The 288,358-nt window shown below is 39.1% G+C and overlaps 14 protein-coding genes and 1 pseudogene across 28 annotated transcripts in view; 9 read left to right on the forward strand and 6 right to left on the reverse strand.

The window, feature by feature from the left end:
* Positions 1-4,993: 4,993 nt before the first annotated feature.
* Positions 4,994-14,073, reverse strand: taf6l (TAF6-like RNA polymerase II, p300/CBP-associated factor (PCAF)-associated factor). Of its 3 annotated transcripts, none has more exons than XM_072376441.1 (12): positions 13,999-14,073; positions 13,083-13,252; positions 12,495-12,581; positions 12,261-12,411; positions 12,084-12,134; positions 11,725-11,819; positions 11,574-11,648; positions 11,113-11,333; positions 10,619-10,751; positions 9,998-10,126; positions 6,760-7,256; positions 4,994-6,672 (listed from the first exon to the last, which is right to left on the reverse strand). In XM_072376441.1, the coding sequence occupies exons 2-12, from the start codon at positions 13,227-13,229 to the stop codon at positions 6,339-6,341; spliced, it is 1,920 nt and encodes a 639-aa protein (XP_072232542.1). In that variant the 5' UTR covers positions 13,230-13,252; positions 13,999-14,073; the 3' UTR covers positions 4,994-6,338. The 3 variants fall into 3 exon arrangements, with proteins under 3 accessions (XP_072232542.1, XP_072232541.1, XP_072232543.1); XM_072376440.1 differs by lacking the exon at positions 13,999-14,073 and adding an exon at positions 13,810-13,957; XM_072376442.1 differs by lacking the exon at positions 13,999-14,073 and adding an exon at positions 13,531-13,687.
* Positions 14,074-15,291: 1,218 nt separating this feature from the next.
* On the reverse strand, positions 15,292-16,734 carry cth1 (cysteine three histidine 1). The gene is made up of 2 exons (XM_072376219.1): positions 16,726-16,734; positions 15,292-16,215 (listed from the first exon to the last, which is right to left on the reverse strand). Exons 1-2 carry the CDS (start codon positions 16,732-16,734, stop codon positions 15,292-15,294), a joined length of 933 nt encoding a protein of 310 aa, XP_072232320.1.
* Positions 16,735-18,295: 1,561 nt separating this feature from the next.
* mta2 (metastasis associated 1 family, member 2) lies at positions 18,296-52,077 on the reverse strand. The gene is made up of 18 exons (XM_072375801.1): positions 51,654-52,077; positions 41,774-41,841; positions 40,042-40,135; positions 32,668-32,785; positions 31,237-31,300; positions 31,011-31,128; positions 30,732-30,834; positions 30,159-30,258; positions 29,208-29,396; positions 25,303-25,377; positions 25,153-25,211; positions 24,959-25,059; positions 24,375-24,514; positions 23,993-24,221; positions 23,681-23,770; positions 23,170-23,288; positions 21,354-21,496; positions 18,296-20,803 (listed from the first exon to the last, which is right to left on the reverse strand). Exons 1-18 carry the CDS (start codon positions 51,679-51,681, stop codon positions 20,650-20,652), a joined length of 1,992 nt encoding a protein of 663 aa, XP_072231902.1. The 5' UTR covers positions 51,682-52,077; the 3' UTR covers positions 18,296-20,649.
* A 1,106-nt stretch (positions 52,078-53,183) lies between these two features.
* On the reverse strand, positions 53,184-128,070 carry eml3 (EMAP like 3). Of its 3 annotated transcripts, XM_072375799.1 has the most exons (25): positions 127,671-128,070; positions 114,182-114,329; positions 94,480-94,656; positions 94,183-94,303; positions 91,390-91,893; positions 88,946-89,056; positions 88,689-88,717; positions 83,761-83,796; positions 83,038-83,158; positions 75,168-75,317; positions 72,369-72,438; positions 71,969-72,079; positions 67,476-67,571; positions 65,323-65,457; positions 64,869-65,007; positions 64,492-64,643; positions 64,246-64,371; positions 62,568-62,699; positions 61,190-61,257; positions 58,077-58,165; positions 57,698-57,795; positions 57,432-57,519; positions 55,972-56,070; positions 54,522-54,652; positions 53,184-54,046 (listed from the first exon to the last, which is right to left on the reverse strand). In XM_072375799.1, exons 3-25 carry the CDS (start codon positions 94,607-94,609, stop codon positions 53,846-53,848), a joined length of 2,937 nt encoding a protein of 978 aa, XP_072231900.1. In that variant the 5' UTR covers positions 94,610-94,656; positions 114,182-114,329; positions 127,671-128,070; the 3' UTR covers positions 53,184-53,845. The 3 variants fall into 3 exon arrangements, with proteins under 3 accessions (XP_072231900.1, XP_072231899.1, XP_072231901.1); XM_072375798.1 differs by lacking the exon at positions 114,182-114,329; XM_072375800.1 differs by lacking the exons at positions 91,390-91,893; positions 114,182-114,329 and having other exon boundaries at positions 127,671-128,068.
* Positions 128,071-128,787: 717 nt separating this feature from the next.
* Positions 128,788-135,803, forward strand: ecsit (ECSIT signaling integrator). The gene is made up of 8 exons (XM_072375867.1): positions 128,788-129,049; positions 129,271-129,419; positions 130,399-130,804; positions 130,964-131,187; positions 132,525-132,582; positions 132,824-132,972; positions 134,323-134,428; positions 134,519-135,803. The coding sequence occupies exons 2-8, from the start codon at positions 129,306-129,308 to the stop codon at positions 134,803-134,805; spliced, it is 1,344 nt and encodes a 447-aa protein (XP_072231968.1). The 5' UTR covers positions 128,788-129,049; positions 129,271-129,305; the 3' UTR covers positions 134,806-135,803.
* LOC140281436 (uncharacterized) lies at positions 135,608-154,850 on the reverse strand. 2 transcript variants are annotated; one of them, XM_072375866.1, is made up of 7 exons: positions 154,735-154,850; positions 150,070-153,486; positions 148,302-148,988; positions 138,988-139,037; positions 138,845-138,906; positions 138,436-138,753; positions 135,608-136,885 (listed from the first exon to the last, which is right to left on the reverse strand). In XM_072375866.1, exons 2-7 carry the CDS (start codon positions 153,304-153,306, stop codon positions 136,869-136,871), a joined length of 4,371 nt encoding a protein of 1,456 aa, XP_072231967.1. In that variant the 5' UTR covers positions 153,307-153,486; positions 154,735-154,850; the 3' UTR covers positions 135,608-136,868. The 2 variants fall into 2 exon arrangements, with proteins under 2 accessions (XP_072231967.1, XP_072231966.1); XM_072375865.1 differs by having other exon boundaries at positions 138,833-138,906.
* A 1,259-nt stretch (positions 154,851-156,109) lies between these two features.
* Positions 156,110-162,683, forward strand: zfta (zinc finger translocation associated). Its single transcript, XM_072376327.1, has 5 exons — positions 156,110-156,600; positions 157,371-157,886; positions 158,924-159,280; positions 159,860-160,315; positions 161,591-162,683. The coding sequence occupies exons 1-5, from the start codon at positions 156,477-156,479 to the stop codon at positions 162,079-162,081; spliced, it is 1,944 nt and encodes a 647-aa protein (XP_072232428.1). The 5' UTR covers positions 156,110-156,476; the 3' UTR covers positions 162,082-162,683.
* Positions 162,684-169,802: 7,119 nt separating this feature from the next.
* Positions 169,803-197,786, reverse strand: rtn3 (reticulon 3). Of its 3 annotated transcripts, XM_072376805.1 has the most exons (9): positions 197,505-197,786; positions 190,915-190,962; positions 183,830-186,427; positions 178,442-178,649; positions 176,063-176,201; positions 174,659-174,728; positions 174,173-174,219; positions 173,432-173,490; positions 169,803-173,072 (listed from the first exon to the last, which is right to left on the reverse strand). In XM_072376805.1, the coding sequence occupies exons 1-9, from the start codon at positions 197,593-197,595 to the stop codon at positions 173,024-173,026; spliced, it is 3,309 nt and encodes a 1,102-aa protein (XP_072232906.1). In that variant the 5' UTR covers positions 197,596-197,786; the 3' UTR covers positions 169,803-173,023. The 3 variants fall into 3 exon arrangements, with proteins under 3 accessions (XP_072232906.1, XP_072232907.1, XP_072232908.1); XM_072376806.1 differs by lacking the exon at positions 183,830-186,427 and having other exon boundaries at positions 197,505-197,770; XM_072376807.1 differs by lacking the exons at positions 183,830-186,427; positions 190,915-190,962 and having other exon boundaries at positions 172,234-173,072; positions 197,505-197,766.
* Positions 197,787-198,520: 734 nt separating this feature from the next.
* On the forward strand, positions 198,521-210,073 carry men1 (multiple endocrine neoplasia I). Its single transcript, XM_072376495.1, has 10 exons — positions 198,521-198,668; positions 200,687-201,168; positions 202,287-202,495; positions 202,743-202,871; positions 203,439-203,479; positions 203,588-203,675; positions 204,574-204,710; positions 207,146-207,287; positions 208,532-208,705; positions 208,832-210,073. The coding sequence occupies exons 2-10, from the start codon at positions 200,733-200,735 to the stop codon at positions 209,351-209,353; spliced, it is 1,878 nt and encodes a 625-aa protein (XP_072232596.1). The 5' UTR covers positions 198,521-198,668; positions 200,687-200,732; the 3' UTR covers positions 209,354-210,073.
* Positions 210,074-213,862: 3,789 nt separating this feature from the next.
* On the forward strand, positions 213,863-254,972 carry map4k2 (mitogen-activated protein kinase kinase kinase kinase 2). 7 transcript variants are annotated; one of them, XM_072375835.1, is made up of 32 exons: positions 213,863-214,193; positions 223,602-223,659; positions 228,280-228,370; positions 228,703-228,767; positions 229,554-229,609; positions 230,502-230,549; positions 230,659-230,701; positions 230,859-230,931; positions 233,300-233,431; positions 233,639-233,701; positions 233,844-233,925; positions 234,270-234,386; positions 235,664-235,742; positions 242,571-242,629; positions 242,715-242,767; positions 243,716-243,754; positions 244,184-244,217; positions 247,178-247,334; positions 248,405-248,580; positions 248,822-248,863; positions 249,264-249,348; positions 249,545-249,624; positions 249,962-250,022; positions 250,111-250,234; positions 250,435-250,493; positions 251,084-251,187; positions 251,817-251,994; positions 252,078-252,146; positions 252,246-252,332; positions 252,411-252,481; positions 252,592-252,647; positions 252,945-254,972. In XM_072375835.1, the coding sequence occupies exons 1-32, from the start codon at positions 214,101-214,103 to the stop codon at positions 253,030-253,032; spliced, it is 2,622 nt and encodes an 873-aa protein (XP_072231936.1). In that variant the 5' UTR covers positions 213,863-214,100; the 3' UTR covers positions 253,033-254,972. The 7 variants fall into 7 exon arrangements, with proteins under 7 accessions (XP_072231936.1, XP_072231940.1, XP_072231937.1 ...); XM_072375839.1 differs by having other exon boundaries at positions 247,178-247,193; XM_072375836.1 differs by having other exon boundaries at positions 242,718-242,767.
* Positions 254,973-255,743: 771 nt separating this feature from the next.
* On the forward strand, positions 255,744-257,352 carry LOC140282054 (RNA-binding protein 4.1 pseudogene; annotated as a pseudogene).
* A 75-nt stretch (positions 257,353-257,427) lies between these two features.
* LOC140282053 (RNA-binding protein 4.1-like) lies at positions 257,428-259,326 on the forward strand. The gene is made up of 2 exons (XM_072376602.1): positions 257,428-258,301; positions 258,490-259,326. The coding sequence occupies exon 1, from the start codon at positions 257,525-257,527 to the stop codon at positions 258,284-258,286; it is 762 nt and encodes a 253-aa protein (XP_072232703.1). The 5' UTR covers positions 257,428-257,524; the 3' UTR covers positions 258,287-258,301; positions 258,490-259,326.
* An 811-nt stretch (positions 259,327-260,137) lies between these two features.
* Positions 260,138-264,168, forward strand: LOC140281922 (RNA-binding protein 4.1-like). Of its 2 annotated transcripts, none has more exons than XM_072376434.1 (3): positions 260,138-260,317; positions 261,238-261,661; positions 261,748-262,433. In XM_072376434.1, the coding sequence occupies exons 2-3, from the start codon at positions 261,256-261,258 to the stop codon at positions 261,771-261,773; spliced, it is 432 nt and encodes a 143-aa protein (XP_072232535.1). In that variant the 5' UTR covers positions 260,138-260,317; positions 261,238-261,255; the 3' UTR covers positions 261,774-262,433. The 2 variants fall into 2 exon arrangements, with proteins under 2 accessions (XP_072232535.1, XP_072232534.1); XM_072376433.1 differs by having other exon boundaries at positions 260,143-260,317; positions 262,340-264,168.
* Positions 264,169-264,614: 446 nt separating this feature from the next.
* sf1 (splicing factor 1) lies at positions 264,615-277,980 on the forward strand. Its single transcript, XM_072376432.1, has 12 exons — positions 264,615-265,047; positions 265,499-265,630; positions 267,764-267,839; positions 271,725-271,877; positions 271,966-272,055; positions 272,260-272,443; positions 272,619-272,734; positions 272,948-273,055; positions 273,143-273,335; positions 273,415-273,637; positions 274,634-274,798; positions 276,784-277,980. Exons 1-12 carry the CDS (start codon positions 264,783-264,785, stop codon positions 277,113-277,115), a joined length of 2,037 nt encoding a protein of 678 aa, XP_072232533.1. The 5' UTR covers positions 264,615-264,782; the 3' UTR covers positions 277,116-277,980.
* Positions 277,981-279,894: 1,914 nt separating this feature from the next.
* The window catches only part of pygmb (phosphorylase, glycogen, muscle b), a 20,387-nt gene continuing 11,923 nt past the window's right edge, over positions 279,895-288,358 (forward strand). The window contains exons 1-5 of the mRNA XM_072375999.1: positions 279,895-280,254; positions 281,934-282,035; positions 283,187-283,265; positions 283,372-283,475; positions 287,562-287,693. Coding sequence (XP_072232100.1) covers positions 280,012-280,254; positions 281,934-282,035; positions 283,187-283,265; positions 283,372-283,475; positions 287,562-287,693 — 660 coding nt within the window. The 5' untranslated portion in view covers positions 279,895-280,011. The remainder of the gene's footprint in view (positions 280,255-281,933; positions 282,036-283,186; positions 283,266-283,371; positions 283,476-287,561; positions 287,694-288,358) is intronic.

Below are 288,358 nucleotides of genomic sequence, written 5' to 3' on the forward strand. Positions count from 1 at the left end.
AGTGTTGAGGTCATGCTCAGCGGGGGTGTTACCATAGACGATGAGATTGTCTAGATAATTTTGGACACCTGGGAGGCCGTTGAGGATGTCAGCCATCATTTTCTGGAAGGCTGAGTGAGCTGACGCGAGGCCATAAGGAACCCTGCAGTATCTGAACAAACCATCATGTGTAATAAATGCTGTGAGGTCCCGGCTATCTTCATAAAGAGGCAACTGGTAGTATGCGTTAGCCAGGTCGATTTTAGAAAACATCTTTGCGCCTTGTAAGTTTGCAAACAGTTCATCCACATAAGGTAGGGGGTAGCAGTCTGTGATCACGGCTTTGTTTGATTCATGGAGATCTGTCCACATCCGTATTCCACCAGTTTTCCGTCCTGTGACCACAATAGGCGAAACCCAGGGTGATGCATATATTTTTTTAATCACACCGGCTTTCAGTAGTCGGTTCAGTTCAGCTGACACAGAAGCTCTTTCCACAAAAGGCAGTCAACGTAGCTTCTGGCGTACTGGTTTAACAGTGGAATCAATTTTCACTTTATGCACAAAGTTTTGTGCACAGCCGATGTCTGGAGCAGCAGGGATGCAGGAAGCAGGTGCAGTTGGTGGTCGGCACAGGAGAAGGCAAAGCAGATACACAGCTGACAGCAGGAGCAGCAGAGGTGGAGGGAGTAGATGCAGAGTTTGTGGTAAGCACGGGAGGGAGGACAGTATTACCTTTGATGCAGATGGTTAAGGCATTCGTAAGATCTCTTCCTAAGAGGGAGGTCCCTTTCTTCACCACATAGAATGTGACTGGAGCACTGAGAACTCCTCTACTCACTTTGACTTGTAGGCAGCCAAGCACAGGAATTTTCTTCCTTGTGTATGTCACTAGCTGACTATCTGGTGCATGGCCGTGGTTGTTTAAGTATAGCACAGTCAGTTTAGGTAGCTGAATCTCACCTACATCCCTTGTCTTGGATGAGAAACACAAACACAAGCAAAATGACCAACTTTATGGCAAGACTTACAAGTTACTTTGGCTGTAAGGCACTGAGAAGAATTAACCAGATGTTTGTCAGAACCACACCTGAAACAGCTGCAGGAAGATGTAGTAGTTGCATTGGATAGCTTGTTTGGGCGAGTGTGCTCTTTGTGTTTCTTTTTCTTGAACTGTGAACAGGGCTGCACAGCTTGCACTGGAACTGTCATTTGCTGCAATTGCTTTGGCTTGTTGAACAAGGCGATTCCACTTGTGATGCAATTGTTAAGACTTTGTCCAGTGTCAGATCTGGTTCGAGCAAGAGCCTCTCTCTTATGTTCGAGTTAGTCACATTCAATCAACTGATTATGAATCATTTCGTCTGTTTTGTTATCAAATCCGCACTTTGAAGCAAGATCACGCAGCACAGCCACATACTGTGCAATAGTCTCATGAGGGGCTTGTCTTCGCTGTCTGAAGGCATGTCATTGCACAGCAACATTTGCTTGGGTGTGTAGTATTTCTCTAGAGCAGCAACAGCAGAGTCAAAGGAGTCACCTGTCTGTTGTCCCTCGGCTCCGAGACAGTGGAGTAAGGTAGCCCTCCTGCGAACTTCAGGCCAAGCATTTCCCGTTGCATTAATTACCAGCAGATAATTCTTGAAAATCTGCATCCACATGTCGAAGGGTATCTGCTGCTCCCCCGGGCACAGCAAAAACATCGGAGGTGCAAGCACGTCTCCAGCCATGTTGAGTCAGCCAAAAAGGCAAAAAAAACCATTTACGTCAGGTTCTTTCCTCGTCGCCAAAATGTAGTGTTTGCATGCAATAACAAGGCCAGGGTGTAGCGCTGAAATGCTGTTTACTTCACAGACTAGTAGTAAAACAGTTTAACAGATTAATGTAGCCTACACTTCAGTAGTAGCCATCTTCTAAACTCTTCTCTGTTCTTCTTTCCCGCGATCTCAACCATATGTGTTTACAACACTGCCACCTAGTGTCATGAAGCAGCAACAATACAATCAGGGAACACAACAGACTCCTCTTCCTGACAGTCACCCAGTCACTCTGGGGTCCCGGCTGCTCAGGATCTGTTAGGGGACTGTCATGTTGAGGGTCATACACTGCTTGTTTTATCTTGTTTTCTGTTGTGTGCCGTGCATGGTGTACTTGGTTTAAGTTGCATGTTTATTTATATTTTGTGTTTTAGATTTTTTGTTACAGTTGTGTGGTTATTATAATGTAGTTTCTTGCATGTATTATGTGGAAACAGCAATTAGTAATTTGACCGCTGTGCTATCAATCGGCTGATGAAACAGGCCCACAGATTGGCTCTTAAGGGGGAACTCCGGTATTTTTACGTATTTCTGGCATGAAATACGTTTATCTAGTCACCAAGAACAGTTTGGCGAAAGTCGGAGTCCTTTGGAAGCTATTTAGATAACTCGCGATCAGCGTATATCCATATAACAGAGTGAACTGGGCAGGGACGATGCAGCCTCTAAATAAGGCATTATCTGTCTTTATTTCACCAATACTTTAAGACGAATGAATGAATGCGTACTATTGCTCTGTTAAGAGATTTATTAAGCTTTAAGTGTTTAATTGTAAACAGGACTTCGTTCGGAGTTAAAGGGCTATCACAAATATTTCTTTGGTCTTCACTGATTAGTTTTGATTCAGTGAAGTGTGCAAAAAAGTTGTCGGCCTCAGTTTCCTTATATTGTGATTCACACAGGGTTCTATAAAATGTGGATCAATAATTAACAATTCTTTTTTGGATCATCAGTAATAACCATCCATCCATCATCTACCACTTATCCGGGGGTCGGGTCGCGGGGGCAGCAGCTTGAGCAAAGAAACCCAGACGTCTCTGTCCCCGGCCACTTCCTCCAGCTCTTCCGGGGGGACCCCGAGGCGTTCCCAGGCCAGCCGAGAGACATAGTCTCTCCAGCGTGTCCTGGGTCTCCCCCGGGGTCTCCTCCCAGTGGGACGTGCCCGGAACACCTCCCCAGGGAGGCGTCCAGGGGGCATCCTAACCACATGCCCGAGCCACCTCATCTGGCTCCTCTCAATGTGGAGGAGCAGCGGTTCTACTCCGAGCCCCTCCAGGATGACTGAGTTTCTCACCCTATCTCTAAGGGAGGCCCAGACACCCTGCGGAGGAAACCCATTTCGGCCACTTGTATTCGCGATCTTGTTCTTTCGGTCACTACCCACAAGTCGTGACCATAGGTGAGGATGGGAACGTAGATTGACCAGTAAATCGAGAGCTTCGCCTTCTGGCTCAGCTCCTTCTTCACAACGACGGGTCGGTGCAGAGCAACACTGCAGACGCCGCACCGATCCGCCCGTCAATCTCACGCTCCATTCGTCCCTCACTGTGAACAAGACCCCGAGATACTTGAACTCCACTTGGGGAAGGATCTCATTCCCGACCCGGAGAAAAAAATATATAAAAGACAAATAAATATTTGTATGAATAGGCTTAAAAATGATATCTATAGGACTATTACAAGGCACTCGTGTCTTGGGGGCTGGACTCAGAGGATGAGCTCCCCCCAGGAATTCACTCAGCCATTGGCCTTCCAATAATCTGGTTTATGCGTAGTTCATGCTTCTCCGTTATTTCAATGGCAGCTATGGCGTCGATGTGGATCCGACGAACTACACATTTCGTTGACCGGGACCGTAAGGGCTGTGATTGGTCCGCTCAGAACGTAATTTCCGGCAGTTACTTTTTCTGGTCTTAATGGCTGTACAGAAGCTCATCAAATCGGCCCGTTGACTTTCGACAAAGTATCAAAAGTGCATTTGTTCATCCAGGTCCCTCAGTGGATGAACCAGTGTTGTAAATTCACCCTTTCCCAGCCTCGACCGGTTTAGTGGTTGTATGGACCACCTCCGCAAACGTCTTCTGTGCTTCAACATTTGCAATATAAGCATTTGTTCTTCAATATTGATGAGCTCCAACTGCAAATACAGCTGCTCCACCTCGGTTGCCATTGTTTACTGTTGTTAACTGTGACCGGAAGAAAAAGCAAGGATTCGACTATAACCCCAGAAACCACACAAACACATAGCCACACCCCCCTAGCGGCATGGTGGTGAATTGCAGAGCAACGTGTTCCCTCGACGCAGAACTTCGAATGCTCAAAGGTGGCGTCACATCCTATGCCGTTGATGTAACGCAGAAGCATAAACCATGCTTAAGAATGGAAAAGAACCACAAAGAAAATGAATAGAAAGATTAAATTTTTTTTTGTTTTTCTGTCGTTAACCCGTCTCCATGTGTCTGTGTGTCCAAGTTACCACATAGTAGTTTTTCCTGCAAAAAAAGCCAGAGTAAGCTTGTCAACTTTTTATTCATATTTTTGTGAATTGAAGTTCGCCTCACCAGAGTTGGTTATTTGAGCAAACATACAACCAACTCAAACACTTATTTGTGATGGTGAAGTCTCGATATCGAACCTCAATCTACTTGGCAACAAGAAGCTACCAGAAATCACTGATGATTTTAGCAGAATGACGCCAGTTAACGTGGACGCAGGTTAAACTGTAACGTCGGCTACAAGGACCTGCTTGCTATCAAGTGATTTTCATGATGCGGAACAGACATTCCAATAACCTTGCCTCCGAAACTAGAAAAAAGACTAAATTTGTTACATGTACCATTAATGCTAAAGGAGGCAGAGAAGTAACTAAACATCTGACACATATCATGAGAAGGCAGAAGATTGAGGGAGAGAGTTGGTGGCAATGCTAAGCTAGAGAACCAGATACACAGTCAGAAGAGTTCAAACGTGACAAAACACCAAACATCTATTCAAATGAGCACTTGAATAAGATAGTGATAGGGTTCATGATGCAAAAGCGTGTCCTTATAAGAAGAAATTTGCGAAAAGTCAGCACATAGCTGTAAATTCCATTCGCAAGAGGGTTCGAAACAAGGCAAAAGTTCGAACTACCACACCACCGTGCCGCGTTTGTTACACAATATAACCAGTTTAATAAAAACTAAAATGCAAACAAATGTCAGAAAAACTTTTAATTCTCATCAGACAGAAATGATGAAATAAAGAAGAGGTCAGCCACAAGTCAGTTGTTACTCTTCCTATTTATTTGATGCAGGTTTAAAGTGACAGTTTAGTAATTGCATCTCTTTTTGTTTAATGTCCTTTACCTCACCTATTCTCTTTTCGTAGGGACTAAGGCTACAGGAAAGAGTCAAAAAGAAGAACGAGGCTGTATAAACTATCAAATTGGATACGTTGAAGGTTCATTGAGTGCTTCACTTCCTGTTGCATATATTCATTGAGAAAAATATAACTATTGACGAATAGCACTGCTTCTTATCAGTAAGTTTGAAGGACTCTAGTCCTAAAGGGACAAACACAATGTTTTTTTTTTAAACTGAAATTCTAAAATTACTGGCATTCTCAGTGTTGAGTGTTATTTTTTCTTTTTTTTCTTAACATATCTGTTTTTAAACAATATTTATTGACTGATTAGTTAAACAGCAGGTGGAGCTATTTCTCCAGTAATCCAGTCATTCTTCAGTCATCTCTGTACAGGACTGGATGTTTGAAGACACTGGAGTACATACTGCACCCATGTCATCTACATTTGTCTAAAATAACGTCTTAAATAATTCTCAAATTTTACCAATTTTCCTTTCTGTGGTACCTTGTTGATTCCCCCCCCTCTAAATTGATATGCTGACTTGTCTCACTACAGTTAATAGACATTCTTATTTATTCATCTATTAATTTGACTTTCCAGTGTTTTTACATATGTCGATGAAAATGTAGTCATTGTACAAATCTATATAGCAATTGTTTGGACTGAACTAGTCTACTGAGTAAAATATGTTAATCATAAAAATAACCCAACAAAAGAAAATAAATGCTTGTTTAAACCATACATTTTTGTAGTAGTATTTCAATATCAAAATAACTTTACAGCTGAAATTATAGACACAACATGTGCAATGAACTGAAGAATGAACATGAGAAAACAGCTATGAGGTTGGAGCCATAATTTGCAGGGGCTATCACAGGAAGGGTCATAAGGTCAATCCAGGGCGAGATTATTGTAAAACAAAATTAGTGACCTAAAAAGTGATACCTTCAAATTTAAATGTATCAGATGCTGGGTTCCCTGACTAAGCATATCATAATCTTTCTGCGGTGTCAAAGCCAGAAATGTTTGAGCAGTTGACAAAACTCCATAAAGACACAAGTGATGTCTCTGTGAAATTGATACAAAAAATAATATTTCCCGTTTTCTGGGCAGTATTTATACTGACCATAGAAAGTGTGTAGCAGTCATTCCTCACGACATGCTAATGCAGTGGGTTATTTAAGATACCTTGCTCTCTACAGAGGCAGATAAAGGGAGTAATGGGAACATGCCCAGCGTCGCACAGGTTTGCTCACTCTGCCAATAACAGGCAGTTTGTGGGCGTAGGCACGTGTTGGGACAGCAGAAATGGGTGGAGTTGGGGCAAAACTGGTCTGAAAGGGGCGACGGCCTTGGCACCGACGACCCATTTGTCGTCCACCGATCAAAAAAGAGAATGCTGGGGGTCCAGTATGAGGTGAGGTAAAGCGAGCCTTGGGGAAAACATCACGAGAAATACTTGTTGAACGCTGGCTTGATCGTGACGAGGAAGATCTGGAGCGCTGCACAGACGAGGAGCGAGCCAGGGACCTATTATGGAAGAGTACCAGTAAAATTCAATGCTAAAAAAAAAAAATGGTATTAACAATGATAGTTTGGCTTTACCGTCTGCTTTACCTTCCTGATCCTGTGGCTGAAAGGCTTGGAGGGGGTGGATCAGTGCGAGGACTCCCATCCTGTCTCGGGCTGATGTTGAGGTTGGCTGTCAGCTGTGGCATCTTACGGGTAGTGTCTGGGTTGGACACAGGGCCAAGGGGTTCCTTCCTAGCCTCTCTGAGTTGGGATGGAGTATAAGGAGGGTAATTCTCAAACCCTGGTCCTGTACTAAACCTGACAGCCAAGCTGTCTCCAAAAAAGGAATAAAGCTCGCAGTACATCGCAGGAAGAGGGACCGGGGACCACTCTTCCCAAGGACAGCAAGCCCCACCTGCCTGTAGGTGGCTAGCAATTCCAAGGGTAGCCTCTGATAGAGGTTCTGGAGGGGGGCTGAGGCCTGGGGAGCTCACCCTGTAACTCATAACTCCTGCTACAGAAGCTGGTTGAGCAACTGATCCCCCCTCTGCTGGCTGAGACAGTGATAGAGCCTTCATCTTCAGAAGGCGCTCCACTGCCACCTACAGGACAAACAGTAGAATGTATTTACACTCTGCTCGAGCAACATGTTTGGACACAAAGCAAGTCTGTCATTTGGTTCGACCAGTACTCCAAGACTACATTTCTCATTAAAGTTCATTCTGAATATGTTGATCCATAGTTTGACATCCGACTTCCCCAGACCACATGTCAGTGTTGTTGGGTTGCAGTCCATTTAGCATTTCACCATTAGACCCTTTCTTGAGATTCTTGACAAACATTTTTCTGATTTAATACCATTTGTGCTCCCACACAATTCAGCACATTTATTTGTTTTTATATTGACAATATGCAGTATCTGTTAAGTTGGATACAAGAGTATTTGTAAATAAGAGTATCTATAAATTAGTCCAACAGCACATCAAGTTTTTGTTTTGTATGTACATCTCCATGTCCTGTGTATTCTTGCAAATGGGTAGATCAAGTCTGACGCATATTACTACATATATATTTATATATATATATATATATAGAAAACATAGGAGGCACAAAAAAACAACAAATGTATTCAGGAGTTTCTTTCATAAAGTTAACAGCTTCAAAAGGTTTTTTTAGTACATCTACAAATGTAAGATTTCCAAATAATCCAATTTGAAACAGATTTTGAGATATGAGAGCCTTGAATTTGCAAATGCTATCTTTTCTTGTAACTATTTAAAATCGTCAGCAACTTCTAAACACATAAACTGGTACATCTTCATGTGCAGACAGGTCCTAATGAGTTCAAATGTATTCTATTCATTTTGGTGATACAGTTGTTGGAGGCAGGAACCTTTCCATGTGGAGTTGACAGGCTCTCTTTGTGCCTACATAGGTTTTCTCCTCGCACAGGAACAATACAAAATAAGTTAGGTGGTGATTGGCTATTGGTGTGAGCGTGACAGTACATGGTTGGTTATCTTTTTGTTAGCATTGTAATGGCCCATGTTTGCCCCATGTCAGCTACGTGTGCCAGTCCCTTGGACGGATTACATAGACAAATATAGCATATAGGAAAATATAACAATGACAGTCTGGGGCGAAAAAAAGACAAACAGTCAATTAATGGGCCAATTAGAAACAACACGTTTTGTTTTCTGTATGGGGAAGACGCAAAGACAGATATTGTTATGGTCAAGTACCAACATTTCAAGTACCATCAACAAAGATATAAATGACTTAAAAAGAGAATTCTTCATTTATCACAGCACCAACAGACAGAGGCTCCACTTGTCATACATGACGTGATGTACTTTTGCAGACGATAGTCATTTCTTTCATACTTAAGTTTTAATCAACCAGTATTTTGCCACTCTAAATACAAACAATTAGTAAATAGAAGACTGGCTAAATGTGGTGTGATTTCAAGGATTACAATGGTGGTAACATACATACTGTTTCCCTTTAAAAGAGTGCTAGAAATTAAACAATGAAAACAGAAATACCTTCAAAGTGTGCCTTCTGTATGTACAGTAGGTATTTTACATTTTCTAAAACACATGCGCACAATGCCTATATGCCTCATTTTCTGGTGATTGTTCTAGTATTTAATGCCAAGCCATGTATCTTTCCAAAACCCCTAATGAGGTATTTAATGTCCTAACTAGGGCTGTCATTATTGATGAAAAATATTTAATCACGATTAATCACACAATTGTTCACAATTAACTCATAATCAGTCTTAAAAGAATCACACTTTTAATATATGTTCTTAATGCACCTTTTTAATACTCTTATCAATATAGGTGCAGACAAATACGCAAATGCATATTAGATTTATTCTTGCAACAATCCAAAACAAAGTGTCTCAACAAATACTGTCGAGAACATTCTTCAGCATTCTCAAAAAACAGATATGCTGAAAGATTATCATGACAAACTCAAGCCCAAGAAGCAACAACAAATGGGCATATTGACCTGTGTATCATTCACACAAGAAAATAATCGTACATATTGTAACTGTGTCTAACCTTCCTGCAGATAGCATTGTTGAGGTGTGTCCGTTGCAAACTATTCAGCACGGTTTGCCTTTGGCAATAGGGATTGTGGATCTGGCAGGATTTTGAAGATGAACTATGCATTCAAAAGACATTTTTCGTGGTCCATTTCAGACTACATCCCTTCTGGATTTCCTGCACTACAAGGTGGACCAAGGGTCATATGCGCAGCGCTTGACTATATTAATCTTGCGTCCAAAAATTAGCGGCGTTAAGAGGAGTTTCTGTTAACTTGCTGTCAATGCATTTATTTTGGCAGCCCTAGTCCTAGCCAGAAAAAGGTTCTCTCCTTTCCTAATCTTTACCAGGTGGCTTTGGAGTGTATGTGAACGATTCTAAGATTAGATTAGATTTTGATTGTTATGCATACAGTCATACACACAAAATTGTCCTCTGCTTTTAACCCATCCAGGTTGGCACCTGTTGACACACACATGAACAGGGTCACAGACTCATAGAGACAGATGGTGGGCAGCCATTCACAGTGCCCGGGGAGCATGATGGTATGGTGTCTTGCTCAAGGGTACCTCGCCGTGACAGGAGGTGGACTGACACCCCTCCAGCTGTCAACCACATACACTTTCTATACCCTTTACACCCCTGCAGTACAACATTGTGTGCATTTTTCATCTCACTCTCTGCACAGCCCCATTTCTCACTATCCTCCTGTATTGTTACGTCTTTTATTTCAGCTATAAAATTATATAAATATTTAAATATATATTTGAGATAAAGACATTACTGACCAGGATGGCTCCATAAACTTTGTGTCCATCTGCTTTGACCTGGGCATTGGACACAGAGTAATCATCCAGCACAGCCTGGAGGTTGGCCCAGTAGGCTGGAAGGTGTGGAAAGAGCACTCTCTCAACAGCCTGTCACCACAAACACACAAAAGTTCAAACAGTTTACTGAGAGAAAACTATGAGCACACGGTGGACCACTCAAAATTTGGGTGGTCAAAAAAGAATTACATTCACTTATTAGATGGAGTCCATCTAGTTACACCTCCAAATGTGATAAATACTTCATGTTGAACCTTGCATTTGTATGACAGTGATTCTAAAACATGCAAGACATGAAATGAAGCATGAAATGATAACAGAAAATCTGATTGTAAAGTCAAAGAAGGGCAACATTCCAAAAGCAAATCTATAGAATACAATACTATAGTCTCATACTATGGAATGGTAGCTGAATTCTCTTTGAAACACTCTCACGATTGATATGCAAGATGTGAGTCAAATATGACACGATATTTACCGATAATGAGAGAAACAAGAAGTATGCTGATGCTTATCTTTAGGTTTTACTGTTGAAACCTAAAACTTTTAGGAAAAATGTAAAGATGGGACTACTGAACTCACCTTCCATCCTAGAGCATGAAGGCCCACCACAGCTCCATAGTGGGAGCAGAGGGGTCTCACTGGGTCAGACAGAACCTTCTGCAGAGAAAGCAAAATCTGGTGGTAGAGACCACTCACCAGATCCCCATGTGTCCTAGAGAGAAAACCCAATTAGCAGACAGTAACCATTGAGTTTACATTAATTGGGTTGATTTCAAGTCCTTATGTCTCAGGTGAAATCAGCGACTCTTCCCTGACATTTAAACCATGATCAATTTTAATTATAAGAAACATTGTTAAAGTTATACTTCATATTTACCATAAGAATGGTGTATACAGCCCCAGTTGTGAAAGGACAACTAAGTTTATAGTACCTCATAACATTGAATAGTGATGTACAAGTCTGATCATTTTAGAGTCTTGTAACAGGTAAACATATTATGACAATGTGAAAGTATAGTCTCAGCAATGCATATATTACAAAGTGTAAAAGTAACCAAGAGTGATTTTCACACCAGAATATGTGGCTGAGGAGCAGGGCAGCATAGTCCCTGAGGGTCCAGTGGTCATTTAGTGGGTTAATAGAGGCAGCAAGTGGCTCCAAGATGCAGTACATGACACTGGAGACCAAGCTACGCACATATGAGCCCAGGTACAGATAAGGGTTCTGAACCAGGCTCTTCACCATATGCAAGAGCCTGTTGAGCTGCTCCAGGTCATGGCTTACTGACTTCACCTAGAAGAAAATATCCACAATAAAACGTATGGATGACTGAAATACATACTGAGACTAGGATCAGCTTGGGTCCAATGGTCGCAATCTGTGAACACTTAGATTTATCACATTTTTTAAGCATTACTCACATATCTGAAAAGAAAAAACAGTACCAGATCTAGTATTTTGTATGAACAAATACAATGATTGATGTATCAAAATTGGTCATGAGAATAAAAAGATTGAATAGGTACTACTTACTCCACTAATTACATAAACAAAGTATGGCAGTAAGGCTGCGATCTTGGAGTTAGACTGAAGGTCTAGCAGAGCCGCCTAAAACACACAAAGAAAGATCTAATAAGTGACAAATCGTTTAGCCACACAGAACATGTGGTCAGCAGCAGCTTACCTTCATCAGATGGGGGTCCTCTCCCAAAATGGCCCTTGTGGTCTGCTGGTAGTATTTCAGCAGGTCATCTGACAAAGACTGTACTGCAGTTGGAACTATGACAATATAACACTCAGGTCAAACAACTAGAAAAGGTAGAAATGAGGTTATCCCTTCTTTGAAGCAATTCTTCATTTATTTTTTCTTTGTAATTATGAAAAAAAAAAGCATCAATGCTGAAGAAGCAGTTCACACAAATTTGAACCAAAAATCTTTTTTTTGGTCAACGAGATAATCTCAATGATAGCAAAGGGAGCTGTCAAACTGCTATTTAACTGCAAAGTTCTTACTGAAAGTGTCACAGTTTGGTTGAGTCTTACCTGTCCCCTGAGATTCTAAGTTGCCTTTACCATCTAGGTACGCCACATTTACTGACAAGAAATGAGACAAAATAAGGACACATTATCTTGTGAAGACTTGAACAAGTGATTTTTAGCGGGATGAACCTAAACTGACTATAAAGTACAAACGTGGCCAAGCACTATGATGCCACATACCTCGCACCATGGTCTCTGCACAACCTTTAGGAATGTTGGTGGCCAGAGCCAGCTCGATCAGGTTAATGTCCCGATCCTCAACAAAGAAAAGCTCTCCTTCTTTCACTGAACGGAAGGGCAAAGCATCCTGGGCCCCGTAGCCACAAATGATCTAATAATTATGCAGAGAAAAAGAAGCTGAAGGAGGAACCTCAGTAGCATGTCAAATTAGACTGACCTTACACATAAGCTCACCTCAACATTGCTCCAACGCAGTGCTTTGTTGAAGTCCTCCACTGTCAGCTTCCTCCTTTTAGCATGTCTCATAAACTGAGAGCTGCTCTGTTTGGATAAAAAACAGAAAACATACCCACTGGCATCATTAGGCCCAAGTGTTAAGGTGTGAAGAGTTGGATCCCTTCTAAAAACAAAAGGAAAGAGGGGAAAAATAACAACAACAATAATAACAATATTACACATCTATTTACCATGGTTGTCTTTCCAATCATGCATTAGAGTACTGGACTACAAAAACCAACAACTATGCAAAACATGATTTGGTTTCTGTGTCATTCAGGTGGCATATCTAGCCTATTTCACACTATTTGGCAGGTATGCATCGATGCCACCAGAGATGGAGGTACACAGTAAACTCACTTCTGTCACAAGACACACCATTTAGGAATATAGGTATTTCCAAGGCTCCACAGATAAATAATATGATGCAAAGATCTAAATACAGAGATAAAGATAAGAAAGCCACTGGAGAGGGAGCAAGAGAGAAAGAGGGAAGTTTGCATTTCAACAACAGCAAACACTGTCAATGCTACCAGCGACTCTGACCTGCGCTGCTTCCCTGAGTCGATAACAGACGTCTTCAGCAAGCAGGGCGGCCACATCGTCACCGAGCTCCACGCCTGAACTCTCGGCCACCAGTTTAACAGACTCTCGGGGAACCTCAGCGAAGCGGCGTTCCTCTCGGTCCGCCATGATTACGTTTTTCACCTTGTAAACTGTAAAGTAGAACCACATTTCGTGAGTTCTTGTCGTCTCTGATGCTTAACATTCTTTTACATAAGACAGTACAGAGGTGATGAGGTTTCATGATAATCATGGGCTCATTGGAACAACGCCAACAAAGCCTGAGTTCTATCATTACGATATGATTAGTATAATAATATAATAATATAACGTCTAGCTACACATTATCCGTTCATTCTCTACTTGTTGTGTTTCAGTATAAGGGGCGATAAAGACTCTATGTTAGAGTTATATTACATTTGGTACTCACCTTTCTCAGAATGAAGAGGAATGCATGGTAAATTACATTTTGTTTCAGTCTATCCACAGTATCAAATAACTTAAATGTAACTACAATATCGCAAAAAATGCAAGTATCATTTGGTGTATCTAAGCATGCCAGTTTATGGTTCAGATATATATAAAACGTTCGGTGATAGCTTCGGTGTCTGCTTTAGCTAGCTACAATCACGTTAGACGAGTCGCTCACCGAACGGCAAAGACAATGTAGCGCAAAAGCTAGAAGATTTTTCGCACCACTACACCTTACCCTTTCAGATAAAACCGTTGAGGACGGAGTATCGTTAGAAACGTAGTCGTCGTGTTTACACTCTTTACGGGTCTACAATAAAGTCCGATTAGCAAACGCGGAAACGGTATACGTTTGACTTTTCAAAATAAGGACTGGTAAGTGAACAACTTTCATATTTGAGTAATACGACAGATGGAAATAACATACCATGAAGAATTGGGTACCATCTAATCGAGGCTACCGTAAAGTTCCAAAACTGAACTAAAAAACAAACTATCCGTAAGACTCTGTTGGTGGTGGTAATCTCTCTTGATTGCACTGTTCCTCTTCGACTTTAGGCATACAGGTGGGTTGGTCCCAGTCAGCAAGGATGCATTCAAAGCCAACAGCCAACTCTGAATTCTTAATAGGAATGAAGTGTCTGACACTTACAAACTGTGCAACGGAGTTTTGGGAAAAGATAAGATAACTACCAGCTGTCTAGGAGAGTTTCGGGCTAAATTAGAATATTTTATGCATTTAGCAGACGTTTTTATCCAAAGCGACTTACAGTTAGGCAGATAGGGTAAGGGGGTCTTGCCTAAGGACCCCTACAGGAGGTAGTACCTTTCATGCAGGCTCAGTGGTTAGTACGCAGAATATCCGCATGGCTTTGTGCCTGTTGATGGGAACATGCAACATCTTTAAGGTCACCGAAAACGGGCAGATTCTACTTAATGAAGAGCCCACCCACAGTAAGGCGGATAGTCAGGCTTGAATGCCATGCCTTCACTATCAGCTGAAAGGCAGCTATCCAAGCACAGTTTCTAAACTGTGCAACACTTATCTCAGTTTGTGGAATCATTCCATGCATTTTAATGAGAATCCATAAAGGATAAAGGCTGGCTCTGTGCTTGAGACTGATCTGGTTGGGTTTAAAAAAAAACCCAAAAAAATAAATAAGGGGTATTTTTGATTTTATTTAGCTACATCTACCTCTCTTTAAAGACTCCAAGAATCAAGTCCATATAGACTTATAGCTTACCTAGATAGGAACTTACAAGCCATTTGATGGGCTTAAGTTCATCTCCATGTTTTGAGGTTTGGTCCAGATTCTGCAGCTGGACCACCCTTCAAGGCTACACATTTCACTTTTAATGCAAGTCTTCTCAATACAGTCATCCAAGACTAAGCACAAATTGCAGTCAATCACAACATGAAGCTTAGTTTAAAATGTTTATTCACAACACTGATGTGAAACAGTTAGTTGCACAGCTAGACGTTAATGTAGACTTTAAAAAAAAAAATAAAATTATATAATTAGCTTGACACCAACTCACTATCCAGAGCAAGTCCAGGTCAATTCATCACTACACAGTTCAAGCACTGGCAAACAAGTGGAGTTGGGGGGGTTAAAAAAAAAAAAAAAAAACCCCACACACACACAACTGCTCTCTGGTAAAGGGGATTAAAAGTCAACAATGAATTTAGAATCAGTTCAATTTCATCCAATGTATTAGGTTAGAGTGCTCTGCTGTCCCAGATCTCTTGTCCTTTGGTGCTCCCGAGTTGCTGCAGATGGAGGGCAAGTGGCAGCAGCAGGTCATTTAGGTGCTGGCTGGGGAAAGTGAAAGCATTGTGGACTGTGGCCTCTGAGGATGGAGTGTCAAGAGGTGAAGCGGAGGGAGATGAGGAAGTTGAAGTATTTGAAAACGGTGAGTAGGGTAAATCTGGGCTGCTTGACAACTTAGATGGGTACCCTCCTTGGTTCTGGTCAGAGGTTTTGATCTTGCTGGGGAGGCCATGCTGAAAGCGACAGCATGTGCCATAAAGGCAAAAACCAAAAGAGCTGAAAGTGTGACACAACGCTCCTCGAGGCTTCCACCCTTTACACTGGGGTTGAATCTGGGTGCTGGGAGCAGACGGAGTCTTCGCACAGTCAATCAGATTATGAGCGCTCCCCATCTCTTTGTCCTGGATATGAAGGAAGTTGCAACGTGTTCCAAAAGGGCAAACCCCAAAGGTGCGGAAGGTACGACAAGGGATGTTCCTGCGATGGAGGATGTGGCGCTGCTCGGTGGGGTTGTGGACAAAAAGGCAACGGCTGCCATAGTAGCAGTAGCCAGTAGTGTGGTAGCTGCGACACAATTCAGTCTTGTACTTTGGATGACGGAAAGGAACACGAAGTTCGTGGAGGCCATGAGCAAACTGGCAACGTTCTGCATACTTGCAGAACCCCGTAGTTGAGTAGCTGGTGCACAGCTCTGTTTTATAGCGGGTGGAACAGACCCAGGGAATAAAAGGGGAGGAGGACTCTGCCAGGGGTAGCAGGGCCTTGGCAAGGGTGAGGCCATCTTCACTGTTGTCACCATCTGAATCTTTGCATGGCAAGTTGTTCATTAGCTCTTCATTTCCATAGGAAGGCAGGAACAAATCACTACTTGTCTGAGAGAAGGGAGGGGGAAAAGGTAGGTTAGCAGGGCACTGTATCAAAAGGCCTGGATCTCATGTACGTACCCAGGAAAGTCACTAATATCTGTAACCTAATGGAGTCAACTAAAACACCAAACCCAACACAATTGGAAAACTCTAGTGAGAATAAGAAAACTAATGCTTAATGTCTTTCCTCCTGGAACTCTGAAAACCATCCCATTCAAACATTCCAAAAACACTACACTGAAGAGGTGACGGAAAAAAAAAAAAAAAAACACTTTTAGAAAGGGCAAAGAAACTGCAGAAGTATTTTATTCTAAGGGCACTAAATATAGTTAATTCTATTAGTTAATTCTATTAGTTGTTAATAGATGGCAGGGCCAAACTGCACCTTGAGTATCAGTATGAAAACACATTCACTCTTGTTGAAATAACTGAAATGTGACATCTACCTTTAACATTTTCTTTACAGAGTAGAACAGAATAGTCATATGAAATCATTTTCAGTTTGTCAAATCTTACCTCAAACATAACCGCAAACGGAGAGTTGCTTACGATGACTTGACAGATAAATCACAGAAGAAAACAGCATCCAAACACTTACAAAATAAAAAGCATTCTAAATTACTATTAAAATATACCTTGGTCCAGTACAATTAAAACCAAACACTTGTAGTTTGTTTGTCACCAAGGCTGAGTAAACAGTAGGGGTTTGTCTTTTAAACCAATGACCACCTTCCTCTGAGAATGAGAATCAGGTGTAAGCAAGTTTAACGTCACATGACCAATTGTGTCCATGTGCGCCCTTGATAACAATCAGGTGTCATGCCAAGGTCGTTAACCCTGCCAGAAATGATGAACCCTATGAGGGACGTTCATTCCTTGCTTTGAATACAAATCGGAATTTTGTTGATGTGTAAAATTCCAACTGTTTGGACACGATAAAACCAATTATAAAAGTCGATTATTTCTGCACAGCAAGAACAAACTAATGGAAGTGATAATCACAAAAAACATTAATAGAGTTTTAAAACTGCCTTTGATTAACCATGTGAACACATGAAAGTGTGCATAATTGAATTAGCTGAAAAATGTTTATAGGATTAAACAGACTACAAAGAAACACGGACAGTGATTAGTGGTTGCTGGAGAAAACATAAACCCCAAGGGTGTAAGAAAGAAAAAAAATCACCAAATATTTAAATGCTTTCAAAGAAATTTTGTTAATAGAGAGAACCTGGCTGACATTCTACTAAAAAGAATCTTGCTTGATAATCAACTGCAGAGTCGTGAGCCACGAGCCACCCTTCACTGGCATGTCGCTCCTTTAATCATTTACATCATCATTTTTGTTCCTTACACCATAAAATAAGAGGTGCTTGAACTTACTTTTAACATCTTTAGAGCACTCCATCACCATCCTTAGAGATCAAAAGAACACCTTTGCTACCCATTTTAACAAGCTACCCGACACTATCAAACTACAGTTAACAGATTGCTGTTGTATCATCAGAAACCTTTAAAAGAGGTTTCAGGTTTGTACAGTTAAGTTTGACATCCTTCCAAACTTCCTAAGACGACTCGGGTCCTTCAACGTCTGCAATGACATCATGTGCATGTTTTATCACAGTCATTGAAAGCACACTTTTCTATGGTGGGTGAGTTGCACTACAGACAAAAACTGTAGGTGCCTGGACAAACTGGTGAAAAAGGCCAGTTGTGTAGTAGACAGAAGGCTAGACCTTGGAGACCTTGGTGGAGCAACGATGAGGAGGAAATTCTATTCTGTTTTGCAGAACAATAAACTTCCTCTCCACAGCATCCTGGCAGGACAGAGAGGTTCAGGAGGGCCTTTGTCCCCACAGCCAGAAGCCTTTTTAACAGTGACTGCTGACATATTTTTCTCAAATTTATTTGTTGTTATAGTTCTAATATACAATCATTGTAAATATTTTTTTTGAGCTACTTGACTAATTTGAATTTGCCCACTGGGGGATGAATAAAGTATTTTTCTATTCTATTCTAAACAGTGGGGTGAAAAAGTGAACACCTTGGAGAGAATAGTAGAGAAAGAACCTGTTTGACAACAAAGAAAAAGAACATCTTTATTTTTCTTATCAAGATACATTTAAGGATACAGCCAGAATTAAAAAACAAAACAAACAAACAAAAAAAAAAACAGTCAACCAAACAAACAAAAACACTTGAGAAAAAAAGTTTCAATTGTAGCATGGTACTCTCTCAATCTTAGAAAATTCAGCACCCTGACTCCTTTTGAATGTCAGTCCTTGTTTGAAATAACCAGCCCACCCAGCAAATAAAAGAGAGATCTTTGTGCCTATTAGAGCCATCTCCATTATTATGGAGCAGAATTACACAGTTTACGTGTACAAAAATTCTAATATGCCAAATTTTCACTATCTTTACACACCTTAGTATTAACTACAAACTCATCACTCTTCTTTTCACAATTTCTCTGAGAAGCCTATGCTCACATTCGGACCAAATGTACTTATAAAACAGTGTAATCCCCATTGTTGTGGGCATCCACAAGGATTTTAATGAGCCAATTAACCACTTACTTTTAGCATCCATCTTTACAAAGTGATGGACTAAAATAAACAAAGCAAATGACAGAACAAGTTCAGATTATTTTCACATCATCCCAAATTCTCCATCAAAAATATTGCTTCTGTTCTGATTCATCACACTTATACAGAAGGTGATTAAAGCAGAATGAAAGAAATTAATGGTTACTGTTCTGAAGAATGAAAACCAAAAAAAACAAGCTTAGTCCCAATTCTCTACATTACCATACTAATGGTTCATCTCTTATCAACAGACCGGTAGCAACAACTGTCAGATTCATTCAACCTAATATTACATTGTCAGATATGCTGTGGCTTTAGAACAGCATTGACATAGAACGTAATGTTTCACAATAATTTCCAGCCTTTTTTCTGTCTCGTTTGCCGTTGTTTCGATTTCTTGCAAAACTGGAACGTAGTAATGAAAAAACTAATTTATTCTCGCAACATGGCAGCCCACACAGCCATGATCATGTCCAAGAAACAAGCCCATGTTCTTTGCCTGCATTCTGCCTGTTCAACATCAGAGGGTGAGGTAACAAGAAGAGATGCCAGGCGCCTTATCTTTTCAAATGGGTTGCACCTGTAATCAAGATACAGCAGAGGAAATACTTTATGTGGCTTCACTGCAATATCTACTCTTGTTCAGCTTCTTATAATGTGTATTGTGATTTACAGAAGTTTATTTGCCTAAAAAAAAAGAAAAAGAAAAACAAACAACATATATATCAAAATACCAATCCGGTAGTTAAATCAAGACTGGTACATATAAATAAGGACTAAATTCAGAGTAAAAATGTTTTGGTAAAATGTGAATGCTTGAAAACATTTATCAAGTATGTAAGGTTTACAGGTTGTGCAGTTTTTAGCACATCACTTAATTCAGTTGAAGCTATTTGCAGAAGGATGCAACCTGATTGTAAGATGCATTTGCCAAAACAAAGCAAAAAGTGTGCAAACAAAAAACACACTTTCTTTCAAAAATATGCAATGCCTTGTAGACTACACACATTAAATCCTTTAAATGGGCCCTCACTTAGTTGAATTTTTTGTCTGAACTTGCACAATTTCAAACCTAAACTTTATTATAGCTCAAGCTTGCTTGTGCACACATTAACTGTTTCTTACATATTAATTCCATGCAACAACATGAAGTGGCACAAACAGGATGAACCTCTATCACAGGGATTTGTGGCTCCTGATACATGATGCAGTACCAAACTAAAATGGCAGTAGATGAACTCGACCCTGCACGTGCATCAACTTGATGTTAACATATCTACTGAACTTGTCCAATCACCATTTCCACAGTAAACTGGCCACAGTTAGCAGCCGGCAGAAATTTCCCTGCTGGAATGGAGAAGAGGAGTGTTGAGTGAAATCTTCGAATCAGGCCAGCTAAAGCAGTCTCAAAAGTGTCGATCCCTCCAATTATGCATATATTTACAGAAAGAAAAATACATGGAGGAAAAACAAAGTGTGCTTTGTCACCATTGTTTCAGGATGAAAATATCAGTGTTTAAATTACACATTTAAAAACAGGTGGCAATAAAAAGGGCAGTAAAAGATCTGCAATAAAACACTACAAACCCTAAGATCTTGTGTCGGTGATGAATTAATGTATATCTGATTCTTTAAATTAGATAAAAATGTATTGTCATTAGGGTGTATGTCTGTATTTTTGTAAGTGTGTTGGACAAACTTTTGGGAAGAAAAACAAAGGATAAAGAAAGATGATGTTGAAAACAGGTAAAAATAAGAGTACTGTATGGCATACTGTGCTGCCTCTAAGCCCCCTCCCCCAAATAACTCCCTCCCCATCTCCATGTCCTGTTAAAATATTTCCCATCTTTCCTCCTTAGTCTTCCAGAACAATGGGCTCGTTGGTGCTGGGAGGGAGGAGGGGCACAGCCAGGGAGCGAGGTGGTGGCGGCAACTTGATCCGGACCAGGAGATGAGGTTTCCTTGCTGCCCTGCGCATCTCTGACTGGGTGAGATGTTTTCTTAGAGCCCTGATGGAGTAAAATTGCCAAAAAACAATCCATTAGTCTAAGGCTTTTTAACTTCTACTATCAGGTTTATCCAAATCCAACTGCATTTCAATGGTCAATTTCACTTGACAAAATATGGTCTTTATGTTCACCAACTACTGTAGCATACTTCCTTTAAACAACCAGCTCCAGGGGCCCCAGAGCGGGCCCAGCACAGAGCCAGCCTTTTTGATTACTATGTTCAGTTTCCTTGAGTCACTGGCTCTGATGCCTCAACAAAATGAAAGCCTCTCTAATGGTCTTCCTCGTCTGTCATCAGTAATACATTTATTTCCAGGCTGCACAATCCATGCCATTTAGAGCGGGTGGCGTACTAGCTTTGGACCTAGTGAGGATCTAGCAGGCACCTGAACAGTCCATGCATGGCTCAGATGGCCATTTTAATAATCATAATATTAAAATGAGTATAAATATACTTAATTAATATAATATATCATTATTAATATAAAAATAGTGTGTTGGAAGTCATGAAGGTGGAAGAAGCTGCTGCTGGCGCTGCATTGACATGTACCTGGTGTCCTTTGTGGCAACAAACACCACAGGGTTTGGGGCTTCTCCCTGGCTGACCTTCTGCCGCTTGATGACTGACTGAGAGGTGGTCCTCATGCCTGAAGTATACGGCCTCCCATTGGCTGGGTAGGGTACCCCTGTAGCCTGTGAACCAATAAAAGAACAAAACAATAAGTCACCTCTACTGAGGCAAACAGCAGGTGATCGTATACATGCAGGCACAAAAGCTGGTTTCACATCATAATGAATGTGCATCAGCTTTTGACTAAAGGTTTGACATGAAGCACACTTATTGGAGCACAAAGTCTAGCATTTTAAGTAAACTTCATTAATCATTTCTTTATTTGGAGAAACGCATTTTGGCACCTAATCAGTCTGTTGGAAGCAATAACCATGTTGCTGGAGTAAATGAACAAAAGGGACAATGAGGCAAACACAAATCCAGTAAATGAGGAAGGATTCTAGTGACTTGATGATGGTTTGATTCCAGCAGCAGATCTTTTCTAATTTTGTCATTCAAGAAAGCTAAGGTTAAAAAGAACAAAAAACAAAAGATAAAATGAGTAAAAAAGCCATAAATAAACATAAAAATGTTCATAGATCCATTTTTAAATGCAGATCTTCTTTTGATACCTGAATTCTGATACCAAAACTTACCCTTGAACATTATCATAATCTATATAGTCATTTGTAGCATTATGTGAGGTTATACAAGGCTGCTATAAACCATACAGCACCTTATTAAGAGAGCCAAAAATTCAATTTATAATTCACAGTTAAACATGGATGCAAAGATTGTAAAATTGTGGTCTGATGCCAATACCAATATTAAAACAAACTTTGGTTGATAGCCAATACAAACTCAACTCCATTTCTTCTTCTTTCAAATCAGTAAAATTTTAAAATGACCCCTGTCACCTTTTGAGTCGGACTAGTGGTTTCCTTCTATGCAGCTTATTGTTAGCTTTGATGTTAGTTGTAATGTTATATCTTCATTTGTAAGTCGCTTTGGATAAAAGCGTCTGCTGAATGCAGAAACAGAAATATAAAACATGAATAAAATATAAAATAAATTAAATAATATTTCAGCCCTTCCTATCTTTTTATAACCTTATAATGAACCTTTTCATTTTTCATGAGAAAAATCCTTAGTTTAAAAAATAACCTGTAAAATTTTTTACCTATTCAAGACTTTTTAGTAGGACAAACTGACAATCTTTTCTTGGAACTATGCAGCAATCTATTGACATGTATAGCTTGAGTACAGAAGTTTCTGATATGCACTTTCTGAATGGTCTATGGTAGCTTCTTCGTCTTTAACCTAGCTATCACCATCTGCTCAAGTTCACCACACCTCTGTAATACATCAGTGAGTGTCTGCCGTATAGTTTTTCCTTTAGTTTCTAAGACCAATACAATACTTCATTTATCCCCCAAAATTAAAGCGTTATAGTATTCTTTAAGAAAATTAACTTATTTTCTTAAGCAAATCATTATTACATTACACCTATGCAAAGAAGGAGTCCCCTCTCCAAGCACAGAGTCATTATTGTCTTGGGTGGAGGGACATCTGTAGTGGTGTTTGGCTGTCGGCTTGGACCTGAACATATTTACAGTTAATTAAAAATTAGACAATGGAATCTGAAACCATTTGTAGATAAATGAATGATGCCCGTACTACTTGGATCAGTTGCAACACACTGAAATGTGAATGGGAACTCTGACAGTTTAGTGTGCTAAAGTTTATGTTAGAATCATTTCCTCAGTGATCATTTTGACATGCAGTGAAAACTGTGTGGTGTGTGAAGAACACTGACGCTGTCAAAGCCTCTCTTTCCCAGCAGGCTTTGGCCCACTCGGGGCTGGCTGGCCTGGTTCCTGTTTATGGGTGTTGGGGGTCCTCTGGATGCCTTCAGTTTCAGAGGAGCTGAGATGGCTGTAGGAACACAACAGATAAGGTGAAAAGTTGCAAGACATTTTCAACTTTAGCAATGTGCCTTAACCCTTTTTAATAATTAAAAAATAAATAAATAAATACATACACTGACCATATAGATGTGTAAGAAAGGTGTTGATATTTTGAATGCTATTTCATTTTAGTTTTAAATCTGATGGCAGAAACAGGGTAGTTAGCAGTAGCAGCAGGGTATTTATTCATCTTTATCTTTTCATGAATTCTCTAATTGTTGACTTTGTGATATTTTATCGACTACAGTCAGCTTGTTATATAAATCTATTGTGGAGCTAGGGGAAGCAGACATTAACATTAACAACATTAATTTAGAGCAATTTCATATTCAATTTGCAGGTAACATTATGTGGTCTCACCTAAATCCTTCACTATGGTGGCCAATGACTGTCGTGGCACCAGCTTACTCTTGATAGGAGTTTTTGTGGCTTTGGGCAGCCTGATCATACCTAAAAAAAAACAAAAAAAAAAAAAACAGGCAAGTTAAACCAAACATAAAAAACATGGATTACACTCATACCATTGCCTGCTTTGAATGAAAACGTTTACAACATTCTACAACTTTACTTAAAAGTAAATCTGGCAAATAATTCTCCCATGAACTGCTTCATGTCATTGCTCAATAGAAAAATGTATTCATTAATCAAAGTTTTGTGTATGTATGTACTTACACTCAGCTTTGACAGCATTGGCATTAATTGAGGCGTATGGTCTGCGCGCAGCACGCCGTGGCTGCAAAATGTCCTCACACACCCGCCGGGCAATGCGAGTAAGCTTGGTGGTCTGCAGGATGAAAGTCTGGCGGTTCTTGGCCAGCAGCTTGGCTCGCCCCTCATTGCGGGTGAATGGTGACATGCCCTGGACTTCCTGGCGTGTCATGTGAGTGCGTGGGCCTGACTCCTGGACAGAAATGGAAGGAGATGCAATGGAGAGAAGCATCCAGAATACCTCAAAACATTTTCTGAGGGCATTTTATCAGTGTATGGTTAAAGTCTGTACCGTTTTTGCCTATTAAATATATTCTAAATGAGTAGACTGCAAAGACAGACTTACAGAACCAGTTCGAGTAGCTCCCTCAAGCTGTGTTGGGGTCTTCAGGCCTCCATATTTTTTCCAGTAGATCCAGCAGGAGGCACACAGTCTGCACTGCATGTTTGGGGGTCCCCAGGCATACCATTGAGGAGACTGGGCCGCTAGATACAAAGGAGCAAACATTTGATCAAGAGGTAAGACTAAAATGTGTGACATACAGTGTCTTGCAAAAGTATAGACCGCTTTTAACATTGTTCTTATTTAGTTATCCTACAACCTGGGGTTCAAATGAATGTTTCTGGTGTGTTGAATCATCTGACCATCACAACATGCATATCATTTTTAAGGTACAAAGTGTTTTTAATGCTGAAACAATCAGGAAACAAAAAAGAAAACCTGGCTGTGAAACTTTTTTACGTATTTGCCATGACAAAGTCAATACTTGAAAAGCCCCCTTTTGTAATAGTGAAAGGTTCAAGTCTCTTGGGGTATGTTAACTATCTGACATATCTAACCACCAGGATTTTTCCTTTAAGACAGAACTGCACCAGCTCCTCCAAGGGGTGGGTCTTCATTCAGATCCAGTCATAAGTGCCTGCACTTACTGTGACAGCTTTCACAGCTGAGTCCTTTTTGAAAGCCTGCTGATCCATTCATACCAGGCTTGCTGCCTGGCACCATGATCTGATTGGGGTTGGGTTTAGTACTGGTAAAGGCAGAAGAGTGAGGAGATAAATAGCTGTTCTGAAATCAGTTTTCAGTGGAGTTTAAAACTACAGCAGTTGACACATATACTCACTAGGTGGGGATATACACTTGCTTGAGTTTGCTGTCTGCCTCTGCTGCCTTAAGTCGTTTCTGAGAGAAAACATTTACTTGATATAGACATGTACAATTAAAATGTAATAGTGCTTTTTTGTATTGTGTGGCTTGCTGATAAAAAAAAAACCTGTTGAATGTAGCGGTCTGTAGTCTTCCACATGTAGTAGAACTGGACCACACTGGCAAGAGACTTCCAGGGGAGCTATGGGAAAAAAGTGTTTACTAAAAGAGCACAAATTCAAGACACAAATCAATTACTGTTCTGGCTAATTACTATTTTCAATTACAATATGCTATTGCTCTCATATTTATATACCTACCAAAACTTTCAGTTAACTTTACAAGAGATTTTGCTCAAAACAATGCTATATAGAATAAATAAACACGAGCATTCAAAGTTCACTTTGCGTTGGAGTTTTGTTATTCTAAATTTTAACAACCAGATTCCCATTTTACTCTAAATGTACAGTAACTTTCGAAAGTATGCAATCCAAACTTTCCAAGCTTTGCAGCACATCTTTGGTTTAAAGCTACAGTTGGTAAGATAGAGAAGAGAGAAGATTTAGCTTGAAAATTTGAACCAAAACAAGCTTCACGTCCGTCCGGATCACAACTCTGCAAATTGACCATCTTGGCAGCGAATTTTACCAAGACAGCTTACTGAAATCAGCAGTTGTGCATCTGTTGAGAGCAGGGTTCCAACCCTTTGGTCCAAAACAGCTTCTATGGAGCTGAGGTTGTAGGATTGAGAATACCACGATGTGACTGATATAGCATCATCCTTCGCTTCTCCAAGTAGTTTTTGCACACAATGGAGTTGTGCTTGGAGTCATTATTTTCTAACATGACAAGTGCTTTCCTTGAAAAACTCATTAGCAACGTACAGTAAGATGGAACGAGAACCATGTTGGTTAAGTATGACTTAGTAAACTTTACTTTCAGTAAAGATCACCAGAGATGCCTGTATTAAAATACCCTAAAGCAGGGGTTTTCAAAGTCTGAGACTATGGGCCTCCCCCTAGAGTGTATAAAAAAACCCGCCCCCCCTTTATTTTTTATCACTCAAGCATAAAACAGATTTAAACAATGAATGACAAAACATCTCTCGTATTAAAACCAATAACAGAAATCTCTTTTTAATCTGTCTGTTAACACTCATGTTAACATTTTTGGAACGTTTTAACATTTCCATCTATGCTTACCATCTTATCATTTTAGACATTTTATCATTTTTAATCTTTTGAAACATTCAACTGTTCAATTCTTTTAAAAAAATAATTCAAATGTGTCTCATCGATACCTAAAAACGTGTGTTCTTACCATCACATTTACTAACTAAAATTACTAACATATTTTCAAACATTTTAAACATGTCCATCTGCTCCTAACATTTTTGGAGCACACTTTTGAACAGTATTATTTTCTGTATGTCGAACCTTTGCTCATCCTTCAGTGGAAACAATGGGTCTGTTTGTGATGCACAAAGACGGCTGATGCGGGGACGCACTTCAGAGAGGAATAAACGTAAATCATCCTCCACTTGCAGCCTTCAGCGGTACTTGCTTTTAATCATGGTCAGTGTGGAAAATCCGCACTCACACAGGTAGGTGGAGGTGAAAGGGATGAGAATTTTGACGGCCTTTTTGGAGAGGTGCGGGAACTCGGATTCCACAGACAGCCAGAAGTGCGCAAGTGAGATCTTTGTTTTCAAGTCCATGTTGGAGGTCAGATCGATGAGAGCCTCCTCTTCTTGCACGCTCAGTCCATCCCGGGGTGTCACTGGGAAAGAGAATGGATTTCTCACCCACTGATTTGTCAAGCTCTCCTCTCCAAAATAATCTCCAAACTGCTCACTGCTCAGCGTGTTTATGCGGTCGAACATGTCAGAAAGATAGGCCAACTTTGCAACCCAGTTCATGTCCTCCATGTGTTTCACCAGTGGGGAATGAATTTCAGTGAGGAAGAGGAGCACTTCCTCGCGCACATCCCACAGACGGGTGAGGATCTTGCCGCGGGAAAGCCACCTGACCTCGGAGTGCAGCAGCAGCAGCTGCTGCTGGAAGTGAGCACCCATCTCAGCACAGAGGATGGAGAAGAGACAGGCATTCATGGTGCGCGATTTAATTTGGTTCACAATTTTTACTGCCTCATCCAGGACGTTGCGCAGCTCCAGCGGCATCTTTTTGGCTGCCAAGGCCTGACGATGAATGAAACAGTGCTTCCAAACAGCGGCGGGGGTTTCACCAGACCGCTGTGACGGCCTGTCATTGCCCTCGCACCGTCAGTACATATTCCACAACAGCGGTCCCAATCAATGTGACTGTCCTGAACAAAATCATTCAAAGCCTTGAATATTTCTCCTGCTGTAGTGCGAGCTGGCAGAGGATGACAAAATAGAAACTCTTCCTGGACACTGAGCTCTTTAATGTAGCGCACATAAACCATTACCTGAGCGCAACTCGCCACGTCGGTGGACTCGTCCAACTGAATGGAGGAAAAAGGGCTCTTACGCACATTATCCAGCACCTGCTCTTTCACATCAGAGGCCATGTCTGAGATGTGGTGCTGGGTGGTATTGTCAGACATGGGAATGGCGTTTAGCTTGGCAGCCGCAGATTCTCCTATCATTGCAACACACATATCTTTAGCTGCAGGGAGGAGTAAGGTCCCTCCAATGTTGTGGGGTTTACCTGCCTTCGCTATACGTAACGCCACCCGATATGATGCTTCTGTTGCCCTGGTATTCACAGTGCTTAATGTAGCAATTGCTTTCTTTTGTGACTGCATTTCACTTAGCTTCCTGTCAAAAAACTCCCGTGGTTTGGTCACCAAAGCTGGGTGCTTTGTTTCAATGTGGCGCCGGAGTTTGCATGGTCTCATGCTGTCATTAGCTAGTACCTCTTTGCAAATAACACACTGTGGCTGCGGAATGTCTTCAGTAGCAATCCATGAAAATCCAAACTGTAGATAATCACTGTCATACTTCCTTCGTTTTCTTGTTCCAGATTCACTCTTTTCTCTCACCTTGCGTACCACAAATCGATCCATGCCCCTCAGATAAATTAGCTGATGTTTTCGTTTCTTTCGCTCTCTCTGAAGTTTTGTTCTTTCGCGCCTCCCCTGAAGTGCTCTGGCGCCCCACACTTTGAAAACCACTGCCCTAAAGCATCACTGATCCTCCCCAGTGCTTCTTTCTGGATCAAGCACACTGAGGAATCCTGCTTCAATCTTAGTGACAGTGACTTGTCTTGGGTCCACTTATGTCTCTTCCACTTGTTCTGGGGATGTAAGAGCGGTTTCTTTCTTAAAGCTCTAATCTGCAAGCAACCACCTGGAGTTGGTTGTGTGTTACCAAGTTGAGCTGTGAGATAAAGAACAATTAAGAACTTGTCCCACACAGAGAAACTTGACCTCTCGGATTATCCTGGACTCGCCACCGAGGGGCAGGTTAGAGCATGCCCAAATTTAATGAACCATACTGGTGATGAATATTTTGGCAGTGGCTTTCTGTTTTACCTTTCTTGCCACTAAGCTAGAAGTGACCATCTTGCTTCAAGAAAAAGTTCCTTGAGATTATTATTTGGACTGAATGGCAGAACAAGTGAACAGTATTGTGTTGACCCTAATTCCTTCTGAAGCTGACACTGTACCATATAAGTTTAAAGAAAATAATAGATTTCAGAAGATGCTTCAGAACTAACAATTAAGGTATTCCTTAAGGAGAAAACCCAGATATTGTGTCTGAAACATCAACTCTAATGTTACTGTACAGTTGCAGATACAGTCGATACCTCGACCTCAAAGCTGTGATGCCAAAGCATGGAAATTTTCAAGCATATTCGTCCTTTCGGAGGGTACTATATATTGGTTCTAAATGTACCCATAATTGGTAGGTTTTTGCTGTGTGCAAAAAAAAATTAAAATAAAAAAAAAACAAAAAAAAAAACAGCCTGATTGCATTTTTCATTAATATTGCCAGTATCAAAGTTACCACAACCTTATTGTCACAAAGAGAAGAGAAGGACAACTCACAAAGTCCTGGCGGATGTCATTGAAGTCTTTGCCATATTTTTCCAGAGCCTCCTCAAATAGCATGGCTTCGGAGGCGCTCCACTCCTCCATCTCATCCCGACAGAGCACTGGACCCCCCTGGGGAACCAGGGTGGACATGGCTTTGGCCAGGTCATAGTTGTTCTTTTGCAATGTGTCCATAGCATGGAACTAAATTTTTTATTTTTTTAAAAAGAGGAGACAAGTGAAGAGTGGGGAAATATTAAATAAATTATTATTACAGATTTAAATTCTAAAGCTGGAAATGATATGCTCTATACATACATAAACCCCCCCCCTTTGTTGCAGATAAATAAAATGACAAGACATTAAGTGTGGAAAACAGTGTTTCCATTATATATACACTTTGTAAATGACAACAATTGATACTGAATGTGACACTCCAAGAGGTAATGACAAAGAATAAATAAAATAAATGCATACTCCTATATACTCACTAGTTGAATAGATCCTCACAAAACTAAGGTCCCAGTCCATTTCTCAAATCAAAAGTCTGTTAAAGTTTATAACTTCAACATATGACTGAGGCGGAATCAGCGACTGAGATGAGACGAGCCAATTGGTCACGAAGACTTCTCTCTTGCCCTATTAGTGTCTTTCTAGCTTGCTTGCTTGCAGACTTTGTTCAATGACTTTGTGCCTGGCATAACTGAGAGTGAGTCCCACCCTTTTATGTTTGATAAATGTCAATGCTAGCATGTATGAATGAATGCAAAAACTGAAACATTTAAAGCAGTAACCTCTGTGGAAACCAGTCAGAAAAATGGAGGGGCTTGATAGAAATGGGAAAAAATTATACTGACAGCTTCACATCCTATGTTATCCCGTGTGTAACAATGAAAAGGATACACTAAACAGTAGCCCGTGAAAAGCTTGGTCTGAATTGTTACGTGGTGTTTATGTGCCCCTCACCAGTGTTATATCTCTGGAGGCTGCAGCTGCACTCATGTGAAGGCTGGGCTGGCGGATTGAGCTGCTGCAGTCCAAGGCTCGAGCAAATGTACCCACAGCTCTGAAACAAACAGATCACAATCACTGACCTTGACCCTGAATATAAAACTCACGAGCATCTGTGTTGTTAATGGTTTCTACACAGTAACCACTAGAGGGAGATTTTGACTGATGAACCAAATCATTTGAGCTTGGTAAATTCTTCCAAAAGCCAAATATTACATAATTTTCAGATGTATCAGTAAATAAATGAATGAATCAAATGTTTAATTAATGTAAACTCATTCTTAAGATCAATAACTAATACCCTTCAGAACTTCTCAATGACTACAGCTATAAAACTACACGTTAAGTTATTGCAAACACCTGATTACAAATTAACTGTAGGGAACCCAGGCGAGAAAAAAAAAAAAAGTTGTTGCACTTCATGTATTTTCTCAAGAAAAGTGACTCTATTAGCAGGTTCAGAATTCGCCATGGCAACAGGATTTGGTAATGGTGATAGCTGGGAGGCAGATAGCAGGCAAGTGCTACCTTGCAACCACTAGGAACTGGTCAATCTGCGGGTCTTTGAGCTGGTTGTTGGGGTCCCAGACTTTGGTTTCCAGCTTCTCCTGGACCCGGTTATCAGATTCACCTGTGAAAGGGAGGAATCGAGTTCACCATCTGCTTCTGGGCATTTAGGTGAATGCTTAACAATCTCTTTTTTGTTTGAATCTCTTACATGCCTTGGAAACATTTATGAAGGTTTAAATTAAATGAAAAGCCAACTTCAGTATGGCTATTATATCAAGTTTTGAATGTGCTGCTCACCTTCAGCTAGCTTGTCAGGAATCTCAGCCTGATATTTAGAGCCGACACGGATCTCACCCTGGTCTGCCAGCAGAGTCTTCTGAACAGGGTCGAACACCAACGAGTAGAAGAAACAGTCCTGGACAGAAGACTTGTAGGTTACAACTATGCCAAAAGCTCTGTTCTTGTTGCGCCTTTGTAATTTGAAACACAGATGCTAATGACAGATATTGTGACTGTGCCTTACTTCTTTCTCGAGGTAACCAGCCAAGACATCAGTTTCATTGAGGAGCGTGACGTTACATTTCCCTCTAAGGAGACAGTGAGGAGCAGAGGGGATGTAAAGAATATCCACAGTCTCAAAAGTGAAATTAAGGCTTGTTTTAAATAAATAAATCAAATATGGCCAATTTAGGACCGTTAACCCATTTTTTTGTAGCTTCTGGCCATTGTCAATACTTAAAAATAAGTAATCTGAAAAACTTCATAATCCAGTGAAGTTTAGAGATAATTTTCCTAGTATGCATTTTCAACTAAACTAGAGGATATGTGAACACTAATAGTGCAAAATGACATCCATGTAGAACACATGTGACCGTGTCCAAATACACATAAAAGTAAAAGTACTTTTACATGTCATTGGTCATCACACAGGGTATTTACTCTATACTGGGTAGGATGCTCAAAAAAACTGAAAAAATTAAGAGAGATTAGATTTACTTCTCCAGCTATCACTAAATCACTGGGCACATCTGTTATGAAGAGGATTGATTACACTACCGTATACCCAAAAAGTTCAACACCAACCCAGTCTGGCAAGTTTGGAACGTGAATCTGCTGCCAAAAATAAGGACAATACTGGTGCAGCTTCTTTCGGATTGATGTAAAGGTATGAGTGACAAAATGATAGTACCGTAAATTCCGGACTATGAGCAGCTACTTTTTTCCCAGGCTTTGAGCACCGCGGCTCATAATACGGTGCGGCTAATATATGGTTTTTCCCTTTTTTTTTTCATGCTGCCAAAAACATTTGCCTCGTAACATTAGACAAATAAAATTAACGACTAGTTCACAGTGGTCCAATGAAATTGTACGATAAATCAAACACACTTACACTGCTAAAGTATTGTAAATCGGTCATTTGTACTCACCCTCAACATTGAAGACAAACGAAGAATATGCTGCAGGTTTTAAATTAAAGGCTATCAATGACTTTTCCTGGTGGGCTGTTTTTTTTTTTTTTTTTTTTAAAAACCAGCCGTGTTACAGGCACTGTTCGGGGGAATAAAAGCATTTGCAGCATGTATTTGTTTATGTTACCATAGGCATTTAACTAAAAGTTTAAAAATCCTCACGTATAACATCTTTCTGTGTAAATATCTCATATTACAATGTGGACACCTGCGGCTTATATTCTGGTGCGCTCTATAGTCCGGAATTTAGGCTAATTACTAATATAATTAATTGTCAAATTAATTGGAAATTTTAATTCAACACATTATTAGCATGACAATTTCTAAAAAGAACATACAAAAATGAAAACAACACTGCCTTAATGTATGAGAATGGCTGTAGCAAGGATAATTTCCTCCGTAGATCAGCTCCAACAGTGCTTGGCACCTAGTAAGAACTTTGTCAGACCTGTAGCTTACTTGAAAACCTGCCAATGAACACGTACCGTATGTGAGTAGCAGGTAGAGATTCAAACTGTCGAGACAGGAACAGTTCCCTGTGTTTGAGCTGGTGTTTCTGTTGTTCCGACAGCGTTGGCTGCTTCGACTCTTCCTCAAATTCTCCTACAAACAAACACATTAACATTAGCACTGCTTTTCTACTCTCATGAGATGAAATAATGCAGTAGGCAGCAAAAATATGTACAGAATTCAAATACCTCTTTTATGTTTCAAGATGTAAAATACATATATGCAACTTATAGGTCAGGATCCCACCGGGCAGAGTAAACCAAAAGGTCACTGTTGCACTTCAGGTAATGACAACAGTTTAAATGAACTTAAGATTATTAATGCAGTTAGAAATATCCTTGGTTTAAAATATTTATATCCATTTATTTAAGTCTATTTCATGTTCACTAACAGAGATGCAAGATACAGGCAGATTTCAGCTATGGGTAATGTTCTGCAATCCCTTTGGCAAGTCCCATTCAGGATGAAAATCCATCTTCATATTATTTTTAAATCAGCTAGCAAGTTAATTTTCTGCATTTAATTGATTAAGTCCTGATCAGACATATTTAAAACACAGTGGCTATCTGAGCCAAAGGCACTCAGGTGACCACAGGAATGTTTTGTATGTTCTTGAATAATAACGTTTGTCCAAATCCCTGTTATATGTTTAATAAATCATAATTTTCCATTTCAGACAAGAAAGTTTGGCTACTGGGCAAAGAAAATGCATTGCTGACTTGTCCAGAGGTCCGATTCTTGACAGTCTGAACATATCCTTAAGTTTCATACCACCAAATCCACAGATCTTATATTTTGCTTCATGTTTGGTATCACACTTTGACAGAGTTAAAATAATCAAATCAAAGAAAAGTGCTTTGAATGCTCTAGTGTTTAGTTTTTCTAAGAAATACAGGAACTATAAACTGTGGACCTGATCTTTACCATATATAATGACACACTTGACACCCCACACTATTAAAGAACAAAGCAATACAGTTATGTGACACCAGAAGAACCATATGAAACCTATGTTTACATGCAGTAGGATATGACTAAATTAAGCCACAGATGGCTGTGGGCATTTGTATATCTGTTCTTCAGCCGCTAGATTGCGCATTCCTAATTTCAGGCGGGTGAATAATTTGTTGCAGGGAGGGGAGGGCCTATTTTGCTCCATCTCTGTGGACTCCGCCCCTGCACTCAGCCACAGGAAACCCTGTCAGTGAGGGCATGGAGGAGAGAGAGACAGAGAGAGATAGAGAAATATAGTGAGGACAGTACTTTAGGCCCCACCCCTTTTACTGCTAACCTCTCAACCCCCTCCTCCTTCCTCGCATGTCCAGCAAGTCCCTGCCAGACTAAGTGGGAAACCCTGTGCACCAAACCCGAGGCGTCTATCCCTCCCCCCAAAAAAAGATGTATCCCCAACACACATACATGTATAGAAGTATTTGAAAATAAAAAAATATATACAAACACATATGCATACAGACACACACTATAAAAGCAACACAAAGACAAACACTCATTTTATTCACTGACAAAGACACAAGGAAAGTCAGAATTAACTCGTTGCATGCTGAACCCTCTGGGATAGATCAAGGGTCTTTTGTTCTACACAAAAGACGAGTGTGTGTGTGTGTAGATTGAGGAAGAGAAGGGGAACACTGGTGGAAAAAAAACTGATGCAGATAAAGCTATTTAGAACAAATAAGCAGAAGCAGTATGAATATATGGTTATACCTAATTGTAACAGAACAATAATAATAGGACCAGATGCCAGACCCGAACAGACCAGGGAACTCTTTGGACTTGGCATACACTTTATTGCTTGATTCGTCAAGCTGTTACAGTGACAGCGACATATGATGCATGTCAGTTTTCATATTACAGCATAACAATGACAAATGCCATGTTCATTCATATCAGCTTGACAAGCACACTGGGGTTTTGCAGAATATACTGTAGTTGTGGTAGATTAGACCAGGTAAAAAAAAAAAGTAAAAAACTTCGACATGTTTAAGTTAGTTGAACAGACTGTGGGACAAAAGACTCGTCTCTGTTTTCAAACTTATAATGACATGGTTTATAGTTAACCTCTGAAAAACATCTTTCACTAGACGGGTTCACTGTCTCCACCTATATGTCAGACAGAGGCTGCAGCACAACCAGAAATGAAACAACCAAAATGCAGTAAAACGAATGAAAGAAAACACAAGGTGCTTGTTTTTAACATTTTCTAATTGATTTGACTCAGTGCTGAGAGAAACCACATTTGAACAGTGCCATCACTATATTTGGAACTCTTAAGAAAAGCAGAACCAATCAAAAGTTGTGGATCTGTTAATTCAGCTGCTTACAGTCCAGACTTATGTTGTGTTTAAAGTTATAACTTAATGTTACTAGATTCAAATTTATAACATTCAGATAGCAAGTTTTACAGAGAAGTGACCATTTAGGCATGAGGCTAACATGTTAAAATGCCACCAGACACTGCTCTGAAAAGGACAGCATTTTTGAAAATGGCTTTAGACTCAATCACATCTAGTGAAGGGGTATAAAGCTTTTAAATGTCAACAGAACAATTTTTATGAAACCCACTTTTTCTTTGGGTGAATACTATGCGACCATACCACACGGTTCAATCAACACGTCAGTGCAGCAAAACCTACCAGGTTAAGCATTTAGAATAAAAAACAGAACACTCATTGTTGAAAAGCTGCAGAGGGGCACAATTCACAACTTATAAAATTCTGTTCTTAAACTGATAATGATAATTCTTGACAATGAAAAGAACTGCAAAAGAAAATGTAATTTCACCTTGGACGCTGTAATGAATTGTTACAGCAATATGACATGAGAAATCTGACTCCTCATATTATACTGTACTACATAAACTTTAGGCAAATAAAAAAATCTTTCACACAAAACATGGCTCTTCCCATCACTTTTACAGGCAAACCTGAATGAAGCTCAACAAACATCAACAGAAAAGGGACCATGTGTCAATGACTGCATGTCATTGCTTTAACAGACACCCTATCCAAAAATAGGATAGGGTAAGACCTGTAGTTGAGGTCATCAGCGGCATCTCTCCAAAATGTGTATAAATCTCACTTCTTTGAAGAAGCCAAGTATAAAAAAAGAAAAAGAAAAAAGACAGCATTATTTTGTCAATTTGTTCAGTCTTGGTGCTGCAGTTTCATCATTTACTGTATTAACTGAATCCAAGCTGTTTGGATAGAGTGCCCTGGTTTTGTGTGTTAAAACGTCTTTGTCTGGAGCACTGTAGGCCAGCAGGAAGGGGGAGCTGGTGTTGGCGGTGGGGTGAGTGATATAAGTGGATGGGATCCATCTTCAACAGTCTGCATGTCATTAGCACCACCTCACTGTCTCCTCCCTCCCACTCTGTAGGCACTCTGATCACGCACAAGGAGAATGGCCTCATAATAGGCTGGCTCACAGTGGGGCACACAGTGCAAGTGAAGAAGCCACACTGAGACAACAGCCAAAAAAAATAATGAGCTTAATTGAATTAAAATCATTATCAGTTTATTTTTACAAAATGTTAGCTCCAAGTCAAGGGCCCATGGTTTTCAACTGATAAGTTTAACATTTATGAATCCAGTGTAATGATTTTAATTCAAACGAGGATAGGCGCCTCGGGTTTGGTGCACAGGGTTTCCTACTTAGTCTATATTCATGGATACTGCCTTAACTTGAACACTCCAGAATAGGGATGGGAATCAAGAACTGGTTTAAAATTTTCCAAAGCATCAGAATTGTATGTCTCTGAGCTTATCAATTCCTCTATCAATGTTGGCGGATTCTGTCAAATGTGCAGAGTTTGTACAACTGCATATACAACATTATTGTACAAACAGGGCTTTCAAGGCTGCACGGTATAGGACTTACACTTTAACATAATCACAACAAATTCCTTTATCCCACACAGCGAAAAACTAATTCAAAACGTATGATGCTGTGGTATAAAAAGAGGCGACTATGCTGACAGATGTATAAATCTCCAGTCTTGCCAACTTTGAGATTTCTAAAATTGATCTCTGCTCCGCAGCAGAAACACCTCCTGCCTGCTGCCCTGCTTGAGCAGCATTGAGCTTGTAGGATGCTGTGAACTGTGAGAGAAAACGTTGGGCACATTCTGTCACTTTCTCTCTGGGACACCATAGTACATGTGGTCAAAATCACTGTAGAGAGACTGTGTACTTGCAGTGGTTACAGTACAGGTATTTTATCAAATCTGAATAGCAGTCTAGAAATGTTTTCAAGTAACAGCTGTTGACATTTTGTCTTAATATGCTGCTTATCAGTAACGATTTCAGACCCATCTGGCAAGGTGACAGAAGAAACTGAAAAATATGCGAACGGGAGTAGCTTTTTTTGGGAGGCTAGACAAAGCAAAATGTAAGTTCTGTGATAACCCTCTCCGTACATGCAGCTAAGTGCCATAGTTTACCAACCAAACAGATCATCTGTATCCATATACATCCTGCTTTATAACAAAATCAGCATCATGGTTAGCACTTTTTTGTTTGATTAAAAATATCTAAATTAAAACAAGTTGAGCTACCTGGCATCCAAATTGTTATGATATTATAGATATAAACAACATGTTTCAGTATCTAATGAGTCAAAATGGTAGCATTATTTGACAGATATATCAACAGGCTTAGATACGATAGATACGATGTGAGAAAGAACAATGAATTTACTGGTAGATTTGTGATGTTGCAGAACTTATTGTTGCATTTCTGCTGACTCAATTTACATAAACGGAAACTTTTAGATTCTACAGTTGTAAATATGTCTCCATGCGCCATCAACATAAACTCATACTGTTGTTATCGATGTTTGAATTTAAAATGAGTGATTGGCTTCTCAAGAAAAATACTATTGGATATCACTAGTTAAATTATTCAACATGTTTTTCAAATTTCTTGTAATCTCACGTGGTCACATAGGTTTAAGCAAAACCAGCCAGCAGTGAAACTTTCTTTTTTGTTTGGCAAAATATAGTCAAATAAACTATTTTTTTTAATCTTGTCTTTTTCAAGTGCCACCTTCAAGGAATTACATCTTCGCATGATGCCAGAATCTGCAGAACTTGGGCTTTCTACTTAACCTGCAGAGGGACAACTGATCTATTTTGTGAATACTGAGAAAGATTTATGATCAGTAGGTGAAAGGGGCAAGTTAACAATTCAATTTAGTTTTATTTCTATAGCGCCAAATTACAACAAATGTCATCTCAAGGCACTTAAATAATATAGTCCAATTCAAGCCAATTGGAGTTAAATTCCAATTGAATTAATAAAACAATCTCCCTCAGTGGTTGTTATAACGTGAACGTCGTGGAGTTTTTACACACTTGGGATTATTTTTGTAAAGAACCAGCACTGTGAAAGTTTGAGGGCTGCTAACCTTTTGAGAAGAACTTAAGTTTTATGAGTAACTATGGTCAGTGGACATTCAGTGGATGGATTTTGTGAAGAGTAACTGGGATAAAGAGTTAACAATCTCAATAAACACCTGCCTCACTGTTCACCTGCTAGATTTACAAACTCTTACTGGAGACAGCTCAGATTGGAAGACGCATCAATACACTGTGACTGTTGGACTGAGTTTCTCATTCCTCTGCTGACATGCTTATCAGAGATGGGAAATGATGTTTGACTTTTCAATTAGTCATTAAACAATACAAAACAAACAAACAAACAACCAGCAAACAAATCAAATCCAACTGTTGTTTGATATGGCACTACTTTTACTTGGCTGACAGTTCGTAGTAAGGAGTTGCTTACGCCACAAGATGGTGATAATGCACAGAGCTATTTGCCAACCGCCATGAAGGCTAGATGTCTGTGCTTCATCACTGTCAGGCACAACGTAGCTGACACTGTGAGCTTTGATGCTGAAGGTGCTCCAGCAAGCCAAACATGTAAAACTGAAGACCGCATCTTTAAAACACTACTGTATAGAACTCCTTCAAAAAACAAACTAAAATGACAGCTAGTGCAAACTCTCCCATGTAAAGCAAGTTTATAACAACTATATACCATCATTTGAGAGTGAAATACACAGTGCACATTTTTTTGGGTAAAAAGAAAAATCTATAAAAAAATATGAAAGTTTGTGACAAGCACAAATGGTTTAACAATTTCCCTGCAATCAAAATATTGACACACAAAGATTGATCTTGGCTGAATCTTTAACAGGACATACTAGATATTATATCCAATGCATGCAGTGTGTGTTTTTGACAGCACATCTTAACAGCTAACTCAGAGTGAAACTCTATCTCTTCTTTACTTAGATTTCAATGTCATTTTATCTTGTCTAAAATCATGATCCATCCCTACTTTGAACAAAAAGTGATAGCCCTAAAAAGCTGTGAGCACTCTCTGCAACAATACACCCCCCTTCACTCCAAACTTTGTCACTGCATTGAAATGCATTTCTGTCAGTTACTACAGAAATTAACACAAATAAGGAACATGAAGTTTTTTTGTACATACACATCCTTGTTTTTTTCAAGCAGTGGAACATCAAGACAAGAAAATTTATTGGAATCTTAATTGCTTGCATAGAGACATGTCAGTTAAGTATGTGGGGTGAATACACTTTGAATTTACACTCAATGGGCAATGTAATCTTAATGATCAGATCTTCATGGGTCCTTTATCTGTCTCAATGAGCTGCATCACTTTGTGGTTTTTTTCTTTTTTAACCATAATCCTAAGATACATCGACACTAAAATGGCGTTCATTTTTGCTGAATAGAACCAGCAAATAAATGACTAGAAATAAATGATAGACTTGTTTTTTATTCCTTTTTCGTTTCAGTCACTTATTATGCCATAAAATGGTGTCAGAAAGCATTAAAACCCAAAGTGACAAATTGTCACCATGTTATGCATCCATACAACAGAGGACATGTGAAACATTAAGGCTTAGTCTTTATATTACAAAAGCAAATGTGTGTGCTCAGATATTTAATGTTAATGTCATTAAGATGCTTCGTTAAATAATACAGCAAATGTTTATAAAGAGGTGTTCAATCCTAAATTATTTAAAAGTTTGTGAGCAATTCTTACAAACACCCATAAAACAAACAATAACTTTCAAAAAACACGTATTTGCTTAGATTTGCATCCAGAAATGTTCCTCTTAAAATGGATGTTTCAGACAAGAGTCTTAATTCAGCCAGATAGTAGACCATGTTGCAATATACAACACAAAGGTTAATCAAAAGCCACATCATACCAAACCATAACATACAAACGCTCATGTTACGTCACGAAAAAATGGCTTTGAGTGAAGGATTGAGCTGAGTGGGTAGTACTCACTTGCGTTGCTGTCTGCCAGAGTGTTGAGGTTGCCTGAGATGTCTCGCCTCCTAAACAGACACACCACTTTTGCCTCCACGTTCCCGTTCGCCGTCTGTAAGAGGATAGTTGGTGGTTAAAATCAGCATCATAGTGAAGCACTGGTGTTAATCACTCTCTGATGTTCCCCATTAGGCATATTTATAATAATTGGGTTTTCATCATACATGATGAGATTAATTCGATTATAGCTATAGTTGGACTATGCTCCTTATTTGGGCAAGGGCAGTTATCCAAGTATATATGGCAGTGAATAAATCGAAGTCCAATTTTTAGTCAGACTAAGGCGTATACTTGAACTTAATAGCTCAGTCTTATTGTAATTTAGCCATTAATTCGATTCTTTACAGTGCCATGTAACCCCACTGACTGATGAAGCAAACTTGTGTAATATTGTTTTATAGAAAACATGCATCAGACTTGTTTTAACTAACTAACGTGGGGTGAATATATTAGGCTGCATAAGGATAAGTGGCAGGTGGCAGGACAAAATATATTGCATAGAGAATAATAAAATTAATAGTAGTTAAGTAGAAACAAAAATTTTAGGAAGAGCATACAAACGAAACCAGTCATCTTGGTCATAAAGAGGATAAAAAGGAGGGTGAATTCCTTTTTACATGTCTAGGAGAATTTGCAAGGTTTATTGTCCTGTGGCAGCAGAGGAGGATCATTCGTGTAATCAATCGTGAACAATGCATTCTGTATGTCAGATCTGATGTGCATTATGCATTTCCATCTCTTCAAAAGTATCAATACTTTTTTTTTTTTTCCAAAGGGACAAAAAAAACCAAAACACTTGATGCAGGAATAAAATCAATCTTTCCCCCCAAATACTGCGGTTAACACCAGTTCTTTCTATGTGCAAGTTCAAAAAAGCACAAAGATAATAGATGACACCAATGAAAAAAAGTTCTTAATCCCTGTTTATGTGAAGGATTATAGTTGAAAACTTTTCTTTAAAATCAGAATGTGCGAACAAACACAGGTTGCCATAGGTGAGGATATTCTTTGTTAAGAATGCTAATGGAGCTTTTCCATTACATTATACTGTACAATTTGGTACAGTATGCATTTCTTTGGTTTTCCATTGTAAGGTAGTAAACTATTGGCAAACATTTAATCAAGCTCGTAATGCCATGATGTGAAATATTCTCTGAAATGTTGCTATATGGCAATCATGATATGAGCACCAAAGGTCAGAGAGCTTCCAGTTTCATTTCTTTTACAATAATCATGCTCACAGTGCTTCTCTCTTCATTCAACTCCAGTCTTTGCTTACTGTCTGTCATTTCTTGTGCTCAGCTGTCTTTAGCATTCCGGATGATATAGTCATCCTGGTACTCTGTAAAAGCACTTCCATGTAAGAGTGTTATGTAAATGAGCTTAGTCCTTTGATTGGGAAACAGCCCAGTGTCATTTGCTGATGCTGTTATATAAGTGGTTCCTGTACTAGTGCCCTGTCGTTACAGTAGCCATAATTTACAAATAGTAAACTCATGTAACTCATGTTTCTCCATGTAAAGCTGTAACAGATCGGTGTTTGACAGAATATTCTGTACCTGTGATATGAGCAAAGACAACACACACACTGGTAATGTTTTACAGAAAAGCAATAGTTACAGTATACATTTAACAATTATTGTAAAGAGAACAAAATTCAATGTTAAAAGTCAACAAGAAGACAACCAACCTTGTTGAGTTCTTCTATTCTTCGGATCAGGTAAGGGTTGCTGGAGGAGTTCTCAAAGTAAACATAGTCTGGAACAAACAAAGACAAAAGCATGTATGCAGCAGAACATTCTTCAAAACTCTGAACTTAGCTCTGAAAAAGGTGAAAGAAATGCTCGTTTTAATTCAAGCCTTAAAATACTCAGACCTAAGGGTCTAGCAACACAACAAAACTGCGTGAAACCTGAATAGTGTAAAAACAGTTTCCTAAATCCAGAGGATTTAAAGAAAAATTGTCCACAAAAACCCTTTATGGGTTTCAACCTCTGGAGAAACTTAAGAGGCTTTTATTGTAACTTACGGAATTATCCCTTAGGTTTATCATTACAGTTATTTCAATAATTCTGTTTATTCTTTGTCCCAAAAGGGAAATGTGTGCAGCAGGAATACACCACAACAATTAACACAAAGCAAAACAACCGCTTCTGCTGGAGTTAAAAACACACTAGAAATAGGTATAAAACACATTATCTATACAATAAACAAGTAAATAAATAAATAAGAGGTCACTAAAATTGGACATCTGTTTAAGGGCACTTGGGGTTTGGAAGCTTAAGGCAGATGGTAGCAGCTTGTATCTAATATACAAAGGGGGACAGGGCTCATGTACATGGCTTTGTTCAACTTTTTTTTTTTTATAATTTCAGTAAGACTATTGAACTTTATGTGTAGGACTGCAATGATTCCTCGAGTAACTCTATTACAAAAAATGATTGAGGAATTTCCTCTGCCTCGAAGCCTCGTTTAATTAAATTTAAAGCTCACATTTCACACAAATTCTTTTTAGTGTGACACAACATGCTTAGGTTACAGTAGGGCTACTCAATTATATATATTCAGGTGGGCCAGATTTTCAGACCAAAAAAATTAACGGGTCTTTGACCAGTAAGTAGCTGTTAAAACTTGAATAAATCAATAGATAATAGAAAACAAATTTATGTTTTGAAAAATAACCAAAGTTTTTTATGTATTTTCTGACAAAGGCAAATTAAAAATGCACATAATAAAATATTGAAAATGCTATCAAACATCCACACAACGCGAAGGGATGCTGCTGTAGCTCTTTCTTGGGCTGTGCATGACCGCACTATGGTTGTACAGCTCCTGCTGAAACATGCAATCAAACTGCACTTTAGCAGCCCTCTCCTGTAATCCCTCAGGACAGTTTGCGCAGAAAGTCCGGTGTTTCTCGATGTGGTGCCTCCGCACATTGCAATCTTTTAACACACCATGCACACATCTATTCTTTAAAAAAAAAAAAAAAGTGACTTTAGTTCATGTTAAGAACTGTAACATATCCAGAAGCAGTGCTTCCTAACTGTACTGTGTATCACTTGTAGTTTGTGGCAGATAACTTGTAACCTATTCTTCATTGAGTAGGGACTATTTATGAATAGATTTCTGAATTCAGTTATTTTAAGCACTTAAATGTGCTTAAAAAGCTGGAGCTTTTCAAACAGATGTAGATTAATAACAAATCCTTTGATTTGTTCAGTTTTTACATGGTAACAGAAGTGCATTACACATTACACAGTGTAGAGAATGCATCTTAGAGGTTCTCTGCCTAACATTGGGATCCATCTTCAACCACGTGCATGTACATGACCATGTGGAGGAAAAGTAAATTAAACTCTCAGCAACTTCACTTCACTTGACCCAGGAAACTGCCTGTTCATTTACCACCCGCACAAAACAGACTCATTGACCACAAGGAAGCACTGAAATTACAAGCATACTTATAGAGGGTTGGAAATAAGAACCCACTGGGTATTTTAGACGCCATGGTCATGGGTAAACAGAAGGCGGGAGGTCTTCCCCGCTTCAATGCATTAATGCAATTATTATAATATAGATGTGCTTAAGGGTGGCTAATTTGACTTAGTAGATGATGTGATGGATTTTAACACGATCTGTTCAGTGAACAGTAAACAAGAAACAGCTGATAATGATATCAATGAGACAGAAAAAAAATTAAGACATTCTATCACTTCTTATGTATGAAAATATTAATTCAGTCGCAAACTACATTTTTAAGTACTCCCTAGCCCCAGATGTTAAACCAGGGAGAAATGAGCTAAAAAGGTTCCACAAATTGGCTGTATTACTGTGTTTTTTCCTTCCTGTGATGCAACATGTGCATTGCTCCAGGCTTGAAAGGTGATAGCACAAACATTTAGCTTCATTTAGGATTAATCACTCACTGCTGATCTTTGCTGTCCTCCATGGCCAAACCTATCAGTGATTTTACCCAAAGATCTAAACATTTTATCCACAATTCAAAAAAGTTACAACAATCTGGAGTACATGGCAGCTGCATGCTGTAATGAACTAGATTAGACGTGGATTTAATCATTCTATATCAAACTTGTTTACTGTCTATTTAAAGTGCTGTGAGATAACATATGCTGTAAAATGGCACGACATAAATATCCATCCATCATTGACCACTTCTCCAGGGAATGGGTCACGGGGGCAGCAGCTTTAACAGAGAAACCCAGATCTGTCCCTGTCCCCAGCCACTTCCTCCAGTTATTCCGGGCCCCCCCCCCCCCGAGGCGTTCCCAGGCCAGCCGAGAGACATAGTCTCTCCAACGTGTCCTGGGTCTCCCCCGGGGTCTCCTCCCAGTGGGACGGGCCTGAAACACCTCACCAGGAATGCATCCAGGAGACATCCTAACCAGATGCTCGAGCCACCTCATCTGGCTCCTCTCAATGCAGAGGAGCAGCGGTTCTACTCTGAGCCCCTCCCGGATGACTGAGCTTCTCACCCGATCTCTAAGGGAGGCCCAGAAACCCTGCGGAGGAAACCCATTTCGGCCGCTTGTATCCGCTATCTTGTTCTTTCTATGTTCCTACCCTCACCTATGGTCACGAGGTAAGATGAGAGCTTCGCCTTCTGGATCAGCTCCTTCTTCACCACGATGGGTTGGAGCAGAGCCCGCATAACTGCGGACGCCGCACCGATCCACCTGTCAACCTCTCGCTCCATTCGTCCCTCACTCATGAAAAAGACCCCAAGATACTTGAACTCCTCCACTTAGGGAAGGATCTCATTCTCAACCCGGAGAGGGCATTCCACCCTTTTCCGGCTGAGGACCATGGTTTCGGATTTGGAGGTGCTGATTCTCATCCCAGCCGCTTCACATGAAATTCTGTCCATAAAAATTATGAACAGAATCGGTGACAAAGGGCAGCCCTGACGGAGTCCAACCTTCATCGGAAACACGTCCAACTTACTGCCGGCAATGCAGACCAAACTCTGACACCGGTCATACAGAGACCGAACAGCCCCTATCAAGGGGTCCGGCACTCCATACTCCTGGAGCACCCCCCACAGGGCTCCCTGAGGGACACGGTCAAACGCCTTCTCCACAAAAGTCCACAAAACCCGTGTAGACCATGTTGGGTGAACTCCCATGCAGTCTCCAGGACCCTGCTGAGGGTGTAGAGCTGGTCCACTGTTCCACGGCCAGGACGAAAACCACACTGCACCTCCTGAATAAGAGATTCGACTATCCGACGGATCCTCTTCTCCAGTACCCCAAATAGACCTTACCAGTGAGGCTAAGGCTGAGGAGAGGCAAATGAGGCAAAGAAGCCTTCAAAGCTAAAATCTATTTGGGGCAGAGAGGATGTTAACAGAGAGACTTTGATGTTATACTCATGTTATGTTGTTGGAGCAATGTTACAAGGAAGCTGCTAATAAAGTTGCATACGAGTACACAGTGGATTTACGTTTAGGATTATATTCACAATATAAAAAATGTACGTGTACCCTTCTCACCGCGGTAAAATTGTGAAGCGTTGACCGATCCACGGTGATAAAAAGGTTGGGAATCACTGGTCTAGGCTGCAAACTCTTGATTATGTTCATTCACCTGATTGGTGCAGAATCTTCCATGTCTGCCTGGCAATCAAAATCTTTTTAAAACCTCTAACCACTTCCTTGTTCAAGTCAGTTGAATGACCCTGTGAAGCTCCTATACAACTGTCATATCTATTCTGATCAATTCATTTATTCAATTTTGTGAATTATTATTATTTTTTTTTTTGCAGGATTCGAACCCCAGTCACCCACAGGAAAGGCGGCAATCTTACTGCCCTTGTGGGGATAGACAGTATACAGTTGTATATATATGTTCTGATGTAATGATAAAAAGTCATTAGTCATAGTCCCAAAATATCAGCTATTGGCAGCATAAATTAGGAGATATCAGCCCTTGTAAAAAGTTATCCTTCATCATAATGTTTAAAAATTACAGAGCCTCTTTGTAGCTTTTGATGCTGTTCCTATGAGTTAACTCCATTTGGTCCATCCACAAGCAGGGATAGCCTGCCTCTGGAAGATATCTCTGGGTTTCTATTGCATCACCGGAAATTGAAATGGAAAGACGAGGACCCAGAAAAGGAGGGGATTTCTTGCTCTATTTAACACACTGATGTAAAGTCTGAATAGGGAAGCATCACTTCAATTTTCACAGTGAAGAAACATAGCATCACGAATTACATAACACTGGATGACACACCAAAAGAGAATGTGCCTTCCTTTACATGAGCCCCATTGTAGCTCCTAAGAAAGTAATGCTGAAAGTCCCTCCCCATATTCAAGACAGACATCACTTCTTACGTTGTGAGACAAATTAAGTACAGCTTATTTTCTACCAGCAGGACAGCTAAAGGACAAGTGATCCAGGAAAGACACATGGGATATCAGAGGTTTCACACTACACGAGATAAGATGAACCGCAAACACGAGTTCAATTGATCAAATATTCTATGTTGTTAAAAAAAAAAAAAAAGGGAAGAGTTACATCTATATTGCGGAGGTATGCAAACCATTAGAAGTTAGATCAAAGGAGAAATAAACTTAAATACAGTTGCTGTTAAATATGTGTATGCGTGTTTATCATGGCTGCCTTGGGTATCCTCCATTCATTTTAGTGTGTCAGTTGTGCACGCCCTTAGAAATGACGTTATGCATGCAACGCAAGCTGCAAAATGTAAGTGATAGGTAGGGGCTGTGTAAACAAACTTGTGATGTTTCGATGTTTTGTATTTAGCAGAGTGCTTCTGCTTATATCCTGTAATCTGGTTAGAGCCTCTGGTCTGAGTGATTAGGTGTGCCCCCTTATAGAATCCTATGGGTGTGAGCAGTTACGCTGAGAAGGGAAACAGCTGCTTTTGTGAAAGTGAGGTAAAACAGCAACTGTATTTTCAGCTATAGTGTCTGTGGATGCAACTGTTTGATGTGGACATCTGCAGCTGGGGTGATGCAGAAGTGACGGAAGTCTAACAACATTGCCAATAATGCAAATATTTATGAGGATGTGTTTTCCTTCCGTTGTTGTGAGGCATTACACAACTAAGCAACTTCACCTTATTACTGTGTGGTCTACCTAATATCAATTCCATAGGCCTTTCAATGTCATAACTTTTTCCAACAGCAATATATGGGCCAGAATTGGCAACCCACTGCATTCGCAGTGTGAAATTTTGCCACAGATCGAGCGAACTGGCCTTTTTGTAAAAACTTAGCCTGAGAGATACCACAGCTTAGAGATAAAAGTGCACTGTTTCCACTGTGTGCTTGTTGATTGTCCACAATTCTAAGACATTAAGTTCTTTGTGGTGTGACTCCTGAAATGTTGTAGCGATGTTCCGGACAGCTGGCATGTGTGAACTTAAATGTCTCACATTCACTCCAGACATTTTGCAGAGAGTTTTTTAACCATTCCCCTTGTGAAATCTCTGGAAGATCAAAGAGTGAGACAATGTAGGAGCAAGCTAAAGGGAGCAATTGGACAACATAGGAGTAGAGTTGTCACGATACCAAAATAAGTAACCATGATTCTATACCAGACAAAGTATCACGGTTCCGGGTATTATCGCGATAATGCAGCCTTTTGTTTATTATTATTATTTTTATGAACTGCAATGTATTTGTACAAGTTATAAATACTTATTAATTACACATGTTGTTATGTGCATGATAAACATAATACTAATATAAATAATCGACTTAGGATAACAAATCCACTGTCTTTTAAAAAAATCTATTTGACAATAATGCTTCTTCTTCAACATAATAAAACAGAGGACAAAATACAATAAACAGGAACTGATTCCCTGTGAAAACTATATTTTTTTGTATTTTCTAGATGCTATGACATCTTTTAACTCATTCTTCAGCCTGTACACGGAGCATAATATTAGCCAATTAGAAAATAAACAGGAAATACTAACCTGGTATTCGAAATATAAATCTGGGTGACAACACTGCAGGTGTTTTATGAGGTTAGATGCGTTCCTTCCTTTGGCTCCTATAGCTTGATGGCAGCACATGCACAGTGGACAGCCATCATCTATTGCTTTACCGTCTGTGCCTTGTTTAAACCCAGAATAGTTCCAAATGTGGCTTTTGGAGTTTGTTTTTAGTGGTGCCACGAGCACGCTGTGGCATACTCGCCGCTCGGGCCCGATGCTTCTGCCATGGTGAGTGTGTGTGTGTTGTCTCGTGTTTGTGACCGCTGTGTGCGTGTGCACAACTGACACAACTGGGCGAGACGAATTTCTATCGAAGCGGAGCTGTCTACATGGAGTTTGTTCTAGCCGTCAGAAACACACGAACAGCCAATCAGCTAACAGACGAACCCAGGGTGCGGAAGCAGCCCATCATATCCCGGAGGCCACGAGTAACAGGCAAACAGCCAATCATTCAGCAGCTGTGTAGTTGGGTTGCAGTGGTTGCCTTGTGGGTTTGTTTACAAGGGAGTAGCAAGCGATGAGAAGCCGGGAGGAGAGTCGAGGCGGCCGCTGTGTAGCAGAAACTGGAACCGTTAGTATAGCAATCCACGGTAGTACCGTCATGTAGAATTTCTAGTATAGTAGGAACCGTAACGATTTGGCACCGCGTGTATTGTGCAACTCTACATAGGAGCAAATATTACAGGGCCACATTCATTGCTGCTATGCAAGTAGGTAAGTCTGCGTGATGGTTAAGTGTTGCCGTTTTATTTTCTCTCTGCTGACCTGTATGATGCTTTCCACTCTCTTCACTATTATTGGTACATTCAGATACATGCGATACCAATACCATCTCAAGAAGGAGCCTTATCTGCTATCTGCTTCTCAACGTGTTGTAATGAAAACAATCATTCCGCATCATGTCCTGCTTCCAGTATACTCTTGACAGATGTACCAGTATAGTTTTTCTGATGCTTTCATCGCCTTATACTATAAAGTTAGAATGAGCAACAACTCTATTTCATTGTCTGGCCACACAAACTAATCACATTTTTCTTATGGTTTAGCCACTGCACAAACTTAAGTCTGAAGTTTTTGCCAAGAGAATCATCACAGTAGACATGCTCAGAATGTCAAGGGCTTAAACACCAAACAGAACCAGCAGCAACAAAGGGGTCCTTCTGCTGGGTCTCCTCCGTTACCAGCATCTTGGTAAAAAAAACAACAACAAAGAAAAAAAAAAAAGGAAAAAAAAAACACACTGAACTGCCAGCAAGGAAATATCTACACCTTTGCAAGCAGACATTACTCTGCAGAACAGAAGGGGTGGTATTCAACATGAGTAACAGGACAACCATGTTGATGAAAAAAAAAATAACAAAGCAGTATTTGCTAATTTCACCATTGTTATTAGCTCACCATAGAAATTTGAGTATTGTTTGGATGATTACTTTAGTGAGAACTTAACAACACTTGGCCTATCATGAAAAAAGATAATATGAGGCAAAGATTAAAAATAAATTCAACTGTTCCAAGTGATGGCTTGTCCAGCAATGCTGAATAAGCCAATTACATCTCTCACTGACAGACCAGGTGCAAAATGAACATGGCGAATTGCCAGAAAGAAACAAAATAATGACGTGGTTCAAAAACGCAGATGGCATGGTTGGGGTTGGAGATTATCCGAGGCCGTCCCTGCGCCTTGACTCGGCAAGATGCAGGGTACCCTAGATCGCCAGTCTATCACAGGGCCAAACAAGACAAACAACCATGCACGAACACACTTACTCAAATTTGACAAGGGTCAATTTTAGAGTCGCTAAACAATGTAGCATGCATGTTTTTAGATACTGGGAGGAGGCCACAGAGAGAACCCACACATACAAAGGGAGAACATGCAAACCCTACACAGAAAGGCCCCAGACAGAATTCAAACCAGGAACCCTTTTGCTGTGAGACAACGGTGCTCCAATTAATTAGAACAATCAAAATAATTGTGCCCCATTGCTTTTATTCACTATTAAATGGTCTTATGTATTACTATATCAGCCCACCTAATATGGAGTTTAAAAGACATTTTAATTACTTTGTATTAAATTTTGATGATACATCACAATGTAATTTTCCAAAATTACAATTATAATTTTAACATATATGAATAATCGAATTGTGTACTATATTATGCAGAGCAGTGTTCAATTAGCATGACCCAAATAACGTGCAAACTCTTTTGAAGGCCCACACAGCGAAAAGTCTATGAAAAGTCACCCTGTCCATCAACTATTTTTGCTTCCACGACAAATGCGTCAAGTCTATGAACTGTGCTAACATCATTGCTAAAAGCTACAGAACGGACAATGATAAAAAGCAATTATGAAGAAAATTCGACAAATCGGCATCAGCAGTAAAGTTTATTTCTTCTAATAACGCGATCAAAGTTAGATTGCACAAGATAGTGAAGGTAATCTACGTGGCTTCCTGTAGTCTACCTGCGCTGGGTTTCTCTCCAAAATGCCGTTTAAACATGAACATCTTAACCAACCATTCTGCAACATTTTCACTTTAACTTAAAAATACTAACGGACATGTAATTGAAGCTTTTTGGTTAGGTAAATACGTTTCAATCATTTGGAAACTATATGCCGCCTTAATTTAAGAAAGGAAAACGAATACCAACTCTGACAGTGTTACATTAGAACTATAAGTAACATTACTTATAGTTTCAGTTCAAGGAGTATAGTTCACGGAATATAACACAAAATTAAGTGAGTCACTAGTCATCGTTACAGCAATATCGCATAATGTAGCTTTTCAAGCTATAGTAACGTCACGTGACTTGAAGCTAACTTAACTTAGCAATCAAAGTTAGCACGGCTAACACTGTCCGTTGCAAATTAAGTGATATGGCGGAAGCGATAATGAAATGAACCCATCCTTCCAACAAAGCTAGCCAAACTAGCAGCGACACATGTCGCTAGAAATATTTAGATAGCACCGTCATCTTAACGGCTTGCAGCTAATGCTAAAAGTATTTAGTCTATTTATTTATAGACAATACGATATGTACACATTCCACGACAGAAAATGTGACAATTTACGGTTTCCTCGTTTCCTTACAACAACAAGTACAATACGCGGCGCACAGTATCCACTTTGCACCGTTATTTAAGATTTTCAACAACTTTTAGAAGCAGTTCATGCTACCCCGCAACTGCTTGTTGTGGGATATTTTGATGAAAATTGATCTTATTTGGTAGAACAGAGTAAACAGGAGATCGCATCGATTTGTTTCTAAAGTTTATTTGAAAAACTAGTGCCTTGTATTTGATGTGTTTATAGAAGCAACGCATATTCACATTAGTTTTACCAAACTAAGTCATGATTAATTTGCTAGGTTACATCACAATTTATATGCCTTAACATAAACCACGTTAAATCTTAGCAAAACTTGACGTACGCACGAAAGCTAGGACAAAGCTAGCTTTAGTTAGCGGCTAACCGATCAGACAGCTAGCGGCTAGCTAGCCACCTTACTGTTGAAAACGAACAATCACGTTGTGTGCGTGTAAAGGGGGGGTCTCAAAAATATAATTCCTTACCTCCCACTCGGTACATATTGGCCGCCATCCTACTGTAACCTTTGTCAAAATTAATCCCAAGGTATTCCCTGCTTGGGCAAAAATATCGACGGGGATCTATATTATTCCTTCATTTATCTTAAGACACCCCCACCGCGAAACAAAGCCGGTTCCAGGCACAACCAGCCGAGCTGTGGCGGGTAAAAAGTTGAAAGTTTCCGTTAGTAATGCTTCTGGGGTTGTCCCCAAAAATACAAGTGTCTTTTTTCGGCCCCTTAGACGACCTTCCTCTCCTCTTCCTCATTCACTCACGCACTCATTCACACACAGCTAGCCTGTCTCTTGCTCCACTCTTCCTCCCATCCTCCGCTCCAAGCTTCATCCTCCTCTTCTTCACCTCCGCTCAGTTCAGCATACACACTCGCACAAAAAAAAAAAAAAAAAACACACTGACTGGTCCCCTTCGATCGTGCGCAGACCGTCATCTTCGGAAATTGTCGACAATCTCCGGTAAACCACAACTTTTCACTAGTTTGATTATATATATAGTACCTATTTTCTGAATGGTAATAACTATGACTTTACAAACAAATATTGTACAGAATTTTCATCTTTGCATCAATGCAAAAAACAAACAATTTTTTTCAATTATGAAAGTACATACTACATGGATTGTATGGCAGAAATTAATATTGCTTATTTATTTTTTGACAAATCAATGTCAAAACACATAATTCTGACTACAATGTCATGCTTTTAAAAGAAAAACAAAAAACAACTCTTATTTTGTATAAAAAAAATAGTGTTATCAATCAAAATACCATTTTAATCAATTTCATGCTTTTAACTAAAATATTGACCAAGCATGTCACAAGTTAGACTAAAGTGTTTCATTTCCTGTATACATAGGCACTCAGAGAGAATGGGTAAAGCACACACACACAAATAAGTATATATTATATATACTGTACAAACATATATATATATATATATAAATCATTATATATGGATTTTGTGTTGACCATATTTTTTCTTTCCTAAAAATGATTTCATATGTGTAAAAGTTGGGGAACTCATTTACCTTAAAGTCAATTCACTGCAACTGCTGTATTTATACTTGCTGTATTTCTTACACTGTGATAAGTGAAATTTATTTATGCATATGTCAAAGAATTTGCCATTACAGTGCTTTGCTGTTGTAAAAGTTAAAGCTCTCACCCCAAAACAATCTCAGCAACCTATGCTTTTATATGCTTCTTGCTTTGTTAATATAACAAGAGATATAATCCAACACAGAACTACACAAACTGTAAAAGACACCCTCTCTGCATTACTAAACATTTGAAATATTACTTATTTGTATCTATAATACTAATAGATGGGAACCTAACCTCCAGATTGGAAATAACTGACTTACCTGTAACCATTTTCCTGTTTCAACACAATTATGTGGCCTCTAGCTGCAACTACTAGTATTCAGTCTTATGTGCTCTCACATGGGTCCTCATGAGGCAGCACTGCCCCCTAGGGACATTTCACACACAACACACCTTCCAGTCTTCACTTATTTATTGAGAGCTTGATCAATACAAAATCAATATATTGCAAACAGTCTTTTAAATATATACAAAACAGTACCAAATTAATAATTTTTAAGTGTACATAGGTATTTTCAGAAGAATGCATTAGTAAGATGAAGAATTTATTTCAATCAAACAGGTCTGTTTGATCTAATGTCAGCATAAAAGCCTATGTCTTAACTTAGATGTCAACCAAACACTAGTCAAGATATAGGAGAATATGTAAGAATATCTCTATAGGCACGGTGGCTTAGTCCATACAACACGTAGGGAAATTTGGTAAACAAGATAGACTGAAAAACAGGCATGTTCACAGAAAACCAAAGTGACAACAGCAGTCGGGATCTGCACCACCAAACAGACTGCTCCTAATGGTCCTCACCAAATATGTCACAGAATGACAAAGATTGTGAGTTACAGGAAATATTACACTGTTCAATTTGACAAATGTTTACATGAATTATGTGTAACATTAATATGGATATTTCCCCTTTGGATGATTCCTTTATGTTCTGTAAGAAACTGACAGCAGTGGCATAGCAGAGGTCAAACTAAGCTGATAACTGACTCACTCCTCTGTGGCTGTGAGGGAACATACCTCCCTCCTTTCACCATTATTAACACCAGCCCTAACTAGCTGGAAACAGGCTCTGGAGAGCTGGTGGAAGTGGACGAGGCCAGTCTCTCTCCACTGTCTCCCATCCCGCTCCCGATCACCCTCCACTGAAGGATGCAGGTGTCCTTCCCACCCATTGAGAGTAAGTGGGAATCACTGTGGGTGAAGCACACATTGGTGACGTGACTGCCATGGCCCTCATATTTGTGGCTTGGTGCCTGGGAAAGAAAGCAAAATATTTGAAAAATAAGAATGAGAGTTCAATTCATATTGGCAGAGAGGAAATCTCCTCCCAGTTCATTCTTTGCAAAGCTGGATAAACATGCTAGAAGTAATTCCTAACAATTTTATGAACTTCTTAGCGTTTAAAGCTAGAGAAGATGCTGAATCAGGACTGTACTCATGTAGCAGTACTCATAGCAAGTTATCCACAGTCAAATCTCAGACTCTCACTATACCTGCTCTTAAAATTTGGAGTTCTTTAATGAACAATATCAATAACAAAGTGTACTGTGATATGTGCCGGCATAACCGGGAGTGGGGGTAGTGGTAAGATTGCCACCTTTCATGTAGGTGACCAGGGTTCAAATCCCCTACAGTAGGGGTCCTCAGGCAAGACCCCCTTACTCTACCTGCCTTACGCTTATGTGTAAGTCGCTTTGGATAAAAGTCTGCCAAATACGTAAAGATTACCTTAGGTTTAGGACAGGGATACTGGAAGAGGTGGACCTTACAGAAGTCATCAGCCACAGCCACAACCCTCTCACTATGGGAGCGGCATAGTGCATTAATGTCTGTGCCATCAGAGCCCTCCAACCACACACCTGAGGATCACAGAATCACAGGCATGATTTTCAAGTTTAACATGATATAATAACATCAAGGTATTTAGGGGCACTAATGGTGCAAAATACGCTATACTGCCAAAAGTATTCGCTCATCTACCTTTACACGTATATGAACTTTAAGTGACATCCCATTCTTAATCCATAGGGTTTAATTTGACATCAGCCTACCCTTTGCTGCTATAACAACTTCAACTCTTCTTTTCCACAAGGTTTAGGAGTGCGTTTATGGTTTTTTGACAATTCCTCCAGAAGCGCAATTGTGAGATCAGACACTGATGTTGGACGACAAAGCCTGGCTTGCAGTTCCCGTTCTGATTCATCCCAAAGGTGTTCTATCGGGTTGAGGTCAGGACTCTGTGCAGGACAGTCAGGTTCTTCCACACCAAACTGGCTCATCCATGTCTTTATGGACCTTGCTTTGTGCACTGGTGCACAGTCATGTTGGAACAGGAAGGGTCCATCCCCAAACTGTTTCCACAGAGTTGGGAGCATGAAATGGTCCAAAATCTCTTGCTATGCTGAAGCATTCAGTTCCTTTTACTGGAACTAAGGGGCCAAGCCCAGCTCCTGGAAAACAATCCCACATCATAATCCCCCCCTCCACCAAACTTTACACTTGCCACAATGCAGTCAGACAAGCACCGTACTCCTGGCAATCGCCAAACCCAGACTCATCTATCAGATTGCCAGATGGAGAAGCGTGATTGGTTACTCCAGAGAACGCATCTCCACTGCTCTAGAGTCCAGTGGCGGACTCTACTGCACCACTTTACACCACTGCACTTTGCATTGCACTTGGTGATGTATGGCTTGGATGCAGCTGCTCCATGGAAACCCATTCCATGAAGCTCTCTACAAACTGTACTTGAGCTAATCTGAAGGCCACATGAAGTTTAAAGGTCTGTAGCGATGGACTCTGCAGAAAGTTGGCCACCTCTGCACACTGTGCATCAGCATCCACTGACATTTTACGTGACCTACCACTTTGTGGCTGAGTTGCTGTCCTTCCCAATTGCTTCCACTTTGTTATAATACCACTGACAGCTGACTGGAATATTTAGTAACGAGGAAATTTATGCTTGTACCACGCTGGAATTCACTGAGCTCCTGAGAGCGACCCATTCTTTCACAGATGTTTGTAGAAGCAGTTTGCATGCCTAGGTGCTTGAATTTATACACCTGTGGCCATGGAAGTGATTGGAACACCTGAATTTAATTATATGGATGGGTGAATGAATACTTTTGGCAATATAGTGTACAATAAGGAACAAAACATGGTCTTTAGTGTTTCTCACCCATGACATGGAAACCAAGCACACAAGTGTAAGAGGCCCATTCTCTGTCTTTACTCTCAAAACGGTTCCTCAGTAGCTTACATCCTGCTGCAATGTCCCCTGTTAAAAACATTCACAGTTAGAGAAGTTTATTTATTTATAAAGTACTTTTGAAAAAAATTATTTTGACCAAAGTGCTGTGCATAGAAAAAAAACTGTTCAGGCAGCACAATTATCACAATAAAAGACTAGAGCAGTAATACAATAAAGGCAATAATAATTTGATATTCATTTATATAAATTCTAAAAAGAAATTAATAGAAACAAAAACTGAACTTTTCTATGGAAATAAAAACCTAGTAATAAAAATATGTTTTAAGACCAGACTTAAAAACAGGGAATGTTGAAGTATGTCAAACACCCAGAAATAATTAGTTCCATACTTTTGGGGCAACAACCGCAAAGGCCCTTCTATGCATATTCTAAGTGCCCTAGTCTGGACCTTGAGACAACTAAAAGCAACAAATCAGTAGATTTGAGTGATCTAGGTCTGATAAATACAAAAGAGACTATCCACTTAAATGCCTTAAGTCAACATTAAAGCCTTAAAATCAATCCTAAAACATACCGGGTGAAGGGAAGCCGTAGTGAGGAGATGTACTCGCCCTGATATGTTCATGTTACCAGATTACCTTCAGCACTATGAACAAACTGTAGCCGTGAAAGGGAGGCACTGCAGGCCTCCTATATGGGTCCAAAGATCATTAAAACACGTTCAAGGCCATCCAAGCCTTTTTTTCTCTGAGAGACACTTGTAACAATGGTTTTGGTGAAAATATTTCTTGTGTTTCAAGGACGGGTAAATCGGTGTCATCAGCATAACTATAAATGACATACCATATTTCTTAAGACTGAAGCCAAGGGGGGTATCAAGAGGGAAAATAACATGGAAAAGTTTTCTAGTAGTCACACTGTCTGAGGACATAAGTGCAAAAAAGATGTACAGGTCTAGTGCAAAGCCTGTAGACTCTAAAAGTGTATCAAGTCTTAGCTATCAGATTGTCCAAAATTCCCTGAACACTGACACTAAATGTCTAAATATGACGAATTGTGCAAGTTCACCAGGGTTTGAACACTCTAGCTGCAAAGTGCCTTGAAAAACTGTTGGTGTACCATGGACAACTAGTGCGGGTTTAAAGCTAAAGGTTGCACATATTGAATATTGACTTTATCTTTACATAAAATCCTATACAGATGTGAACGTGGTTCAATATGAGGTTCAATGTCTTGCCCAAGGGCACCTCAACATCTTGAGGGGTTGACGAGCAAACCACCAACTTTAGATTGGAAGATAACCATTGAACTAAGGCTGTCCCAGCTCAGTTAACTAATTGATTAAAAAAAATAATGGCATTTTTTGGAAGGCATTTTACTTTGTTTTATTTCCTCTAATTTCAGCACAGTTTTTGATGTTTACTTACAGTAAAGGATCTCATAGTCGCCTGAATTAGACATGATGTACTTCCCATCCTTGGACCAATCAAGATGAGTTATGAAGCTGGAGTGTCCCTGAATAGGTAAGCAAATATCACGGGACATTAAAATCTTTCAGTATGAACATTTTTTTATTCTGCATTTTCCATTCTGTCAACAATGTTGACACTCAATTAATTAGTTTCTCTTCATACTTCACACCATTTCTGTAGCTGAAAACATGACATCTACAGGGCTCTGATATTCAACTCACATTACATCGCCCGAAGCGGGTGTAGCGACGGCCATTCTCTGTCACATTATAGATGTAGATAAAGTTATCGTGAGATCCAACAGCTAAAAAACTTCCGTCTGAAAACACAAGGCGACGATCACAAAGTTAAAGGGGATATGCAGACTTCTTTTGGGTCAAGTTTTTTTTTAACTTTATTGCATGCATTTCCTTCTCTATGTACAATAAAATCCAGTCTCATGTTTGAGGTCCCCCATAAAATGCCCACAGAAATTATTTTTGGATGACATTAAATTACTTTGACAGCCTAAAGCCCCCCCCCCGACAAAATTCTTGTGTCGATGTTAAACCCATCTGTAATGTCTACAGTCATAAAACTAGGAGGTTGTAGATGACTGACCTGGTGAATATCTCATGACAGACAACTGTTCATTCCCATCAGTGGATTCTGAAATCACCTCACTGGTCAGCAAATCAAGAACCACCCATCTGTTGAGTGTTAACGGCGTGATGGAGAAAATTAAAGAGTACACAGGTAAACAGAAATATTAACAGACAGAATGCTGGACTGTTCATTTGTAACAGTTATGTTTATTTCTCGTAAAACTGCTCTTTAGTTTCTCTAATTTTTCAAAATTCTATTTTTGAATGAATGAGATTGAATGTGTAAAACATTTTTTAAAATATCTATTACAGTTTGGTTGAGGATGAATTTGTACAAGCACAATAATAAGTGAGAGAAGCTGAACATATACACAAGTTTAATAAATAGCCATTGCTTTTAATTTTTTTTATTGCACTTGCTTCGAAGTGCATTGAATAACTAGTTGTGGTTTTAGAGTTTGGGCATATTCTTTATGTTAGCAGGCTCACCAAATCAGAGCCAAAGGGAGAGTAAATCCATCAAGTGGGTAAAGATATTGTCATGATGGTAAATGGACTTGTACTTGTACAGCGCTTTTCTAGTCTAGCTGACCACTCAAAGCGCTTCACTACATGCCGCATTCACCCCACTCACACACATTCATACAGCACGTCTTAGGATATAACTACGTGCTTTCTAAGCATTCACACACATTCATACCCCCAATGATACACTGGGGCAACGTGGGGTTCAGTGTCTTGCCCAAGGACACTTCGACATGTATCCTGGGGAAGCCAGAGTCGAACCACCGACCTTCCGATTGGTGGGCGACTGCTCTTCCTCCTGAGCTACAGCCGCCCCTATTCAATATATGCCCTATCTATTCAATATATTCCCGCTGTCATCTCTTTATGTTTCTCTGCCAGTCGTGGTCATGTTAGTGTTCCTTTTCCTTTACTCAGTCAGTCTGGTTACCTTGTAGTTCTTTGGCTTTGTTACCACAGTTTGGTTTTTGGAATCCCAGCTACAGTTTTAAATAAATCACATTTTGTTTTTCCTAAACTACTTGCCCTCATGTCTGCTTTTTGGGTCCTTTTCATCCAACAACTGTGACTGACATGACTCCAAATAAAGGCTAATGTAGCTTTGATAGAATAGAAGAAGAATAGAATAGAAAAATACTTATTCACTTTCACTATACTTGACTTTATTTTTCCAGAGGGGAAAATTAAAAAAAAATCTATAATGATCTGTAAATAGGCAACTGTGAGGAACAATTCCTTTATAAGGTGATACTTCAGAGGTTATCAAATCAGTTCTTACTGTTTTAAGAAATGATTAGCCTAATTTACCATAAAGAAAAGCTGTCAACTGTCAGTTGAAGTCTGATATGTGAACACTGTTTGACCCCAGGTTGAAGATTTCATTGATTTAATTAGCAATACTTGCTCACTAAGATTCAGGTGATTTTAAAGCTGATAGCAAATGCAGGGACCAACATGTCTAAACATTATTTTTCCCCAGTTTAGTATGGCCTTACATACAGAAAGTCTTGTAAGTAGTCCTGAGAAGTAACCATGCAATGCAGCGCAAAATAATTCTATATTATAGCTGCTCAAACCACAGAACAGCCTCCATAACTACACTTCTGAAGTCAAGCAATCAGAGTCAGACTTCTGTTGGCAAGCTCCATGCATATGAATTGTCTGATTAATCAGAACACTAACATTGTTCCACTGGTGTTAAAAAGTTGTTCAACACTGATGGAGGAAAGAAAAAGTTTGGCCATAGCAGTCCCTCCATGCTATCCATCTGCACTGAGCTCTCAACACACTGTTTGGTTGATGGTTTGGTTAGTGACTGTCGCTCAGGAAGAGCAGTCGTCTGACAATCGGAAGATCTATGGTTTGATTCCTGGCCTCCAGGACCACATGTGTTTTTGGACAAGACACTGAGCCCCACGTTGCCTCTCATAAACACATTGGTGTGTGAATGAGTGAATGTGTGATGGAGAAAAAAAGCACTGTGTAGTCTTTAACATTGTAACGACTAAGACGTGCTGTATGAGTGTGTGTGTGTGTGTGTGTGTGTGTGTGTGAATGGATGAATGTGGCTTGTAGTATAAGCGCTTTGAGAGGTCAACTAGACTGGAAAAGTGTTAAATAAGTACAGTCAATTTACTGAGGAGGCAAGATGTTGGATTAACTATGCAGTCATTTTAGTAGCTGTAGTTGAGTTATTTCTTGACTCTGTGCGTTTTCATGCTCTGCAAGTTTCATGTTCTATTCTGAGTTATGCTTCCCACAGCCGGTTTTCCTTTTTTTTATATGGCAGGGTAACATTAAGCATATGCTCCCTTACAGAATTTAACAACTGCTGGATTCAGAGACCCAAGCCATTGGCACGCCAACAATTTACCCTCTTTGGAAGTATATATATAAAAAAAAAAAAAAAGTCACATCTTGACATATATTGATATACAGATCTCCAAAAAAAGGTGTATTGGTTAATATATCAAGTAAATAACATCTAGAGTACATATATACAAGGCTTATTTGGCATGTTATTCCTATTCTTGTCCAAATGGCAGAGATATAGGATTTGAAATATCACCTGTGTCCTTTTTCCTTACTAACCCCTGAAGTTTAGGGGAAGCATCCAAATCTAAAATATCAATAAAATAATAACTAAATAATAATCACTGGAAATATAACAAATTATACATTACATTTGAAAAATATTGGTAAAACTAAAGTTTTACCAACAGTGACATAACACCCCCCACCCCACAACTGTGAGTTGGGTCTTATCCCAACATGTTTCCATGCAGGAAAACCTGTTGATATTTTCTGAAGTTAGAGGTTCTGTGCCACGGGGGCAAAGTTAAGCTGCCATCTCACTCTAAGGGTGGTAAGTCCTATGAAGTTTGAAGGTATTTTAAAAAACAGAGGAAAGACCCCCCTGTGGACTCTTGAAGACTACTCAGGACCCACCACCACCAAATAAATAAAAAACACATTTGTTTTGGCAGTTTGAAAGTGCTTCTGTTATGTTTTAGTTCATTTTCATGTGCTGAACTTTGCCATAAATTGAAACAATATTTAAATTTTTTGATTTTTAAAAATGAAATAGCCTTGATGCTGTATTACCTTCCCGTGCTGAGGCCGACTGAAACTACAGATCCGTTCGGGCAGAAGTCAGCACACAACCCATATTCCTGCCAGAGACAAAAAAAGGCATTGAAAATATAAACTCCATGTCAACAAAAGTTGGGAAGATTTCTAAAATGCATTAAAAATTAAATACCTTCAAAATTTGTTTGAACTCTTTAACAGACGTGGGAAACTTTCAGTGTCCCCACTGATCAACCTTAATTTTATGCAGAAATGTTCAACAAATCTAGGATTTGATGTCAGCATCACACAAAATAAAAAATCTAATTTGGATCGAGGCACAGAAAAACAGGAGTTGGATTATTCTACAATTAACAGATTAATTGTTGACAGATGAGGGTGTCTGGATTGGATACCAAAGAAGCATCCTACAAAGGCTTACTCCTGCCCAGCAAGGATGTATTGTGAGTCTGAAGCATTAGAATACTTTTTTCTTGTAACTAGCAACATTAAGTAACAATATTAGTTTAGCACCTCAATGAATCCTTTACTAGTTACTTTGTCATATGTATAATTTAGTATTGTTGAAATCTGACTAAATCTACCTGCGCATTTTGTTGCCACAAAACAAACAAAAATGAGAAGAACAAACAAAAAAACCCCCAAACTGCCTGATGTCACTCCACAGCAAGTAGCCCGTTCACACATCAGTGCACACAGCTAGCTGACTAACTTTACTGACCAACATTACCCAACACTGGTCATGGCTCAGTATTTTGCGGTTCCCTGCCTCTGAAATCAATGTTGAACGCTTGTGATCTTTGAAGGTAAATTCCACAGCAAAAGTGCAATAAAAATGAGAGTTCTCAGTTCCCAAACAATTAAAAAGTGTAAATAATGTCTCTCCCCCACTTTTTTTTGTTTCTGGCATCAAATACTAAATTTGTTTATATTTTTTGAATACAACAGATTTGCTCAGTGCTGAAAATAATTGTCTTTGTAATTGTGTCTGTTAGATAAATGTTCAAATTAATTAAGAAATTATTGATTTTGATATTTTGTTGCAAATTTCCCAACTGTTGTGAAAATTATGTTAGTAAATTAAGTTGACAGCCCATTCAGACTTGATGTAACATATAGTATCTCACCTTTTAAGTCTGATGCAACGTGAGCATTGCATGAACATTTTCAAGAATCTTAAACATTTCTTTATATTGATAAACACAAGGGCAAAGTCGATTGTTTCAAGCAAAAGGTTTAACCTCCTAAAAGGTTCTTGTTTCCTATTTTTTTTTCAATGGACAACTTTTAATTTTCCATATAACTCAGGTCTTAGAATGCTATATTCTATGTAAAGCTGATGAATGAACACATTCAAGAAAGAAAGCTGGAGTCGAGGGGCAGTAAGTCCTACCTCCAAGATGATACACCAATCCAGCTTGTGTTCCTCTGTGTTCCACAAACACACCTGCCTGTCATGACCACAGCTGAGGAAAATATTCTGCGCGGGGTGAGTAGCTAGACCCCACATCTCATCTACATGACCCTGAGACACACACACACACACATATATGTAACAATACGTGAAACATCAAAGTAAGATTGTTATGTTGTGTCTATGTAATGCTCATACAAACTCTCAAATCAATTTAGAGCATCAATAAAAGTTGTATTCAAATAAAACAATGTTCAAATCCTTCTAAGTATTAGCTCTATAAATTTGGTGATGTGGTGGTTAGCACAGTCGCCTCACAGCAGGAGGGTTCCTGGTTCAAATCCCAGCGGGGGCCTTTCTGTGTGGACTTTGCATGTTCTCCCAGTGTATGCATGGGTACTCTGGCTTCCTCCCACCGTCCAAAAACATGCATGTTAGGTCTCTAAAATTGTCCGTGGTTGTTTGTCTTGTGTGGCCCTGTCATTGACTGGCGACCTGTCCAGGGTGTACCCCACCTCTGGCCCGGCCCCAGCCCCCCGCAACCCGACCGATGGATTAAGCAGGTATAGAAAATGAATGAATGAATGGATGGATATAGTTGTCTAAAATTTTCTTTACATTGCTGAAAAGAATGCTTGACTCACTGAAGTAAATAGGCTTTTTAAATGTCTGTAAATTGTTGTGTATATCAAAGACACATAAATGGTAACTAAAGCATTATTTGTGCAATAAATTGCTGGAAATATGCAAAGCCATCACATTGTATGCATCCGTTTGCCTCTCTCCTCCTCTCTGTTCTCACATATAGTGTACATTAACAGAGCTGAATTCCCATTAAAGCTACTCTCATTCACATATTTGTCTCTCTGAAACTGTGACTGAAAAGTGTCCCATTATAGCTGTAGTCTGTGCAGTAATTCCAGCTAGATGTACAATGATCAACCGGACAGAAAGTTAGAAGTGAGAGAATGTCTTATAACTTTTTCTTACTCAGTTCTACACCACAAAGACAAAACTATACATATTTGAGCACCTCACAGGCATTGCTGCTATTGACAGAGCAGAGGAGAGGCAGAGACAAATGGTCCTGCAGTAGAGGACAGACCTCCTTCTTGATGGATGTTTATCCTAGAAGTCGCTAGATTTGTTACTAGCTGCTGTTTTGAAAAAAAAGATGCTGAGAGTATCAACAAAATTGTATAGTTGGGAAGACAGTAAAAAACTAATTCACAGCAAGTGAATTTGAGCCTGCTAGTGTGAGAAAATGGACGTGTGGCGTGAGAGTGTGTAAAGTAAGTGTGAATTGCGTTGAGAGCCTATATATAGGTTCAGACCAAAAGAGTTAAATGAGAGTACTTGCCACAATACAGGAGTTTTTTTTAATACATGGAGCCTATGCAGCATATTTTGGTTATTTCAACAGAAAGATTAATTAGCCACTTATGAGTGTCATCCCATACACTGCCACCCAATCACCTACCAGTCTGTAGGTGGTTAATACCACTCAAATAAAGAAATTAAGAAAATAAAAAGAATATATCATTTTGTATGTCTTTTAAAGTAAAAATAAATAAATATATACATGTTTCTATATTATATGGGTGAAACATTTGCACGACTTTCAATACTTTATGGATGGAAGTGTTTATTAGCATACCTGCACTATGGCCACAAACCCGTCTGAAAAGGTTCCTCTAAGAATGGCATTTCGGGTTGTACCAACCAAAAGCTCCTCTTCATCCACATTTGCAATGGTGCGGACTGCCCCAAACTTTTCTGGAATCTGGACAAATAATTGTTTAATTCATTAATCCCAACAATCAAAGTATTTCTGTCTCATGTGAATGTCACTTCACACAGCTTCTCAGCAGATGTATAGCAGACCCATACAGTTGTGGTTCACCTCACACTCTCTCTCAGGTGCCAGGTCAGCACTCCAGCGGATGATCTTACGATCCTTTCCCCCTCCGCTGAGCAGAGCACCACCCTGCAGAGTGCATAGCGTGAAGACGCTGCCTTCATGTGCTTTGGTCAGTTGCATGATCTGGAAGGTCTCTGCAGGAAAGACCACATGAGCAAATTTGTGAATGAGCATGAATGAGCACATGATCCATGTGAACAAGAGGCAAACATTTAGTCAATACAAAAGTAGGACTCTAAGATCAATGCTTGAATCTCAACTTCAAATATAAGGAGTTTCTCTCTTATGGTCACAGATCAAGAGACAAAAAATGGTTAACTTTCAATTTACCAGACTGTATTTTGCTCCACAGCACTAACCTTTGGCTCCTTTACCAAGAGTTTTGACATCTGCTGCTGACTTTCCCCATGTGAGGATGTTCCCTTCAGAGTCTCCTGTCAGAACATCTCCAGTGAGGCTAAAGACAAAGCACTGGATGAACTTGGGCTTCTTGTATTTCTGAAAACAAAGAATAATTAATTATATGACAACAGTTTAATCCACTGTTAGTACAGGTTTATCATGTTGTTCTTTTATTCGGATAATACATTTGATATGTTCAAATTTGAACTGTTGCATCTATCTGTTTCCTTTGTAATATTTGCTCTGAATTTCTAGTTCCCCTTGTTGATACTTCTTTCCTCACTTTTTAGGATGTACAAGCAACAAAATTAATTTTAAAGCACTTGCTCATATCAGTACGACCAGGAGAGTTAACACACAGAAAATGTTGCAGAGATAAAGTAAGTGTGAATAAACTTTAATCTGTCTTACTCCAAAGATTCCTTGTTTCTTGGTAAACTGTCCTGCGCTGAGTGTCCAGAAGTAGACATGGGATTTACCACAGGTGATGATGTTGGTACTATCATTGGGGTTAAACTCCACAGCAAGCACAGCCTCATTGGTGCTCTACACATCCAGCAGTACAAACAGGTTTAGCACAATTACAGTGTAAATATCTTGTTGTGTCAGTCTAGTCTTTGTTGCATGATAAAGTAACATTCATAAACATGATAACAATTCTGAAACCAAAAGTCTTCAACACCAAATGGTCTGACCTGCTATGAGGTAGGTGATATAATATAAGTCAAACAATGGTTTACAGAGGATGAATCTTCTTTATGCAATCAAAACCTTTAGTTTTTAAGATCATTCCTCTATGATGGGGTGGACAGTTAGCATATCATCAAGAATTAAAGAAGCATAATATAATACAGATATTGTGAAATTAGGTTATAGATGGATAGCAATCTAAAACCAAAAACAACTTGGAAATGATCATTATTCTGAATCTTCTACAGATATTGCCTTTGTGGCATCAAAAATACTGAAGACAACATTTTCTTTTGTAAAAAAAATATTATAATATGATCCCATTTGATATATATAAATAAAATTATATTTCTGAATGATATATTTTCATCCTCCTCTATGGTATCCTAAAAAAAACAAATACAGAAAAAACAAATCGAGAAGAGTAGTTTTGAAGTTTAAAAAAATCCAAGAAAATGTTAACCTACTGATTTTGGTACAGAAAGTACAAGATCACAGTTTGTATACAAGACCCTTAGTTCATGTCTGTGCTGTAAAATGCAAAGTGTCTTAAACAACAATTCAGCCGTTATAGTTACTAAAGTAGGTGTAATCATGTTACCCCTGGATGGACTTGCATGTTTATAAAGTGTAAGCCTGTCCAGCACTGAGCTCCTTTCCAACCCTTCACCATATATTCTGAATGCTACATTCCTCAAAACACACAGTGAGTTCTAACACAAGCTCATTAAATTCTTGACTTGATATGAGAAACAACTTTAAACACTCAACTAAGCATTCCTATCAATACAGATGGATACATTTACTGTATAAAATATTTGCACTGCTGCCATGACCACCACGCTGAAATTTGAAGAAATTGAGCTGTCTTTGGATAAAAGCCCACAGAAACAGTGCAAAGACTCAGTTATAGTCGTTTCAACTCTCTCTTTAGGACTGAGATAGTGTATTGGTAACATTGCCACCGTTCATGTGGGTGATGTGGGTTCAAATCCCCTACATGAAAGGTATTAACACCTCCAGGGGGGGTCCTTGTGCAAGACCCCCTTACAATACCTGTAAATTGCTTTGGATAAAAGTGTCTGCCAAAAGCATAAACATAAACTCTATAACACATATTTCCCCATCTCCAGTCAGAAAACACTTCCTTTTCGGAAAAGTATCTCCACAGTCCGCAAGCAGCATCTTAGCCAAGATTATTCTAATATCTTGACTTCAGTTTAAGAATGCCATTGATTCTGGGGATTATAAAATACTGAAATGGCTGAACATTTAAAGATTCCCTAAAGCACATTGTAAAGAATGAGATATATTGCAGAATATAAAATCATGTCATCCCAAAGCAGTCAGGGACAATGGCATTTTTTTAACACTTGAAGGCAGAGCTAACAAGCAAAAACATCCAACATAACATCCAATTCCTTATTGACAGTAGTCATTATATAGAACTTATTTGAAAGCATCTGTCTCTGAACCATTATCAGTTACACTAAAAATAAAAAAATGACTAATGTACCTGCCTCTGAGCAGATTTATAATAACTCACTGTATCGTGATTGTTAACAGATTTTCATCTTCAAATAAATAAAGTGATAACAATAATAATAATATTAACAATAGTAAATCATCTAAGTTATGTGGCACTGTTTACAAGGGTTACAAATTGCTTATAAATGGGAATGAGATCACAGAGATATTTATACTTGCATATATTTGTACTTGCATACAAGCACACAAGTGAACATATCTAAGAAACTACACTTGAATTAAACAAGAATTTGAAGCGACTGAGATGAATGCACGAGATATCAGTCTGACTAAACCTATTCAATTAGTTTGCATTTCTTTTTTACTTTAATCTGTGTCTTCTTTACCTTGACCTCTGCATGCTTGATTTCCTTAGTGCAGTCCCATACTGACAACATGTGTTCATTTGAGTCATCGATTACACACAGGAACAGTCCGGAGTCCTGAAAGCATCACGTGACAAGACAGTGAGAACAGTCTGGGCGTGCCTCTGAAAGTCTTGCCTTTCTGAACAAATAAAAGCTGTTCAAAAAAATATTACTTTTCCTCCATAAATCATTAGGTCCAAAACACAGAGAGGTTTGTGGCACACCACTGAAAATGAGGTGTTTACTATAATTCTTCCAATCACAAATCGCCCTTTTGAGGGGCTAAACGTAGTCTAAAACTCATGAGATTTTATACACACATCTGGAAATGTGAACATTTATGTATCATAAAGGAAGGCACATGAGCTTATAAAAATGGCTCCACAGCACCCCCAAGGAAAGTTAAACAGATCACAACAGTTTAGGGGCAGCAGTAGCTCAGAGGAGAGAGCTGTTGTCTGCCAATCAGATGTTCCCAGTGTCCTCAACCCAAATGTCGAAAAGTCCTGAGATAAGACCCCACATTGCCATTCATTAGCATGTGAGTGTGTGTGACCGAGATAAAAGCAATCAGTAACACTGTATGTCTATACAGTGTAAGTATAGTATAAGTGCTGAATTAATGTGTATGATTGAAAGCAAGACTAGAAAAGTGATTTAATATGGGATACATATGGGATTTTAATTAAACCCTCTCACACATATTTACTACCTGTATTGAATGCCAAACAAATATGTATCATCTCAAGACCTACAAAAATGTCCTACATCTTAAACTGAACAATCTTCCATTTTGAAATTTATTCTTCAGTGTTCGCTGTATCTATTGTGTTTTTATGTGTGTTGTATTTGAACCAACTCGTCTAAGATATTAAAATATTTAATATTTAAAATATTTAAAAAACCTGGTTCAGACCCCAGCAACTACAATAACCCTCGTCCCATCTCCAACCTGCCATTTCTCTCAAAAATACTGGAAAAGGCCGTCACATCACAGGTTCAGGCCCATCTCTCCAACAATAACCTCTATGACCAATTCCAATCCTGCTTAAGCTCCCGCCACAGCACAGAAACGGCCCTCCTTAAAATTACAAACGATCTCAAAATGGCAGCTGACTCTGGACTATTATCCATCCTCATCCCTCTTGACCTGAGCTCGGCCTTCAATACCATCTCACACTCCATCCTCCTTGACAGATTGGCTTCAATTGGCATAACTGACACACCCCTAGACTGGTTCCACTCATATCTCTCTGGCCGAACTCAGTTCATCCATTTGAAATCATTCACATCCCACCCACCCTTCCCTCTCCGCCGGTGTTCCCCAGGGCTCTGTCCTGGGCCCTCTCCTATTTATTATTTATCTCCTCCCACTTGGACTGATATTCTGCAAACAAAAAATCCTTTTCCACTGTTATGCGGACAACACCCAGTTCTACATTTCTTCCAAACCCACTTCCACCTTCCCACCCTCCTCCTTCTGTGCCTGCTTACAGGAAATCAAAGCCTGGTTCTCCTCAAATTTCCTCAAACTCAACAGTAACAAAACTGTGGTAGTCCTTATTGGTACAAAGTCCATCCTCTCCAAACATCCCAGCTTCACCCTCAACATCGACAATTACTCTGTTTCCCCCACCCCACAGGCTAAGAGTCTGGGTGTCGTCCTCGACAGCCACACCCATATCAACAACGCCATCCGGTCCGCCTACTTCCACCTCCGTAACATCACTCACTCCCATCAGCACAGCTATCCTGGTTCACTCTCTGGTCTCTTCCCGCCTCGACTATTGCGATTCCCTTTTATTTGGTCTTCACCACAAGCTCCTCCGTAAATTCCAGCTGGTCCAGAATCATCATGCTGCCCGGATCATCACCAAAACACCATCCATCAGTCACATCACCCCCATTCTACACCAACTCCACTGGCTTCCCATCAAACACCGTATCAACTTCAAAATCCTCCTCTTGACATTTAAGGCCATCCATAACAATCACCCCCCCATACCTCTCTGCCCTCCTATGCATCAGTACCCCCACCCGGTCTCTCAGATCTGCTTCCTCCATCAGCCTGACTGTCCCCCCAGCACGTCTGTCCACCATGTGGTTCAGAGCCTTCAGCCGCTCTGCCCCCTCTCTGGAACTCCCTGCCCCCTGACATCAGGAATATTGACTCAGTTTCAGTTTTTAAGACTGATCTCAAAACCCACTTATTTAGACCGGCATTTGACCTGTAATATCAAGTCTTTTTGTTCTGCTGCAAACTCTGCTGTTGTCTGTTGTTTAAATTGTGTTTTATATTTTGATTGTTGTACGGCGACCTTGAGTGCCATGAAAGGCGCCTAACAAATAAAATGTATTATCATTATTATTAATAAGAGTTTCGATGAGACGTGATATTTCTTAAATCTAAATGAAGTTTTGGTCTGTGGTTGGCTGGCAAATTTCACTATTTCACCATGTAGGAGGAGGAGTCAGTAACTCACACATACATTGTACATTCCTCCTCAATAAGTTCAATAAGTGTTTTAAATAAGCACCATGGCTTGAAGACATCAAGAGGCCAATATTCTCCTAAATCTAAATGGCATAGACTTATGGCACATGTTTAAAGGGCATTATCTATCATTTCATGATAGTTTAAGTAATATAAAATTCCTTTGCCTGCTATTACTCAAAGTAATGAGCTCTTCTTTGAGAATAGATTCAACCATTAATTTTTAATATTTGCTACATTATAGTCATGGTTGTCATCATTGAGAGAGAAGCAGGTAAACTGGATAGTTATAGTTTACAAACTAAGAGTTTCTTGCCTAAAGTGCACCACAAGTTTCTGCTTAGGCCCTTTATTGTTTCTGTTTCATCTGCTCTCTCTTCAGAAGATCTAGAGCACGTTTGGAAATATAGTACGATTGTGTCACGCTCTGAAGTTATTCAGAAGTTATTGTTATTCATGCATTTATTTCATGACTTCCATATTATTGTGATTCTTTGTTCGCTTCTCTAAGCAAACTACAGGGAACTACAGGTTGCTCGGAATTTTGCTGCAACGCTTCTAACGAGGTCCTCTAAGTACTCGCATGTCATGCTGTTGCAAACTTAGTAGCAGTGGCTCCCCATCAATTTCAGAGTCCACTTTAAGATACTTGTTTTGACTTTTAAAGCTTTGCATGGACAGGCCAGGGTACATTAGATAACGTTTACATCCATACGTCTACAGCAGGTTCCTGAGGTCGTGTGATCAGGGCCCGACGACTGTAAATCATACAAGGCTGGGAACTAAAGGAGACAGAGCTTTTGCACCGGTGGCCCTGTCGTGATCCATGGCTTTTTGTGTTTTGATTTTCATGTCCTTTGAAGGTAAATGGACTTGTACTTGTACAGCGCTTTTCTAGTCTAACTGACCACTCAAAGCGCTTCACTACATGCCGCATTCACCCACTCACACACACTCATACAGCACGTCTTAACTACTTAACTACGTGCTTTTTCTAATCATTCACACACATTCATACCCCAGTGATACACTGGGGGGGCAACGTGGGGTTCAGTGTCCAAGGACGCTCCGACATGTATCCTGGGGGAAGCCAGAGTCGAACCACCGACCCTCTGATTGGTGGCGACTGCTCTTCCTCCTGAGCTACAGCTACAGCCGCCCCCCCCCAGTAATTTGGGTTTCTATGGTTTATTTATTTCTTAGTTCCTTGGTTGCTGTCTGTTCTTTGTCGGTATTTTGTTTGAGCTCTTACTTTGTATTGCGTTTTAGAATCCTGTTCTGTTCTGCAATTACTTCCTCATTTGTCCCTCTCAGTATATATTCCGCTTGGTTAATCTAATTACTTGTCAGATCCTTGTCGATTTCTTCATAGTTATTCTCAGTAGTTTGTTTTATTGCTTGTTTTATTGCTTGTTTTATTGCTTGCTTTATTGGTTTAAATTTTTTTTTTGCCATCTGGTTTGTCAAAAATTTAGTTTTTTACATATGGCTCTTTATTTTCTTCTGGTCAATGTTGAGATCTTTAGCGCACCATTGTAATGTGTGAGAAGTTGAAATATTGTCAGACAGAAGGCAGAAATTTTAGCTACAGCTCTAAAAGTTTTGTTCAAGTTCAATAATCTCAAATGATGAGAAAAAATCTTCTCAGTACTGCAGCTAATTATCATAGCTGAAAATATGGTAGAGAAAAGTTGTGTAGCCATTTATTTAATATCACAAATTGTTGGATTTCACTGAACAATGATGAGTCAGATTAACTTTAATTTACTTGTAATTGTAACATGTTGAAAGAGATTCATATACATGTTACCACATCCCTTTTAAGACTTCGGTCTCAAAATGTTACAGACAAGCACCGGGGGATAATTAACACATGACACCAAAACATTGAGGTGCCACTAGATTTATGAAAAACAGTACACATGTGAGAACTGGTATAAATAATCATTTACAATATTGTTCATTGCAATCAACTCACAGCAAAGGAAAATGCCACCGATCCTACTCCTCTTTGGAAGGTTCCCAGGCCGATCTGCTGTAGTGTGACCAGGGTGCTGGAGTCCCAGATGTGAACACATGGCTGCAGAGGCTAGAACAGAAATTATACAAAATACACCACTTACATTTATCTGCAGAAGAATGCTTGATTAACTTTTCATTCCTTAATCAAAGTGAAATGTATTATAATTAATGGACAATTTTCTTTAAACTGTATGTCTGAACATGGGTTAACAGTCAGAAAGATGTCTCACTTGAGTGATATTGGCATAAGCTGTACTTGAAGTGTAAAGTTATGCTGTACATGCTATAAATGTTATGTCTACAAGGCTACTGTGGTAGATTCAAACATGTGAGATTGATTTAACAGCAGTATTCACCTTGCCATCTTTATCCACACCTGCTGTCTGGCCAGATGCCACTCGAACCTTGTCAGGATGAAGTGTGAGACTGCAGAAAGACAGATAGTTTAACTCTATAACAAACAGGGGTTGTACAAGGATTTTTTGGGGAAAAAATCTGTTAAGAATATATTGTCCTCTGGAAACACATGAGGGTATGGGATGGTATCCACTATGACAAAAAGACACACATGGTTTGCCAGTTAAATAGTGTAGAGATACTTTTGGATGTTAATTTTTGTCTCTCTACTTGCAGTCCATCTAAAATACCTAAGTTAAATGCAGATTCAGCTTTATTCATATTCATGTTATATGAACATTTCTGGAATTTTTGCAATTATACACACTTAACCCCTATCGAAGAGAAACAAGTTATTTTAAATGAAACCTTTTTTAAATCATCCTCTTGGAAAAAGCTTTTGGCAGACTTGAAGCATTATCAGTCCTCATTTTAAGTGATATTTGCATTAGTCTGATAAAGTCCATCATGGACTAATAAACAAATTCCTGTTAAAAACACTGCAATCTTTAGCTTCTAAGTAGTCATTTACATATTTCTCTCTGCAAATGTGTTTTAGAAGCTCTGAGATGCAACCAAAATATCTGAGACTCTGCCACTGAGGGAAAATGATGTTTGAGGCATTGCAACATCACTGTCCTAACTAAAAAAAAACTTTGGCTTGCCATAAAGCATTCTTTACGCAATCTAATGCTGTTGAAAAAGACATCAAAACACATCTGTTTTTGACCACTGTGTTGCTTTTTCCTTTCTTGAGATTGAAGTGGTTTAAATCCATATTTTAGAGAATACTCATCAACTATACAATATCTTATCTAGTACTGTGTTTGTGTCGAACATCAATACAAAACCTAGTAAGGAGTTCAAACTTCCTTACTTAAGAAGGTAGTGCATCAGGACTACCAGCAAGGTAATATCTTAGAATAGGTCTAATCTGCTATCATTGTCTAAACAAGTTTTAAGCTTGTTTTTGTTTCAGTAGATTTCAGAGGGTTATAACTAATTAAAACTATTTCAAACAAAATTTTGTTTCTTTGATTTCATTTAAAGCTGAAGTCAAAGTTTTGACTAGCCAAGAAAGTCTTGACTCATTTCTAGATACGTTCCCTCAGATTTACGAACGTGTCAGTAAAACAACGTGGCACATATTTTGGGACAGTTTCTCACAAGTTATAAATAGCTGGAAAGCTCTGCCATTATTCTATCCTCACATAATTCTGCCCCAACGCACCAAAAGCATTCATACATGAAAATTTGTTTGCGGAAGACAACAAAAAATGATGATACATTCTGAGTCATTTGACATCAAATCTCCCACAGACACACGTCACTCCACCTCACACACTGCTTAGAACAGTGGTGATAGTGGGTCGTCCAATGACCTGAAGGTTGGCAGTTTGATTCCCACTCTCACTGTTCAAAAGATTGGTGAACTGACAGCTTGAGGGGTAGCAGCCCACCTCCTTGCCATGGCCGAGGTGCCCTTGAGCAAGGCATCGTACCCCCATGCTCCTCTGCTGTGAATGGCTGCCCACCACGCTAGTGTATGGTCTCCATGAGTGTGTGACCCTGTGCATGTGCATTTGTGTTTAACAGGTGCCAACCTGGATGGATCAAATGGGAGTCATTTTGTGTATTTCGTGTGACAATGACTACATGACAATAAAAGTGATCTTAATCTTAATCTCATACCCGCCTACTTAACATTCCACTCCAACACTCTATTGACTGCAATTTGTACATCCGTCAATATCTAATAGTTTAAAATTTGTCAATAGCTACAATATTTTATCATCACCTTTTCATTTCATTCATTTGCAGTATATTTATCTTGAACTTGTATTTGGGTTAAAACCCTACCCTACTACCCTACAGCTACCCTGTGTGCCTTTAATTGCTTTTTTTTTTTTTAATCGAATCGGAATTGAATTGGATTTAATATGGATGAGAAAAACTAATGAAAAAGCTACAATGACTGACTTCTTCAAGATATTTTCAACTAGTATTAACATTCATACTGCACAGTGTGCTCACAAGCAGTCAGTGGCATGTAGAGAACACAGAGATATGATATTTAAGACCACATTCAAAGGTGGCCTTGGACACATGGAGCCACATTCTTATAACAATATAAACCCTTCTGGCTGGCTGTAATGGTTCTTCAGCATTCCTGCCAGTGGTGCTGAGGTTTTTTAACAATCTCCGTGAATTTCAGCCTGTGGCTAAGCTTCAGACAAGGAAAAGTTTAGTATTAAAGAATAAAATATTATGATATGTCATGTTTTTGGATGGTGGGAAGAAGCCGGAGTACACACGGAAAGAACATGCCAACTCCACACAGAAAGGCCCCAGCCGGGAGTTAAACCTGGAACCCACTCACTGTGAGACGACGGTGCTAAGCACCACACCACCGTGCAGCCCACAAACTAATCATTTAAATATTTTCTAAGCACTAAAATGTACAGAACCATTCCATTCTGTCATCGTCGGTGCACAAAAACTGTAAATATATACATTATTTCTAACAGCTCCTAATTTGTAAAGTTTACACAAGAATTGACTCCTGTTTGAAAGTTTAAGTGAGATATCCATCAATCGGTAATTTCCACAGAGTCTGTGGCTATTGATTATTGTGGCACAAGTAATCTTTACATTTATTTAAAATGTATACTTGATCAATGTCAAAAGATGCACATCATTAAAAAGTTTTTAGTTGAATTTAATCAACTCAGTAGATGCAGTTCATTTACTTTGCTTACCAGCGAACACAGTCTGTGTGTTTGCGATAGTGACGTTGTGTGCGGTTGTTGATATGATAAAGCACAATAACGCAGGCAATGAAGTACACCGCCTCGCCAGTAGGAAGGAAGTACAAATTGGCCCGGCAGTCCCGTCCCCGGTAACCATAACTAGCATAACGGGTCAAGGTTAATCAAAAAACATTAACGTTAATATTCTGGCTTGTTTAACATTTCTTTCCAATGAATGTGCATCTTATGTGTGTGTGTATGTTATGAATGTGCATCTTATGTGTGTATGTTATGAATGTGCATCTTATGTGTGTATGTTATGAATGTGCATCTTATGTGTGTGTGTATGTTATGAATGTGCATCTTATGTGTGTATGTTATGAATGTGCATCTTATGTGTGTATGTATGTTATGAATGTGCATCTTATGTGTGTATGTTATGAATGTGCATCTTATGTGTGCATGTTATGAATGTGCATCTTATGTGTGTATGTTATGAATGTGCATCTTATGTGTGTGTGTATGTTATGAATGTGCATCTTATGTGTGTGTGTATGTTATGAATGTGCATCTTATGTGTGTGTGTATGTTATGAATGTGCATCTTATGTGTGTGTGTATGTTATGAATGTGCATCTTATGTGTGTGTGTATGTTATGAATGTGCATCTTATGTGTGTATGTTATGAATGTGCATCTTATGTGTGTGTGTACGTTATGAATGTGCATCTTATGTGTGTACGTTATGAATGTGCATCTTATGTGTGTATGTTATGAATGTGCATCTTATGTGTGTATGTTATGAATGTGCATCTTATGTGTGCATGTTATGAATGTGCATCTTATGTGTGTATGTTATGAATGTGCATCTTATGTGTGTATGTTATGAATGTGCATCTTATGTGTGCATGTTATGAATGTGCATCTTATGTGTGTATGTTATGAATGTGCATCTTATGTGTGTATGTTATGAATGTGCATCTTATGTGTGTGTGTGTTATGAATGTGCATCTTATGTGTGTGTGTGTTATGAATGTGCATCTTATGTGTGTATGTTATGAATGTGCATCTTATGTGTGTGTGTATGTTATGAATGTGCATCTTATGTGTGTATGTTATGAATGTGCATCTTATGTGTGTATGTTATGAATGTGCATCTTATGTGTGTATGTTATGAATGTGCATCTTATGTGTGTATGTTATGAATGTGCATCTTATGTGTGTATGTTATGAATGTGCATCTTATGTGTGTATGTTATGAATGTGCATCTTATGTGTGTATGTTATGAATGTGCATCTTATGTGTGTATGTTATGAATGTGCATCTTATGTGTGTGTGTATGTTATGAATGTGCATCTTATGTGTGTATGTTATGAATGTGCATCTTATGTGTGTATGTTATGAATGTGCATCTTATGTGTGTATGTTATGAATGTGCATCTTATGTGTGTATGTTATGAATGTGCATCTTATGTGTGTATGTTATGAATGTGCATCTTATGTGTGTATGTTATGAATGTGCATCTTATGTGTGCATGTTATGAATGTGCATCTTATGTGTGTGTGTGTGTTATGAATGTGCATCTTATGTGTGCATGTTATGAATGTGCATCTTATGTGTGTATGTTATGAATGTGCATCTTATGTGTGTATGTTATGAATGTACATCTTATGTGTGTATGTTATGAATGTGCATCTTATGTGTGTGTGTGTGTTATGAATGTGCATCTTATGTGTGTATGTTATGAATGTGCATCTTATGTGTGCATGTTATGAATGTGCATCTTATGTGTGCATGTTATGAATGTGCATCTTATGTGTGTATGTTATGAATGTGCATCTTATGTGTGTATGTTATGAATGTGCATCTTATGTGTGTATGTTATGAATGTGCATCTTATGTGTGTATGTTATGAATGTGCATCTTATGTGTGTATGTTATGAATGTGCATCTTATGTGTGTATGTTATGAATGTGCATCTTATGTGTGCATGTTATGAATGTGCATCTTATGTGTGTATGTTATGAATGTGCATCTTATGTGTGTATGTTATGAATGTGCATCTTATGTGTGTATGTTATGAATGTGCATCTTATGTGTGTATGTTATGAATGTGCATCTTATGTGTGTATGTTATGAATGTGCATCTTATGTGTGTATGTTATGAATGTGCATCTTATGTGTGTATGTTATGAATGTGCATCTTATGTGTGTGTGTATGTTATGAATGTGCATCTTATGTGTGTATGTTATGAATGTGCATCTTATGTGTGCATGTTATGAATGTGCATCTTACGTGTGCATGTTATGAATGTGCATCTTATGTGTGTATGTTATGAATGTGCATCTTATGTGTGTGTGTATGTTATGAATGTGCATCTTATGTGTGCATGTTATGAATGTGCATCTTATGTGTGTGTGTATGTTATGAATGTGCATCTTATGTGTGTGTGTTATGAATGTGCATCTTATGTGTGTATGTTATGAATGTGCATCTTATGTGTGTACGTTATGAATGTGCATCTTATGTGTGCATGTTATGAATGTGCATCTTATGTGTGTGTGTGTGTTATGAATGTGCATCTTATGTGTGCATGTTATGAATGTGCATCTTATGTGTGTATGTTATGAATGTGCATCTTATGTGTGTATGTTATGAATGTACATCTTATGTGTGTATGTTATGAATGTGCATCTTATGTGTGTGTGTGTGTTATGAATGTGCATCTTATGTGTGTATGTTATGAATGTGCATCTTATGTGTGCATGTTATGAATGTGCATCTTATGTGTGCATGTTATGAATGTGCATCTTATGTGTGTATGTTATGAATGTGCATCTTATGTGTGTATGTTATGAATGTGCATCTTATGTGTGTATGTTATGAATGTGCATCTTATGTGTGTATGTTATGAATGTGCATCTTATGTGTGTATGTTATGAATGTGCATCTTATGTGTGTATGTTATGAATGTGCATCTTATGTGTGCATGTTATGAATGTGCATCTTATGTGTGTATGTTATGAATGTGCATCTTATGTGTGTATGTTATGAATGTGCATCTTATGTGTGTATGTTATGAATGTGCATCTTATGTGTGTATGTTATGAATGTGCATCTTATGTGTGTATGTTATGAATGTGCATCTTATGTGTGTATGTTATGAATGTGCATCTTATGTGTGTATGTTATGAATGTGCATCTTATGTGTGTATGTTATGAATGTGCATCTTATGTGTGTATGTTATGAATGTGCATCTTATGTGTGCATGTTATGAATGTGCATCTTACGTGTGCATGTTATGAATGTGCATCTTATGTGTGTATGTTATGAATGTGCATCTTATGTGTGTGTGTATGTTATGAATGTGCATCTTATGTGTGCATGTTATGAATGTGCATCTTATGTGTGTGTGTATGTTATGAATGTGCATCTTATGTGTGTGTGTTATGAATGTGCATCTTATGTGTGTATGTTATGAATGTGCATCTTATGTGTGTATGTTATGAATGTGCATCTTATGTGTGTATGTTATGAATGTGCATCTTATGTGTGTATGTTATGAATGTGCATCTTATGTGTGTATGTTATGAATGTGCATCTTATGTGTGTATGTTATGAATGTGCATCTTATGTGTGTATGTTATGAATGTGCATCTTATGTGTGTATGTTATGAATGTGCATCTTATGTGTGTATGTTATGAATGTGCATCTTATGTGTGTATGTTATGAATGTGCATCTTATGTGTGTATGTTATGAATGTGCATCTTATGTGTGTATGTTATGAATGTGCATCTTATGTGTGTATGTTATGAATGTGCATCTTATGTGTGCATGTTATGAATGTGCATCTTACGTGTGCATGTTATGAATGTGCATCTTATGTGTGTATGTTATGAATGTGCATCTTATGTGTGTGTGTATGTTATGAATGTGCATCTTATGTGTGCATGTTATGAATGTGCATCTTATGTGTGTGTGTATGTTATGAATGTGCATCTTATGTGTGTGTGTTATGAATGTGCATCTTATGTGTGTATGTTATGAATGTGCATCTTATGTGTGTACGTTATGAATGTGCATCTTATGTGTGTACGTTATGAATGTGCATCTTATGTGTGTACGTTATGAATGTGCATCTTATGTGTGCATGTTATGAATGTGCATCTTATGTGTGTATGTTATGAATGTGCATCTTATGTGTGTATGTTATGAATGTGCATCTTATGTGTGTATGTTATGAATGTGCATCTTATGTGTGTATGTTATGAATGTGCATCTTATGTGTGTATGTTATGAATGTGCATCTTATGTGTGTATGTTATGAATGTGCATCTTATGTGTGCATGTTATGAATGTGCATCTTATGTGTGCGTGTTATGAATGTGCATCTTATGTGTGTATGTTATGAATGTGCATCTTATGTGTGTATGTTATGAATGTGCATCTTATGTGTGTATGTTATGAATGTGCATCTTATGTGTGTATGTTATGAATGTGCATCTTATGTGTGTATGTTATGAATGTGCATCTTATGTGTGCATGTTATGAATGTGCATCTTATGTGTGTATGTTATGAATGTGCATTTTATGTGTGTATGTTATGAATGTGCATCTTATGTGTGTATGTTATGAATGTGCATCTTATGTGTGTATGTTATGAATGTGCATCTTATGTGTGTATGTTATGAATGTGCATCTTATGTGTGCATGTTATGAATGTGCATCTTATGTGTGTGTGTATGTTATGAATGTGCATCTTATGTGTGTATGTTATGAATGTGCATCTTATGTGTGTGTGTATGTTATGAATGTGCATCTTATGTGTGTATGTTATGAATGTGCATCTTATGTGTGTATGTTATGAATGTGCATCTTATGTGTGTGTGTATGTTATGAATGTGCATCTTATGTGTGTATGTTATGAATGTGCATCTTATGTGTGTGTGTTATGAATGTGCATCTTATGTGTGTATGTTATGAATGTGCATCTTATGTGTGTATGTTATGAATGTGCATCTTATGTGTGTATGTTATGAATGTGCATCTTATGTGTGCATGTTATGAATGTGCATCTTATGTGTGTGTGTATGTTATGAATGTGCATCTTATGTGTGTGTGTATGTTATGAATGTGCATCTTATGTGTGTATGTTATGAATGTGCATCTTATGTGTGCATGTTATGAATGTGCATCTTATGTGTGTATGTTATGAATGTGCATCTTATGTGTGCATGTTATGAATGTGCATCTTATGTGTGCGTGTTATGAATGTGCATCTTATGTGTGCGTGTTATGAATGTGCATCTTATGTGTGTGTGTGTGTATGTTATGAATGTGCATCTTATGTGTGTGTGTGTGTTATGAATGTGCATCTTATGTGTGCATGTTATGAATGTGCATCTTATGTGTGTATGTTATGAATGTGCATCTTATGTGTGTATGTTATGAATGTGCATCTTATGTGTGTATGTTATGAATGTGCATCTTATGTGTGTATGTTATGAATGTGCATCTTATGTGTGTATGTTATGAATGTGCATCTTATGTGTGTATGTTATGAATGTGCATCTTATGTGTGCATGTTATGAATGTGCATCTTATGTGTGTATGTTATGAATGTGCATCTTATGTGTGCATGTTATGAATGTGCATCTTATGTGTGCGTGTTATGAATGTGCATCTTATGTGTGCGTGTTATGAATGTGCATCTTATGTGTGCGTGTTATGAATGTGCATCTTATGTGTGCGTGTTATGAATGTGCATCTTATGTGTGTGTGTATGTTATGAATGTGCATCTTATGTGTGTGTGTGTTATGAATGTGCATCTTATGTGTGTATGTTATGAATGTGCATCTTATGTGTGTATGTTATGAATGTGCATCTTATGTGTGTATGTTATGAATGTGCATCTTATGTGTGTATGTTATGAATGTGCATCTTATGTGTGTATGTTATGAATGTGCATCTTATGTGTGTATGTTATGAATGTGCATCTTATGTGTGTATGTTATGAATGTGCATCTTATGTGTGTATGTTATGAATGTGCATCTTATGTGTGTATGTTATGAATGTGCATCTTATGTGTGTGTGTTATGAATGTGCATCTTATGTGTGTATGTTATGAATGTGCATCTTATGTGTGTATGTTATGAATGTGCATCTTATGTGTGTATGTTATGAATGTGCATCTTATGTGTGTATGTTATGAATGTGCATCTTATGTGTGCATGTTATGAATGTGCATCTTATGTGTGTGTGTATGTTATGAATGTGCATCTTATGTGTGTATGTTATGAATGTGCATCTTATGTGTGTGTGTATGTTATGAATGTGCATCTTATGTGTGTATGTTATGAATGTGCATCTTATGTGTGTGTGTATGTTATGAATGTGCATCTTATGTGTGTATGTTATGAATGTGCATCTTATGTGTGTGTGTATGTTATGAATGTGCATCTTATGTGTGTATGTTATGAATGTGCATCTTATGTGTGTATGTTATGAATGTGCATCTTATGTGTGTATGTTATGAATGTGCATCTTATGTGTGTATGTTATGAATGTGCATCTTATGTGTGTGTGTATGTTATGAATGTGCATCTTATGTGTGTATGTTATGAATGTGCATCTTATGTGTGTATGTTATGAATGTGCATCTTATGTGTGTATGTTATGAATGTGCATCTTATGTGTGTATGTATGTTATGAATGTGCATCTTATGTGTGTATGTTATGAATGTGCATCTTATGTGTGTATGTTATGAATGTGCATCTTATGTGTGTGTGTATGTTATGAATGTGCATCTTATGTGTGTATGTTATGAATGTGCATCTTATGTGTGCGTGTTATGAATGTGCATCTTATGTGTGCGTGTTATGAATGTTTATCTTATGTGTGCGTGTTATGAATGTGCATCTTATGTGTGCATGTTATGAATGTGCATCTTATGTGTGTATGTTATGAATGTGCATCTTATGTGTGTATGTTATGAATGTGCATCTTATGTGTGCATGTTATGAATGTGCATCTTATGTGTGTATGTTATGAATGTGCATCTTATGTGTGTATGTTATGAATGTGCATCTTATGTGTGTATGTTATGAATGTGCATCTTATGTGTGTGTGTACGTTATGAATGTGCATCTTATGTGTGCATGTTATGAATGTGCATCTTATGTGTGTATGTTATGAATGTGCATCTTATGTGTGTATGTTATGAATGTGCATCTTATGTGTGTATGTTATGAATGTGCATCTTATGTGTGTATGTTATGAATGTGCATCTTATGTGTGTATGTTATGAATGTGCATCTTATGTGTGTATGTTATGAATGTGCATCTTATGTGTGTATGTTATGAATGTGCATCTTATGTGTGTATGTTATGAATGTGCATCTTATGTGTGTATGTTATGAATGTGCATCTTATGTGTGTATGTTATGAATGTGCATCTTATGTGTGTATGTTATGAATGTGCATCTTATGTGTGTATGTTATGAATGTGCATCTTATGTGTGTATGTTATGAATGTGCATCTTATGTGTGTATGTTATGAATGTGCATCTTATGTGTGTATGTTATGAATGTGCATCTTATGTGTGCATGTTATGAATGTTTATCTTATGTGTGCGTGTTATGAATGTGCATCTTATGTGTGCATGTTATGAATGTGCATCTTATGTGTGTATGTTATGAATGTGCATCTTATGTGTGTGTGTATGTTATGAATGTGCATCTTATGTGTGTACGTTATGAATGTGTATCAATGTGTAACTTGAATCCTTTAAATAGCAGTGTCTGAATGTAACACAGCCCTCATAAATATGACCACATGACTGTGAATAATACTATAGCAATCAGAAAGGATACACCCAGTCCAGCTCCAGTCTCTCAGCGGGGGGCTCCATCTTTAGGTCTTCATAGTTGTGGATGTTAGAGGGGATGTACATGGTTATGGGTCGCCCGCGGATGAACATTTTGATCGACTGTCCTGAAATACAAATACAAGAGTAATTCAGCTCTAAACTGACTGAAGAGTAGACAAAGAGATATGTTGCACTTGGCATCTATGCATCAAAATGAGATGGGCAGCAACAATTGCTTCTCTAAGATTATTGCTGATATCTGTCTTTCTTGCCATTGTGCTAACACACACCTGAATGTTCCAGACCAACAAACTGCCAAAACTTCTGCTTCTATTGAAGAACTCACACTTGTTGGTGATCAATTAATCAAGCACATTTAATTAGCAGGACTTGGCTGCTACTTACCCTCTTAATTCCTACCATTTTTTTAAACTTTAATTTAGCTTATTAAATGACATTATAATATTTTGCGTTGTTGTGTTGGAATTACTGTCATTGTAGCAATCAGACAGCCTCATAAAGCTGGTTCCATTACAGTGCTAAAACACATAATTTAGTAGACACAGGGCAACATAATTCAACTCTTACATACTATAACAAGTCCAATATTTTCACTTAGTATAGTTACACTGGTCAGGTGGCAAATAACAACAAAAGAATGTGAATAAGATGCAACTGAAAAGTACAAATACTCGGTTGACACAAAGAGATCTAATTGGACGTCTACCTTGGCTGTAAGTTCCTCTTCTCGAGCCAGGAGATCCTGCGGATGAATAAAAGAAGTTTACCAAAACAAAAAAAACACATTGATCCTCTGAACTTCAAATCACAGCTAATTCTAATAATAATTTTTCTGCAAAATCTATCTTAAAAAATATTTTTTTAAGATTCAGATATGACCACATTTCAGATAAACCTGATTCATGTCAATAGCTTTCACATCAGTATATATGTGGACCTTATAAACATGTGTCCCATAACACCTCTAAGCTTATCTGAATACATAATACATAATAATATGTCTACCTACCTAATATATACACACCTACACGTAGAACTGTCCACTTGTGAATGGATTACCCAGAATGCATTTTAATAACAGGTGCAAACAGGCTTTGTGTCTCTTACAAGGAAATAATGGTACACTGAAAAACTCCTCATCAAACCAACATTCTAAAGTCTTATTGTTCCTATTTAGAAAATAGTGCACCATTCAAGACTAAATTGTGTAAGATACCATCTTCACACTTCTTTTTTACTTAGCTCGTAATTCTTAACATTACTTATTTTACATTCAAATCAAGATAGTCAAGGCACAGTTGAAGTCCGCAGCATGTCGTTAAAGACAGAATTTAACGGCGAGAGTATTTTAGCTTGATGTGCTTGTAACTTTAGGATTGCAGGTCTTGGCTATGTTGGTGATTTCTGCAATGTAAAAAAAAAAAACACACTTAAAATTGTTTGTGTCAAATGTCTTTAGACAAGACACCGAGCTGAATTTGTGCTTGAATATATGCGAAAATGACAGTGAAAAATAAGAAAGAAATGCTGTGCAAGTGAGTGAATCTAATCTCAAAGAACATACTAAGAAGGTCCAACCAGGCAATACAATCCAATTTGAATACTCTCAGGTCTTCTTGTCACTCACTGTGAGAAATCTAAAGCACAACAATCATTTTAAAGGGATGAGAGTTATGAAGAGATCATAACAAAATCATAGGAGGATTTGAAAAATGTTTTCTGGCATCCAACACTGTAGAGCTGGGCATTTATCATTCTGTCAAGTGAGGTGGAGTGGTGCCGCAGTTTGGCTAACCACAGTGGGTACGATTCCAGGCAGCGCCCACGGAGCACACAGCCCCTGTACTGTCTGATTTCTCAAGAACTCACATGTAGAGTAAGGTTCATGCTTTGCCATGTCATTACCTAGTAGATTTCAATTGGAGATAAAGCTGAGAGCAAACAGTTTTACTGCTGAAAGTATCTTGATATGTTTTCTTAAAGTAGAGGTCAGCATTTACACCACACTGTATTTGAGCAACACAAACATGTAATATGTTCACAGATTTGATAGATTTCATACTTAAAACATGTACTTAAAAACGTTTGAAAATGACGTATGGGTATTGATTCATAATGAAGTCATTTTTTTACTTGCTAGTTTTTACTACATCAGAATAATATAAATAAGTATGAAAGTTTATAACTTAATGTCAGCAAAGTTCAATACTTCTCTGTAACTGACATGACTCAGTGCTCTGACTGGAACAGACTTCATTTCTTCAGTTGGGATATAAGCCAACTCACTGGGTGTTAAATGAGACCTGCCACCCCTCCCATACTAGAGTCAGGTCCTTGTTTGAAAGAAAAAAACTACTTCTAAGTATTAAAAAAATGGCCAATCTTCTTAATCAAGTAATTATTTTTTAAAATCTGCAATGCACAACTTAATTCAAAGCAGACCAAGCAGATCTTTCCTGAAAACATCATTCAAGTTCATACCAAAGCAATCACTCAGGCTATACTGTAAACTGTGGTGTGTTTTCCAACGAAGACATGACCTCCCCTTGGCTTGTGATTATATTAGTTCTTATCATTCTGCTGTCTTCAGTGTTTTTGGACAGCAGCCTTTGCCAAAAGGGTGTGTAGACATGTGTGAAATAAAATGATCACTTCAAACTAGTGACTCCTGCCTGCTCCCTTTTTTCTATGCTGACATGTGGGACCATCCGGCAAAATGTGTTGAAGTGCGTAGGTGCAGATGTGTTGGTTTTTTTTTATCTAGCACATAACTACTGTGAAATAATTAGAAAATTACACTTCATTTATCTGAATCATTGCTTTGTTCTGCAACTAGTCACAGTCTATCTTTCACTTTCACAAACCACTCAAACAGGGGAGAAGGGCCAAGGCTAAGAGTCACATTTGCAGTAACTGGAACTGCTTTGTCTGTCTTTTAGTTAACTGGAACACTAGTGGTGCAACCACTCTTCAAAACTAGTGTTGATGATTTAATCATCAACAAAGTCAATAAATAAATAAACAATAAAAACATTTTAATTGAAAATCTAACATTTTATTGCAATTATATTATTGCAGTATAAATAATTGTGGGGAAAGAAAATTCAAATTATGTGGAAAAAGGAAGAAATAATCTCATCAAGCTGGTTTTGAAAGAGAAAAGTATTCCCAGTGTATGACACAGCATATAACTGGCTGAAGAGATCCCAGCCAGCTAAATGAGTTCAATGACAAACTACAACGATGTTTTGACCACATTTTCTTTTTGTAATGTTTCACTTTAGAGGTGCTCTAAAATGTCACTGACCACTGCAAAAACTCTACATCTAAGAAAGACTCGTAATCTTACTAGTTTGGTTTGGTTCTAGTTTTGGTGACCACTCAAAGCCACATTCACACAGAAGCTTGACATTTTTGTAGACGCAAGTTTACAAATCTACAAGTTAAGGTGAAAAGATTAAACCATTTAAGTTTATTAGGACAGACTACTTAAGAAATGATCAAATTATTTTCATTTTTAATCTTAGATTACGGTATAAATTCTTGTCTTTGTTGAAGGAATGAGACCTGAATTGAGGCTAATCATAACCAGACAAGGAGCTAATACCCAAAAAAGTTATGCTCTCTGAAATTATGATTTGGAGAGAAATTCACACATTTTTGTACAAATGATTACACGTGTGAATCAGTGAGAAGCTGCCTGGGAACAACTACAGAGCTTTAGTTCAACTCAGGCTTCGCCGACACACAAATTCAAGCAAAACCTCAAGTGAATATGATCACCTATATTTCTGTTTAGAAAGTGGGAGGGAAAAAACAAAAATGTTCCTCGTGTTGCTCATTTTGAAATGTACTCTAGTTAAAAGGTCATCTCTAAATCAAAGGGCCCCGTCTATGTTGGAACATGCCACCCTTTATATGATGTTGGCATATAAAAAACTGCCATAAACTATTTTAGCATCATTAGTATGAAAAATGATTACAGGGTTCAAAGAACAACCAACAGAAGTCTGTGTCAACATAAGAATATAGCTACAGATCAGAAACTCACAAAGAGCACTGAGATACCTGTTTTTCAACCTTGTCTACATGTCTGATGGTGTCTAGATATCTGATCAAGTGGTTGCAGGTGTGTCTTAGTCTAATGTGTCTCTTGTGTCAACACATGCACATTAAAACAAGTCCAAGTTTGAATGTGCTGCATCTAGTTTCTCTCTCTAACAGCCAATAGCATATGCTGAAAGCAAAAAACACACTAAAATTAAAACCTTAAAGCTTAAGCCTAACTGAAATATGGAGGACATGTAATACAATCCAGAACGCTTATTCCAGTTACAGGGCACAAGAAACATTAACAACAGCTTAATAAGCAAGAATTTAAAAAGCATTCGATATTGATATGCAGTCATGGGGAAAAAAAATATCTTCTTTAAATTTCAAAGACATATCATCTGTACCTTACCAGGTCTTATAATTAGCTAAATAAAACCTAAGATGAAAAGCTTAAAATGCAGAAGTGTGTGGAAACACTAAGTACAACTCATGACTCAATAACTTGTTGAACCACCTTAGTGACAATAACTCAAAATGGAGCAATCATTTTCTGTATTACATTATCATGCTCTCATATTTGGCACACTCTTATTTACTTCAGCTCACTGAGATTTGAGGACATCTATTTATGCACAACTCTCTTAAGATCCCACCAAAGCATTTCATTCGGGTTGAGGTCTGGACTTATTGGACTTTTGTAACATTTGAGTTATTTTCTTTTTTTAAGATTTGCTTAGTGTACTTGGTATTATTGCCAGTTCCTGCCACCTTTAGTCCAACCTTTACCAGGTATTGATTCTTTTCTACTTCTTTCCTACTGATAATACCTTAATTTTCTATTGTGCTCTCGCACGCTAATAGTTAGGGTTATACATTTGAGGCTATATAGTTAAGGTTAAAGTTAATGTATGGGATATAAAACACAGGGGTACAATTACAAAAGTCTATGTGGAGTGTTCAGAATTCAACATGTCAACTGAAGCATGTTGAGTCTAAAAAGTAGCAATAATAATGTATTTCTCTATTTTTAACACCTGGTAAGGACCAGACTTTTTATCATTAAAATTGTTTTATGATACATAAAGTTTAGAATTGAAAGGTGGTGGTGAACTTTCTTTATCGGGACGTTGTGTAGTCTCTGAAAAAAGTTTGGACAAAACTTTTCAGTGCATGTGTCCCAAAGAAATGTAGGTGTAACCCACCAACTGCTATAAATAATTCAAAAGAACTGCAGACAATCAGCAACAAATGTTTCATTTTAACAGCAAATAGAGATTCACACAGGACTCAATAATTATTACAAAAACGTTTTATGGGTGCTCAAGTTTGAGTTAAACAAAAGGAAAAATAAGAGTCACTTTAAAAAAAAAAGGACAAACAAAGCCTTTCAAATGATGAGAAGCAGAAATCTTTTTTTTACTTTACAAGTGTAGGGTCTGCATCACGTAGATTGCTTTGTAAGGACAATGAAATACATTTTGGTCAAGCTAGATGGTGAGAACTTCTTGCTGTTACTTGGTGGTGAGATGACATACTACATGCAAACCCCTATGCCATAACAGAAAAGTTGAATGAACTTACCAGCACTGGCAATCAGCTCTTTAGCCCGACTGCAGGGACAAAATACAACCATGTGAGACAGATATAGGATACCTTGTTATACACAATATCAATTATTTCTTCATTTCAGAAAATCTGTGCATCTGTTAGGATTTTTGTGGAAATGGAAGTTCATTATAATTTACACAGGAAATCGGTGCAAGTGTCTCTTTAATGAGATATGCGATGCTGCTAAAGCCAAAGGAAATGGTGAGCTGTGTGACAGCAGTGTGGCTTACTTCTCCAGGCTTGGGGAGCGGGTGAGGAGGTTAGCTGAAGATGCTGCCTTCTTGTCTAGACGTTTCCTCTGCCTCTCCGGGTTCCCCAGTTTCTCACTGTTTCTACGAACCCTAAAGCACCATAAAAGACTCAGCTCTCATACTAAGACACTCCACACAAATCCCACACAGATGGATGGACATATCCCACGACTGATGCATGCAAAGGACCACAAGTTACCAGTAGGATTACATGCATGTAAACAGAGAAACAAGAGTGCTTGTATTGCTTGGGATCTTTTTTTTTTCTGATTTTACATCAGTTCTGCACAAATAATGGATCTGGTGTAATAAAATCTGATATTTAAAACATGAATGGCAGCAATGACAAAAGAATTCTTAAGTCTATTTGTCCAGCAAAGTGGCATTTTGTGTCTGCGGCCAGATGGAAGCAACTCAAACTTTGCTGCCAGAGGATGAGACGGGTCACAGAAAACAAAGCTCAACAGGTGACTAGTTCAAGCTACAGGTAGCCTTAGAAAAATATTAATAATCTAATAAATTCTTAGTATGACAAAGTACACAAAGAACTGTTATTTTGCTAATAATATAAGTGATCTCTATCTGGGGATACTTGCTGACTGACCACTGACCTAATCATGCTGGATAGATTACATATAAAACACTGATTTTTTGGAGTGGAATCTGTTGTTACCACATGTGGAAACCTGCATTTATTTACTCATGAGAGTTTTTCCAGCTGTGCGACTACAGCTAATGAATCTGCAGCTTCAACAAACACAATCCTGGGGATGCTGTTTCACTTTTCATAAATGAAAAAAGAAAAGAAAACAAGAATCTGGCCAAGAAGTCTATTCAGCTCTCCATAAATCAAGTAAAAACTGTGACGACATCTAACAAGTCATTATAAGTGGTAGACATCTAATTGTTTGTTACCTCTCAATCATGAGCTTGTGTTAATGGTAGAGATATCCACATTCTCAAACATGTAAAGAAGAGGACTACATGGAAAAACTACAACTAAACTTCAAGTAGACAAGCAATTATATCTTGTGGTTGAATCTAAATGACGATAAGCAAAAACACAAAGATACAGATCTTACTGTTTCTTAGTTTCCGGCAACACAGCAACATATCCCGTTTCCTAAGGCTATGCCAGCATACAAGAAACATGACCAGAGAACCAAAATAAAATTAAAAAAACTCAAATCTAGGAAATGAAACTCAGCTGGCAAACTCTACTTCCCAAATCACAGTTATATGCAATCATTGGACATCCTGGTCAAAATTCCTGTAACTGTAATTAATTAATAGGTAATTGACAGGTTATCTGATTCCTAGATGGCATACATTTAGGGATTTGATAAGATAAAAAAAAAATCTACAGTTCAAAATAAAATAAAAATAAATGAATTAATTAAAAAAAACTTGCATCACAGATGAAACCCTCTTCGAGCCACAACATGGAATTAGAACAAATGAATCATGCACGTACAACAACTTATTCCACCAGACAAAAGTGACAGGGTTCCAGCACTATGCCCTCTACTGACTATGGGAAAGGCAGTTATTTGAAATGGTTCATAGAAAAGAACACAACACTTCATGCAAGAGTATGATTTATTTGAGGATGACAATTTCAGAGGGATTAAAAGGTTAGAGCAGAATCGCACTGAAAAAAAAGCAGTTTGTATATTTCTGCAAAAAACAGTTCAAGGCCGATCTTTAGTGGCACTAATGCTGAACTAAGTGGCACTTTAGTTCATCATCTAATACCTTGTACTTTCGAGAGTTTAGTTGTACAGTAACTGAGAGGACCCTTTTGGAGGTTATTTTGATGAACATATCTCTGGTGTACCCTGTTTGGATCAATATTCCACATCAAACAGTTCCTGTCTTTGAAAACTTACATTTGTTCAGTCTTGGAAACCCCCATAATTCTATTAATTCTATCATTCTATCTTAAATCCAAGTGTATACATACTGTAACTCCAAGAATACCTCTTTTGGTATATTGCTCCATGTTCAGTTGCCCTCACATCACATTTTCCATCCAATTCAAATCCTTTGTGTATTCAAGCCAATTATGGATATGTCACTCAGAGTGAATGAGTGCTACAGTTGTGTTCCACAACCATTATTCGTTTTCTCAGCCCTCTACTGAAACACATGGAAAAGAGTGCTCCTAGAGTCAGCAGTGAGAACATGTAACCCCCACCCCCCGCCCAACCGCTCTGGTTTCCTGCTCTAACATGGCATAATCCCACCCTGGTGACCTGAGTCTGATTATTTCATGAAGGGGTTTGTCGCACAACTGGGGTTTGCAGAATTCAAATCAGACAAACAGTGTTACGGTTGATTCATTGTTAAAAGCCATGCAATCAGTGATAAGAAAAGATGATTTTAGTTGAGCAGAAAAGCAGCAGTGAGGCACGATTACGCACAGTATCTTCTCTCCTTCCTGGATGGGGGACAGGGGCCCAGAGCGGGGACTAACATATTGGTCTGAAGTTCTGACCGAGACTGGGGCCGAGCCTGGATCATCTGGCGAGCAGTTTCCATCCTGGAAGTCCTCCCTCTGGAGGCACTGGATCATGGTTGGCTGAATAGACTCCTCCACTGAGGACGTCCAAGTCAGTTCCATTTCATGCTCCCCTCCTCCTTCATCCTCCTCCTGGTCCTCATCCTCCTCCTCCATACCAGGAACACGGTGGAGCTTGGCCCGGGTCCCCTCAAACATAGGCTGCCCTGGAGGGAGGGCATCCTCAAGTTGCAGGCTCTGGGAACATCTTGAGAGAGAGTGCTGGATCTGCCCAGCATTTTGCAATAACAGAGTCATCTCTGTCTGAGTTGACCTGTCTTGTGTTGCTGGTCTTGTTTGGAGCTCCATGGACAATAGGCTTCGTATGTGGCCGTTAGCACTGTTCACAATGCTGTCTGACAGTTGGCTAGAGATAGTTCAAAGATTAAGAACAACACGGAACAGTCATGTAGGAAGATTACAGAAACATTTGAACACAGCCATAGATCTGAATAGACAAACATCCCTCTGTTGTATACTAAAGGTAAAAAGAACAATGGCCACTGATCATCCTTCCTCTTAAAGGCTCTGAACAACCAAACTTAGATAAATACAGACAGAGAAGACCAAAAATATACTGTTCATCATCAAATGTTCTTTTACCATATTTTTATATAATTGAATAAACTTGCATGAAGTTTCCTCTGTGACTTTATAGTAATATACAGTCTACTTTAATCCTTAATAAAATGCAATCGCTAAAATAAATTTGAAAAATATACAGACTTTGTGCTTGTACAGGCCCCTCCTAAAGTACATTGATACAACACTGTCAGAAAATGCAAAAACACCAATTCTAAAGGAAGCAATTCAAGACAACATGAATGTTTTTGGACATTAGATCTTTGACTCTTCAAAATAGTAACCTAGCTTCCCAGAACCTCTCCCAATCCCCTTTGAAGAGATTCCCAGAAAAGGTGTGCATTTGTTGGCTGCATGGTTCACACCATTCAGTCAAGCTAATCCTATACTATGGGTATAAACAGGGTGCGATTTTCCGGATGGGATGGAGGGGATTTTCCCCCCTCTGGTTTACATGTCCTACCCACTGCTGAATTATTTTTATTCTCGTGGGGACAAAATTTATCCCCCCCACCTAAAGTATTTTCATCATTATATTGTAATTGTTAACAATCAAAATACAAAGGGTCCGTGTTCATTCTGATTGTGCTGTGATTTTGATCTACTGGGAGCGAGTCAGAGGCGCCATGCTTGCAGAAAGCAGTTTTATTTTGAAAACCAAGCAGATTTTCTTGCGTTTCACTTCCTGTCCAACTTCCTGTCTGCGTCATCCGCAACAAAACTAAAGCTTAAATTGAATGGAGAAAAAATTAGAATCCAGAGCAGCATATAGTCATATTTTACAGGACCACAACAAAAAATATAAACTGTTTTCATAGTCGGACCTATAGTCTACCAGATTAACCATTAAAAAAAACAAAACAAAATGGTATGTCATGTTTTCTGTTGAACTGATATCGGGAAAGAATTAAACTTTTTTTTTTTATTTGACAAATTTAAAAATAATATTTTGAGAAAACATTTCTGCAAATGCAGTGGCTAAGGCCTACCGCCTACATTATGTAGCCCGAGTGTAAGGTTTATCTCCACAAGAATCAACAGTTTTCATGTTTTTACACTGTTGTGTGATAATTTTTCTGAATAAAATGTTTCTCAAAATTATCCCCCCCTCTGGTTTTTTCACAAATCACACCCTGGGTATAAAGTTCTATGGGGTTGAGGCTGGGTGACAGAGGAGGTAATGGTATGACTGATCACATGCCATTTTTCTCCTCCTTGTCCAAACAAATTTTGCATAGGCTAGAGGTGTGCTTGGTCAATGTTTTGGTGCTTGACAAGATGGTGTAAAGGTATAGCACCGAGTGACAACCGTGTTTAAAATCCCAAACTACCTGAAGCAAAACACCCCCCAACCCCCCCATGAATGCAAATTATTTGATAATGTCATCGGTATCGGTTTGGAGAAAACACTATGCGGTATGTCTCAAATTTCATAATATTTAAAACACAAGCCTCGGTATGTGGGCAGGTACATAAGCTGGTGAGGACTCGACCACGATCAGTCCCAATGTCACACCATGTTCTCTGATGTATGCCCTCTAATACTACCTTGTTCCGCATTTTTTAAATATTTAAAAATTTGACATGCAAAACATGCTTTTTAAATGATTTTTGATTGAAAATCTCTTTTTTCTTAACAGAATGGCAAAGCATGTTTCAGAATAAAAAAAATGCATTAGGCAGCTGTGTTGGGAGCCGCAGTTGTTATCCTTCTGTAATGTTAAGAGTTGGTGTTTTAGCCTTCTTTGACACTACTTTAAGTCAACAAAACTGACTGTTTCAAAAGCTGGCATTTTCATGTACATTTGTACTTTTTAGAGGTTGCTGTACTTTGAAACTATAATGACAAATGTTAGCAATGTAATGTTGCTGGTATCATTATTAGTCTGTTTTTGCTATAGATTGCATATGTCACACAGATAAAAACTGGCAACAAAACAAATCTCTCGATGACATGGCTAAGGCACACAGTCTACATGGCTGCTCTTTCATATTAACATGGTCATCATAATTAGAAGCAAGAAGTTCCAGAAGTTTTGCTATGGCTAAAGGCCTTGGTTTGGATTTAAATCACCTAGTAGCAGTGGCAGGATGGCGATTCCCATCAATGGCTGAATTGGCGGATAGTTTTCCGCTACTGGTGCAACCATCTGAGCAACACACTTGGTCCAGCACCCGTGCAGCACTTGGGTTCACTATGGAGATCAAAGTGTACTATCATTTATCTGTAAGTGGTACTATACTGATGCATTCAAGAAAAAATATTCTTTCCACAAACAATGAGAAAGAAAATAAAAAGCATGGGTCGTCAAAGGCCCGGCTTCTTTGAAATATTCTGATATGATGCTAACTCCTAAAACTCAAAACCCACCTGCTATCAGCTGCTGCTTCAGTAATGGGAGGAGTTGATCATGGATGCGAATCCTGCGCAGGGCATCGGCTAGCGAGGATTTTAGCAGTGTGATCTCATCCTCCTGTGCCTGCAGTCGCACCTCCATCATGGAAGCCCGTTCTGGATAATCAGCACTGCCGTCTGCTGACACATCATCTACAAACAGACCAGAATCGTCAAGATAAATGAGACAAGGCCTTATCACGAAAACCCTGGTTTGAAGCCTGCCTAACAAACTGAGCCTGGATTAAACTACTGCTTTAAAAACTGTGGATCTATGATTGAGACAGCAACCACAGATAATACTGATTCCAAGTTAGTGCCACAACTAACTTAATTTCGTTTTTGATAATCAACTATTGTCTTAACTGGTTATGTAAGTGGTTATGAGTTTTCTTTAAGTGTGAGAGAGTTCTTGCAGGTTACTGGAGGATAATTCAGTAAGTTGGCAAGAGCTGAATGTGCACATTTACTTTAAAATTAGCCAACAAATGAGTGAATCCTTAATGTTGAGAGAGATCTCATCTTAAAAATCTGCTAAAGTTTGAGTATCACTTTTATTAATTAGATTATAAATAGAGATTCACTAATGATATGAATACTTAGGAAATTTGGGTGAATGACCATTAATTAATTTAATTGTCCTGTAAAAGCAATGCCAGGAAGAAATTTTCCAAAGCAAGATGTCCTCTTGAGATGTGTTTGTGTGTATGTGTGTGTATACATACATGTAGTATTAAGCCGAGCACGTCTGCGTCTTGTCCTCTGGACTTTTTTCATGCCTGCTATGTGTGTGATGTTACTAAAAAACTCCTAATAAGTAAGTGATGTTACTTTATTACATTTTTGTTTTAAATTCACTTCCACTTGCCAGAGGAGGAGCATTCAAACTTTTCCTCAGAAAATGCACAGTAACTCAATGTTGCTATAAAACATTGTGGATCTCAATCCAAGTTAAATTTTCAGATGGAAATTGAAAAAAATTGAAAAAATGGCTCATGATAAGGTTCCATCCTGCAAAGCTGGTCTATCATCCGCTACACAAGAAAGTTGGAGCCTTATTTCTGAGAAGTATTGTTTTTCATCAGTGAAACCCAGAAAAGCCGGAGGAGGTGCAACAAAGTTATTAACTGTGATTTTCTTTTGGTTCATGATTCAAAAAGTTTTTCCTACATCTGAAATAAAGAGCTACAACTATTTTATCATCATTTTTGGAGGTATGAATGTTCAGCTATCAAACAAGATAGTCTTGTCTCTTGTCTGTGTTCTGTTTACTTTTATATAAAAACTGACTGAACATCCCCCAAGCAGGTTCCCATAGGCTGTAAAATTGTGAAAAGTTCTATAAATAAAGGGCCAAATCACTGTGATAAGTGTAAAGTAAGAGGATACTCTGTAGTGTGAAACATCAGGCATCTTAGCTCAACATCATAGCTATTTGATCTGTCTTGTGTTGTGTACCATCATAGTGAGGAATTATCAGTACATAAGAATTCCAGATTGACCTTATTGCAGAAGAAATATTCAGTCCACCTCAAAGCTAGAACATCTCCAGGCATTTTGCAACAGCAATGATGATGACATACCTCTTCCAGTAAAATAGGTCACAGTGAATGATAATCCTGACATGCCATCATTGGTATGAGGCCTGCTTTTTCAACTCCAGTTCCAAAAAGAATGGAATAAGAAGAAAATGCTAAGATTCATAAAATTAATAAACTGTTATTGAATTTATAACAAAACATAGAAAACATAAAATGTTGAAATGTAGACATTCTAGTATTTCATGAAAAACATTAGCTCATCTTAATTTTGATCTTGATTCTCAAAAAAGTAAGTGGTACTAGAAAGAAACAGCAGGAGGAACATGTTGCAACCAATTAGGCTAATAATGAGTATGTACCTAAATCACTGCTCTATACAAACACATCTAGAGAGCATTACTTAACAGCCCCTGGGTGGCAAAACATTCTACATGGGTGCTGCTGCCAATTGTGGGATTGGGAGCACAACAAATGAACATCTTCTTAAAACAGAGACTGTTGGTCTAGACAGGGATCTTTGTGACCATCTAAAGAATCTGTGCACCACAGATTTTAACATTTGGCCAGAAATCGGGCATCTCATTGTTTATTTATGTTTAATAATGACCATATATCTTATGCAAGACCAGGAAGAAGCAAGGATCTTTCTGTGTGCGCACATGTATGTCTCAGGTGAATTTGAGCGTATTCATGGTGAAGTGTTTCAAGCCTCCACCTGCATTATCTGGGTGTGTTAGTATGGTTCTGAAAAGCACAATTTTGTGCTGGACTAACTTGTTTATGGGCATTGTAAATGTTTGGTTTTGGTCGAACTAACACAATAATTTATTTATTTTGTAAACGTGCTTTGTAAGAGTTTATGTGACCTTGTCTCACTATCATTATAACAACTCAGATGGGGACAATTAAAATTGTGCTGGTCACCATTTGCAGTTTTGTTCAGTTAACAGCTTATTGTCACCCTCGTTTTGTTTGGCCACTTGATCTATGGTGTAAAAAGAAATAATAATTCAGATCTGTGGTATGTAAGTTTCAACTTAATGGAGAAGATAACTGGAATCAGAAAGCAAAAAACACTGTATATTACGTACTCCTTCGGCATCATTTTAAAGGCAGAAAACAACCAATATGTTTGAAGTGTCTTGCAGAGACTGATATTACAAGAAAATCCCTTCTACTTCCAATCACATTGTAAAGGAAGAGCTGCCATTCAGTACATACGAGTCACATTTAATCATTCAGAAAAACAACAGCTTACGTCAACATCTGACTCTTAAATTAACTTACGTTACCATACAATTCAATACATCTTATTTATCCCATCTTATCATCATTACTGATTATTGTTTTAGTACTGACAGCCTACATAAATACCAGGAAGGGGTTAATATTAAGAGATTGATTTAATTATGTGTCTTATTTGTTTAAGACAAGTAGTTTAACTTAGTGATGTAGTTTTTTCTTCAACGTAACACTTTACTTTTAATAAAACAGCTTTTTTCTTTTCTTTTTTTGTATGACCAAATAATTCATTCAGCAGTAAAGGAAGCAATCTCTAAAATGATTAAAATACCATTTGAAAATGGTATTGAGAATCAAGAATTTTCCTATTGAGTATTTTCGAGTTTGATTGCAAGAAGCCAACCTGCTTAGCTTGGGAGAATCTCAGGTGGCACATGCTCTTTTACAGGCTCGATGGAGAAAAAATGCAAATATTTCCAAATGTTTCCTCTATAGAGGCCATATCTTATGGCAAATGCTAGTAAAACTTTCCATGGTGTATGCTTAATTTTGCAGCTTTCACCTGAATGAATGAGGCACTATCTAATAATCCATATCTACTAATCCATAATTATTTTTTTCTTAATTTGTCCTTAATTTGAAATCCTATACCTCTTTTTTTCTTTCCCAGATTCTCTTTATAAAAGGCAAGGCAAGTTTGTTTGTAGAGCGCAATTCGTACATAAGGCAATTCAACGTGCTTTACAGCTACATAAAATCAGAAGAAGGCAAATAAAATCATTCCATAAATATATAAAAAAAATTAATTAATTAATTAAATTAAAAGTAAAGAGGGCAGATAAAATACTTGAGAAAATGACAACTGTGCTGAACATCGAAGTTCAGCACAATTAATCTATTTCCAAGATTTTATATCTGAAAATAAGCACCATTATCCAAATATTCAATAGACTGCATCTCCCCATCCCTTATAACATGTGACTTAACAACCAGATCGCTGACATGGTCAGATTCTGACGTGTCAACAGTAATGTAGCCATACCTTACCACTGTGGTCAAAGGGTAGCAGTAACTAAAAGCAAAACTTTCAGTTTACCATCTGAACTATGGTCATGATCTTTGATTACTGAAATCAAATATCAAATGAAGGAGATATAGAATATATTTGGGGGCTTGAAGTAGGGCTACTGCTTCAGAGCATTTAGATTCAAGAGGAAATAGTTGCTGACTACAAAGAATGTTACTGTGAAATTCCAGGTTGTGAATCTCAACAGTTAGCCCTTGCTAAAACTGAATTTGTTAGGCTTTAAATAAATTGTGAAGTAAAAAAAATGGTACCTGAGAACCTGATTTGCCTTTCATTAAAAAGGCAAATCATTTCCTTAGAAGTTGCTGGTCAGGTTATGCTTGCACTTTGTTGAACTCTGGTGCAAGGCAAAGAAAACACTTAAAATGGCTTTGCAAATTAAGCAGAAAATATTCATGTTAGGATAGAACAACAAAGAGACTAGCCATCCTGGCTTTACATGGTCACCCCATGTACATCCCTCCATCCATTTTCTGTACCCGCTTAATCCAACTGTAGGGTTGCATGGGTGATGGAGCCTATCCCAGCTGTCATTGGGTGAGAGGCATGTTTGCCAGTCCATCACAGGGCCACACAGAGACAAATGATACAAACAACCACACACAGGGACAACTCGGAGACACCAATTAGCCTGGAGTACCCCCACACACAGGGGGAGAACATGCAAACTCTGCATAGAAAGGTCCCAGCTGGGAATTGAACCTGGAACCCTCTTGCTGTGAGGCGACAGTGCAAACCAATACTCAACAGACCCATGGGCGGTTTTTGCTATGGGCACAATCTGTGAAAGGGACTGTTTCTAGTTCCAACAATATATTGTAAAAATGTATTAGTAGCCTTTCAGTTCAAGTTCTTTGGCATAAAACTACAATTTACAAAAATTCTTTAGCAGGTCAAACCTTGAAAAAATAAAAAAAATAAATTGGAAATCAGGTTCAGTAATAGTTTTCAGAAAACTAACTGTTGAAACTTAGATATAAACAAGTTTTATAACAGAGACACTGAGCCTTCCTCCACATGCACATGTAAACAGAAAATTATCTGGAGCTTTTACAGCTAAACTAAATCCTCCTCACAAAACACAACCTGATGACAAACTATTTTAAACATTCCACTCCTCTTTTTGTGAGGCAGATACTGAAACGTGGACGGAAAAGTCTGAGAAAAGCAAAAACACATGCAAACATTCCCTTTGTGGGCCTCCTGCCTTGTTCCACTGAGAAAAAAAGTCAGTCTGTGTACATCATGAAAGAATCACTATCATCAACAAATAAACAAGATTCCCTCCAAAGCCAGTGATGGATGGGCACAATATGCAAAAGCAATGGTGTCAGCATACCAGTATAGCGCCTAACATTGTGCTTGTTCAAAGTGGAATGATAGCTACTTGCAACAGTATATGCATCTTTATCGTGCAAGCCTGAGGAGCCCTTCTTACAATAAGCTGGAAACATAGATTACATGTACACAGACATGCTGTGAGATGGCAGCATTTTATGTTGAGGTAATGACAAACCCTAACCATCACTTGGGATTTTTTTTTTTTTAAAGCAGCACTTGTGATGTGTTTGCACCTTAAAATGATGTACTTCTGACTTTTACTAGGCTCATTCCTGGACCTGAAACTGTCCTGGAGCGCCCACGAGCTGAGTAACTGCACTTCACAACTTTTCAACATACCATTTTGCTTTATGGTAGAGGGTCACGTCACAGCAGCTAGACAACAAGACACTTTTGGAATAATAACTAAAGTTTGACTTAGAAAAAACCCCACAGCAGATGCACCAAAAAAATTCAGGAGAATAGAAGTGATTAAGAAAAATAAAGAGAAAATGTAAATGAGCAAACGATAAGTCAAGCTTAAACATCCAGTTAGATTTTATTGTTTAAAAAACTATATGCAATGTGGATGCCAAATAAGCCTCGTTGCTGTTGAAATCATGGGTAATAACAGATTTGCTTGCTTGTTCTGTGTTGTGTTGCCGTTCTTTCATTTGACTCTCAATATATGGGTTTACAATCATGAAAAAATCATTTTTAATCTGCTCTGCATAAGTTGTGAATCAGGAAGTAGTGGTTCTTTCCTTTAATAAAATAGAGAAAAAGAAAGCATTATAGTCAAATTCTCATTTACCATGTTTTATACCAAATATGCAGCTGTTGTGTTGCAATATACTCCATATATTCCCTTCAGTGCTGTGTATTATGGCTAAAATAACCAATATTGCAGCAGCATGTTTATTCTTTTAATGTTGTCTGTCAGAAGTTGAAAAGTAAGGTACAACCATTTCATCATAATCCTTGCCTCACAAATAACACCCTCGTTGTAGATTAGCATGCAATAAGTTTTTCTTGTATAAATATTTGCTCAGTTTTTGCAAAAACACCTTATTTATTTGCTGGTATTTTGTCTTTTTTTGTAGGGTTTGTTCATCACAGATATCATAGTATATAAAAATATTAGGAGTGTGACGAGATCTTGCGTTTAATCGCGAGATTAAACTTGACGACATTTCTCGTTACGTTAAAAATCCGTGTGACAAGATTTGTGAGCTATCCAAACTTTTATTTGTGACCTGTGGGGGCAGTAATGCGCCGTTGCTACATCTAGCCTGCTAGAACCTAAAGAAGGAGAAGGAAAAGAAGAAGAGGAGGAGCAGGCGAGAAGCAGCAAGCAGAGCCTTATAACACCACTCTCGCAGCAAGCAGCCAGAATGACATCGGAAAATACCGGTATTAACATTGAAGATGCCCCCGCCACCACATTGTATGAAAATAATGCCGTATACTGCAGCAATTTAGTTTCAATTTGTAGAAGAAGAAGTTTATTAAAAGCTCATGCTTACATCATGCATGTAAAGAGTTATAATAAAACATTTCAAAATGCATGTGCAACTCAGTTAAATAAAAGTCTGTTGGTATTTTGTCAAGGTAGTTTTCATAAAATTTCATCTCGTTCTCGTGAACCCAATATCGTGTCTTGTCTTGTCTCGTGAGCTGAGTGTATTGTAACACCTCTAAAAAATATATACTTATGTATAATTTTAATTAGGCCCTATAACTTTAGCCTACTTTGTAGTTTGCCTTTTTTTGTGGTTTCAGGTGGTGGTCACATCAACTGATAATTATTATCATCAGTATTATTATTGTTATGATAAATAAATGTTGTGAAGCCACCTGATTATCCCAATGAAAATAAAAATCAGCTGCATTATTAATTTAATCATAACTATGTTAGCTCTGAAGACCTGAAAACAAAGAGCCTGACTAGACTACTTCTGCAATTTCCAAGTCAACAAAAGTTGCAAACATCCCAGTCTTTTCTCCTGTGGTAGATCAGTAAGATTTGAACAACCACTACATGATGTCCTCGCAACAGGTCCTGACATTTGAGTGAAATTTTTCGCTCACGGTAGTTAAGTCATATGAGCATGAGCAAACTGTATATACAGCTTCTGTTTCAGTGTAGGCTATCCTGAGGAAAATTGCCCTTTTCAGAATATTTCTGACCCCATGAGTGGCACTTTTGAGGAACCACACCCACTGGTGCTGTAAAAAGACATAAAGTCCTGTCATTGGCAGTGGGACCCTGTAGTTAGCAGTTTGGTTTTCATGGCTGAGATGAATGGTAAGCTTTTATTGTTTGGTTTTACTGGTCATGGAAGTGGCAATGGGAAGGTTTTAAATGGATTTTGAAGGGCAAGCACAAGAAATGATCTAAGTTATTATTTACCATCTACAGTGTCCCCTCCTTTCATAATCTTCTTTTTCTGCCAGGTAAAATGCACAGCCACACTGAGTGACAGTTCTTTTAATATAAACAGTGGACCTTAAGGAAGACTAAGACTGCTTTAAGTTATTTTCTTATGTTTTGTGCATGTAGTATTCTATTTTGCTATAAATGCAATTATACCAAATATCTTATTTATTTATTCTTTTAATTCTGGTGACCGGGGATGTGGCATTTCTGTAGCATACAGTTGTTGGGTTCTCTCACTACTGTATGCAGAGCTGGTTGCACACTCAGTTGCAGTGACTACACAAGGACATTTTGTGTCCTGTGTCTGTGTCACAGCCTTCATACAACGATGGCATGATAAACAACTCATCCCATCCAAGCTGAGAAGAGCACTGTATTAAGCATGGAATTGGAGAGTAATGTCAAGTTGTTTTACACTGTGAAATGAAAAAAAAAAAAACACATTTGACACTTAGTAGTCAAGTGGTGAAAATCAATTATTTCGCAACTATTTTTATCGAATTTAAATTTCAAATATATTCTTTATGGCGAGCAGCTTAATTAATTTTAACTTAATCTCTGAATACCCATGTTTGTGTGTCATTTCAGCAACATGGGCCACTCCAAATACATTATAAACAAGCCTCAGGCACTCAGGCATTTAAGCTTGGTTATTGGAAGCTTGAATTTTATGTTTGTTTATATAGTTATTTTTCATTAAGTCATTAATTCACCTATTTCTTTTTTATTCATTTATCCCTCTATTTATTTTTGTGGAGGTCAGCAGGGATTATTTTGTGGACAAAATCAAAACAGATGCTATTACTATTTTTCTATCATAACCCCCTACAGCAGCAGCTTGCCACGTTACAGCATTTTCAGGCATCACTCACATCTAGGGTCCGATCCTCTAGCATTTCTTTTTCTATGGTGCTTCAACGTTTTCTTTTTAACTCTTTTCAAATGTTTTTTTTCTTTCAGGCTTTAATTGTCACAGTCTCTGGCTCTGCTTTCTGGTCTGTAGCTTATCAGCCTGCAATCAACTCAACTGCACTCACCTGTTCACCTCCCTTTATAAGCAGGTCTACCAGCCCCATTCTGCTTCTGGCTCTCTCTGACATCATGAGTACCCTGGTTAATTGATCTGGCTCTGTTATTTGGATTGGATTTTTAGATTGTGGATTTTGGAGCCGGCTTTCTGTCTCTTGGATCTCTGGATTTTTGGACCCGTTATGTTTCCCTTCTCTCCTCGGACCTTATTATGACCCACCTTATTATATTGGACTTATCATTAAGGATTTTGGCTTGGATTATTTGGATCTTCCTCTTCCCCTGTCCTTCCTCTGCATTAACCTACATCATCTTCAAGTCTCTCCCCAGTTCAGCCACATCTCCACCTGGAACTCTGGTACCAAGCACTCCCGAATCAATCTCACCTGCAGATTCCCTCATTTACACTCCTGTGAATACCAAGCCTTTTCATATCCAAATATCCACCATTATCCTGGCCACACTGCTTACTCTTATCTCTGTCCAGGCTCACCTGAAGATGCTCCTGCTGCTCAAACTCTGGTCTTAGATCCTCCTGCAATCATCTATAGATTTTCATGTAAAATAAGCCTTTTATTTCTGGCCATACATGTTAAATTTATACTCTATTTAGGCTCGGACAAGACAAAAAAAAAAAAAAAAAAACCTAGCCTACCAACTATGTAGATTGGTATGCTGCTTAAGATATAACAACACTGATCAAAACTTTTCTTTTTTTAAACTCATTACTAAACTGACAACTACGACCAAGAACTTCACCACAGCCCATAAAAGTATGGTAAGATGTGGGCTGCATTGCAATGCTTCCTGTTGGTTCCACTTGGAGAGAATTATATGAAGCACAGCAGCAGAGTGTGTGTTTTCAGCTTTCAAGTTGGGACCCATCCCTTTCAATATCAGATTTTGAAACAGATGTAATTTTCTGTGCGTTTTACATGACACTAGAAAAAATAAAAATTGGAGAGGACTTACGGGTCACCAATGGAGTAGACGTGTTGCGCCTAAGCTCCCACAATATTTCATTAAAACTTAAGATTTAACTCAAACTTTTCACTTGCAAGACAGCATTTGTCTTATCTTTATGCCGAAGTCACTTCTACCAATACCCGTAGACCAAATGGCATCGAAGTCAACTAAGAAGGATGGAAAAAAGTACGATGAGATACTGGCTGCTAGCATGGCTGCTCTGGCTAAGCTACTAGCAAAACACAAAACAGCCCTCTCCGCTGAGTTTAAGTCGACCTTAACATCCCTCGAAACTCAACTAGATGGTGTCCAAGCAGTCATTTCTGACAACGGACATAGACTGACTTCTCTGGAAGACAACGCAAACCAAATCAGCGACCGATTTGAGGAGATGGAAGCTACATATACACTGCTCTGGAGGATAACTTCGCCAAGCTAAAAGCTAAGACTATTGATCTTGAATCCCGCAGCCAACGCAACAACATAAGGATAGCGGGGGTGCCTGAGTCTGTTGAAGGCACACAACCCACTACTTTCTTCTCAAAGCTTCTGCTTGAAATCTTCGGGGATGAGGTTCTGAGTTCACCCCCGGAGTTGGATCGTGCCCATAGAGCCCTGACTGCAAAGCTGCCCATTGGGAAACCAAGACTGGTAATTGCACGAGTTCACAACTACAGAGTCAAGGAGAAGATTATCCAGGAGGCTCGCAAAAGGAGGGGAAAACTGCTCTACCAGGGGAACCCAGTGACGATCTTTGAAGACTACTGCCCTGAAATCATGGAGCAGCGCACGGCTTATCGAGAGGTGATGTGTGCACTCTACCAGCGGGGGATTCAAACCATCACTGCTGTACCCAGCGAAGGTCCGAATTACAACCGAGGAAGGGGAGGAAACACTTTGCTTCGGTGAAAGATGCGGAGAACTTTCTGGCGTCACAATGCTAAAGCTAAAGATGTGTACGGTAAATTTATGATGCACATTTAAACACTCTCAGCTTAACTGCCAGGCTTTAGTCATGAGCTACGTTGACTTGCTAACTAATAGTAGCGCTGTCGTTGAACTTGGTAGACATGAAACCGGGTGCCTTAAATACCATCTACATTATGTGATGTTCCATGCCTTTGTGTGTATTCCCTAACACAGATGTATGTTATTTTTGCCCTCCTGTTGTTCGACACTTTAATGGCAATACTTGACTTGGTTGCTATGTTATTAACCTTTTTGTATGCTACCGTGCATTGTTTACGGGGCTGATGGTACCGTATGTGTCACACCAATTACAATGCCTAAACTTACTTAGATCCCCCTATTTTTTTTCTGGCAGCTGTATTACTTCCAGTTTGCACTATTCACAGCCAATTGGTGCAAATGGACACACTTTTTTTTTTAAAGTTGTCTTATTTTTCTAAAATTTCTTTTTTTTTTTAGGAAACTAACGAAACTTGCTCCAAACCACGCCAATTTTGCCAAGGACGCCAGTTGTGGGGGGGATATGGCGCAATTTTGCATTCGCAAACATTAGCAGCGCAAAATGGCTCTGTAGCACCACCTACAACATCGCAATAACGCCAAACGAATGGGGTCATTTTGCCGTACCCTGACGAAACTCGGTACACGTCTTCGTCATGCCCAAAACATGCACAAAAAAAGCCTACGGACACCATGGTGCCAGGTCCACAGGAAGTCGGCCATTTTGAGTGGAATTAGGGGTGGGCGATATTAAATCGTGAACGATTGCAACGCGAAGACGATTCGTAACGATCTGTCACACTGCAGAGATCGTGGGATCGTCTAGGGCACATTCTATAAATTGCAGTTCTATGCTGATGCACCAACGCACCAGACGTATTACGTTGTCAACCTGACTGACCAATCACAGCGAATTACGGGCAGTGACGCGCTTTCTTACCCGCCTCCTTGTTTGTGTGTGTAGCAGCATGGAGAGCCGTGGCTGAAAGCCAAACGGAGGAGTTGGTCGTTAAAAAAAAAATTCCACCGCCATTATATGGAATCGGTTTGGATTTTCCGCAACTGATCAAGCGCAAGCAAATGTAATTTGCAAAGTTTGCACAGAAACTGTTCGCACGTCAGGTGGCAACACCACGAACCTGTTCAATCACTTGAGCATCCCAAACAGAATGCTGAGAGCCAAACAGCGAGGGGCCCGGCGGCACCGGCACCGCAGGCGGAGGCAGCAGCTAGCATAAGCAGCAGCTAGCGTAAGACCAAAACAGACAACATTAACACAAACATTTGACAAAGGCACTCCATATGACAAGTCAAGCAAGTGACAGAAAGAGGTAACAGAAGCAGTTACCTTTTATCTTGCAATAGATATGGTACCGTTCAAGATGGTAGAAAAGGAGGGGTTCGAACGCCTGCTTCAAGTAGTTGAGCCGCTGTACGAGTTGCCCAGCCGAAAATACTTCTGCAACACCGTATGTTTTTCCCTTTTCAATTTCAGATTGTGATAAAATCGAAATTGTGATTTAATTTTAAAAAAAAAATCGTGATATGATATTTTTGCCATATCGCCCACCCCTAAGTGGAATGGCTCACGGTCTGCCAGATTGTATGTGATGCGCAAATGCTTTGTGGGGGTGCCCTGGTTCAACGCACGATTCATACATTCAGTAACAGAATTGTTGGGAACAGACAACAAGCTGGTTCTGTGCGCGATGGGTGGCTTCTTGGTGAGTAACTTTATTCGTGTAATTGTCCTAAAATTATTCCCCATGAAGTGCATTGAGCATGTGCCCCCCCAATTTCTATCCCATCTTCACAGCATCATAGTTGGTGGTTAAAGTTTTTTTGGTGGTTAAACAACAGCTTAAGATCTTTCTAACAAGCCCCTGATCGTCTCTGTGTGCAAAATGTTAATAACCCAGTATGTAAAGTGTGAAATGTCTTAATCAGCCTCACCTTTTCCCTGGTGCACTTCTGCACTAGGTTACTGTATGAACACGTTTGTTGTGAGTTACACAAATACAGGTATTTACCTTGAGGGTAATCAGAGTCACCCACACCCACCACCCTTGCAGGTGCAGGGCTCATTTAAATATGATTTGCATATTTAAGTAGGGGTGTGGACAGGGAGGAGTCGGGTACTCCGACATGTGCGCTCAATTCCACGTTGATTGGGATGTACAAACGAAATGTGCTTGGATTCATGCGTGCGCACACATTGATACATCTGGACATTTTTGTACATTGGAGGGCATTTTGGTTTGAGCGTACGCCATGTTTCAGTAGGAAATCCACACAAGTCTTTGTACATGAGGCCCCTTATGTTTCAGCGCTCACGGTCTGGTATGCGCTAAAAGCCTACACGAGGGGCCAAATCATTTCATTTTCGGCAAACTTGAAAAAAAAAAAAAAAAAAAGAAATCTCAAAAAGAACAAATTGGCCCTTTTATCTGAAATCCGCAACATTGACAAAGAATATGCTCAACATCAATCTCCAGAGCTTTACAATAAAAATATTGATCTCAAAACCAGATTTGACCTTCTATCAACTGATCAAACACAAAATATCCTTTTAAAGAACAACAGTTTACATTATGAACACGGGGAGAAATCAGGGAAGTTACTTGCCAACTTGCTTAAAGGACGTAGAGCTAAACAACTTATTGCTGGGATTCGTTCTGATGCTAGTGAAAGTACTTCTAACCCTGCTGAGATTAACGACATCTTCAGGAACTTTTACTCTCTACTGTACTCCTGAATTTGACGGAGATGAGTCAAGCATTAGCACCTTTCTCAACCCGCTTCCTGTTCCATCTGTTCCGCCTGACCTCGTTAACAAACTAGAGGTTCCTATAACTCAAGCAGAGTTAGCCCAGGCCATTTCCTTAATACAGTCTGGGAAGACACCGGGGCCAGACAGATTTCCCTCTGAATTGTTTAAGCAGTTTTCTAGGCCCCCTTTATTTGTTATCAGTTCTGTATAAGTATGGCTTTGGCCCTATGTTTATGGGCTGGATCAAATTGCTCTATGCTGCCCCCACTGCAATGGTTCGGACGGATGGTATAACTTCTAACCTTTTAGGCTAAGCTGTGGAACGCGCCAAGGCTGTTGGGGTGGCATAGAGCATAAAGTTTCTCTCTACGCTGAGGATCTCTTGCTGTATGTCTCGGACCTGACAAAATCTCTACCGGCAGCGCTATCTTTGTTTGGCATATTCGGACCCCTGTCAGGCTACAAAATTAACTTACACAAAACAAAGCTATTTCCGGTAAACGATGAGGCACTTGACACTGATTATAGCAACATCCCATTCATGGTTGAAAGACGACAGTTCCCCTATTTAGGAATCGAGGTCACCCGTAAGTTTAAAAACCTTTTCAAAGAAAACTTTACACCTCTGCAAAATCAGGTTGGAACGTCTTAACAACATTGGTCACCCCTAGCACTATATATATATATATTTTTTTTTTTCTTTTAGTTTAATATATATTATGAACTTATAATATATACTATGAACTCCCATAGAGAAAGTTAGAAGGGGAAGAATGTCTTAAATACTGTTTCACACCAACCTACAGCATCACAGTGTCAGACATACTTAAAGTCTATTCTGCTCCCATGCATATGCATTGGTACAACGTGTTCCAGTTAAGCTGCCCAGCTGAGCTGTAACCATAGCTCAACTCAGCTTTGCATCTAATCAAGGTGATTCACATATCAAATTCCATAGTCTGATGTTTTTACTAATTACAGTAATCCTAAAATGATACACAAGACCTTCACATGAAGAAATGAAATGAAAGCCTTTATTTTCCCCATTATTTCCCTAGAACTATTACTAGAGTATTACTTTATTGAAAGATGAGCAAGAATAACACAAAAGGCTTTCATTGGTGGAAAGTATACTTTAGCTCTTCTCCAACTAGCTCCTTTGTGTTGATCCATTTTTTTGTTTTCTCCTTCTTCTTTTTGTAAGTGCTCAACCTTTTTAAAAACACCTTTGGACTGTAACTTCCCAGATGGCTCTATGTAACAAACTAAGTGGCATATCAGGTTGGCCAAGCCCTATATTGTTACAGCTCTGCTTGGAAAAAACATCAGCATCCAGAAGCCATGCTTGCAGCATTTGTTTACTATCTTAAAGTCTAACCGCAACACAAGCATACATTAACGGCAATCATATCAGTTCCCATTTTAATGCAGAAGTGTAACCAGATCCACACACACACCACTCTACTTTGACAGTCTGGTTTTCTTACATTCCTTTTTTTTTTTTCCCCCACATTTACAAGCAAAGACTGTGGGTGACTCAACAGTTTGGCAACAGCTCAGTGGAAGCAGGAATTTGATCCACAAAGCAAGTCACAGCAACTGCCATTCTCATTGATATCAAGACTTCAGACCATAGAGCTATTGTATCAACACGGTAGTTAAAAATTATTTGAAAAATCGCATGCTGTGTCACTAACTTTGGCATATTTGCTTAGCAGTTTCAGCAACGGGGCTTTGTATATACTTTCCTAATATGCACCAGAGTGCAGATTTCTTGTGGTCTTACGAAACAAATGTTTTAGAATTATCTGGCTGTTATAATGCGCCCAAATACTTAATTACCAACAGGTAACCATAATCATTGAAGTACCCTTAAGTAGGATCACCAGTTAGTCTGTAGTCTGTTTTCATAGAGTGCAGAAATCAAAACTATTATAAACAAGGCTTTTAATATTGTAACATTGTTGGGCTTGCTGAATTTTCCCCACACAAAAAAGGAAAAAAAAAATAACTGAGACTTCTAACTCATTGACTCATCTCACATCTTTTTTTATCTGCTGCAATAGTTTCAGTTGACTGTTGTTCCACATTCATTAGTTACCTGCATTCAAATATGTTTATGTTTATGCATTTGGCAGATGCTTTTATCCAAAGCGTAAAGGGTAAGGACGTCTTGCCTGAGGACCCGTACTGGAGGTAGTACCTTTCATGCAGGGGATTTGAACCCAGGTCCCCCACATGAAAGGTGGGAATCTTACCACTATCCAAGCATGTTTCAAGCATCATGTTTCACAAGTGCAGACCTCCAGCTCAGCTAAAAATGCTCACACTGGCATAGATTGCTTACATGAGCTCTGATGTAGGCTTTGCATCTATTAGACAAAGTACAATAAACCAAGCTAAAATCCCTTTGGCGTGGACCTTGTAACTCCATAGACTTTTTACATGCACAAAAGTGCTACACACACTGAGGGGCATGTCCACAAAGCATAAAATCTCCTCTTTTAGACACAGTCGACATACCAGTTTGTTGTGATGAGCTCTCTTTCCATTCAGCTTAAACCTATGTACTGAAACCAAGTTGGTTTTTAATTATTTTTAATAAATATCTGAAGCCTTGAGTAAGACAATTCCTACACACAAATGTATGGGTCCAACCTGCTTTCAAAAGGGCCGATGCAGTGTGGACAGAAATGACAACAAAACATGTTTCAGCATTTACATATTTTTTTCTGTTAATTCAATGTGAACAAAAATTTAGGTGAGCACCCACTTCTTATAATGGTAATGAAAGCCTTTCTTTTAAATCCAAATTCTTACTCTGACAAGAAATACAAATAAAAACACAATATTGAGGTTTGCAAAAGTAGTCAAAGTCAAGTCCATTTATCATACAAGTTAAAAGCAACTTTAAATATTCCAATAACATAAATAATTTTTTGTTAATCAATACTTAGAATAAATGTAGTTGTTTTTTTAAACAAACAATGTATTCATGATATATAAACTGTTCAACCATGTGACTGAACTACAATCTGAGATCATATTTGCCCCAAGGTTCCCCATTTGGCTAATCTAGCCCTGACAGTGATCCAGCAGGTTATTTTCAACTTTTGTTTCAGTGTGTGGAGGAAAATCAATCAGATCAGTTTACATAGTAATGTAGTATGCAGATGAAAATGTACCCAAAGATCCTTAAATAAAAAAATTTAAAAAAAAGAAAAATCAGGAAATGTAAATCCAAAGACTCCATTTGATTTTTTTGTTTTGTTTTCCGAGAGCTCAAAGTCACAATGATACTCATGGGAGACTTGCTGACTAACATCTTCACTACAACACTGCTGCATAGACTGAAGTCTTCTGCTGAGTCTCCAAAAACTTGGACAGTCTTTCTCCTTCAAATGGTTGATGTAAAAGTTAAAAAAAAATATTCTTTTTTTTTTTTTTTTTTAAGGCGAGACACTACAGGTGAATAGGGTAACATTTTAAAATAATAGATATCACCATGAAACTTCCTCAGTTGATTACTTACACAAGTATGAAAAAAAAATGTATTACAAGTTTTTGAAATTTGTATGTTTGATTATGCAAATTAGTCATTATCTCATTGAATAAGCGCAAATTTGCATATATTTCCAGTAGATAGATCTGAACATATGATAAAGCCAGGTGCAAAATTCTTTTTTCATTTTGTTTACACACCAGAAAAAAAAATTACAGAAGGATTTTAGGATATCTGCTTTCATTACCTAGAAAATCTAAATATACTGTTAATAGCCTTAAAAAAATAGATTTTCGCCATATTTTTTTATTAAGAAATTCTTCTGTAAATATCTTCAGAATACTGCTAAGTGTAGAACTGGAAAGTTTGGTATGAATAGGTGCTACATAGGCTGAGATGTTGACGGCATTTAAAGATTTAAATAGGGGAATTTATAACATTTGTATTGGAAACAATTGCTCAAAAACAGAATAAATGCTCAGGCCATAAATAATAATGATATAGAATAATAGAACAATATTAATATAGAATACAAGCTCATATAAATTGATTATTTAATAACATGGCAGGCATGTAAAGACATCTGTGTACGCCTGCATGATCTGCTCCCTGGCCTTGTGTAGTGATTCCAATCCTCTCTCAATTTCTGCCACTAAAAAAAAAATGCATAAATTAAATGAAAATATAAAAATGTTTAGTATATTATGTTAATAACTGTTCCTTTTCTTTAGTTTATTGATATAGTACATATGATTACACTTGAGTGACAAAAACACAATTTCTTTTGGAAAAGACCTCCAAAATCAACATCCCCGTTTCCATAGCCCACCGGTCACTCTCTTGTCATGCCTCTGGTATGTTTTCAGGTGAAGGGAAGGGATCCCCAACACCTTGCTGACCTTCCTCAGTGCAGCATTTCCCATCCCTAATTCATGGGCCAAAAGCACCATGCGGACATTAACGTCAAATGCGACATCACCTCTCGTCTCGCTTTGCAGCCGTGTGGATGTATAAACGCTTTGTCTATACTGACTCGCTCCTTTGCAATTACTGCACTCTAAAAGCAGACTGCTACAAAAGCCATGGTTAACTGGATCAATGTTAATAAATAGATCCGATGCAGCACAATTAGGGCACAAGAGATCGCTTATCAACTCATTGAGACGTGCTACATGTATGATAAGACACTGTTGTGTCGCACAGTCAGTGGCACTGTCTTGGTTTTCTAGCGACAGTTTACGGTCAGAAGTGCTGCTACCTGATGGCTTATCAGCTACTTGAATGGGTTTCCTTGAATTGCACCTTGCAAAGCGCAATTGTTGCTTTCTTTTCTTTGAAAGGGGCATTTTCAGAGATGCCGCGAAAAGCTAAATACAGAAGTGTCAGAGTCCACCACGTGATGCGTCTGAGCGACTCACGTTAGCAGAAACGAACAGTAGCCAATGAGATTTCGCCATTAGCTATAAATCTGCCTTTAGACTTTCCCGATTGGTTATTGATAGAAAGGAAGTGCAATTATTTGGGTTACATATCATTGTGCAGGGGAGTCAGAGCTTTACAACGATACCGGCCATGACTTCAGTAAATAGACGAAGCTCGGTATGTCGGGTTGGAACGCTAACTTCTTGGTAAATTCGGGAGAAACGTACTGCTGCGAGTAAACAAAGTGTAATAAAATAAACATTTTAAAGTATGTTTTCAACATTTTCTTTATAGCAGGTTGAAAGAACACATATTGAAGGAGTAAACTAGCCCAAAATCTCAAAATTGACCACTGCATGAAAAATCACTGTTTTTGCCTGCCGTGTCTCGCCTTAAGGGCTGGGAGTTTAATGTGTTAATTAAGATTAATTAATTACACAAAAATTAATGTGTTAACAAAATTAACGCATTTTAATCGCACTTATTTTTGCACCGTGTTTGCAACGTTTCTCATTGGATGAGTTTCAGGCATACCGATTATACTGGAGCACCAACTAACGTTCATGACGTCAGACAACAAACCACAGTGAACAATAGTCAAACATGAACGAAGCAGCTGATGAGACTGCTTTGGTTGGCACTGTGGACAGAAATTTTGTTTTAAAAACCAGATGGATGGGGTGGTAGGTAGTGTAGTAGTGGGTTGTGTGCCCTGTGTATAGAGGCTACAGTCCTCGCTGCAGTCGGCCTCGGTTCGAATCCTGCATCGGATGGCCTTTCACTGCGTGTCATTCCCCTTCTCTCAGCTTTCTGTCTCTTTTTATCTGTCCTGTCCATTAAAAGGCATAAAAAAAAAGTAAAAAAAAAAAAAACAGACGGCTGGATGGAAGCGTCGATAAGAGCACAGTTGGTTAAGTACCACCTTGAAAAAACAAACCAACAAACAATGTTTTGTTGCTTAAGGTTATGTATTATCAGGTCAAATATTTCTATGCGATTAAAAATGCAGTTAATTTTCAATTAATTAATTACAAAGCCTCTAATTAATTAGATTTATATATATATATATATATTTTTTTTTATATAAATAAACCTTGATTACAGCTACACAACGTGGAAGTAGATAGGATTAGTTTGCATGTGTTCCTGTTTTAAATTTTGTCTGTGGTGTGTCTTGTACTCTACATCTGCATTACTGTAAATTCACCAGCAGAGGCTTTATTTCTTTGATTTATTGAATTCCCAAAAATTAAAGCATGTTTCTTTTGTTTGCATTCAATGTGGACTAAAATATCAGCATCGTCCTTTAAAACGCAAACGCATCTTCTGCGCATAATTCATTAAATCTCACTTAGTCACATTTAACACATTCTAAACAATGTCCACCTACTCTTTTTCTCTCTACTACCCACAGACGGTGCATAATGACTTCAATCGTCTACAGGTGTCGAAACACTGCTTTCTGCTTATAGGTTTCTTCTTTGATTTGACACTGCCTAACATCCTGTACACCCCTACACAAGAGTGTGAGGTTGCATCTGAGAAGAGAAACAGAGAACAGCATCAGTGAAAAACACTTTCTCTTCCCCTTCTGCATGCCAGTGACTGAATGCACAGCTTCTAAGGCTGATATGTGTACACTGACTATTATTTGATAGTGTCCTTGTGAAGGAAACAGGCTGGTCTCCAACGCAAATCCTACTCAAAGTATAGAGGGGCAAAAAAGTATTTAGTCAGCCACCAATTCTCCCACTTAATAAGATGAGAGAGGCCTGTAATTTTCATCATAGGTATACCTGAAACATGAGAGACAAAATGAGAAAAAAAAAAATCCAGAAAATCATATTGTAGGATTTTGAATTAATTAATTGGTAAATTCCTCGGTAAAATAAGTATTTGGTCACCGACAAACAAGCAAGATTTCTGGCTCTGACAGACCTGTAACTTCTTCTTTAAGAGGCTCCTCTGTCCTCCACTCGTTACCTGTATTAATGGCACTGGTTTATACTTGTTATCAGTATAAAGACACCTGTCCACAACCTCAAACAGTCCCACTCCAAACTCCACTATGGCCAAGACCAAAGAGCTGTCAAAGGACACCAGAAATAAAATTGTAGACCTGCCACAGGCTGGGAGGACTGAATCTGCAATAGGTAAGCAGCTTAGTGTAAAGAAATCAACTGTAGGAGCAATTATTACAAAATGGAAGACATACAAGACCACTGATAATCTCCCTCGATCTGGGGCTCCACGCAAGATCTCACTGCGTGGGGTCAAAATGATCACAAGAGCGGTGAACAAAAACCCCAGAACCACATGGGGGGACCTAGTGAATGACCTGCAGAGAGCTGGGACCAAAGTAACAAAGGCTACCGTCAGCAACACACTACGCCACCAGAGACTCAAATCCTGCAGTCCCAGATGTGTCCCCCTGCTTAAGCCCGTACATGTCCAGGCCCGTCTGACGTTTGCTAGAGAGCATTTCGATGATCCAGAAGAGGATTGGGAGAATGTCATATGGTCAGATGAAACCAAAATAGATTGGTAATCACTTTTTGGTAAAAACTCAACTCGTCGTGTTTGGAGGAGAAAGAATGCCGAGTTGCAGCCAAAGAACACCATACCTACTGTGAAGCATGGGGGTGGAAACATCATGCTTTGGGTCCGTTTTTCTGCAAGGGGACCAGGACGACTGATCTGTCGTAAGGAAAGACACTGTGAAATAGCTGCAGCCGATATGCCAAATGCATCTTTACGGGGTCTGGACCGATGCATTTGTCAACACAGTATGTATAGTTCATTATTTCATCATTTATATGGCAAGGCAAATGTGCTGGAATTACTTGTTACGGTTGATCATTTTTCATTTGCAAGTGAAATAGGTGTTTGGAAACCTCTACATATATATATTAGATTATTATTTATATGTAGAGGTGATATGTAGAGAGATTATTATTATTAGCAAGACGCAAGCAAACAGCGTGCAATGGCTGTAGCTCAGGAGGAAGAGCAGTCACCCACCAATCAGAAGGTCGGTGGTTCGACTCTGGCTTCCCCGGGCTACATGTCGAAGCGTCCTTGGGCAAGACACTGAACCCCACGTTACCCCCCAGTGTATCACTGGGGTATGAATGATTAGAAAAAGCACGTAGTTAAGAATCTTAAGACGTGCTGTATGAATGTGTGTGAGTGGGGTGAATGCAGCATGTAGTGAAGTGCTTTGATTGGTCAGTTAGACTAGAAAAGCGCTGTACAAGTACAAGTCCATTTACTGATACATTCAAACAATGTGCAGTGACGCGGCGCGTTTTACTGATACATTCAAACAATGTATCATTCAAACAATGTGCAGTGACGCGGCGCGTTTTACTGATACATTCAAACAATGTATCATTCAAACAATGTGCAGTGACGCGGCACGTTTTACTGATACATTCAAACAATGTGCAGTGACACGGCGCGTTTTACTGATACATTCAAACAATGTGCAGTGACGCGGCGCGTTTTACTGATACATTCAAACAATGTGCAGTGACACGGCACGTTTTACTGATACATTCAAACAATGTGCAGTGACACGGCGCGTTTTATTGATACATTCAAACAATGTGCAGTGACACGGCACGTTTTACTGATACATTCAAACAATGTGCAGTGACACGGCGCGTTTTACTGATACATTCAAACAATGTGCAGTGACACGGCGCGTTTTACTGATACATTCAAACAATGTGCAGTGACGCGGCGCGTTTTACTGATACATTCAAACAATGTGCAGTGACACGGCACGTTTTACTGATACATTCAAACAATGTATCATTCAAACAATGTGCAGTGACGCGGCGCGTTTTACTGATACATTCAAACAATGTATCATTCAAACAATGTGCAGTGACGCGGCACGTTTTACTGATACATTCAAACAATGTATCATTCAAACAATGTGCAGTGACGCGGCGCGTTTTACTGATACATTCAAACAATGTATCATTCAAACAATGTGCAGTGACGCGGCACGTTTTACTGATACATACAAACAATGTGCAGTGACACGGCGCGTTTTACTGATACATTCAAACAATGTGCAGTGACGCGGCGCGTTTTACTGATACATTCAAACAATGTGCAGTGACACGAGCGTTTTATTGATACATTCAAACAATGTGCAGTGACACGAGCGTTTTACTGATACATTCAAACAATGTGCAGTGACGCGGCGCGTTTTACTGATACATTCAAACAATGTGCAGTGACGCGGCGCGTTTTACTGATACATTCAAACAATGTGCAGTGACGCGGCGCGTTTTACTGATACATTCAAACAATGTGCAGTGACGCGGCGTGTTTTACTGATACATTCAAACAATGTGCAGTGACGCGGCGCATTTTACTGATACATTCAAACAATGTGCAGTGACGCGGCGCGTTTTATTGATACATTCAAACAATGTGCAGTGACGCGGCGCGTTTTACTGATACATTCAAACAATGTGCAGTGACGCGGCGCGTTTTACTGATACATTCAAACAATGTGCAGTGACACGGCGCGTTTTACTGATACATTCAAACAATGTGCAGTGACGCGGCGCGTTTTACTGATACATTCAAACAATGTGCAGTGACGCGGCGCGTTTTACTGATACATTCAAACAATGTGCAGTGACACGGCGCGTTTTACTGATACATTCAAACAATGTGCAGTGACGCGGCGCGTTTTACTGATACATTCAAACAATGTGCAGTGACGCGGCGCGTTTTACTGATACATTCAAACAATGTGCAGTGACACGAGCGTTTTACTGATACATTCAAACAATGTGCAGTGACACGAGCGTTTTACTGATACATTCAAACAATGTGCAGTGACACGAGCGTTTTACTGATACATTCAAACAATGTGCAGTGACACGGCGCGTTTTACTGATACATTCAAACAATGTGCAGTGACGCGGCGCGTTTTACTGATACATTCAAACAATGTGCAGTGACACGAGCGTTTTACTGATACATTCAAACAATGTGCAGTGACACGAGCGTTTTACTGATACATTCAAACAATGTGCAGTGACACGGCGCGTTTTACTGATACATTCAAACAATGTGCAGTGACACGGCGCGTTTTACTGATACATTCAAACAATGTGCAGTGACGCGGCGCGTTTTACTGATACATTCAAACAATGTGCAGTGACGCGGCGCGTTTTACTGATACATTCAAACAATGTGCAGTGACGCGGCGCGTTTTACTGATACATTCAAACAATGTGCAGTGACGCGGCGCGTTTTACTGATACATTCAAACAATGTATCATTCAAACAATGTGCAGTGACACGAGCGTTTTACTGATACATTCAAACAATGTGCAGTGACGCGGCGCATTTTACTGATACATTCAAACAACGTGCAGTGACACGGCGCGTTTTACTGATACATTCAAACAGCGTGCAGTGACACGGCGCGTTTTACTGATACATTCAAACAATGTGCAGTGACGCGGCGCATTTTACTGATACATTCAAACAATGTGCAGTGACGCGGCGCATTTTACTGATACATTCAAACAATGTGCAGTGACGCGGCGCGTTTTACTGATACATTCAAACAATGTGCAGTGACACGAGCGTTTTACTGATACATTCAAACAATGTGCAGTGACGCGGCGCGTTTTACTGATACATTCAAACAATGTGCAGTGACGCGGCGCGTTTTACTGATACATTCAAACAATGTGCAGTGACGCGGCGCATTTTACTGATACATTCAAACAACGTGCAGTGACACGGCGCGTTTTACTGATACATTCAAACAGCGTGCAGTGACACGGCGCGTTTTATTGATACATTCAAACAGCGTGCAGTGACACGGTAAACACGAACAAAGGTGTTGGCAGTGTGGAGGTACAGAGCATGTGAACAGAGCTGAGCGGTAAGAATAGACTCGTGGTGTGAGCGGAACTGGAGCGACACGGAGCAATCACTCCTTCCATTTGATAAAAAGTCGCTCCACAATCAGACTATATTTTCGGAGAGCGAGAAAAGAATTGCGGCTTGTAATGAGTGTTTAACCAAAGTATCAAGAGGGGGTTCCTCTGCAAGCACACACTTATTGGGATTTACCTGAGCCTTCAGCTTACATTAATAGCCTACCGTGACTAAGTAGACGTGTGCCAAAAGGACAGTAATTCATTTGTTGTGGTTTTATCCACTTTTATGCACTTTAGTTTTTTTGGGAAAGCACTTCTAATGCAGGTTTTGTTTGAAGGCCTACAGAGTAGATATTTCTGAACTCAGTTATATAGGGCTAATATAAATGTGAAACTCCTTGAACTAATATTCAAATGTCAAAATATTAAATAAATATTTACTTTCTTTGAAAATCATGTCTAAAATTTATTTTATTTATGCAATATTTAAAAAAAATTCAAATGAAAAACTTAACCACATTTGGTATTATTCGGTATTCGGCCGAGCGTTTGATTTTTATTCGGCTCCGGCCACAAATTTTCTATTCGGTACATCCCTATTCCTGATGGTTACCATTTCTTTACATTCTTTTTTTAATTCAACTGCTTCACTTCTCGCATCTTGATGTCGGCATATATATATATATATTTCAATAAATAGGCTGAAAAAACTCTAATTTACTTATTGTTCTCTGAATTTTCCTCACCTTCTGAGAAATTATGATTGATGTAATATATTTTTGTAACTCTAAATATTATAATAAAATTGAAAAAATAAAATAAAATTACTTTAAGTATGTTGCAACATTACATTCAAGAGACAGAAGAGGCTGTTAATTTCTTTTTAAATGCAGCAGTTTTAAATGCACACTCATCTCGTGGTTAGGTGCACAGTGAGACCAACATTACTTGCAGTTCTTCTACAACTGGTTTGTACAACTGGGACCATTTCGGAGGCAAAGTCAAATTCAAAAACTATTAGCACCATTTCTTTTCTTTCCCCTTTTAGAATAGTCATACCTCATGTGAAACATCAGGAGGAAGTGAGAATCGGTATGCGTGAGTGGTTGTGTGACATTGTGAGAGAAATAGTGTATGAGGGGGTGAGGTTCTCTGCATTGTAACAACGCAGTGTGAGAGAATTTTGCTGGCTGCCATCAAAACTGTGTTCAGTCAAACAGTAACCCAATCTCACTCTTTCTTCACCTTCAAAATATTGGTTAACTTTTAAAAAGAAAAGATTTAGTCCTACGTTTCTGCTGAGGACTTTGAAAACAAAGAATCAGCCAGTGCTCTTATGTTGAAAAAGAGAGAAAAACATATCTATATTTTTTCCTACAGAAGTGACTTGTGAGATAATGCAAAGAAAGAAACCCAATATATTATGCAAGATGCTCTTGATGAGGCTCCCCATTTGCAGGGATAAAATAGTTATGCTAAATAAATCATATTTGAACATGAAACATGTACATCAGTATATATGCTTCATATAACTATGAACCATAAACAATATTATTCATAAACTATACAGGAATAGATATATTAACTCAATTGCTGCATGTCTGCAAGCAGCTTTTTCAAGGCAGTAATCTAAAACTATGATACAGAGATAGAACAACCCGTCACTAAACTTAAAGGAGAACAATTATACTCCTTTCTCACAGGTCCCAGACACTTTAAAGACATGTCTGTGAAATGAGTTGGTCAAATTCCTCCCGGATCAAAAACAGCAGCCCTCTCTGCACACTCCCTGTAGCACTCTGCTCTGAGGCTGCTGCTGCTAATGCTCACTCCGGCCCTCGGTTCGGCGTCAGGCTGCTGTGACAACAGTGGAGCACGAGCACCGGTCATGGCTGCCCACACACCGCTGCAACCATATATGTTTGAGCCAGAGTCAGACGCTGAGAATGTATGTGCTCTAATATAACACAACCTGCAGTGTAAATCATTTATTTCAGCATAGTTTGTACCTGCATGAACTAGCGGTTGGCATTAGCTCGTGGTAATGGACAAAAGAAACACAAAGCACACTTACATAGTCTGTCCTTTCCCCACAGATGGTCGGCATCGATCCCTCTTTTAGGAAAAGTTTTGCTGCCAGTCCTGCATTGAACTGACCCAAATTGTGGAAGCAGTCCATGTCAAAATGTCTGGCACACACAGATAGGTTTATGGTCGGAACTTGGCCATCAAAAATAGACTTGATCCACTCCCGTCGTAGGTCCTCTGAGACTGGGGTCTTATGCTGATCACTGCAGCCAACAACAGAGCAACTTACATGCTTAACTCTCAAATTCGCCATACTGCCTACCGTTTTTCATCGCTGCGATGACTGAAATGTGGGCGCCTCACCTGAGCTTTGCTGTTTTATAGGCTGTAGGGCGTGGTGGGTGGAGACTGGGTGTTGGCCACTTCCTACAGGAAGGGGAGCGGAATCTGAACGCGTCGCCCAGACTAGAGGCACAAGAGAGTGAGCGGCCGCAGCAGCGAAATGGACGCGGTTGTTGTTTTTAAACCCAGGGGGGTTGTACGCACCCCAATTAAATTACACACCATCTGCACAGGTCAACAAATATCTTTTCTTTTTTAACATCTTCATTACTTTAGTAATAAATACTATACAAAAGCACTTTTACAAGAACAACAATGTGATGTTTGTTCTAAAGAAAGGCATCAAGATAAAGAATATGATTTACTTAAACATAAAACGTTGAATCTTTTTAAATCACTTCTTTTTCACCTTAGTTCTGTACACTGTTTATCAATCATTAAGGCATAATAAGTTATTTTGTAAATATGGCAGTTTTAAGGATGTCATAGTATACTAGTACTGGCAATAAGTGGGATGTTAAACAATATTGTCTTAAGAATATTTATTCAAAATCAGATGGAAACCTGTCACACTTATGACCTGGTTGGCTCTCCAATATTGAAAAGGGGGGGGGGGGCAACTACTCTTTACAGTACAGTATGTAATATTCTTAAAATATCACATTTCAACCCGACCCACACAAAAAAAAATCCTCATCAAAAACTATGTTTCAATTAATATCGAATCTCAATGAATTGTTTTTTTGTTACCTTGGAATAAACCAGTGTAGTTTATGTTACTAGTGGCTGTAATTCAATAGAAGATGTACCTTTAAAAACTCTCTCTCCTTTGCACCCATCATACTGTAAATTTAGTACAGTATACACCGTAAGTTTCTGTTACTTTGATGGCTTTGAAATAGAAAATGCTGCATTAAAGTCTTTGTTTAATTTCTTTCTTTCTAACTAACAGCATTCAATTCAAATATCATTTTAAGTTAATATATCAGTCAATGCTGTTAAATAAATAATAAAAGAAAATAGACAGACATTTGTATTGCATGGCAGGATGAAGCCATCATGAAGTCATTGATAATAATTTGAAGATTTAAAGAGTTGATGACAGTTTTTCCTAAGTATGCTTCACACAATGGATATTATTTCATTTAAAATTATACTGATGATTGAACCTTGTAGTACTTTTGTTGATGGTTTACTTGTTTGCACTTTTCACTACCTACTACAGTGCTTTAGTTTTTCTATACACTGTTGTAGTTCCGCTTTTAAAAAAAATCTACACCTCTCTCCACATTATTGATATGTTGAAATTGGGCAAACAAAAAAATTGAAGTAAAATGCTAGAATTATAATTTTCTAAAACAATTTTCTATAGATACAGCGATAATACTGTTAATTTGTTTGGTCGAATAGTGAAAATCTGATATTAAGACAGCCCTAGTTGCCTTCAAGTGATGCCTCTCAGAGCTTGAATAAGGGACTTCTTCTTGGATCTTGAAGATGTTTCACCTCTCATTTGAAAGGCTTCTTAAGTTCTAAACTAGATGTTTGGGAGTGTCAGTTTAGAAGCAGAAACGGTCGTTACAGTCACATGTGTAATTGAACCCTCTGACCAATGTGCATGCCGTTTAAGTCATTCTCGCCTATAAATTGTCTTCCTGCCTGAAAGGGTGAGTTTTGGTCACAGCATCCAAGGTGTGAATGGAGACAATGCTGCATTGTAGGTGCTGGGAAGGTGATACCTGAGACCACCTCCTCTACTCAAAGATGTCCTTTCCAGTTTAATATAGATGGCTTCCTTTACTTCTCTATCAAACCATATGTCTTCTTTGTCCAGAATGAAGAGCCGGCTCTCATATGTTGTGCCATGCACTTGTGGAGCTGTTTTTGGGTCTCTCCTATATGGAGGTCCGCACACTCTTCACTGCTCTGCATACACAACACCACTCCGTTTGTGTTTGGGTGTTTTGTCCTTTGGGTGAACCAGTCTCTGTCTCAGGGTGTTCTTGGGTTTGAAGTGCACTGGAATGTCATGTTCGGAGAAGATCCATCTAAGTTTCTCAGAGACTCCTGCCACATTTGGAATTACAATATATTTGATTCTGTTCTTCTTGGTTTCCCTAACAGTGTTGTTTGGTCCAGATGTCTTTGCTGATTTGACCATGGCCCAGTTGGGATATTCACTGGTTAGAGGAGCTTTCTTGGAGTGCTGATGTTCCTTTTGCTTTTCCTCAGCGTTAAGGCTCATTTAAGCTCTCTTTACATAAGTACATAGGTACGTCCATTTCAAACATTGTCAAGCATCACTGTCCACATACTTCCATGCATGCTTTAGGTTGGCATAGTTGCTGGGCAATACATCAACCAGAAAGTAGTTCAGAGTTCACTTCTCAGTTTCTCTGCTGCCTTCAGAGTCACACCCAATTCAGGTCCCATCTCCTCCCAACTGTTCTTTAGGAGTTCTCTGTCCCTATGCCCAGGAAAGGTATGATCATAGATGTGTTTGTAGTTCCATACACATTCACCCAGCCTCTCTTCAAAAACCATTTGTGTTTTTGTCTCCTTTTTCTTTGTTCGCTTGTGGCACATGAGCTATACTGCGCTAAACTGCTGCCATGATTTCCTGGTACTGCTCCATTTGGGTACGCTTCAGCAAGGTCTCTCAAAAATAGTACTGAAACATGCACGAAATCAACAGAGAGGATGGACAGAAGGCTCAGCCTGGTGATGTAGTGTTCTGATGACAGTCAGTTTGTGTTCTAGTGGATGGAGTCAAAAAGCCGGTACTGGTCTGTATGTGTGGCTTTCCTGTAAACCTCAGTGTCCGCACGGCCATCCTCTTCAATGTACATATTACAGTGGGAAAAAAAGGCAGCTTTGCATCTTCTCTTGTGAACTTGATGTTGCTGTCCACCAAGTTCTTGTGTTCTGTGAAAGCAGAACTCTGGATAAGAATTAAACAAATCTTGAACTTCATTTCTAAATCTCCATCCTTTTTTTCCTTTTTTTCGGCCATTGGTTGCCAATTTAGATGGCGGCAGTGCAGTAAAACAGGACACATGAGGAAAGAGAGAAGTCACTGAAGGTCAAGCTTGTTATGAACATGAGATGAACCACAGTTGCAGCAACTGAGGGCATTTTTACCAATATTATAAGATAATTCATTTCTTGGCTGTTGGCCACCTAAAAGCTTCTTACCAGCCCTGCATCAAATGTAGCTTAAAATGCTTATTTCACCTCACACAGTACTCACGTTGTGCATTTTTCTTATCAGAGTCAAAATCAAGTTAAATGTTACATCAAAGTGTTACATCCATCACAGGGTCCCAAAAACAGGATAATCCAGCCCTTCTGAATGAGGACTTCTGTGAAAAATAAAGTCAAATCTCATCTGATTGAAGCTGTGACAAAAATTAAACGACACAGTGCTTGCTCTGAATACACTAAATGTATAGATAACAAGGGAGCTATTCATTCTGATGAATGCTGGTGGAACATAAATCTCCGCATCATGACAATCTCACTAAGAGATGAGAGCTGATCTAATAACCTAAGTTTTTCACTTTAATGATTAATGTACGGACAGTTCTTAAATGCCGTCATTCTTATATATTAATATTTGATGTTAACAGTCACACAGCGGCTTTGTCTAAGTAAAACACTCCAAAATGACAAATATTCATTTTCAGCGATTACCCACTAAACAAAATCTACAAATCCAGACACACATTCAGTTATAGCATTTTTTACTTCAAAGTATTGACACTTTACAGACATATTTCAGTCGGTACCAAAAGAGTACTGATGTTTAATATATTGTTCTGTGAGACAAAAAGAGGCTATATCCCACCAGATTCCAGCAAAACAGCATGCCTTCTCCTCTGAAACCTTATAGTAGAAGAACATTCGCTGCCATTTGCTGATCCAGCTTTCTGCTGATGTCTGAACAAATTATGCCTCAAATTAAACCCTTTGAGTTAAGTTGTTCACAAGAATTCCAGAAAATATAGATTACAGCTATCAGCATTTCTAACACTTCTGATAGCACTGTAGCAGATTTACCTTTAAACAATTTGATTGTTATAACTGATAAGTAATAATACTGATTTTATTACAATATGGCCCATATGACTCAAATGGGCCTAGGTGCTCTGCGCATTATCCAAAGTTTTATATTTATATTTATAAGTGTATATTATACTTACTACCAAGTTCCCAATAAAGCTGTTCTCATTCACATATTTTTCAGTTTCTTTAGTCAGACAGGTAAACACATTAAATATAGTGACTGAAAATCAGACAATTAAAACTACATGTCAAGTGATTGCTTAAAGCATTGCCAGACTGTCATTCTGCTCTAAAAAACCACAACATCTGATAGTATCACCATTAAAGTGACTTATAGACCATGTCTGTGCAGTAAATTTGGATATACTTACATGCGCAATGATTTCTGACAGAGGAAAACGGAAGAAACAGAAAGTCTTGAATGTGTCTTGACATAGTCCAAAGCACTGTGGCATGAGACATACTTTGGGAAGGGTTCCCCTTCTGTGCATGTAAACTGCGACGGTGGTCTAATTAAATGGCTCAGTCGAGCTGTAACTCAACTGTACATCTATCCATGCTTAAGAGTGTTCTGCTGGGAAACCTTTTATCCTAGTAGTTCTGGTTGTTACATGGACGCATCTTTGATATGTATCGCCCACCTAAATATTGCCCCATTGTCTCAATTTTTCATTTAGTTTTTCATGCTGCATGACAGAGTTTTACCATAAATTTATCGAGGCAACAAAGAAGAGCAAGTTAAAAAAAAAAAACAACTGCTGCTTGTCATTGATACGTTAGATGCATTTAATTGTTAACGTGTATCTTAATAGAAACAAATCATGAGCTTCAAACTTGACACCTCCAAGTTAATGTAATTTAATATTGTGAAACATTCAATTTTTTACCTCTTTTTCCACACAGTCTGTCCCAGAGGGGTGAGCCCTTCCCATCTAAGACTCACATATATAAAAATCACCATTATACATAGGCCATGAGCTGCCCTGATTTCTGAAATCTGCCATGGGAAAACCAAAAGCATATGGGTTGACTTCAAACAATGATATATTCTATATTTACATTTATACATTTTCAGATACATAAGATATTCAAATTAAATCACTTGCTTTTTCTTTTATTAGGATTCAACAGAGCAGTTTCTTTTTCTTTTTTTGCATTTAGGGTAGTTTGGGTGGAGAAAATGGATGGTATCTGCTTGATATTGCCAACCACAACATCTTCTAACTCATGATACAGTGTGAGACAGTCAGCTGACAGTGATACAAAGCATCCTTGTACAACACATCTGCCATGTACTCATACAACCACAAGGTAAGTAATCACCATCATTTTGTGAAATAAAATACCAGATTATCACTGCTACAAACACTCAGCTTCACTGAGATGAGCTGCAAACTACACACAGTATTGGTTAAACTTTTACTTTCCTCCAACAAAGAGCCAAAGCAATCTTGCCTGCAGATGTTGGCGAACTAATCCATGTAACATTTATTGTTCCCCTGTGCCTTTACAAGGCAAATAAACCCAACATCAGCACCTCCATCAGGGGGGGTAGCAGGGCCTGCACGTGTGCAACAAAAGTAGCATTGTGTGTCAGTGTTGTAGCCTCTTTGAAGAGAATTGTGGGGGCGTAATGGGTGGAGCTCGACCACTCATGGTTGCAGCTTGCAAAATGTCAAGTCAACTTTTGACAGCAAGAAATGCACCTATTTGTTTTCCTGTTGCTTGTGCATATAAAAATGAACAAACAGTTCAAAGCCACTGTTCACTGTACGTTTTCGTAATTTGCCAAACTAACGCGTTTTATTGAATCTAACAACTATGTGGGGGACCAGTTCATTTACACTGAATCCTGAAAACGAACACATACCGTGCAACTAATCAGAAGCACCAAACGCGCTTCTCTGTCACCAGGCCACGACACGAAGTATTGCGCAAAGAAAATACTGGATTCACACCACAAAATTGGCGAGACCCCGTGTGCAAAAACAAAGACTGTATGAAGTTAAGAGTTCGCACTCCACCGAAGACACCACTCTTCCACACACCTACGCACAAGTGCTGCTGTCACCTTCCTCTACACGCTGCAGTAACCCTATCTGATCTTTGCTAAAAGGTAGAATGTTTTTTTCTAATTCCTTTTAAGAATTATTATTAAACTTCAATCAAGGTCAAGTGGACCGAGCACTACTGAACTTGATTTGAATCTGTATGAGCCCGCCTGTTTTCCCCACTATCATCCTCCATCAAAATACAGAAAAGAATGCGGTAGCAATGCTTGTAAAACTGCATCTAGAAAAACATTTCAGCAGCTGTGCAACACCACAGCAGAACGAATCAAACATTTAGAAAGTGATGCAGGTCATGCTGTCTGTGTGTTACCCGAAAAGTGAAAAAATAGTTCCGTTCTTTTAGGGTAGAATGAGAGTGTTCCTCCCAGAACGACATGAGTTCTGTGGCGGAACACACAGTTTGCGTAAAATCACTGAACAAACACAATGGCTCTCGTTGCTTACTCACCCAAACTGTTTGTAGAGGAATCCATAATCCGAGGTTGAAGTTCTGTGCGGTTTATGTTAGAGCTTGCACTAAAGTGTGTTTTCCATGCTGAGAGGAGTGTCACACACTGGAGACTTGTGTCAATTGCATAGTTTTGCACGAACACCGGAAACGTGGGCTTTTCCTGTAAATAAAGCTCTTTTCATCAAAACTTCCCCTCCCCCAAAAAATATTAGTTGAAAACAAAACTATATTGTTTAGTTAATATATCTGTTGGCTTACAAGCACACGGAATAACAATTAAAAAGGGGGAAACAGAAAAAGGATCACACCGTCGATGAAAGAACTGAAATCGTCTACCGGAATTCAATTTGTATGGTTAACGGTTATCTTCCCAGGACACTGAGAGTAAGCGAAATCATCTGGATGTAGTTAACCAGAGAATACTTGCATAAAACTTCCACAAAATAAATCTCAGCGCAGGTCGAGGGAAAACGTGGTTGTCTATTTGTTGGTAGGTCTTTGTCGCCACCTAACGACATTGTTGAGAAGTGCACGTTCTCATGTGGCCACAGCTGCTTCCTCAGATAAAATTTTCTATCATTTGGTGACATGCGACAAATATAAGATCATGTCAATATTAGGCTTTATTACGCTTTCGCTTGTTAATGCCTACTTGAATACATTATTTTTAATTTCTTTGCTGGGATTAATTACTATTTTTCTTGGACTGTACAAGGAAAGGTAATCCCGAGATAAATTGCCTAAAAGGCGCTGAAATGTATTAATTGACTGCAGTCAAACCAGTCCTCGCTTTATTTTGCTGTTTGCGCATATAAAGGGATTGCAGTTTTTATGTTTAATAGCAGCTTTCAAAATAAAATCATAATCTCTCTGTATTATGATTTATGAGGATGGGGCTTCAGGCCCAATTGTTGAAAAACGCATGCTAAAGTGCCCTCTCGGGAGCCAACACGTGTTTTAAACTTTAAATACCTTATTGTTATTTATAACAGCGATACAATGTGAAAATTACTGGTGAAATGTGAAATACGTTCAGAGAAATAATGCTTTTACTTTGAAGGCAAACCTCCTTTATATGCGCATGCAACAAAATAAAGCGAGGACTGGCTCGACAGTCTTTCAACAAACGAGGGCTTGCTTGACTGCAGTCTTAATTGCATGATTTTTTTGAGGGAAAGTGCTAAATAATTTGATATCCCACGCAAAGCATATAATAAACGAAAGATCCCGTGGAACAATAATTTGAGCTAATGTTTCTCTTGTTTGGGGGAAGGAAATGTGTGCACATGCAGGATGTTCCGCCGGCTTCCCAACATGGAGGTGTCCGTGGAAAGAATTTTGAAGGAGACTGAATTCTAAGTATTTTTGTTTGCACGGTAGGCATGAAAATAGTTTTATATGTGAGCTTCAGATGTACTTTGAGAATATATTACAGAATATATGGATGTAACAAAAATGTTTGACATTTTGCTCAAGTAAACACCCTAATCTTATCCATATGAAACTTGCAGTTGCTTGAACAAAACGTATGTTTTCTGAAGTAATGAATTTGGCTTCTGTGCTAGTTGTCCATGTGTTGTTCATTTCACTTCTACAGTCCAGTTACCTGGAAGTCAGCTGGATGGACAAACAATGACGTGTTCTCGCGGCCTCCTGCAGCTGCAGTGCCTCAGACTGCTCGGGCATGCAGGCCGACAGGCTGCCGAGTCCAATCACTTCAGTGTGTGTCGTAACCCACAGCACCAGGTAATCTTTATTCTGTACTCTAGTAGTCAGTCTTTGTTCAAATGATGAGTTATCCCATGTACTTTATGCTTGATAACAAGGACTGAAAGTAAGAATATCAGACATTTTCTAAATCGCACTTCTAGTTTTAAAATGGATACATATTCAACCTACCCAGCTTCCCATTGTGGAATTTATTCTATAAACCATTTGAATTCCTTATTTGCCCTGACAAAGCAAGGCTGGCTTTCTCTGTTTCCAGCCCAAACTGTTAAACACACCAGGGAGCCACAGAATGACGCATTTATGTGTAATCTCATATCAAATATCAAATTTCTGTGTGAAAATAGATTGTGATCACTTTTGTGAGCTTCTTTTTATCATAGTTTCACTGACATCCCATAGGGCAGAGCATGTTTGCTTCAATGTTAGCGTGATTTAAAATATTTCCACAGGCACCCAGACACCAACAATTTAGGAGAACTAAAATAACTAATAGATTAAAAACAAAAAAGGTTTTAACCTGATTTTCACTAATGTTTTTGACAATAGCCTTTATATTTGATTATTTGCTGCTGACTCTTGTACTGCCACAACAGTCAGTGGCATTAGTCTGGAGTGCATGTAAAATTCTCTTACTGACTTACTTATTTTATCATTTCAGACTTACATGGTATTATGATAGTGATAATCATCATAAAGTTTTGTAAAATCAGTTCATGTCAGCATTCTTACTCACCACTTGGAATTAAGACAATGCTGAAAATGGCCCCTACCCAATGTACAACATTCCTCTGATTTTTGGTGGATCATTGAGAGAGCCCAACATTTTTTGGATGTCAGTTATATAAAAGCAAATCATATTAATTTTGTTCTTGTGCCCAACAGTCCTATGAAATATCCTCCCAGTTCACTTTTCAGTTGTTAATTATTCTTTCAGGCAAAGCAATTCAAAGTTTCTGTTTTCGCACACATATCACAAACCAATCTTCACCTTTAGGTGTTGAGGCACATTCATGTCAGCCCAGCCTGGGCAAAGAGTCGGCCCATGCCTGCACGGTTTGTTAATGAGGACGACAAGAAAAGAGCCAAGTCTTTGGTCACCCGTCATGACTTGTTTGAGCAGGTGGCCAGAGAGTCCAAAACCAAGGCCACATTCAACAAAGTAATTGAAGTGTTCACCAAGAGAGACATAAGACGTCGGGGTCATGTGGAGTTTATCTATGCTGCACTGAAGAAAATGCCAGAGTTTGGAGTGGAGACAGACCTCAGTGTCTACAACAAACTGCTGGATGTTTTTCCAAAAGAGGTGTTTGTGCCCAGAAATTTCATCCAGCGAATGTTTAACCACTATCCCAGACAGCAGGAGTGTGGAGTGCAGTTACTGGAGCAGATGGAGAACTATGGTGGGTGTCTTTTGGCTTTTTAAACTTCTGGAGCATCACATGCTTCAAAGAGTGTTATTCCAAACATACTTGGATATAATCTTGATATATTCTCTGGATCTATCAGAACCATTTACACAGGTTACAGACTCTGTTTAAATGTCACTGCCTGTGCTTCAGGAATAATGCCCAACATTGAGACCAAAGTCCTGCTGGTCCAGATCTTTGGAGAGAAGAGTCACCCTGTGAGAAAGTTCCAGCGCATCATGTACTGGTTCCCAAAGTTCAAGCACATAAACCCCTTCCCAATCCCCCAGCAGCTGCCTGAAGACCCAGTGGACCTGGCGCGCTTCAGCCTGACTCGCATTGCCAATGACTTGGATGCCAAAGTTACTGTCTACCAGGTACAACTAGATTATGCTTACGCTTGATGTGCTTGTAACTTGTCAACAACTTGACATCCTTTGCATTATTGGCAGGTAACGAAGATGAATTCTTTGGGTAAAAAAAAAAATGGATGGAAACTCAAAGCCAGCATTTTAGTATGGGGCACAGAGATGAATCCTTCTCAGTAACATAACCAGAATTACACCATCTGATGTTAACAAGCACCACAATCCCTCCTCCTTTATTTCTCCAGCTCTGCTTGCAGCCTTTGTCTGACAGAAGCGTAGAGAGATGTTTGAGTGTAGAATATATTCTTACAGCTGTCTCAGTGAAACACATATTACTGCATTCTTGATACTCTAGCTGGGTTTTATTTAGCTCCCCAACATTTAGTATTTTATATTCCAGTGATTTCAGTGACTCTCCATGACAATTAAGGGAAGTAAATGTTAACTAATGTCATTAGCTGATATTTGGAAAGATCAATGGGCTCATTGTAACAGATGTTAAAAAGGAATTAATTCTCCAGAGAGGTTTTAAGAGGCAAGTCATCTAAACCACTGTGGAAAAAAACCGTCTGTTTTCACAGAAGCTAAGTAGAAAATCTCAAGAACGACACAATGTGACCAGAGCCACTTTCGCTGTCTGCCACAAGTGCGGTGCCATTCCATAGCTCTGTCAAAAGTAAACTAATACATAAGAGGAAGCCCTCTCACTTATATGTTGTGTGTTTTGTATAAGGAGGATATTTGAAATGTTAAGATATTTGTAATCTCACTTCACATTTATTCAGTCTGTTGTACAAAGAGTGGTGTTCATTTTTCTGGTGTTAATGAGAAGCTCGTACAGCTCTCACAAATAGAATTTGAAGCTTCAACTCTTCATCCTGTTGAGCTGCTTGAGGGTAATAGTGTTGAATGAAGGTAACATAAAGCAGATATGACAAAGCTTTGACGTTTTTTTACCGCAGTGGTAGCCCAAATTATTCTTCCAAATATTTTCTGGAATTTTTAAGCAGAGCACCAAGAAAGACTGTGAGATATAAATGACTTAACAGAAAGATTTTATTGAGTTAATTTAAGTTGACCCCAGTACAGTTTGTTGTTGTTTTTTCCTTCTGAGACTTGCTAGTAGTTTCAACTTTGATGTTTAACGATATCAGTATAGGTTGTCTAGATGTTATAGTACTGGATACTGAATTAAACGGAACCAAATGAAAGTTCTTTTTCTTGTTGAATGGATCTCAAAAGTTGTGTCACTTAATCTTTCCATAGTTACTTTAGTTTTATTGTCCTCAATTTAGAAATGTATCTTTGCTAAAAAATAATCTTTGTTTAATTGCTCTTCCCAACAGCTGCCTTGTACAGACATAACAGAGAGTGGAGAAGAGATGACGCTTCCACATATAGTAGGTATGAAAGCACAAGTTTAATCTGCTTCTCAAGCAAAAAGAACTACAACAATAAAAGGCTATGATCAGAGCATATTATGATAGCGAGGACAGAATTATTTTTGCTTTTTTACAAAAAAAAACATACCCTCTTCCTTTACTTGTGCACTTTAGTCATAGCTGAGTTGATAATGGTCTAAATAGTAAGAAAACAGCACTGTCACTCTCTGAATAGTAAGAAGTCATTCTTGTGTTGACATCAGGTACTCAGAGCCCCAGCCAAGTGGAACTGCTGGCCAAACATAATCCAGACAGGCCAGTGTTTGTGGAGGGCCCTTTTCCCCTTTGGCTGAGGAAGACGTGTGTTTACTACTACATCCTCAGAGCTGACCCCACACCACCTGAAGAGAGGGTTGGAAAATCTTCTTGTTATCTATTATTAAGTGGTAACAGTTAATGGAAAATGACTGCCACTAATGTTGTTGTGTGAAGTATGAGTTAAATCCTAATATATTTGACTAAAATAATAGTTAACTCTTGCATTTTACTGAATTTAAAAAAAAAAAAAAGCATTGTATGACCTGTTCCACAGATTTGTCCACACTTCAAGAAAAACTCACTTTACTTTCAAAAGAATATTTTGTTTGTACATATCTAGCTCTGTGATATACAGTTTGAGAGAGTAAGTGCACAGACAGTTATGCTGATGTTAAAGAAGTGGGTAGGTCTTAAGATTTTCTACACATTGAGAAGAACCAATCGTCATAGCTCGACAAGTGAGTCATGGTGGCGAGCAGGAGGAAGCCAGAGTACCTGGAGAGAACCCACGTATGCACAAGGAGAACATGCAAACTCACACAGAACCTTCCTAGCCTGGATTCCAACCACTTCTTGCTGTGAGGTGATGGTGCTAACCACCGTGCAACAGACCTTGGAAACTTGATATAAATAAACAGACTTTTCTATATGGCCAGAGAAGTTGGTTGCAGTAATGGACAGCTACTGTTCTCTGAGAATAAATGAAAAAGCAAGAAAAACACAAACATTTCTTTGCGACCCAAGAACTGAATTGTTAGTACGTGCAAAGGTACCCAAAATTAGATTTTGTTTTCCCAATCTAATCCTCAGTGTAAATCTCCATTGTCATTCGCTTCTCTGAGGTCAGGTTTCAGGAGAGAAATCCAGGCATCCCTCTCCCTAGTAACACTCTCCAGCTCCTCCTGGGGGATCCCGAGGTATTCTCAGGCCAGAAGGGATATATAATCCCTCCAGCGAGTTATCAGGGAGGCATCCTAACCAGATAGACCCACCTCAGCTGGCTCCTTTAGATACTCCGGATGGTCGAGCGCCTCACCCTATCTCCAACCCTGAACCCAACCACCACCCGAAGGAAATCCTTTTCAGCTACTTGTATCCTCGATCTCGTTCTTTCGGTCACTACTCAGATCTTGTGGCCCTAGGTGGGGGTTGGAACAAAGATGGACCAGTAAACTGAAAGCTTTGCCTTCCAGCTCAGCTCCCTCTTTACTACAATAGATTGGAACAGAGCCTTCGTGACAGCTGATGAAGCTCCAATCCATCTGTCCATCTCTAGCTCCAACCGACCATCTCTCGTGAACAAGATACTAAGATACTTAAGCTCCTCTGCCTGAGGCAGGGACTCTTCCCCAACCTGGAGAGAGCATTCCACCTTTTTCAGTGTGAATCTGAATGGTATATTTAATTTTGGCACTCACTGAGCAGTTACTGTGTCTTCTTATAGGTAGAGGAGCCCTATGATCCAGAGAGGTGTTTTGACTATCCTCTGCAACTCGAGCTTGATTTGGGTCGTGACTTAGGGGACGATGAGAGCTTTGATGTGGAAGACTGTAAGATATCTTCAGCCTCGTAACTTATGACAAGCATGTTTATTAGGATAATTCATTTACAGAGTATTATATATGTGTCCATCTTTTCAGTGGATGAGGGTCCGGTCTTCGCTATGTGTATGACCAGTCAGGGAGACCAGGCCACTCTCAACCAGTGGATCTCTGGCCTCCAGCAGAACAACCCCATCCTGGGCGAAGTCCCTACACTGTTCCGACTGGATGATGGACCCCGGGAACTGCAAGGGGCAGCTGACACTGACTCGGGCCATAGCCATCAGTCTCATCCAGACACCCAAACAGAAAATCCACAGTCTGGAGAAGATGCTGAAGCCATACTGGAAGTGGAGCCCAAGAGAAGCCATGGGATGAAGCAGTAAACTCCTACCAGGAGAAAATCAAAACATTCTTTCTGTCTTTCTTATTTAGGAGTATTTGTCCACACTGGGCAGACATGAATTATTGTGAGATATAGATTAATTTGAAGTCCAAACACAGCAGAATCTAAAAGAAAAGTGTCAGAGGTTCAGTTTTCAATAAATAAGCAACACTACATTTTGTGCTTCTTTTTGTTAGTCTAAAATATATTCTATCCACACAATAGCATCTTGTTCTCTACAATTTGTGATGCTCCTTGCTTTTTTTGTTTATTCTCCTCTTAAGCACTAGTCTGAAATGGCAGACGTTGTCACATGATGAGAATGTTGGAAACCACTCATCTAAGGTATTAGCAGCTGATACTTCTGACATGTGGAGTTCGAAAAGGTGTACTGGAATATCAAAATGCTGCAAACTCAAAGGGTGTCATTTCATCTTATGATTAAAAGATTCTAGCTTTGCAGTTATTGATCCAGACAACAAGAGATGGTCACCATCTGAGACCACCAGAGTCACTGTTTCTAGGACTTTTACTCGTCTTATATCTGTGATCAAGATCAAGTGTGTTCAAGTAAATGTGAATGCTGCTCTGTTTTATTTATTTTGTAACATTTACAAAATTCTCATATATTCAGTTTATGTTCAGGTTTACTTGATAATTTTACAGATTTTGAATATGATATCCGATCTTTAGGACCAAGCTGTGAAATGAGAAATTAAATAAATGAAGCTGTTCCAAACCATTTCTTTAGTCTTCAGTAGAAATAAGATAATTGTACAAAAGAAGATGTCAGAGAAAAGCCCAAATGTAGAAAAGGTTTATTACTGAAAGGCAAAGAAAAGAATCTCTTCTGGTAAACAAGTCAAAGTTACATTCCAAGAAAGTGAATTAACTTGGTCACTTCTTCACTCTGTTGTAGCTGTAATTAAGTTTTCTCAACCACAGTTTTGTGCTCAAACAGGAGATTTTTTTCAGCATTTTATGCTTCATGAAAATCATTTTTAAAAGATGGGAACGCATTCCAAAACTCAACTAATAAACCACAGTTCATTCATTTACAACTCATGCAGCCTTTGGATCTTCAATACTTACAAATGAAATCCTGTACTTCTCTAATATGGAACTATCTACGGATATTAACTATGCATCACCAGTCATCAGTTATAGAAGAGGAGATTCAATAAATATAAAAAATATATTGTTGCAAGAGAGGAAAAAAACTAAAACGAGCACAATAAATGTAACAATTGGGCTCTCATTACCACTTTTGTATTTTATGTATATACAGGGTAGATTTCATCTTGCATGGTGAAGCCTAAATTAACTGCAAGGAGATTTTTGTTAAAAGGTGAGGAAGTTACTGTAAAAAGTTGTCTCAATACAGAAAGCTGGAATAAACTGTATATAAGGTTTGGGGTGTGAAGAGCAGCATGGCACAATAGCTCCTACAAAAACACATATTATACAGTTCCAGACAGCCAAGAAAGGAGCCAGTAAACAGCAAGGGTCTAAACAGTATGTTACCTGAATGCAAGCCTGCAACTAAAGCAGGTAAAACTCAATAAAAAACACAGAGCAGTCATCAACAAATCGTGAAAAGTATTTCATTCCTGTATTGTACTTACATGTATATTTTTCAAACACCTGGCTGGTTCAAGTGTTTAAATCTAAATTAAAAGAAAAAGCTGCTGGAATAGATTGATCTTATTAATTTTAAATGGTTCAGCAGGTTTCAATTGTATGTATATAACAGAGATATGTAAGTCTAGCATAATCACTGAATGTCCAAGTGTCTAGGGCATTTTTTCAAATATTTCACATAAATATGACATCTGAGTTGAGGCAGCTACAATAGAAAAAAAAAAACAGAAAAAAAAGGTTTATACTGCCTTTCATAAACCCAAATCATATATTGTACAAAATGAGGTAAATTTGATTTGGGACTCAATTTTCCCTGTACAGCATTTTAAGGTGACTTTCTGTGAAAGTAAGCAAATAAATAGTATAGTATTGATGAGACAAATAAAATATTCAGTTGAGCCCTGTACTCTTGTCCTTAGCTCATCACTTCCTGTGCGTTTCTGCAAAACAAGTCAGAAAAGGTTGACAAATTAAAAAAAAAAAGGAATCGTGCTAAATATACAAACAACACTAATGACTATACCATTGAGACCATAAATTAATAGCTTAAATGCTGTGGAATGCAAGAGACAAAGTTCCCAAACTGGAGTTTTAAGATCAATAAAATGTTTAGAAAGAAAAATAAACAACACAACCACATAACTGGGGGGGGGGGGGGGGGGGGGGGTTGAGAAAAGATTGAGAAAATCGTACACAAAAGGTTCTCAAAGTAAGAATTACCTCACAGGTTATCTCTATAAAACTTACAAAAGGAGCTAAGAAAGTGCAAGACTGAAAACCATGACCCTAGATGAAAGGTTATGAAAGCTATAACTTTAAAAGCTTGCGTAAAGTCAGCAAAATAGATGGCATGCCTATCTAATAGTAAAATATATAGGCCATAAAGGTGGTGCTAGAGGAAAGCTCACGGAGTGTCCAAAATCAACAATCCAGTCTCTGATACGGATGGATGTGCTAAAGACCATCATCAACTGGGGACCACTCAAGTAGGGCTTTGAGAAGTGGTTGTGAGCAGCTATTGTTTCACCTGCAGTAGAGAGTGGTTGAAAGAGCTCTCAGTTTGGAAAACTGGGGAAGATATATGACAGGCAAGCTAAGTTAAACCCTGCTCAGACCGGGGACAATAGAAGAGGGACATTTTGCCATCTAAAACAAATGAAACCCCCAAAAATGTGCAGCTACTTCAACAAATGCTATATTACAGATTTTCATATCTTGGCACTTGTGCATCAGACAGTTAAAACAGTTTGTTAAAAACATCTTCTCAACCATCAAAGGGAAAAAGATAGTTAGTTCGACCCCTCTTGTTTCATCAAGCCACAGTAGGAAATGCCTCCTTAAGACGTTATTACCTCCAAAGCACTTATGATTGGGGTTGATGCAGGGATTTATTTACCATTGCTAATTCTATCAGTTTTTCTAATTAAGTCAATAAACTACAACCTTTTCTTTTTTATAAGGCCAGATAATCTTAAATTTAATATCCATATGTCACATCAATTGATTTTCTCAGAACCTTCATACATATTTTTAAATGACTTCCTTTCTACCACACCACACAGTTCAGATGTAGTTACACAGTTACATGCTTCACGATGCTTCATGATTTGTGTCTTTGAAGTAAGAAATGTTTTTATTCAGTTCCTTGTGTTGGGGGTTTTCTCATTACAGCACTTTATATTCCCTGGGACCTGATCAATCAAAATACTTTTATTAATGAAATGATGAAGTGATAAGCAGTTGCTAGAGTCTATGTAGAGACAAGTTCACTCTTTTCACAGCCAGCATTTCAGCATGTTAAGAAGAAATTCTAACTTGCTAGGTTTTGAGAATTAAAAGTCACACATTGCCCACTGTCTTGATACTTCCTATATGTAGGTTATGGTATTTAATATTGGTTTCAACCAAAGTTTTAACAACCATAACTAGCCTATAAACAATATTTTAACATTTACCCTATACAGGTACATTTCCTGAAGTGACTGCATACCTGTTAGAGCCCCGCTGTGCTGCTGCAGCTGGCTCGTGAAAAAGCGTTCCCGCTGAGACACCTGTTCGTCCCAAGCCTCCAGTATTCGCTGCTTCTCTTTGGGTTCCAGTGTCAGTGTGTGGGGGTGTGCCTCATCAATGTGGGCCCTCACTCCCTCCAGGTTGTGAGAGTAATGCAGCTCCCCACACACCATACACACCAGCAGCTGGTTGAGAGGATCATAGTCCATGAGGTAGCGGCTCCTCCACACAGTATCTGAGAGAGGACCTTCCTCATCATTATTATCCTCATAGTCAGCAAACAGAAGCTCAGACTCATCTGCAGAAGAAGACAATACATTTATTTAAGCCACCTTCACCATTTTTCTGTGCATTCTTTAAGGTTTCAAGAAACATACTTGATACCTCACCTTCTACCTGTGCTTCATAATTGGAGAATGTAAAAGGTCCTTGGTCAGGATCCAATGAAATGCTAAGAGAAAGAGATTCCATTATCATCCTAAGTGGAGCTGACAGGAAAAACACCAAAAAGAGACAAAACAAGATATCCCACCTTATCAGATGTTCTGACTTCTCAGAGGGGTTCACCCACTGACCAGAGTCCTACAGACCGAGAGAGAGTGGGTTTGAGAAAAAGTGTTCTACAGGACTAACCCAGTTCATTATTTTCCATCTATTTAATATGACAAGGAAATAAATATAATCTTATATCGTTCCTTTTTCTCCTAATTTAGAGACTGACAAATCATAAATTGTAATAAAGAATGTTTGTTAAAACTTTATGCAATCACAAGAAAATATCAATCATAATCAAGTCTACATCTTCCCTTATTCTGTCTCTATAGCTGTTACATGCCTGTTTATTTTGTGCAACTTTTTGCATTCATTCATTTTGCATTCATTTATAACTGCTACATATCTGTAGTTACTTTGTGTATTACTTGATTGTCATTTTGCATATCTGGTTAGTTTTCTCTATGGTGGAATTGTGCACTTTTGTAATTGTTCTAAAGGTGAGGTCCACATATATTTTTGACGGTGACACTGAGTTCATCATTTTGTCTGCATACCTCACAAAATTGGAATGAAAATGTGACTGAAGCAGACTCTCAACTTTGTTTTTTAAAACCAATCCTGAATTAGAGCTGAAAGAAAAAAATGTTATAGTTCTTGTCAGTTTTGGCGGTAACAGCTGCAAGACTACACACCATGTCAATGCCAAAGCAATTATGGACATGATTGTAAGTCTCTTAGGTTATTTTGTGTATGAGTGTTGTCACTTTGCATGTCTTTATTTCTATTCAATTAATGTTTTAATAAGAAATATTAGCCACTTTATAAAAAAGCCCAGGGGACCATGGAGCCAGAAGATTTCTAGACCTCTGGACAGGTGCCTTCGATTGGAAGGCCCATTCATTATGATATTCCTAGAAGAATCATTCAATTACAACTGCATTCTGCCATATATGGTCTGAAGGAATGTTGTTATTTCTCTAGAATAGAATAGAATAGAATAGAAAAATACTTTATTCATCCCCCAGTGCAGGATATTCAAAATTGTCAAGTAGGTAAAAAAAAATTCTAAATATTTACAACGATTGTACATTAGACAACAATAACAATAATACTAATACTACTACTAATATTAATAATAATCAATGACTAAATAAATAAATTTGAGAAGAACAAGTCAGCAGTCACTATTAAAAAGCCTTATGGCAGTGGGGACAAAGGACCTCCTGAATCTCTCAGTCCTGCAGCTGTTCTTCTGTCCTGAGTGGCAGACCAGTCCAGTGTATTATCCAGCACCACCCCCAGGTATTTGCAGGTCTGAACAGTCTCTATCTCCCCTCCATCAATGCAAACTGACTGGTATGGAGTTTTAGATCTCCTGAAGTCCACCACCAGCTCTTTGGTCTCAGTAGTGTTCAGGAGCAAAAAGTTATTTTAGGTCCAGCCATAGAAGGACTCCACAAGGTCCCCTCAACAACCTGCAATTTGATGTGACGAACAAGGATTCTCTCCAAGATCTTCATGATATGAGATGTCAAAGCCACCGGTCCATAGTCATTCAGCTCCACCGGTTGCCCTAATTTGGGCACCTGTATGAGACAAGATGTTTTCCACAGCACTGGGACTTTTTCCATCTGAAGGCTCATATTGAAGAGCCTCTGAAAGGGGACTGCTTGTTGACCAGCACAGTCCCTCAGAAGCCTTGGACAGATTCCATCTGGGCCTGTCGCCCTCCCTGACTGAAGTCTCCTGAGCTCAGCTCCAACCTCATCTATAGTTGGACACAGAGGTGATAGCAGTGGGATGGCGACAGGAGTGATGTTGCTATCAATCATAGAGATTGGGTGGAACTGGACACAGGGGGGCTAGTGGTGGGAGTTGCTGCAGAGATGGAGGTGCAGCTGTGCTCAGGATGCCTGGTGGTGGTAGCTACTGCAGAGGTGGTACAGCTGGGCTCAGAAGTCCTGGTGGTGGAAGCTGCCGTAGAGGTGGAGGGTACAGCTGGACAGAAGAAGCCTGTTGGTGAGAGTTGCTGCAGAGGTGGAGGTGCAGTTAGGCGGAGGAGGAGGCTTGGCGATGCGAGTTGCCATTGAGGTGGAAGCACAGCTGGGTAGTGGAAGCAATTTAGAGGAAGCAGCTGAAGTGGTGGGGGTGGAGGGAGCAGCAGCAGAGGTGGAAAAAGCCATACTATCAAACCTGTTGTAATATTGGTTAAAAGTATTGGCTCTGTCCACATCACCTTCCACAGACTGAGAGTTCTTCAGTTTGTATCCAGTGATGGTCCTCATGCCTCTCCACACCTCCTTGATGTTATTGTTCTCCAGCTGTATCTTTTTCTTGTACTCCACCTTAGCTTGACGTAGTGTCTTTTTAAGCTCCTGTTGTACACTCCTCCACATTTCTCCATCCTGTTTCTGGAACGCCCACTTTTTGTTCTTTGATGTCACTGGTGATCCGTGGTTTATTATTTGGATAGCACCTTACAGTCCTCACTGTATTCACAGTGTCCCTACAGAAGTTAATGTAGTCATTGATGGTGCTGACCCTCCTGTCCATGTCAATGGACATTTCTTCTTCCTCCAGCAGTACAGCCCAGTCTGTGACATCAAAGCAGTCTCTCAATGCATCACTCACCTCTGGTGACCACTTCCTGAAAGATCTGGTAGTAACAGGAAGTCTTTGTACACAAGGTCTGTATGTGGGTTGTAGATAGACCATGCTGTGATCAGATCTACCCAGTGGTGGAAGAGACACTCCCCTGTAAGCCTCCTTCAAGTTAGCATAGAACAGATCTAATGTCCTTTCTCCACATGTTGGACAGTCCACATACTGTACAAAGCCAGTCAGGCAGGAGGATAGTTACATCCCCTGTGATTGCAATGAATGCCTCAGGATGCTGGGTCTGTATCCTAGCAATGACTTCATGGATGGCGTCACACGTCGTTGTAGGTGCTGCCCTCGGTGGAATGTAAACAACGATGCGGACTGTACATGGGAACTCTCTGGGTGCATAGAACGCACGGAAATAAACTGACAGCAGTTCAGTGTCTGGACAGCATACCCTCTCCTTAACGGTCACATTGCAAGGGTTAACCCATTTCTGATTAAAAAAACAGGACAATACCCCCACCTTTCCGCTTACCGCTCATACTCAGGTCACGATCTGCTGAAGCCGTACGGAAGTGTATGTATGTATGTCCACACACGAGTCTGGTGTGTTGTCGTTCAGCCAGGACTCAGACAGACAGATCAAACTGCTCTCCTTATACAGCCGTTGGTTCCACACAAGCACCTCTCGCTCATCACACTTGTTTGGTAGCGAGTTAGCATTTCTCATAATCACAGAGGGCAGAAAAGGCTTGTACCTCCACCTCTTGTTGTGCCTCTTTGCCTTTAGTTTGGCTCCAGCTCTGCATTCACGGTACAGGTTTTTTTTTTAGCTCGGTCGGAATTGGATGTTTAATTCCGCATCTAATCCTTGACAGAGCCAACAGTTCTTCTCTTGTGTACACTGCTCTAGTACTGGTAGCAGTGCTCATTGTAAAAAAAAAATACAAATAAATCAAAATCTAAATAAAAAGCAGATCACTAAAAACCACGAAAAAAGTTGAGGTAAAAACTAAAAATGATAATTATAGAAACGACGAACAAATTTGAGAGCTACACACAAGGCCGTAACTACCATTGAGGACACCAAAGTTTCATTTTGGTTAACTCTGTCAGTACCGGTTGAGTCAACATTCATGTTGCGACTGAAATGTCAGCGACGTCTTCGATTGAAAGTTAAACGTTTATTCAGTGTTGATTTCTCAGTGTTGGATGTTGAACCTGTTCTATATTTCTGCCGGAGCACAACGCAGCAACACTGCACAGAGCAGATTGTGTGGGACAGGAAGTCGTGCGCAGAAACAAAATAAAACATCCGGTTCATTTTCAAAATAATAATAGTAATAAATAATATTCTGTGGTAACTTGCCCTTACTTCATGAGTCACCATAATGGTCCTTCAAAAAGCCTGAGAATGCCCAATTTTTACCTCAAAATTTCAAAAGCTCTGCACCACCCTCAAGGTTTTCTGACACATCTGAAAATATGATGTTGAAATGGCGTATTGTTTTCATTTCTATCAGTTTATGTTATGTTTATGCATTTAGCAGACGCTTTTATCCAAAGCGACTTACAAATCAAGATATAACAGCTTTATAAAAAGCTAACAATAAACTACATAGAAGGAACCCAGGAGTCCGACTCTGTCAGAGGGGACAGAGTAGAGATAGGGTGCAGGGATAGAAGGAAGTGCAGAAAGATAAAGGGCAGAGATAGAGGGGGGAGGGAAGTACAAGGTAAGTGCTGGGATAGGAGATGCTCTCTGAAGAGCTGGGTTTTCAGGAGCTTCTTGAAGATAGACAGGGACGCCCCTGTTCTGGTAGCGCTCGGTAGGTCATTCCACCATCGTGGGACGACACATGAACAGAGTTTGGATTGTCTTAGGCGTGGTGTAGGAGCTGCTAGACGACAATCCTGGGACCAACGGAGGGACCCAGTTGGGACAGAAGCCTCTGCAAGAGCATTCAAGTAGATGGAGCCGTTCCATTAAGCTCTTTGTAGCTAACATCAGGGACTTGAATTTGATGCAGGCGGCTAAGGGCAGCCAGAGGAGCTCAATGAACAGAGGGGGGACGTGTGTTTGTAATTGACTGTGTTTATATTCTTCACTAAAGGGAAAACATGTCAAATGAAGAATGCATATTTGAGGCATAGGAATAGGGAATGATTCAAATAAATATATAATATATGTAATATAATATACAATTAATTCATTATAGCCTATTAGTGTGTCTATTTAGAACACTACATTGATAAAATGTTATTTTTAAGGATTTATATTCATCTTTTTTACTTGCTGGACATTTAAGACCTCAAAATGTAGGTACTATAAGTTGCAGTAGTAGTTAAACTGATTTTCAGCATTTGTATATATTATTCCTTAAGGCCACCATACAGGACAGTTAATTTATTTTTGATTCCAAAATGGACAGATTTATATAATGGAATTAAAATAAATTCCGGGGGTGCATGCCCCCGAACCCGCCTAGAAGTTCTGACTCATAACCTCAGTATTTTTTTTGGGCCTGCGTATGGCCCTGGCTACCCAGACTTGCTGCTGATAAGGCCAGCGCATAGCAACCAAAAAATAGTGATGACATCGGTGTAATCATGGTTTGGATTTGTCAATATAGACTTGTAATGGAAGACGTGTTACAACTGGGAGTAAGCGGCTAACAAACAGACTGCATCTGGCAGTAGTATTGCAATTGTAAGATCTATCACTCAGTGATGCGGGGAATCGGATCGGATTAATGGCTAAATTACAATAAGATTGAGTTATTCAGCTCATGTAACAAGCTTAATCCGACAAGAAATCGAATCGGATCGGGTTACTTGCGATTGAATTAAGACCCCGGGATAACGTGATCTGATTGCCCACTTCACGTGCCTGGAGACGACAGTGGATCGGATCGAGCGTTCTGCGCATGCTCCAGATTTTTTCCCACGATCGTCACCTGGAAGTCGAAGGAGGCGATATTCCTGTTGCTGTCGCCGCCGTCAGAAAGAAACGAACAACGCGATGGAGAATGCGCCGTTGTGCATGCTCGTCACAAACTAAATGTAGAGGGACGTAGCTTCATCTTGGTCTTTGTTCGCCATCTTTCTCGAATACCTTAGTTGTGTTGTTGTTGTTGTTTGAGGTGAAGAGGTCAACCAGAAGTGGCTCTATTAGCGATAGTTGAAATGGGTACAGCGCCACTTATCTACTGTGGTATTGCATGCTTTGTGCCAGTGATTCCATTCATTCACCGCCATGTAACAAAGGATAATTACCCTCAGATAAGGAGCAGAACCCAACTGTAGCTATAATCAAGTTAATCTCATCATGTAGACCCACTGACTGTTAGAACTTGATCCCCTTGTATACCAGTCGCTTTGGATAAAGCTAAATGCATAAACATAAACATAAAACATTTTCAGAATTCAGTCAATAAAGCAAATAAAAAATCTGAGTTTTTTCACACTATGAATGAGATCCAGTTGTTTGACAGAAAGCTATACGGAAACACAACCATTAGTGGAGCATGGTACCGATCAGACTTTTAAAGAAGAGTGGTCAGACAGAAGTCATTCCTAACTGAAAGATACTGACAGTCAGCTTTTCTAAAAGGCACCAATATGACTTCCAGACCACATGAAGCAGAATCATCGGGTCTGAGGAAAAATCGAAGACTGAGCTAATTGCCACAGTTGTTAAAATTTATACATGAGGGAAACCAAGATTTGAGTACCTGATTAATAACTATCTCTACAGTCAAATGTAATGATGATAGCATTTTTCTGTGGGGATGTTTTTCTGAGACATGGGCCAGAAGACTAGCCAGGAAAGAGTGAAAGATAGATGCAAAACAAAACAGTGCAGTCATAAGTGAAAACCTTTTCCCAGAACACTCAAGATCTCAGGATGGAGCAAATGTTTACATTTTAGCAAGATAATGACCTAAGAACCCAGTTCCGTACCTGAATCTATCAGAGCATGTCTGCAAAGATCTTAAAATGTGCAAAACTCAAACTCTCCATCCAATGAGGTTGAACTTGAATATTTCTGTCTAGAATAGGAGAAAGTTTCAAGGAAAAGAAGCTCAATTTTTTTTTACCAAGAAGACTTGAAGTTGGGGGCTGCACGGTGGTGTGGTGGTTAGCACCGTCACCTCACAGCAAGAGGGTTCCAGGTTCGATCCCTGCCTGGGGCCTTTCTGTGTGAGTTTGCATGTTCTCCCCGTGTATGCGTGGGTTCTCTCCGGGTACTCTGGCTTCCTCCCACCATCCAAAAAACATGCATGTTTAATTGGTGACTCCAAATTGTCCGTAGGAGTGAGTGTGGGCGTGCATGGTTGTTTGTCTCGTTTGTCTCTATGTGGCCCTGTGATGGACTGGCGACCTGTCCAGGGTGTACCCCGCCTTTCGCCCAATGACTGCTGGGATAGGCTCCAGCCCACCCGCTACCCGATTAACGGACGGTATAGAAAATGGATGGATGGACTTGAAGTTGTTATTGTGGCATTAGAGACACCAGCGATCATAGTCAAATGCATTCCAGGGGCCAGAGCGGGCGACATAGAATCCTATGAGACTGGCTAAGGATAAGCGTAAAAACAGTAAAATAATGACACCCAGTGCCAATTCACTAAAATTGATGTTGCTTTGGTATGTGTAATTTCCCCAAAACAATATCAGAGTCCGTAGCCCACCCCCCCCCTCTCAAAACCCTGTAATGACTGTCTGCTCCCACACCACCCAAATTTAAAAAATCAATAAACACACGAAGAGCACATCTGGAAAAGCTCCAAAAAAGAAGACAAAAATATTTTACAGCACAAAGACCTGAAACTATTAAATGTGGTTTGCTGAATATTAGATCTCTCCTTTCAAAGTCTCTGTCAGTGAATGATTTGATCTGTGATCATATTGATATATTTTGTCTTACAGAAACCTGGCTGCAGCAGGAGGATCATGTTAGCATTAATGAATCAACTCCCTCTGACTATTTAAATGTTCACGTTCCTCCAACCACAGGCAGAGGAGGAGGAGTGGCAGCTATCTTCAGATCAGGGTTACTAATCAGTCCTAGACCCAAGATTAGTTTTAGCTCTTTTTAATCTCTGATTCTCAGTTTTTCCCACCCAAAGTGGAAATCACAGAAACCTCTTGTGTTTGTTGTTGTGTATCGTCCGCCTGGCCCTTATTCTGAGTTTCTGTCTGAATTCTCAGAGTTTTTATCCCAGTTAGTGCTGAGTACAGATAAAGTCATTGTAGTGGGTGACTTTAATATTCATGTAGATGTTGAAAATGACAGCCTAAATATTAACTTTAATTCTATATTAGACTCTATTGGATTTTCTCAAAGTGTTCACAGACCTACTCACTGCCTTAATCATACCCTTGACCTTGTGCTGACTTATGGCATTGAGAGTGAACAGTTAACAGTGTTCCCTCATAACTCTGTCTTGTCTGACTATTTTTTAATAACTTTTGAATTTACATTACTTGACTACACGGTTTCTGAGAAGAATTCTACATATAGAAGGTGTCTGTCAGAGAATGCTGTAACCAGATTTAAAGAGTTGATTTCATCATCCTTTTCTTCACTGCCATGTGCAGATATGACAGAGGACGGCTACCTAAACTTTACTCCAGTAGAACTTGACTCTCTTGTTGACAGCACTATAGCTTCAATGCGTACAACACTGGACAATGTTGCCCCTCTGAAAAGGAAGGTAATCAGTCAGAAGAGGTTGGCTCCTTGGTATAATTCACAGCTGCGTGCGTTAAAGCAGACTGCAAGAAAGCTGGAGAGACAGTGGCGTTCCTCTAATTTAGAAGAGTCTCAATTAGTCTGGAAAGATAGTTTAATAACGTATAAGAAAGCACTTCGTAAAGCTAGAACTGCTTATTATTCATTATTGATAGAAGAGAATAAGAATAATCCCAGGTTTCTTTTCAGCACTGTTGCCAGGCTGACAAAGAGTCCGAGCTCTGTTGAGCCATGTATTCCTTTAACTCTCAGCAGTGATGATTTCATGAGATTCTTTATCAATAAAATTGTTTCTATCAGAGAGAAGATTAATGGAATCCTTCCCATTATTATCACTGATGTATCATCAAGTAGAGCAGCTTTAGGAGTATCTTTAGAACCTGATTTGTATTTAGACAGCTTCTGCCCAGTTGATCTCTCTGAGCTAACAACAGCAATAGTCTCTTCTAAACCATCAACTTGTATTTTAGACCCAATCCCAACCAGACTGTTCAAGGAGGTTTTCCCCTTAATTGACACTTCCATATTGGATCTGATCAATCGGTCTTTGTTGATAGGATATGTACCTCAGACTTTTAAGGTTGCTGTAATTAAAGCTTTACTTAAAAAACCTACTCTTGATTCAGAAGTGTTGGCTAATTATCGACCTATATCCAATCTCCCTTTTTTGTCCAAAGTTCTTGAAAAAATAGTTGCAGTTCAACTTTGTGATCATTTACATAGAAATAATCTGTTTGAAGAGTTTCAGTCAGGATTCAGAGTGCATCACAGCACAGGTGAAAGTTACTTGAAGATACTTATGTAATTTTACAAAACTCCCCAAGAACACCTGTCTTTGCTTTGCCATTGCAATATACTGTGCTATCTAGTGATGAAAACAAAATAATTTCTTATTTTTTTAAAACTAGACTTTTGAAAGGCTCTGAAATCTTTCCATCTGCACCCTGAAACTTGATGTCTATAAACCTAAGAACAAGCTTTGCATATACCTTGGCAGCTCTTGTCTGTTTCTGAAGATCTTGGGATGGCAAGATGGGCCTCCAGTTGCTGAAGGCACTCCTTGGGGAGATTCCTTTGTCTCGAATGGCTTTCCTTGCTCTCTGTTCCTTTTTCTTAATCCTCCAGTACTCCCGTTTCCTCCTCAGAAAGTCCTCCTCAGATTCCCCTGGGACAGGTTTTGGAGGAACCAGTGTGCTGATAGGCTCCAGATTGGTGGAGGATTCTGTCATAATTGTTGGACTTGGAAGTGAAGCACATGGAATTTTTTTTGGACCAAGTACAGAATTTGGACTTTGGCCAGGGGATTCAATAGGTTGCAGGTCAACAGTTGACAGTGGGTTATCTGGGGGCTTGAGAGTAGGGAGCGAAGGGGCTGGATCAACTTCTGTGCTTTGGAAGGTCCAGTCTTCAGAACAGTGTTGAGATTCAGAAACTCTTACAAAGTTAGTCACATTCTGAGAAGAGCCAACATTTATATTGTTCTTTTCTCTGCTGGTGTCAGGCAGATTGACTTGGAGTGCGTCAAGTGACTGTTCAGCAGTACATGATGTTTGGCGAACAACCAAGACTCCAGTGATGCAGGTCGCAGCAGCCACAGAAGTTACAGACAGTTTGGGCTTGGGGGCTGGTTTGGTTTGACCCACATCCTTAAGAGTGCTGATAATAAGTCCTGGAGTCTGCAAGATAGTAATAAAGCATTAACAAAGAATTTTCCCTTAGCAGAGACAATTGTTTATAGATGTCAGGCAACAGGATTTCTCTCTAAACATTCACATACTGTAAGTGTTTGCCCCTAGTTTTAAGTAGGCCCCTCTCAGTCACTCCTCCCTCTATTTTTGCTGTTCAAGTGTCAAATGCCAAGAGAGGTTTGTGGTGTATTGATTCAGGTTTCAGCTGGAGGGGACACCGTCTGTGCTTACATGGCTGGTCATGCAGCGTCCTCAGAAATCACTTATCTAAATTATCAGAATTTCCAATTCTCCTTTTTTATTTTAATTTGTGATGCAGGTCCTGGAAAACTGGGAAACAAAGTGTCAACTCATGTGTCCTTTTTGGCCCTTTATGTGGATATCTAAAATAACTCCTTATAACTAGCCAATGTGCCCAAATTTCCAGAGAATCAAAGGTTTCTTTAATCTCTGAGCAGACATGTCCCTGGGGTTTCTGCCCAGATCCTAGGACAATCAGGAAACCAAAGGACAAGAATTTAGAAAAAACAATGTATTTATGGGACTCAACAAATTTCATGTCTCAGTCAAGTCGCATGGGAGCTCATCGTCCTTATTGTTGTTACAACAAATGAAAAGCATGAGGTTCCAGGAGCAAGTAAATCATATGTTTGTTGACATGGTTTAGAGATCAAAGACTTCAGAACAAGGCTGCCTAGTGCATTGTAAGAAAAACTAACATTGCCTTGTTTGTGATAAATTGATAGTTGTGAATGTTACTTAAATGGATCTTTTTGACAAAATTCTCTCCCCCCAAAAAAACCAAAACAGAACCCAATTCTAAGTTGAAAAAAAAACTCATTATCAAATGTAATTAGAAAAAAAATACAGATATATACTAATATAATAGAACCTTGCAGGCAAAGGGTAAGGGTCTCTAACTTTCCATAATCATTGTCTGACAGATCTAATCAAATCAGCAATTTCAGACATTTGTAGTATATCATTTTTGTCACAATATTTTTTACACTGCAACACAATGATCAGCATCTACACTGAAAATAAACATCATTGCCATGGGTTACTTCACCTGGATGTTTCTTGGAATAAGCCAACTGCTGCATTCTCCCTGTCTCTCTCTCTGCCTGGCCTTTAACCTCGCCCTCTGCTGCCTCTTCATGAGCTTCCAGTACTCCCTCTTCCTCTGCAGGCTGGTCAAGCCACTGTGCTCTGTCACCACACTGCAATACCTTTGTGCTGATGGCATGCTGTGGTCTTGTGCCTGACACTGTTGTTCACTGTGTTGCTGCTGTGGTTGCAGTTGGTCCAGAGATGTATCTGTGACGTGATACAGCTTTGGTGGCTCTGGGGAACAGCAGTTTTGATGGCCTCTGGTTTTGCTACGAAGTCGCTGGGTTCTGCGTGGTGATGTTGGGCCATCAGATGCTTCCATAGCAAGGTTCACTGTAAAGGTTGAAGGGGTCTGGGATGAGTGCTCATAGTTGGAATGCACTATCACATCAGAGGTGGGAAGAGGTGGGAGTGTCTCACTAATTTGTGATGAATTCTTGAGTCGAGGGCTTGATGAGTCTTTCTGTACCAAGACATCGCTATCTGGCTGCCAGCTTTTTATCTGCAATGTCAGGTCAGCAGCAATAGGTGCCATGTCATCCTTTTCAAAAAAAAGCTGAGACAAATTGGGCTTCATATCCTGCTCTGAAGCATCCTCTTTTGTCTCCGTTTTTATATTAGTCTGTGAGCTTTTACACTCTGTAACTGTGCTGAGTGATTCCTCCAGGAGTTTCTTCATAGAAGCCACGGCTAGAAGAGTGGTTGCTTGGCTATCTGTGCTCAGAGATGGGTCAGGCTCTGGCTGAGGTACAGGAGATGTAGGTGGGGAGGTTGGGAGTTTGATATCTGGATAGATGGCCTGCTCTTGAGGAGAATTTAGGTCAACTGCTGGCACAGACTCTTTCTCCTGTTTTATCTCATTTGCTTGTGGCATAAAGGGAATGGTGCTGTTTGAGACAGGTTGTGCATCTCCTCTACAATTTGCAAGGCTTGTGGCCAGTTGGACAGTGGCTGCTGATTCCTGTTTCTGAGCATTCCTTCTTTGTAAGGATGCATTGGCCCTCACTTGTAAGACACCCTGCTTCAGTTGAACAGCACGAGCTGCTCGCTGCTCACGTTTCTTTATTCTCCAGTACTCCCTTTTTTTTACCATCCTCTCTTCCTCTGTCAGGCCTGGATCTAGAGACTGAGTTGATGGTGATGGTACACTACTTGAGATTACCATTTTCCTTACACAGCCACCAAAGTTTGATCCTGTTGTTGGTCCTGTTGAAGGTGTATGTTGAGGGGACTGACAATGAGTTAGTGTGAGCTGACTTACATTTTGGATTGCTAACGACTGGGAATTAGGAATAGGTGTGATTTCAAGATGAGTCTGTGGTTTGATTGACATTAATCTTAAAGATTTTTTGACTAACTGCACAGCATGAGAAGAGGCTTTTACTTGGGATGGATGGAGTGGAGGGGAAAGTTGGTTTATCCTGATGGGAGCAATAGCCCTCCGTTTCATATTAGTTTGATGCTGTGGTTGTGTCACAGGGTTATTCTTAGAAATTCCATGAAGTTCTTCTTCACCCTTGTTTCCTGCTGCATTTTGATGTTCAGGACTCTGGGGGATGTTAACTGTCAGTGTCCCATCTTCTTTGATGAACCCACCAAAGGTCTCAGAGGCATGTGTAAGGACACTTCCTGTTGAGTGTGTCAGTGCCCTTGCCTTCCTTATTTCTTCAAGGATTTGCTGGTAACGTTTTACTCTTCGCATCAAAGCGTCTTTATCCTTCAACCGGGTCTTCATTTCCACTGACAGCTTAGCTCGTTGTTCGCGCTTTTTAATCCGCCAGTACTCTCGTCTCTTGGCTATCATCTGCTCAGGTGTGTCATTGGGGTCACTTTTGTGCATGTCTCTGGTACCAAACATTGAAGCCATTGGGGGAGGTTTACATCTCAAGTTTCTTTGATTCTTCTGCGTCTCAATGAATCTTTGTCTTGGTGTTTTACAACGTGCAATTCCTCGGATAACATTGGAATAATGTGTGTAAGTATGAACTTTTCTCTGTGGTTGTGCTGACTTTTTTATTGAGGCCCAGTCAAATGCAATGTCTGTCTGTGATATCTTTTTCTTGTGCAGCTTTTGTACAGTCATCTGATCTGTTTGCAGGTCAGTAACAGCTCCAGTAGCTGCTGCTTTTGGCGGTTTCTTAGTATCCCTTTTGATAGATGCAAATGATGTATTACCTCGAATAGAACACTGCTTCTGAGCTGCTCCTCTCAAAAGCAACTGAGACTGAAGAAGTACTGAGTTGGCCACAAGTCCGGTTTTCTGTGCTGTTAGCCTCTGAAAAGACACGTTTCCGCCCTGCGTTTTCTCTCTGACTTTAGCAATCCGAGCTGCCAGCTTTGCTCTCTGCTCTCGTTTTTTGATCCGCCAGTGCTCTCTGCGCTTGGCTGCTTTCTCCTCGTCGGACTTCAGGGAAGGTTGTGCACTGCCTACACCTTTAGCCCTTTGCGTAGTGACCAAGGCACTCTTTGTCCCACTTCGAGGTGTTGTGTTTATTGTTTTGCCTTCTGTCTTGACAGAAACACGGCCACATGGAGACACAAGAGTCACATCTAATGCACAAGCTGCATTAGATGTGAACACAGATCGGGTTTTGGGAACTGTGCTCTGCATAGACATACATGGCTGAGGTGCTGTTTTAGTGGAGCTGCCATTGGAAATTCTGGTCACTGTGACGGGAGGCACTGAGGAGCTGATGTTCAGCTGGGCTACATTAAATGTGGGTGTGGTAACAACTTTGCTAACACTTTTCATTGATGGGTTTTTTACAATGGCTGTGTTGCCCTCAGCTTTTTTGGAAGATGATATGAACTGTGGGTGAGGCAAAACTTTGTTAACTTTCAGTGGCTGATGCCACTCCTTTTGGTTGTCATCATCCTCAAGTGAACTTTTCCCAACTGTGTTTCCACTCTGCAATCCAGTCTTGTATGAGTCATTGCTACTCTGAGAAAGAGGGGACAAAACAGCAAACGAGTCTGACAAACTGGGATTCACCCCTGCAGAGACATATAGGTGTGAGAGCGTTCCTCCTCTGTTGTCTTGTGTTGGCTTCCCTCTCTGCTCTGACAGACGGGCCCTCTGCTCTCGTTTCTTGTTTCTCCAATATTCTCTCTTTTGGGCAAGAGTAGCATCATCGTACTCCGAGGCTGGCCGGTAGCGATGGGACATTGAGCCAACTTTACTTTTTTTAGCTGGCATGCTATCGCAAGCTTGGACAGGCCGTCAGTTATCATCCAAAAGTAATGGTCTTTCTTTGTCCCAATGAATAAAGGTCCTCAGTCCAGATTCCTCATAGTTATTAACTTCATAGTGTCCTCCTCTTTGATGCTATTAAGCAGCTGTCAAATTTATCCGGCATCACATTGGTATGCAGGTGTCCTGAAAAACACAAAACAATAAACCTTTAAAACTGGCATATATTTCAAATCTAACAAATAAAGGATATACATTATTGAAGATGGACTAATATCAAATTACTCTTTGATAATAAGATAGATTAATATCTTTTAATTAGAAAATGACAACACTGGCTAACATAAAAGTGATGCAGTAACTGTTTACTAAAGATATCAAGCACCCTTTTTTCGCAACTCACGATTGTATTAACAAACTATTTGTCTGCAACATATTTTCTCACAAAGTTATTTGGTCTTTCAAATATCTTTTTTGCTATATCACGGACTAAACATTATGGAAAAGGTCTGTAACAAATCGCTCAAACTCAAGCTGACATATCTAAAGTCGTTCGTTGTTTGACTAACAGATATTTGCATTTTAATGGTTTAAAAAATAAAAATTCCTAAAAAGTTACCAAAATGAATAACAAATCAATGTAGTTATTGCCAATCAATTTCTGTCAAGACACACTTCAAACTGAGGTTAATTCATGTTTCAGCACGTGTCAAACAGTAACTTTTGAAAGCAGTCATTCATCTCACATGTAACATTTAAGGAAATGAGCTCTGTCAAACACATGCTGTGAATTCCCAGACACATGCATGAATGGTTTGTCGTTACTTTTTCCTTTAGTTACCGTAAGACATTTCAGCTCACAACAACCGGATTCAATGCAAATCAGGAGGCAATGCATATGACTAACGCCCGTCTTCTCAGTTATGAATTGTAGGAAACACAGAAAGGAACATGATACCTTTTAGTTGCATGAATGTGTACATATTATACTCAAAAATATATATTTGAAAGATTGTGATCCCTTTAACCCGTTGTGTGTGAAAATGTATCAGCTACTGTAACCAGGAATGAAGCAGGGTCGCTGTCCCTTTAAACCTGTCCCTTTTAATCACAAATTATATCCGTCGAGAGCCATTTTTATTCTTTATTTTCTGTAGTTTTATTAGAAACGCGAGCAAGTTGCTTAGCTGAACCACAGTAAATAAAATATTCTAAAACCTAATCTAAAACACAGTCGCATTGGGGCGTAAATCGTGCTTGAATCCCTATGTCTCTCAACGGCACAATGGACAAGATCTTCCGCCTCTTGTCCTCACGGACGGACGCCTGTCTGAATCTGCTGCCTGTCTAAAAGACTCGAGAAAAGGCCACACATTACTGTAGTAAAGTAGGAAGCCTGGAATCGTAATAAAGAAAAACATGCATATCCATTACCTTTTGGTTAAACCTAACTTTCCGGGACACTTTGTTGGAACGTTTTTGGACAGATATATGGCCAGGACACTGCAGCTACTTTCCGCCAGTCAGCCGTGCTCTGAGGCTGCCTTGACAACGCTGAAAAGTACCAGGATGTAGGACCCCGATGCCTGCTGCATATGTGTGTGGCGTGGACACAACTACAGTGTATAGTACAACGCCCCCCTTCTTTACATTTCAAGCCATAACCCATTCATTCGACTTATTTTAAGATATTTAGCTAAATTGTGACCATAAACAAATAAACCATACGGCACTTGCACAAATCCGTCTGACTGGCTGCTCATTATAGTTAATCTGATAAACGGAACCTACATTTGGGATAATTCAATAACCGAAAGAAATTTCTCGAGAAAAAAAAGATGAAGAAAAGGGAAAATGCAGATTACATAAAGCTGGTAAAACACATTGTTCAGATGCTTGAACACCTGAACAAAGATCCATTGGTTTTTCGCCTGTTTCTGCCGATGACTTCAACTGATTTAGTGGGGCATTCAATTTATGTTTAAATTACATGTATATGGATGACAATCAAATGGAGATCTGAGCCAAACTGATTCACAAATAAAATGGCTCAGTTATTTCTCACACTGGGGGTCCAGTACCCAACAGCTAAGAAATAATGATGCTACTTTGATTAATAATGGGAATTCAACAGACAACATGCATATTTAGAGCTGAAGCAGCCCAGGTTAGGAAATGCATCTATACGTGTTTTGCTTTTAATTGATCGGCTGAAATTTTTCATTTCATATTTACATTACTACATTTTAAGAAACAACATCAAAGTACAAAATGTTTGATTAGAGACAAAAAAAGGTTTGACTGCTTGTTTAAGCTTCTAAAAGGTCATCTTTGCTTGCATTCTAAGTATTTGGGTATGGTGGTTTATGGTGATAGGTCTACAGAATAAGAAAACTAATTAATTAATGAATTAAGAAAAAAAATTAATCTGTCAGTGATGAAAATGACAGTGTAGAACAGTTTATCATGTTGTGTTGACCTAACTAAGCTACTGTAGTACACTGAAAACAAGATCTTATTCACGGCATATGGAATATCCAGCAAAAAGCACCGTGAGCTGGAGCTCGTGGGGCCCTGATTTTGCCATGGAGACGCCTCGTGTTTTAACTAGTAATCTGCCGAACCAGAGCACCTCTGTCATAGCATGGCTATGAGAGAACAGCAGTTGTATGTGAAGCTTATCAGCATTAGCGCCTGCTGCTCCATCTGCCCCCCACTCCGCCCCCGGGGTGGGTGTGCATCGTCGACACTGTTACTGTCTCTTTAAATTTACCCAGGAGCCCCTTAAGGAGCCCCAGGGGCCCCTAGTCCGGCTCCCCACCCAGAAGACAAGCAAGAACCTTAAAATACATTACTAGAGGCCTACACTGAGGCGCATCCACCTTGAGCAGCACGGAGCAGTGGACTCGTTCAGCCAGTGGAATACGTGATTGAGTGATTCTATGAAAAGTTAACTTGGCTCCCGTGCGGGGCGCGTGGGGGGACAGTGGAGAGCCCGGGCTCCAAAGCGATGGGCTTGTTATAGCGCCTGCCAGATGCGTGTCGAACGGTGCGGCGGAACACGTTCCAACTGGAACATGTAGTTGATGTGACCGTGACATGTCCGGCTGTAGCCTTACGATCCAGTGAAGGAAGGAGGAACACGAGCCACTACCAAAGCAGCAGCCAGGTCAGTGATGGAAGAGAAAGAAACGGGGGGGAACGAGCCTGTGGACCTCCGGTGTGCCGAGCAGTCTGAGCTGCTCTCATTAATAATAAGCGGAGAAGAGGAAGCGACGCAAGAACAGAGCAACTTGGGAGGTAAATCTAAAAATCCACATAAGCAGCAATAACGGAGATAAAGTAGTGTTAGTATTACCCCCCCCACCCCCACGCCCCGACAGCTAAGTGGGTGTGTGCGGTTGTCAGTGACACAGTCATTGTCAGACAGTTAATCCGTGTCAGGGACAAAGCCGTGGAGCGGCATGGCCCCTCCGTCTCTGTGGCTCCTATAAACAAAGGCTCAGCAGCTCACAGGCGAAGCGAACACATGGCTGACACCTACCGGACAGCAGCGGTACAGCACGCCTCAGAATAACCAAGAAACAATGCTGCACTGTGAGGGGCATTCACACATCCAGGGCATGGGGAAATGACAGCTGACATATATAATACTCCAACGCTAACATCTAACTTGTATCAGTGAAGTGCACTTATATATGATCTTTTCCTCCATATGTTCTTAGTATTACCAGCACTGATGCATCTGCTTCAGTGCTGACCTCATTCAGATGATTGTTCATAGACCAGATCCTCACTAAATATATTTGTACTATTATTACTTACATCATGGCACACTAACACATTTTATGAACCATCAACATATCCTCCACATATATAAGTAGTCATTTGAGATGATGGCTACATGTTACAAACAAAACTAAAGCAATACTGCCAGTGTGCTCCATATTGACCAAAACAAGGTGTCTGTTTATATTTGGTGTCAGAAGAGAAAAAAAGGTCTGCTTCTTCTAATGGGATATACAACATGATCATCTACATGCAATACTCATCCGTCTTGTTAATTTCAGATGAAGACAGTCTTGCCAATGGCCATGGTGGGGTGGGATCAGAGACTGGCATGGTCACAACTGTCAGATCTGCAGGCACCAGCTACTGGAGCATCACAGAGGGCCCTGACCACCCGCTCCTCCTCTCCCCTGCACCTGGGCCGTCTGCACGCAAGCCTCGGGTCCAGAGGGCATCGCGTCCAGGTCTTAGCCGGATTCCTGGCCGCGATCACCGACGCTACTACCACGAATACTGGCGCAGTGAATACTTGATGGACTTTGACCCGCAGAGGCATGGCATGATCTGCATGGTGTGCGGCAGCTCGTTAGCCACCCTGAAGCTCAGCACCATCAAGAGGCATATTAGGCAGAAGCACCCAGACTCTCTGCTGTGGAGCGCTGCTGACAAGGAGGTAATCCGCTCTGGATGGGAGAGCCACCTGAGCCTGGGGGGAGGTCAGAGGTCATATAGTTCTGTTGCTGAACCATCGCTTCAGGCAGATGAGGACTCACAGCAGTTTGGGCAACATATTCCAGGTAGGTTGGACTCCACATACAAGCATTTGTGGAAATGCTTGAAACTTTTGAAATCTAAAACTTGGTGGCAGTATGCATTTATGTCTTGACATGTATAAGCAGGATAGAATAATATTCTGATTCTGTGACAGCGTGCTGGGGATTGGAGACTTCACAGTTTGAGGAAATTCACTGGGTAGTTTCTTATATAAATTTGTGACAAGTTTCCACTGGAAAGAAAGAAACAACGCGATGGAGAATGTGCCGTTGTGCATCGTCTGTGCCATAACCAGATCATCTCAAACTAAATGTAGACGGACGCAGCTTCATCTCGCTCTGCGTTCGCCATCTTTCTGAATGCCTGAGTTTGTTGTTGTTGGCGGTGAAGACGTCAACAGGAAGTGGCTCTATTAGCGATAGCTGAAATGGGGACAGCGCCACCTATGGTACCGGGGTATGACATGCTTTGTGCCAGTGATTCCATTCATTCACCGCCATATATCCAAGGATAATTACCCTCAGATAAGGAGCAGAACCCAACTGTAGCTGTAATCCAGCTAATCTCAGCATGTGGACCCCCTGACTGAGTGATAATGTATATCAATCACAGTTTTTATGAGCACTTATGAGCAAGTTTGAAGACAAATAGTTAATATTCCATTTCTATACCTACCTTACTGGACAAAGTGCATAACCTCAAAAGCAGTCTTAAAAAGTAACGTGTGTATATATATATATATATATATATATTTAATACATGTATCATTTTTTGCTAATGTATGCATAGTGTATCACGGGTGAAATATATATCATCCAGAAACTTTGTCTTTTACATAGAATATCTAAATATTTAAATAATCAGCATTTGTGAAAGACTAGTTTATCAAAAATCTACTTTAAATGCCATTACATACATTTCTTTGTATGAAAAACTTCAGATCAGCATTAGGAAATTCAGATTTTTGTGCCACTTGGTGATATTGCACAAAAGTAATTCTTTGCACCTCTATTCTGAATTCTACAAATAGTATTTCTGCTTTTCTTTTAACTATAAACAGAATCTCCAGACCCTATGGCATCCCTGGAGCAGCTACAACAACCCCTTAATTTGTCTCCACATTCTGTAAGGAGTGAAACCCCCCAACCTCAAGAGGATGAGCAGGAACTTCCTGGGCCATCAGCACAAACCCTGGAACGCTACCTGAATGATTCCCTGCATGCTTGGTTCCGCCAGGAGTTTTTGATGGAATATGAAGCAGAGGCCAGTCGGCTGCTTTGTATGGTGTGTGGGGCAGAACTGCCCTCGCTTCACTTGGATCACATCAAGAGCCATGTGCTAGACACCCACCCCAGTTCCCTTGTGTACAGCTCTGAGGAGAAACATTGCATCCTGCAGGCCTGGGCACAGACTCACGGTGAGAACATCAGCCACAAAATATGCTTTTGGTATTAAGGAAAATACTGTATACTATTTTATCCTGATTGTTGTATTTTGCAACTTGAAAAAAAAGACGAAAAAAACCAAAACAAAGAGACAACAAACAAATCTTTAAATGTATAGGACTACAGATAGATTTCTAGAAATTGTGTTATTCATCTTATAATTATGTCACTCATCACGCTGCACTTTGAAATCTATGGGCATCAAAAGCACAACTCCATCTAACACAACCCTTTCTATTTTTTCTTTGCTGGATTAGCATTGCCATGGTAACAGGATGAGTCAAGCAACCTGGAAATCCACTTTAACAATGAGTCTTCCAGCGCTGCTTCTTGAATATGATCTATTGACGTAGACTTTGGGATTCACTGTCCTCACTACCAGTATCAGTGTGCAATGATATCATAAATAATAATAGTTTAGTTTTATAATCCAATGGTTGTTCCCTTGATTGTATTGCACATGAAAATCTAATGGGAATTCTCAGAGACCAAAAAAAAACAAAGATCATTTTAATTTGATAAGTGTTGTGTATTTGTCTGCCCCTTAACAGAGGAGTCCGAAACCTCAATCAAATCAGAGCCTGACACCAAAGGAAAAGGGATGACCCTCTTTGCTGAGGATGTGACGTCCATCCAGATCAACACTGACATTTACCCAGAGGGTGATGGCACTTTAACTCAGGACATTTGTCTCATTGGTGAGGATGGAGGTGTTGGTACTCCACAGCAGGGATCCCAGTCTTTCCGTCAGCCCAAAAAAAGACGGCTGCGTGGGGGCGACCCATGGCGGCTTCGCCTCGACTACCTAATAGCATATGGGCCTCAGGGGCAGGGTACTTTCTGCATGGTGTGTTCTCAGGTCCTGCATGAAACCAAGGTCAGCAGCTTCCGCCGCCACATCCAGGAATGTCACCCTGAGACCACAGCCTTGAGCCGACAAGAAAGGGAAGCCATGGCTGCTGCCTGGACCAAAGATTATCCTAGTGATGGGACACAAATACGAGATGGTGAGAGGCTTTTTGTCACTGTTAAATGATATTTGAAAACAGTTTGCCCATAGTTATTGGTGTTTACCAATGTCATCTACAGAGGCTGCTATGAGAGACTACGTACATTTTCTGATCTGTTCCTGTTTAACTTTGCTTATAACTCTTCTTACACATTAAACGCCAGACTTAATCTAAAGTCAAAAGAATTGATCTTGATTGTACAATAAAAGTCATGTCACATACAACCCTCGGTTTCTCTTTTCAAAGACAAATGCTGTTTAGCTTGCTAATTGTTTTTCCATTTTTTGGTGTAAAGGGCCATCAATGTCATATTGGCGAAAAACGTGCAGATGTTTCACATCAAAAGCTCCTGTCTTACTTTTCCAAATACAATTTTTTAGGACATTTTTACAGAAAAAATGTTTGGATTCTAAATCAGCAGGGCTAAGAGCTAAAATTCATCTGAAAAGAAGTAAACGTTTGTGCTACTGTGAGGAGTTGCAGTCAGTATCTTTGTCTGATTATTAGGACAATGACCAAAACATGATTTGGTTAACTTAGACATGTTTTCTAATGCTTTCTATCTTTCTAATCGCAGCATTAATCTTATAAGGACCAATGTAATGTTTAGCAATGTACTATTTTGGAAGCTTTTATTGTGAAACTTTAGATTTCCATTGGCCCCCAAAATGTGTGTTGATATCTGATGTCAAGTTGTCTGGTCAAGGTGCAACTTGCTAAGGGAAATTCATCCAAAAAATAGGTGTATTGTATTTCAATTTTAAAGTTTAGGTTTCAGAAAACCCACAATAAATCATAACATGAACAAGCAATTCCTTTTTCTAATAAATAAAAAGTAACAGACAGCTCAAAACATCACTAAATGTTGTCACATTCTTATGAGGGAGTATGGTTAAACTTCTTGTTGTTGTTGGCTAATGCTATGCTGCCTCAATAATGCTGACTAGTTGTTTTCTGATTTTAAACACTCAGTATTTTGCAAACATGATCTTTTTAGATGGATGATTTCTGAGAGGAATAGTCTTGCATTGCTGTTTTAATTAAGTTAGATATAAATTGCTTGAATAACAGATCGTGAAGTTAAACTGTGGCCAGACATTTAAGTTAGTGTCCAGAGAGAAAAAAAAGCACCCCCTGATATTTTTCTTAAAGAGGTTTATTTGTTCATAGTTCTTAGGAGACAACATGGACAAGAATCTAGCAGTAAGATTGCTTTAGTTTGTTAAAACTCAGTAACTACCGCCGTCAACCCTCAATCCTTTGTTTCTGCAGAAATCCACCCAGGCGAAGCTGTTGTCCTCAGTAGTACAGGAGAAACCAATGTGGACACTTCTCATGATGTCAAAATACCCACCAAAATAGTTAAAAGGGAGGAGAGTGTGAGTGGGGGGAAGGGTAAGTCAATGGACACCAGCACTGCAGCCACCCCCCCGCGTCATGGCCATTACCCTGGAAAAGACCAGAGAAGAAACTACCAGGTGCGCTGGCGGATGGAGTACCTGATGGATTATGACTGTAGGAGACACGGATTGATCTGCATGGTTTGTGGAGCCACGCTGGCTACATTGAAGGTTAGTACCATCAAGAGGCACATCCAGCAGGTCCATCCTCACTCTCTGTTCTACAGCCCTGAGGAAAAGCAGCAGGCCCTGCTGAGCTACAACCAGACCGCCCTGCACTTCATTCACTCTGATGACTGCTTCTCCTCCCAGGACCACGGACACACTGACGTGGCCCCCACTCCAGCACGCTTTGGCACTTAGAAAGGGCTTCTATCTGTTGCTCCTTACAAGGTTTCTGTTCAGAAACAGCCCCCCACTTTCTTTTCAGTAGGAAAATTCAAGTGTTTGTCTGAAAGCATTCTGATTCTGAATGCTCAAATGGTAAAAGTGCAGGTGCTCTTTAAATTTGTGACTATGACCAGGTGTCAAAATGAACAAGAATCTAACAGTAAGACCAATGTTGACAAATACTGGAATTTTCCCTTTAGTCGGCTAAAGCGACAGGTAGTAGGTGTCACTGAGAAAATGGCACAATGTGAAAATATCAATGCCTTCAAAAAACTGAAAGTCCAGTCACTCATTTGAAAGTACAGCTCCACTTGGTCACAATTTGTAGCAATTTTTCACCCCTGATGGTAGCTGGGATAGGCTCCCCCCATCACCCTAAAGAGGATATACCAGTTATGGAAAATGAATTAATGAAAACATATTGACAATTACTTAGACAAATAGATCTGTCTCCTTAGTAGTTTTTTTGAACCTCATAACACTATGCCGACATCAGTTTCAGAATGAAAAGGAATATTTTCTAGAAGGGTAAAGCTATATTTCTGCTTAAATATCAGATTACTACAGAGCCTTTTTAAAGGGGAACTCCGGTATTTTTAAACCTAGACCCTTATTTCTGGCATGAAATACGTTCATCTATTCACTGAGAACAGTTTGGTGAAAGTCGGCGTCCTTCAGAAGATATTTAGATAACTGGAGATCCATATAACGGAGTGAACGGGGCTTAGAGGATGCAGCCTCTAAATAAGGCATTATCTGTCTTTATTTCACCAATACTTTAAGAAGAATGAATGAATGAACGTGTGCTATAGCTCTGTTAGTTCATAGCTGCTGTGTTGTTGTTATTGGAGGCTATCGGGGGGCTTATAGAGGGCTTTCTGCACACTTGTCTAGTGGGATGACGTAATTGACGCCCGCCGCTGCAGCACAGCTCATTCACTCCGGTAAGAACGTCCATCGTACTCAAAGTTGTCGTCCACGTCGTCAAAATCTGATAAATATCCTGCACAAATCTATCAGTAGCAAACTATGTGTGAAGTTAGCCGACTGTCACAGAGCACGGAGTAAATAAGCTGTGCTGCAGCAGTGCACGTCGATGACATCATCCCAGTAGACGAGTGTGCAGAAAGCCCTCTATAAGCCCCCCGATAGCCTCCAATAACAACAACACAGCAGCTATGAGCTAACAGAGCTATAGCACACGTTCATTCATTCATTCTTCTTAAAGTATTGGTGAAATAAAGACAGATAATGCCTTATTTAGAGGCTGCATCCTCTAAGCCCCCGTTCACTCCGTTATATGGATCTCCAGTTATCTAAATATCTTCTGAAGGACGCCGACTTTCACCAAACTGTTCTCTGTGAGCAGATGAACGTATTTCATGCCAGAATTAAGGTCTAGGTTTAAAAATACCAGAGTTCCCCTTTAAGGTATAATTATCTGTAGAATAACTTTTTGTCTTGCTAATGTCTTGCTGGCTGGCATTCAGTGTAACAGCTAGCCTGGTGGAGCTAAGAGTCTTATCACTTTCTTTAATCCTTTTTCAAATCTACTAAAAAACCTTTTTACCAGCTCTAGTGAGCAACAACAACAACTGTTAGAAGTTGAATGCTTTTTGTGTTAACGAGGTTAAGAGCAATTGAGTTGTCAGCCTACAAAGAAATTAGAGCTTCAATCAAAATTTAGCAGTATGGCAGTAAAACCCAGAAATTCCAATTTTACTTTGCGTTTGCTAACACTGACATGTTTGAAGGCTTGCACACAAATTCATTGCAAGCTGCTGTAAGCCACAGTTTCTCCAGTACCTGCTGTTTCAGGAGGACTCAAAATTCAATTTTTCTTTTCAATTTTCTGCTCTCATCAATAGTAATAGTGTGTGCTTTCAGACATTGACACCCCTCCACGCAATATTTTATTGACCTTCTTCACAGCAAACATTTTTGGCTTGTTATAGCAGGAACAACACACCTGTGAATAGCATTAAAGTGGTTCAAATGCTTTTTGATTAATCAGTTTTAAAGGCTCTAGCACTGAATTTGGCTCACTGGCATGACTCATTAAATAGATCTGCATCATCTTTGCTTTTCCTAGAATGAGTGAAAATATTCAGGTTTTTCTCTTTGAACATCAAATGAGTACCTGGACTTTAAGGTTTTGGTGGCACCATAAAATATTTATGGACACATTTGGTATCTTTTTTTGTTTTTTTAGGGTGCCAGGGCTTGTTTCTGGTCAGGACCTGAGTCGTTTCTCAGGAAGTTAGAAAGAGAGTCTTGGACAAGACCAAGGCGGATTATGAGCTTAAATTTGTCTCAAAAATAACTGCAAATGCACAGAGGGTGATCTACAAATAGTATCACATCCAACTGAAGCATTCATGTCGTTACTGCTAGTCAGCGATCTTCCTTCTTCATCGTTACTAAGCCGAACCATAGATACATCAGTGAACAATAGCGCCATCTACTGGATGGTGCTTTGCGAATCACGAGGTTACTTGTTTGTGGATCTGTGTGAATTTGTGGAAAGAATGTCTCAAAAATAAGAACGTGTGATTGGTGATCCACAAATGCTGAGTCAGGATTCACAAACAGAATGTTCAGTTTCACAAATTTAGTGAAATTTTGTAAAATTTTTGTTTTACAAATGAAAAATTATATATTTACAAATACACATATTTGTAAAAAACAACACACAAGTTAGGAAATAGGAAATAGTGTGCAACTCAAGGCATATTTGTAGATCACCCTCTGTGCATTTGCAGTTATTTTTGAGACAAATTTAAGCCCATAGTGGATTGGTCTTACAAAATGTGTCTTGAGACAACACAGCACTTTGTCCCCTAAAATATACTAAACCCAGACTTTCCTTGTGTACAGCCAATTGAATGAGACTCTGTTTGATGTTATTGCTAAAGACAATGAATGACACTGTGTGGTCAGTGAGTTCAGATCTCTGCAGTCTATTTAATTACTTGTTTACAGTGCAGGAGGAGAACCTCCTTAGTTATCCAATATAATGAGATATGTTATCTCAGTCATTCTAAGTTATACACAACCTGCATCCGTTTCATTAACCACAATCTATTGTATCTTAACACTGCACAAAAATATGTAAATATATGAAAATTAGAATTATTTTTCATTTGTATGAGCACTTTTTTGCATCCTGGTTTTTACAAAATGTTTGTAACCAAGTCCATTTTTTCTACTTAGTTCCTTAACGGCTAGAAAATGGCTTGTTGGACTTTTGAATTCCAAGTTTGCTTGAGCTTTGTACAGCCCCCCCCTCTTTTTTTCCTTTCATTGTATAAAGTTATGCAACAAAAGAAGTTAAATATTAACTGTCTAAGAAAAAAAGAAACAAGTCTGCCATAAAACATCACTTCACACTTCAAAGTGTATCTCAGGGATTCTGTTTTTTCATCAGTAATCTTCTCTGTAAGTATGCTGTGGCTATTTAAAGATTCTGGATGTGTGTAAGTATAGGTTATATCAGCCTATGTTTGAGCATAAGTACCACAGAGTAAGGCCATGGTTTAAAAGCTCCACTAAAGAAATACATTTTTCAAAGAAAAAGAAAATATTTTCAGAATATTGATAGCTTTGATAAAAAAACTCAAACATCAAGGATTTTTAACCAATATTTTCTATTGATTGGTTAATAGATCATAAAGAAATTGTGAATTCCAGAAAAATGTTTAGAAAATAAATGATTTTGATAGTTGTTTGGTTTAAAGAAAAAAGTAATATGAAAAAGGTCATATAGTGAGAAAAAGTGACATCACCAGGAAAGTCAGAATGCTATAAAAACAAAAGTTTATATATTTGAGATTTACCTGAGAATAGTTCTTTTCAACAGAAGTCTTTAAAATAAAAGAAAAGGTCACGTGTTATTTCCAATATAAAAGTAAAAATATTTGAATATTTTTTAAAAATTGCAAAAAATGTTTTGGCTGTCCAAAAGATATAAAAATATTTATTCTACCCACTTTTCTGAAACATGTTATATGTTTAAAAAGCTAAGTACAGCAGTTCACCTTGGAGAGTGCTCATCCACCAGTTTCCCCATCAAAGAGTTTTCCCCCCTTTGAAAAAGCATCAACTGTCAGTGGCCGTATTACTCTGTTGTATTTATTTGTATTTCATTTGAAGTTGTCACATTTTTGATGAAGCATAAACACAGCTAATGAAGTGGAAAAGAACATGTTTCTTAATTCTTTTTTATCCGAATAAATCCCTCATCACTCTTAAGAGTTCCAACATAGCACTTAATTATTTAAAATCACAGTAAAATGAATGACAGAAGTGAGAAGTGATGCATTTCTTGTGTATGAGTTACACAATGTTCATTGTTTTATGTGGGGAGAGATCCTGAGATGTGGCTGATAAATTTGCTAATTGTTTTTCGTCATATTCTCTTCACTTTTCATCTGTACATGGCCAACATGTGACATATGGATTCTCTACTCAGTGATCTGTGAATAAATATGAAACACCACTCGGTTTTCTGGTACCCTCATTTCTTCATTGGACTGTGTGTGTTGACCTGTCTTAAATGTAGTTTTGTGTTTTGTATGTAAGATTTTGACTGTGACAATGCAACAGAAATTGTGTAGTTTATGCACCAAAATGTTTCTGTTGTTACGGCTGTGGATGCAAGTAAAGGAAGACATGATTATCTAGCTGTTATTGTCAGAATATAAATAAAGAAAAGCAAAGATATGACACAAAACATTTTTATTTTAACATCTGAATAGTTTAGCCTTGTAAAACATACTTTAAAAAGAATGAATTACTTTAATTACTTCAAGTTCTGACAGAAATGAGTTCAGAATGAGATCCACACTGTTTTATGGCATTGTCACTGAGTTGAAATGTCTTTATTGAAAATAAATGTATAGCTATTTGTCCTGTTGCGAGATGCATTATAATCCTGACAAATCACGTTATACTTTTGACTTAAGGAATGAGGAAACTGCCCAAAATTACAATGTACCCCCTTTCCAATTACGATAGAGGTAATGACTGGTATTTTACCTGACATTCACCCCATTTCATCGATGATTGTGAAAATTTGCTTCTTTTCTTCAAGCAGTCATATTTGTATGTTTCGTTGGACCTGCTCCAAACAAAGTTTCAGCATCATCTCCTTGCTCAGTGCAGATTGGTGATTCATCACTGAATATACTCCAAACATTCAATCATCAAGTCAATAACTGTTTGTCTTTAGTCCAGCTTGTTTTCTTCTGGTTAGCTGTTAATCACAGTTTGCATTCTTTTTAATATAAACCCCATCCCTTCAGTTGGTTTCTTAGTGTTCAGTCACAAACATTGACTCCTGTTTCTGCCCAAATTTATTTCATGTCTTTTGTTGTGTATTTTCTAGTTTTCCGTCCTGAAGCTTTGACAACTTCCTTGGTGGACCTGCATGTTTTCATTTATCAGTCTTCTAATTTTGTTAATACTTCCAGACAGCTGACTGGGAACAACCAATTTTTTTGTTGTTGCTACAATTACCTTTCTAAAGGAGTTTTATAATCCTTTCCAGTGACAGCTCTCATGCAAGCAAGGCCTGCAAGCAATTTCATTTAGCTGCAAGCTCATTTGCATATTAAAACTTTAATTGATCATTGTTTTAGAGATGCAAATTATAATGTGATTCCATCATTCTTTCCCCTAGTTCATGTAGAAAATTACCAAAATGACAAATTACATGTATGCTGTTCCGTTAATTTAAATTGTTTTGTGTTATAAATCTGAAGTTGATCTATGTTTTAGAAAATTAAACGGTTGAATAAGAGTGGTGATTCTATCATTTTTGCCTGGGGTAACAATCAAACAAGACACATTCTTCTAAGATGTAGAATCATTATTATTTATTTAAAAAAAAATGGGTTTTTCTCTTTTACAGCTTTAAAATGCTGAAAATAGAGTTAAAGGCCTTCAAAGAAAAGTTTTTGCAAGTTTATTCTGGCATGGTCACTTTCAGTATTTTCAGTTCTTGTTCTGCAAAATATACACAATGTCACTCTGACAATGACACATACATTCATGCATAAGTTTGTCTTTATTTTGACTATGTCTCTCTTTATAGATCAATGCAGAAAACATCCGAACACCAGCTTCATGAGGTTATCACCTGAAACGCTTTTCAATTAACAGATTGTTTGTTAATTGAGTGTTTTTATGGAGACACTTTTATCCGAAGCAACTTACACTCATATCTCAGGTAGCATAAATCAGAAGGGTCTTGCCTAAGGATCCCTACTAGAGGTAGGACCTTTCATGCAGGGGGTGGGGTGGAGTCAAGATGCAAACTCCGGTCACCCTGGCCACCCACATGAAAGGCAGCAATCCTACCACCACACTATCCAGTCACTGCACACATTTTAGTTAAACTTATTGCTTTCTTCTAAAATCTATTGAATAGAGGAAAATTTAGTTGCAACCCATTTTGTGTCAAGAATCACTCAACTGAGTAAAGAGGAACCATTATATCAAGGTTGATCAGCGTGGAAAACCATTAAACAGTAAAGTAAACTAGAACTCATTAGGGACAGTGTCACCAAGGTTCAGGTTGAATAGTAACAAAAAAAAAAAAGACCTCCAATAAGCTTCAGGTTTTTTTCTTAAATTACAAATTCTCTGTACAAATGCTACAGTTTCATAGCAAATTTGACCACCCTAAGAGCTTTCAAATTACGAGCCACCTCCGTGGAAAATGTCATGGGGTTGAAGACAGATGGAAAAATTCTTAAGGACTTGGAGAAAGACAATCACATGTGATGCTGTGATGTGGGTTACAGCACTGAAACTACAGCCGTTCAAGAAGAAGTCTTAAGATAAGATTTTAGATACTTCATGTAATAAAGTCTTATCACACTGAGGTATGAAAGTCATCTCATATATCATAATAGCGTACTATATATTACTAAGTGTAATTAAAGTGTTGTCACAGGCTGCTCACTCTCACCCCTCCTGTCCTCATTTTTATCAACACAAATTACATTTCTTATCAATGGATGAAAAATTATCGAGCATCCATATGAAAGTGGCGGCTGCACGGAATAGGAATTTCATTTTGTTAGGAACCTTCCAAAGTGCAAAAAACAACAACAAAACTGGATCCCAGGACTCATTGCTGCAGAAGATAAGTGTCCAGCTTTACTCCCTTTACAGGAGGCTTATTAATATTACTAGTAATCACTGTATCATTAAGCAGGGGATGTACTGTCACTGAATTGGTGATTTGACTAAATAGCAGCAAGCTGTGAAAACAAAGTTGTCAACTTGCATTCCATAGATCTTACAATTAATATCATTTGGTAGAATTGGTAAATACAGTCAAACCCTGGTTTAGCGGTTAAGCTGATCTGTAACACGGCAGTTAACAGTAACATTTTGTTTTATGATTATGTGGCTTTGTTTTTATTGTAAAATAAGATCTGAGACAGTTTAAATGAGGTTTGTTGTGGGCAAGTGACTGCTCATGGTTTCACTATGTTGACCAACCCTAGAATTATTACGCATAATCCTCTCTCCACCCAAACAGAATCTTCTGAAGTCAAATCTTTATTAGCATTTTAGATATCTGGATGCATTTTTTAAAATCCTGTTTCCTCCAACACTTGGTATGTTGATAATTGTTTTTGACTTAATTCACAGAAAGGTGAACACACCCACCAAAAGCCACAGACCTTTGAGTTGTTTTTATTAATATCACTTTGACATCAGTACAGAGACCACATACTTTTTTTTCAGTTTTCTTTTTTCCTGCAACAGCTTTCCAAAAGCTTCAAAAATTGGAACAAAAGTCATAGCTGATACAAAACTCAGCCAATGTTAGTGAACAATGTCTAGATACTCATTAAGAGTTCAAAGCAAAATAGAAGACAACTCAGACACATTCTTGCACTCACTCCCATAACCAAGTAAAAACACGAACAGGAAAATAGCAACATGCCGTGAGGGAACAGGAGAAAATATATCATTTTATTCATATCATATCTTACAATCTAAAGAAATAAGCCAACTTGGTGATCTACTAAGCCTTGGCAGCATTCGAACACAGGTAACATTGTTTGACTATGGTTTCACTTATAAGCGCAGTGCATTTGGAAAGCTAAATGGGCTTTGATAGCGCACTTGTCTGGCGAGATTAATAATATCCAAGGTTCAACATGCAGGGATGGGATTCTATTCAACCACACCAGAAATGAGGACTACAGCTATAAATCTGTTTTAAACGTGATGATCAGTGTGTGCTGCCCACAGAACTGATTTCCACCAGCGCTACTTTCCTACACACACAAAATAAATTAAATACAAATAGTTCATATAAATACTGCAGTTTGTGCATTCTCTGGTTTATCTAAAGCAGCAATAACATACTTTTTGGTAATAAATTACACTTCAGATGTTATTAAGATGCTGTATTCAAAGAAAAGAACACATTCTCAACAGTACTTATAGGCACTATGCAAAAAGGGTTAGAAGGCAAATACACAGGAAAGGGTGGGCTTTTCTAATTTTTCTAATTATGGTTGGCCTTAGAGATCTGTGATAAATTTATTTTCATCAGTCCAGTGGAATAAATACTCAAATACAACTAAACCATTTATCTGACAAGAGGCTAATTCATTTGTGTGGTTGCACTCACCTCTGAAATGACCAGAACTTGTGTGGAACAAGTATCCAGCAGAATTGTGTGAAGTTGAATCAGAATGACAACATAACCTTTTAAAGCCACAATATGCAACTTAAATAATCAACATATCACTAATCTCTATGTATAAGCTTTTCTCAGCCTTAGACTGTCAGCTGACAGCCATAATCTCAGAACAGAAAAGTTGCATACTTCAGTTTTACCACAGTCTGAACGAGACAAAGAGCTTTAAGCTTTAAGAGGCATTCACAGTGACACGACAGACGGGGGGGCAAGTGTCAGAAGGAATGTTCCAGAGGAGAGAACATTCAGCACACTGATATCTGAGTATTTGTTGCTGTCCAACTAATTGAATTGAGACACACTTGAAGGATGACCTCCTAAATGTTGGTCTTTTGAGTTTTCCAGGAAAATGGAAAACAACATTTACATATGTGACATTAAATTCCATCTATACATATCCTTCACTTAAAATAATATGGAGATGTAGCTTCTGTGCTAATATGTGGCTATTGTTTTTAAAAACACCACAGAAACAATCACAAGTAGTAACCTTAACCAAATATCAGGGTCAAGAATATGATACAGCCAATATAAGGGGTAAGAATCCATTTCCAGCTTACACAATGACAGTCAAGATGGAACAAAAAAAAAAATAGCAGATCTACGATAACCTCTCCAACAAATATCCTTTCCAGTTATGCTCTATTCAAAATGGCACCTAGCTTTTCTCTCAGATTACTGTGGAGATCTGAATGGATGTAAAATGTGCCAAAATAATATCTGCAACATTACCAGTGTAGAACATCAAATACTAAAATCAAGGGAAAAACATTCAAGTCTGACTTTTCATTCCATTTATGGTATTTAATTGTAGAATTTAATCTGCCTGCTTCAGCCATGTCTTCATTTTAAATTAAATGGAACAGCTTTTATAAGAACTTATTATCAATTTTTTGTGATAAATTATGATTGAAGCACATTTTACACTCATCAGTACTGAATCAACACAAGAGCAAACTGGGAAGCCATTTTGGGATTTAAGATTTAGGGATTCTGGCAACTCAGTGTGCCACTTAAACTATTAGTTTATTTCTAACGTGGCTGCTGAAAGACCTACCGTTTAAAATGAGGAACACTTAACAGAACTTAAAATTATTTTTATCAAGCGAGAAGGGAGTCAAAGCAGCCATCCTATATTCAATATCAATTAAGAGTGAAATTAGTATTAATCAAAAATATACAAGTGAACCTGACACCTCAGTTTTGTGAACAGGTGTAAAACTAGCTGGGACACTGAGTAAGGGAACGTCCCTTCAGTATAAAAAGCGAGGCTAATGTGTTTCATAGCAGAAAAAGCCTGTAGCTGTCTTAAAGTTTATATACATCAAGAAAATTGTTCAAAAGAATGCATTTCAACAGAAGAGGGTGAACTAGACCAAATTATCACAGCTGGCGTAGTGTTCAAATCCTTTTATTTCAACCTGCTCATCGGTTTAAAAAAACAAAATGAAAAGGAAATTCAGTGCATTGCAGAAACTTGCATACAGTGCCCGTAAAATGGCTGGAAACAAACCTGACAGGCCAATTGGAAGGAGCAAACCTATTACCAGCTTCTGAAATTAATTCAAACATTTTGTATCCATATAACAGCTGTTGAAAAAGAGGGCAGGATAAGACTACCCACAGTAACACCCAGAGGTTGGCTTTTACGCCCCTCCACCCCTTTTTTTGTTTCTTACTTTCTTGATCTTTTTTAAGCTTAAATTATTCATTTAGCTTCAGAGAATTATGTGGTTTTCTGTACAGACATTTGCTTTTTTGTGACAGCCATCACCCACATCTTGCTTCACATCACGAGACCAGGTCATAGATTCAGTCTAGTTCACGCGACCCTGCCTCCATTTTACTGTGACACACCCACAGACAGGCGGGATTTGCGGCAGCATCACATGACTTCCTTGCCAGCACAGCGCCTCCTGCCTGCACAGGTACAGTTCTTTTCTAATGCTTGCAAGTTAAGCTGCGCAGTAGTTTTACATTGAACATTGAAAAGCTCATAGATTTTCTACCTAGCAAGGTTCAGTGTAGTAGGGTGACAGTTGATGGAGTGGGGGAGGAGTTAGACTGGGGGTAGGGTAAACTTTGGAGGGATGGGCCAAGATTAAGGGGTTTTAAGATGGTGATGGCAATGAATGTGATGGTGACAGTAATGAAGATGATGGTGACATGAAGGTGTTAAATGCGAGATCATTCGGTTTTACTGCGCTTCACAGCTCCGGGAAGTTTCTCTTGCAACCTGTGAGAGAGAAGCACAATTGGTGAAAAAAACCACTGCAGCATTACAAAATAAATGAGTCAAAATTTCAAAATGTTAAGTTTTGTTTAATAACAAAATAACGCCAATGACTAGAAGACCACTACAGCTTAGTGAAGATGGCACTCCTATTCATGTGCAGTTTTTTATTCATCAGAAAAGCATAGAAACGGGGAAATAAAAGTAGGACAAATTTGGTTTTATGATTTAGTTTTTTTTAACCAGTCCAGAATGATAAAAGCATGGAAAACTAAGATTATTCATTTTGATATTAATAAAATAACATGATAATCATTTTTATCATAATCATGTTATCAATAGTGCTGATGGGAGGTACTTACTTTGCAACTGTGGTGTTGATATGAGTACGTGCAATATCAATGTACTGATCAATCTGGGTCTGGCGAAAGAAAAGGAAAACAAACATTTCAAGTTAGCAAGATGAAATGTTTTTATCTTTTTTGTGAGCTCAGAAATGTCAAGAGCTATTAAGCTAAAGCTACAAGCCATGTAGTTGCCATATATGAAACTTTCCATATAACATTAAAGAGAAAGCAATGGTAACATGAAAAACAAAGAATTATTAGTTTGTTCGAAGAAGCTTGTGGGAAACAACAAGAAGCATTTGTTGTCAAGTCAAAATATTGACATCTGGCTTGAATCATTTTTACTTAATAGGCGGTCTGGCATCTTAATTATCAGTAAGATCAACACACTCAAAATGTGGTTCCCAACTTATCTTTAACCTGTTTACCGTGCCTTAGTTCAAAAGTTTTCATTGAACAATGTTATTTTTAAATCACTGGGTTGCTTTGCAAGTTCAGAGTGGAGATAGCAAATGTAAACCAGCACACTTTTGAAGATGAGTGTGCGATGTTCATCTGTAATGCTGTGTATTACAGTGATGCTCATGACCCTGGAGTGACTTCATGTTCTCAACAGCTGAAATAGATCAGCAACAAGAGGGATGCAGAAAGCCTCCAGTGTCTGGTGAAGACTGGAGTCATTCATTGAGGTCACAGCAAACTGACATCATTGCAGATATCTTTATTTTGTGTGCATATGGAGGTTCCCACTCTTACCTTATTCTTCTCATAGATGGGAGGCACAGCAAAGAGCAGGATATCAGCTGGAAAACACAGAGACAAAGATTTCATCAAAACACATCAGTTAAACACGAACTAAAGTGACCATTTATGTTCCTTAGCAATCCTTTCTATTCATTGTACTTGTTGCATGGCACATTTGTACTGTCACACTACATTTCTAATATCTGAATATCACCAAAGATTAAAAGGTTGTTTGCTCTTTGCATTAAATCAAAGAATCAGTAGTATAAAATGATCCTGGACCAAAATAGTTGATTGAACACCATTATTTCTGACAATGTCCTCTCCAAAATGTAGTAAACAGTAAGCAACAGGCCTTTAAATAAAATAGTCAACAATCATATTCTAAATCTATGGACAAGTAATCTGCAATGTAAGCATTTTAATGAGTTAAAAACAACTACAAAAAAACCAAAAACTGATGAACATGACATGGTTCTTAGTTCCGGGGGTGCTTACCCAAGATGAGAATGGTGATTCCATTAAAAACTGCTCCTACGTAGGTCAACAGCCACATGACCACAGCCAACTTTGAAAGAAACAAAGAGCATTTCAAATAACAACACTTCTTGTACACATACATTGGCACCTGAGCCAATAGACACCTATCCTCCCATCACTGATAAGAGCATCAAAAACAGTTTCCATAAACTAATTAATCAGTTGAAATGTAACACCATTTTGATATTTTACAGTCAATGGATCTTCCTGTTAAAAACATTAAATGAGCTAATGGGAACTTTTATTGTGTAACACCTGTGTAGAAGTGTTACATTTCATTGGTGGAACAGAAGGAAATTCATCCTGTGGAAATGGCCTCTTTACATTATTCTGCAACAGTTAAACATTGGAACTATCAAGAAGAAGAAGAAGAAGCTGCAAAGCAAAAAAACTAAAAATATATTTCTAAACATTAAGAGTTAAAACTACAGGTCTGGTTCTCCCTGCATTGTAATTATAGTACTTGGCCACTATGAAAACAAAAGTTGGTGCAGACTTGACAGCTGCTGTTCACAAAATGCAATGCAACCCCCGTATTGGGGGTTATTGAAAAACACACACACACACACACACACACACACACATATATATACACACACACACACACATGTACAATTACCCAAGCAACCAAACCACCTAAACTGGCTCTTTACAAAGTGACTGTGCCCCTCCCTAAGGACTTTAGCATGAGATTTTGGTTCTTATCTTGAGGCCTTACTCATGACCATAGGTGAGGGTAGGAATGTTGATTGGCTGGTTAATTTAAAAAACAAACAAAAAAATAAATGCCTCGCCTTTAGCTCAGTTTCACCACCACAAGCTCACCAGAAAGAGATACAAGGGCAGTTCCATGGGACCACTACCAGCATGAGGAACCATAGTGGTCTGGTGCATTGTAAACTGGGCAACAGCTCTTACAGGACCCTTAGCGGATTTCTTGCCCTAGATATGAAACTAGCTTGAGGACATTTTAAAAGCTTTGAAAAGTATTACAGTCTAATGGATCCATACCTAAATTACTGCAGTATTGCATAGGCAAGTATATATTCCTCAGTCTTTCACTACAGTACAGATAAGCATTTTAAACTGGAGATATATGGTAATAAGCAAATCATTTAGGTCACAATTTCTAAATAATTGTCACTAGTGGTACCATAATCACAAAGGTTACTATGATGCAGATCAGATCATGAATATAAAATAAGCCTGGGCTGATGTATTACTGGGCTAATCAGAACTATAAAAAGACTGCACCCAGGAGACTGGCCTTTATGGGACAGCGTGGGAGCAATATTCCATAACATACAGAGAAAATGGTCAGAAAGACTCCGAAAGACCGTGACTGAGGCCGGAACTGCTCACCTTCAGGGAGTCCACAAGGTCCTCAACCAAGAACAGGCGGCTCATCTGCTTCAGGGCTCGGTTGATGTAGGTCAGACTGGCGTCCACGTGCTTGCGGAATGTCTCTGGAGGGATGCTGACATCCTTATCTATAAGCGCTCTGCAGAGAGATGGAGGAGGAGAGAAAGGAGACCACAAAATGAGGCTGAGTGTTCTTGCAGAAATGCTGCAGAAATGCTGCAGAAAACCATAAATAACCAGCCTGTGCTGAAAAGGGTTTAGTGGGAGCAACAGCAACTGTTTTACACCATAGAGCACAAACTGACTTCAATAATCTGTGGGAGAACTGTAGGTTTATTGACCATGATCAATTGGACATGGGGTTTTGAAATTGAAGAGGCTTAAGTTTTGTTTCAAAATGGAGAAATCCACAGTTCTCCCTTCTGAAATATATATTGTATGATGTAAACAGTCAGGTTTATTCAGAAGATCTTCTCTTTAATGCAAGTAGAGCCCATTGCATTTTGGTAAAAGAGCCTTACAGGCTTTTAGATGTGGTTAATACTGTCCAAAGGTTTATCTTTTGCCTCAATAAATATATATATATATATATATATATATATATCCCTTATCACTTTTTCAGTAAAAGGGAAGATTCTCACCAACTCATCTTGGTCTCCACATACAAACCATATCTATCAGCATTTGAAATCTATAGTCTTTTGATGCTTTAGAAGCAATTAATTAATATGGTTTAAATCAGTTTAAAAAACAAAACATAATTCGGTTTCTTTATATGAAGTTTTCCTGATTTTGTAAATTAGATTTGAAACAACATTTACCCTAGAATTGTACAGGTCTGGTGAGTCATAAGAAGCACAGAAGCTGTGCTCATCATACAGTGTGGCCAAGAGCCAGGAGTTCTGGAGCTGCAATGTGCTAATGCTAATGTCAACAACTTATCATTGGAATTTTTCTTGAGAATGAGCTGTATTCCAGAAATTATCAAAAAAAGATGTACCTGAACAATACTTTAAACTGAGACTAAACAGTATAATTCAATATTTGCATGCAAGCTACCACAGTGGAGGCAGCAGTTGGTTTGTGTAGATATAATCATTTGATTTTTGTGGTAATAATTCATAATTTGTGTATGGAAGATGTCATCAGAAGAAGTCATCAGTCGAATGACTGACATTTTAATTCCTATAAATGTTTTTTCTAAAAAACTGTAATACACAAGAAGTACACTAGTTAAACACAAAAGTTCAGCTGGAGTGCCGGTAGCTCAGCAGGTAGACTGGTTGTCGTTGAATCAGAGGGCTGCGGGTTTGTCCCCAAACTTCTCCAGTCCATATGTGGAAGTATCCTTTCTAGCATGAATGTAATGGAACTTCAAAATGGTGGCTGGCAAAAAAGAGACTGAACAGTATAATCTAAAGTCCACCAGCTAGTTTGGCCACTGGGAGATAAAAGTTTATTCCTAACACTATCTAATCAAATCCTAGACAGTATAAAGCTAGCTAGTTACAATTGAGTCTATTGAAAAAGCTTTACCATCCACCACAGATGTGTTTTACATGACCACGGTGTGCCTATCAGGCTAACACCAATGATTATGACAATAAGACATGTTGTTGTAAGAAAAAGCACAAAAAAAAGCACAAATTTAGAAAATCTAGAACAGCAAACAGCTCATTATGCACGTGTATAGTGGCTTTCTCCATCGCTTCCTGAAAGCTATAATGAATAATAACATTAAAGTGACCTTCATGTATAAATGCCATCACTTCAACAGTCAGATGAAACAATTCTATAACTCATTCATTTGAGCAAAGTGCTCATACCACTTTAAGTGCAAACAAATGTCAATAAACAATAAAAAAGACAAAGAAAGTTGTTGACCTGAAAATGGCTAAAATATGTGCTAAAATATGTGAATCTGGCAACTAACTAAGATACAAAGCTGTGAGCTGATGCCACATTTCTGGTAGCTCTCCAATAAAAGCAAAATAAACCCCAACGGGCCAGATCTATCAACCTTGGTAAGAAGTAATGAGAATACATGACCTTGTGCTTTTGGTACTTTGTCATTTTTAAAAAGTTCCTTTTCTGGCATTGATATATGCATTACTACTAGTCGTCATTCCATGAAAATAAGCTCTTCATGTCATGAAACGGCTTACTTATGTGTGCCTTGCAGAAGGATTTACCTCATCTCCTTTTGTCAATCCCTGGCGCCAGTTTCTTTAGAATGTAAGAATTTGTTTAAAAAACTTCTTAAAGGAATTGGTGACTGACCACTTGAAATGTTAGAAGTTCAATCCCCGGTCCCTCCATTAGTTGAAATGTCCCTGGAGAAGACACAGAAGCCCACATTACCCATCAACTTTGTCTTACTTGAACGGGTGTCCCTCGCTGGACTTCTGCACAGCCTGGACAACCGACTTGTAGATGCGGAAGGTGATGGTAACACAGAGCAGAGCAAGTAGCAGGTAGGAGACCACGCTGATGACGCTGAAGGCTGCTAGTGACAGCAGCAGCAGCATGGACAGGCCAAACACCAAGCCCGACTTCTTAGGGTCACGCCAGTGTACGAGGTCTTTAGCTGTAGAGATGCAGAAGTGGGAGGTTAGACCTACACTGGTGTACTCATAGCAGCCTGAAATATCTGACTTTAATTTCATTTCATTCTTGCTGGCTCTTGTTCTTGCTAAATTTCAGTAAAATCATAAACAGTAAAATCAAAAATTAAGTCTGTCTTAAGTGTTGTAAAAGACCAGATTGTCTTTGTGGATGAGACCAGGCCACTATATCATATCTTATCATATCATATCTTATCATATCCACACATGTGCGCACACATATACATGCGTGTTTAAAAAAAAGATTTGTGAAACAAAAACAAAAGAAGACTACTTTCCTACTCTGATCCAATAAAACGTGAATATGTTTAATCTACTGCCATTTGCAGCCCAGAATAACTGAGCAAGGGAGTTAAATTACTATAGCTGTCCGAGTCGTGTTTGTATGCATGTTCCATGACCATGTTCTGTCCAGCATGCAAAAGACTAAATACCAGACAGTTACATAATGCTGGAGGGGGGTTGGCACTCTCAAACTGCCCCTCCTTCTCTGAGCATGGGTAAAAAGGGGCATATTTGAAAAAGCCTTGTGTGAGTGGTGTTGAAGAAACCATGTTGCCTGATGCCTCAGGGAGGATTCAGGCCTCAGTGCTCCAGCAAATTTAATGGGAGCACATTGAAGAGACAGCATATGGAACTTAACTTCAGTGGAGAGCAGCTATGTTTACAACATGGAGATAAGCAGCAGCCACTCCAATAGGCATACATAGAGATAGAAAAAGGTCTTTTATTCCTGAATTTGTATAGCTTACTATTAGATCAAGAACCCTTCATTATTCAGACACAATAGTTTCCATGTGTCAGCTAAGTTGGCTGAAAACATTAAATATCAATGAAAATAATTGATTACTTTTCTAATTCAACTTGAAAACATTTGCACTGTGGTTAAAGAACAAAGTTGAAGAGGTATTGCTCAGGAACTCTGAGCAAGGTTTCCTCACACTGCATCTCAGCATGCTCTGCTGTCAGTATCCACAGAGAAGCAACCAGTTTGACAGCCCTTTTTCCTTTTCTCTCTCCCTCCCCGTCTTTCAGTCTCACTATATACTGCTGAGGTCCCAGTGGCTGTAAAGACAAAGTGGCCTGCTTTCATAGTGTGCTGCTCTTAAAGCTACACTCCTACACACAGAAAGATCAACTCCATCTATCTGTGTGTATGAGTGTAGCTTTAAGAGCAGCAGGCCTAAGGGCGCAAATGCTGGCTGTACAGGGAAAAATACATCCTGAAAAGATTCTATGCATCCTTCTAGTGCCAATGAACGTGACTATTTTAATTTTAGTAGGTAATTTGTGAAGTACTTGCTGACATCAATGACAGTAAGTTTTTCAAAGTAGCTTGGTGCAAACGCAGTTTGAAGACCATCTCAGAGCAGCAGTGCATTTGTTGTCTGGACTTTTTAATGTCAGACTTCAAAAGATGCATGAGAGAAAACAATTAATGTACCGGTAGATACTTTGAAGAGTCAAAAAATTTGGTGTCATTACATCATACCTCGTGCTATTTTGAAATGTTATGGATTGTTGTTTCAGCATTCCTGTGTGTTACATATCAACTTATACCAAAACTGTGCTGTAGATCTTAGAAATCTCAGGTATATGCTAACTTTTGAAGGTTACCGTGGATGTTAAATTGAGCCCAACCCATAAACCGGTAAACTGATATTATCGGTCAACACTGGCCTATCACTAATCAGCCAGAAAACAAAAAAAGAAAAGAAAAACAAACCAAAACACAAAAGGCACTTATCAGTTTAATCATTAAAAAAAACTGCTTCGACTCCACTGTTTACAATAGAGCTTGGCAATGTGTTCAAAGTGTGCTGATGTATGCTGTACAATAACTTCAGCATTGTTATTGTCAGCAATGCCACTTAACATCAAACCAATTTAACATCCAGCAAGTTGCAGCTGTAAACCACCTGTGCTATGATTAAAAATGTTTTAAAAAATGTACAGAGAAAAAAAAATTGTCGCCTTTAAAAGAGTACATAATAGACACAAATCAAAATGATTCACATAAATTATTATTTCAAGTAAAGAGCCACCACTTCACAATTTTTACAGTTTTTAACCCCAAATATTGTCCGTTAGAGTCCATCAGAAATTCAATTAGGATTAAAGCCTAAACAGAGAGATCAGGACAGCTGAGTGTTTACATGGTGCAAATTTCATCTTTGAATCAGATTGAAGAAATATCTGTCCAATGCCATTTGTAAATACTGTTAAAAGTAATAAGTATTACAATAGCTGTCCAATTAGACAGATCTGGATGTTTTTATTAGTAGCAAAAAATGTTGTTATGTTTTTCTGCTGTAACAAAAGCCTAAAACTGTGGCTACAATACCAAGAGATATTCAATGTATACTCTTACATCCCTACTCATGGTTTAAAAAAATATCCATCAACTGAGTAACAATATCAAAGGTCAGTAAAACAACTACATATTAAAGGTTTTTACATGATACATTTATCTCCTGAGCCCCCTCAGTCTGCCACTGGAACGACAGCTTCCAAAACTGTCTTAAAAAGGCTAACAAAAAACAACCATAAAAAGGTATGAATGATCAGAAGCACAAGTTCTTCTATAGAACTAAAAAAAAAATAGCTTCCCTCCAAAACTCAATGTACATAAACAAGCATTTGAATGTGGACTACAGCTTTAACATTCAAACTTAACTGACAGACATTTCCTTAAGTTTCTACATACGTATTATTATTCCCAGGTGTCCGATTACAAGATCACCAGCACACAGTTATGTGGTGTGTCAGCTCTAGGTTGAAGCATGCAAACACATGTAGACCACTGAATGCATCAGGATTACTGTCTGCATACCAGTCCGTGTATGTGCGTGGCAAATTGAGATCATGTTAGCAGAAAAGAGAGGGTACTGCAAACCCTAGCTGCTATTACTCCTCATAACAATACATTCCTACACAGTATTGATCTAAGTAAACTTGGAAACAGGATGATTTAAATTCATTTGCATGCAGACTGAAGAAAGGAGTACTAGAAATAGTAAGACTGAATGACCTGACAGCAAACTATAGCCAAAGATAGCATCTTGCTGAAACTAAAGCATGAATTATGACACCAAAAAGAATAGCCACGAAGGTGACGTCTAGATATACAGCTGATTTAGCATGATTGTGATTTTCTGGATCGTGCTTTATCATCCTGCATTAGAGACTTTACACATTGTGCTGTGGAAAGTTACATCGAAGCAGAAATCTGACACTTGGGATTGACTGTACCGCGTGACTTTCAGGGTCATTGCTAGCCAACACCAGGCCACCATATTTGAACTCCTATCCACTCTTTGTTGAGGACCACTGGTGAGCTTTAAAGGACAGAGGGCATGAGAGGGTTACAAGCTCAAATGGACTGGGGATCACATGACCATATTTAGCCTTGCAGTCTATGCCCCATGGTTTGGCTGATAGAAGAATCTCCATAACAGCTGCAGTCTTTACAGCATTTAGTATGGCGTCAGTTACGTACAACTTTTAAGTAAAATAGTTTTTTTATGCAATGCTGGTCTAATTCTACATATCAAAGTGAAAACATGACAATCTACTCAAATATCTAAGGGGCAGCAATACGATGTAATTATCATTTTAACTTTTATTTAGCATTAAAAGGCAAGGTTAAAGTGTGCATCCCTGTACAGTGAGTGGCGACAATGAAACTGCATTTAGACCGGAATCCTGCCTCTGGTGTTCTGTACATATTCCATCTTGCTGCAACAACTTTCACTGAACACAATGGATTGCATTAGTGCATACCAGATCAAGAAATATGCACACAGTTCCCTGAATTCACTAAAATCTGGTATCTTCAGTTGATTTACCTTTGGATTCACGTGACTTGGTTTTTAAGATAAGACAGGACTATATGCTTTTTATATATTGTGAATGAGACAAGCCACTTAGGCCACATAGATATGGACACTATTCACTGACTGTGAATCAGTCATCGGGATTTCAATGACGTTTTGATGCTATAACTAAAAAGACACCATCATCAGCACAGCCAGATACAGTTTTCTATTACTATTGCCGTTTTAACATAAACATAACATCACAAAAACATTTTGTTGCTTATGTAGCAAGTAAAAAAAAAGTTAGAGAATCTTAGCCGTCTCTGGATGTTATCTAACAGTATGACTTTCTTGTGGACAGCAATATAAGAAACCTAAGGCCAAAGGTGCCTTCCCTTTGGGAAAATGGGGTGCATACTGTATACCGCATACTGGGCGGCTGTAGCTCAGGAGGAAGAGCAGTCGCCCACCAATCGGAAGGTCGGTGGTTGGACTCTGGCTTCCCCAGGATACATGTCGAAGAGTCCTTGGGCAAGACACTGAACCCCACGTTACCCCCCAGTGTATCATTGGGGGTATGAATGTGTGTGAATGCTTAGAGAAAGCATGTAGTTATGTGTATCCTAAGACGTGCTGTATGAGTGTGTGTGAGTGGGGTGAATGCGGCATGTAGTGAAGCCCTTTGAGTGGTCAGTTAGACTAGAAAAGCGCTGTACAAGTACAAGTCCATTTACCATTTACCATACTGCATGTGTTTTGGTGAACTGATGCATTGTGGCTGTCATTTTTTGCTCAATTATTTTTTTCAACCCAGCATGCCTTTGGTAATTGCCAGAAATACAAACACTTTGGTGTACTCCTTGGTTGATATGGCTCAAAAAGTGAAGACATGAAAATTGTCCTGCAGTAACTTTAGATCAGTAAGAAAAATAAATTAATTATAAAATAATTTATCATCATCAATCATCATGGTAACAAGTAAGATGTATTTTCAATTACTGTGACATGTTGCATACACACTAAAGTGACAGATGTATTGTTTCACCACTTCCATGATGCTTACCTCACAGATGAACAATAGGCACCACACTCAAATGATATCAAATCATATAAGCCAATCATTGTTTTTCTTTGCTTTGTTCAAACAGGACACTAACAATATATGAGCACTGGTAAAACTCAAAAACTATTTGTTTGAGGGGAGTGGGCAGGAAAGTTATGTTGTGTATGGAAAAGGTGAGAAGGTGCAAACTGAGAAAAAACAGTCCCGCTGAGGGGAGTGCATGAAGTTAGCAGGCCTACTGCCCAGAGGGAAAATATGTTACCTGAGAAGTGGGTTAGTATTGCTGTCAAGACATGCTCAGCAAGATGGTAGGCTTCAGCCACCCATTCGTCAATGGCTTCGACCTCTTTGGAATACGTGTCGTCGAACACACGGCTGCTTTGTGAACACAGGGGATTAGGAACTGAGGTGAAGGAAGAGAGCTGTGAAGATGTGGCACTGGGGTTAGCTTGATTCTGATCTGAAACTTCTGACTGGCGGTTCATCAACTCCTCTTCATCTTGACTGCTGCCTAGCTCTTTGAGAGCACTGATCGTAAGTTCTTCTTGTTCAAGGTCCATCACCATACTTGGAGAGGTATGGGAGGGAGGCAAACTAGTTTTGCTGAACTCATTATTAAAGGCAACGGCTTGATGCACACAATCTGATTCTACATCCTGCTTTGATTTCAGGCACTCTCTCATAAATTCCACAAAACTATCTGTAGGTTCAGAAGCTGCGTTGTCGCTGTTGATTCCGTCTAGGCTGGTTGATGTGTCAGGTGTACTGCAATCCACTTTCACATCCTGCTGAATGGTTAAGCCTGGTTTATGAGATGGTAGGGTGTTGCCATTTTCCATGTTATCTGTAGGTATATCAGTGGTCACTTTCTTAATGAAATCTTGATCATTGACGCTGCTTGGTGTCTCTGTTTGGAAACAGGAATATGGGTTTTGGGGATATTCCTCTAGAGATGATTGACCAAGAGAGTTGCTGAGAGCTTCATCCCCATTCTGTGAAATGGTACTGTCCAGACTTGACCTGTTTTCAGCATTTTGTGCAGGATCAGAAAGAAATCGCTCTTTGGCATTATTTAGCCCTTTATCATCATCATGATCCAAAGGGGAGGTTATATCATAGGCGTAATCGAATGATTGTCTGTCATAAATATCATCCTGCATGAAACTGGTTATAGAAATAGGAGCAGTTACCATGCAAGCCTCTTTTGCTTGTTTATTGGCCGTTTCATCTTTGGATTGGCTGTAAGGAGCCAATTCCTTAGCTGAAAGATCAGTTTCTCTAGATTTGACCAGGATATCTTGTGCTTCATCTGACCACTCATCATCATTGTCTGGAAAGTCCACTTCTTCATTTCCATCTACAAAAGGAGTGGCTTCAATATTAACTTCATTTTTAGTCGTCTGTGAATTGTCAGGTTGTGCTTGCAAAACATCAGATGTAGAGTGCTTTGAAACCATTAGATCAGACTGGACTTCAGATTTTAAGGGGGTTTGCTGATGGCACATTTCTGAAGTAGTTTTGAGCACCTTGTGTTTGGGGGAGTATTCAGCATCAGAGTCCACAGGGGAAGATGGAGGCGAGTAGCCTTCCATGAATTCAGTTTCTAAGGGGTGTGTTTTGGGTGGTTGAGTGTGACCGTTTTCTGGCTCTGGTTCTACAGTTTTTGCAGGTTCACTGGCAAGGACTTTTACAACCTCATAGTCCTCATCTTCATCGGGCTCCATTTCCATTTCCATCTCCTCCTCACTGTAATTTGGCTCATCAGTCTCAATAACATTTATTGTTGGAACTTGCATTAACTTCCTCTCAGACTTTGGAGGAGTGACCTCCTTTTCAGCAGAAAAAAGATCAGTAGCCGTAGAGGCAGAGATAATGGTGGGATCATTTGAAATGAGTGAATTAAAAGATGGTGGGAATGCAGACGCTGGAGCACAGACTCCGTCTTCAATTACAGTGTCATCGGACTCTCCTGAGCTATCTGCTTCACTTGGTTCTGGGTGCTCCAAATCTCCAGCCCAAGAAGCTTTTTTCTCATCTGAGACATTGTCTTGAACATCAGAAGTTGGAGGGGAGCAAGGAAGAGTTGGGGAGCAAAAGCCTGCAGGAGGAGCAGGTGAGGAAGGAATCACTGAACTGAGATTTAATGGGGCCTGAATTCCAGACTTTTCCTGCTGATCCCACATATAGGCTGTTGGCAAAAAGCTAATGTCAAACTCCTCCTCAACTCCAGGTTGTTCTTGTTCACCAATTGCTTCAGCCTTCTGTTTTGGAGCTTCAACAGGAGAATCCATAAAAGCATCAGGGACACCAGCAAAAGCAGTGGCATCAGCTTCATCGATATCAGTCTTCCTCATTGGAGCATTGTCACTGCCTTTACTCAATCCTACAGCATCAAAGTCCAGCACCGGAGGTAAATGAGCCTTCATCCACTCTTCCGTTTCTTCAAACTCATTTACTTGTCTTATATCTCCAAGTACTTCAAAGGGTGACTCCGGTGACTCCTGACCAGCAGTACTTCCCGTTTTCTGAATGCCTGGTACAACATTCTCAGTGTGAGGCTTGGAGGTCTCAGAGGGAGGTTTGGAGGTCTCAGTGGGAGCTTTCTCATGGTGGCGCTCTCTGTAGTGAGTAAAACTACCATCACCTCTAAAGTCAGGTTCCCTCTTTTTGGCAGCAAGAGCCTCTAGTGCCTTTATTCGCTCCGAAACAGGGGATGTCTTTACTGGAGAATCTTGCCCATCTACTTGCTCTGCTTCATTTCCGTAAATACTCTGTGAGAATGACCCAGGTTGTGAAGGAAAGCGAAGTGATGTAGCTACACCTTCACAGGGCTTGTCAGAGCCTGGGGCCACTCTCTTATCTGCCTCACCATAAATAAATGACAGTGAAAAGGATAAAAGTGGGGAGATCATAAAGGTCACTACAACTAAACACCCATGCATTTATAATATTATTCAGCTAAACCTTAAGGTAACAGCCCAAGCATTCATGCATTGCATCATGAAAATGTAAGGCACATTCATATGGATGGGTTCTTAACTTTCTGCATGCTGCTCTTACCTATTTCAGAGTTACCATCAAGCAGCATTCAATATGGGAACTTGTCTAAATGATCAACTGAAGCAGCACAAGAAACAAAATTTCATTGATGATCAGTTTGGCTATGATGACTACGCATTTTTTGTGTATATTACCATTACATATTTGCAGGCTTGATGGCAGTTTTTTTTTTTTTTTTTTAAGTGTTTGTAAGTAGCATCAACTTCAGAAATGAAAATAGAATATTTCATAAATAAGTTATTCAGTCACTGTTACATTTGAAAAAAAAAAAACATTTAGAGTATGAGCACAGATTATCAGCTAAAAATCTAGTAAACTCAATCATTCTACGCTACAGACTCCTCTCCTCACCAAGTACGTTTTATTACATGTATAAAGGTATTTTTTGGCAGGATAACCCCACATACCTCAGAAACTGAGTCACTGAACATAGCATTTCCAAGCAGAGCATACATAAATTTCACAAAAACAAAATATCATGCTACTACTCGTAACTCTTCAATAATTGTCTTAATGGCAGCAACTTCGTAAGAGCTCCTGACGGTGACCAAAAATATCTTGAAGAGCGAACTTCATGTAATATATAAACTGAAATAACAAACTGAGTCAAAAGATTAAATCTGGCTGAGTTTACATGGTTTTTAATGCACTTGTTATACATGCACACAACAAAAATTGTAATCCACTCTAAAATCTTTCTTTAAATAAAGGAGATTGCTGCTGGATAAGCTGATCTTTAACAATGATAGATGCCATATTGAATATGTTCTTTCAGAAGAAAAGCTTTCCAGTCTTGTCGCACTGTTGGCCATGTCATCTACCAATTTGAATGAGGGAACAAATATGAGGGAAAAATGTTTGAAGAAACATTTCAACAGTAGGTCTATGAATTCATTGTAACCTTATAGAGCTATTCATTTTTTTTCCTATTTTCATCATTTTTTCTAAATTATCAGCACATTGCTATTTGGAACATGTACCGTGCTGAAAACACTGCAAACTTATTTGAAAAAAATCCTTTGAGACTTTGAACATTTCATATATCCTGTGCTCTTCAATATTAAGCTGCGGTATGTGAAAGATATCAATAAACCTCTAATAATGAATATGTGTTTACTTGGAGACTACTTCTAAACATACCGCTGGGATAACCGTCTTTACTGCCATCTCATTGCTTTCCTCTAAGCTGTGTGTCATACAGGGAAGTGATGCTGATGATGAGACCAAAACGCTGTAGAGGGCCATAAGCATTGTTTTGATAGAAAAGGTATAAGAAATATCAGTATGAAAAGAGTTCTATAATCTGTACAGTTCAAATATTACAGCTTCCCACATTGCTAAAGCTGCTTTTGGGGACTATTTTAGATTCTGACGGTCCTTTTTAAACCTTACTGGACTATGAATTTTGACAAGTGAAATGGGAAAAACTTCCAAAAGAAAGACATGCCAAGCTTTAGTTTTTAAGTATATGGTCTAAATACTCATGTAAAAATACATTTAGGTCTTTTATTTGCAAAAAAACTACTAAAACAGTATCAAAAATATAACTGATTTTTTATTTTAGCATTTTTGTGTAGATTAACAAGAAAGAAAAGCTGCAAATCTAAAATATAACAAAACGTGAAAATTGAAAACATCTTTAAAAAAGCCTTTTTGAAAACACCTCATATTAGGAGATGGACATTATCTGCTCAATTGAATCTGTGCACACACTTCTAAATAAATACATAAGCAAACAAATAAATAATGAAAAACTTTTTATTCTCATTGATTTTGTCAAGGTCCAAATGTTCTTTATTTACATAAATCTTGCATTCTTAGTCCTGTTGTCAGCATGACTCCAATCCTATCTAACACTGTATAAACACAGTTCTTTCTATGGGTGTGTGACTGACTGGATCACTTTGTCTTGATAGGCCTGCCACCTCCTCTGTTGCACAATACAATGCCTTGTTCAAACTAGGCCACATGAATGGACTTTCCATCTTGCTAACAGTGTTGTAGTCTTTAGGCTCTAAACTTGTAAACAAATTCCAGAACACTTAGGGCAGTGACATTACTTTCACGCATGTTGGAAGTCATTTGGACGACTTTATACTACTTGCTATTAGACTACTTTACGATCAAGTTTTAGCTAAAACCGTCAACGACTTTCCACATTAATTAGTTATGCAAGTTATGTGCGGCTTCAGTGAACTTCCACATCTGATTTATGCGATCTGAGAAGGGCTGTGCCATGTCTGTAGCTTAGGTATCAGAAACATTTAATAAAAAGCAACAGAAATCTCTTCTATGCAAAGCATGAAGTTTCAGTCTTGATCGGTTCATTCACATGCAAGACAAAATAAGATCAAAACAAAATTCATAATCTCCCTACTCTTCCTTGATCTGCGGGTCTGGGTAAAGCAAATTTAGAAATTTGCATGGAAACACTTAAGTGACAGAAAATAACTGCAGAGAATATGTTAAAAGACAGATGACTATACAGGACAGAATTATGGAGTTCAACTAATTAATGATTTTCTACAATTATTGTGTGCAAGAATTTTTGGGTAGTCAGAAAATCCAATCCCATGATGCAGCTCTGTATGCATTAGCCCTGAACTAGCAACTTATGCTAACCTGCAGTCACCATAAAAACTCTTCTGCTTTCATCACGGAAAACTATCTTTCATGGATGCCTCAATTTACAGAATAAGGAGGAAGACATACTGAATTCATTTAGTAAAGAGCAACATTAAAACATAGGATTAACAGACTACTATTGGTAAAAATGGCAGAAGAGACCCCTTTCTCCCCTGCTGCTGGAAATGCCTGTCAGTGAGTGTGAGCTGCTTCATCCACTTCGTTGACTGTAGGTCACATAGACCAAATCCCAATTCGTCCCCTTTGCCCTACCCCTCTGTTTTGCAGTTGAAGGTGGCTGTTGTCTTTTAGGATTCAATGAACAGTGGTCATCTAGCCCTTCAACCAGTGTTCCTGAGCAGACAGCATCGCACATTGTTCAATCATTTTTAAACCTAATTTCAGACAGTTGGAGACTGCTCTAATCATTCATGTTTGGCTGGATTTTTAAAAAATGCACTTTATTTCCGGTGGCATGATAAACTGCTTTACTCAAACTTTAACTAAACACCACAAAATAACAGTATTCTAACATTGCTAAAAACCTTAGGTCAAAAAGAAGCTGGGGGGAAAAAAAGAAGCAAAAAAATAGTCAAAGAAAACCTATTTTAAATGCAATGATTTGAGACATGCACATAGCCTACCGAGCCATAAGCATATAATGGGTTGGAGGGTGGGTGAGCAGCCACAGGCAATGGCAAGCCCAGGCCACTGGGTGGTGGATGATATCTCCAGTGCCACTCATCCTCCTAGACGTAGTTGATACTGGGGGTGGGGTATTCAGATACTAGGGCAGCAGGAAGGTAGGATCATCCCCACTGGGACACAAACCTGATCTACTTTTAGGTTTATGCTCTTGTGTGCACAATGTGAACTTGAACTTCTCTGCTTTCTTAAAATAAGGTGGCAATCTTGGGATTATCTTGAACCTACAGTGAGTGATGCTGACCTAAATAATGTTGGATAGCAGCCAGCAAAGACTGAAATGAATTACGATTTAAAGCTTGAAAGCTGTAGGGGCAAGTTTTTACAGGTATATTGGTGTCTGAATGTTGTTAGGATAGTTGAGAATAAGTAGCAGGGATGAGTTGTCAAGTAGATAAAGATTGATTGTAATTACATGTACCGACTGCTGGTGACTCATACTAATTTGTTTGATCACCTCAATGGTACTAAAGACACGTTATTTAAAATGTAGAATATATATAGATGTCTGTAAAAGCTTTATTGGTAGAGCAGCTGCTATACATTTGCTGCAGCCACTAAAAATAACACTGATGAGTAAACTTGTTCAAAATGGCCACCTTGATCTATTGACATCAACTCGGAAGGTTTTATTACCAGTTGCAGCAGAGTTTAGGAGTGGTAAATAAAATTATTAATGATGTATGTCACTAATGTTGCGCTACAAAGAGTCAGCAGTATTGAAAACAGATGTCAGTGCAAGACAAAGTTTCCAAAGAAGAGGGGTAAGTAATAAGGATGGGAGTTTGTGGTAGGATTTTCTTCTTTGCAGGTTTGTTGTCGTTTTATTGGAGTCTTGCGAGCAGGAGAGGGGCACCAGAAAGAGGGATGAAGTAGAGCAGTAAAGCACAAGCCAGCGAGATAGAACAGTAAAGAGGGATAGAGCAGGCGAGCAGCGTAAGAGAACCATACACTTGCCTTGAGGAGATTGAATGAGAGATACAGGCGAAGAGGAAAGAAAGGAATCTGAAAAAATGAAAAAAAAAGAAAGGACAGAAGAATGATCATCCTAGAAGAAAATAACTCCTATTCACTGAAATCCAACCAAATAAAGACATTAAAATTCAAGAGCAAACAGTAAACTTCTCAAACCTTAATAAGAACTCTTAATGTTAACAGAGGTGCCCCATTCATATGCTTTCATCTATTTCAGTGAACCTACAATTACACATGCACTTACATATTCTATGGCAAAACAAATTGTTCAAATAACACAAAACTCACTTGTCCTTTTGCTGTAGTTGCTGACATGAGCAGAACAAAATTTACCCCAGTTGCAATAACACTTCTTTAAACACATTACCACCATGTACAGTGGGTTTAAGCTGCTATTCTAGGTTCCCCGAAAACAAAGCTTTCAAACAATCACACAATGATCAAAAGTGCCAAAGGTACATCTCATACACTTGATCGGATAATTTCAACATGAGGCAGTTATTTAATGGATTGTGCTCAGGTCTTTACTTCCAATTTTGGAAAGACTTTGTTACAGAACACAAGTGCATATCCAGCAACCTGCTTGTGTCAATTTTACATGAAGTAATCCTGAATGGGAATGGACACAAACAATGTTTTTTAAAAAAAAAAGGTCAAATATTAATATTTTTAAGCAGTGTGTTCGTTTTTGATGCCCTACAAAACCTGATAAATTATGTGCATAATACACGACACCCAAGCTTCCAATAAAAAGATGAAAGGTAAAGAAATCCGTATGAGGCGATGAGGAGACAGCCCTCTTCCTCAAAATACAAGATGAAACGCAGGAGTGAAACAGGGTATCTTATACCCCTTTTTAACAAGGGAACGTGGAAGGAATATGACAAACCAAATATCTAAGTGGCCAAAAATATGAACCTCACAGTGTCATAATTGTGGATATGTATTGGACAAATATTTACACTGGAAGTAGTGGCATTCACATGATAGATCTGTATAAAGATGGTGAACTTATGTCTTACAAACTGCTTCCCTACAAAAAACCCAAAATAACTCTTAATATTCAGATACAGAAAGACATCTTGGGCTGCTTGAACATGTAGCAGCAAAAACACACAGTTTCACAATTTTATATCCTGACAAGCAGCTGTTAGTAATCAATCTTTCAATGTAAAACTGTTATGTCACAGAGACGTGACAGATTTAGAGTTTCCCAAAATGTGTCAGGATATTCAGCTGTTTCTTCAACTCTAATTGGTAACATTGGGAGCATCGTAGAAGGTCAGGTGCCTCTCTTTGTGTGTGCGTGTGTCCCACAGTATATTTTTTTGTTCCTCCCTGCTAATTCAAAATATTTCATCTCTATGACAATGAGAGGGACCACTTGGCTCTTCAGCATAATGAATGATGCATAAAAGCGTTTTCAGGTCATAACACAAAACACTAACTTATGGTTTCAGCAAGGAAGTGACTTTGTGCTCCATAAACAAAGCACAGGTGTCATATATTTTAATGCCACAATGTTTCCATTTGAAACTATTCTGCATCTTGATGCCAGACAGGGGCAATCCCCCAAGTTAACCTTTTGTTACCTCTTCAATTGTGTGCTTGCGTTCGACCCTTGCTCACTTCAATAACACCATACATAAAGCAAACTGGGAAAAAAGCCTGCCGTTTTTGGGTCCGTTTTCTCAAGGCAAAGTAGTAAATCTCACTCTGAACATCCAATAGATGATTTTGTCCATTCTTTAATTTGGTCTCTATGGATCTAAAGAAGAAATCATTGAAGGTTCAATGATAATCCTCCTTCATCAAAAACTCTGCAGATGCCAGGGGAGAAATCTCTTCAGTCATAGAAGGTATGAATATGTGTAAAGATGAGGTGTGGTGCTAGTTTTTAGTTCAGTTCAACTGGAGTTTCCACAGGTTGAGATTGGTGAGGCCTTGTGGTGCAACATTCCTTCATTTAGATTCATGTCGTCATTGCCTTCTCAGTACACCACACCTTCACTTTTAAAACCACATTTAATCTGTGCCTCCACATGTGAGCAAGGCCCACTGGTAGAAGCAGAGTAAAAAAAGGCTGAAAATTAATACATGGCGAATCACAATCAACATATAAATATGAAATTAAACAATACAGTTCACATCCTAATGCACGGCAGAGTTGAGCAATAGTGACAAATTTTCACATCAATCAACAAGAAAACCTGATTAATCAGATGGAATAAACACTTTTTCATGTATGTACCTTGGAAAATGATCCATTGAGTGGTTAAGAACCATTGCCTTTGGTATCTGATGTGAAACTCTTATGCAAGTGCTCTTTGTGTGTATGTGCTCACTTTGTTGTGTGTGCCAACGACGAACGCTGTTCCTCAAACTGTATTAGCAAAGTACTTCATTTATGCAAGGAAGATTTTACACAAACGCTGTGTGTTACATCTAGTTTGTGCTTTCATAACCAAAAACATCCATTTCAAAGTGTTCCCAGGTGTTTTTGTATTTACTTGCTGCTGATTGCTGCCTTCCTCTACCATATCACACAATTTATCATCAACGTTAGAGCTACGCAGCATAACTTCTTCTTCTTTGGAATTTAAGGGTAACTGAAAATAATGCAACATTACAAGATGACTGTTCTGATGTTGGAAAGTCATCAGTTAATCATTTCACAAAAGCTGCATCAAAAAAGATGCAATATGATGCATCTTATAATCTATCATTTTCCACAACTTTAACAGACAGTAATTCCTATCTTGTTATTTTTCGGCTGGATGCTGATACAGTGTTTCACACACTTTTATAATGCATAGTAATTGTTCACCCTCTTTGATCAGGGATGTTCAAATCCAGTCCTCGAGGGCCGCTGCCCTGCAGATTTTAGATGTTTCCTTGCTTCAACACACCTGATTCAGATTAAATACATCTCTCCAAAAGATAAGTTATGCACAAGCCTGCTAATGATACATCAATTTGAATGAGGTTTGTTGAAGGAAACTAAAAATCTAAAACCTGCAGGACAGCAGCCCTCGAGGACCAGATGTGGTCACCCCTGCTCTATGTCTTACATCGACTCCTTCTCCTCATGCTCACACATCATATCAATCCATGATTATGAGCAAGAGGAAAGCTAGTTAGGTTACACTGCTGCAAACCTAGTGTTTTTGTCAAAACTTATCAAGATCTTTTCAGACCCTTTCATTAACTATTGTTGGGGAAAAAAAGAAAGAGTAAAATAACACACCTAGCAGAACTTTGCTCGTCTCTGTGCAAGTCAATCTTTTGTGCGGCCCATCCAGAAGAAAAGATTCCATTTTTCTTGCCTTACATACAGAATTCCTTTAAGCTAGACATTTTCCTTCAGCGTTGCATTAAGTAATGTAGTTTTTAAAACTTTAAATTTTGAATCAGAGCATCTCTGTGACAAGGGTTAGACTGAGTTTGAGCAGTCAAAGTCTGCGCTCAAACACAGTCCTATTAAATCTAGCATTTCAAGGCATCAGTAAGAAGTCAGTCTTACCACTGTACCCTCAGGCTCCTTAGCTTAATTGCTTTGTGAAATTGATGGTGCATCTTCTGCCAAGCCTGCAATTCCTGCACTGGTTCTATCCTGTACTGTCCAGCCCTGAAGGCTATCTGACTGCCTCTCTAAACCTTGTGATATATGGTCCGTTTCAGCATGGTTTGAAATGTCAGCTTGGCAACACAAGAGGGGATAAGGAAGGATCGTTAGAAGAAAAAAAAAGGTCATTAATAAAATTAATGTCATTAATGTAGGTTATGGGGGTGCATCAGAAACATTGCGATCCTGGTAGCTATAGTTATTTTCAGCTATGCTAACTCACCAAAATCGAAGCAAATGAAAGAACAGAATTTTCTTATTTTCCTCAATTAAAAGTTTGAAAGGCAGACAACCAAATTGAAAGAGAGAGTGTGTTGCCTCCAGCAATAGAAATGTAAGCCTGTTTGACCATTCCAATGTAGAAATAAGAGCGAACAACAAGTTGGACCACTGAACAGGAACTACAGTTATTCGATTAGGGCAATGAGCATTTCTACTAAGTGTTTTCGTGTGACAACAATCTGTTAAGTGTATAACCTGTTTACACTGTTTCTGATAGTGATCAGTAGTAAAGATACAGTAATATCCTAATGAATTCCTGGGCTAACTTCTCCTTAAAATCTGATGCAATATTCTTTAAGAAATTAGGTCCTCATTCTGAAGTGTGCCACTTCCTTTGTGACTACTGTGTCACTCTTCCGTGTGCACGTCAAATAAATTGGGCTGAGCAACAGTCAGAGGTTGTAAAGGCGAGTGTCAGACTATATGGTAACCGCCTATGGACTCACAGATAAACCCACTAAAAATGACTCTGAAAAACCTTTTTACCGAGTAATCTCAACCATCAGGGATATGCGATGAAAATACACAAATAATTAAGGAGTAACTTTGAAGACCCACACATAATCAAAGGTCTGACATACCAACCGTTTTATTCTCAAAGAGTAGGTGTGCCAAAACTTTTGAGGGGATACCGTGTATATAACCTGATTACCAATGACATATGTCCACTCTGCTCACTCAGTTTTTTTATTGAGTGACATGGTTTGTTTCCAACGACCTTCCTTTGCTTCAACTTTACTGAGTTTTTTTTTTTTTTTTTATAAGCGCTTACTTATCACAAATGCAAATCCACGTTTTTAATTTGAATGTAAAAACACCAAGAAAGAGAGAGATGTAGTCTAAACCTATAAGTGACACTTGAAACCACAATCAGCTGTATAAACAGAATTAATCACATAATATTATACATCACAAACTAATCAATGAGGCTTCTTATCAGAATGAGATTAAAATAAACCAGGTAAATTAGTGCGTGAACAACAATGCTGTCAACAATGGCTGCTATTTTAGTTTGTGGTAAATGTATGATGTCAGCGTTTCCTGCCTGTAATTTATCTGGTATGTTATCTTTGGTCTGACAAGCCTAATATTTGTTTTGCTGATTCTTTTTTAATTTACGGACGCATACACGTTGAAAACATACAATATGAACGTAAACTAGGGCACACATCATTTGGTCAGGACTTCTATATTCTGGAGTTGTGCTCAACTATCACCCAGGCTTTGCATACTCTATCCATCAAACACTAGCTATCATAGAAAATTCCTAACTTGAAAAAAGCAATAGCAAATTTTCTGAAATACATACAGAAATATCATAATGTGGTCACTATAACGTTTTCATTGTTAAATACATCACATGGAAGCATAATTCAGTCCTAAAAAAATCTAATATGAATCAATGTGGTCACTTTGCTCCCAGTGGATTTCTAACATGTTTCTTTCGAACTTCAGTTCGACCAGCCTTTCTATTGGAAACCAAAGTGAAACTAAGTGAGGCATCAGATGCCACACCCTATCATTTCCAACACCCTCCCACCAGAATGTGCTACCATTCTTTAATACCTACAATCCTCTTAATTAACAGCGCATAGCTTTGACGGATTTTCAAACGATTGACATGTAAAGGCTGATTGAGCCATGGAGTTTGACTAAGAAATCTCTGCCTCACCCATAAATATACACACAGTGATGACAAATCAGCCACTCCCACGTATACAATAACCTGCTATTTAGACACGAAGAAAACAACGTTCCTTTGTTTTAATTGGGCACGTCCAAACGGTCTGACCTGAAATAATTCTATACATCGAAACTGCAAGGACAACTGAAAAGAAGGAAAAACAAGGTACATGCGAAAGCTCTTCAGTCACTAAGATGTCCACACGAAAAGTGGCAATACGACTTTAAGAGGGTCCTCCCTTCTTTGGCAGCTGCCCAGTAACAATGCATCTGCAGTGCAGGGCATCGCGACAAAGCTTGGTCATAGTAAACCTTATCGTACAAACTAACATGTCATTTTTCACATGTCATTCGTCTCAGATAGCTCGCTTCTTAGAATATGACGCAAAGGTATAATATCAGTGATGGAATTACATATGTCAATTAGGCCAACGTCAAATGGACAAGCGCCATGTATTTCTATAAAATCTCTCCTTTTGTTCCATATTCACCCTGGAAAATAAATAAATAATAATCACATCTCTCCCCGCATTAGGGGAACAATCAGCAACAAGCCCTGCCAACCCACAGCTATACGTTTAGGGATGCATTTGTCTATCCGTGAGTTTGCACTCAAAAACGTAGAACCTCACAATCCACCACACAGCTCTTGGTTCATGCGCAGGGACACGTAAAACTGACACATCTATAAAAAGCGTTTGCGTGTAAAGAGACAACGGCGTATTGGCGTGAAGGCCAAAGCTACAAACAACATGATTGGTAGTCGTGTGTTCGGATATGTTCACTACCACAGGTGTTTCCTATGATAGCATAAACCAATTCAAACAACCACACAGAAGGAAACGGACGCATTATGTGATAATACTCTGGATAATATTCTGAATAACATTTAAATACGTACGGTATAAATAAACAATATACACAACACATTACGTCAACAGGAAAATCTTATTAGCCAAATTAACCGTGAGCTAGGTCTTACCAGACGGCTTCGATTCTTTGCCAGCAGAATTCTGTCCATCAGCAAAACCTTGCGACGATGATATTTGGGCGGACTGAGTCATTGGATCCATTTTACAGTAGTTTCGTGACAACAATTCAAAGACTAAACCGAAAATGACTGTCACGTTCCTTTCTATACGTATGTATTGTCTTACTTTCCTAAACTTTCCCCAAGAGCAGGTCTCGGATCCGCAACGCAACGTCAGTGCACTGAGAAAAGAGCAGAGATGGAGGGAAACAAGGCAGTCAGACTATGGAGGAGGGGTAAAAAAAACATGTCGGGTGTGGGACGTTCAAGTCTCCCCTTAAACTCCTCTATCTCATGTTTAACTTGTCTCACTTTTTTTTCAAGCACATTAATATCACATTATTATAATAACAGTTGTAACATTTTCCTCCTCGCTTGATGGCATTTGGAAACATTATGTGATTATTTCCACATTATATTCTTTAATATTCGATAGATTTAGCTATCTTGTAATGAAGACAGAAATATTCGACTGCAATGGAAAGCAACAAGAGGAATATTCCTGAACAAAGTCCATAGGTAAAGTGTATAACGAGAAACGTGACTGATCATAGACTATTTTGCATGTTGACCGTTAGTGAGGCTAGAATATTGAATACATTTCTATCAAAAATAATTAATTATGTATTGGGTTGAGTACATCAACTGTTATTGTCAGCCATTGATAAATTGATACAACTGATTGGAATGATAATGTGGAAATGTTTTCATGGCCATTGTATAGTTTACCTGTAATTCTAAAGTGCGCTTGTCATAATTAAGTCTGTCTTTCACGAAATAATATTTACCTTTGTTCCATTGTGCAGACATTTGTCTCACGGTAGCATCATGCTGCCCCCTATTGGGGGTATTTACGTTTTACATAATGAGAACTACGTTTCCCAGCATACACGAGGGAAAGCATAGGGCCTGATGTAGAGATCTATACGCATAGGGATGGACCTAACAGCATACATTAGCTTCGGAGACCGTCTTGCGTGATGTTATGAGATCTACTCTGTTAAGCCAAAATTGAGCGTGGGAACACACACCAACTGACTGTCGGGCAGACCGAACTGCGCGGTAAAAGAAGAGGTACACAAACAAAAACATGTGGTTGGGGCTGTGAGAAAACGGGTATGTAATATCTTACACACTGGTGAAATTGTGAGTTGATAATAGCTCAGAGTAAGTCACTTGTGCGGAATACTTTGGTGGTTTATTTTGCAAAAGGATTAGGGGATACGCGTTATCTAAAAGTGATGAGTTTAGCTAACTAATAGCTTGTTAGCTTGTTAGCTGGTTCTAAGCGGTCTAGTTGTCTTCAGCCTGTAGCAATAAAGCCGTCTCTCACCGTTTGAGGACAAACCTCTGGTTGGATTCTTTCTCAACTTTAATTTATCTATTAAAGTAACAAAGCATTAATTCAGAAAAATAGCTAAGCTTAAACAATCAACCAGTCAACTCATTCTAGTAAAGTTAGCTAGTTAGCCTACGTCAACCAGCCAGGAAAGCAATTTAATTCACCTAACGAGGGAAATTGGCCTGTAATAAAAGATTCGGAGTTTGCGATGTTATGGATGCACTACCGTGTGTTAACAGATGTCATGAACCTCATAAGGCTACCATTTGCCACTTGGCATTGAGTGTATGAATGTAGCTGTGGGAGTGCCCCGCCCACCACCTCTCCATATGTACAACCTTACCAGGATTGATGTAACCAGTATTATGCAATGAATCAAGCAGCATGGCTTCGGGTCGGTATTGATGGTTGTGTTTACATTATATAGTGTGCGATGTTCATAATAGCTCGAGTATATTGATTTTAGCTAACATTATTAGCTAACAGGATGATTATTAGTGTCAATAGATCTCAATACTAGCCAAGGAACATCCACTTAGCTCGACAAAGACTTTATGCTTTGCTCATAGAGAAACGACACGGTTGATTTACTCATGTAACCAACACCTTAAAGCTTTTTATGACAACTTATAGTGAATTACTTACAGGGGAAACAAAATAGAATAGCATAGATAAACTTAAAACGTTTCGTTGCGAAAATTAAAAAATATATAATGCTGTTTTTGTTGAAAAACGTTTCTTTTTATTGGCCATCAAATTCTTTGACTTCAACAAAACCAACGTTGAATGTATCTTCCAATAAAGTGTTATGTGCATGAAACCTGGGAACCAGATTTTTATTTTTCATTTCATTCATTTCATAGATATCATTTGGTTTAAATACGTACATACACTGTATATGATATATGTGTCATAAACAGCACTAACTATTGTAAATCTACAATTTAAATTATATAAAATGTTTACAGCTTCCTAAAATGACAGATCGATAAATGTTATCTTTCCATATCATAAGCGACATCTGCTGGTGATCTTGGTTGGTAAAGGCTTAGTTTTTGATGATGTGTCTAATCCACAGCTGTCTCAACTTAGATTGTTCTTTTCATTTAGAAAATGATTATGGTGCTTTATGGTAAGTCAGGTTTACTCTTTTATTTAAAGACTTTACGGCTAGATGTGGCTGTGAAACTATTGATGAGGAAGTAAGCAGAACCTATTTTTAATGTAGCACAACATGAATTCTTATATTGAAGGTGTAATTCTGTAAAACAGTGTGCATTAAATGGTGAAATAGCCTGCCAAGTTTTATTTTGTAATTGCTGTCAGAAATGAGGAAAAAAAATATTTCTTTGGATTTTTTTTCTTGAACAGTTGATTTGCATTAGTTAACAAAAAAACGAAACCGTCAGCTTCCATTATTGTTTGTGATGAAAATAAAATAAATAGATGCACTCTCACTCTATCTATCTATCTATTTATACATCTATACATATATATATAAATATAAATTGGGGCACTTTGGATTGAAGCCAATTACCAATAATCAAAGCATTCCCAGACCAAGTAACTTGTAGTTGTGAGCTGTTTTTTTTAATTTATTTTTTTTTATCTTCGGTATAAGAATTAGGTCTTTCAGTCAAGACACAGTGTTGGGAAGAAATAAAGATGATCTCTTTTTTTTTATTAGTAAGAATTGTCTGCGTCTCCCAATTACTTTATCTGCTTTCTGCAGCATCAGTGTGTGATATTGGTGTTGAGTTGAACTAACTTCCCATTAACATTCATATTACAGATGAGGAGACATCCATATATCTGAGCTGTGACTGAATGCAGATGACATGGGTTTGCACTCAGCCCAGAAGAAGCACTTTCCCCTGCGGGGGATAGACGGTGTTGTTCAGCTGTTTGATGCTGAGCTCCAAAAGACTGAGCCAGACCTAGCTCTTCTCTCTCTGGTTCTGGGTTTTGTTGAGCATTTTCTGGCTGTGAACCGAGTCATCCCCATAAATGTTCCAGGGGTGCGGTTTGAACCACTGGAGCCAGATTGTCCTACCTCTTGCTTTCCCACAGTGGAGCTGGGCATGATTTCTGCTCTGTATGAGCGCTTCACAGCCCAGATTCGCGGGGCAGTTGACCTTTCCCAGTACCGGAGGACTGCTGTAGGGTCCAGCAGAGAGCTGGTGAAGAAAGTGTCGGACGTTATCTGGAACAGTCTCAGTCGCTCTTACTTCAAGGACCGGGCTCACATCCAGTCTCTCTTCAGCCTCATCACAGGTATAAACTGTCACATACAATCCTAACAGTAGTTTCTGTTGAGATGTTCCTTGGCTCTAGAAATGTATTAAAAGAAAATTCAGTGTGTTTTTTTTTGTTTATTTTCTCTACGTTGTTCTGTTTTTACTCTTTTATTCAAGATACAGGTTCAACATATCTCTTAGTTTTCTGGTTTAACTAATCTTTTTTTAAGCAGAATAATGCAACCAGTGTCACTTCACTGGTTGTCAACTCAAAAAAACGACCCAACTTTATATGTAAAAAGGACAGTGTTAATAAAGATGGCCAGTCACAATCTTAGATTCACACACACATATGCAAGATTAAGTTTAATTGCTTTGTTTCGTTTTAAATATGTGGCTTGTTATAAAAACACATCCATATATTTAAAACAAAGCAATAATATTTCATCCAAAATTAATAAAAGAATTATACTTACAGTAGATTGAAAGGTGGCAAAACTTAATAATGCCTATGCTAAAAGATAATTAATGTTCTAATATTACTCCGCTTTATGTCACAGGCCTCTGGTCAAAAGGATTGGTGCAGACATGATGGTCTGCAGCGTGCACCCTACCAACAAGTCTTTTTGTTGAACAACTAGCTCCAACTTCAGTTAGTTCCTGTACACTGAGTCTGTGGCAGTCTGTGAAAGCTACTGCAAGTGTGGCCCAACATTTTGTTGGCACAGTCTTAGAAAAATGCCACTTTTTATTTTTGGAATGCTACATTTTCCACTCCAGCTGTGTAACATGTGTAACTCTTCCCAGGTCAGCTGCCTCTCACTCAAATGTAGCCATATATTCCTGTAATGACTCACCTTTAAAATGATTTCAGAATGTGACTCTTCAACAGAGATAATTTCCATAATGTCCAACATGTCTCACCGTATCTCTTGTAAATACAAGCGATTTTACTTTACTGTGGATATCTTTCCTCTTACTGCACTGCGGCTGTTCAGTTGTTGCAGGTCAGATTGCAGAGATTTTTGTACCTACCTATATTTTACAACTGAGCAATAAAACCCAGGCTGAAAAATCATAGAGTAGTCATGTTTATTAAATTCCAGTTATTGTCAATAAATTGATTGATGTAACTGTTCATTACATTTGAACCAGGTACCAAACTGGACAGCTCTGGGGTGGCTTTTGCAGTAGTAGCAGCCTGTCAGGTGTTGGGGCTGAAAGATGTTCACCTGGCTCTATCAGAGGACCATGCTTGGGTGATATTCGGCAAAAATGGCGAAGAGACAGCAGAAGTCACCTGGCATGGGAAGGGTAATGAAGATCGCAGAGGACAAACTGTCACAGTAGGAGTTAATGAGAAGGTCAGTCCTATCTCGTCACCTATCTAAGTCACTAAAAGTGACCAGTGTCCTGATTTAAAACCGTGTGTCTGTGCTGTTTGCTATGGAGAAAATCTGATTGTCCTTTGAAATATGTATTCATTCAGAAGCTGACGGATGTAAACTGTGGACAAATCAACTTGTAATTTAGATATGTGTGTAACTGTGGACACTTCAGTATTCACATGTCTGTAATCTCAACGTTTAAAACCATTTTTATCTCCCACAGAGCTGGCTGTATCTGAAGGGCTCATACATGAAATGCGACAGAAACATGGAGGTGGCCTTCATGGTGTGTGCTATCAACCCCTCACTAGACCTACATACTGACAGTTCTGAGCTCCTGCAGCTACAACAGGTGAGTGCCACCACTTGTACTGGGATCTAAATTTCTTATGAAACCCACTTGCAGTGGTGACCTTAATGCCTCACCCTGAAGAATTTATGAGTTTATGTGTCAAGACATAAATAATCTCTTAGTCTGCCTTTGCTTTGTATTTTTTTCTCACTTCTACTTTGCATTGATTTAAGTAACATCATATCTTATATTAAGCCACAATTTAGCAGAGAATTGGTAATTGCTGAAAGCCAAGAGAAATGACACATATCTCAACATGATGTAAAGTTTGCTTTAATGACACAATGGTGTGAACTCTCCTATAAAACAATGACATGCTTGCTCTCCATACCGTTGAAGTTGATCGCTACTTGAATATTTACAGTAATTGTAAGAGTTCCAAGCTTTGACCATTGTCAAAGACTCTTTTATGATATGGAATACTCGTAATTCATAAAATTTAGTTGTATGTTAACTTGCAATGACAATTCAAGCAGTCAGGTTCTGATTAATCTTAACTAAATGCTTTTCACAAATTGTCTCAAATTGCTTGTACTCATCTTTCTATCTGTTTTCTTGATTGTACAGAAACTCCTGTGGTTGCTGTACGATCGAGCTGACCTGGAAAGGTGGGTGTTTGTGTGTGCCAAATTAGTCAGGAAAAACTCTTTCGTCATTGCTTTTCCTCTGCAAAAAAATCACTTCTTAACATATGCCTCTTCTGTGTCTTGTGCCAGATATCCGATGGCAATGGGTACACTCGCTGACCTTGAGGATCAGGATCCGATACCAGGAAAGGAGAATCCCCTGAAAATTCATCTCAAGGTACATCTTTTTAAAGGTTTCCCACACATCACAATGATGCAACCAAGCTTTGCAGACTAATATTTTTGATACAGGTCTACTGTTTTTAAATGATATGCAGAGTTGTAGTTGGTTGTGCACTGAGCATGGCAACATGTAGCTGAAAAATAAACAGGAAACGATCTTGTAAAAACATGTTATCTGTAATGTGGGAGTAAATGTTGCTGCAGAAACTAGACAAAGAACAAGTTTGATTAAAAACAATCATACCTATGGAGTACTGAAACTGCCATGATTAGAAATAAATGCAAAATATATAATTAAGTTTATATGATGCCAAATGCAGCTGAAATTAAATGGAAAAAATACTTTATGCCAAAATAATTGTATAAGAAATCAAATTTTCTGCCTTAATTTTAAACTCTATTCATTTAAACTTGTGTTATTGTTGCTGTTTATTTACTTTATTATTATTAATAATTTTTTCTTAACGGAATATATTTAATTTCTTTCTTGGTTCATTTGTTATTCCTGTATTTATTTCTGTATTATTTTCCTTTACATCGTATTGATTTTTTTCTTTTTCATTCCCTCCAGGTTATTTCTTTATTTATTTTATATTGATATCACCATGCTTTTTTAAAAATTGTAATTTTTGCAATTTATTTTATTTATTGAAGATATTATAAAAATGTCAACTTTTACTCTGTGTTTTGGAGAAATTGCACTGTGGAAATAGGATAAGTTATGTGGGGGCGCTCTGCATCTTTGAGTAAATATGGTACTTTGAAAGGATACCTTAGTAGTTAAATAATCATTAATTCAACATTACGATTGGAGTATTGGTAATATTACTTCTGTACAATGTAACATTTTCAACTGTGTGTGTGGGTGCTTGTGTCTTTCTCACTTTTCGTAGGCTGTTGGTTCTGCTCTGAAGTACTATAACAACGAGCACATCTACCCCTACATGTATCTGGCTGGTTTCCACTACAGACACAGGAATGTGCGGGAGGCTCTAAGGGCCTGGGCTGAGGCAGCTCAGGTCATGCAGGAGTAAGTTCACACTCCAAGACGTCAAAGGCTTTCATCTTGTACTCTCTCCCTTTACGCGTGCAAGCAGGACCCCAGGCATTGTTGGGGCCTTCTCAGTGCCTGCTAACGGTCTCTACTTTGCTTCCTTGATGCCATCTTTCAGTTTTTCCATGGCAGCATGAAAGGCAGCTTTTTTTTGTCTCTGGCAAGAGCCCTTTGTGTTTATTCAGCTTCCTGGTGAGGATTTTATTTTTCTGGTCACTAAATACATTTTCTAATGTATGATATCAAGATTGATGTGGTTCTCCTGCTTGTCAGCATCTCTGAACATGGCCTGGTGTGCTCACTCAGAACAGCTGTTGCAGCTTCATGTGGCCACACTTGAAGAGCTTTTACTGGCGTTTTCCTTTTAGTCAGCTGGGTGTATGTTGGCAAAAGAGAGGAAATATAGTCATGGGTGGGTTTTGTAATTGCCAGGAATGTTTGCATAAACATTTTGCAAAGCATTTCTTCCTCTGCTGGGGATGTGTTCATGCTGTTTGTGTAGCCAAAACAGCAAATAGAAGTCTATTTGATGAAGAACACCAGATCCATTAATCGAGTTTGACCTCGTACAATTCCGTTGGCACATTATTCTTTTATTTGCATCTGGAGGAATATGAGCAACAGACTAGTGAATTCTACTGGCAAATTGTTCTGGCTAAAATCTCAGTATATAAACACAGTTCTCTCCCTTTTCTAACAGGTTTTTATGTCCTGTCAGCGTGTAACACAGTGTGCTCATCCAGTGCAATAGCTTGAGCTGGAATGTTTTAATGAAGTTGTAAACACAACAGTCACAAATTTCTTGTTTTTTGTTGGGTTTTTTTGCCAGAAGAGGGCTGGGTAAAGGAATGGTTTAAATGTTACTATTGTCTGGGCTGTCTTTCCTTCCTTTGCTGAGTTGATCTAATCTGTGTGGCAGTGTTTGGTCTAATTATATCACTTTTTGTAACTTTTAATGATAAGTGAGTTGGGTGCTAATTCTAACACTAAGCTGTGGACAGTGTGTTCAGATGCAGTAAGTTTAATTAAAGGAGTGTAGGTCTGAAATGGGTAACCGGTGTTTAGAAGAACTAGTTAGCCCACATTAATCCTGGACACAATGATGCAATGTTAAAAAAGAAAGATAGGCAGCCAAAAGTTTACAAAACCATGACACATGCCAGTCACAATTTTTTATAGTTCACTGTGATGTGTTCAAGTATGTATTATGTAGTTAGTTATTTGTTGTCCAGCGATATTTGTTATTCATCCATCCATCTCTTCAACTCTATCCAATCGTATACAGTTATTATTCTCAACTACTCCCTTATTTACCCTGCATGGAAGGACCAAATCAGCCTCTCAGAAACCATGCAGGTACCACAGACAAAGCCAAGTTTTTTTCACTTTTGCATAGAATTTATTAGCATATGTTACAATTTAGTGCTGCTTTACTGCAGAATGCTACCATTGTGACTAATTGTCCAAATTTTAATTCACAAACTCAACAGACGGAATTGGAGCAACTGGAACAAATCAAATGTTCAATCTTGGCTGACCTGTACTTAGGACTCATTATTATGAGTCCTAAGTACATTATTATTAGATAAATTATTCTCACCATTGCAAACACAGGACTCTAGTCTTGTTTAACATCTGGCTTCATTTATAAGGCCGGGTCTAAGCAGACAGCAATCAGTGGAGGCAGGTTGTCAGCTTCAGTAGTTATTTTACTGAATGAACACAGGATGGCAGTAAATGCACAACAATCTTTCTTGACATATTCTGTAAAATCACCATAGATTATCAATTCTTTCAGAACCCATCTCATCTTAGAAAATACATGAAAGGCAATGCAGCTACTAAAGTTGACCTGTGGTTGAGATTGTTTCTTGTGGTGATTTTTTTTATTTTTTTGCCCCTCAGAAATTTTGGAGCCTGACCACAACAAAGAACCCATTGCATAGAAGTCCAGTTACAATTAGTGTAAAGGGCGTAGTGCTTGGTGCAGGAAGTGTCCAGCTTGGCATCCTCATGCTCTCCTCCCCTCTAGACACACTGTTCATGAGCCTTTGCTATTAATACCAGCATACATTCCCTCCCAATCTGTCAGCTTCCCTTTCCTGCTCTCCCATTGTTCTTCAGTTTCAGCCTGCCCTCTGTACACCATCGTAGGGAAATGTGTTTATAATAGAGGCTTTACTTGAAGAGTCTTCAGCAGATTTCAGCTCTTGTCATATCTTCTATTCTATTACAGGCACAGCATGTTTCAGTCTCTCAGTTAGAAATCTTTTAATAGTTTGTATCAAATGCAATAAATAAAAGTAATAATAAATTGAAATTGATGAAAAGTTTTTTAAAAGGTTATTTCAGACTGTTTTGACTTCTTCCACAATGTAATAAAATCCTTGTCTTCTCGCCTGCTCCTGCAGCTATAACTATTTTCGTGAGGATGAGGAGATCTATAAGGAGTTCTTCGACATTGCAAATGATGTCATCCCCACTTTGCTGAAGGAGGCAGCTGCTGCTGAGAGTCCTGGGGAGGACGGAGAAGGAGTAGAAGGGACTGACAAGGTGAGTATTCTCTGCAAGATGAAGGATCTAAAGCATCCAGTGTTTTATTCCAGTGACACGGAAATATGCAATTCTTTAACCTCCCCCCAGACAGTACCAAGACTTTACAAAGTACACCCTGATCAGAGCTGGGGATAAAACATCTCACCAGTACTTGATTTGGTTCCTTTGTTCCAGTAGTGAATACAGGGCAGGACTCAGGGATCAGTTTTCTCTAAAAATCTTGTAGTCAAGCAGCTTAATGTAGAATGAGGTATTGATATATTCTTCAGATCTGTGAAATATATCAATCGGGTAATAGTACACTGTGTCTAAAAGGTATATTTCCATTTTTACACTTAAAGCGTGTTCAAACTGTTTTCTTTTTTTTTAAACTGATACATTCGCTGATACAAAAGCTGATTAAATCCCTTTGTAATTACATCGGTCCATGGACCCTTGGATCTGTAAATCATACTATGTACTGGGCAATGGCCTCATTTCACATTTTAAAGTATGCTGAATAAGGTCTGGCTACAGCTTGCGGATCCTTCAGTGTCATGGTGAAAGTTGTGCGGCAGACTTGTATGCCAAAGTAAAGGCTGAAGTCAAACAAGAACTATCTAATGGACGTTGTCCTGCAATGCGAAGTACCAAAAACACTGCAACTCTTCACCTCTTATAAAATGTATGTAATTATAGGTCGTTAACCAATGGCACATTTAAAGAAATTGCTTTATCTTTGCAGTGTAAAATTAATATTTAAACTTAAACAAATTTTAAGAACTTAATCTCATCAAACCAAATAGTTGTTTTAAAAATATCATCCCAGAATCGTACCCCAGTTATCTTGGTACAAACTAATTGTTTTTTCATCATCAGGGAGAGTTGCACAGCCCTTATGGATACAGCTGTGAACCTCCCCTCAGACTTTAAGAGTCTGGTAGCATTCAGTGGCTTATGAATTTTCACCACATCTTCTGGAGTCATTTTGCCAGGCTGTGTTAGAGTTCACAGAGGGCTTTAAATCTGGCCTCATCCAGGAACAGTTATTCCATCAGACTACTAGGATTAAAGTTTCACAAAAATGAAAAGGCGTTTATTTAAAAAACAGTCTTCCGTTTTAATTTAATAATTCATATCTGATCTTTCTTAAAAAAAGAAAGGGTGTCATTTGAATCCGAAACCCTTTGGTTTAAAAAGACTGACACACACACATACATACCAACCGTATTCATTACATTACATGACATTGTCTCTTTCAGGAGAACACAAAGCAGATGACAGCCCTTTCAGCACTCCAGGACCCAGAATGCTTTGCCCACCTGCTGCGCTTCTATGATGGCATCTGCAAGTGGGAGGAAGGAAGTCCCACACCTGTTCTTCATGTGGGCTGGGCCACATATCTTGTCCAGTCTCTTAGTCGATTTGATTCTCAGGTGAGAAAGTCAGCATAGCCCTGCCTTTGAACTTCACAGTCACTTTAGAGGAAGCATTTTCAGGAGAAATCTGATGTACATCAGACGCTTTGTAGCTAAAAATAGATTTGTCATCTGATTTCAAAGGTTCGTCAGAAGGTGTCGATCATCACAAAAGAGCTGGAGTGCCAGGATGATGATGACCAGTCAAGTGACGATCCCCGGGAGGGTCGCAGACGAGGCCCTAGGAGGGAGTCCAAGCTGGAAGACCAGAGCTCTCCACCTTCCGCTGCTCCCACCTCACCTTCCACCCAGTCACCAGCTGCGGCTCAGCCCAAGAAGGTTGGAGATGGAGGTGTCCGGCGTCGCTCCTCCCAGGGTCTGCGGGCTGGAGATATTGAAGGAACACCCAAGTCCCCTAGCCAAGACTCTGTTTCCTCACCCTCATATCAACAACAGGCATCCCCCTGCCCTGCTGGCACCATGGTAATCTTCCAGAGTGAGAAGATGAAAGGGATGAAGGAGCTGCTGTGTGCAGCCAAGGTTAACTCCAGCGCCATCAAGCTACAGCTCACTGCCCAGTCACAGGTCCAGATGAAGAGGCAGAAGAGCACACCAGCAGGAGATTATTCCATGTCCTTCATGAAGCGCCAGCGCAAGTCGCTGTAGACGTGCTGATTGTCATGGGAGGAGACTGTAGGACACACTGTGAAAAATACCAGACATTCGATTGACCTCACTTCTGTTTGTGAATATTTTTACTGGTGTTTTCATCCAGAAGATCCTCTGAGTCTGCATCATCATTGTTCTGAGCAATACATTTAACTTGCACAGATGATATCAATCTAAACATCACATTAGGAGTGAACATTTCATTTTAATTTTAAATTATTTCGGAAGAGCTATCTGCTATAATTGATTGTAAGTGTTCACCCTTCATTAGTTTAATTGGCAGCCACTTGCACACTGATGTAATTTCTCATGTCTGACTCACATGTGGAAGCCAAAGTTATAAGAAGGATCAAAGTTGCGCTCACAGATGTATATAAAATCAACTTGTACCAATACCAACCTGGTCATGACTGAAGCCTTGGAAGTTATTAATTTAGGATAGTTACTGTGTAACATTGTCCACTCTGCTCTATTGACAGCTTCTTTCTGGCTAGCTCTATGTTGCCTTACATTGTTTTTGTTATTTTCTAAAGTAGGTGGCCTTTAGTTTTGAGAATGCCTGAGCTGGGCCCATTTCTAATAATTTGAGAAGACCAGACAGACCATGCACTGTTGAGACAGAGTCACATTAGGTGGACCTGCTACATCCTGTTTGCTTGATGACTTGTTCTTGTTGTTTTTGTATCCGCAAGTAATAAAGATCTGGTGAAAATGAAATGGTTTGATGATTTGTAATAGACATAGATGATAGATGATTTAGTGTAAGACAGATTGTTTTAACGTATTGAAATTAAGTAAAACTTGTCTACCTCTTTGGAGAAGGTAACTGCTTGCTGTAGGCATCTCAGAGGCCCTTAAAAGAGGTCAAATGAACCAAACAAACTAAAGTCAAAACAACTTCAAACCAACTGTTCAAATGATAAGTAACTTAACACAGAAACCACACTAACTTAAAGAACCAAACTGACCTAACAAACAGGAAGCAAAAGAGAACGTAAATACTAGCTGATCAGTAAATAAACTAGTTACTGTAATAATCACTCAAACAAAGAAATAACTAAATAAATCTAAAGGAATACATCTTAACATCTAAAGAACTTAAACTACACTGTGCCCCCCCCCCCTGATGAAGCTGCCTTGGCACAGGCTCATTGCACTTCCTGTGCATGTGGCTTTGCCTGCAGCTTGTGCTCACTTTTGCCCCCCAGCTCTCACATGGCCCCCCCCAGCACCGATAGAAGAAAAGAAAACAGGTTTAACATATAAAACAAATTTAACAAAGTTGAAAATACAATTAGATCTAAATGTGCGCGCTTACAAACAGAAAAAATGTATTTCAACTTAGTTTAAACATATGTAAACAAAATGATATGAAGAAATGCACAGAACATAACTGGAAGTGTTGCTGCATGCGGTTACCGACTATTTAGCTGTGCGGCTGTGGGTGCAGCCGCCGCAAACACACGTCGATTCATAAATGTTCGAAGTGTTCCATAACTGACTTAATGGTAATGCAATATGAATATAGTTTAATTTTTTAGAATGTGCACACTGGTTGTTTCAAACACATGTATTATAAAACAGACACTCATCATATGCATAGGAATATATAATTAAAAGTAAGGATACCCTGGCCATAATTCATTGTCTTCCTGTGTTGACCACAGCAGGACACACAGCTAACCTCTGACCTGTCCCTCTCAAAAATGCAGACATTTTGGGGACCATCAATAGATTTGTATTTGAACAACACAAAATGTTAAATTCAACATCTTTGTGGCGACTTTCCACTTCCACTTTCCACGACAATGCACTTACTAGGTGCTCTCAGACTGCAGGAACCTTTTCATTTTTCTGTAAGCTCATCCTCTTTTTTTTGTGTCCACTCTGCCAGCGCTATGGCTGATTCTAGTTCAAAGAACTGCTCTGGGTCTCCAAGCTTTCCTTCACCCATAAGAACCCAGATCCATTTTTCCTTGAAGAAAAATTACATGGAATATTAACCAGACCAAATGGACCACATAGATCACATTTATGAAAAAAATTCAATTCAAGTACCTCCGCATGTCAATGATCTGCAATATGTTACATTGGCCATTTTGGTCAACTTATTTTAGTTTCAATTGTTTGTTACACCTGTGACATCTGCAAAAATAGTACATTAGTTTATGTCCCCAGCCTTGGTAAATTGTCACCCATGTTAGCAATTCTTAGTATTAGCCTCTAAAAACTTAAATATAAAAGAGAGGAATGGACTAACAGTGATGTCCAGGGTCATTGAGCCCATATACAGTGATTTGCAAAAGTATTCATACCCTTTGAACTTTTCCACATTTTGTCACGTTATGGCCACAAATAAATATATTTCATTGGAATTTTATGTGAAAGACCAACACAAAGTACATCTATGCACTATACACTAAAAACTAAATTGTGTCTCAAACATCCACCGTTTGGAGATCAGTGCAGTTAATTTCAAGAATAAATAAGTAAACAAGGATAATTAAATCAAAACAGATCAAAATGGTCAGGGATAAAAGAGAATAAAAATGATCATTAGATAGGTGCTCTAACAAATAAACAGCTACAGAAACCACACACTCGTAGCAGTTCTGTTTTGAGCTAAACTAACACAGTTTGGACAGGGTGGAGCCAATAAAATGGAGCGGATAAAATGAGACCCAGGCTGGCTGAATTTACTGCAAGATCCAAATGTTAAGAAACACTGTAAGTGTCCGGAAATCCCTTCATCATCTTCACATCATCGCTGTTAAAAACAATATTTGTAAAGCTATGTATGGAAAAGTTAAAACTATAGATCCAGATACGTATTGGCACTACAATATACTGAAGTCTTGGTCACCCAGGACCATCCTGTCAGCCTGGGGAAATAGGTATAATTGGCCATATTAGGCCATTAGAAAATATAATATGAAACTCACTGTAAATTATCCAGGTCTAAACTGGTCCAAATTTGAAAGTCTGACAGTGTATTAAACTGACATCAATATTGTGAACACATGTGGCCACTAACTACCCCTGAAAACATGTTTGAATGATTTCATCCAGCTTGGTCTTAATAAGGGTCTGAGAACGTACACAAAGGGTACGTCAAAAGGTCTTGACCTTGGGAGTAACATATGTCAGTATGAAAATTGTGGGCAGCTCCTGCTCCTCAGAGGTGACCTTTGAACCTTGAACCTGAGAAACTTTTGAAGGCTTACAGAGCAGCAACCAAATGGGCTACAAAACAGTTGTAGACAGTTTTGGAAAGCTCTTGACCTATAGTACCAACACCTGTGGGACACCTGTAGGGGGCGCCACTAAGTAGGATCAAAACCCAGAAAAAACGTGATTTCACCGCTTTAACTATAAGCGAGATCAAATCTGAGCAAACAGATGTGCTTCCCAACCCCAAAACCAATAAGATGTCTGAACGTTTCCTGGCCACAATTTCACATATTAGAGGAAACACATTCAAACTACAAAACATATGGCGCTGCCCGCCACTGTGTACGGCAATTTAGTACAAATTATAGTTTTTATATCGTACGGAGGGTCGGGGTAGTGAAATAAGGGTTTAATATATATATGCGCATTCTTCAACTGAAAACTATAACCCTAACATGTACGTTTATGTCGTGAGAAAAGCTATGTTATGAAAACGTAAAAATATGCTAATTTAGACATGATTCCTGCCACTCTGTTTCGCCGACGGAAAGGGGCGTGTTCAATAGCTGAAACGAATGGAAGCCATTTTTCACTGCAGAGAATTGCGCATGCGTACTGGTCGCTCGCGTCATTGGCTATTCGTCGGATAATGCACGAAAAACTTTTCGTATGTTTCCATACGAACCCTTTCGTGAGAATACGTTGATGTAACACACACCTCATGACTGAGGATATGTGCAACGCATAAATTATCTTTAACAACATTATATTTGATTGTCTACCACCAGCTCGCTGTCTTTGACTGTTCAACATTCCCAGCTGTGGTATGAAACAGGGAAATAGTCCTTCAGGGTTTGTTGCACTCAACCCTTAGAGAACTTTTAGAACTGTTTGGTGGAAATGTCGCTACTGACAGTAAAACCATGAAGTATAGTATGTTATAGTATATGCGTAGGTTTTGCGTTATTCAAGTTTTTCTTTATGGGTCCCTGAGAGACATCCGTGCCGTTAACAGGATTGCTTAGTTCCTGTGAGACGCACCTGAAGACTGTTGGTGACAATGACAAATATGTGTATCCAACTTAAAACTTGCTTTACTGTGACAAATCTAGCAAAAGTGTAGCCTATATCTCACAGAACGTTTTTTGTCATGACTTTTTGCAGACCTCTTAAAAATCCACTTGTTGAACTTAAAAGATGAAGGTTGCCAACAGAAGCAGTTCATCTGTACATTCAAATGTAAGTTTATGATATTTTTTTCCTTTTATTCTTTTTCTTCCTCTTCCTTTTTTTTTACAGTGATGACTGTCACTGCTCATGCGTGCTTTCACCTCAGCGCCTCTCAGGATGGGTTTCCCTCACATATGCTCAGTGCGTCAATGATCGCCTTGTTGTACGCGTCCGTCAATCCTGTCAATGAACTTCCCTGCGTTTCTTCTACACTGATCGATGCACCAGCAATTAGTTAGCTCCAATTAGTTCCCATTAGGCTGTCAGTTTGACGACAACAACTGGGATGTGCGCGTAGAGAGCCCGACAAGCTCACCCATAGTTCCCAGGGGTCTCTTCAAGTATGGACAGGATAGGGGTATCATTCTTGGACCCTCTGGATGATTACGAGTTAATTCACCGGATTGGGTGCGGCACCTATGGAGACGTATTCAAGGTAAGTGAAAGCATTTCCTCATGTGTTCGAAAGCGGCACTGAGAGAGAGGAAGAAAAGAAAAGCGTATGTGTTACTTTATGAGGATAGTATATCTGCACAAACAGTGGGCTACAGGACGTTTTACTCTGACAAAAAGCTGAATTTGTCTTTTTGAAGAAGTGTTTGACGTGAGCGAAAATCAAGTTCTGCTGCATGCAAGCAGTGACTGATTTCTTTTGCCGTTAGGAAGCTGAAATGTTAACGGATTTGCATTTCCCCCAGCAGCAGATTACACATGTCCCTTAGAACATGTATCATCATGTTTTATGACCCCTGTGTTCTACCAAGCACATTACCAGAATGTTGGGGGCATTGTGCTTAGTAATATTGAGGGTTCAGTGGTGCCAGTTTCATGCTGTGTTTTATTACAGTAGTAATACTAGTTTGTGTCTCATTCTAGAGTCAAACAGCTGACAAATTAGTACAATTTGCCTTAAAAAGAGATATGTTGCAAATAAACAAAAATGTCACATTAAATCATGCTAATCGTGTCATTTAACCAATGAAATTTGATGGGAACTTGTTGCATATATTTCCATGTGATTTAAGCCTCAGGATGCAAACATCCTGTTCTGTTAGCACATCCTGGTGCCTTGTGCATCCTGCAGAAACTGTGCAAGAATTTGCATTGTTTCTTCTTTATTTTTAACACCCTGGACTCCATGGCCAGGGCTGGGGAGTTTTGGGTTACTGGACCAGAAACAAAAACAAAAACAGTATCATCTTTAATTTTTTTAGTTGTATAATAAGAATAATATTTTTTCCCTAATATACAGCATGTAAGCACAATATAAACTAAGAGCTTGAGTGTGGTGTATTGTATTCCAGTGACTGTCAAAAAATGAGAAAAAGGCTAAATCCAATTAGTGTTGCTCAGCTACAGAGAAAGAAAACATAACTTCCAGGTGTTCAAAAAGTAAAAGAAATATCACATTCACGTTTGTACGTTTGTACTGAAAATAAAACTGTGAATGACTAGAAACTGTATGTTTGTTGCAGCCCTCTGAAATGACCATTAAGATGTCTTGACAGCAGACGATGTGTGACAAAGAAACAATGAGTTATTGCTTGTTTCTGTTAGAATGAGAAAGTTACTTGTCAGCATTATTACTAAGACTGTAAAACCATGGATGGAGTGTATGATGTAGGAAGTCACATACATTCTTCTATAGTTTCAAAATGTCATTTGTGACATTATATATAAAGTTGTGGAATTGTTCAACAGCAAAAATCACAAAAGTGTTGCAGAACATCAATATTTCAGTGTGAGCCTGTTAATCTGAAAATGTTTGCCTTTTAAAGTGCATGTATGGAGTACGACTTAGACATACTCTGCTGAAAAAAGTGCGCTGTAGATAAAGGTAATTCAGTCATTCTTTTTCTCTAAGCTCATAATTATGGAGCCATTTCAGCATCATAATATTTGTTCATTTGAAACAAATATTTGAAATAGAAAAAACATGTTTTGAAACTGAAAGTCCAGTTTTGAACTTGAAATTTGAAAATTCAAAAATTATATTTGAATAATGTGTGGATACTTTTATTCTTGTAAAATGGCCTTAGTTGCAACAAAAGCACTGTCTCAGTTATAAGTACACATATAGACATTGACACTTAAATTCTTTTAAGAAAATTAATGAAAGAAAGCACTGATATAAGCTAACATGAACTGAAGTGTATATAGGTTTGCAGACAGATTCTTACAAACTTGCATACTTTTCCCCCATTGTTAATAAAAGCTATGAGATAATGTAAGAAAATGTTGTATGAGTGATAAATGTTTTCTTTTGAGCAGTGTTACTAGAAGCTCTAAACTATATTAGTCACAGATAATACAACACAATCACATCTCCAACCAAATAACCCACAATGAAGGTGCATTGTGGGCAATCTATGACAAAGAAGAGGATTTTTCTTACAAATAAAAACAACATACTCTTGTTTGAAAAGACTGTCTATGGTCATTTTTAACAAGACACTATGCTTAATTCATGGAGTAATTCTTTAAAACTGTATTCATTTAGTTTTTGCTCCCCTGTGTGCAGCAGAATTCTAATTAAAGCTTTAGTTCCACCCAAATGTTCAAAACCCAGAGCTGTAGATAAAGCACATTTTTCTCAGTTTGGTACTGAGGAAGTGTACACTGTTTTATTTACAGCTTTATTAATTGACAACAGCTCCCAACAACTGCTGAAAGTCTGATGAGATTCAATGGACATTTCACACTGTCATGTTATAATAATAATAATGATAATAATAATAATTACATCACAAGATCTCAAAGGGTTACAGTTTAAAAAAAGAAAAGAAAAACAAATAAGCAGTTCAGTATAAAAGTAAAAAGAATTTGGCAGACATCTAAGAGGGGGGACCATATGTTTTGCTAAAAAGAGATGTTATCCACTGCTCACATAATTTTATGAATTGGTGCATCTAGCAGTACAGATATAATCATGTATAGATGTAAATATCATAGAAGGGAATTAAATATATCAAAATGTTGTACTTTGGTACTTTTCTGAAGGATGTATGTCTGTAGATAAGTTGGGAGCAGACCAAGAATAGTTTTATAAAGAAAAATATGTCAATGGTTGATAATAGGAAATAATCCACATGGCACAGAGTTAGTGACAGCTATTTCTAAGTCTTCTCTGAGGATACTAAACTCTGGATAACAGTCCAAACCATAGATGTGATCAGATGACTGTGATGGCCTCCACCATCTTTGTATTACTCTAACATGTAGTCTTATTGCAGCCTGTGTTTCTGCTGTGAATGGGAACAGCACTCCCTATAGTAAGAGACAATAGCCCGTTATCATCTCCCACTTCTGCAGTTGGCGGTTTGGTGGAGACGCAACTGCAGAAGTAGATGGTGAAAACACTGGACATGTGACTGCGTGGGCTTTCAATGGACTTCCATTATAGTACTGTTATTCATAGAAAACTCAGCTCTAAGCTCATGTATATTCTTGATCCATGACTTGCTCCAATGCTGACCAACCACAGTTCAGATGGAGACCTAACTCAGCTAAATCAGTTAATCCTTAAAAATAATTTCTAAGAACTATTTTCAAGAATCTACTGATCTCTACATATGAAACAATGTCTTTGGTTTTGCTGTTCTTTAAACGTGATTTAACTTAAATGAAGGGTTAACTGAATGAAATCAATCTTGGTATGGTATATATATAACAAAAAATCTAAATCTTTTTCTATTTAATTTGGAGATATTGCATGAAGCTCACAAAACTCTAGTAGATTTGTGACTGGGCAAATGAAAAGTGAAATAAATATGAATAAATCACCTGTATATAATCTGTCAGGTTTATTTTCTAGTTTGGGTCAAGCTCCCAAACTTCTAGATCCAACAACATATTCCCACAATGTCACTTGATGACAGCATTATGGTTAGTTTGCCAAAACTGACAAAGCCCTTTCAGAGTCACATATAATGTAAAGCTGTTTATAGATCAGAAGTGGTACTGATATAGGAACAGGGAGTTTTTCAGAACAGTAAATCAGTTTGACCATCTGCATTGGATAACAGCATAAGAGCTTATATGTGGATTTTCTTTGTCAAAGTCATTGTGACCTTCACCCCATTTAATTGAGCTTTTCAGGTTTCTGAGGTGGAAATCAACCTAACACAAGCAAACCTGTATGTGTTGAGGGTGTTGCACCTTAATATCCATCCATCTATCCATCCATCTATCCATCCATCCATCCATCCATCCATCCATCCATCCATCCATCCATCCATCATCTATACCTGCTTTACACAATTCAGGGTCACAGGAGAGCTGGAGCCTATCCCAGCTGACACTGGGCAAGAGACACAATTTAGAGACACCAAATGACGTAACCTTCTATTTGGGAGGAAGCTATTGGTAGAGAACCCACACATGCACAGGGAGAACGTGCAAATTCCACACAGAAAAGCCTTTCAATTCGAACCACACATACAAATATTCTCTTCAACCACTGCACACTGTAACATTAAACTTTCTACTATACTACAGGTCAAACAGGTCATTGAAATGGTTAAAAGATTTGTAGTGTGAGGTGACGGTGCTGACCACCACACCACTATGCAGCCCTCTCATTAGAACCAGTGTTTTGTTTTTCTGTTCTGGGCTACTGTAGATCATATGATGGTGCAAAATGGCTGACTATGAGGCATAGGACCTGAGCCCTCTGTAGAGTAATGGCTTGTTCTAAGGTAATGAAAACAACCAAAAAAACCTCAGAAATGGGTTTGTGGACCTACCTCAATCTACGATAGTCTAATTCTGATTATTTCTTTTTAAATGTGTTGATTTTGTCCTGGCAACCACAAATGACACACATGTCCAAAAAAACATATTTTTTTACACAGAACACTGGATAATTCACAAAATAAAACTGTATTTTCTCTATTTTAAATTGGATCAGGAAAACAATGCTTCTTGAAACTGTCAAGGAGAGAAAACTAAACTGTAAACCACACAGAATCTCCTGATCCTCTACTTTCAGCATATTAACTAATTTTTTTCACTTTATAACTCGAAAATGCAGCGCTGTACATATGTCTGTTCAAATAAAACGTTCATGTACTGGCATGTACTTTGTTCATTCAGATTTCACAGTAAATGACGATGAGCCTATACATTTCCCTCAGGGAAAAATGCAGGTTCCTCTGTCAACGTTTTGGTTTCATCTTCTTGTATGAGTGTTTTCTGAATGCTGGTAGCAATGACAGTTTCCTGAAAGAAACTGTTCTTTGAGATTGTGATGGAATGACAGTGGCCAATTTCATCATGTGTGTGAGAAAAAAAAGCACTTAAGCTGAAGCCTTTGCTCAAACAGTGCAATACTGTGAATTTTTTGATTATACTTTCTTGCAGTTTAGCAATGGATCTTCATTATTTATTTAACCCAGATTTAAATATTTGCTAAAAACAGCTTATTAGATAGTACAGTGTTTTTTAGATTGCAAGGATGCTGCAGAATTTATGCAGAGAAAAGCCATCATTACATCACATGAGATCACATGATTTCCTGTTAACCTATTTACATTGTCTGTCCTACCTTTACTGTAGTAAGCTAACTGTAAGCTATACCGTTTGATTTAAACAACATGCAGGGGAAAGAAAACTGCATAAAATTGGATTTATAGAATTTATATCCTCTTCAATAATCACAACAAATACATGAAAGGTGAACAACACTTGAGCTATGCTTCATATGGACATCTTTAGCTGACTGGCTGAAATTTTGTCAGAGGCCATGTTAGTGTTTGTTAGCTTACACCCCCTGGCTAATCCCTTTTCAATTTCAGTTTGTCAGGGTCAGGGATTTTAGAATTGAACATTTAATCTGACGATATGTGTTAGAACTAAAAAATGTGCGTTATAGCAGTCCATAAAACAAGTTTCAGATCTGAGATGTAGATCTGAGATATTTTCAGTTCTGAAGAGAGAGAAGCAATTATCATCTTATTTTTTCAATCAAAATTTTCAAAAATCAAAAATCTAGAATTTCAAATCCTAGTTTTAATGTAACAGAATGTAATCCCAAAGTCAAAGTTTCCTCCTTAAATTGGTTGAAAATAACAAGCACAAGTCCACCTCTTGCCAGTTTTCTTGCCTTTGTATTCAAACAGTATGTTTGTTTCAGGGGCAACGTTCTATCTACATTCAAAAAGAAATAGTCCGTCTCATTTTAAAATAATTACAGTCTTAACATTTCTGGTCTGGGTGCTTTAAGGAACTGTAGTGAAGTTTCTGCTTCCTCCCCCAGTTTGTATGAAAAACCCAATAATGCATGGTATTATTTCAGGCCTGACTGTGTAAAAACTCTCCCACAGACATTGCTATCACTGTAGTCACAGGAAGCTCTGAAATGCAACAGGAAAGAAAACAGGAACTGAATACAACCAAGCCACAGGTTGTGTTGTTATGAGTGTCTAGAGTGAAAAAAATAATCTTCCATGAATGCAGTCAGTGAATGGGGATGACTGATGTTTTGGGGAAAAATGTTTAAAACATAGTGTGATTTCCCTGAAACAACATTCACTCCCACTGTACATCATATGTGCTAAGAACAAAGAACATAATTGGCAACTATTTGCTTGATCAGTGTTTCCAAAGGTTAGAATGAACTTTTCTTTGGCTTATTTTGATGAAAATGTAATAAATGATATATATATTTAAAAAAAAAAGGTATCAGGAGAAGTCTCTTTGTCTCCACCATTTTTGGGCATTTACAGACCAAGTGATTAGTATGTTCATCATGAAAATCATCTAAAGATTAATCAGTGATATAAATAATCATTCATTTTTTTTCTGAGATTTTTGGAAACCACACTTTTTTGTAGTAACTATGTCTTGGATTGGGAGCAGTTATAAATTATCCCAAGGGAAGCAATTGTAAATGCTGGTAATAAGACACTAGATATGCCAAGGGGTCAAGGAGATTAAGTGTAACCTTGACAGACTTAAGACCAAGGTCAATTTCCATCAATGACAGCTCATTATGCACGAGCCAACATTTTTGGGTTCCACTTAGACTTTAAGTTCCTTCTAAATCCCCGTATGTTGCCAGAAGCCCAATTCTTTTTTGTGTCTGCACCACTAGACACAGCCATCCCAGCTCTTTGAACTCTCAAAGAGATAAATGCAGCAGTGGCCAGAGCCATTTAAGATCTTTGTAAATAGTAGTAAAGCTTGAGCTTGATAGACAACTGTCCATAGTATTAGTCTTAAAAAATGGAACGTTATACAGAATCCCAGTTCTATTATACTAACCACATGTGTGACAAAGAAAATACTTTGCAATTTTTGACTCGTAGACCAACCAGCTGTTGACTGTTATGTCACGGCTAACATGATAAGGCTCCTCAGGTGCTCACCGATCTTGTGGATCCACTTAGAGTCACAGTATTGCAACTCAAGTTACTCATAGAGGATCTAATGAAAACTGTTAGGTGCCTTGGTGTAAGTAAGTAAAAGAACAAACAGCTTCTGCTGTACAACAGATTTCAATTAGGTTCATATCAGTTTTATTTATATTGTGCTAATTCCCATTAAATGTCATCACAAGTCACTTCAATACAAGGAAAACACAAGAAACTTATGCTAAAGAAAAAATGGACCAGATTCTGTGAATAATTGCCTATAATTCCTATATAGACCAGTGAGCAGTGCTGACCAATATGTCAGTGGGGTCATCGGGTGGGAACCTCCTTTCATCAGTGTTTTGTCTAGTTCGGCTGACGACACCTCCAGAAAACTAGACATTGATCAATGGCGTCCCAGAGTCATTCCCCTAATGCCAGCCATCACTGCTCCTTATATCACAACAACCACCTTTTTCCACAAGCAGCATTATTATCAGCTACCCCAGCCTCTCACCAACTGCACACCAGTCATAGTGGGGTGGGGAAACCCTGGTTCGGGTAATGGAAGTATAGAGGATGCCAGAGGTGGAGGCAGGACAAGACACACTAGCAGATTCAATCGACAAACTCACCTAAACAGTCCTATAGTCACTAAAAAATGCCAGCAAAAACAATGCCATACAAGGCCAACTCACCTGAAATAGCTGCCTGGTTTCAAAAGGCTCACATGGGTCACACCCTCCACTTAAATATATCCTGGATTTCTTTCTTGCTTCTCCAAAGAGTCGAGTCTGTTTACCCTAAATGCTACCCCCACTGGGCCCCCAGCTACTATTGCTTCTTCAAAGATACAGTCCAATTCCAGCCTAATATAATCTAGTTCATTGTGATACAGTTATAATTCAATCAAATCAAAGTAATTCAAATCCAAATTAGTCCAATTCATAGAGAGCCAATTAAAAACTGGCAGCGGGTTCTTCAAGAGAGGCCTGTTAACTGAAGTCTCTGCTTCCCAGTTCAGACTCTAGGAACCCAGAGTAAGCCTGCAGTCTGAGAGGAAAGCTCTCTCTTGACCCCCCCCCCCCCCCCCCAAAAAAAAAACAACTATGAAATCTTTCAGATATAATAGAGCTTGGTGATGAAGAGCTTTATATGTAGGTAGGGGGAAGTATTGGGTTCATGGTTTGAATCCTGACTGAGGCTTTTCTGTGTGGATTTTACATGTTCTCCCCATGTATGCGTGGGTTCTCTTCCTGTTACCCAATGGTAGTTAGGATAGGCTCCAGCCCCACTTGATCCTGAATTGGATTAAGCGGGTATGTAAAATGGATGGATGAATACAATAAGAAAAAAAATGTCAAGATTTCTGTTTGTGCTGTGAATGCAAGGAAAAAATGTTTGGAGTTCTCTGTAAACTTCTTAGTAGGTAGTAGATATATATACATATACATATACATTAGAGGTCGACCGATACATTGGCTGGCCGATATATGTGGTTTTTACTTGTATCGGCCGATATGTGCGCGAGCTCGCCGATCAATTAGCGCATAAGCGATTGTTCACATTTCTTTTAAAAGAATGTTTTTTTGTTGTTTTACTGTTAACAAATCTTCTCAGAATGGTCATTTGCACTACAAAGGCCTCATGCTGCTACATAAAGTACACAAACATTTAAGTGTTAAGATTGTTTATTTCTATTGTTATATATTTAAATGTTCTACATTGTTTGCTATTATTAATATGTTTTGTTTGTTTTGTTAATAAATGTTGCTTTTTTTTGTTTAAATTGAGACTTGTGTAACATTTGTTTTCATTTTGTCATATTTATCATGTAAAGGGAGGGAGAAAAAACAATATTGGCTTCAAGAATCGGCCCAAAAACATCGGCAGCACATATCAGGGTTCGGTTAAGACTGATGTCAAAATAATTGGCATCGGCCTTAAAAAACCCGGTCGATCACTAATATACTTATACAATATGTATGTGTATATGTATATGTAAAGCTAAACAATGTATATACATATACATTGTTTACTGAGTAGGATGACCATGTACTGTTGGGGCCTTTCTGTGTGAAGTTTGCATTTTCTGTATGATTGGTTTCTCTCTGGGTACTCTGGTGAGGTTAATTGGTGACTCTATCTTGTCCCTAGGAGTGAGTATGTGCCTGCATGGTTCTTTGTCTCATTTGTCCCTGTGATGGACTGGCGACCTGTCCAGGGTGTACCCTGCCTCTTGTCCAATGACAGCTGGGATAGGCTCCAGCCCCCCCAAAACCCTAAATTGATTCATTAAAATGGATGGATGGATATGTATATATTTATATGTATATTGGTGTATATATCTACAGACTGATGATCTTCTAGCTTTTGCACATGTCTCTCCAGTGATGTGCCTACAGTCTGGCTTTTTCTAGCAGGAAACTATAGAAAAGCAGGTTATCCTCCAATAATCTTGATTAAAGAAAATATTTTGTCTGTCCTTTCAGGCTCGCAACATCAGGACTTCTGAACTCACAGCTATTAAGATTGTCAAGCTAGATCCTGGTATGTGTAAAAGTCCAAACCTGACACAACATTCTCACAAATTATTATTTGTAACATCAGTACTAAGTTTATAAGTCTTTGTTTTGTTTTTCATGATAATTTTGAAATGATAATTCTTATACTGTGGATTGATTTACTGATGATTTTGTCTCAGTCAGTCAAACGAGAACATCAGTGTCTGTTTTAAAAGAATGTTGGAACAGGTTAAGTGTTCCTTCTTTATTACCATCTGGGTTCTAAGCCTAGCATAAATGGGACATTATAATCTTATCTATTCTGCTGTCCCATATTACAACTCACATCTGTGGGGAAAAAGTCAGCTCTGGGCACTGGTTCTGGGTCTTACTGACACACATATGCTCACAGCTAGTTTAGAGCTTTGGACACCAAATACAGCCTGGCTAACACTGGTTGATGATGACATGATCATATTCACCAAACCCTTCATTACTTTGCTTTAATACTTAGATGTCCCCAAGTTGCAAATGTTTGCTACATTCTACTTTAAACAGTCCACCTACCTTATACTACCTTACCATTGCTTTTTTAGAAAAACCTGCAGGCACTTACCATTCATCTATTGTTGTGTCTTTGCCTCAGGTATCTGCTCCTGCTTTCTCCTACACTTTGGAAACTTTAAAAATTTTGAACAATTGACCCAAATTGTAGTAACACCTCCAAATCAATATTACCTGCTTGAGCTAGAAGTAGAGAAAAGTATTCCACCAATCGTGCCAGTTTGAGCACTATGTACTATTTTGCCATCCATGGTGGTTTAGTAGAAATCTTATACCATATTTAATCGTATACAAGGTATACAATTATATATTCTGCTGTGCAAAATCTTAAGGGATTGAAACACCTAGTCATACTGGTGGAATTACTTTTTGGATTAGTCCAATGACGGCTGTGAAAGGACAGCTGACAACCAGGGAAAGACCTGGTGAAAGCCTGCTGAGACTGCTAGCAAGAGGGAACAGACCCCAATGGGGCTATCATTAAACAATGACGTAGCTCCACCTAACAATGGCTGTGAAAAGTTTAAGAAGGAAGATACCCCCTACCAAATGGCTACTGACCTCAGAACGGAAACAATGACGAACCAAACGACCAGCACAGCATATAAAGGACCAACAGGATACAAACTTCAACAGCTGTGTCTGTGGCTGGGAGAAGGTAACATTGGAGAGAGGGCTCAAGGTCCATCAGAGCAGGAAGAAGTGCTCAGCAGAGCATAGCAAGGGGCCCTGCATTGACCGCTATTTCATCATAGGTAGGACAAATCAGTCAGGTGAAAACCAGGGGCAAGAACAGCACCACAGTCCACAGGCTATCAGAACCTCAGCTGAACCTCAACCAGGTGCAACACCACTGATTTGTGAAATCCCAGAGCCCATCCAGCCACAGATGATCCTCTGGCCCAAATCATGTCAAAAGAAAGAAACAACTTTGTCAAGAGAAATCTTTGCCAAATCACAGTACCTCAGGAAGACTTTTTCAGACAGGCAGAGACACACACCAACTACTATTCCAGCTGACATGTCACCAATTCAATCACTAGAGCACCAGATGTTTATGCATTTGGCAGACACTTTTATCCAAAGCAACTTACAGGTAGGGTAAGGGGGTCTTGGCTAAGGACCTTCATAACTACCGTTCATGTAGGGATTTGAAACCAGGTCTCCCACACAAAAGGTGGCAATCATACCACTACACTATCCAGACCTGGATGGACACAAGGTTTCCTACACGGAATGAAGTCGAGTACACGATGAAGCGGGTCAGATCAGTATCTGCCTCTGGGCCAAACTGTATTCCATATAAGTTCCATGTAAGAACACCCAGGGCATCCTAAGGTACCTTTGGAAACTAATGGTTGCGCCTTGGAAAAAGCTAGGACAGATCCTTATTCCCAAAGAAGAAAACTCCTCAAACATCAACCAGCCCCCAAATTAATCTCCTGAACAAGGAAGGAAAAATCTTTTTCAGTGATGTGGCCGAAAGACTCCTGATGAATAACATCTCTATTGACTTCTTAGTGCAATTTGCAGAAATAGGTGTTTTTTTCCAGATGCTTGGAGCATGTAAGTACTGTCTGGCACTAGTTGCAGGCAGCCAAAAAGGAAAAGAAAGATCTACATGTGTTCTTCCTAGACCTTACTAACGCCTTTGGATCAGTACCACATGTTTTGGAATGGTTTCAATTTCTTCCATGTTTCAGTGGCAATAACAATGCTAGTCAAAGCTTACTTCCAAAACCTTCAGTTTAGCGTAACAGCACAGGGAATTACCACCACCTGGCAGCATGTTGAGATTGGAATAATGGCAGGTTGTACCATCTCCCCTTTAGCTTTTACCATAGCAATGGAGGTTATAATTAGGGCATCACAATGGGTCATTGGAGGGGAGTTGTTGACCAATGGGATTCGCATCTCACCAGTCATGGCTGACACGGACAACCTGACAACAGTTACAACAAAAGTGTGCGCTAACACCTGTTGATAAGCGGCAGGAGAAAATCAGTTGTGCATGAATGGTATTTAAACTCAGCAAATCCCAGAGCATCTCCATCATCAAAAGCTTGGTTACTAACCAAAGATTTTCCATTTGTGGTGTCCCAATACCAACAGTTTTGGAGAAACCTGTAAAAAGCCTGGGACCCTGGTTTGCTGCAGACATCAAAGACTCCAAGCAGGTAGAGCAAATTAGGCAAGATGTCATCAGTTGCCTTAAAAGGATCAACAATACTGCTCTACATGGGAAGCTGAAACTATGGTGCTTTGAATTTTGGTTTACTGCCCTGTCTCATATGGCCACTCACCATCTATGAGATCATGCTGTCCCTGCCAAAAGACTGGAGATACTGGTGAGTGCACAGGTGGGGAAATGGCTCAGTTTACCAAAATGCCTTGGCAGTGTATGGTTGTACGGGAATGGAGCCCTCTTCTTACCATTATGAAGCCTTGTGAAGGAGTACAAATGTGCCAAAGCATGACTAGATATGACACTCCAGAGAGTGTCCAGAGAGTCTAGAGATCTCATCATAAGAGTTGCTGCACCAACTGTAGCAGCAAGAATGAAATGGAATGCTGCCACAGTGGTAGAGGAAGCAATGGCTGTTCTCAGACACGATATATTGTGGGTAATGTCCAGCATGGCAGAGGAGGAGCTGCGTTGGGTACAGCACCCACCAATTAGAAAAGGGCTAAGCCAAACGCTGGAAACTGGTGGTGGAGGAAGTGCGATACTTGGAGGAAGTGTGCCAGAGCAGTCTTGCAAGCCCAGCAAGCCGCTGAATGAAGTGGGATAGAGTGGAACAACATAAGATCAAATGGCGTGACCTGTTGAGCATGGAAGCAAACAGCATAAGTTTCATCATCATAGCCATCTTTGTTGTTCTGCCCTCTCCAACCAATCTCCAGCCCTGGTTTGGAGAAGATTCAGTTTGTCACCTCTGTGCAGCTCCAGTAACCCTCAAACACATCCTGGTGGGTTTCAAAGCAAGTTTAACACAAAGTAGATTCACTTGGTGCCACGATTAAGTTCAGTGATTTGCCACAATTTCCGCTGCGGAAATTAATCAAACTTCCCACTGTGGCTGAACAACGCAGTCGCTAGTTGTGGCTAATTCAAAAGACGCAGTATGGGCTACCAAAGTCTGCTTCATTATCCAGATGACACACGCCCGGGTCTGATCAGCTTGTGGTAGGCCTTACCCAGCTGAGGGTGTCTTTTGAAAAATGGCCAAAATACCCAATGAGGCTAGGGTACACAACTAATGATGTGTTGCAGGAGATCTAAGTGGTCACCATCTAAACACCCCAACTCCAAGAAGGTATTCCACAAATAAAAAGTGATAGGCCCCTCTATTCTTCTATGCTTCATTCTTATTCCCTCTGTTCCCTTTTAAGGGTTGGAAGCAGGGGGAGATTGAGTGTACAGCCTGGTCCGGCGGGGGAGTAGGTAGCCTGATCTGGCTTCTCTCCCTTACTCTGCCTTCCTCACCCTCTCTCTGTCCTCTCTACTACTATTCTTCTCTTTTCTCCTACCCTCTGTTCCTATTTAAACACTCAAACACATCACCATGCAAGGTCATCAGGGATTGAAACACTGAGTCATACAAGTAGAATTCTAATCTTGAGACTGTAGTCATAATTATAAGATAAGGCCTGAAAATTTATTTTGAATGTTATTTGAGGTGTCAGCAATCTGGGTCAAAATCAACTTACATACTTTCATATCAATATTATAATAACAGAGAAAAAAAAAACAATCTGAAAAAGCAACACTTTTTACTCAGCCGTTGTGTTTTGACATTTTTGGATATTAAGGATCATACTTGTACAGGGAAATACTGTTATAGTGCTTTACCAGCATTTGCTGATGCATATAAATAGCAGGTTTTTGTACAAAATACCACAATAATCACTTACCATCTTCACTGTGGATCACACAGTTTTTGAACAAGTTCTTGCGGATGGATGTAGCCACCAGTTCTCCCACTAAACTAACCCTATGATTTCCTGGTCTGTAATTTTTCCTCCATGCGTTTAAGCTCAGTTTTGTGTTTAGGACATGACTGCTAACAGTAAATACTAACTGAGATGTCTGTCTACACAGGTGATGACATCACATCCATCCAGCAGGAAATTACCATGATGAAGGAGTGCAAACACAAAAACATAGTGGCCTACTTCAGCAGCTACCACAGGTGCTGTGAGCTTTCAGCCTGTCAACTTACAATGTGCAAAATTTCTGCGATAGTTGGTGGACTAAAATATGTGGAATTTGACGTTTATTTTCCCTGCACTGCTGCTGGCTTCCTCTCCCACTCTTTCTAGTGCTTTGTAACATTGTCGGCACAGCAGCTCATAGTATTTGTGGGTGTAAATATGTCAACCTCTTTAAGTTATAGAGCTTCTAGTTTGAAGTATTTCTTCTGATACAACTTTTCCCACTGCCTACAAAGCTGTTCTTTTCCTTTCTGAGAAAATGCACAGCACATGTCAAATAACAGTATGAAAGCTTTGTGTCTCTCTACAGAAACACAAAGCTGTGGATCTGCATGGAGTACTGCGGTGGAGGGTCACTTCAGGACATTTATCAGGGTACAAACAAAAAAACCCAAAAACTGTCAATTCCAAGTCTTTGTGTGCTTACTTTTAATGCCATATTGGCATAGCAACATTATTATTTATTAGTGGAGATTATTTGCTCTTTTGTTTCTTCTTCTCAATTTTGTGTCTGTCAGTTACAGAAATACTCTTACGTTCAGATCACATTGACAGAATGGGTAAATGCTCTCTAAAGCCGTCAAAGATAATTTGAAGCCCCAAATTAGTGACTTTATTAGAGATATTTAGAACCCTTAATTAGAAGAACTAATAGTACATATATTTTTTTATATTGATCTGAAATTGCAGTCACAGTATTATTCTCTTGAATTGACTGAATAAATCCGAGAGTTCCTGTACATAGCTTTTAGGATGATCTGATCTTTGTAATTATTTTTTCATAAGTGCATAGTTATATGCAAGAATAAGAATTTGTTTGTTTTCCCCAGTGCACAGAAAATCAAACTGACTCCACAGATGTTCTTTCACTTTTCTCACTCAGTTTGCAGTTTCCCTTATACTGAAGGGGAGAGTTAAGTGAGGAGGGTTAGTTGGTTGCAGTCTGCAACTTCATGCCAAGATGACACTAAATCCTACACACTTGTCTTTTATTGTGTTTTTATTTTATTTTATTGTTAAAAACTAACCCAACCTCCCACACACACAATGATAAAATTTGAAAAGCCATTTCTTGGTCTACACGAGGAATATACCTTAAGGTTCTCCCTCTTTCTACTTTCTGTTGAATCTATGAGCTATTAATCAAACTGTTCTTTGCAGTGACTGGCCCATTAAAAGAGAAACAGATAGCGTTTGTGTGCAGGGAAACCCTTCAGGTAAGACTTTTTTTGCTTAAAGTTAGCTTTTCACTTTAGCACTGTGAAAATCTTTAGACATACAGAGTTTACAGAGTAAGTTTGTTTTTATTATTATTTTTTTGGTAGTTTTGCAGCTGCGGAGTAGCGAAATTGTATTCACCCTCTCCAGACCACTAAATATACTTCAGAGATAAATCCTGCTGCAGCACAGTCTACATCAGATGCCAGGAAATGTTGATTTTGTTTGTGAGTGACTGTCTGCCGACTACAGGGTTTCACTGGGTAATCATCTTTGCAGGCAACAAAAAAATCTCAGCTGGAATTGACCTATAGGTTTTGTCTGAGGATCAAAATTTGTCTCATAACACTTCAGCCATTAGATATTTTATCATTCTTTGGAGAGTGATTGGATTCATAAGGTAGCAGTACCACTTTGTAAGAATGCACCTGATACAAATTCTGCATTCCCAGTAGAGACATGTTAACTATATCGATATTGTAATATTTTTAATGATAATGTACAAACAATTAAACTGTAATAACTTTATGTAGTCTGCTTTAATCTTTAAAAACAGTTGTTATTATACTGGGATTGAAGTTTGAGCCAATGCTGGATATATATTGATCCCAGGACAAATGCCTGTCACCTAGGCAGGATCAACCTGGTGGTTGTAGTGAGCCATTGTTGACAACATCTTAAATCAATTTGAGATACCTTTTCCTTCCTTGTGTTCCATATCTTTTAAAGTTGTATTAAATGAAGCACTTATTTTCCTAAACTCACCAACAATGTAGTCTGGCAATATGTGTAAAAAAAAAACAAGATAATTGATTATATACAGTATATAGTCATACATATTCTGCTCAAAGCTCAGCTGATTTACTGTCTATATTGTGTTTTTTTCCCCAGGGTTTGTATCACTTGCATGAAACTGGCAAAATGCATAGAGACATAAAGGTATATAATTTAAAAAAGCTATTAAAGTTGTAACTGTTATAATAACACATGACTGTACTGTGGGTTATCATGTAAATACAAGTTTAGATTGTATGTTTACATTCTCTAGGGAGCCAACATCCTTTTGACAGAGAGAGGAGATGTGAAACTGGGTTAGTGGAAACCTGTATCGAACACACAAACACTCACAGACACATTCACATCTGCAATATCTATTTAAACACTCTCACTGACCAAGTAGGCCTAAATAGGCCATCAGTATTGAATTTCAGCCTTCAGTGTAACTGTGTGTGTCTCCTCTGTGTCTAGCTGATTTTGGAGTGGCAGCAGAGATCAGTGCCTCGGTGGCCAAAAGAAAGTCTTTCATTGGAACTCCCTACTGGTGAGTGTCATTCACCTACGTCCCTCTGAACACAGTCAGATTTGCTAGCTTAGGCAAATTAGCTTGTGGTCGCAAATCATAAACAGCACTGAACTGAGTTTCCACTTCTCTTTGTGACATCCTAAAATTCCATTATTCTACAAGTACAGGCACAACCAACACATTTTAGTAATGACCAAACCAAGGCAGTCTGCCAAGAGCAGGGCAAATCAGAATACAGCCACAAAGAAGCAGACATATAGATAATCAGAAGCCCTTCATTTACCAGTGACACAGATGCAGCTTGTTCCTTGTAGCCTCAACACAGGCCATATAAGCATGAAATGATTGTAGTGTTATAAGACTACATTCTTCTGTAATTGTTTTTATGATTCAGGTTATATGGGGCTAATATGTAGCAAAACAACAATAATGAGGACTTACCTAATGACCAGCTATCTCTTCAACCAGCAGACCATCTAGTTTGAAATGTCAAGTTGTCTTAGATTTCCCCCAGTCAGTTAAGACCAATGTGGCTTGGCAGTCGATATGTTCTGGTATGTTCTGGCTTTTTGGCAATGCAAATAAAATTACATGAGTGGAGAAGATTCTGTCACTTCTAGCACATTCTCTTCTCACATAAAGGTACCTCCTCCTCACAACTGTCACAGCCATGTTAGGTGTTGAAATTTAAGACATCCAATCCAAACTAATTTATTTATAAAGCACATTTAAAACAACAATAGTTTACCAAAGAAATAGAATAGAGTAAAAAAAATACATCGTTCATCCTCCAGTGAGGGAAATTCAAAATGAGTCAAGTAGCTGAAATTTTTTTCTTTAAAAAAAACAAACATTTACAATGATTTTATATTAGATCAATTACAACAATACAATAATAGTCATTGTTTATGAATATATAAATACATTTGAGAAAAACATCAAAGTCAGCAATCAGTGTTAAAAAGCCTTATGGCTGTGGGGACAAAGGACCTCCTGAACCTCTCAGTCCTGCAGTGCAGTGAGATGAGCCTCTTACTGCAGCTGCTCCTCTGTCCTGCCAGGATGCTGTGGAGAGGATTTTTATTGTTCTCCAAAACAGAATATAATTTCCTCCTCATCCGTTGCTCCACCACAGCACTGAGAGGGTCTAACCTTCTTTTTCACCAGTTTGTCCAGGCGCCTACAGTTTTTGACTGTAGTGCAACTCCCCCCAGCAGACAACAGCATGGAACAGTGCACTCTCAATGATAGTGTTATAAAACATGCACATCATGTCACTGCAGACATTGAAGGACCTGAGCCATCTCAGGAAGAAGAGATGGCTCTGGCCCCTCCTGTATACTGCTTCTGTGTTGGCAGACCACTCCAGTGTATTATCCAGTACCCTAGGTATTTGCAGGTCTGAATAATTTCTACTGTTTTAGTCTGGTGTGTTGTCGTTCAGCCAGGACTCAGACAGACAGATCAAACTGCTCTCCTTATACAGCCGTTGGTTCCACACAAGAGCCTCTCGCTCATCACACTTGTTTGGTAGCGAGTTAGCATTTCCCATAATCACAGAGGGCAGAAAAGGCTTGTACCCCCACCTCTTGTTGTGCCTCTTTGCCTTTAGTTTGGCTCCAGCTCTGCATTCACGGTACAGCTTTTTTTTTTAGCTCGGTCGGAATTGGATGTTTAATTCCGCATCTAATCCTTGACAGAGCCAACAGTTCTTCTCTTGTGTACACTCCTCCAGTACTGGTAGCAGTGCTCATTGTCAAAAAATAAAATAAAATGAAATGTAAATAAAAAGCAGATCACTAAAAATCACGAAAAATGTTTAGATTAAAACTAAAATTACATATTTATATAAACGACAAACAAAAGAGCTACACAGACTTGCTGCTGATAAGGCTGGCGCATAGCAACCGATATAAAAAGTGCTGTACACTTCAGATAATTAAAAGATAAATTGAAAATAAATGGCATCCTTAAATTAAATGGTAAATATTGTTGCAATTGGCAGTGAACTTGGTAGAGTAAAGCCTAGTGAATCACTGTTTATCTTAATTATCCCTTCCCCCATTTTTTGACATGAAAGGGAAAGTCACTGAGGCATCAGGAAAAACTTGCCCATGCCTCTCAGATGCTAACTTACAGATAGTGGCATTTTAACAGATGTAACGTGATAGAGGTTTTGTAGAAGCAATAGGAACGTGCTAAAAAAAGAGTTGACACATTTGACTAATAATTTTTGGTAATTCTGATTTTCTTCAAATTCAGTGGATGTTTTTCTGATGACTTATTAATAGCAAAGCATCACTAAAAGAGATCTACTGAAGACCTTTTTTTCAGGGGTGTTTCACACTTTCTCTTTTTGTTACTTCATTTCTGTTCATCTGTCCAGGATGGCTCCGGAGGTTGCTGCAGTGGAAAAGAAAGGCGGCTACAACCACTTGTGTGATATCTGGGCTGTCGGCATCACTGCCATCGAATTGGCTGAGCTCCAGCCTCCTATGTTTGACCTTCACCCAATGAGGTGAGTCAGCACAGACAGCAGGCAATCCAGCCCAAGCAGATGGAAGAAGTCAGACTCAGTAACATTTACCTCGTGACAAATCAAAGAGAGTAAGAGTATAGCCTCTTTAGATTTAGTGTTTTGGCTGCTTGATTAAATTTTATTTTGTAACGTTAATGCATGTAAACAATCACCGTATTTTTCAGCAACTTAAAACATTTTTTTCAGAGCATTGATGCTAATGTCCAAGAGCAGTTTCCAGCCTCCAAGACTGAAGGATAAAACAAAGTGGTGAGTTTAACTATGCTCTTGAAAGTCATACAGCATATAGAGCCATAGGGCAAGTTGTTTCTCTCCCTGTAGGTGCATCTAAATCTTCCTGATGTCTGATGTTCCTTTGTCTTGGTCTTTCTATGTATCCGCCTCTCTTCAGGTCTGCAGGTTTCCAAAGCTTTGTGAAGATGGCTCTCATTAAAAACCCTCGTAAAAGACCGTCAGCTGAGACACTGCTGCAGGTTAGCTTATATATGAATGTATATAGATATCTATCTATCTATATATATATATATCTATATCTATATATATAGATATATATATAGATATAGATACATGTTTATAATGTCACAGTTTGCAGAGATGTAAACAGTGTGACATTTTTTTTCCTCTTTTATCCTGATAAAAACTAATAATTGTTAAGAGCATTGAATTTAAAACTTGGTCTCTTGTTGGCCATTAATTGGTGTTTTTTCACCTTTTTTAGGTTATTGTTTTTTAAAGGGTTTGTTTATTTATTGTTTTTTGAGATCACCATAATCTACTTGATGTGTTCAACATCATGATATGCCTTTTATTCCTCCAGCATCCTTTTGTGACACAGCTGCTAACCCGCAACCTGGTCATTGAACTGCTGGACATGGCTAACAACCCAGAGCTCCACAACTCTCTCACATACAGCATAGACGACTACGAGCTGGAGGTCAGAGCTGCATGCAGAGAGAGAGATCAATATTCAAGCTTTAAATGAAAATCCTACTTTCTAAAATATTGTATAAAATTTCGTTATAGTTGCAGAATGCAATAAATTGCAAAGCAACAGTCTCAGTTTGAATTTAATGCCAGCTAAATGTTTAAGAATATTTGGTTGAGGGGCATGCTTAACACAGTGTTGCATTACTTCTTCTTTTAACAACACAGTAACAACAAACTCTGTCGGACTTAGGGAAGCAAGAACAGCTTTTGCTGTGGTTTTGAAAAATATGTATCTGAGAAATATATGTTCCAACGTGTGATATCCAGTCTTTGTACTATTTTCAAATAAATTTATAGTCTGCTGTAGCTGTGATCTAGGGGTGGGCGATAGGGCAAAAATATCATATCACGATTTTTTAAAAACAACATCACGAATTCGATTTTATCACAATCTTAAATTGAAAAATGAAAAACAGACAGTGTTGCAGAAGTTTTTTTGGCTGGGCAGCTCGTACCGCGGGTCTACCGTCTTGAACGGTACCATATCTATTGCAAGATAAAAGGTAACTGCTTCTGTTACCTCTTTCTGTCACTTGCTTGACTTGTCATATGGAGTGCCTTTGTCAAATGTTTGTGTTAATGTTGTCTGTTTTGGTCTTACGCTCGCTGCTGCCTCCCCTGCGGTGCCGGTGCCGCCGGGCCCCTCGCTGTTTCGCTCTCAGCATTCTGTTTGGGATGCTTCCTCTTCAAGTAAATGGTAAATGGACTTGTACTTGTATAGCGCTTTTCTAGTCTAACTGACCACTCAAAGCAGAGTGCAAGTGATTGAACAGGTTCATCGTGTTGCCGTGTGAACCGTTTCTGTGCAAACTTTGCAAATTACATTTGCTTGCGCTTGATCAGTTGCGGAAAATCCAAACCAATTCCATATAATGCAGGTGGAATTTTTTTTAGTGACCAACTCCTCCGTTTGGCTTTCAGCCACGGCTCTCCATGCTGCTACACACACAAACAAGGAGGCGGGTAAGAAATAATAATACGTCTGGTCCGTCGGTGCATCAGCATAGAACTGCAATTTATAGAATGTCCCCTAGACGATCCCACGATCTTTGCAGTGTGACAGATCGTTACGTATCGTCTTCACATTGCTATCGTTCACGATTTAATATCGTCATATCGCCCAGCCCTACTGTGATCTATCTTTCTGTGAGTATAAATCGGAAAAAAAATCTTATGGTTATGGTTCAGGTGATGTTTGTTCTTATATAATTGTTGTGTGGACAGGTTGGGGAAGTGGCTCCTGACAAAATCCAATCAGCAGGAAAGCATCTGCCTGTAGAGAGGACGGTGTCTGAAGAACAATGTGAGGATACACCCACCCATCCCACCAGACATATTCACATAACAGACATAGGTGTAAAAGAGAGAATGTATTTATTTGGAAAATTCAAATGGTTATCCTAGACACTGGGCCTAAATAAGAGCAGTTAAACTAAAATATCTTTGTTTTCTATTTTTATATATGTACATTTAGAAATGTTAAAACTGACAGATTCTGCATGAGCCTCACACTTTGTCTTGACCAATTGAATTCAAGTGAAGATCCAATGTAATCTGTTGTTTCCCTTAACTAGGCAACTCTTAATTAATTAACATTATATAGAAACAATATATAGCTATTTGAACTGGACTGACTGATTGGACTTAATTGGTCTTACATTGTCCCCAGAGGATATGTTTTATGAATGTTGTGTAATGCCACAATGACATTTACCCTTAAGAATCAACTGTCTGAACACAACTATGTGTTCATCAACTTTGACATTTTCGTTCCTTACCAGATGTACTGCAATAACTTTGGTAATCATTGAAACAATCTGCTAATCAAAATTTGAATTAGTGCAGTGCCTGCAAGTCTCACGGCATTCCCATCAGTCTCAGCTACACTTGGCATTTTACAGCTCAACATTAAATGTCATGCTAATATAAGCAAGATGGCTCAGCTGTTACACAAACATGCCAATTTAACGTGTTGAACATGACAAAGCAAATCCCTATTACGTATAACAACAACAGCTCGACAAATGTAATGACAGTAATGAAATTCTCCAGGGGATCATGCTATGCATGATGGCAATTTATTGGTTCAATCAAGGACAAAGCAAAGTTGTATTTTCTAGTCCATTTTTCTAGTTGATTAAGAAACATTTTCTTTCAGACTGCTTGATATGTTCACACACAGTATATTCTTTTGAGAATTTCTCAGTTTGTTCTAGATATTCAGTGTATGTACAATTTGACTTAATGGCTTTACATGTACAGATACATGTTAAGATCTACTGTATGCTGGTTGTACTTGCATAAGAGTGGCTGTTTTGTGCACCATGACCCCAAGTATTCAGTGCTGTAATCTCCATAATATGTATGAGGACAAAGGCCTCTCAGTCAGCCTGCTGATGGCTTCCCTTGTCCCGTTACGCCTCTATACATGTGGGATGACGGCTGCGCCAGAGGATGGTACTGAAAATATGTCTGGTGTGTGACAGACAGAGGTACTTCTATGCACTCACCCAAGTGACTTCATGCTACAGTGCTTGCAATAGGCTTCTTTTAGCACAAGTATATCTCTTGTAATTAGAGTGGTCTTCCACTCTGGTCAACACCTTCTTATAATTCAACCTGGTGCTGACCTCAACTTCCTGTGTATGTGCCGTTGTTCATTGATACATACTCCAAGCTACAAGCCCCTGCAAAACAAGTTTACCAAAATAGTCTTTGAAGACTCACACCGCTGCCGCTAAAGTATTGTTGCTACTTGCTTTAAATCCTCTATAGTAGACTATACTGGGTATTGGCCTTTGATACTTTTTTTGTTATAGATTAAAAATACCTGTAACACCATTTGTCAGAGCTGTATGTTTATGAAAGTTGTCATGAATTTTGCTGCAATCAACTGCAAGGTTGCTCTTTTCATAATGAACGAATGATGATTACTATCAATATTATTATTACTATGGGATAAATTAGATAAATAGACATTTTTTATTTATTTTAGTAATAAAGACGTACAGATACTCAACAGATATACTTAACCCAGATTTATTTGTGTAGCACTTTAAGCATAAACAGTACAGAAAATTCAAATAGAGAATAGAATAGAGAATAATAAATAAAGACATCTAACATAAATCAAGTCAGAGAACTACAGTTAAAGATCTATAAAAAGAGAAAGTTGGCCATGGATAGATCAAGCTTTTATGAAAACCTACACTAGATTTGTTGCAAGCAGCCATTAAAGCTAAAATCCTGCTCAAGGACATGAACAGAGGTTATTAACCCTCCTTTTACCTTCAAGTTTACTAACATTTTATTTAGAACAACAAAAAGCAACCCAACTATGACAAAAAACTTGGCAAAAACAAAACCCGACGATGAAAATACAAGAGCACAAACTTGACATGACCAACCTGAACACAAGAATGACGGTGAGGATCTGGCCATGTGCATGGGAAACTAAATACTGGAGGTGATTAGTGATGAGTGCAGTGAGTGAACTGATGACCAAAAGTCACTGAGGGAAAACATGGCAAAACTAATGACTTAACAGAAACCTAAAACATGAAAAACCTAAAGTCATGAAAAATAGCCCTTTAAATGTTGTGTGAACTGTCAATATCTTTACAGGAACCATGTTTTCCCATCCCCAGTGTGGGAAATATCAAAGTTCTCGCGAGAATGATGTTCTCCCCATGTCATGAGAACTATCTCCTAAATGTAGAGGGGAAGATTTTCTTTAGTGTAATTGCACAGAGATTAGCTAGTTATTTAGAAAGGAATAGCTTAATAAATATTACTGTGCAGAAGGCAGGAATACCAGGTGTTGCAGGGTGTTTAGAGCACACTAGCATGATTTGGCATCAGATTCAGACAGCCAAGAGTGAGAAAAAAGACTTGCATGTTATATTTCTGGATCTAGCAAATGCATTGGTTCAGTGCCACACAACCTTATTTGGAAAGTGATTATTTTAGAGTGCCTGTAGTAGTTGTTAACTTGATAAGAACATATTTCCAGGATATTAGAATGTGCCGAAGCACAGCAGGTGTCACAACAGGTTGGCAGAGGCTAGAAATAGGCATCATGGCAGGGTGTATGATTTCTCCATTAGCATTTACAATGGCGATGGAGATAATTATTAGAGCTTCCAAGTGGGTTGTAGGTAAAGAGAGATGTCAGGATGGCATGCGCCTTACACCAATTAGGGCCTACATGGATGATATGACAGTGGTGACTACAACAGTACCATGTATGAAGAGAATACTTAAGAGACTTAATAAAAATCTAAAGTGGACTGGTATGAAAGTCAAACCTACTAAGTCTAGAAGTATCTCAATAAGTAGAGAGAAATTAAGTGATAGAAAGTTTGTAATAGATTAAGAAAAAATTCCAATGATTAGGTAAAAGTCAGTAAAGAATTTAGGTAGGTGGTACCAGGCAGTCTTGAATGATGGAGAGCAGGTAGTGTAGTTTCGGAAAGATATTGCTGAGGGACTGGATAGAATAGATAAATCAGGGCTTCTAGGAAAGTTGAAGCTGTGGTGTCTGCAGTTTGGATTGTTTCCTCGGTTGATGTGGCCACTATCTGTGTATGAGATTCCATTATCTGTTGCAGAAAAAATGGAAATATTAGTTAGCTTTTACATTAGGAAGTGGCTAGGTGTTCCTAGATGTTTAAGTACTGTGGAACTATATGGGAAAGGCATACTCCAGCTCCCAGTATCTAGTCTAGTAGAGGAGTTTAAATTTACTAAAGTTAGGACAGAGCTCCTGTTAGCTGGGAGTAAAGATGTTGTAGTTAGTAAGGTGGGTCCAAACCCAACCAAGGGGATGAAATGGAATCTAAGAATGGCAGCTCAGGAGGCAGAAGCAACTCTTAGACATACAGAGATTGTGGGTAATGTTCAAATAGACCGGGGAGGCTTGGGGCTTGGCCCAGGCAAACCGGTGTGGAGTAGAGCAGGTCCCAAGGAGAAGTGAAAGCTAGTTGTTGAGGAGGTTTGTAGACAGGAGGAAATATTTAAGGGGTGCAAAGGCAGTGGCTCAGGCTAAACAGGGACAGTGGTTGAATTGGAAGGTGTAGAGAAGAAAAAGCTTAGTTGGAAATATCTGTGGACTATGGGGGAAAGGAGTATTAGATTTTTGATAGGGGCAACATATGATGTATTGCCAACTCCCCAGAACCTAAAACTCTGGGTAAATGGAGACCCTCTATGTTCGTTATGTTCAAGAACTGCAACTCTAAGGCATATTTTGTCAGGCTGTAAGGTTAGTCTGTCACAAGGCCGGTATATAGCTGCAGGTATTGAAGATAAACGAAGGCAGGTAAATTTAGGAGGGTCGAAGGTGAAGAGAATGGCAATTGATTTTGTTCAAAAGGAGGAGAAAGTTAATAAGACGATAAGGAAGCAAGGCAGCTTAGAGGATGCTTGTGATTGGAAGATGCAGGTAGATTTAGGAGGAAAGCTTGTTGGTCCCCAGGAAAAAGCCTCTACAAATCTAAGGCTTGGTATAGTTTTGTGGTCCAGGAGTAGAATGAGAGTCTATTTCATAGAGCTGACTGTTCCTTGGGAGGACTCAGTAGTAGAAGCATATGAAAGGAAAAAGGTTAGGTATGTGGAGTTAGGGGCAGAAGCAGAGCAGCGAGGATGGAAAGTTAGGATCTATCCTGTGGAAGCAGGATGGAGAGGATCTGTTGCAAAGTCTGTTGTCTCATTGTTGAGGGAGTTGGGTGTAAGTGGACAGAGTGTGAGGAAAATAGTGAAGGAAATGTCAGATGAGGCTGTAAAGTACAGTCAATGGATTTGGATCGGAAGTAGCAATAGTAGCTGGGGGCCAGCAGGGGGAGCACTTAGGGTAAACAGACTCTTGGAAGAAGCAAAGAAGAAATCCAAGATATATATACATACATATACACATATATATATATATATATATATATATATATATATATATATATATGTATATATATTCTTTTTCCCCCAGGGTTATATTTAAGTGGAGGGTGTGGCCCATTTGAGAATTTTGAAACCAGGCGGCCATTTTAGGTGAGTTGGCCCAAACCTGGGTTTATATCCCCACCCCGCTATGACTGGTGTGCAGTTGGTGAGAGGCTGGTGTAGCTTGTGGTTGTGGAAAAAAAAAAGACAGTTGTTGTGGTGTGAGGAGTAGTGATGGCTGGCATTAGGGGAGGGACTCTGGGATGTCAGTGATCACTGTCTAGCCTCCTGGAGGTGTTGTGGGCCCAACTAGACGAAACACGGATGAAAGGAGGTTCACACCTGATGACCCCAATGACATGTTGGTCTGCACTACTCACAGGTCTATATAGGGATGATCGGGATTATTCACCGAGTCTGGTCAATTTTCTTTGGTAGCACACGTTTCTTTGAATTCAGTGGTTCGCACACTATGGCAGTTATGGTTATGTTAGGGTAGGGACCTAAAGCTTTTTTGAAGATTATAATAATTGCATGTTATGGTGACCTAAATATCATCCAAAACAACTAAAACACAAGTGTGTACAATGTTAAGGATTTTCACGTTTTATTCAGCTAAAACAGCTTGGGGTCAAATTGACTCCAAAGAAGACTGATGCATACATCATGTGTACAGAACATTGAAAACAAATGTCATGTTAATGTTATGTTTACCTAATTCTCCCCATTAAATTAGGTGTAGGAGCCAAGTATTGTTTTGCTCATCATTATTTGTTTTTTTTATTTGTTTGGTTTGGTTGCCACAGTGATATGTGGAGTTTGGGTCACATGGGTGTCGTAGGTTATAATAGTTGCTGAATCACCTGCACGAGGGAGGAGAGAGGCGAGTTAGGTAGCCGTCATTTTTTTGACCGCTTTTAGTTTAGTTGTGTCGCTTTGATACAAGCGCAAAAGTGTACACGGGAATCCATCAAATATTGCGCATGTAATCGGAAGGCCACTCGTAATCTTTTGTTTATTATTAGATACTCTGAAACTTACCTGGACCCATCGTGTTTAACTGTTTAACATCAGCGTGGCAGCCAAAACATACAGGACCTATTCTCATCCTCTCAAGCGGCTATACAGTGATTGGAAAGCCGCAACATTAGGGAAAGTCATTAGATATGAAGCAAAAAAATAATTTCTTTGAAATTTGACCCCAAAAATGATAAGAGTGTTAAATCATTAAAACTTTAAGTAGTATTTGTATATTAGTTGCAATACAAGAAATGCTCATATACTGGTGAAAAACTTTGTCAATAATGGGCACACTCTATTCCTAGGGTATGGAATAAGGTAACAGCACAAGGTAACATTTATATTAATATTAATAACAAATACTATTTTTAAAGATCCTGAATTGATTCTGAAAGAGCAGATAGAGGTATCTATTTGTATGTGTGTATGTGTATGTGTAATAAGTAGACAAAAAACATGTTTTTGTCGCAGATTTTCTTCTGAATTTTGTCTTAGTTTCTCAGTTGCTGCTGTTGTTTTGCAGGGTAGATTTGTAGAGAGGTTGTAGAAGTGGAGTGTTATCGGATCAATTTTTACCAACTGCTTTCTGTGTTCTAAAAAGGACATTTTGTTCCCTGTTCTATTGGAAGTATGTTTCACATCCCTGCAAGTTGGTCTTCTTAATTAAATTAACCCATTTAATGCAGAAAAAAAATCTTAAAAAGTATACTGTGTAGTTAAATGATAAATAGACTGCACTATTTGGATGGGTTAGTCATTCATGATTGTATACTTTTCTTCCTTTGTAATTGGGACATTTTTACATGCTTTTTCTACGCCCTTTTTGGTTTTATTTACCAAGAAATAAGAGAACGACTTCAGAGACCTCTATATCATGTAAGATACTAATTATGACCTGAAGCAGGCATTCAGTAATACCATGAGAACTAACTGAGATGAAACAAGATAGCAGCTTCCGTTTTCTGGTTCAACAGTTTCCACCTCCTCTGCTTCAACGTCTAACTGTTGAGCAGGGGCTCATGCCGTTTGTGGTTGGATGAGGACCTGCTTCATACTCAGTCACATTTCAGTTAGTGCACTGAAAAACTAAAATACAACCAGCAAGCTGAACTACAAAAAACATATGCTGTCATTCATATGGTAGTTGATGTATTCCTAATACCTGTTCTACTTGCAGTTGATCAAGTAAAGTTTGGGCCTCCACGGAGAAAAGTCACAGAGCCCTATCCTGATTTGGTAATGCAGTTTTTCCATGCTACAGTCCTGTATGCTGATGATATACATTGCAGTTCATGAGCATGACCAAAGGCTCTGCTTTTAGCAGGGTTCCTATGATGACGACTGGAGTCTTTCTGGAGATGAAGACAACTCACTGTATGATTTCCTTCTTATTTTCCTATTCACTCTTTTTGCTCTTATTTTTATTGAGATATTCTCTGTTGAATCCTTCAAAATTTCGAATAAGGACAACTTTAGTTGTTTTTTTTAAAGGTATTCTTTAGTGCCTGAAAATCCAAAGATTTCCTCTGAATGAAAACATGGATTAAACATTAAGCATTTGATAGAATATAGTTGGATAGTATGTGTTGTAGCACTAATGAGAAAATAGCTGTTGTGTCAGTGGTTGCACATAATGATAATCATATCAGTGTGGTGACAAAATTATCCTTCATAAGAATAAAATAACTGACTGGGCAACATGGTCCAAACTAACTGTTCATGTAGTTATCTATGCAGAAGTTGATGTACCGCAAAGAATACCTCAGTAGTTACCAGGGGATATGTGCTCACATTGTGAGTAGCTCAGATAATCAAAAACAGGAAAAAAACCTCCAAAAGCAACTGTCGCTCATGGTGCAGTTTACTTGTAGTTGTTGTATATGTACAATTAAAATATAAAGAAAAATGTATATTTTAATTAACATAGTTCAAGGCTCAGTATATCTTGTCTAAATGTTGCATTTTTATTATCACTGAAAAGACCACATTTGTGACATGATGGATGGTTTTAGATGAAAGGGGACTTGAACTCTTCTGGCAGCTCTATGCAAATTGAAACAGGATTTGAATCAAACCCCTTTTCTTGGATCTAAATCCAAAGCATTCAAAGCTCTTTATTTTTTCAGTCCTTACCAAAGCCACACACACTTTAGCAACAAACTTGGTTAGTACAGTGTTGTAAGTGAACAAAATATGAGCAATCTAGAAGTCTTTATGGGGCTTCAGAACCTGATAGATGAGAACCTTGAGGTTCTTCCTTCCCATTGTGACGGGCAATACAGGCCCGTAGTCAGATAAACATCAGAGGTCTTCCTGTTGCAGGGGCCTGTTGGAATGTGTGGAGCAAGCTCTGCAGATGAGGTAGGCCACGTCAGCCCAATCCAGCCTCTCCTAACTGCAGTGTTTTCCCATCCCACATAAATTCAACTGAAATAAACCACTTGCGATAGCATTACTATGATGTGTATATCAGCTAACGGCAGTATTTTTTACATAATCAATGGGCTTGTGTTCACTCATCCCTAATACCATCCTCAAACTGTATGAATTGGATGCAAATCAGCACAAACCCACTGATTTTCTGCTTTAAGGGCTTGTTGTCTGCTTAAATGTGGTGTTTTTCCTTCCGAGTTTTGTTTTTGTTGCTATTACCTTGCCTTCAGCATTTTAAGAACCTGCCTTTGCTGTCAAGTTTGGTGTCATGATGCTTAATCTGGATTGCACCAGATAAATTGCATAACAAATTTTCAGATAATGATCAGGGTATTGATTTTTCTCTTTTTTTTCCAGGAGTTTAACTATTAAGAGGGCGCCATCTGCTGATGTGAGTATGAACCATACAGTTATTTAAATATATCTGTGTTCATGTTGCTTGCATACAATGTGCAAATTACTTTAAACTAGTTTTTAGAGTTTGAAGAACTCCATCAGCTTTTCTACTTTTCTTTGGGTATTTGAATTGTTCTTTCCTGAGTGAAATTCTTTGTTTTGAACAGTAGTGAATCATTGTATTACAGCTTAAGAACATTGGGTCTCATTCAGCAACAGTTCTTAAAAACAAATTTTATAAGTCCTATTAATACACTCTTTACGAAAATTTTAATATATACTGTATATATACATATATCCATTGTCTTCCACTTTTCTGAGGTCATGTTGTGGAGGCAACAAATTCAGGAGAGAAACTCAGACATCCCTCTCTACACGCTCCTGTTCCTCCTGGGGAATCGCAAAGCGTTTCCAGGTCAGAAGGGATATATAATCCCTCTCGCCTGTTCTGGGTCTGCCCTGGGGCCTCCTCCCACTTGGACATGCCCGGAAAACTTCCAAATATGCTCGAACCACCTCAACTGATTCCTTTCAATGTGGAGGAGCAGTGGGTCAACTGAGTTCATTCCGGATGGCCAAGCTCCTTACTCTGTCTATAAGGCTGAGCCCAGCCAACCTCCAAAGTAAACAATTTTAGCCACTTGTATCTGCAACCTCATTCTTTTGGTCACTACCCAGATCTCGTGACCATAGTTGAGGGTTGAAACAAAGATGGCCCGGCAAATTGAAAACTTTGACTTCCGACTCAGCTCCCTCTGTACCACAATGGACTGGTGCAGTGGGCTCATTACTGCTGATAAAGCCCCAATTAATCTGTCCATCTCTATCTCCAATTTACCATCATTTGTGAGCAAGATCCTGAGATATTTAACCCATGGTGACACAGTTGTCACAAATGATTGAAACTAAAATTAATTTACCAAAATGGGCAATGTCACACATTACAGATACACTTGTTGGTGGTATTTGAATTTTTTGTTTTTTAAATATGATCTATGTGGTACTTTTGGTCGATTTTATTTTCCCTATAATTTTCCTTTAAGCAAAACTGGGTCTGGGTTCTGATGGGTTAAACTCTACCACCTGAGGCAGGGACTCATCTCATTTCCTGTTGATAACCACGGTCTTGAATTTGGAAGAGCTGACTCTCATCCTGCTTAACACTCAACCGTGAACCGCTCCAGTGTGCGCTGAAGTTCTCGACTTGAAGAAGCCAACAGAACCACATCATCCGCAAAAAGCAGAGATGCAACCCTGAGACTCCCTTCTCTGCAACCACGCCTTGAAATCCTTTGGCACTTTACCACCAGGAAACCTTTTGAGTACCCTAGCGACTTCAGCCAAGGTTATGTAGTCATCGCAAGTAGTCAGACTCTGCCTCCTCAGTGGAGGACATGCTGGCAGGATTGAGGAAATCCTCAATGTGGCCCTTCCATCCTGAGTTCGGGTCAACAGTTCTGCTCCCAAGCCAATCACAACCTGGGATGGACCCTGTTGTCCCTTCTGAGTTGTCGAATGGTTTGCCAGAATATACTGATATATATATATAATATAATATACAGAACATCCTACTCCATGGCTTCACCAAACCCCACCGCGCCGGTGGATGTAGATGCTGATGGGCTTTCATCCATGTCAATATGTCAGAGAGTCAGAGACAGTCTGAGGGAAAAATTATCCCACAGGTGCGAGCTGAAGACCTCATGGACAAGGGCCAGTTGTTCCCAATTCACCCTCACACAACCTTATATGACTACAAAGTCGATCATCAACCTTTGGCCTAAGGTGGCCAAGTGGTAGGTACACTTTTGCAGCACCTTATGCTCGAACATGGTGTTCATAATGGACAATGCATGACAAGCACAGATGTCCCGTCAGATTCAGATCAGGGAGGCTGTTCCTCCCAATCACACCTCTCCATGTCACTCCATCATTGCCCACATAGTCATTGAAGTTCCACAGAAGAACAGTGGAATCCTCAAGTGGCACCCCCTCCAGGACCACTCAGAGACTCCAAGAAGGCTGGATAATCAGAGCTACTGTTTGGTGCATGAACAACAATCAGAACCTTCCATCGTGCAACTTGCAGCTGCAATGAGTTGTCCCTCATGCTCACTGGGGAAAACTCCAAAACTGAGCTGCTCATCAGGGCTTGTAAGTATCCCCACACCTGCCCGACTCCTCTCCCCCTGGGCAACTGCAGAGTATGAAAGTATGAAAGATTGATTGCAGAGCCCACGCAGAGTGTGGAGGTGAGCCTATCTATATCTAGTTGGTTCTGCTCCACCTCACACATCAACTCAGGTGCCTTGGTTTCCCTTTTCTGGGTGAGGGGACCGCCTTTAACTGGTGTCGCTCCATCTAGGTCTTGGAATCACAGTTTGTCTGACTCCTCCCCTGAGACCGACCATATGAGATACATGGGCATATATGTATGTATACATATATATATATATATATACATATTATCTGGATATATTTTTTCTTTATAAAGTGTGACAAGCATATGGCCCATGTAAGATATGCTTGACTATCAGTGTTAAAGGAGGTAATAAAGGAAACACTAAGACTACTTCCGGATCTTTGCACTCATGTAGGACATTTACAAGCAAAAAGGACCTGTAAAGCAAAAAGGACCTGTAAATTTCATGATTAATTGAATTATACCTCAAATGCACAGGTTTACCCAATTAATTTAGATGAATTCATTTCAGGATTAATATCGGCTAGATACGAGATAGAAATTTAACACTCAGTGTTTGTTGAGATTATTCCCTTTAGACTAAACTATTGACTCCACAGAGTCTTAGAGCTTGAACAATACCATCCCTAAGGGATTGTGTGTCAACAGTGGAGTATGGCGTATTAGCATTGTTATGCAATATACAAATCAGATCCCCTTGGGGATCTCTGACATCACTCAGAGTTAATAACTTATATGCTGGTGTTTTTCAGGGAGGTAGGAAAAGTGGTATGTTCAGTCCTTCTACAGCTTCCTTACCAGCCTTCAGCTCATTGACTTCCAAGACAGAAGACAGAGACCTGACGCTGAGACCGAGCTGCACGCTTGGTCCGGACTCTGCCATCACAGGCGACTCCAGCTCTACTACGGGTGCAGCACACTACTCCTAACATTCCATCACACATCAGCTCTGTTTACTTGTGTCACAAAATACAGACCAGAAGAAACATCGTTACATATTTTTTTGCTAAAACATTGCAGTAACACAGACTATAAATGAGATATCCTAAATAGTTTATCATTTGTGTGGTTTCTCAGTTTTCAAGACATGCCTTCGGTGTTTTCCAGCCAATCAAAGTCTCCAGCCATTTAGCCAGCTATCTTTTTGCTACTCAGTGATAGAAAATGGGTGCAACCAGGCGAAAACCAAGTACATACACATGTCTGATGATACCTGGGTATTCACTTGGACACCAGCCTGGACTGGAAATGCAAGACTTATCCTGTATACAAGTGGGGACAGATGAGACTATTTTTTGAGCGAACCCAGATCACTGAATGTTTGCAGCAAGATGTTGCATAAATCGGGCTACACGTGGTGTGATGGTTAGCATCGTCACCTCACAGCAAGAGAGTTCTAGGTCAATTCCCAGCTGGGACCCTTCTTTGTGGAGTTTGCATGTTCTCATTGTGTATGCGTAGATTCTCTCTGGGTTCTCCAGCTTCCTCCCACCATCCAAAAACATGCATGTTAGGTTAATTGGTGACTCTAAACTGTCCCTAGGAGTGAGTGGGAGCGTGCATGGTTGTTTGTCTCATTTGTCTTTGTGTGGCCCTGTGATGGACTGGTGATCTGTCCAGGGTGTACCCCGCCTCTTGCCCGATGACCACTGGGATAGGCTCTAGGCACCCCACAACCCTAAATTGTATTAAGTGGGTATAGAAAATGGATAGATGTTGCATAAATCCTTTCAGTCTGTGGTGGAATGTGCATTTTTCTTTGAAATCAGTTGGGGCAGTATTTACTTTTTCTTTGAGTAAATTATCTTTTTTTTTTTTTTTTACAATGGCAGCAATATAATTTTGTTTTGGTATTCATAAACAATTAAGAAATTCAGTCTAGCCATGTTGACTTCATCAGAGGGTGTAGACTTCAAGTTGACAGTATAAGTCCTAGAAAAAAAATTCCAAGTTTCTTTGTATATTTTTTTTCGAAGAAGTCTTGGCCAGGTGTTCAGCGACACAAGACATCAGACAGCGCTGCAGTGATCCATGCCTGTCTTCAGAGGACACTGTAAACCCAGAGAAGAGGATGGTTACCACTGTTTCATCTCCAAAAAGAGATACGCCTCTATCACCTGAGTGGAGCACACTGAGGAGAAAAACAGAGGACTCTGTGAGTTAATTCAACATGTTTTTTCTAATCAGAAGTAAGCATCAGTAAGCTTGGGTGATTTGCTAACCTAATAACTCCCTAATGAGTCTGTTTGAACCCCTAAAAAGTACACCTTTCTACATTTTTCTTTTTTGTAAGACAAATCATAGAACAAATAAACCATTCCGGACGTTGACTTGTAAATAGCTATAGTTTTTATTGCTCCCTTTGTTTTGTTATGTGTAACCTTTATAATTTCTAGAGAGCTGATTGTCATGGACTTCCTCCCACCCCTCAAGTCCATGTAAGTTTGGATTCTAATGGCATGTGACCGCAATAAAACAGCAATGCTCTCATGACTAACAAGATGCATTTCCTTATGTTGCACATACTGATGTTTTTAGTGGCTGCACCAATCTATCTCAATTTATTATATTCCCCTTCCAGATAAACTTGGTAGATATGGAAATCCCTGCAACCATTTTCTGCTTTCTATCATTTGTAGTCAGAAGTGCAAAATAACATTCTGCAGCTTTGAATGCAAGAAAATAATACAGTTGTTGTAACAATTAGTATCTGATTTGTTTTGTTGGAAATTATACTATTTGGATACTATACTACTACTGTGGATACTATACTATTGTGTAAGATCACTCTAATGGTTTCAGACAGTTAGTGATTTGGTTGCTCTGCTGGTTCTTTAGATGGGAGCCTGTTTCTCCAAAGTGTTCAATGGCTGTCCCCTAAAAATCCACTGTGCTGTCACTTGGATTTTTCCCAAAACAAGAGGTAAGAAGACTCTTTGTGTGCTGAAACTCTAATGGTGGGTTTTTTTTATTCAAAGCAGATAAAGTGGGTTTTGCTGGACACCTTTCAGGAACAGGTTTGAGTTGTTAACAGCTTTTAAATTAACAGCTATATTAAAATACCTCAATAGAAAATGACTTTTTTAAATCACTCTTTAACAAATGCTTTTTCTATATAGATCAGTATCTTATACTTGGGGCTGAGGAGGGCATCTACACATTGAACCTTAATGAGCTTCATGAGGATACATTAGAGAAGGTAAGATGAGGGCTCATGGAATAAATTATTTAGATATTTACAGTATTTTTGTAGAGTTTTGTAAAATGTGGGTCTGGTATTGATTTCCCATCTCTGACTGGGAAAAAAATCCAATAAAGTGTTTTTTTAGGGTACTGTGGAGAGACATGTTCATAATGTTGCAACTTATCAAAGTCATATTTAAACTGATAGGAAAACGCAATAAAAATCACAAAGAAGGAGGTCTGAGGTATTACTTGAGAACAATAATATTTCTTTATCAGGTCTGTATCTGTGTACACTAAATGTCTAAGCTAGACTCAGTGGCCTGTTCTGTTTGTCTTCTTTCTTTCCACAGCTGCTGCCTCAGCGATGTACATGGCTCTATGTTATGAACAATGTGCTTATGTCTGTATCAGGTAGATTACCTCTTTGAATAATGGATTTGGCAAAGAACAAAATATGTTGCATTTTATATGCTGCTGTAAATAAGTGTCCATTCTGCAGGAAAGTCGTCCCAGCTTTATTCCCACAGTCTGACAGCTCTGTTTGAACAAAAAGGACATCTGCAAAAGAAGCACAGCAGTCTGTCTCTCAGTACCAACCGCTTTACTGAGAGGATCAACCCCAGGTACAAAAGCCCATTAGAAATTTTGGAAGTTAGCGGAAGCAATGATAGTGTGGTAGGTGTAGTAGTAAAAATAATGTAATTCTTGATACTACCCCTTAGGTGAATAAGAGTAAGACATTACTAATTCTACACATAGTGGCTTTCAGTGACAGTTGCAGTTTTTGTGCTTTTACTGAACTGGGTATTCTCTCCCCTCTCAGAAAATTTTCCATATCTGTGAAAATTCCCGACACTAAAGGCTGTAGGAGATGTAGTGTAGGTAAGTAAGTTGAAATGTACTTTATGCTGTTTACACATATACATTGTAGCCATGAAATGTTTCAGAAATGTTCAGTGAGGCATCAGCCCTCTAGTACAATGTCCGAAAAATCTGCATGAAAGACAATGTGTGAGCATAGCAGCTAATCTTCTGAAGCATTAACTGTGAACAAGTTTACTTTGTGGAAAGAATTGCTTCTTCGTACTCTTTCCTGGTGACCTGTTGCTTTTCACTTGTTTGTCAGTATTGTGGATACATTAAAAAACAAGTGGTCTTGATATCAACACAAGAACAGTCATCCAGGAACCTCATCCGTCGTTCTCAGTGCTCTGCAAAGAAGCCACAGTTATTTCCACAGAGTACTTTTTGTATCATTTCCTGCCTCCTGGGTGCTCTAGACAGTTGTTTACCTGTCAGCCGTTCTCCGCAGCTCATGCAGTGAGAGTGCATCTTCAGAAAAAAATCTCTCAATGTGAAGGAAAAGACTGAACCAAATTGTCTGCACTGTCTCCTGAACATATCCAGTGTTCATGTTTTTTTGTTTTCTTTTTATGTAGTCACATCAACAACAGTTTTCTTGTTTCCCCTAGCAAGAAACCCATACACAGATAGTACATTTCTGTGTGGGGCAGTTCCATCTGGCCTGGTTTTACTATTGTGGTATGAACCGCTCCAGAAGTTTATGCATCTTAAGGTCAGTGCAGATATGTTACACTTCAATGGCTCCCATATTATGTGTTCTTAATTTTCAACAACTCTGCTCCTTCCACTCATTCCTCAAAACACACATCTTTCTCTGTAAAGGTTCCCAGATTAGTTGTTAATTGGTGCTGTTTGAATTTAACTAAACTGAACTGAATTGAAAATTGAGGTTATAAACATCAGATGCAACATCAACAAGGTCACTGACCAGTGTCTTAAATGAACAGCAACAACAGGGATTAGGCCAGTGTCGAACACGAATGGGTCCAACACAAGTTGAACATGTTACCAGACTATAGTCAAACTCCTGTCTGCTGTGTTAAACTAGTATAAGAGTTATAACCTGTTATCATATTTACACATTAACTCTCTGACAGGGCAGTAATTTAAATAATTTGCTCCTTAGATCAACAAATCACACCAACCTACAACTGTGTGTTAATCTGGAGAATTAAGATTTCAGATAAAATACTGAATGCTTGGCCTATCCTCTCGAATTAATCTAAAAATGCCAGTATCTGCAAGTATATATGCCAGTATGTGGATGCACCAAATTCATCATGTAACAATTTTGGAATCTAAATGCCTTTTTTGCTTTTTGATGATATGTATCTTTTACAGCACATACCAATCAGGCTACCAGACTCTCTGCCAATATTTGAGCTGCTAGTGCTCATAACAGATGAGTTTCCTCAGCTTTGTGTGGGGGTGAGAGAGTGTAATTATGGGAAGCCTCCAACCAGCCAACAGCTAAAGTTTGATATAATAGAGCTGAATGGCACACCTATTTCAATATCAGGTATGATGACGCACTGTATTTCTCCATAGAGGTTATGAGGCTCAGAGCTTAAACTAAACTTATTTTTGTCTCTGCATCGGCAGATAATGGAGCACTCAGAGCTGCACAGGTAACCCAACTTGATCGAGACACTGTTCTCATCGCTGTAGAAAGTAAGCCACTTTCATGTCAAAACACTCTATGAATCCTACAAGTGTCTTTCATGCTGATTCTTGATAAACTGTACTTTCATCTTGATGTTCATTGGACAGAAACTGTCAAGATTGTGAACCTGCGAGGGCTTCCATCCAAAGAACTTGCTCCTGAGATCATCTTTGACTTCCCAATTGAAACACTCGGTATTGACAATGATATGGAAAACAGTGAATAAAACCTTTTTTTAGCTGACAGTAGAGTTATGTGATGTGTCTTATTAGTCTGCTTACAGGATAGTGTATTGGCTTTCTGGAAGCATGGCCTCAAAGGGAAGAGTTTCCATTCGGATGAGGTAATTATCTTCAGTTTTTGATGTCAGGCTTTGACTGACATGCTTATCATTTAGTCAAATTCATGTTTTCTTTCTGTCAATACAAAAGTGAATGAATTGTTCCTGTACAGGTAACACAAGAAATTACAGATGTGAGTCGAGTGTTCAGAGTTTTGGGAACTAACAGGTATGTTAACACTAATCTGACAAGATCAGTCATTCAGAATTACACAAATAGTAATAGTATTAATAACAGTATCAATAGCTGGGATAAAAATGTCATTGCTGGTAGTGCTTACCAGCAATAACATAAGTAGTAGCATCCCCCAAAGATTTTTAAAGGGATTAATAGCTGTGATAACAGCACCATAAGTAGTAGTGCATTGGCGGTTGTGTTTTAAGCAATATAATGTGATTGAGTCTGATTTTTGCACTTTGGGTGAGCTGTGAGATATTTTTCTCTATATACTTTTTGACTGAACAGAGACATCATCCTACAAAGTACACCAACTGATGACCCCTCAGCACTGAACAACCTATACATCTTGACTGGTCATGAGAACAGCTACTGAGCAACAAAAAGGACTTAAGGAGGCCTACTAACGGAAGCAATGTCCTGTTTCACTGAAGTTGCAGCAGACATTATTAGTAGCTCACCACACCAGCTCCTTACAGGCAGTGAATAATGTCTCCTGGGGCCTTCAGTCAGAGTATGGTTTTTTGAGACACACATCACACATGTCCGTGAACTTGTGTTTTTAACGGTTACTGTTACTGATCGTTTTACTTGTAACCACAACATTGGGCCAGGAGGGACACTCGAGCAGCATAGGACTGACTGACACACAGGCAAGGAAGAGAAAAACACAAAACTTTAGTTTGATTTATGCTTCAATGTTATATTGAATTCTTAGCTTTCCTGTAGCCTGATGTGCACTTCTCTATAAATATGTGCAAATCAGTGTGCTGTGCCCTGTGGACCAAAAATAGAAAATGTAAGAGGCTTTTAATGTGGTCATGTGTGACCATAATGCTAACAAAATGATCAGCATTCAGTCTGCAGATCATTTTAAAAGTGCTTCCAGTCCATGTGTAGACCATACAGTTTTCTCATTTACATTCTATTGTGTAGACAATGTTAAATGCTCACACACATCGTCTCTGCTGACAGCTCTTCTACTTTGTTATAATTTCAGGAAGAAAATAGTTTTGTTCAACCCTTACTAGTTCCCCATGTACTCATAAATTCAGAGTTCCATCCAGTTACTTTATTTTCAGTCGCCATTTATGAACCAGCAGCAGATTTTTATCCTCAACTGGTCAATATTTACTATTTTTGTGGAATTCAAGAGTTTGATTTTGTGAGCTCACACAATACAAAAATGAACCAAGCTCTTGCACAGCACTGGAATGTTAAATAAGGGGAAAAGACCTGGTCAGCTCGTATGCTTGAAACATTAAGTGATATGAAGGATCCTTATGAAGGATTATGGATTACTGTTGATAAACATATGTATTATCACACTTGATATATATTCAACATATGCCTCACATCTTTAAAAAGAATTATCGAGAAATTAGGATCACTGAAATGGAAAGGTTAAACTTATTATAATCCCATATTTCCCTGGTTTCAACATTCAGTGTAATTTATTGTAATGGGTGTCTTTTTACTATGGACATTTCATCATAGTTGAAATCATAGTTGGCATCACCTTTCACTGTGCATCTGTGCTAACTGTATGCTATCAACCAATTGATTTCTTTCATCTTCAAATATGGGCAGAAATACTGAGTAACTTGTTTTGGGTTTATAAGACAAATGAAAGAAATTCTCCTTAAGATCATGCTTTTTCAATTTGCAGCAGGCTGAACAAGCAGCTTCATGTGGAAGCAATACCACGGTTCAGATGTGGCGTTTTATCCAGTACTGTGTCATTCTGAAAACTATAGTACTGTACAAAATTCTTGAGCTGCTCTTTATTTCTTTAAAAATTGCAATGGAAATAGGTGCAGTGCTTTACTGGATAGTTGTTAAATGTTGTGATCGCACAAGCCAGAAAGGATTGACCTCATCTGACACCAAAAATGGCACATAATGTAACGTATCTAGTTTTCAATTGTCAGTTATCTATGAATACTAAACACACTTTTAAAGTATGACTCCTTGTTCCATCCTCCATAACAAACCTACGTAAAGATTAATGGACATTTACATCACATGATGGAATGCATTTTAACCGTACTTGTGCTTTTTTGATAAAAATATAAATGTCACTACGCTAGAAGTGTGTGTGTGTATGAAATTATATTTATGTTATTTATGGAAAGGGAACTCTATGAATAACATTCACCTTTCCCAGAGATGTACGTTGGAGACACAATATGTGTGTGATGTTTTTGTTGTTGTCATGAATACATTTTATGTTGTAACATTGTATGTAACAGTGCAGTGTGCTCTTATGGTATGGAGCAGATGTAATATTAAAAATAAAGATTTAAAATTTTTTTTTACCATACTAAATGAATTATTATCCAATGTCTGGATAGATTTTTTCATACTTAAAAAAGCAACAATTTCGAAAAGTTGACTATCGCTGTGGTTCTTCCAGAAGAGAGAGAGAGAGAGAGAGAGAGAGAGAGAGAGAGAGAGAGAGAGAGAGAGAGAGAGAGAGAGAGAGAGAGAGAGAGAGAGATAGAGAGATAGATAGATAGATAGATAGATAGATAGATAGATAGATAGATAGATAGATAGATAGATAGATAGATAGATAGATAGATAGATAGTCCTCTACCACCTCTTCTCCCAGGATTGAAATTCTGTTCAGCTTAGCGATGCTAAAATCCACAACCACTGCATTGGTCATATTCAGATTTTTTTTTCCCACACAGTGCAACAAAGCACTCAAGTGGGTGTCTAAATGCATCTTCTGGGACATCTCACACAGTGGTTTCATGATGAAAGTATTTGAGAAATCAAAGATGATGATTATTACAAATCGCCTGCTTTGAAGAAGGTAAATTATGGTATTTGACCTCAGAGCAAAAAACAAACTGCAGTGGGTCTTGAGATGTGTTCAGTAACTGTCTGATAACAACAGTTTCTTAATTACTTTCATGATGATGGATGATACTTAACTATGTAGATTGTCCACCAAATTAATGTAATCTTTGAACTCAATATCCGACTGAATTAAAAAAATAATTGAGTTGACATTGTGAGGCTTATCCGATCTTTGGCTGTGTGGTCGGATTCACACACAGCAGAGGGTGGCGGTAATGCATCAATAAGCCTGAATAGAAAAGAAGAAGAACGGGACTCGGGTGTAGTAGAGCCATTTCACGTTTCATTCATTAATATCTGGGCCTACGTCGTTTAAAAGGTAAGTGACACGTTAAATGGCTAAGACGTGAAATTGACCTATATAGCAGGAGAGTGCTGATTCACAAGTGTTGCTCCGCAAGAAATAGATGGCTTATGACAAGATATGGGCATAAAGAGGCCAAACAGCGACCTCCTTGATTGCTAGCTAATATTAGCTTAACTCTTTGGATTGGAGAATATTAGATTGATTACAATTTATTTCACGTGAAAACTGAATTGTGCACTTAATGTAATTATTATGTGTCCTTATTATTTAAACAAGGCAACAAAACTACAAAACGCGCAAGGCTCTGGCGTTAGCAAGTTAGCCCCGTAGCGTTACGTCGGGCTCGTGTTTACATAGCATACGCGTGAAAGCGGTTGATGTGGTGGTACTGAATATAACACTAATCAGAAATGTAATATAGTTTATGTACAATAGATAATCAAGCTTACCATTAATGTCATTTACTAAATGTTCATTAGGCTTAAATATCATTGGCTCGATTTAAAAGTCCTCCCATGCAGGATCGCCCGTGTTGGATTCGCCCACCTTTTTACATTTCTGGCGTGTTATACATTTGATTCTTTGTTCAAATACACAGAAAATACACATTTAACAAAATCCGAGTTCAGATACATTGACCTAGTTCAGAGCAGTCCGCATATGGTTGGATGAACAAAACAAAACTTGATTGGATCTGCACATCTGTGTAACAATCTAAGCGGGGGAAATAACTTGTAGGACTCGGTATGTATCACGTATTTAGCTGAATGTATGTAAATAAAAGTGACTGCTGATCATGTTGTTTCTCCCAGCTTAATTATTTGTGGGGATGAACTTTGTGTTAACCCTTTTAAAGTGATTATCATATGTTGGCTGTGGTTATTGAGGAATAATTGATGATTTTTTTCTAATTCTTCTAGAATATACGGAACTTCATCATGGTGAAAATTTTTATTGGCAACCTTGCCTGCAATACCACTGCTGAGGAGCTACGAGAACTCTTTGAGAAATATGGCAAAGTCACAGAATGTGACGTTGTCAAAAACTATGGTTTTGTACACATGAGCAATCTGTCTGAAGCAGAGGAGTCCATTAAAAACCTCCACCAGCACCAGCTGAATGGCTGGTGCATGAATGTCGAGCTGAGCAAAGGCAGGCCGAAGTCAACTACTAAACTACATGTCAGCAACCTCGGTGAAGGGGTGACTAGTGAACTTCTGCGGGCCAAGTTTGAAGAGTTTGGAACCGTGGTGGAGTGTGACATAGTTAAGGACTATGCCTTTGTTCACATGGAAAAAATGGAGGATGCCATGGATGCCATCAATAAGCTGGACAACACAGCCTTCAAAGGTGAACTCTTGGGCAGGGGAAAGCTAGTTGTCTTTCTGTCTTGAGTTTGGAGTCTGTGGTCTCCATAGAGCTTTCGTGACAAGTAAAGTCCTCTAGCTGGCATTTTCCCACAGAAACAGAATGGAAAATCTTTGCCTTGATTCACTAGGTGGACTGAAAGTAAACAAATTTGGCAATATCTTTTTTTTTTTTTTATAACCGGTGGCATTGTCATTGGGGACTAGGCAGAGACAAAAAAAACTACCTGCGCCTGGTGCTGCATATTATCTCCCATCGCAGTCTTTATCGGTCAATTTCCTTTAACATGTTATAATCGGTAAGACCCTTTTCGTGTCAGAGCCACATGGTCTCATGCGTGTCTTCTCTCTCCTTACAAGGCAAGCTGATGAATGTACAGCTGTCCACCAGTCGGCTTCGCACTGCCCCAGGAATGGGAGATCATACTGGCTGCTTTGTCTGTGGGAAACATGGTCATTGGTCGAAAGACTGTCCAGTCGGTCGGAACAGTAGCCACGGTGACGTCACAAGAGGTCGCAGCGGGCGGGGGCCCCCACGTGGTCCCCCAGGTTATGGCAGGGCCAGCTATGGGATGGCCTCGCCTCCAGCAGCTGATTACATGAGTAGCTCTCTATATAGTCGAGCTAGTTACGTTGGTGGGTTGCCACCTCCCCCTCATAGGCTTAGCAGCTACACCCCCGAACTGGAGGATCGGTTTGCCAGCAGAGCAGTTGGCTCATTTGCTGACAGGTCATCACCTTATGATCACGAGCATCTCTACAGCAGTGCTGATTATTATGAAAAATACAGAGCTCGCCCTTATGGCTCAAGCTACTTCGAGGACGGTCGTATGTCCTATCTCCCCCCTCCTCCACCCCCACCTTCCTCCATCTCAAAGCTCTCATCCAGTTTAGAGCCATATGACCGTCGGCCATTGCCTCCACCTTCATCAGCCGCTGCATACTACGCACGAGAGCGCAGCCCAATTAGACAAGTACCAGTCTCCTCAGCAGGGTATGCTTATGAACGAACACGGCTGTCTCCGGTGTCTGCCTCCACAGGCTCTTATGCTGTTTCTCGACCCAAGGATCATTATGCACCTTACTAAACCCATGGTGCCAAGGTGAGCAATGGTATAAATCTAACCCTTTATGTAGATATTTTGCTGTAAAATATTGTTCTTTGGGCACTAGGAATTCAAAATTCACTGGAACTTGAATTTTCAATGCACTGAAACTTTTAGAGCTGTACAGGAAATAATGGGTTTTTGAACCCTGTTTCTGAAAAAGGAATTCTTTGCTCTCTTTCTAGGTCTGTGAACTACAAGACTTTTTCTTTTCCACCATTTCTACTTGATTCCATCTCTCTGTGATGTGCAACAAAAAATATGGGAAGTAGAAATGATCAGCATCTTCCAGGCACCTGAGATGCCAGCTGCCTGCAGATGAATCATCCCATCAGTAGTTCAAAAAGATGACTTTTTGAAAAGGGTGGAAGTGAACTGCACTGTTTAAGATTTATGGTGTATAACACAAGGATTATTTCACTTGCTCTGCAGGTTTTCAGCTGTCTTGTTTCTTACCTTTTTCTCATGTGAAGCATATGGTAAAAATCTATAAATGCTATTAGTCCTGCTTCTGTTTTTTTTTTTTTTTTTTTTTGAAGTGTTCTTGCTTCACTGTCTGATTTTTTTTGTATATGGGAAGAGGGGCATCAGTTGATTGTAGTGCAAAAGAGTCTTATTCCCTACTTGGTGTCATCTTAGTTGGTAACATGAATGTGTAAGAAAGGAAATGTTTGACAAACTCTTGTTACAAACATTCATTGACCCATGATGATCTTTTTAGTTAAAACATGATTTTGCTTCCCCTGTGCACAAAAGAGTAAACCAAAAAGTGAGCAGTTGGTTAGGAGTGAAAACCTTCAACATCCTCACCACACATGGCGGACTATGATTTGCTGGAAAGACGGCGATGGAGAAATCTATGTCCATATGGCTGAGTATTCTGTTGGACTCGGTTTAAGTTCAAATTTAAAGTAAGATGGTCTCGAACATTCCAGGCACTTTTTTTTTTTGTCTTTTGATTTTAACGTATCAACAGAATACAAATTTGACATTTCTTCTCAAGGTTTTCTTTTCTTTTTTTTTTTTGCTTACCTTATGTCAAACTTTTTTTCTTAAAAAAGTTGGACAATACAAAATAAAGATAGTAGCTGTTATGCATTGCACAGCTAAATAAAACATTTTCTAATTGATTTATATATATTTTTTGGCTGGTGACTGAAAGTAATCCGTTATGGCTATGTCTTTTATTTTAGTCTGAGAATAATGGCCCTGTAATGCAGCATAGGCAGCAGATAAAGGAATATGAGGATTAATTCTGGGCTTGGCCTGCAGCAGGCACTTTTTTTCCTGTTCAATGTGCTGATTATTTACATATAGATGGATTTGAAGTTTGTATTTTTCATACCAGCTGTAAGAATATCTGCATACGTTAAAAATCTGAAGTTCATATTTTTAATAAAGTCAAAATGATTGCAGTGACACTTGATTCAGTTTTTTATTGAAAACCTATTTCATGATACTGTTATGTGGTTGCTGTGCAGTGGGAAATATACCATATCAGAGCAATTAAAATTGAGAGAAAGGAACAATGACACATGGAACTATAACGTACCACACAATTTTAAGCTGTTTTGTTGTGTGTGATTTCTCGTTCCTAAATAGATCTTCGGGCATCGCAACAACGTGTTTGAGAGTTACTGAACCCTAGTTATACAAACAGCTTTAATAGCTTTTTTGTAACTTTAGTTAGAAGTTGTTAGACGGTTAACTCTAAGCTGAAATGCTATCGAGTTGTTAAGATTCAGGAGTTGTGACTGTAGAGTTTATAAACGTAATATGTCATGAGATTCCACGTCTGTTTCTTTGATTTCCTTAATTCTTTGTCGTCCGGATACGCATGCGTAGCATCGAGCTAATTTTTTTCCTGAAAACGGTGCTAACAGAGTTAGCAACATGTCTTTGCCGTGGCGTTGTCTGATCACGACCGCAAGATAGTTTGGTGTAACGTCAGTCAATAACGCTTCAGTCGCCATTTCATTCGCCGAGGGTCAAGATTCAGGCTGAAGCTCACAGGTATGAATTCTGCTATCTCTAGATGAGCACGACCTGAAGGCATTAGCTAGCAAAATAACCCAAACGCACCGCAGGTTCTAGCGAAATGATACCATTATTGGTCGTTGAGAATGCATCGATAGGCTATGCTAAAAATCCCATGCTAAAGGCATGCAACTTGGATTAGATAGGCCATTACATATGCACGTTAAGAAATTGGTTGCCTATCTTTATTATTGAACAGAACTTCACATAGTAAAGCATACTCGTACACTCTTATCACTATTCTGACAAGCCAACCTATAAGCCTAAAGTTGCTTTAGTCCACTTTGTAGCTAACAGATAGCTGTCGAGCTACGGTGCGCTCCGTGTTCTGCAAAAGGGAAGAAAATCCACGGGAATTTCAAGCGAGCAAGTTGGATAGTTCTTTTCAGCGAAAAGATTAGTTCTCAGCGTTTTTTCAATTTAGCAAATGATTACCTTCATATACTATTCAGTGCATTTGGGGTGCTTTGATTTGCACCAAGATAAAGATGTATTTTTCCATCTACAGTGGGAAAACTAAACAATGAAACTACGATTGTCATAAGCCATTTGTTTGTGAACTTTATTAAAACTGATCTAATTAATTTTGCTCTCATATTCCTTCAATTGTTACTGGGGATACGGGGTTACAACCTTATGCCACACGTCGTCTGTTTCTTAATTTCCAAATGATATCTTTAAACATATTTTAGTTAAGGCTCGTGAAGACCAACTGTGAACTGTGGTTCTCCATTGGTTATTCGTTGTTATAAGTTATCAACACATCACAAATTGTGGATGAAGCCTTGTAAATGACAATCCAGGATCAAGTTTTCTGGATATAATATTTTGTTTAAGGATGCTGTTGAATCAAAAGAGGAAATATGGGAATAATGTTTTGATTAATTCTTCCATAGTGACGTGGAGGCTCAACAATGGTGAAAATATTCATTGGGAACTTGTCACCAGACACTACATCGGATGAACTTCGCTCTCTTTTCTCCCAATATGGCAAGATTGCAGAATGCTCCATTGTCAAGAACTTTGGTTTTGTGCACATGGATGACAAAGCGGAGGCAGAAGAGGCTATCCGCAACCTTCATCAGTATGAGCTAAATGGTCAGCCCCTCAATGTTGAATTGAGTCGTGGGAAGTCAAGAGGATCTACAAAACTACATGTTGGAAACATTGCATGTACCAATCAGGAGCTGAGGGCCAAGTTTGAAGAGTTTGGTGCTGTTCTGGAGTGTGACATCGTAAAAAACTATGCTTTTGTTCACATGGAGCGAATGGAGGATGCCCTGGAGGCTATTAATCAGTTGGACAACACAGCTTTTAAAGGTGAACTCTTGGGCTGGGCTTGATTGGGAGTTTCAGTTAGATTAATGAAATAGTATCAACAATACTCTGTTCTTGTGAATTAACAGGTAAGTCATGGATGGAAAACAGGTGAGTAAAAAGAACAGGCAAAGTCGAGCTAAAAATAACAAAACAAAAAAGATTCAGCAATATTTTAAAGCTGTTATCCGTAATTTCATTGGTAATTTCAGACCATATGTTTGGCACAAATTTGAGTTTTTGAGAGACACATCCTTTCAGTACCTGTTTTGTCTGTTAAACCAATTATAGTCAGTTTATCAATGGAAATAAAGAATGATAAGCCACAACTGTACCTTGTGCATTTAGAGGCAAGATATTAATCAAAATGGATACACATGTCCACGTTTGTTCAGTCATTCACAAATTCCGGGCTGCAGAAGAGATTCATGCAAACCAAACATGGGCACTGATACAATTATTATAGTTACTTTTTGCCAATAGAAAGGGTAAATTTCTGTGGAAAGGTACGGATTTCAGCTTTAACAACTATTTATTTAATTCTACTTTAGGAGTATAATGCAGCTTTTAAACAGACTAGTGGTATGGGAGACTTGAGACTACATGCCAAACAGGAAATGTCAAATGTGTAATTTATATTAAGTGCAGGCAAAAGTCCTTATTGAGTCTTCTCTTTTTAAGGCAAACTGATGAGCGTGAAGCTTTCGACTAGCCGCCTGCGTACTGCGCCGGGAATGGGAGACAGATCGGGTTGTTATCGTTGCGGGCAGGAAGGCCACTGGTCCAAAGAATGTCCTCTAGACCAAAATGGCTACCACAGAAACGGCTCAGAGCCACAATCTGATGGATATGATGCCTCGAGTTTTGGTGGGCGTGGTCGAAGTCGGGGTTATCCGGACTTCGGTGGTGATCCAGATTATGGTGGCGCCTATGTACATGGTTTGTCCCGGGGTTCTGGTCACAGCAGCAGCATTGCAGGTTACAGAGGAGGTGCAGGCTTTGAGGGTGCAATGAGATATGGGCAACACCCAGGTTACGGCATAAATGCTGTTGCGGATCATAGCATGCCTCGGATGTATGGCAGCGAGGCGGCATACAGGAGCAGCGATTCAGTCTATGGCGCGGTACCAGCCTTCTCGATGCGACGGTCGCCTTATGAGGAAAGGGATCCGTACGGGGTCGTGGACTACTATGAGAAGTACAGGGCCAATTCTTATGGAGGCAGTTATTTCGAGGAACGTCGTGGTGTTCCCTTGCCTGCTCCAACAACATCCTCCTCTGCAGCTATGAGGGAACGTCTGCCCCCCTCTAGCATCGATCCATACGAGTGTCCTCCCCTCCCTCCTCCACCAGCCCCTGTCTCCACATACTACGCACGTGACCGGAGTCCGATACGGAGAGTTGCTGGTGAAGCGGGTGGATATGCATATGAGCGTTCGCGCCTTTCACCGGTGTCCGCTCTCCCAAGAAGTTCTGCCTATGACCATTTGCGGGATCCCGGCGCTGAGCGGGCACGATATACATACTAATCCTTGTCTACAACAGCTTGCTAAGAGCTGACTAACATTAACCAGATAGGATAGCGTCAGCGCCACTGGAATGACTAAAATTTAAAAAGAAGAGTCTATCTCATTGCTGCTATCTGAAGTCAAAGTCAGCCCTTTGTGTATGACAAATCTGTGGGTGAGCAGCAATGGCCAAGATTACAATCAACCCTTCCTATTACAATAGACAACAAGTAGAACTCGGTGTGATAGGATTTATAAAATACTTTGATCCAATCCCAGGTTAAGCTTAAGTGCAGTCCAATTAATGGCTCAGTTAACCTTTTCCCATTTTACCTGTTGTGGTATTTGTGCAGTTCTGAGATATTTTAGTTTTTGTGTAAGTGCAAGTACTGGGTTTACTTACAATCTGGTTCCTATCATGGTATAGTAACATATTAATTTTCGCTCTTTTGAAAGGAGATACATGTTAATATACACTTGATATTAAATTAGTGCAAGATGCATGTGTAAAGGTGAGTCCATGTTACTCAAACTTTAATTTTGGTAAGCAGTTTCTAATGATTAACTATGTGCATTGTATTCTATATGTGTCAGTGGAAGTTCCAGCGTTACCGCATATATTTGAAGGAACGGACGATCAAATGTAAGTGCAGAGTGCTTTCTTTGTCTACTTCTAGCAAATATGGATCAAAATGGCTTCACCTTTTTTTTTTTTTTTTAATTTTGGTTTATAGATAAAATGGGGAAAACTTGAAAAAGCTTTTTTCTTTTTTAAAGAAAAACTTTGTGTTGCGATTTTTTTTTTAAATAGATTTCGATTGTTGTAATAAATATGAGGCTTCAAAAATCTCCATATTCTTGTAATGTCATCATGGACTAACCTCAGTTTCTTATTCTGTCTTTTTTCCTCACTTTTTTGTTATGATTAAAAATTTAAAACCGTCACCTGTGTGCTGAGTCTTCTGGTATATGGTCAAATGGTATAAATTAAATTAATCAGGCAGTAAAAGCAATTAAAACCAAAATGCTACTAACAAGAAAATCCCACTCAGTAGTTTTTTTTTTAAATAGGTCATATTGGCTAAATAAAAATGTCTTGCATATATATTAAGTTAATGTGTAATTAAAGCAACATTGCATGTCTGGTATAACACTAGCCATGTTAGACTAAATGTTGCATTTATATTAGCCAGCCATTTAATCATAACACTTACTTTATCCTGTACAGGTCATGGGCCTCACAATGCTAATACAGAGACAGCAACTTGCATCTATGATTAATTTAAAATCACCAATAAATCTAACTTTGCTGTTGAGTAGACACAACTGGGAAAACATGTCAGAGATTGGTCAAATACGTCGTAGTCTAGTCAGCCAATCACTGTTCTTAATAAAAGGGCTTGACTTAGCCAATGGGAAGGTTTTATATTTTGTGTCGGCTCATCCCACGTCTCAAGGATCAACTTCTGTGGTATTCCGTTGGGCGCCATTTTGAGAGAGGCATTGTACAGAGGCTACCGAGACAATACCTTGTTAGATATATTCCCAATTGAAACTAAATTATACTACAGTGAACTGACGTTTGGACGTATCAAAGCAATTTTAGTGCATTAAAGATGGCTACGGGAGCGAATGCAACTCCTCTAGGGAAGTTGCACCCCAGTATTGGTGCTAAACGAGGCTTCGATGCTGGGCCTGGTGCGGGCAACGGATTGATGCCTACACCGGGGCCGCCCGGATCCTTTCCTTCTCTACAGGCTTTCCAGCCTTCGATGCCAAGCACACCTTTTCCTCAGTCACATCAGTTTAATCCAGGGACAGGTTTTTCGACCCAGGCTCAGCAGCAGCAACCAACTGTGGGGTCTGGGGCGGCCCAAACTGGTAAGTTACCTAGATATCCGCTAACGCTGTTGTCACTTGACACAAGTTAACACGAATTGTCCACAAAAAGCCACGGCCTTGCACTAACCTTACTTTGCAAACGAGTGATCGAGTGTATTTAACGTGAGTTGACTGGATAGCATTAATAGCCTCTTGTAAACATGTCCATGTGTTAACATGGTGTAGCCGATTAGCTACAAAGCTACATTTTATATATTATCTATAACAGTTACGCAGTCACTCTCGGTCTTTCTGAAAAGAAAAGGGAATACGTTATAGTCATCTTTACGTATGTGATATAATTGGGGGAGAGAAAAAAATTCGTCGAATTTCTTATGAAATTAAATCCAGTGTCGTGTTGCCTGAAAGGTAACGAGGTCCGCACGATTTAAAGCTAGTAACGTAACGCACCGAAGTTACAGCGGAGGTAATGTGTATCGTTTTTCGGCAGATTTTGGACAGAAGAAGTCAAGGAAGAAGAGTCGATGGAGCAGCGAGACACCTGATCAGAAGACGGTCATACCGGGAATGCCCACTGTTATTCCCCCGGGACTCACGAGAGATCAAGAGAGAGCATATATAGGTAAATACTACATTTAATTTTAACAAAGTTTTCCCTGTAAACTTTAATTGCAATTTCCTTGGTCATAAAAATAATTGGCCCGAGTTTCTAATTTTTCCAACATGTTGCATATTGATGTTATGTTCTGTTTGCTGAATTCCCAACAGTTAGAGCTTTCCAAAAGCAGATGCATACAGATGCATTTCTAACTTAAAAATTTTAAATCGCATTTCCAATGTATCAGAGTATATTATTATTGTGTTTTCAGAAATGGCACACATCAGATTTAGCTCCAACTGTTGAGACAAAGCAATCGTTTCTAATGAGCAATGATTATAACATGATGATGTAAGGTATTACATTGATTTCTCTTCAAGTGGTTCTGCTGTGTTTTGTAGTCTTTTGGTTTGCATACCATAGGGAACCCATTAACAAGAGGAGTTTGTGATAGTTGATTAAGCACCACTGCTTGCTGATATCTGTCCTGGGCTGCAGGTCATTGCTCAGTGTCTTGCCTGATCCCCAACACATCATCAGTATTGTTCCTATGCATGAAGGCATCATAATGTCCTAACATAGCTAAAGTATGACTTTGTTAAATTGGTTTGAATGTGAGCAGTTCCAATTCAATGGCAAATTAACCCATTGTACTAAGATAGCATCCCCAATTGGTTATATGGATAGTGAGGTTTTAAGGAACACTTGATGATTGTGTTCATTCTCTTATCCTTAGCTTCACTGAACACGTAAGACATGTTGTTGGACTATGAAATTATGCTGTGAAATGTCCTAGGCTTTTTACAGTGTATGTGATAAACACATCTTATTTTAATAGCTGCTGACTTCAATGAGAAAAAGGGATATATGGGTAAATTGTACAAAGCAAACATAGCTTGATCTGGTAAGATATATACAGATGCTGGAGTTATATTCCAACGCCAGTAGCTGAGTTTTTAACCTTAAGAATAAGATCATTTAATGACCTGTTTAAAAGGGTTGTGTGCACCTTGTGTAAGACTGAACAAATTTCCATATGCACCACTCATCTGGATTTCTTAGTCCTTGTGGGGCAAAGGTCAATGCGTTTTGTGAAAGCGCAACATTGTAGGTGGTTGTCCTAAAAAAAAAAAAAATCTGCATGCTTTACGTGTTCAATTTAGCCACTTTTTTTTTTTTTTTTGGCCTGTTTGAAATACAAAAACAAAAATCATCTGAAACATTTTAACCACACCTGCATTTCAGCAGCAGTGTGGCACCAACTCACTGCCTTCATTTTTTTCAGAAGCAGATGACTATTTTTGTTAGTAACTAACGTCATTACAGATGTTGTCCTCTCATTGATAATGGTTGTTCTTCCCTGGTATGTAAACGTTCATATGTGCCCACCTATGTTGTCACGCCTACAGTTTCCTTTGCTCATTTAGTAGATCCCCTAAAACAAGAGTTTTGAGCTAAAATTGTTGGGAACCACAAGTCACAGGCTGTTTTCATTTCAATAACCCAAAGTAATCATTTCAGTGATCAATGAATCTGTGTTCGAGGGGATACACTCCGTCAGCACTTTCATAACGTGCATGGAATGACTGATTTAATTTTTTATTGCCTTCTTAATGTATACCCGTTATGTCACAGCAGCTCCTTGGTGTTAGACCTATAGAGTGCTACAAGTGACTGATCAAGTGTTTTGTTATTGACACCTGAAAAACAAATGGACCAAGTGTGTCCTTAGAATGCCAGAGCCTTTTTAAAAATGCACTGTAGGGAGTGAAGCCCTGGATTTATGCAAGTAAACATCAAAATTGTTTTGAAGTATTAATGTTATGGCCGAATTTTTTTAAGAATCATGGTTTCATCATTTGACATGTTGTCATGCTTAATCATTGTCCAGGAAAAGGTTGGTCTTGTTTATCCTAATTTAAATGACCTCCCAAGCTTATTCACAGTGAGTACCATCAAAATGAGGAAATCGTTTCATGCTTTAGTCTTACCAGATGTTTATTTGATCTTTTTTATTTGACAGACTCACCAATTGTTTTTACTGCAGTAATGAATGAGACATTGCTCTAATGTGCAGAGCGTTGTCTCCCTGATGTTGTTGTGGTAACCACATTTCTCTCCATCCTTGTTTTTCTTTCCTAACCTGAATTCTTCCAGTCCAACTGCAGATTGAAGACCTGACTCGTAAACTGCGTACAGGAGACCTGGGAATCCCTGTTAACCCTGAGGACAGGTCGGAAAAAGATTAAACCCTCGAACAGTAACACTTTCTCTACCTTCTTGACTATTTGGAAGACAAATATTTAAAAAAAATTTTTGCATTATAAATGTGGTTGTTAGCTTAAATCTCATGTTATATTGTAGTACTAGCTGCAGAATGTAGAGTGTAGATGTCTATACCAAGTGAAAAATAGTGTTGAATAGAAAATTCAACACTTGACAGAGCTTAGTGCCAGAAAGTTGGTCTATTTTCATTTATAAAACTGGAAGACTGCTTACTATTACAACTGCTATACAACATTACTCATTTTTAAATGGGTATTGGGAAAGTTCTGTATGTGGCTCCCTTTTTAAAACATTAGATACTGCATGGTTATAGGGTATCTGAACATATATAGCTGTAAAAAAGTGAAGTGCAAGAATTTTCAGGTTAAGATTTAGTGCCAATGTTAGACTTAAATAATTGTGTATATTGTTTTCACCCAAGACGATGTTTCTAATTAGATATAGAAAATGTTTGTTTGATTTTCTTTTCTTTAAATTTATTGAATGGAATTGGTAGTAATTATTGGGAGACCAAGTGAAACCAGTTGAGTTAGCGAAAGAGCAACCATATATGTGCTGAAAATAAAGGACTGATAAATATTAAAGTTCCTTCCTCATTAAGGAAACAGTAGCTTGATCAGTATTATAAAAGATTAAGTCTGAGTGAAGCAGAAATAAATTTGCATTCTGAGTTAGTCTCATTAGAGAAATGGGCACTCCACTGACTGCTGGTAATTGGCTAAGTTCAGGTGTGGAGCCCTTGAACCTCCACAGTGTGCTGCTGGTGTGTTTCAAGTTGTGCTCTGGTGCTGCATTCCAGCTTTGCTCTTCACAGAATTATTCCTGTTTGTTGATCTCATTGTTCCTCTTTAAAGGGGAACTCCAGTATTTTTAAACCTAGACCTTATTTCTGGCATGAAATACGTTTATCTACTCACCAAGAACAGTTTGGCGAAAGTCGGCATCCTTCAAAAGCTGTTTAGAAAACTTGCAATCGGCATAGATCCATATAACAGAGTGAACGGGGCAGGGACGATGCAGCCTCTAAATAAGTCATTATCTGTCTTTATTTCACCAATACTTTAAGAAGAATGAATGAATGAACGTGTACTATAGCTCTGTTAGCTCATAGCTGCTGTTATGTGGCTACTTGCGGCTATAGGAGAGCTAATGGAAGGATTTCTACACAGGCACTCTACTGGGACCACTTCATCCACACGCCCCCCTGCAGCACAGTTTATTCACTCCTGTATCTGTGACAGTCGGCTAACTTCACACAGAGTTTGTTACTGCTAGTTTTGTGCAACATGGCAGGATATTTATCAGATTTTGACAATGTGAACGATGACTTTGAGTAAGATGGACGTTCTTACCGGAGTGAATGAGCTGTGCTGCAGCCATGCGTGTGGATGAAGGGGTCCCAGTAGAGTGCCTGTGTAGAAATCCCTCCGTTAGCTCTCCTATAGCTGCAAGTAGCCACATAACAGCACCTATGAGCTAACAGCAGCTATAGTACACGTTCATTCATTCATTCTTCTTAAAGTATTGGTGAAATAAAGACAGATAATGCCTTATTTAGAGGCCGCAACTCCGTTATATGGATATACACTGATCAAGAGTTTTCTAAATAGCTTTCGAAGGACGCAGACTTTCGCCAAGCTGTTCTCGGTGAGCAGATGAACGTATTTCATGCCAGAAATAAGGTCTAAGTTTAAAAATATCGGCGTTCCTATTTAACTTACGTAGACAGCCAACCTATTCAAATTCTGGCGTCCCCGTGATGAACAGTTGGTTTGTTGCTAGTCTGAGACTTGGGCATCTTAGTATGCTAATTTATAATATGACAATGCAAGGGGTTTGGTCAGCTTATATACTCAATCTCCCTGCATAGTGGAAATGTGATTTTTAGATCTGCCCTAAAACTAAACAAAATCTTTGAAAAACGTTTGAACAAACCAACTTCATAATTCATTAAATCAGAGTCATCTATTTTTAAACATGTTTCTTAAACGGTCTTGCTCATATATTCCCATGCAGTGGAGAGTATGACAACTTCCATTAGCAGAAGGAGATTGTGAGATATGGTTGGCAGTATTTTATATTAAAAAAAATGTATGTACTTAGATTATTTTTCTGTCTTGGGTGAAAAAAAGTATATACATACATATATTCATTTATAGCTTTGTGAGAACTAGAGTCTGAAGTGTACGGATAGGGAAAGGTTAAGTGGTCAGACTGCACTTTATAAAGGCATTTGAATACGGGGTTAAGATGTACTTCTTTAGCAAGTAATTACCAGCACAAAGAAAATGATTTAGGATATTTCCATCTTTTTATTAGATTATTTTTCATTTTACATAACAGTAAAGTTGTTACTTCACATTTGGCCCTCTAGCATTAATGTTTCACCCACTGCTTGTGTTGTCTGATGCATAGTGCTGTGTGAATATATGACATAATACAATATGGTAAATGATGGATAAAACATTTCTTCTAAAACAGGTTTTGGTCATACTTTCATACAATGTCGATAGTTTTTGGCCGTTGATTAGTTCACAACTTTAACAAGAGGTATCAGTTGAATTAGTATCAACCAGTTTAATTGGCTGTTTTGTTAACATAACTGGATAAAGACACACCCATCAAACTGGTAATTTCTTGGCTCACTAAGTTTTTACACATACTGATTACTCTAGTGTTGAGCTGATGGCATGTTGCCTACTTCGTAACATACCAGTGATTAACAATCGTTGTCCGACAAATTATTTGCCACTGCTCATCTGAACATTTCCCATAATGTAACTTGAAGCATTTCCTCAAGGAGGAAGACACTGCATTCCAGTTTTTTCTCTGGACTCTTAAGTTCTGAAAGAAAGCTGCCAGAATTGAATACGTTTTGGAAAAGCAATGGCTAGCCTATAACATAGTGTCATAAGGATCTGTTCCCACAGGAAGTGACTTGTCTTCAAGAGTGTGGACGTGACCTTTGTTAGCTATAGACCCTTTAACTTGTATACTGTATAGAGTTTCTCAGACATTTCCACAGCAACCCTGTAGTGAATGCAGAGTTGCAGCACTCTTACAAATCACCCCCCTATCTAATGTGACAGAATCAGCTTGTGAGGTGTTTCAGGTGGTCACCGTTGGAAGCTTGAAGCTTAAAAGGAAACATTTTTTTCACTCTTCACATGACGTGTATACAAAAGTGGCTCTCTGATTGGAGAGCATAAGAAAAGGTGGACATCTAATCTTAATTCCTTTTCTCTAACCCAAATTACCCCACGTCAACCTAACCCTTTTTCAAGCACAGAGCCTCCTTAACGCAGCAACACAGGTTTTCAGCATCCAAGGGGAGGTACGGACCTCTTCCGCCACGTCAGCACCAAGCAACTCTCACAACCAGCATCTTTGTTTAGAATTACGAATTTTGCTTTGGTTTCTTACTCACAACTGTCCTTTCTTGTAGGCCAACAATCCTGTACACAGGTTATATATATTTATTTTATTACATTTTTCTTTGTGGCTAATGCCCCTCCGGTGTATTGGGTTACTTCTATACAGCTACCCTGAATTCTGTGAGAGAATGGATGCTAGCCTTTTACGTGTCAGTGCAGAGTTCCTACATTTTCTTTTGTTTCTAAGTTCACACTTGCACTGGACCTGTGTCAATCTGAGATTTCTCTCATTTGATCCAAAATTTCCAGAACAGTTTTTTTTTTTAAAAATTCGCTACCGACGATTTTGATTGTTAAAGTTTAGGGCAGTTGTAGGGAGCCTATGTGATTAATTGCAGAGCTCCACTTCTGCAAGGGTATCAATGTTGTCTGTTTTGTATTTTGTCTGCTGCTCTCAGGTCTCCTTCTCCAGAGCCCATCTATAACAGCGAGGGCAAAAGGCTAAATACTCGCGAGTATCGCACACGCAAGAAGATCGAGGAGGAGCGTCACTCCCTCATCACTGAAATGGTTGGACTTAACCCCGACTTTAAGCCTCCTGCAGACTACAAGTATGTCACACCAGCCCTTTGACTATATCTGGGAATACTTAGGGGACAAGAATTTCTTCTTCTTACTGTTTGTGTGTATGTCCTGCAGGCCTCCAGCCACCAGAGTCAGCGACAAAGTTATGATTCCCCAAGATGAATATCCTGAAATCAACTTTGTTGGTCTGCTAATTGGACCACGGTAAGTAAGACTTGAATTTATAAACGCATTGCTTATTTTACACAATGCATTTGAGTCGGGTAAATCTTTCTTAACCAGACTGGACAATTTAGTTTGCAAGCAGCTGTCGAGTCTTCAGACTCTCTCATTGTTGCAAGTAAATCAAGCAAATGTGGTTGAAAGGAAGTTCAGATGGTAATGTTTTCCTCTCTTTATTTTTGTCAGCGGTAATACACTGAAGAACATTGAGAAAGAATGCTGTGCCAAGATTATGATTCGAGGGAAAGGTTCTGTGAAAGAAGGGAAGGTTGGCCGAAAAGATGGACAGATGCTGCCAGGTGAAGATGAACCTCTACATGCCCTGGTCACTGCCAACACAATGGAGAATGTCAAGAAAGCAGTGGAGCAGGTTAGATCCCCTCAGTTCTACAAAGATGGAGCATCTAACAGTAAAATGGCCATGAGAAGAAAGGATGCCCAATTTGAACAATTGACCAATTTTGCTATCTGTATTATTGCTAATGGTTCTCACTGTGCTCTTCAGAATGCATAATTTGTATTAACAGTGAGAAATTTGTCAACAGATTCGAAACATCCTGAAGCAAGGTATTGAGACGCCTGAGGATCAGAATGACCTACGAAAGATGCAGCTGAGGGAGTTGGCCAGACTCAATGGTACACTGAGGGAAGACGACAACAGGTTTGTCCGACACTGCTTGAGCTTTGTGCCCAATTTGGCATCGGTAGATTGCTGATTTGCTGTCAGTTTATTGGAGCCTTTTCTGTTTCCACTTTCCAAATGTTTGGTCCTAAAGGTTTGGAAACTGAAAACGGGGAAAAATGTAAGAAAGTCCAGTAATATCAATTAAACTTTTTAGAGCGCCACTAAAGGCAGAATTTGCTTCTTTTCAAGAATCCTCCGTCCTTGGCAGAACTCTGAGCCACGCAGCATCACCAACACAACCCTCTGCACCAAATGTGGTGGAGCTGGCCACATCTCCTCTGACTGCAAATACACCAGGTAATAAAATAAGGGACTGACTTCCTAATCTTGTTGTACAGCTCGTAACGGATCTTATAAGAGTGTATGCCGATTTTCCTTGTGCAGCACATTTGCTGCCCATAGAGCAACGGGTGGAGAGCCCCCCCAGTCAGCCCAAGACAAGGCTCGTATGGACAAGGAATATTTGTCCCTCATGGCTGAGCTTGGGGAGGCCACTGTCCCTACTTCTGGTGGACACTCTTCTACTCAGGCTGGAGCACCTCGGTCTTCTGCCCCCAACAATAACCAGCCACCACCGGTTAGTTGGGATACAATTTCAAACTCCAGTTGGTGTGTACAAACGGCTCGTTGTGACTCAATGTGTTTGTGTGCCACAGAACCGTCCTCCCTGGATGAGCTCTGGTCCTGCTGAGAACAGGAACTTCCATAGCATGCATGGAGCACCCACTGGCCCTGGAGGACCCCACAACTTCCCTCCCCCCATGCCCAGTATGGGAGGACCACCTATGCCCCCCAACCCCAATGGCCTACCTCCACCTTGGATGCAGCCTCCTCCACCTCCTATGGCCCAGGGACCTGGACCTCATGGACATCCAATGGGTATGAGCTTACATTTAAATGACAAATATGATCTTGGGGTAAAGCTGCTAAACTCGATCAGTACCTGCTTGTCCATGACAGAAAATGCTCTATTGGTGTGACTTGTTGTTTAGGTATTTCTGATTGCCTGTCAGGGTTTATATTTAGCAGAGGGAGACTTTATTTTTATTTTTATGATATCGCAGTTTTTTAATTTGGTTGAAAACCCAAAAGACTCCACGTGGGGTTGGAGTGATGCAGACAGAATTAAATCGTTAACCAGGAATTGTGCATGAATAACACAAAGTCCATTTATGAATCTGTATTCGCCTTATTTGTCAGAGACCATTGTTTGAGATGTCTTTGAACCTCCCTCTGGTGTATTATGAATTTCTGTAGATGACCTGTTTTCCCAGCAACCTGATGTCTTAGTATTGATGCTGCATTTCCTTAACACTATTACTTAAACTTTCCATCCATATTGAACTTTTGTTTTTAATTTCTCTACCTTTTTTTTTAACCCTCTGGGGTCTGGGCCGTTATGATGTCATGCGAGCTGATCTCGCTGGCGTGATCACCTCAGAGGGGTTAATACTGTTCTGGAGAAGGCAGGCGAGATAATACAATTGACTTTTTTGACACAAAGTTTGAGGCTTTTTGGTCAGTGTAACACCCCCAGCCACTAATCCAAGTTCTATATCTCAACTGACATGTTTTTACTGTTCTAGGACCAGTTTTCCTGGTCAAGAGCCTGTTTTTAGGCTGTTGCAATACAAGGAACCGATTCAAACTGGCTTGGAACCTCATAAGCAGAAATGTGATGTTTCAATCCTGCAAAAATCTTCCACTTAAGACCACACTTCTAATCAGAATTTTCATTTTTATTGTTAATCATAGATCAAATAAATATTTACTTAGTTGTTTTTTTACACTTCATCTTCACTTTGAGACTCGCCAAACTTGTTTTTCTCTTAACTTTCTCTTAACCTTTCTTTCTTTTTTTTTTTTTTTTTTAAGGTCTGCTGCCACCTCCAATGGGTATGATGCCACCTCCACCTCCTCCCCCCAGTAGCCAGCCCCCTCCTCCACCATCTGGTGCCCTGCCACCATGGCAACAGCAAGCTCCACCACCGCCTCCTACAAGCAGCATGGCAACAAGCACAGCACTACCGTGGCAGCAGAGTAAGACCCCACAAAAGCTTAATGCAAAAGCTTTCAGCCGTGCATCATACACATGCTGTGGTCAGAAGTGTGTGTGCGTGGGTATGTGGACATAATTGTTGGCACCCTTCCGTTAAAGAAAGAAACTCACAATTTTCACTGAATATCATGAAACGGATCAAAGTAATTTAAACAAAAAAACAACACTACTGAAAAATAATGAAAATCAGGCACTGCTTTTGAATTGTGGTTCAACAGAATCCTTTTTTAAAAGCAAACTAAAGAAACTGGCCTGGACAAAAGTAATGCTACCCTGAGATAAGATTGAAAATAATTTGACCAGAGGGACACGTTAAACTAGGGTGTGTCCTGTGATTAGCATCACAGGTGTCTTCTAACTTTTAATGACTCATTCTGCCTATTTAAAGGGTGAAAAGTAGTCACTGTGTTGTTTGGTATGGTGTCTACCACACTGAACATGGACCACAGAAGGTTAAGGAAAGAGTTGTCTCGAGATGAGAGAGACGAGAAGCTTAAAGGTAAAGGCTATAAGACCATCTCCAAGCAGCTTGATGTTCCTGTGGCTACAGTTGCACATATTATTCAAAAGTTTAAGGTCCACGGAACTGTAGCCAACCTCCCAGGAAATGTCTGCAACAGGAGAATGTATGACAAATTTAAGAGACCAGTAATTCAGATGATAAACAAAGAGCCCAGAACAACTGGGAGAATGTCCTTTGGACAAATGTAACAAAATTAAATAACAAGTGTCTGATCCATGAATTGACCTCTAAATACTCTTGTTTAATGACGATTTGTATTGAAACACTCCTCCTCATCATGCTGTTCACATTTTGACATCATGAGCTTCAAACGGGACATTCTCATAGTCTTGCATGGGCCAGGGAGCATTTCCACTGGACGAGGAACCAGTGGGACAGTGCTGTTCTCTGATGGAAGTCTGTTCACATCGAGCAGAAATGATGGCCGTCAGTACTGTTGGAGACGTCAAGGACAGCGCTATGTATCAGCCACTGCTGTCACCAGCCGAGCCTTTGGTGGTGGTGGTGGTGGTGTTACAACGTGGGCAGGTGTCTCATCATCTTATCATCAGGGAACAGCTGTTAGAGGCTGGGGAACCTCAATGGAAGTGGCCTGCACTTTCTCCAGATCTGAATCCTATGGAAAACCTATGGGATCAGCTAACCCGACATATAGAAGGTCATAGCCCCGCACCCCACAACCTCAGTGACCTGAGGGCAGCCCTTCAAGAAGAGTCGAATGCCATGCCTCAACACACAATAAGTGGACTTACGTAAACAACACGAGATGTTGTCAGGCTCAATTGATGCTGAAGGACTCATAAACAAGTTATTGAGACATTGATACTTTTTGTTGTGGTATACCCACCACTGTTGTTAGCTTTTGTTTCACTAAATTGTTTGAGATGAAGAAATTCCCTGCATGCTTTTGTTTAAATGTTGGTGCAGGTGATTTGAATATTAATTTTTTACCTTTTGGGGTAGAGAAAACTGTCAAGAAGCCTCAAACAAATCTTAAACTGAATACCTACAGTCGGAGAATTGTTAAAAACCTCCAAATGAAAAATGTACTGAAGACTTCAATTGCTTCATGCAAAACTACTATTAGTTGCAAAAACATTGAGGTAGAACATGCGATTGCCTTTGAACTGAAAGTGATCATAAAGTGAAATGCACCTGGAGCTGGAGTGTGTGACACTTTTTAAATCTTAATCTTTTGGCAGTGATTTGCACCTCACTAACATTTTTGCTGTGTCATACTTGCCAACTATACATATCCTACAGATTAGAAGGGAAATGTATCTTAAAACAGTAGCATAAACCCTTTTGATTGCATCCTTGCTGTACCCCTTTTAATTTACACATGCCAAACAGAAGGGCACATCGGGTGGATGTAGGTGGTATTTTGAATGTTTTGGTCACAGAAAAGGAGAGAATCTCAAACTGTCTTGCCCATCTTTGCAGATACCACCACCACATCCAGCCCTGGCACTGGAACGCTACCTCCATGGCAGCAGCCCCAGCAGCCTGCAGCCTCTGCAGCTCAGCCGCCACTTCCCATGGGAACCCCGTCCATGGTGCCACCTCCCCCTGGAGTCCAGCCCCCATTGCCCCCAGGCGCTCCACCTCCTCCCCCTCCACCACCTCCAGGGTCAACTGGCATGATGTACGCCCCACCACCACCCCCACCACCTATGGACGCTTCTAACTTTGTCACCATGATGGGAATGGGGGTACCAGGCATGCCCCCTTTCGGCATGCCTCCTGCCCCCCCTCCACCTCCACCACAGAATTAATCCTGCCACAGAAGAATTAGTTTTTGCACACTGCAGCACATAGTACACCAGATATCAGTTGTCTGATTTTACATGCAGTGTTTGTGTGCTCACTGAAAACAAGTATACCCAGTGCTTTAATTTTTATTGAAATTTGTTATTGTTAAGACATCGCTGAATCTACAAAAGGCTGTTAGTTGAAATTGTAAAGCTGTGTAACTTGATTAGTCCTCTTCCTTGTTTTTAAAGTTTGTATTAGCACAAACGTTTTTGTGTGTATACAAACACTTTTGCATAAGTGTCGGCGTTGCCAACATTTGTCATGTTATTTGTAAACTGAATAAATCATTGAAATCAGTCAGACCAGATTTAATTTCTACTTATTATTTACATTAATCAGACCTGAACGCTTAACTTTCATTGGTTTGAATCTATTAAAGTTCAACTTGCATGATCCAGTTTAAACACCATATTATTTTGAAGTGACACATTTCTACTACTGTCTTGTTTCTTGTTTTGACTAAGCTTGAGAAGATGAATATTTTTGTAATGTTAAACGTTGTATCTTAGTTCTGTTAAACATTTGTAGTTCTAAGGTTGTTTTTCAGAAACTCCCAGCGTTTTAATTTTTCTCTCATTACTGTTGTGCATCTCAGTTGTAACACCAACACACTAACGAGGTGGTTTGATGCAGTAACATGAGGACTTCTGTCTGCCTGCTCTGAAAACCATGTGCAGTGTTTGTGTTGCTTCTTTTTTTTTTCTTTCTGTTAGAAAATAATTGTTGGTGTTTCTTTTTCTCTGGAGTCTGTCTGTGTTGGAGCGCTCCCCTGAATGAATAGCTGTTGAAATCCTGCTTGGTTTAGTATTAAACTGATCCAATTCACCATTTTGTGACAATGGTCCCCTGGTCTCTCTTTTCATACACATTTCTTTCTCAGAAAGCCTTCCAAGTCTTTTTTTTTTTTTTTTAAAGAATCTTTTGTGTTACGTAACATGGTCTCCTAAAGGATGTCTGCTGTCGCAAAGACTTGTTAAACATTTTATGTGATTCCTACTTCAGTTTCTCTCTCCGTCCTTTCACAGCAGGCTTTTGTAAGTTCAAGGAAATTGATGTAAGATAAATGACTCGATTGTCTACAGGTGACCATTTATGGGAACTTAAGTTTGACTGACATTAAGAAAGTGAGAACTAATATAATAAAATTAGCAATATCAACGTTCTAGATAAGGCCTGCTTTGTTTACTTGATAATTCAACAATATTTCATACTCTTCTTTATCGATACATTTATTTATTTCTCAAATGGCATTGATGGGCACACATTCTTCAATCATGACACCTGGAAAAATATCTGCTTAAGATGTGTTTTTTTTTTAAACAAATAATGGCATTTAGATATGAGACAACTCTGTTGTGAGTCAGCTTACTATCAGGCTTGCACAGATGTACACACTAGCTATAAGGTTAGACTTGAGCTGTTGTTGGAGCTGAACCGTCTCTTTGGTTGTGCTTGTTTGTGCCTTGTTGCTGACCCGACCAACCTGTTCAGTTTCCACTGCTCAGCCCATCCCAGTCCGTTGAGGCTCTATCCTAGTCTGGCTCTCCTAGTTGTTTTCTACCTGCAGCTCAAAGCTTTGGTTTTGTTGCAGAAAAAAACTGCTCCAAGAGTACTTTTGAAATTGATTTAAAAAAAAAAACTGAATTCAGAAAACCATCAAACTTGGAGTTATATCATATTAACTGATGTGCTTTTTAAATAAGCAATAAAATGAAGTCTGTTTAAGTGCGGAAGAGAGCGATGGAAAAGCTTAAATGCTCCGCTAACTTTGATATTCTTTTAGTCCTCCCAGCTGAAGCAAAGCAGACCAAGCTGGGACAACTATTTTAAGTCATCGTTCCTTAACGTAGAAATGTTGCATGAAGGTATAAGTCTTTTTGATTATCCAGTTTAACTTCCTGCTTATGCTATTTTGGTACCACTGGCGCTGGTGCCGGAAATCATTTTATTCTTTATGAAACCAAGCCGAGTGTTGTAGAACAGTGTCTTGAATAAAATAGTGACTCTGACTAAGCAGGCTAGTATTTTACGTAATACACTTAGTAATACGAAATGAAATTGTCCGTTTCACTCATGTTGGACTCAACTTCCGTCAGTTAGAAAAGCCAAGAACTGATCTGATATCAATTCATGAGAAGAATATAATAATACTATGAGAATCACGAGGGTTTTTCTTTAACTTATAGAGCCTTAATTGTATTCACATCCACTGGATACAATAAATCAATATGCCGCGGTTATGCATATAAACCCAACCATTTTACTTGTTCTATTTTACATTTTACTACTTTTAGTTTACACTAAAAAATAAATTCAACTAGCTTTCAACTCCACAAAAATAAGCAACTTGGCGCACAAAAAGTAAGTGTTAAGTAGATAGAGGAAGAAAATGTAGTCTAAGATTATCCAGGGTCGGTAGGTTTTCTGTGAAACAGGAAGTACAAGAATTTGTGTTTCAGAATCAAAGCACCTTTTTTTTTTTTACCGAGTTTTACAAGCCGGGCAAATTACCCCCCCAAAATATGGATACATGTGATTGATATCATTTGGATGATTTTACATTCGTTTTAAAAGATAAAACTTGAACTCCGCCGGCAGTTAAAAGGAGGAATTGGTTGCTCTAACACGTGTGACGCACTTGTGATACTGTTGGCGTGTCTAATTTATGTTTTATTCTGAAATAAGTTATCCGGCTAGATTGCTTTTACGTTTCCATCTTGACACTCCGTACAATAGAGGTGTAGCGTAACATTCCGCTGGCCAGCTGTACTCGGCGGAGGGTTGAAAGAGGACTGAGAGCGCGCCGGTTGAGGTCAAGCTTCACATTGAGAAAACTCTCAGACAGGTTCTTTGATTATGGCCAAACCACTGACAGACCAGGACAAGAGGAAGCAGATCTCGGTCCGGGGACTGGCAGGGGTGGAAAATGTTGCGGACCTGAAAACTAATTTCAACAGACACCTCCACTTCACTCTCGTGAAGGACCGAAATGTAGCGACGAAACGGGACTATTACTTCGCCCTGGCCAACACGGTTCGGGACCACCTGGTGGGCCGCTGGATCCGGACGCAGCAGCATTACTATGACAAAGACCCTAAAGTAAGCCGAGCTCTGATGCCGCAGTCAGTTCAGCACGTAGACACAGCTGCTCAGGGATCAGTGGGCGGGGATGCGCGGCTGGGCTGCAGTATCACCATCAATGGCTCTTGCGCGTGCATGTGCCCCTCTGCGCGTGTAGCTGATGTGCTCTTCGTCTCCATTTATAGACACGTTCCAGCTTCGTTGTCTTGTCACAGTGTGTTCTCTGCCTCTCAATATGTGAGGTGCTCATCGGAGTTCTGCTCGCTCTTCAGTCACATGCAGACACTTCCTTCTTTTCTGCGTTTAACTTGGTCCCCTTGTCCTGATCGCATTTGCTGCTTAGAACTAAAGGCGGCCTCGCTGCCTTTAGTGAACAAAGTAGCTGTGAGTTCTGGTTCCGAGTTGAATGAGACTCAACTGGTTGGTAAGACGTAAGTACGTAATGGCCTCTATCCATCCCCTCCACCCCAGTCCCCATCACAAAATGGCCACACGCAGCTTCAAGGACATTTCGAGATGAAATGTATCTTCCAGGCATCGTTAATCCCAACAATAAATCGCTAAACTGTTTCCTGTTGTTAATGGAACAGGGTGTTGAATTTAAGCAGCCTTAACTGATCATCATCAATTAAACAAAGTAAATTGCAAAGCTGCATACACATTGCTCATTTAGCTGAGCTGTGTTCGGTCCCCTTCCCCCTCCTTGCATGTTGTGACCCTGTGTTATGGAACAGAGCCACATGATAATTGTTCTATTTTTTTTTTAAATGCCTTTAAAGTAGCCGATTTAATTTTATAGTATGCAGGTATTAAACATTTTTAAGGCTGATATAAATGATTGTTTCTTATGAATCAGTAATTAATCAAACTTGGAGTCAGCTGATAGGCGAAAGATCCATTTCATGTGGGCACATTTTGGGATAGCCATCCATAACTATATTTTATAAAATGGTGCATTCATGAAAATCAAGTGATCACTTTGTATATTTCAGTGAGAACTCACATGTTTTCATAAGAATTTGCAATGAGTTTTCTAAACTTTGACATCTTATTATCCAGGAGTGACTTTAAAAGCTCCCTTCAGACATTATGATTTGAATGCAACAAAGCTGTCCTTGTGCTCCAAAGCTTGGTCACATTCTAACACTTTGTCTGAGCACCTCAGTCCTGCTGCTTCAAATACAAATAAAAAAACAGTGAATGTGAATGAATCTGCCACTGAAAATAGTCCCTATGTCACACATCACAAGTATGAGATATCCAGTTGAGGTTAAACATATCAGCCAGTAGTAGAGGAACTCATCTTTTCATAACATGCTTGGAATTTAGATAAATATTTGTTTCATGTCAGTGAATGTGTTTTCATTATTAGACACATGCTGCATTGATGACATCAACAGAGTGAAGAACTTTTTTTCGGTCATGCAACTTTTGGAAGAAGAGCATTCAACCATTTAGTCTAATCTGACAGCTGGGCACCTCTCCCACCATTGCACGTTTTTATTCACTTGTTGGCTTCTTTCTATGACCCCTGCAGTGAGTCAGCTAATTCGAACTGGGAACCCGATTGCTGTTAAGGAACAATGCTAACCACCGCAACACTGTGCAGCCCTAATACAAGTATTAGCAGCTCTAAAACAGGTATGAACTGAATGAAGCGCAGCATTCACAGGTTGTACCCATCTGCTTTCCTGCAGCGTGTCTACTATCTGTCTCTGGAGTTTTACATGGGCCGGACTTTACAGAACACCATGGTGAACCTTGCCTTGGAGAACGCCTGTGACGAAGCCACGTACCAGGTGAGGAAAACTGTTAATTCCCAAACAATTGTGCCTGGACTTTTAAAAAGAAAGCAAGAACAAATGTAATTAGTTTAAATAGCAAAGAGTTATACTGCTACTTCTGAGAGTGCATAAAAAACTGTTTGCATGTAAACAGAGGGGCCTCAACATTAAAAAAAATATGATTGAAAGAAATATTAAAGTATTAAACATAAATGTACAACAATACACAGCAGTTGATTTAGATATAACTGCAAATGTTAAGTATCTTGTGCCCAAGCAGACTGCGAGCATTCAACCTATTAGCAATTAGACACATAACACAGGCAGATTTTCTATGATGTCGTCATGTAGGATGAGATCACCTGGGATCAAATCTAGTCCATTTTATAGGGAACTTATTTTCTTCATCACCAAAGCTGTTGTCAGTTTGTTAACATTTGGCTAAAGTATATGGAAATAAACAATACACATCCAACCTGTGAACACACTCATTCATGTATAGGTTTTCTTTATTTAGAGTGTCTTCTACATTTACAAACAGTATTGAAGACACTATAAAATAATACATATGTAATTACTTGTTTTACAAAAACCAACAACAAAAACATAAAGCTATTCAAATGATGTTTCTAGAGTCTTCAGCCACATTTTCCAGTCAGGTGACTGTGGAGGCCAAGTCATCCGAAGCACTTCTTCACTCTTATTTCTAATTAAAAGGCCATTACTTGGCCTGTAGGTGGGATATGGGTCATTGTCCTGTTTTAAGTACAAATCACACCTGCAGATACCACTACTCTCCTTTTCTGCATTTCACAAAAAATGTTGGAGCCAAAAATGTTAAATCTGGTATTAAGCCAAAGTACAAATTTCTTGGCCAAAGTAGTTCTGGTCTTCTTTTTGGCCTCCCTAAACAGTGGTTTCTTTGCTGCAATTAGACTATTGTGGCCTGATTTACGGGTCTCATTTATAACATGAGCAACAATGCAGGCTGCTGGATGTGGAATCAGACACTCGGAGACATTTGTCCTCAAACATATCCAGACTTCATATTGTACCCCTCAGACACAAATCTGAACTAATGTGGAGGAATAATGTTTAAAGCTCACCCTGCATTATTAATACCAGGACATTTATTTAGCCAAAGTAACGTGTCGAGTGTTCCTCAGTTGGGACTGGACATGGAGGAGCTGCAGGATATCGAGGAAGACGCTGGTTTAGGCAACGGAGGGCTGGGACGCCTTGCTGGTGAGCTTTAGATTGGCTGCTGACAGACAGATGTTTATTGCTCCGGACTGATTTATCTCAACTCTGATAACCTCTTCTCCGACCCTGTTCCCTGTCGTTTCCCCAGCTTGTTTCCTGGACTCCATGGCCTCTCTGGGTCTTGCTGCTTACGGGTATGGCATTCGCTATGAGTTTGGCATCTTCAATCAGAAAATCAGCAACGGCTGGCAGGTATGTTAAGGTGACTGTTGTGAAGACTGATGCCTCACCTCAGATGCTTCATGTATTTTGATTAAATACTCTTCCCCTTTAATGCCCTTTTTTCACAAATGTCCCTTTTCTATGATGCGCTACATACATGATAAACATCTCTTACATGCTTTTATTTTCTTAGATTGAAGCTAAGGACCAGAAATTCATTCAACCCATCTTACAAATTGTGTTTCCTCCTTCTTTAATGATTCTCTTTTTCTTGGAAAGACAGGACACTGGTTTAGATTTTCTGGTTTGCATCAGGATACAACTTTATTATTTTACAGCAGAGAGTTTGCTCTACTTATAATACCTCTAAAACACTTAATTTGGCTTTATTAAATGTTAGGTCTTCAGCTAGGAAAACATTCTTAATGATTTTCTCACTGAGCACACCCTGGATTTTATGTTTTTAACTGAAACTTGGTTCTCATTGAGTTGATTCCTCCTGGTTACAGCTTTATCAGTAAGGCCAGAGTGAGCTGGAAAGGAGAGGTGTAACTGTCTTATTTAATTAATCATTTCAATGTAAGCAGTTATCTCCCAGAAGTTTTCAGTCCTTTGAACATATGGCTATACAGCTGAAGGCCCCACCCAGAGTCCTGTTTCTGAATGTTTCCAGGCCCCCCAAATACTGTGCAGACTTTTCTGATGACCTCAGTGAACTGCTGTCTCTGATCTGTGTTGATTTTAACTGTTTAAGGTAAACACAAAAAAATTGTGCAAAACAAAAAAAATTTAAATAAAATTAAGAAATGTAATTATTGTTGGTGATTTTAACATCCACATGGACAACCCTCAGGACAGAGGGACTAAAGACCTGAGTAACACTCTGGACAAGTTTGGGCTGACTCAGCATATAACAGAGCCCCGCACAATAGGGGGCACACTCTAGACCTACTGATCTCTAAGGATCTGAGCATTTAAAAGATTACTGTGTCTGATGTGGGCCTGTCTGACCATTCCTGTGTTTTCTTTGAGAGAACGATTTCAGTGCACACAAATGTCTCAACAGCAGTGATCTCAAAACGGTGTATAACTGAAAACAGTAGTCAGATCTTTAACCAGGTCTTCTCTTTAACACCTGCCCTGTCCGGGCGTTCAGTCAGTGAGCTTATCAGTAGCTTCAATGCTAAAATGTTAAATGTTATGGATACTATTGCTCCCATTAAGGTGAAGGTTATCTCTGGAAGGAGGATATGTCAGGGTACGATGGTGAAGGCAGGACCCAGATGAGATGCATTTCCAAAACAAACAACGAGCAAGGCAAAAACAGAGGGCGCAGCAGGGCCGGATATCCAAAACACTTAACTATAGTGAGAAAAAACAAGACTAAGATTAACTGTGACTATGAGGCATAACCAGACTTAACTTTTCGTGGCTGTGACATGAAGGGTGAGTGAGGATTCTGCAAAGACTGGGACTGAATCTGGAAACTAAATGCTGTGGGGAATTGATTGGTGATGATGTGCAGTTGTGGAACAGAAAACAGGTGACTAGAGTGAAACTAAGTGGCAGGGGAAAAACATGACAAGAACCTGAAAACAAGAATATTAAAACCTAAACTGTGACAAGAAATCTCCATGGTTAAATTTCACACTGGTGAATAATGGGAAAAGAGAGTGTCGGAAAGCTGGAGAAAAACAAATCTCCAGGTTCATTATGACATCGATAAAGAGAAACTTCACTCTTATAATTTACAACTGAGGAATGCAAGGAAGTCCTACTTCTCTGACATCATCACCAAAAACAGTCATAATGCTCGGTCTTATTTGCTACAGTTGACAGGCTAACAAACCCTCCTGTGTCAGTGGCAAATGAACTCCATTCCACCATGGCCTGCAATGACTTTGCCAAATTCTTCACAGACAAAGTCCAAAATATTAGACAAGCAGTTGGTACATCAGCAGCAGGTTCAGCATATGTACTGTGTCCACCGAAAACTGGTTTAAACACCATGACACTATTTCAACCCATTAACAGTAAAGACCTGGAGGGCATCTTACGTCACCTGAAGTCCTCCTCTTGCTGTTTAGACATCCTGCCAACAGGTTTTTTCAAAGGGGTCTCAAAGACTTTGGAGTCAGACCTGTTACTGATCGTGAACTCTCTCTGTTCACTCTCACTCTTCTGTTTAACATCAACATGCTCCCACTGGCACAGATTATAAAAAAACAACAAAATAAACTACCATAGCTATGCAGATGACACACAGATATATATTACAATGTCACCAGGAGACCGAAGATAACAGGCCACCACAGAGCTTCAATCTATACACCTAAAAACTACCAACCAGGCCAGAAATCTGGGTGTAGTGATGGACTCAGACCTAAATTTGGACAAACACATTAAGGCAATAACAAAGTCAGCCCACTATCACCTTAAGAATATATCAAGGCTAAAAGATCTGATGTCTCAGCAGGACCTGGAAAAACCAGTCCATGCATTCATCTTTAGTAGGCTTGATTATTGTAACAGCATCTTTACAGATCTGCCTAAAAAGTCAGTTAGACAACTGCAGCTCATCCAGAACTCAGCTGCTCGAGTCCTCACTAAGACCAAAAAAGTGGAGCACATCAGTCCAGCTCTGAAGTCTTTACACTGGCTGCCTGTCCATCAGAGGATAGACTTTAAAGTTCTGATGCTGGTCTATAAAGCTCTGAATGGTCAAGGACCAAAATACATCAGTGACCTCCTGACCCACTATGAACCTCCCAGACCCCTCAGGTCATCTGGATCCGGTTTTTTATCAGTTCCCAGAGTCAGAACCAGACCTGGAGAAGCTGCATTCAGCTTCTATGCTCCACATGTCTGGAACAAACTCCCAGAAAGCCTCAGATCAGCTGAAACACTGTATATTTAATTCAAGACGTGTATTTAGACGTATTAGAATAAAGCTCCAAATGAGTTTGAGTTTCAAAACGTGAACATATTATAACTACTGATTTTATCATCATTTACATTTTTATAATTTTTATTACAGTTGATTTTTTTATCTTTCATATATATAATTTTATTACATTTTTATTCAATCTTATCTTTATTGTTCTGATTTGATCTATGGTTCTTATTTCTTTCTTTTGTTTAAATTTTAAATCATGTACTGTTTTGAGGTCTCTGTAAAGCACTTTGAATAACCTTGTTGTTGAATTGTGCTATTCAAATAAACTTGCCTTGCCTTGACCTGAGCTGAAAGAGCTCTTCAGCAGTGCCAATTAGTGTTAACTATTACAGACTAAAATTACATTATTCCACTCTTTCTTCCTCCCTAGGCACAAGGTTACAAATGACTAAATTTGTAAACACATACCGATAATATGGGCTCCAGTTATTATTTTAAAATTAAGTCTTAAATTATCATGACCTGCTTCTTTTGTACTATACCCACACTTGTATGATTCCCAACAAACTGTCCACACACTTGGAAATGGCTTTACTGACTTTTTGGCTGAGAAGGCAGAAGCAATAGTTTTGGTAATCACAGAGGCTACAATGCACATTTTTCTTGATTAATACTGGGTCTCTAAAATGGAAGACAAAAGTTAAAACTGACTTTTACATGTTTAAACACTACTAGATGACTTTGAGTTTAAAATGTTATGTGACCAGATTTTCAAAACCCAAAGACAGTATTGAGGTGAGGGAGATGATTAGGTAATTCTACACCTAGTCAAAAGTCACTGCATCGAAACATTCCTTTTTCATTTTGTGAATGCAAGTCTGTAAGTGATCCCTCAATCCTGACAATGGGTCCAGACAATCATAGCCATCTTTTTTCCAACATAAATTGATCTGGTATTGTGTTCACTGACCGGACTTTACAAAGTTTGGGTCAGAACTGAGCCAGTCAGTTTAGTAGGCAGCTTAAAGAATAGGGACTTCATTCTTGACAGATGTCATCAGAAAAAATGCCACTAAGCATAAACATGCAGGGAATGAAGTGGTAACAGATGTAAAGATTAACAACACTCAACTGAAATAACAACACAGAGTTTTGACACCTCATTGACTGCAGCATGTTTCTTATAAACAAATGATTAACACAGTATTGTCTCCTCAAAGGTAGAAGAAGCTGACGATTGGCTACGTTACGGTAATCCATGGGAGAAGGCTCGTCCTGAGTACATGCGTCCAGTTCACTTCTATGGCAGGGTGGAACACGCAGCTGAAGGAGTGAAATGGGTTGACACACAGGTTAGTAGGTAAACAGACACCAACCAATTAGACCAGTAATAAAAGGTAAGCAGAGACAAAGTTATTTTTTAATCTAGTTCTGTGCCAACATTTAATCCGATTTATTAAAATAATTCCACAATGGCATATTTAGATTTTCCATTTATTCAGTGGATAAGTTAGATATTAGTCAATATAGATTGAGACCATGTGCGTTTTGACACTTCACAAAAGAGCTTTGGGATGTCCTTCAAGAAACCTGGGGAACTATTCCTGAAGACTCCTTAGAGGAATTACAAAGAGTTTGTCAAAGAGGGTTTAGTCTGTGTCGAAGAATGAAGGTGGTCATACCAAATATTATTTTTTAAGCTTATTAGAATTGTGCAAACAGTATATTTGGCTTTTATACTATATTTAAATATATACATATCTCAATCAACTGCTGCACCTATTTCCTGTGTTCTTGGCAGTATAAAAATGTGGTGTGGCTCAAGACTTTATCACAAAGATGTACGTCTAATCATCTTAAGCCCTCTGACATTTCTGTATTGATATATCAGCCAGATTTAAGTTTAAAAGTAGAATTTGCATTCTGAAATATATTTTTATTTCACACCAAAATCCATCTGGCACAGCATGGATTTTCCTATATTGATGTTAAAGCTCTAATTGGTATAAGCTCACAG

This window comes from Leuresthes tenuis, unplaced genomic scaffold, assembly GCF_036924035.1.
Source record: "Leuresthes tenuis unplaced genomic scaffold, fLeuTen1.0.hap1 SCAF_22, whole genome shotgun sequence".
Taxonomy (NCBI): Eukaryota; Metazoa; Chordata; class Actinopteri; order Atheriniformes; family Atherinopsidae; genus Leuresthes; species Leuresthes tenuis.

Coding starts and splice junctions, on each gene's coding strand:
- taf6l (XM_072376441.1), bottom strand. CDS start 13,229: ATGGCGGACCGAGAGGAACGCCGCTTCGCTGAGGTTCCCCGAGAGTCT. Junction 12,582..13,082: donor GACTCAGGGAAGCAGCGCAG/GTCAGAGTCGCT, acceptor TTATCCAAACAG/AGCAGCTCTCAGTTTATGAG. Junction 10,127..10,618: donor TTCATGCTCTAGGATGGAAG/GTGAGTTCAGTA, acceptor TTGTGGTGACAG/GCTGTTGAGAGAGTGCTCTT.
- mta2 (XM_072375801.1), bottom strand. CDS start 51,681: ATGGCGGCCAATATGTACCGAGTGGGAG. Junction 31,129..31,236: donor CTGGTTACCTCGAGAAAGAA/GTAAGGCACAGT, acceptor TCTTCTGTCCAG/GACTGTTTCTTCTACTCGTT. Junction 23,289..23,680: donor CACCATAGTGAAGGATTTAG/GTGAGACCACAT, acceptor GTGTTCCTACAG/CCATCTCAGCTCCTCTGAAA.
- eml3 (XM_072375798.1), bottom strand. CDS start 127,695: ATGGATTCCTCTACAAACAGTTTGG. Junction 83,797..88,688: donor AGAGCTGATTGCCAGTGCTG/GTAAGTTCATTC, acceptor ATTCATCCGCAG/GATCTCCTGGCTCGAGAAGA. Junction 65,008..65,322: donor AGAAACAAGGAATCTTTGGA/GTAAGACAGATT, acceptor CTTTGTTTTCAG/AAATACAAGAAGCCCAAGTT.
- ecsit (XM_072375867.1), top strand. CDS start 129,306: ATGACGTGTTCTCGCGGCCTCCTGCAGCTGCAGTGCCTCAGACTGCTC. Junction 129,420..130,398: donor GTCGTAACCCACAGCACCAG/GTAATCTTTATT, acceptor CTTCACCTTTAG/GTGTTGAGGCACATTCATGT. Junction 132,973..134,322: donor CCACACCACCTGAAGAGAGG/GTTGGAAAATCT, acceptor GTCTTCTTATAG/GTAGAGGAGCCCTATGATCC.
- LOC140281436 (XM_072375865.1), bottom strand. CDS start 153,306: ATGCCAGCTAAAAAAAGTAAAGTTGGCTCAATGTCCCATCGCTACCGG. Junction 139,038..148,301: donor AACAGACAAGAGCTGCCAAG/GTATATGCAAAG, acceptor CTCGGTCTGTAG/GACTCTGGTCAGTGGGTGAA. Junction 138,907..138,987: donor AAGTCAGAACATCTGATAAG/GTGGGATATCTT, acceptor TCTTTCTCTTAG/CATTTCATTGGATCCTGACC.
- zfta (XM_072376327.1), top strand. CDS start 156,477: ATGGAAGAGAAAGAAACGGGGGGGAACGAGCCTGTGGACCTCCGGTGT. Junction 157,887..158,923: donor GTTTGGGCAACATATTCCAG/GTAGGTTGGACT, acceptor AACTATAAACAG/AATCTCCAGACCCTATGGCA. Junction 160,316..161,590: donor TGGGACACAAATACGAGATG/GTGAGAGGCTTT, acceptor TTGTTTCTGCAG/AAATCCACCCAGGCGAAGCT.
- rtn3 (XM_072376805.1), bottom strand. CDS start 197,595: ATGGATCCAATGACTCAGTCCGCCCAAATATCATCGTCGCAAGGTTTT. Junction 174,729..176,062: donor ACCTTGTGGACTCCCTGAAG/GTGAGCAGTTCC, acceptor TTTCTTTCAAAG/TTGGCTGTGGTCATGTGGCT. Junction 173,073..173,431: donor ATCAACACCACAGTTGCAAA/GTAAGTACCTCC, acceptor TCTCTCTCACAG/GTTGCAAGAGAAACTTCCCG.
- men1 (XM_072376495.1), top strand. CDS start 200,733: ATGGGTTTGCACTCAGCCCAGAAGAAGCACTTTCCCCTGCGGGGGATA. Junction 203,480..203,587: donor GATCGAGCTGACCTGGAAAG/GTGGGTGTTTGT, acceptor GTCTTGTGCCAG/ATATCCGATGGCAATGGGTA. Junction 203,676..204,573: donor CCCTGAAAATTCATCTCAAG/GTACATCTTTTT, acceptor CACTTTTCGTAG/GCTGTTGGTTCTGCTCTGAA.
- map4k2 (XM_072375835.1), top strand. CDS start 214,101: ATGGACAGGATAGGGGTATCATTCTTGGACCCTCTGGATGATTACGAG. Junction 228,768..229,553: donor ACTTCAGGACATTTATCAGG/GTACAAACAAAA, acceptor TGTTCTTTGCAG/TGACTGGCCCATTAAAAGAG. Junction 252,482..252,591: donor AGAGTTTCCATTCGGATGAG/GTAATTATCTTC, acceptor GTTCCTGTACAG/GTAACACAAGAAATTACAGA.
- LOC140282053 (XM_072376602.1), top strand. CDS start 257,525: ATGGTCTCATGCGTGTCTTCTCTCTCCTTACAAGGCAAGCTGATGAAT.
- LOC140281922 (XM_072376433.1), top strand. CDS start 261,256: ATGGTGAAAATATTCATTGGGAACTTGTCACCAGACACTACATCGGAT. Junction 261,662..262,339: donor GGACAACACAGCTTTTAAAG/GTGAACTCTTGG, acceptor TCTCTTTTTAAG/GCAAACTGATGAGCGTGAAG.
- sf1 (XM_072376432.1), top strand. CDS start 264,783: ATGGCTACGGGAGCGAATGCAACTCCTCTAGGGAAGTTGCACCCCAGT. Junction 265,048..265,498: donor GTCTGGGGCGGCCCAAACTG/GTAAGTTACCTA, acceptor GTTTTTCGGCAG/ATTTTGGACAGAAGAAGTCA. Junction 271,878..271,965: donor AAGCCTCCTGCAGACTACAA/GTATGTCACACC, acceptor TATGTCCTGCAG/GCCTCCAGCCACCAGAGTCA.